General features: G+C 50.0%; 1 protein-coding gene and 1 pseudogene across 2 annotated transcripts; one reads left to right on the top strand and one right to left on the bottom strand.

Moving 5' to 3' along the window:
* Positions 1 to 56877: 56877 nt before the first annotated feature.
* Positions 56878 to 251993, bottom strand: PREX1 (phosphatidylinositol-3,4,5-trisphosphate dependent Rac exchange factor 1). 2 transcript variants are annotated; one of them, XM_060079493.1, is made up of 40 exons: positions 251641 to 251993; positions 173546 to 173617; positions 167102 to 167224; positions 157779 to 157883; positions 151203 to 151304; positions 132604 to 132765; positions 124479 to 124612; positions 118315 to 118433; positions 116640 to 116789; positions 114312 to 114459; positions 107233 to 107333; positions 106595 to 106698; positions 106352 to 106401; positions 104025 to 104100; positions 98307 to 98379; positions 93569 to 93711; positions 91736 to 91828; positions 90523 to 90671; positions 88736 to 88821; positions 86809 to 86945; positions 86003 to 86114; positions 82317 to 82504; positions 81865 to 82026; positions 80969 to 81179; positions 80248 to 80524; positions 77234 to 77440; positions 75795 to 75883; positions 74419 to 74501; positions 74168 to 74258; positions 72169 to 72297; positions 70292 to 70333; positions 68874 to 69091; positions 66948 to 67047; positions 64982 to 65125; positions 64773 to 64887; positions 63248 to 63314; positions 61522 to 61694; positions 60983 to 61085; positions 60657 to 60724; positions 56878 to 58606 (listed from the first exon to the last, which is right to left on the bottom strand). In XM_060079493.1, the coding sequence occupies exons 1-40, from the start codon at positions 251851 to 251853 to the stop codon at positions 58564 to 58566; spliced, it is 4962 nt and encodes a 1653-aa protein (XP_059935476.1). In that variant the 5' UTR covers positions 251854 to 251993; the 3' UTR covers positions 56878 to 58563. The 2 variants fall into 2 exon arrangements, with proteins under 2 accessions (XP_059935476.1, XP_059935477.1); XM_060079494.1 differs by lacking the exon at positions 173546 to 173617.
* LOC132476007 (ADP-ribosylation factor 1-like) lies at positions 218848 to 219763 on the top strand (annotated as a pseudogene).
* Positions 251994 to 288358: the final 36365 nt, after the last annotated feature.

Genomic DNA, 288358 nt, shown 5'->3' with positions numbered 1-288358 from the left:
TTGTCATTTTTCCCTTGCCGCTTTCAATAATTTTTCTTTCTCTTTAATTTTTGCCAATTTGATTACTATGTGTCTTGGTGTGTTTCTCCCTGGGTTTTTCCTGTATGGGACTGTCTGCACTTCCTGGACTTGGGTGGCTATTTCCTTTCCCATGTTAGCGAACTTTTCGACTATAATCTCTTCAAATATTTTCTTAGGTCCTTTCCCTCTCTCTCTTCTCCTTCTGGGACCCCTGTAATGTGAACATTGTTGCGTTTAATGTTGTCCCAGAGGTCTCTTAGGCTGTCTTCATTTCTTTTCATTCTTTTTTCTTTATTCTGTTCCACAGCAGTGAATTCCACCATTCTGTCTTCCAGGTCACTTATCCGTTCTTCTGCCTCAGTTATTCTGCTACTGATTCCTTCTGGTGTATTTTTCACTTCAGTTATCGCGTTGTTCATCTCTGTTTGTTTGTTCTTTAATTCTTCTAGGTCTTTGTTAAACATTTCTTGCCATCTTCTCGATCTTTGCCTCCATTCTTTTTCTGAGGTCCTGGATCATCTTCTCTATCATTATTCTGAATTCTTTTTCTGGAAGGTTTCCCATCTCCACTTCATTTAGTTGTTTTTCTGGTTTTTTATCTTGTTCCTTCATCTGGTACATAGCCCTCTGCCTTTTCATCTTGTCTTTCTGTGAATGTGGTTTTTGTTCCACAGTTTGCAGGATTGTAGTTCTTCTTGCTTCTGCTGTCTGCACTCTGGTGGATGAGGCTATCTATGAGGCCTGTGCAAGTTTCCTGATGGGAGGGACTGGTGGAGGGTAGAGCTGGCTGTTGCTTTGGTGGGCAGAGCTCAGTAAAACTTTAATCTATTTGTCTGCTGATGGGTGGGGTTGGGTTCCCTCCCTGTTGGCTGTTTGGCCTGAGGCAACCCAACACTGGAGTCTACCTGGGCTCTTTGGTGGGGCTAATGGTGGACTCTGAGAGGGCTCCCGCCACGGAGTACTTCCCAGATCTTCTGCTGCCAGTGTCCTTGTCCTCACGGTGAGACACAGCCACCTCCTGCCTCTGCAGGAGACCCTCCAACACTAGCAGGTAGGTCTGTTTCAGTCTCTATGGGGTCACTCCTCCTTCCCCTGGCTCCCGATGCGCACACTACTTTGTGTGTGCCCTCCAAGAGTGGAGTCTCTGTTTCCCCCAGTCCTGTCAAAGTCCTGCAATCAAATCCCACTAGCCTTCAAAGTCTGATTCTCTAGGAATTCCTCCTCCCGTTGCCGGACCCCCAGGTTGGGAAGCGTGACATGGGGCTCTGAACCTTCACTCCAGTGGGTGGACTTCTGTGGTATAAGTATTCTCCAGTTTGTGAGTCACCCACCCAGCAGTTATGGGATTTGAATTTACTGTGATTGTGCCCCTCCTACCGTCTCATTGTGGCTTGTCCTTTGTCTTTGGATGTGGGGTATCTTTTTTGGTGAGTTCCAGTGTCTTCCTGTCGATGATCGTTCAGCAGTTAGTTGTGATTCTGGTGCTCTTGCAAGAGGGAGTGAGAGCACGTCCTTCTACTCCGCCATCTTGAACCAATCCCATATGAGCTTTTGTGTGTCTGTCTGCCCAGAATGTGGTTCACATTCAATGATCTTAAAGATACAGTTAATGTATTTACAAAGACAATTAAATACAGAGGATGTCCACTGATATTTGGAGGTCAGTCACCTTGATTTGGGGATAATTTTTCTCTCCACTGGTCTGGAATTGGTGAATTAAGTGCTGAGACCTGCATCACAAGGATGGTTTCCAGTCTCTTGATTTAGGCTGGATGGGGAATATTCTCAGCCCATCCTGTCCAAGGGCAGACATTACCTTTTCTTAGACATCATTTCCCACAGAAGCAGGGACTTCTCTTCACCTAGAGACCACTCTGTCTTGAATGCTTCATGCTCTCTTAATAAGTCTGAAACACGAGTCCACATCCCTCAGTGGCCCCGCCTTCTGACCTATAGCTTCATCTTATGAAAAACCTGGCCCATTGCTTTGCCTACCGTGACTCAGCTTGAGACTTAGTTAAATTCTATCCCAGTCCAGAATTATTTTATGAGCAGCTCCCATGTGTGTGAGTTGATGAGCAGGGCCATCCCCTGGAGACCAAGAGCAGTACCCAAGTAGCATGTGGCCAGGTGGAAGCCAGATGTGTTAGGGTGGCCAACAGCCTTCCTCACTGGCTCCCAGCCAGGATCCCAGGGGTGACTTGACCCACCTCAGTGGCCACAGGAGGGGAGCTTTTTGGCTAAAAGGTTGAGAACACTATTCATGTACAGAAGTTCAGGAGATGTTCATGCTCTGGTGAAAATCAGATCACCAGAAAAGCCGCATGTGGCCTGCACTAGAGATGGACACTGTCCCGAAGACACCAAACCTCTGAAGGCAGTGTATCTGGCTGTTTCAGAGAACAGGGAACGCTTGTGGGGCTGGAATCCTTAGTGCCTTGGAGTCCTGACTATTTGAATGGGAATCAAGATTCATTCAGCTGCAAGGCATAGAGTAAATAATTAACAGTGGTTTAAGACAGTGCTTTCCAAACTTTAATGTGCATGCAAATCTCCTGGGTTGTTAAACAGCAGCTTCTAATTCATTAGGTCTAGGTTCATGGCTATAACATTCTCCCTGGCGAAGTCCAGGGACCACACTTTGGGTAGCAAGGGGCTGTACATTACAATCACCTGGGGAGCTTTAAAAACCCACTAATGCCTGAGTCCTGTCCTCAGAAATTCTGACAATTGCTGTGGAGTATGGCATTGGCATCCATGTATTTAAAATCTCCCCAAGTGCTTCTAATACGCAGCCAAGATTGAGAACTGCTGGCTTAAGCAAGAGAGACATTTAATTATCTCACATAAAAATAAGTACAGAGAGGGGCATTCCTGGGGCTGGGTTTGGAAGTACAATGTTGTCATTAAGGAGCTGGAATCTTCCTGTCCCTCTGCTCAAACATCTTCATCTGTCCTCAAACTTAATGCCTAATGGTTTCAAGATGGCTGCACCATTCCAAACATCACATCCCCACAGAGGGAAGAAATGAATGTCAGACTCTTTGCTGTCTCTCTCTTAAGCAGGGATTAAAGTCCTTCATGGAACCCAGCTGCCAGCTGCACTACCCATACCCCCTTATACATCCCCTTATGTCTTTTTGGCCCAGAGTGGGTTATGCTAGGGTTGCCAGATTTAGCAAATAAACCTACATTCAGTCATGAATTTAAGTTGTGACATATTTATACTAAAAAACTATTCATTGTCAGAAATTCAAATATAACTGGACACCCTGTATTTTATCTGGCCCTAAGTATGCACCCAACCATTAACCAATCACTGACAAAGGGAAATAGGATTATCATGCTTAGTTTAGCCTCCAGCCCCCCACCCCAACCACCCCGTCCCCAATGACCCATCCCTATATCCTTTTCTCAGCCTGAGTACTTCTCTCTCAGTGACCAGATCTGGGTCACATGTCTGTCTCTCAGTCAATTGCTGGGCTAGAGGAGTGGAACAGGTTGATTGGCTTTGCTTGGCTCACATATTCCACCCTTCACAAATGTAATATAATGGGAATAAGGGAGAAGCCGTGCCCCCAAACACAGCTGGCGTGCTATCAGCAGGAGAAGGGTGAACTAACCCTGTCTTTTATTTTCTATATTCTTGGGCCTTGCTGACCCTGGAGGGACTGCCCCTCCCAGGGATGGCCAATTCCTAGAGACAGTAAACAGCTTGCCTGTGAGTGTACTTTTCAACTACAAACTGACCAATCCAGAGCCCACATCCCAACCGCCTCCTTTTTCAGGCCCTCACACTCCAGGCCACTATCCATCTGCTCTAATCACCCTAGGGCCAGTATCAGACCACCAGAGACAGACCCTCTGCCCCAGAGCCCCCTAAAACCATTCAAACTAGCCAATCCTAAGCCTGCTTGCCCTGCTTCTTCTATTCTTTTCAACGGAAACGACACAACAAGGCTCTTGCCCACAGTTTCCCTCCCGCCCCACCTCTGCCCCACCAGATACTTCCCGGTGGGTGGCATGCTTCTCTTGGGAACTGTAAAAAAACTACCTCTTCAATGGCAGCGATCTTCTGTTGGCCTTACCATACCTCAATTTTGTGTTAATACACTATACTTTAAAACAGAGGGAAAGGATTTTTTTTCTCATTCCTTAAATATACATGAGCGCCTACTGTATGCCAGGCACTATTTTAGTGCCTGGGATATAGCCATGAACAAAGCCTACACAGTGCTTCTGAGACAGACGTTCTCATGAGGTAAGATCAATAAACACATAAAATACGTATCATGTCAGATAGTGGTAAGTGTCGGCAGGGAGGACAGGGAATGGGCAGGGATGGGAGGGAGTCTACAATTTTAAATAGAGCAGCCAAGGAGGGCCTTACTGAGAAGGTAACATCTGAGGAGAGACCTGAAGGAGGTAAGGGAGTGAGCCACACAGACAGCTGGGAGAAGAGCAGTCCAGGCATGGGGAACAGCAAGTGCAAAGGCCCTGAGGTCAGATGGGCTTTTAACTGGCTCACCCTGGCTGTTGGGTGCAGAAAGGGATTTTAAGGGAGAAAAGTGACAGTGGTCATCTGGACAGGAACCTGCTCTTCCCAGCACCCACTGCCCTGCCTGGTACATAATAGACCATCAATAAATACCCGCAAAATGAAGGAAGACACAGAGGTGGGGCTTACTCACCTCCCTGGAAGGATCCTCGCCTCTGTCACAGGATCTCTGACTGCAGCACATGGGGGGGGGGGGTCTCCACACACACCCCTCCCACTACCACAATTTCCTTTCTTCACGCCTCTCATGGAAGTTTTCGCATCCCACCAGCTCCCTTGCTCTCTCTCTGGCCACTTTTTCCTCTTGCAAATTCCTCTTCCCTCCTCTTGTCGGGTTTGGGAATCCTCAGAGGGAAACATCCATTTGGGTCTTTCCGGCTGGACCTGAGTGAGGTCCCAACCATTTCTCCACAGCTGTGGTGTGTGAGGCTAGGGCTCTTTGGTCACCTGAGGATCAGTTCCTCTTTGCAGATTCAGCAAAAAAATCCAGAAGCAAGAGTGATGTTTCTGAACACTCCGGACTAATGAGCTGTTTTCAGAGACGGCTGCCAAGGTCCATGAGAAGACGAAGAGAAAGAGTGCTGCGGCCATGAGCAGGGAATGGGGACCAAGATGGGTGTCCATCCATGCTGTAGACAGGATGTCAGATCGGCCGTGCCCTGGACACACTCTTGGCTCAGCTACTTTAAGTCTTTTACTAAAAGAAAAAAAAATTTTTTTTCATGTCACTTTTCCCTGACATTTTATTTTGAAAAATTCTAAACGAATTTTACAGTGAACACATTATACCCACCAGCTACATTCCACCATGAGCATTTTACTATAATTGCTATTACTATATCTGTTTGTCTCATATCCTTCCAACAATTTCCTCAGCATCTGGAGAGAACACTGGCCCCAGGCCAGGAGGAGAAGGAGCTGAAGGATTTCCTTAGAAACCAGCCCACTGATGGCTCCATCTGATGGAATAATTCTCTCTGTTTTCTCTCTAGCCCCTGCTCACAGAGCAGGAAACAAGGCTGATCCCAGAGAAACTCAGCTGGCTGATCATTAATGCCTGGGAGTGCTCTGAGAGGGCTGGCAGTGGGGACAGGGCACCGGGGACAGGGCACCAGGGACAGGGCGCAGCATAACCCTCTCCCTGGCTCCATCCCACCTGGCCCAGGGCGGCAGACATGAGCTGCAGCTCCAGCTCTCCTTCCTGAGAATCACAGAACCCAGGGCTAGAAAGTCTCTTGAAGGACACAGGCCCATTTTTATATTTGTTTTTGACAAATGGGGAAACAGAGGCACAGGACTCTCAGGAAGATTATGTGCTTCCACACGCGCCGGTGTCTACTCAGGGTCACGAAGCTGGGCCTTGAGCTCCTGGTGCAAGAAGACGGGTATCAACATGTACGGCAGGCTGGTAAGTGGATTTAGACCAAGACATGGGAATTGCAGCTGGATTCACAAGGATCATCACCTCCATCCCTTTTCTAATACAAAATTGTTCTTGCCCCCAAACCTTAAGCAGAATAGATGTTAAGAGCAAATCATGCTTCCAACAAATATCTTTCGAGTACTTCCTTTGCCCGGCAATATTCCAGGGCCTGGGGCTACAGTAGTGAATAAGACAGACACAATCCCTACTCTCAAAGAGTGGAGGAGACAGACAATCACATTAGAAAATGAATACATGCAATAATTTCAAAGAGAAAAAAAAATGCTAAGTAGGAAATAAAGGGAGGGAGGAATGTCAGATAGCAAGTGTCGGGGAGGCGGCTGTAGATGGACAATCTGGAAAGATTAAGCAAGGCCATGGTGAGGATCTTATTCTATTTAGTTTTTTTTTTTAAGTTTTTTTTGGGGGGGTGGGTACTGCCCTGGTGGCACTGTGGTTAAGAATCTGCCTGCCAATGCAGGGGACACGGGTTCTAACCCTGGTCTGGGAAGATCCCACATGCTGCGGAGCAACTAAGCCTGTGTGCCACAACTACTGAGTCTTTGCTCTAGAGCCCGCAAGCCAAAACTACTGAGCCCACGTGCTGCAACTGCTGAAGCCCACGCGCCTAGAGCCCGTGCTCCGCAACTAGAGAAGCCACCTCAATGAGAAGCTCACCCACTGCAACAGAGTAGCCCCTGCTCTCTGCAGCTAGAGGAAGCCTGTGTGCAGCAACAAAGATCCAACGCAGCCAAAAATAAAAATTAATTAATTAATTAATTAAAATAAAATTTTTTAAAGAGATTTTTTTTTGATGTGGACCATTTTTAAAGTCTTTTTTGAATTTGTTACAATATGGCTTCTGTTTTATGTTTTGGTTTTTTGGCCACGAGGCATGTGGGATCTTAGCTCCCAAACCAGGGATCGAACCCACACCCCCTGCATTGGAAGGCAAAGTCTTAACCACTGGACGGCCAGGGAAGTCCCTAGATATATATTTTTTATTTATTTAGGCTTTCATTCATTTAGATTTTATTCTAAATGGATGAAAATGGGGGGAAGGGGCTTCAAAGGGGGAGGGACGTGAGCTGACATAGGTTCCAGCAGGGTCCTTGTGAAGAACAGACTATGGGGACAAGGGTGGAGGCAGGGATCCTACATAAGAAGCCGGTGTCTTTGTCAGGCCAGAACTAACGAAGTCTGGACCAGGATGTGCAGTGCAGGTGGTGAGACGCATCATTGTACAGACTCCGTCTGTAGTTGGGGGACTGGAGATAGGAATTGAGGCAAAGAGCAGAACAAGGACAACACCCATCTTTTAACCTGAACCACCAGGTTGCTGACTGAGCACCAGCTCTTCTCTCTTGGAAGCAATAAACATTTACTGTAGGATCTGTGGTTCCAGTAAGCTTAATATCAGGCTCTGATTGTAATTGTGCATCAGTGACTCTTGATGAAAACCAAGAGAATGTCCTGGCTTAAGGAAGTGTCATGGGGACAGAGGGGAGAGCTGAGCAAAGAAAACCATGAAAGCCTTAAAACATATTGATAGTTTTTCTCTCCTTTATAAAAATGGAGACCCTGGGGCACAGTGAGGCTAAGAAACTTGTTCTAGGTCACACAGCCAGTAAGTAGTAAAGCTAAGATTTGAACCCAGAGCCCATGTTCTTAACCACTGCACTATTTAACCAGTGTCCTGGTAGGGGATATTGAGTTGTTCCAATTTGAAAGGTTATTTTTCACTGTTACCAATAATATTGCTAGGAACGTCTCTATACTAGTTTCTTTGCACCCTTGAGCAAGCATTTCTGAAGATGAGTTCCAGAGAGTAGATGAGGTGGTCTTAGGGTCCCTCACATTCTGTGGCATCTCTTGACCCCCATCCTGGTGACTCTCCATGCTTAGATCAGTGCCTGAAAGTCTTTCCTTCTACAAAGGAGCCGGGACTTCTCCCCAGTGGTTGAACTGGCCCCGGAAGGTGGCTGAGTACCTTACAGAAGGTGGGGGATGGGCAGGATGAGTCTTCTGAACCCCCAAATACAGCCAGATCAATGCTGCCCACCCCCAAAGCCCAGCACACTATCTCATCGTCGGCTACAGCCAAGGCACAAAGGGGCTCCTAAAAAATGTATCATTTCTTTTCTATTCATCCATGTGGTGCCTCTGACATTTCTCTGGGCTGGAGATTTCTTGGCTGAGATAATCCCGGGCTCCCTTCCAGTCCCAGGGTGGAGAACAGCCGTCCATCCTAATTAGGGTCCGGTTGAGAGGACTGCTTCCAAGACACAGCAGCAAGAAGGACTTGTCCTGTTTCCTTTTCACGAGGTGGCGGTCTGGGGATTGTAAACCATGAACGTCTTTGCCTTTCCCTCCATGGAGTGGTCATGCCTCCCTGAATTGTCACTTGGAAGTATCGAAAGCTCAGAGGATCCAGTCTATGAGCTTATTGGTCAATCAGAGGCCTAATTGTTACCACATTTTCAAATCAATTACAAAAATCCTTATGTTTGGGTGACACTTGGAGACCTTAGGCTTTTGTCACCAGGAGGTTAAGAAAGGGAGGAAAGCGTGGATGCTGAGACCTTTGTTCAAGGACGCGTGGCAGCCATGGACACTGGCCAAGGGTTACTGGCTTAATTCAATCCAGACAAACTGTGGTGAGACTCTCTGGGTACAGGGCTTTCCCAGGCCCTGGGGGACACCCAGGTAAGTACGGCCTTTACCTTGAGGAGAGAATTATCCAGCTCAGGGTCCTACCAGCACCAGTCATCCATCTACGGCCTCTTGATTTTGCAGCATTCCAGTGACATCTGAGAACAAAGGATGCTTGCTGACATGCAGTGTGCTGTGCCCCTTTTCCTGGGGTGCCCACGAGCCTGGCCTGCAAGGGCAGGGGTGCTTCTGTGACTAAGCAAAGCAGGAGTCTCTTGGGAGAGCAGGACAAGCACTGCTCGCTTCTCATCTGGACTTTGCCCTGGGCAATTTTACAACCTCGGCCAAGACATTTTCCCACTTGGGCCTCAGCCTCTCTGACCCTATAGTTAGAAGTGTGGATCACAGCATCACGAAGGCCCGTCTCCCCCTCTATAACAGCCTGGGGTTCAGTATCTGAGAGATGACAGTGTGAAACGTCAGTCTCGTCATGAAAAGCCTTGCCCAGGTCAGAAAAGCAGAGCGAATGTATCCTGAGGACGTACAGCTTTTCACAGCACAGGTGAGGGAGGTCCACCTGTGCAGGCAGGTAAGTCCTAGACTCTGAGAACACACTCCAAAGTCTGAGCCCACAGTTAACAAAGGTCATTTCCAGAGTGAGGAATCCAGATGCATTCCTGGATCTGGGTCTGCTTTTCCCAGGACTGCCTCCGCTCCAGGGAAGGTGAACCACAACAAGAGCCATCGTTTACTCCCTGGGGACAGGAGTAAGGACAGAGAGAGAACATAACTTCCTACGTGCACACCCATGTGACTTTATCAAGGATCACTACGCCTGGCGTCTCACAGGTTCACATGTCCTCAAGCAGGTGGTGAGGATTTAGAGGGATGCCTCATACATAGTTGGGGCACTTCAGCCGCTTAGAGAGAAGAGGCTTTCTGGGCCTGGCTTACTCTACTTGAAGAGCCTCTTCTGGAGAATCTGACACATCACCATTTGAATTCTTCTCCCTTTGCCTCCCCATCACTCTGAATTTTCTCAGTTAGAAGGGACAGAAATTCAACTCAAGCAAGACTGAGCAAACAAAAAAAAAAGTTTGTATCATGAAAATTAAAAGTTCAAATATAGCTTGCTTCAGGTATGGCTGGATCCAGGAGCTCAAGCTGTATCTCCTGAGTCCTCATCTCTCTGATCTCAGCTTTCCCCTTCATGGCTTCATGCTCAGGCCAACTCTCCATGTGGTGGCACCTGTACAGCAAGCCATCCCATAGGGATGATGGTTACTCATTCCCATTATGGCAGGAAAAGCCCCCAAATTGAGCCTCATTTGGCCTGGCTTGGTCCCCTGGTGAACTCTGAATGAATCAGGGAGATGGAACCCAGATCTGGCCTGTGGACTGTGTGGTTTAGTATTCATCTGCAGAGAGAGGTGGGTTCTTGCTCCAGGGTCTCCACTAAACATTCCAGACTATGCCACTTATAGTGTCCTTTCCTCAGGTGTGAGATGATGGTGGGGTGGAGGGAGGGAATGGAGAATTCCCAGACATCTTGGTTCTTATCCAGACTTGGTTGTTTCTAGACAGCTCTCTTCTTTCTTTACTTTGCCAAGTGATCTTAATTACATAAATAATATCATTGTAATTTTTAAAATTCAAAAGTAGCACCTCCCTCCCCACCCACTTCTCAGCTTGTCACCCCAGGCCACTATCATTTTCAGTGTGACATGTATCCTCTAAAAGTATACAGAAATACACACACACAAAGAAAAATAAAGAGAGGAAGGCAGAGAGTAACAGGGTGATCTCTTAGATAATGGGACCATTAGCTAATGGGAGAGCCTCTCTGAGGAGGTTACATCTGCAGAGAATGAAATAACAGAACGAGTTATACAAATATCTGAGGGAAGAGAAGTCCTGGGATGAACATGTGCAACATGTGCAAAGGCCCTGAGGCCGGAGCATTTTCAATGTGTTTGAAGAACAGCAAGGAGGCCAGTGGGGCTGGAGCTGAGTGAGTAAGGCAGGGGAGTGATAGGAGTTGGGGTTGAAGAGAGAATGGGTGGTCAGATCACATAGAGCCTTGTAGGCCTTGGTGAAGACTTTGGCCTCTATTCTAAGCAAGAGTGGAAGTCAATGCAGGATTTTTTCATGATAAAATATGATTATCTGACTTAATGTATTAAAAGGACCACTGGCTGTCAAGTGGAACACACAGGGTGAAGGCATAGGGTGGATGCCAGAAGACCAATTAGGAGACTCGTAACAGTCCAGGCAAGAGATGACAGCTGTTCGCACAGATTTAAGTCAAGACCCTGGGTCTACCAACTCCAGCTTCATTATTCTCCCTCCCTTGACTTACCCACAAAGTTCCTGCCATCACATAAACTATTTATCTATATATTAAAGACATCATCACATTAGTTCTCTATCACTCACAGTCCTCCTGGGTCCCCCAAGTCCAGAATTGGTGTGGAGGTAGCCTTGTGTGTATCAGCTACCCAGGCAAAGCAGGTCTCTTGGACAGAAGTCTCTGGACTGGCAAATTAGGTCTTAATCATCATAATGTCTAGCAAATGCTAAATCCCAGTAAACAGTGGTTGTTTGGACCCAGCCCTTGGGAATACTGAGTTAATTCAGCATTTCCAAAAGTAGGTGCCCTGTGGTGACACTGGAGTACACAAGGTAATTTTACAGGCCATGTCCATAAACATTATCTATTTTTAAGGAATGCATTTATTTCAATGTATATTAGGAAAAAATAGAAAACATGGACATGAGCTCCATGATTTCACAGCCATAACTGCATGGACTGAGGTTTAGTTTAAAAGAAGTCAATTTAAAGAAGAATATTAACTAGTAGTACAGACAGTGCACTGAGATGGTCCAGAACAACAATCTTGACATGGAGTGGGAATGGGTGCCGCTCCAGAGCTGCTGAGTTGCTGGCAGCCTGGTGTCTGGGCACTGGAGTTCAAGTCCCATCCCCACCCCATTAAAGTCCCAGAGAGAGGTGTCAGGGTGACCTCACCCCAGCCCAGTGAGGTAAGAAGGTTTGGTCATGGAAATAAATTGGGTCTGTTTTTCTCCACACACCCCCAAGCTAACACTGGAGAAAAATTTTAGTTGGCTGGCCTGGCTTCCCTTAAAATATTTCAAACTGGCTTCTTTCGCCCTTCATGGCGATGCCTTCCAGGTGCTTACCTCCCTTCTGGGTTGTGTGTCTGTGGCAGGGAGGGGCTGCAGAAAGGGTTTAGATCATATGTTTTTGTGTAAAAGAGGCTGGTTTATAAAGCCTCTTCATTAACAGCTGTTTTAATGAAGCAGGTCCCCAAGGGGAGGCTTAACACAGTGTTACTTATGCATAGATGCTGCTGTCGTTTAAAAGGACTGCTAAAATTGTACTTTAACAGCACGTTGACATCAATCTTCCACTGGCCTATGTGGACAGGGATGAGTGCATCTAACAAGTAACTGTGCAGAGGAGCTTACAGGCAAAAGTACCCAACAGCTAATTGCCTCTGAAATGAGTAGGATGGAAACATAAGCGCCCAAGACCCTGGTTGTACGTCTGGTAAAAATAAGAAACGGTTCTGCAGGCTGCTTGCTTTTTGCCAACACAGCATTTGGAGCTGCTGACTGGAGCAGGTGAATTATTCACCAGGTGGCGGCTTCCCCTGCGCTCAGGAGACGGGTCTAACAGGTGGATGGGCAGCCAGCTTTTGCTCTTTTTGCTTCTGCAGTAGTCTCTGGAGACCCACAGAGGACGAGTTCTCCGCACAAACTACTTCATCATTACTTGTGAACAGCAGGCAAAAGGTTGATTCTGCCTGAGGTGCCCCGGATTCTGCAGTCAACAAATATTCATTGAGCACCTACTGTGTGCCAAGCACTGTACTTGACCGGGTCACTAGGGCTTTTAGTGGAGAGAGAGATAACATGGACTGAAATCGCCCCTGGCTGCAGGGTGGTCCCTGGGAGATAGAGGGGTACAGTGGACATGATAAGGCGGGTCCAGTGGTTGCCACGACTCCTGCCCCCTCCAATAAGTAGCTAACATTTAGCTCACTTTTACGGAGCCCTGTCCCCCACAGTAGATGAGGCATAGCTCTAAGTCATCTACCTATATGAATCACTTTATTTAACCCTCACAACCCAAGAGGTGCACAGCATTAATAACTTCATTTTATAGGCAAGGGAACTGAGGCACATAGACATTAAGTAATTTAATCTAGCGAGTAAACGGCATGGTCAGAATTTGAACCATAGTTCATTGAATTTCACAGTCTATTTTAATCACTCGCCATCTTGCCTCTTCTCCAAGGAAATGCAATGGCTAAAAAACAGATGCTGAGCACTGAAATTCAATAATCAGGACCCTGGCAGGATTTCTCCAGTCCTGTATGGCAGAAAAGAGACAGGAGCTGGCTGCTAAGCAACCCACTTGTTGTCAATGAGCAACTAATGGGAGCTGGGTCAATGTTATCATGTGATCAAGATCTGACCAACCAGAGCACCCCATTCTCCAGACTCTGGCGACTGGCTCTGGATGTGACCCAAGTTGCTCCAGATACAGTTAGCCTGGGACTTTTCAGTGATGTTGGGAAAGAGGTGTTCTCCATCTTCTGGGGTAGCTAAGCTAGGAGGATATCAGCCCAGAGCTGCTGGGGATCATCCCTGATGCTTCCAGGGGAAGGCCTGCCTTAGCATAAAGCCACTATGGAGATAAAAAGAGTCCAGATGACACTGTCAGTATCGGGATTAAGCTGAGCTTTATATAACCCAATAAATTCCCTTTGTGCTTAAGCCATTTTAAGTCGGTTTTTCCATCACTTGTAACCAAAAGTGTCATGACAGATACTGTAGGGAAAACATTAGTGCTCCCATTTGACAGGTGATAAAACTAAGGCTGCAAGCAGAAGACAAGAAAAGAGAAGGAACTGATGGTTATTATCTGCTACTTTCAATCTACTCTCTTGTTGCTTTATTTAATGTTATTAAGCTGGGCTGCAAACTCCAGTGTGACACTAACTCACAGTGAGGTATTGCAAGTCACATCCTTCCAAGCCTCAGTTCTCCATCTATGCAATAACTGAGCTGGGTTCTATCAGTTTGTTCCCAAGGATGTTCCCTGTGGTGTCAGTACCATGTAAAGCTCTGCTATAGAAAGGTTCCAGGGTCAATGGGTCAGGGAAAAGCTGCGCCCTCTAGCCTCCTCTTTAGAATATTAGCATGTTAAAGGCTCTGAAGAGCCCTGCAGCCAAGACACACGTGTGGTTAACCTAGCATTTCCAAAATATATGAGTTTGGCTCTGAATTCATCATGGATGTTAAAAACATGAATAGAAAGAAAGAAAAAAATGATATCCAATACGTAATATCCTGTTGTCTTGACATGTCAAAAACTGTCATAAGGATTGAAATTTTTGATTCACTTTGGAAAAGCTCATTTCAATTCTCTCAAAGGCTGAATAAGTGGGAAGGCATCAAGCTGCAGCATGTGAGCCACAGGTTAGACAAAGAGAAAAACTGTCCTATAGAGCAAGTTGTCAACCCAGACATGGAGTAGTAAGCCCTGGATGGGGAGATGTCCATCTGTGATAGTCCAAGGACCAGGTGATCTCCCCTTGAAACAGAAGGCACAAAACAAACTTAGAGGGGCTTCCCTGGTGGCGCAGTGGTTGAGAGTCCGCCTGCCGATGCAGGGGACACGGGTTCGTGCCCCGGTCCGGGAAGATCCCACATGCCGCGGAGTGGCTGGGCCCGTGAGCTATGGCCGCTGAGCCTGCGCGTCTGGAGCCTGTGCTCCGCAACGGGAGAGGCCACAACAGTGAGAGGCCCGCGTACCGAAAAAAAAAAAAACTTCGAAAATTCTTCTTCTGACAACATAGCGCAGAGCACAGAGGGGCGACCTACAGAAGCTCATATCATGGGGACGCCCCCATTTCTGTCCATTCCAGTCATCTGAGGTTTCTCAGTATTGTTATCCTGAGGGCTTAACCCCAGCTGGGCTGGGGGTGGAGGGGGCAATACTCCCAGGGGCAAACTTTCCTCTGACGCTTATTCTGTCTCCACTGTGTATGAAGTTGAGTTTCCTCTGCTGGCTTACCTGTGCCTGCGTCTCCAGACAGACCTCATACCAGCGGCTGCAACAGTCTCTGTCCAAGCCTGGGTCCTAGCAGGAAACAGACGGCAAATCTCAAGAGGGAGACTGAGCAGGGTGTGAGGCAGGGAGTGTTGACAAGGTGACGGCAGGTGAAGGGAACCAAGAAGGGGTGGTGAGGGCCCCGAGGATTAGCATCTGAAGGAAACTATTACCTCCCCAGCCTGAAGGCGGAAGCTGATATGGAGCCCAGGGAGGGTTGTGGTTACAGGAGAGGGTAGCCTGACACAAGCAAAGGAAGGAAGAGAAACTCAGCCTTTGCCAACCTCTGCACTGCAAGTCCTTTCCCAGATATATTGGGGGGAGGGGGGAAAAGGTTTTAATTTTTATGAAGTCCAGTTTATCTTTATTTGTAATTGTTATTACTATGTCTGTCCTGTCTAAGAAATATTTGCTTTCCTCAATATCTCAAAGATTTCCACCTCTGTTTTCTTCTAGAGTTTTAGCTCTTATGTTTAAGTCTATGATCCATTTGAAGTTAATTTTTATATGGTATGAGTTAGTGGTTGAAGTTCATTTTTCCCCATATAAATATTCATTTATTTCTGAACCATTTGTCAAACAGACTTTCTTTTCCACACTGAATTACCTGGGCACCCCTGTTGAACACCAATTGAATATACATGAGTGGTGTATTTGTGGAGTGTCTCTTCTGTTCCACTGATCTCTACATCTTTCCTTACACCAATACCACCCTATCTTGATTATTGTAGCTTTATAGTAAGTCTTGAAATCAGATACTGTAAGTCCCCGAACTTAGTTATATTCAATTTTTTTTTTTTTTTTTTTTTTTACTATTCCAGGTCCTTTGTGTTTTCATTTAAACCTTATAATCAGCTCATCCATTTCTCAAAATGCCTCCTGGAATTTCAGTTGGTATTCCATTAAATCTAGAAATCAGTTTGGGGAGCATTGCCATCTTAATGATAATATTGAGTCTGCTAATCCAGGAACTAGGTATACCTTTCCATTTATTTCAGTGTTTAATTTCTGTTTGTAGTTTTTAGAACACAGGTCTTGTGTATATTTGGTTAAATATATCCCAAGGTATTTTAACATTTTCTGATGCTATTGCAAATGGCATTTTAAAATTTCATTTTCCAACTGTTCATTGCTAGTATACAGAATTTAAATTGATTTTTTCTATTGATCTTCTATCCTGTGATCTTTCTAAATTTGCTTATTACTTCTTGTCAGTTATTTTGCTGACACTTTAGGACAAATGTCTCTGTTATCCAGCCTTGGTCCCCTCCTTGGAAGTAACCTCTGTGATCTGTTAAATGCATCTTTCTAGATCATTTTTCATATATTTTTCCCACATAAATACGGGCCCACAAAAAGGACATCTTTTATCTTATTTCATGCAAATGGTATCAAACTGTGTTATCATTCTTCAACTTGTTTCACTCTTCAACTCGCTTTCACTCAACACCATGTCTTTTTTTTTTCAATTTTTAAAATTTTTGTTTTAACATCCTTATTGGAGTATAATTGCTTTACAATGTTGTGTTAGTTTCTGCTGTATAACAAAGTGAATCAACTGTACATATACACATATCCTCATATCTCCTCCCTCTTGTGTCTCCTTCCCACCCTTCCTATCCCACCCCTCTAGGTGGTCACAAAGCACTGAGCTGATCTCCTTGTGCTATGCAGCTGCTTCCCACTAGCTATCTATTTTACAGCTGAACACCATGTCTTGAAGAGGTTTCCATGACAGTAATAAAGATCTAAAAATTCTGTTCAATCTCTGCATTCTTTAATTCGGAGAAAATCATATTTACTTAGCTGTTCTTCTGCTGAGGGACATTCAGGTCAACTGCAATTTTTTGCTATTATGAGCACTGCTGCAATGAGCATCCTCAGACATAGCTCCATGTCCATGTGGGTGAAATTTTCCCAAGGACAAACTATGACTGAGGGCGGACTAGCTAGGTCATGGGATACACACACCTGACATTTTCAGAGATGAAGATCTCCCTCTGCCTGGGGCTCCTGGTGAGACTCAGACCTGCAGGGCATCATGTTGAGTCCAAGAGGGAGGGGATGGAGGAATTGGCCCTGCCAGGGAGAGGAGGGATGTGGTGTGCATGGGGAGTATGGTGCTCATGAGTACATGTGTGCATGGGGGACACAGATTACGGTATGCATGTATGCATGGAGGTGCATGTACATACGGTGTGCATGGGTATATGTACGCATGCGAACACATATGTATGGTGCACGTGGTATGTGTGTGTGTGCTGATTTGCAGGAGTCATGTGCAAGCTTGCAGCCTGGGCTTGCTATGTTTGTGCACATATGAACATGCATCTCCATGTGTGTGCCACCAAGGCTGGTATTGGTTCAGGTGTGGTAAGTGCAGGTGCATGCAGGTAGGTGCTTGCAGGGGGCGCATGTGCGGAAGTGAATGTGTGGACCTGTACATGGGACTGTGATTACGACTGATGTCTGTAAAGTGCCCACTGTTTGCCAGACATTCTTCTAAGTACTTTCCACATATGGACTCATGTGATCCTCACAACAGCTTTATCTGAGACAGGTTCTTAGTTTTAAGAAACCGAGGCACAGAGGGGTTAAATCGCTGAGCCAAGTCACACAGTTTGGTGCTGGGATCTGGACCCGATAGTCTGGCCTCAGAATCAGTGATTCAACTCCTTATATGTGAGGGTGTATGTACACAGCAGGGCGCTATGCATACAACTGTTACAGGCAGTGTGTCCACATGTGTGTATGAGACGGTGGGAAAATGCTTTGTGTGTGTGTGCACACACGCATGGCTCCACGGATGTGTGCATACATGGGAATATACATGTGTGCAAACACATGCATGTGCTGTAGACAGGCTTTGTACAAAGGTGCACATGTGCTCACACGTGTGTATCCACAGCGTCCCTGTGGGTGTGTGCTCAGGCAGGCACGCTCATTTGGGAACAAGGTGTGGATTTGCACCCAGGCGTGATGGAGCGACCTCAGGGCCCTGGAGGAGCTCGGAGGGAAGCCGACATCCTCCCTTCCCTCATCCCCACCCCCCTCCCCACACTCCTTGCCCTGCAGCTTCTCCTCCTCTTCCCACTGTGTCCCTGCGGGTCCTCTCAGCTGGGGAGGAGGAAGGCAGCCTGACGGATGAGTCTGCATTAGATGCTACTCATTTGTATTCGCCAAGCTGGGGGTGGAGCACTGGTGGGGTGTCAGCAGCCCCTGGGGAGGAGGGTGGGCTTCTTGGGGTCGCTCATATGTCATAGGTTGCATTTTGGGGTGTGCACACGAGGCTTGCCCTCATGAGACAAGGGGTGCGGTTCTGGAGAGAGGCCTCCATCCAAGACCCCGTGCCTCCTGGGAACTTCACGGGTGTCATGGATGGAAAAGAATGAGGATGCCACTCCCCCAGGCACCACTGCATGTGAAATCCTAAGCTGAAAACCCTCCTCTGGATGGTTGGAGCATCTTGACCTTGGCTGAGGCATGTCCCACCTCTCAAACTCACTCTCCTGCTCTGAGATAAGGAACCTCAGTGACATCCATGATTTCTGTGTCTATGTGTCCATCCCTGTCCACCTTTGATTTCCCTCTGTGGACCAGGCCTCCCTCACACTGAGCCACTGTGTGAACTGGGCAGGGCTGACCCCAAACCCCAACACTGGGGTGGGTGTGTGACCTAAGAATGGCCAAGCAGACCCATCCAGCCTCTTGGACACTCAGATTGGCTGTGGGATGGACGTGTGACCCAAAATGGACCAATGAGGGCCTGTCCTGGGGCTTTTGCTGGATCTGATGGGAAGAGACTCTCTCTGTGTGATGGGGCTGCTAGGCTGGTGGGACAGAAGCTGCTGACAGTCACCTTGGTCACTCCATGGAGACAACCTGCTTGAGAGTGAAGCCAACCCAGAGGAAAGCAGAGCCCAGACACGGAGAGAGACTGAGTCATGACTGAATTGTTGGAGTCCCTGGATCCAGCTGGGTCAGAAGCCCAATACACCTGACTTTACCTGAGACAGTAAATTTTCTTTTTTTCATTTAAGCCCATTTGGATCGAGTCCTGCCACTGGCAACCAGAAGAATCCCAACTACTAGAACCCAGAGTTTGCCCTGGGGACGTCTAAGTGGTGGGTCCAAGCAGACCCTCAGAAGGGGGCTGCTTCAGGAAGGCTGTGTCCTGGGTGTCTGGGACCAGGCATGAGGATGGGGCAGTGCTGAGTTCTCTCCCCCACCCCAGGATGGCCCTGGGCTCAGGGGACCATGGGGAGCTGAGCGCCCAGCTCACAGCCCTCTTTCCATGGACCACACGGGTCCTGCCCAGTTGACTCTGCCAGGCCCCGTCAGGTGGCTCTGGACAAAGAGAGTCAGAGGAGGCTTCCTGGAGAGCAGAATCTGAGTGGGATGAGGGAGGAGAGGTACACGGGACACGTGCCTGCTTGAAGAACAGATGGCTGCCCCATCTGACGCTGCCACCGTCCTCTGTCCTGCTTTCTTTTCTCCACAGCTCTGTGGTCATGATTACATGTAATCAATAAATAAAGCATGTAATTAACACATGATTACATGTAACTAATAAATGCATGTAACTAGTAAATTACATGACCAGCTCTGCAGTCATGATTACATGTTTTGTCTCTTCCCCCAAACTAGGCTGGAAGTTCCATGAGGGCAGGGACCTCCATCCACGGTCTTCACTGCACAGCCCTGGCACATAGTGGGAGCTTTATGGAAATATGTTCACAGGAGGAATGAACTCTCCCTTCTGGGCACAGCACCCCAATTATCCTTTGGGGAATCTCTGTCCTGCACTCTTGGCTCACGAGCTATGAGGTGGGGAGCCCCACACCCACTGCATGCGGGTCCATGACCCAGGCCTGGCAATTGGCATATCCAGGACCGCTGGCTACACCTGGGCAGGTGGTACCCGCACAAGTGGCTGAAATCCCTGCGCCCTGCCCGCCCCCCCCCCCCCCCCCGCCAAGCCGGTGTCCTGGCACAGGGCTGCTTCTCCCAGGAGAAAAGGGCACATTTTCTGACACCAAGGCACCTCAAGGGGTAGCCCTGGCCATGAGGTAATCCTACCACCTTGACCCCAGTGTTTGGGTCAGAGATGGGCATGTGACCTGGTTGCTCCAATCAGATGAATCCTGAGAACTCCGCAGGTGCCACTGTTACTGGCAGAGCCCATTAAAAATTCCTGGGAAATAAAAATCTGGAGCAACAAAATAAAATCTAACCTTTTTCTTTTCCTGTGTGCTTCGTCTGGTTTTGCTTGTTTACAGGGTGCCGCATGCAGAGGGCTCGCGCCCGGCCCTTCAGACCAGAGCTGCTGGTGGGAAACGGCTGTGCAGGTACCTCAGCCCCGGACGGTGCGCAGAAACGCCGCCCCTGACACGCAGTCCAAGATGGCGGCGGCACGCGGTGTGCAGACACGCTCTGCAGAGCCCTGAGAGCTGGAGCGTGAACACAGCTGCGCCTGCGCCCGCCCTGGGAAAACTCTGCCCCTCCCCGCCCCACTGAGGAAACCCTATAAGGCAGGCCCGCCCACGGCCTGTGGGAGGTTGTGGGAGCGTGTGCTCTGGAGCGGGAGCTGGCACCTCTCCATTCTTGGATCAAAGAATAAAGCTTTCGGGCTTCCCTGGTGGCGCAGTGGTTGAGAGTCCGCCTGCCGATGCAGGGGACACGGGTTCGTGCCCAGGTCCGGGAGGATCCCACATGCCGCGGAGCGGCTGGGCCCGTGAGCCATGGCCGCTGAGCCTGCGCGTCCGGAGCCTGTGCTCCGCAACGGGAGAGGCCACAACAGTGAGAGGCCTGCGTACCGCAAAAAAAAAAAAAAAAAAAAAAAAAAAGAATAAAGCTTTCCTTTGCTTGTGAACTGAACTCTGGCTCCTTCTGTCGGCTCAAACAACACGGGGCAGGAGGACCCTTGTTCGGAATGGACCCAGGTGGGTGGAAGGAAGAGAACATCTTCCTTCTAGGGTTGCTGCACTGGTGGGGGCTTCTTCACCCAGCGAGGGAAGAGGAAGGACGAAACTGACTAGAGCCCTTGGATCCAGCGCTACCTGAGGCCAGAACTATCCTCGGGCCTTTTCAGTTCTATGAGCCCAATCATCCATTCCCTTTTTGCTCACATCTGTTGGCACTGGATTTTATATCACTGACATCTGCTGGAAACCTTTCTATGTGACCCAGGAGGTGGGGCAATGATACCCTGCAGGGCAAGTGTGTGGTTAAATGAGACCCAGTCCTTGAAAAGCACTTTGTCTATTTTAAGCACTTCATATATAAGAAGGGCAACTGGAGGTGCTGGCAGACATAGACTTCATCCCCACCATCCCTCCTCTCCCCCCAGGTTGCTCTCTTCAGGAGTCCAGACCCTTCCCCAGGGCAGCCACTGCTTCCTCCTCCAAAGGGAATTTCAGGTACTCACAGCTCCTCTCTTTTGGCCGAGTAATTTTCTTTTTTCCCATTTTGTCATCTGGAAAGATGGCAGACTGAAGCACTTAATTTTCCTCCTCCAAACCAATTAATATGAAAGTGCACAGCACTGAAGTACGACAGCGAAGACAAGTCATTTATATCAATTAGCAAAAATAAACATAAGCTTTGTGCAAACTCGGAATAAAGAACCACCTTAGAAGCATGAAGCCCAGCAGGGAAGCCCAAGAATTAAGATCCCTGGAGCCTCTTGGAGGAAGTGGGGATTTGAGGGTGCTATTAAAATTACATCTCATCCCTTCTCCATCCCACGAGGTCCCGAGGTGAATATTTTCAGGAATCAAGAGCATTTCCAGGCAAAGCCACACCTCACTGTTCCCAAATTTCAGCTCAGCCAAGCTGGAATGCTGAGTCTATCTCCAAAGCGTGTTCTCTGTCCACCCACGTTTCTCCATGGCCACTGCCTCCCTGGGTTGAGCCCCATCATCCATCATGGCCTTCCTGTATAATTTTTTTTCTTCCTGGATAATTATAACAGCCTCCTCCCTGGTTTCCTGGCTTCCACCCAGCTCCCTTTAATCCAAACCCCCAGTCATTCAACACATATTGCAGTCAGGGCAAGGTTTAGAAATCTAAATTAAATAATGTCACCCTCTGCTCTGAAACCTTCAATGGCTCCCCATTGCTCTTAGAATAAAATCTAAACTCCAGATCCTGGCCTCCAAGGCCCTGCATGGTCTGACCATCTCTCAGACTCATCTCCCTCCAGTCTCCCCTGACTCAGTCCACTGCAGCCACACCAACCTCTTTATTGTTCTTCCAACTCACTAAGCTCAATCCTACCCCAGGCCCTTTGCACCTGCTGTTTGCCCACATCTTTTCCTGTTGGCCCTTTCTTATTGTGCATATCTCAGCTCAAATGTGACTCCCCCACCCCACCCCCTGCAGGCTAATGTCACTGCTTTTATCTCCTTCACATTCATTCAGTCCACAAAAATCTGTTGAACATCTTTTGTGCGCCAGCCACATTCTAGGCTCTGGGGATACAGCAATAAACAAGACAGATAAAAAACCTGCCTAGTGGAGCTACATTCTGGTCTGGGGAATGGGGTGGATAAGAAAACCAGCAAGTTCTCCAAAAAAATTTATCGAAGGGTGAATCCTCTGAGTCCTGAGCAGATGGAAAGCCCCTTGGGTTGACTGGAGAGGAGCCTGGGATAAACGCCAAATTCCAGAAACGCAGATCAAAGACAGGAGCGACAGACTGCCTACAGGGAACTGAATCGCCCAGCAGAAAGTGACAAGTGTCACCAGACCTTCTTCTGAATTCTAAGAGGGCAAACAAGTGTTACTGAAACGTTTGATGTCTGCTCCAGCTCATGTGCAAGCTGTAGGTCAAATTTATGGGCCAGAGAGAGCTGTATTTTAAAGTGCTGTGTGTATGTGTTTTATTACATAAAATAAATTTGTGTAATCAATATGTTTTAGTAAGTCCCAGTTCGTATGTTCATTGTTTTAACTATTGATGGAGATGGAGGTACAGCGTGGGGTCTCTGCACCCGGAGAATTCAGCAGAGTCCGGGGCACTGGGGGTGCTCCATGGGGTGGCAGAGGGATGGTCTGCTGGGTAGCCAAATAGCAACGAAGTCTTCTGATTTAATGAGCACATACTACATGCCGGGTCCCGTGTCAGCGTTCACATGTGTGATTTCATTGGCTCCTCAGGACGACCCCATTCTGCCGAGTCTCATTATTATTTCCATTTTACAAATAAGGGAACAGAAGAACAGAGAAGTCTAGCACTTTTCACAAGGTGACACAGCTCTTAAGCAGCGGAGTTCGGACTTAAACCCAGGTCCACATGACTTATCTAAAGCTAGGGTGATCAACTTGTCCCAGTTTGCCCAGAACCGTCCCATCTTGAAAACTGAAAGTTCCACATCCTGGAAACCCCTTGAGCCCCAGAAAACCTAGGACTGTTGTCACCCAAAACAATGCCCATACTTTGAACCACAAAGTTAAACAGCCTTTTTTGGGAAAGCAAACAAGGGGGTTAGTAAGGGTTTCCCAGGAGGTATAAACACATGAATAGGGACAAGGATCTCAGAAAGGGATGGGAATGCTTGAGGAATGGGAAGTAGCCATATTTCGTTGGAATTTTTTAATTTTTAATTTTGAAATAATTATAGATTCACAGGAAACTGCAAATAATAATACACTGAGTCCTGTGTACCCTTCCCCCATGGTGACATTTTATATAGTTGTAATTCTATAGCAGAGCCAGGAAATTGACCTTGATACACAACTGTTAAATAGACTACAAACCTTATGCAGTTTCATCATTATGTTCACTCATTTGTGTGTGTGTGTGTATGCATGAATGTGCATATAGTCCTATGCAATTTTATTGCACATATAGGTTCATGTAACCATGACAGCCATCAAGATATAGGATGGTCACTTCATGACAAAGGAAATCCCTTCTGCTCCCCCTTTATATTTACACCCACTCCACTCAAAGCCCCACTCCCATCTCTATCATCTGGCAACCACTAATCTATTCTGTCTCTATAGTTTTGTCATTTCAAGAGTGCCATGTAATGGAATCTCACAGTTCGTAACCTTTTACAATTGTCTTTTTCCTTCAGTATAATGCCCTTGAGATCCATCGGGGCAGTGGCACATATCAATAATTCACTCCATTTTACGGTTCAGTTGTATTCCATGTTCCATGACATGGATCTTCTAGAGTTTGTTTAAACATTCACCTATGGAGGACATCTGGGTGGTTTCTTTCTCGTTTTTTTAAGCTCTGTCAGAGGTAAAGGAAGATGGGCCTGGCTGTGAGGAGCTGGAGTGCCAAGATGGAAAGTTGGGGCTTGACCCTGTCAACCTGTGCAGTCAGAGCAGAGTCTAAATGAAGGAGCAGCTGGGGTGTGAGGAGCTATTTGTTAGGAAGTATGTTGTTATTCAGTGACAAGTCACAGAAACCCAAAGCAAAAGGGGTAGATTTTTGGCTTATGGAACTGAAGAGTCCAAGAATTGTACTGCTTCAGGCATGGCTGGATCCAGGGGTTCCAGTGATACCATCAGACCTGGTCTTCCTCCTCTTCTCTCTCTTCTTCCTCTTCCTTCTCCTATTCTTTCTTGTTTTTCTTCTTCTCCTCCTCCTCCCTCTCCCTCTCTTTCACTCTCTCTCTCTCTCACTCCTTTTGGCTCTATCTTCCTATTAGTTTTATTCCCCACAAGCCTACTCTGAGTAGCGCCACAGGAAGCCCCCAGCCTCCCTCATACCCTCTCACTATCCTCAAGGAAACGGAGTGCCTCTTTCCAACTGGTTCCAGGAGCTCCACCTCCTGAGCTAAGCACTGAGGCTGCAGGAATGCAGTACTCTGATTGGCCAGACCTTGGTCACATGCCCTCCCCTGGAGCCAGAGTAGAATCAGCCTGAGAGTGTGGAGGGGAGATTCTCCAAAGGAAACCCGGGTCACTGTCTCCAGAAGACAAAGGAGGGATGGATGCTTGATGGGCACCTACATCAGGTGACCACTGCTGAAGGACTGCTCTGCCAGCGTGTTCGGGATGGGCTGCAGATGAAAAGTCAGCTATGCCATAGGCCAGTGGAGAGATGAACAAGGCAGAGTGGGGACAGTGCCTAGAGCTCATGATACTCCTGAAAGCCCATAAAAATATTCTAATTTCTTTGAAAACCATGAAGAAAAAAATGAATGTAATCCATCCTGGAATATATTCATCTTTATACTAACATAGTCATAAAACATCATTTTTATTTATTTATTTTAGGGAGAAGGGGCCCATGAAGAGTAACAGAGTAGGACTAAGTGTTTGCTTGGACATGGTGGACAAAGGGAGGCAATTAGGAAATGTGACCAAATTTTGACCCTGGTATCTAATGGAATGGTTTGTTCACCTTAAAGAAATTTAGTAAAGAGTTAAGTCTCAGTTGACTTAGTTGGAAGTACTAATGCAGGGCTAAAGTTTTAGACTTTGGGGTTTGAATCCTGAATCTGTGACCACCTGGCAGAGCAGCCTTGGGCAAGACCCCTTACCTCTCTGAGTTTCCTGTCACCCATCTGTAAAATGGGCCCAAGAATTTTCTTCTCTGGGTTGTCATGGAGGTTAAATGAGACACTTATATGCTTAGCAAAGGATTCAGCATATAGTAGGTGCCTAATAAATGGAATCAGAATCTGAGTTTGTGGAAACCTAGGATTAGAATTTGAGAGACCAGAAATGAGGTGTCACTTGAAGCTGTGAGCAAAGAGGAGCTGCCCAAGGGAGCAGGTGGAGGGAGGAGAGGGGGAGGCAGAATCCTGGGACATGCTGATGTTAGGGGAGGGAGGAGGGAGAAAGCGAGAGAGGAAGGAGGAAAATCCTGACATCAGGATCTTGGAAGCCAGGAGAGCAATGGGCATTAGGAAGTTGGAGGTCATTACCAGGGTTGGATCCTGCGAAACAGTCCAAAATAAGTGATGGGGAAAGAATTTGGGAAGAAATGGATATCTGTGGTATTGTCTGAGCAGTTTCTAAGCCTCCTCCTTTTTTTTTTTTTAAATGTTGAGCCTTCTTTTAATTAATTTATTTTTATTTTTGGCTGTGTTGGGTCTTCGTTTCTGTGCAAGGGCTTTCTCTAGTTGTGGCAAGCGGGGGCCACTCTTAATCGCAGTGCGCGGGCCTCTCGCTATCGTGGCCTCTCTTGTTGTGGAGCACAGGCTCCAGACGCGCAGGCTCAGTAGTTGTGGCTCACGGGCCTAGTTGCTCTGCGGCATGTGGGATCTTCCCAGACCAGGGCTCGAACCCGTGTCCCCTGCATTAGCAGGCAGATTCTCAACCACTGCACCACCAGGGAAGCCCTAAGCCCCCTCCTTTTAATTCATTAGTCATTCATTCAACCAACAAATACTCACTGAGCTCATTCCATTGTGTATTGGTCTCAAGGTCACCCACTTAGGGAATTTCTGCTGCAGGGTTGTTCTGGAACACTCCTGATTTTCACCTGTTCTAAGTCTATTTCTCAGCCATCTCTGATCATCTGTACAACTTTTTTGCATCCAGTAAATTCCCATTTTTGCCTCAGTTAGCTGAATTCAGTTTCTGTTACTGGAAAACAAGGAAACCAAATGGATAGCTCATCTCCCACAGCTGGTCCATGTATTTTGGAGGAGATGACTCCTGCACCCTATGTAAGGATGGGCATGTGACCTAAGCCTGGCCAAGCAGAGGAGACAATCCTTTAGCCAGAGTGAGTGATTCTCACTATAGTCCAGTGAGAGTCAGTCTGGGATACTGCTGGAACTCTCACAAAGGAGAAAGTATCTTTCCACCGGGGTTGCTGAGCTGGTGGGCTAGCATGCTTCAGTTAATGGGGACCATCTCTATCACTGTGAGGGAAGAGCCTTCCAGGGAATGAAGGATGAGAGATGGAGACAAACACTTTATAGTCACATTCAGGCGCCTGGATCCAGCCCCTCCTGAAACCCCTGCACTTGCCCATGGCTGGGCCAGTCACTTCCCATTTTAACTTAAGTCAGTTTGAATTGGCTTATATCCTTTCAATCAAAAAACCTCTGTCTACTATAGAGACTACAACACTCTAAAGCAAGTGGCAATCTCCATGATTCTCCATGGACAAATGGCTTCACAGACAAATGTTATAACTAAATGCGAGAACACAGCACACAGTAGGTCCTCCATATTTGTTGCTCACCTCCCACATGAGACTCACACGTGAGTTTGCCAGTAAGAAGAAAACGGGTGGGAGGGGCTGCAGGCTATTTTTTCAAATCAACAACATTCCAAGGTCAACAACAGGAATTTTATACCTCCCTGCTGGCTAAACTCACACACCTTCCCATATCAGCTTTTTATCACAGTCTTGCGCCACCTAGTTATTCCAAAATAGACATCCTAATTTCTAAGAAGACAAGTAAAGCTAGTGTTAATGAAATGTGTAATGCCTGTTATAGCTCATATGTTAGTTTTACATCAAATTTATGGACCTAGAGAGGTACATTCATAATGTATGATGTGTACATTTTTATTACATTGGAGGACCCACATATAATCAACATGAACTCCTGATTTATGACTGTGTTTATAAACCTTGAAAGGTAATTTCATTACTTTTCAATATTTACAGAGCTTCAAAGTTGTAGTTTTGCCTTTAAGGCAAATTGTGACACAACGTGGTCCTATCTGCGACTTGTTTGATGCTAAGCCCTTGGTTAGAAAACAACCTCCAAGAAGAACCTTGGGCCTTTGGTGGGCGTGAGTAGTGTTCTGATGACCCTGGAGGGAGGCAGTGTCCAAGGGCAGAGCATGGGGAGGAGGGAGGACATTTAAGTGGAAATAAAGCCCAGTGAGTGGGCCAGCAGGGCTGCCTCGGGGCTCAGAGAAGACCCCCGTTCCTGTGAACCAGGAACTGCAGAGCAGGTTAGGGGGAAGAGGCAACACTGGGCCAGGTCTTGAAGGGCAAGTGGGGCCTCAGGAGACGGAGGAGCTGGGGGCAGAGCTTCCCCAGGGAACCATGTGACATTATCCATGTGACAGTTGCCATCGTAGAAAGGTTTCCTTCCCTCCCAAGATGCTCTGGTTGACGTCCCTGAGCTCTCAGGAACTCAGGTTTCACTCTGTTATTTCTTCCATGAATCTTCTCCAGATGCTCCTGGAGTAAAGAAATGAAGGGAGGGCTTCCCTGGTGGCGCAGTGGTTGAGAGTCTGCCTGCCGATGCAGGGGACACGGGTTCGTGCCCCGGTCTGGGAAGATCCCGCATGCCGCGGAACGGCTGGGCCCGTGAGCCATGGCCGCTGAGCCTGCGCGTCCGGAGCCTGTGCTCTGCAATGGGAGAGGCCACAACAGTGAGAGGCCCGCATACCGCAAAAGAAAAAAAAAAAAAACTGTCCTTATTTGCATTCATATGATTGCTTATATAAACAATACCAAAAAATGTATACACACACACACAAAAATCTCCTACAAGTTGATAGTGAGGTTAGCAAGGCCAGCACACAAATATCAATCATATTTCTGTACAATAGCAATATACAATTAAAATACAATTTAAATACTATTTACAAAACTCTCCAAAAATGGAATACTTAGGTATAAATCTAACAAACATGTACAAAATTTTAGGCTTTCAACTACAAAACACTGATGAAAGAAATTAAAGAAGACCTAGATAAATGAAAAGATATACCACATTCATGGATGGGAAGATGTGACATAGTAAAATGTCAATTCTCCCAAATTTACTTACAGATTTAACACAATATCAATCAAAATGCAGCAGGGTTTTTATACATATAGATAAGCTAATCATGAAATGTATAGGCAGATGCAAAGGAACTAGACAAGCTAAAACAATTTTGAAAAAAGGAATAATAAGGTTTGAAGACTCACTACTCCATTTTAAGACTAACTATAAAGCTATAGTGTGGTATTGATGAAGGAACGGACACACAGATCCATGAAAGAGAATAGAGAGTTCAGATCAGTCCAACATAAATATCACCAATTGTTATCTGACAAAGTACAAAAACAAGTCAATGGAGAACAGACAGTTCATTCCACAATTAGTGTTGGAACAACTGGTCATACGTATGGGGAAAAAAAAATGGACCTCAATCTGTCTCACATCCTGTATAAAAATTGACTCAAAATGGATCATGGATCTAAATGTAAAACAGAAAACTATAAAGTTCTCTCACTTCCACTGGAATGGTGGCTTGGAATAAGAAATTAAATTGAGGTAGGGAGGGGAACAGCATGCATTTCCTGCTCACCCAGCTGTATGGACCTGCGTTCAACCCACAGCCTGACTTACGCTCATACCTGTGGGACAGGAATGTCACTAGCGTGGGGACAGAGTCCCTTTCTTCCTTGCGTCCCCAGCACCCAGCCCAGCCCCAGCCCCAGCCCCGGGGTGCACACACACAGTCCCCACGTGGCGCATGCCAGTGACGGGTCTGCAGGCCACATCCCCCCAACCCCAAGACTGAGAGGTGGCGCCACCCCACCCCCGGCAGCTGCCTGGGGCCCAACAGCTGCCAGGTAATTCCTCAGCCCCAGGCACGTGTCTGCCCAGACGCCACAACCCCTGACCTTTGGGGGCTCAAGTGTCAGTTGTGCCTGATCAGAGAGGGAGGTGGGGGACGGCAGAGTCAGAGAGAGAAGACGGGCAGAAAATCCTCGGAGGCCCTGGAGAAGGCCCCCCTTCGGCAGGTGTTGGGGCCCGTGGTGCCCCCTGACAGGCCTCACCACCAACTCAATTACACTTACCGAATTCCCGATGTGCAGGGGCCACGGCTGGGCATCCCAGGGGCAAATCTAGCCCTCGGGTGTGTGAGGGGTAGAGGGTGTTCAACACTCAGACAACAGGTAAATCAAGATGGACAGCAGTCCTAAATAAGTGGCACTGCCCAGCGGGTGCCCACCGTGTTAAGTACCTGCTCTGCCCTATGCCCTGTGGTCCTGCCCTCACTTGCCTGCAGATTCTGGGACCCTCTAGTTGTAACTGATGAGGCCCTTGTCAGAGCCAATGTCAGAGACCTGTGTCCACCCACCTGCCAGGGCATCCAGGAAGCCAGGTCCCCAGTGTCCCTGCCTGTCACAGCCCTTGCCCTAAGTGCCCAGTTCTGGGAAGCAGTTCCCTGCCGGGAAGCTTCAGCTGACAGAGTATTGATCAGAGTCCTGGTCGATGGAAGCCTTGAACTGCCCAGGCTTCCTGCTAGACCTCTGTGACCCTCTGCTCCAGGAGACCGTCCTCTCAGGGCCAGGGGAGCATTCTGGAGGCTTCTGTAGGAGGCAGGTGGGCACAGGAAGAGGACCCCAGGGGAGTCAAGACCAGGGGTCCTGCCCTGCCACCGTCTGGGCCCCAAAGGTTGGCGTTCTTACTTTTCAATCTTTATTATAAGTAATGAATAGGAGCAGCAATTTACTCTCTGTGCTTTACAAATGCCTGGAGTCCAGGGACAGGAACTTGCAGGGCCTGGATCTCATGCTGCTGGAGCAGGAATATAAGGCTTTTTTCCCCACTGCTGTATTCACACAGTGCCTAGAATCAGCACCTGACACTTAGTAGGTCAGCAGGCAATAATGGAATAAATGAAGGGAGGAAAATGAATAGAGAGGGAGCAGGATATGGATGGCACTCTGGGTAACACTCCTATGGAGCCAATTACGTGCAGGCACCTCTCTGAGGGCTCTTCATCTTATTTATTCATTCACTATGCATTCATTATTTCACCCAAACAAGTCTTTACTGAGCACCTATTACATTCCAGCAATTATTATTGGTTCTAGAGTTAAAACAATGAGCAAAATAGACAAAAATCCCTGTACATTGGTGGTGGAAGCCAGACAAAGAGCAAGAGAGAGAGAAGTACAACGCACAGTGTGTCCGATGGGGGTCAGGGCCGTGGAGAGAACTGAGGGGGGGAGGGGGGGAAGTATCAAGGGGCAGGTTTGGGACTTTAAATGGGGTGGCCAGGGACAGTCTCACTCAGAAGTGATTTTTGAGTCAAGACCTCAAGGAGGCTGTTGGCTCCTTCCCACAACCCTAGGAGGCAGAGACCACAGTCATCCTTAGTTTCCCCGTGAGGAAAGTGAGGCTCAGAGGGGGTCAGCGACTACCCCACAGCCACACAGCCGCTGAGGGATGGAGCCGGTTCCGGCCCCTGCAGACTGGCTGTGACTGCTCCTCCGCCGTCTCCCTCAGACCCTCGGGGTGCTCCAGGTCTGGGGGTGTCCTGGGCTGCGTCTCCCCCCTCCCCAGCTCTGGGGCGCTGCAGCAGCTGCCGGGAAGCAGCGGAGGACCCCGCACGCTTCCCCCCGGGGCTCTTGTCCCTGCATCCACCCTATTTTCTAACAAGCAGGGAGGAAAGCTGTTGGAGAGCACAGCTAGAATTCATTTCAAGACGAATTCTGGAGCCTCATTTTCAGCAGATAATGAAATTACTTTTTAATTCCAAACAGAATATGTGTGCATTCCCCTGAGCGGGCTCAGGCGGGTGTGGAGGGGAGAGAAATGAAGACAGCTAAGCAGGAAGGGGCCAGGCTGGCATTTCCCGCACGTCAGAATCAACACGGGCCGCCCTGCTGGGGCCCAGCGAGGATGGTCCCTTCCTCCGTCGTGTCTGAAGGTCGTGAGCGTGTCCAGGTGCCCCTCCTGCCCGGTCACCAGTCACACCCCTCAGATCTGCCCTCGGGCTCTGCCCCCCGTGGGCAGCACATCCGCCCCGCAGCCCGCCCCCTCCTAAGGCCTGCAACAGCTCCACAGGGAGCACCGCCGAGTTTCAGCCAAAACAGGGAAAAGCAATCACTCTGAGGTCAGCGCTGTCAGATGGGCTCAGGCTCCGGCCCAGAGGGGCGTCTGCAATGAGGGAACGGGTCATCCTGACCCAGGGGCGTCTGAAGCCGGTGGAGAGCCCGCTCCAGTGTGCAGAGTCCCTGCAGACGGAGGGACCGCAGACCTTCCTTCCTGGAGACGCGGGTCTGCAGTGGCGCTGGCAGAGGACGGACCGTCCCCTCCTGCTCGCTCCCTGGGACAGCCCCTCCCTGCGCCCTTGACCTGGGCCGCCCCTGGCTGGAGTGTCCAGGCTCCAGGCCAGGTCAGTGCTGAAGGGAGACTCCCAGGGGGGCAGCCAGCAAGTGCTTCCTGGGGACTGTCCCCAGCTCTGGCCGCCAGGTGTTTGAAGCAGGATGGCCTGGTGGGCAGACCCTGCAGCCAGAGGGAGCCTGTGCAGATCCTGGCTCCGTGGCTGCCCGCTGGGAAGGGTTGAGCAGCCCCTGCATCAGAGCAGCCTGGCCCTGGGCGGGGAGGGGACATCTGAGAGGAGCTAGCCCAGAACCACCTGGGAGGGACGGGCACAGATGGTGACAGCGACCCCAAGTGGCTCTGCCCCTCAGAGCCACCCTCGTCCCTGAAAGCGCCTTCTGTCGGCTTCCTGCTCATCCTCGACCCTCCGCCCTTGTGGTGGGGCCTGGGGTCCCAGCACAATGTGCTCCACGAGCAGATGGTGGCCCCCAGTCCCCGTGTCATGTCCCGCCTGCCTTTCACATGAAAATGGGGGGAGACAGCCAGACAGATGTCCACCAAGCTGGCCTGGCCGGGCAGTGGGGACCCGAGGCCACGTCCACACCAGGACGTGGTGCCTGGAGGGGCCCCTGGACAAACGGCCTCTGGTCGCTGCTCCTCCTGCCCGAGGCCTCGCTCCCTCCCAGCCCTGTCCACCCTCTACCCAGAAATTCACACTTGTTTCCTCCCCCTCCCCCAACCCCAGCCCCGCCTCTGAGGCCACAGAATGGGATCGCCCAGTGGGCTGGACTGCCTGGGGCCCGGTGAGTGTGGGCAGGGCCTCCCATTTTGAGGGGATACCCAGTGCCCCCCGACATAGTGAAGAGCAGGGCGGGCGTCTCTGCTGGAGCAGAAGCAGCCCCCAAGGAGGGGCCCCACCCGAGCCCCTGCTCTGCTCCCTCACAAGACCCCGGGGCAGCGGGGAAGGGGGCCACCCCACTGTTCATTCGTTCATTCGTTCATTCAACAAGTGCTATGGGGGTTCCCCAACCAGAAGGTGAGTATGACAACAGTCCCCATGGAAAGGCAGTTGGAGGATTAACTCGAAGGTGCTGGGAGCCCCTGGCAGGGCCTGGCTCAGAGGGCGAGGTCGCTAGTGTGTCCTCTCAGGCCCGAGCTCTCCTGGAAGCCGATGGTGATTGGATTCCCCTATCTATCTTCTGTAGCTTGTCACTCCCTGAAATTACCTTGTTTATTTGCTTATTCTCTATTTTCCCACCAGAATGAGCCCCCTGAGAGCAGGGACCTTGTCTGTTGTGTCTAGTGTTGGATTTCCAGGCTCTAGAACAGCAAGTCCTGGTACATCGTGAGGCTACAAAGGTATTTGTTGAAGGAATGATTAAGTAAATGAATGAATACATGAATGAATGAAGGGCTTTATACAAGCTTGGCCTTGCTCCTGACCTGGACTCAGCACACACCCTTCTCCCGCCCCCTCACTTACCCCTGCCTCAGGACCACCCAGGAACACCTGCTTTTCCTGCTCCGGGAACACTCTTTCCCAGATATATTCAAGCCCCACTCCTTACCTCCTTCAGGTGTCTGTTTAACTGTCATCATCTCAGGCCCTCTCTGACCACCTTGCCTAAAATTGCGAAGGACCCCCAACTTCTGGCATTTCCTACCCTCCCACACCCACTTCGGCTTTCTTTTCTCCATAGGACTTAGCACCTTCCAATGTAATAATAACTTCATACTTTATTGCTTCTCACTCTCCATGAGAACATCAGCTCCAAGAAGGAAGGGACTTCTGTCTGTTTTATTGGCTGTTCTATCCCATACTCTTTGAACACAGTAGACGGTCAGTAAAAACTTGCCACATGAATGAGTGAACTCGAGGCCAGACAAAGGAGCTGGGGTAAGTAGGTTGGAGTAAACAGAGAGGACTTCCTGGAAGAGGGGACTTTAGTTGGGACTGATGGGATTAGGAAAGGCATAAAGTTGGTGGGAGAAAATTCCAGGCAGCATAAAGGATTCAAAACCAAACGCAGTTTCCCCAGGGCCTGGAGCTGGGATATCACAGGTACAGACTTCCTTTTTGTCCCCCCTCAGATGCTTAGATCTTATGCTGTCTGACAACAGTTCTTTGAAAATTTATTCAGTGTTTTATTCATCCTTAAATTCTTTAAAGCTGCAAATCAAACAGTCACTGGGTGCTTTGCTCACCAAGTTCCAGGCTCCTGTGTCGCAAATAACTCTGCTCTTTTGCATACCAAGCAGACCTTTCTCTGTCCCTGGAAAATGAACTTCTCCTGCTCTAGTTGCATCCACAGTGAGTCAGAGCAATCATCTTCTCTTCCCAATTTGCATTATGCAAAACCTTAATCTCAAGTTTCTAAAAGCACCGTGAATGATTCACGGCCTTCTGACTTCAGGAAACGCATGGCTTAATCTGCCAGTCCATATAAATTAGATTTATTGGGGGAAAATAAAGGAGCCTTGATACTATAAACTATTGGGGAATAATCATCCCTGAGTGTGGATGCCCTATAAATCTGCTTCTTAGGGGAAAAAAATGGGGCAGCTGACCACACACATATTGCTGGATTTACGGCCTTCGTTCAGTTAGAAAGGTCTCTGGAAGGTAAGACAGGAAAGGGGAAAGCTCAGGGTTGTAGCAAGAGCACAGTATGAGAGATACGGCTTTGTAGACCAGCTGGGCACGTTCATTGCTTTGTGACATCAGGCAGGTGACTTAACCCCTCTGGGCTTGGGTTTCCTCACCTGCCACTGGGGACAACAAAACCTACCAAAACAGGTGGTGGAGGGTTAAATGCAGTTCTGAATGGAATCGTTGTTGGGCACTTTCTCTGTGTCAGGCCCTGATCTATCCTCTGGGGAAGCAGGAAACACCAGGATGGACAAGGCCCCTGACCTCAGGGTGCTTGGAGAGAAGAGACAAAGAAAGAAGACTGCTGCCTGGGGAAGCACAGACAGTGATAAGGTCTGGGAAGTGAGTGCAACAGGACCTGTGACAGTGACTAGGGAGAGGGACAGTAACATTAGCCAGATAACACGTCAGACCCAGGACTGTGACAGTGAGTGTGGGTGAGAACAGCCCTCTATTCTAGCTCAGGTCGTCAGAGCCTACTAGAGCCATAAATCCATGCAGATCTGGTCTCCAGCAGCTGCCAGCTATGGGTGTGCTGGGTTCTGTTCTTGGGTGTCAGGACCAAATGCTACCAAATATATTCATTAACAGATATATTATTATCGTTATTATTTTCATGACCATTTTACAGATGAGGAAACTGAGACCTACTGTGGAATCTATAACCAGCAAGACATTCCTATTTGATACATGCCTATCTTCCATCTCTAAATTCATTTGCCTGGACGACTAAGGAGAGGAATGCCTTGCTCCTTTTACCAGTTCTCAAACTATTGTCTCAGCTGAGAACCCTCCCTTCTATGTGTTACTCTGGGATACTGGGGTTGTCTCTGCAAACCATGCTTCAGCTTTGTTAGGGCTCCAGCAGGGAGGGCTAGAGGAAGACCTGGAGACTGGACAGGAAGAAAGGATGTGCTCTTTCCTGTCTGCTTCCTGTCCCTGTTTTGCTGCTTCTTCCTGTGTGTTTTACTGTCCTTGTTAATATCACCTTAGCACCCTCAGGCATACCAGCACCAAACAGCCAGAGCTAGATGATTCTGAGCCCCACAGTTCTGGTTCTGCAAGGTCCCTCTTCCAAGCTTCTGTTTTACTCATTACAGCTCTTCCTTTGGTTCCCCAGCCCTAAAGCAGTAGCTGATTCCTGCAGTTGCCACCTCTGTGACACCTTAGTGTAAGGGTGGCAAGTTTTTTTAAGAGTCATATAGTAAATACTTTACATACCACAGACAATATGTGGGCGTGGCTGTGTGCCAATAAAACTTTATTTACAAAGGCAGACTGCTCACCCGTGACCAGTGGTTTGCTGATCCCTGCCTCTCTTTGCATTGTAACCCTTCAACACCTGGTTAACAATTATACAAATATACTATTTTAATTGTTCTTAAAATAACTGGCATGGTTTCTGTCTCCTGACTGGACTCTTCCTCCTACAGATACTGGAACCAAGATTAGGGTTCATAATTGACTTACTAAATAAGGCATTTAATGTGCTTGCTACTTTCTGCCCATTGAGTCCAAACAGCAGAATGCCAACAATGTAGTGGAACAGTGTGATGTTTGGTACAATGAAAAGAATCTCTGGGGCTTCCCTGGTGGTGCAGTGGTTGAGAGTCCGCCTGCCGATGCAGGGGACGTGGGTTCGTGCCCCGATCCGGGAGGATCCCACATGCTGCGGAGCGGCTGGGCCCGTGAGCCATGGCCGCTGAGCCTGCGTGTCCAGAGCCTGTGCTCCGCAACGGGAGAGGCCACAACAGTGAGAGGCCCGAGTACCGAAAAAAAAAAAAAAAAAAAAGAATCTCTGAAGACAATACTGTGGCAAAAGCAGGAGAGTTGCCATAGATCAGGGGCAAGATTTTGAATGTGTACTGATGGCTCTGAGCAATAAAAGCAAACTGCTTCTTAGGTCCTGGCAAACTGGTCTAGAAAAAGTAAAGCATCTGCCAGGTCAATAGCTGCCTAGGAGGTGTCAGGGGGGTTGTTGATCTACTCAGACAAAGATAATATGTCTGCAACAGCAGCTGCAACTGAAGTCACCACCTGACTAGGTTTATGGTAATCCACAGTCATTCTCCAAGGACCATCTGCCTCTGGATAGGCCACACAGGCAAGTGAAATGGAGACGTGATTGGATTCCCCACCCCTGCATCTTTCAAGTCTTTGAGGGTAGCACTAATCTCTGCAATTCACCCCAAAATGCTATACTGGTTAGGAAGAAAATTACCAAAGGGTTTCACTTGAGTCTTATTACTATCATGGACTTTACTCCATGAGTCCTTCTAGTTGCCAAGAAGCTCGGGAAATGGCACAGGGTGGATCTGCAGACCTGCTGGGGCCACTGGGATTTGAACGTGGGTCAAAATTCAATTTATTACCTGATCTCTCAAAAAAAAATTAGGCAAGAGGTCATGACTCTCCACTGTAGTGGTTTCTGGCCACCAGATCTTTTTCTATTATATAGTTCAAATTATATTTTGATTCACTGCCCATCTATTTCATTTCTAAGGACACCATGATGAGTAAGCCGTGAGAAGATGTCCTGAGACATTCTGATTACCACTTCTTTTCTTCTGGAAAATATGGTAAGTGTGCCCATCTTGTGTCTGGGGGACAAATGCTGTCACTTGTCCTCATCCCTACATCTCCCTCTGGCATCTCCACCATTGCATCCGGCCTCCTGAGAACAGACACAGGGAGACTCTCAAGGATGCAGGTGCCCCCCTGCTGCTGTACTCCTTAATGCCTTAGTGAACCGAGGGTCCGCCAGAGCCTTGGGGGCATACAGTGGGCTGGGGGGATGGTTGTGCATGTCATTCACGATGAAGTCCCTCCAACATCCTTGTATCTCCAAGCCTTTGCATTTCTTCCTTTACGTCATGCAAGGAACACTGTCATCCCAACCCCGTTAAATGACAGCCACCATTGAAACCGAGGTTCGTCGCCACCAACATAAACAGAGGCAATTTTCAGCTTCATGAGCTAACCATTGAATTTAGAATTCTTACTAAGTGTATCCATATCAAAACTTTCCCTTGATCCAATGTTATTAGCTGTCCTCCTTAGTCTAACAGTCTTATAATTCGTAGACATACTCCCCAGGTTTCTGCCAGTGTCAATCAGCCAATCCTGTAATCACTTTGGTGTATATTCTGTTTCTTCCCAGGCAAGACTTTGTACTTGTCCCCCTGGAACATGCTGACCTCTGACCCTAGTTTAGGAGCAACAAGGGTAGTTGGGGGTGGGGCTTGATGGGAGTAGGCAGTTGCTTGCAAGAAAACCTTGTAACAACCTTGTAGGGAGACCTGGGAAGGAGGCTGCTTCTACTTAGTTCTACCTGCTTCTATTTGGTCCCTGTTCCTTCTTTTCAATGTTTGTGTGATTTCCAGTGCTAACTACAAGGGCAGGCACTTGGTAGGTACACAATAAATATTGTTTGGATGGATTTATAACATTTTAAGGTAAGAGTCAAGCCTTTGAAATTCTATTTTATTTTTAATTTGTAATAAAGCAACTACCAAAACTTAGCCTTTTCCTCTAGTTAAACCTCCTTTAAACAGAACCCCCAACTGTCTAGCTCCTCAGAAGTCCTCTCTCTGACTAATGAGAAGCCCCTACAGGGCAGGCTCGGACCTGGTGCCTCCCAAACTTTCACATCTGGGAACATCCTTCTTGGCACCTATAGATCCTCAGTAATGGCTGAGTGAATGAATGTGGGGGATTGCTTCCAGAGGCCTCTTCCTGAACCATCCATCTCTGCTGGGTATTGGTCACACCTTTGCTGCCCTGTCTTCTTTGGGTTGTACTCAAAGAAATAAACTAATCTTTCATTTCAACCAGCAAGTTCTCTCCTAGGTGTAAACTGTTGCAGTTCTACGATCAACAGCTGGCAGGCCATGAGCATGATGGGTTTCCACTGTCAGGTCTCAGGGCTTAACACAAACCCAGACCTGCCTCAGTGGCCCTTTTGGCATCCTGAAGCCTCTCCATGGCACTCCCTCTCAGACACGTATTGTGACTCAGTGGCAGCTAAGGGGCTGTACATGGGTGATAAGGTCTGACACCATGGGTGCCAAGCTAACAGCTACTCCCAGCCTCCAATCTCAACCCAACTCTGACGTGGTTCAGGTACCAGGAAGCCACGAGTTTCAGAACGCAGACTCCCCTCCCAGCCCCAGGATGTGAATCTTGATGGATTCAAGCCAGTGGTTCTCCATCCCATCAGACCCAATGACCTCTCCAAAGAAGAAATGTACTTAATGACCTTTCTACCTCCTTGAAATGAAAGTCATAAATAATTAACCTACAACATCACAAGAACTTAAAAACCAATTATAATGCTCTAAGTGGACTATAAAAAAGAAATAAAAGGAAAATAATTTGTAAGAAAATAAATCATACTTCAGTATGCAAATGAACAGGCACAGACACACAAAAACACATGAGGAATAGTTGGATCCTTGCCGACATCTGGAGAATAAGTTTGGATGTAAGAGAAGTTAAGATCAGGAGTCACCCCGCAACAGAAGGGCGGGAAAATGAAAGAGATACTAGAATATAAATAGCATATTCCGTATATATTAAAATCTTGCAAAAATATTTTGTTTGGATATAAAGTCGACACAGGTTCTAGGCTAAGATGATTAAAGTGGCTCTTCACACAGGTGAATGACCAGTCTGTCCTGTGTAGACTGTTGTACACATTGTAGGACATCCAGCATTCCTAGCCCCACCCTCCTAAATGCCAGCAATGTCACCAATCCTTGAGACCAGCCAAAACACCCCCTATTTCTAACACGTCTTCAGGGGGTTACCCCTCTGGTAGAAAACCACTGTTCAATCGTGCTCAGTCCATTCCTTTTGCCAGCAGCTGGTCTAGGAATAAGCACAGGATACAAGTTTGGCTGAAGTAACCTGAGAAAAAACCTGCTGAGGGCTTCTGGGACAGGTGTCCTGAGTCTTATAAAGAAGCAGTAAGAAGAAACACATTCTTCTTCTCTTTCTGCTTCTGGACACTGTCGCAGGAGGTTGTGATACGTGGAGCTGTGGAACCTTCCTGCAATGATCAGCGGGGAAGCCTGAGAATCTAGCCAACGTAAGGAAGACAGCACAGCCAGAAGCTGGAAAGAGCCTGGGTACTTGAGACATGGCCTCTGAGCCAGCCAAACCCAGAGCTATCTGGAATGCCCCCTGGATTCCTTGGTTTATGGTGTAATAAATTGTCCTTATTATTTAGCTACTTGTCTGGGAGTTCCCTGTTCCTTGAAGCCAAAAATATCCCATCTGTGATAGGTAGGGCCACTTCTGCTCATTACCATAATCCCTTCTGTTTGCTGAGCAAAGATTGTAATTTACAAAGCACCAGAATTACATTCCTATCACTCTGTGAGGTGTGGCTTATGATCCCCATTTATAGGTAGGAATGTTGAGGCCAAGGAAGTCAGTCACACAGGCAGAGGCTGAGCTGGGATTTGCTCTGGTCCCGTGCTGAGTCCCACTACAGAGCTCACACTGCATCCAGGGGGCTTCCTCAGTCCTATGATTTGATGTGTCTTCCAGGCCTCCATGCCCTAAATATCCACATCCCCTCATCATAATCACTTTACATTCTCATTAGTGGGGAAACTTCCCTGGATTAAAAACCCGAGTCTCTAGACAGTTCTCATTAAAATATGCACATTTGATCTTGAAAGAACTAATACATATTTATTAGCACAAATGAGTTCTTCATTAGTTCTCAGATGTGGCAAGCTTTGAAAGAAACAGGACATGGGACAGGTAAGTTTTGAGCTGAATCTACTTATAGTATCAGGGTGAGATTTCATTCATTCATTCATTCCTACACTCACTCATTCAGTGAAAAGTTATTAAGTGCCTTCTATGTCCTGGAGTTCCAGCCTTGGGCCAGCCACTGTCCCGCCCTCACAGAGCTGGCCTTCAGGTGGGAGATGGTCAAGAGTCACGTGAGTAGGATCACAGATTTGATAAACCCCACGTACAGTGTGACAGAACAGGAAGAGACTCCACAGGAGACGGGCTTCCTTAGACAAGGTGGTCAGGGAGACCCCAGCTGGAGGGGCTAAGACCCACCTAATGGGCAGGCCCCTCTCCCATGTCAAGGTGGGCCTCTGAGAATGGCCCCTTGTGCCCAGGGAGCCTGGCCTGAGGAATGAACGGGTGATGCCAGGCAGAGGGGGAAGCCAGATATAAAGGGTGACCCAGGAGACCAGAGATGAGCCCCTCATCTACACTTCCACGAGGGGCTTGACATTTGGGAGCACTGAGGGGTCAGGAAGGAGCACCAGAGCAACCCAGAGCCAGGCTCAACTGTCTTTGCTCTGGAATTTTCTGCACCCAAGCTGGCATCTCCAGTGTGCAGGGTGGAGCTGGAGATTCACTGTCCAAAGTGAGGAGGAACAAGAAGCATCTGCACGGGGCTCCTTTACCACGTCTGCTCTCGGGGCTCCTGTGTTTGTCTAATCGGGCCTCTGAGAGCCAGGCGCACTGATGAGAGGCAGGGGTTGTGCCAGCTCGGAAGGCTTGTGAGAGTCTCAACACACACCGCCATATGTACACACACACACACACACACACACACACAGAACCATGAGTGAGACTATTGATTAATCGCTGTAATTAAGACAGAAGCTCTTTCTGCAGCAAACACTTCTCTTTGGGAACTGACATGTAGACGGAGCATGATTCCTGCAGAATCAAACAAATCCTGTTTTTACCTCCTCATAAGGTTAGTTTTTCCCCATTAAAGGGATTACCCAGGAGGGCAGACCTGAGGGAGAACTAGCTACAGGCCACGCTGTTCTCCACTGAGGGGTCTGTTGTTGAACCTGCGTCACGAATGAGGAGAAGGATGTGGAGCCCCTGCCGCCCTCCTCTGCTCGCCCTGATGGAGCAGGACCGCGCCGTCTACCGCTGGTCATGCTCCTGGAGGAAGTTACCGAGTTCTCGTTCCCAGGGAATCTGGAAGTCAGTGGTGCTGTCCCCACTCCGGGCACACACAGGGCTGCACTTCCTGGTCCCCTGTGACTGTGGCCAGGTGACTCCTTCTGGCCAGTGAGCTGTGAGCAGTGATCAGGTCACCCACAGGCGGGGGCGCTTAACTGCCAGGGGGAGACTCGTCCCCCAAGCTCGCCTTCCTCCTGCCAAGGCAGCGGTGACGCTGGAGAGGGCAGCTGCCCCCTCACCCTGGGTCACGAGGAGGAGATTGAGCACGGTCCCAGCCGCCCCTCCGGGGACCTGCAGTTTGAGCAAGAAATCAGCCTTGATGGTTCAGGCCTTCTAGCTCGGGAGGCTGTTTGTTATGCGGCATAACCCAGCCGACCTGACTGGGTATCGGATGTTCAGACGGATCTACCCCACAAGAGGAGAACTGTCCCCATTTGCTGAGCCCTCCACATGGTGCAGACACTGTGCTCGGTCACATAATGGATGTAATATGTATGACAAATATTGGCATGGTAATTTGTCTTCTCCATTTTACAAAGGAGGAAATAACAGTAACAGCCCACATCCACTGAACAGTGACGACGTGGCAGGGACTTGCTACGCACTTTAACAGAACTTCTTCAAGCCTCACAATAGGCCTGGGAGGGAAGTGCTTTTATTTATTCCCATTTACAGAGGAGGAAACTGAGGCTCAGAATGGTCATGCATGTACCCAGGACCACAGAGCCAATAAGTAGCAGAGCTGGAATCTGAACCAAGGCCCATCTGACTCCTCATTTCTGGCTCCTGCTGAAGTCACCCTGGGGCACTGGAGGTGACCTGAGGGCTAGGACAGGCTGTAGGGCACAGATGCCCAGGGGCTGCGTGTTCTACACCCTCTGCCACATCCAACCCTGAGGGTGCCCACCCAGAGCAGCACAGGCTTGAATCTTGCAGTTCCTGGCGACTGGACGGAGGTGACACCCGTGGGCAGGGGGCTGCGTGGTCAGCACAACCCTTCACCCACGCTGCGTTCAGCCCAGCGGTGCTCCTCCACTACCTCCAGGCCTCTTGGTCGGGATGGGCCCCTCCTGTGAGCTAGCCTCATTGATTCCTCCTCATTAGCTCCTCAAAGGAAATCATGGGTTATTTTGGGAACAGCAACCTCACAAATGTTTCCCTGGAGCATTCAGGTGGAAAATGCAGATAAACACACCTCTTTGTAAAATAAATGAATGCAATTCGTCCCCAGGGCCCAAGCCTATCCTAGGCCCTGGGCTTCACTTTCACAAAAGGCGTGAATCTTAGACTTTTGGAGTTGCCTCTAAATGAGGCTGTGTCTTGAGTCAAAGAGAAACAAACAGTGGGCTGTGTGGTCGAATAACCATCGCAGCAACCTGAGCAGTTCCTGTGACCCAGCGCTGCTGAGGCTTTACCTGTGCTCGCTCAGCCAAGCCCCAAACCAGCCCCGTGAGGAACATGCTGCTGTGAGCCCATGCTACAGATGGGGAGACTGAGGCACAGAAAGTCAAGTCACTTACCCAGGAATTTGAACCCAGGAAGTCCAGTCACAGAGTTCAAGCGCTAAATCCCCTACGTCTTCACCCGTCTCTCCGTCTTCACCTGTCCCTCCATCCCCGTCCTCATGCCTGAGCGCACCTGGAATTGGTGTGGTTGTTTTTAATCAATGTAGTTCTTACTCTGTGAACAGCACCACGAAAAGTGTTCATTTCTCCTTCTCAACATTTCAGACAGCCCGTGGTTTTCACAGCCCTGTTTTGACATTTCTTCATTTTTTATATACCAGGAGGCCCCCAGGAGAGAACCACCCTGAGGCTCCCCTCTCTGATGGACCCTGCGCTCAGCAGCAGCATCTCTCATTCCACGAGTGGCCAGCAGGCCCGGGGACTGGGAGCAAGGTCCTGGGACCAGACGCCATGCTCTCAAACTTCGGCTCTGATGCTCCGGAACCTTGTGAGGCTGAGCGAACCCTCCGGCCCCACCTCCTCCATCACCTCCGCCTGCACAGCAGGAAGCTGGTGATCACAGTGCCCCTTCCTTGGGAGGAATCAAGGAAGTGACACACACATGTGAACACCAAGCCCAGCACACAGTAGGTAATTAAATAACACTGCATATCACATCGACTCTCCCGTCCCAGACAGGCACGGGGATCCCACTCCTTTATTAATCAGGAGGAGAGAGGCTAGATTTCCTCTGATGCCCAGCAGGCAGGGTCAGACCTTCTGGGCTGCCGCCACTGAGTCGGACCCAGTTGGAACAGAGAAGCGGTTCATGGGTGAGGGAGGCACCATGGCCTGGGCCCCTTTTTACAGCTGAGGCTCTGCACACAGGACCCTGGTCTGGCTTGGCCCCTGCCAGGACACAGACTTGGCAGCCCTTCCCACAGCCCCCCAGGCGACAGCAGCCAGGACCCCTGCCAGCTCCCTGACAGCGGGTGGCATGATGGATGGAGGGGCGGCCCTGCCACCCGCACCTGAGCTCCCCCACCCCTGGCTCCTGGCGGGCTGGTCCCCAGGAGCCTGTAGCTCCATCGTCCTCCGGTGTCAGCCACACACCATGGAAACAAGTCCCACCTGCCACGGTCACCCCGCGTTCTTTCCCTAAGAGCTGTTTGGGCCAAAAGCCAAGAAAGAGAGCGGCAAGTCTGGGCAGGCCCCCAGGGCTGGCCCTCCTCCAGCCTGTTGGCCTGCAGTGTTCCTGTCCCTGGAACAGCCCATCCCCCGCCCTGTCATGGTGTCTGAAAGACCCCCCACTTGTCACTCCCACAGTCAAGGGGGGCTCTGGTGAAGCACAGATAGGTAACTGGGGGCAGCTCCCCGTTACCCATGGGCCTCCGTGCACTGGGATGTCCATGTCCCTCAGCAGGGCCAGAGAGAGGGCGACAGAGGATGGATAGGCTTTGATTGGAGAGAGGGTGACATGGCCAAAAGGATCTGGAAAGATCTGGAGGCCAAACCCAGGTCAGCAGGGATGGACCCCATGGTGGGGATTCTGGGGCAGCTGTGTCCTGGGAACCTGGGCCTGGAAACTGCTGGAAGGCAAACAGCAGGGAGGACAGGGCAGTGCCCTCCCCACATGCTGGGCAGAGGCTAAGGCCTGCCCAGGAGGGGACTGACTTGTGGGACCAGGCCCCTCACTGCGGGCCCTCGCGACTTCTGGGCAGGAAGCAAGAAGGGCCGACCACTGCCGCAGGGATTCAGGGAGCGGAGCCTTCGACCTCCCCAACCCTTTCACCACAGGACCTGCCCCTAGGTCACACCCCAACTGGAACCCTGGGCTCAAATCCCAGCCACTGTCCCTGTGAGATGATTTCAGCTGCAATAACAAGAGATGAAACTGGTGAAGGTGCTGACCCCCTGCACTTCCTCACCTCCGTCAAGGAGAATCTGGAACAGGAGGGCCATGGCTGGCAGGAGCTCTGTTGAGTCATCGGGGTCCCCGCCCAGGCTCCCCGTTCAGCTCTGCCTGACTGGTGAACAGAGACCTGCAGGAGCGGGGGAGGAAGTCGAGGGGATTCCTGGGGAAGAGCTTTCCCAGCACAGGGAGCAGCTTATGCAAAGGCCCTGAGACAGCTGCCTGGTGATTTCAGTGAGGCCAGGTAGCTGGAACAGAGTGAGTGAGGGGGAGAGAAGCAGGGCAGGAGGTCAGGGAGGGGGTGGGACAGGGTTCGAGTGGGGTCTTGTAGGGGATGGGGGTTGGGCTCTCACTCAGAGTGAGATGGGAAGTCCCTGGAGGGTCTGAGTGAGGAGGGACATGGCCTGACTTAGATTTGACAGGATCCCTCTGGCTGCAGTGGGGGTGATGGGTGAATGTGGCCGCAGGGATACCAGTGAGAAGACCAGGACATTCTAGGCCAAGGGCGATTATCTGGATCAGGGTAGTAGCAGTAGATGTGCACAGAAGTATCCAAGTGTCCATAATCCAAAGCAGAAAGACATGGGGCACAGAGATAAAAGGAATGCTCCTCACGAGCCATCTCTTTCCAGGGAGAAAAGACTTTCCCAGAATCCCCCAGAGCACAATGCTTACATCTCATTGGTCAGACGTGGGTTAACATCCACCAATCCCAGCAAAGGGGCGGGATCCTATAATTGGTTTGTATCCTCATGCAAGACCACCTTCATAATTTGTGGGGTCCAATGCAAAATAAAAATGTAGAGCCCCTGGGACTTCCCTGGTGGTGCAGTGGTTAAGAATCTGCCTGACAATGCAGGGGACACAGGTTCGATCCCTGGTCCAGGAAGATCCCACATGCCGTGGAGCAACTAAGCCCATGCACCACAACTACTGAGCCTGTGCTCTAGGGCCCACAAGCCACAACTACTGAGCCTGAATGCCACAACTACTGAAGCCTACACGCCTAGAGCCCGTGCTCCGCAACAAGAGAAGCCACTGCAATGAGAAGCCCGCGCACCACAATGAAGAGTAGCCCCCGCTCGCTGTAACTAGAGAAAGCCCGCGCACAGTAACAAAGACCCAACGCAGCCAAAAATTTTAATTAATTAATTAATTTAAAAAATGTAGGGCCTCCCTGGTGGCGCAAGTGGTTGGGAGTCCGCCTGCCGATGCAGGGGATGCGGGTTCGTGCCCCGGTCTGGGAGGATCCCATATGCCGCGGAGCGGCTGGGCCCGTGAGCCATGGCCGCTGAGCCTGCGCGTCCGGGGCCTGCGCGTCCGGAGCCTGTGCTCCGCGGCGGGGGAGGCCGCAACAGTGAGAGGCCCGCATACCGCAAAAAAAATAAAAATAAAAAAAAAATAAAAAATGTAGAGCCGGTTGTTCAAAAATTATTACGAATTTGAAGACTGTGACAGCAGAGCCTTAAGCCAATCACGGGCTCTTCTAAGCACAGATCCCTGTGGAACTGCCTAGGTCACACACCCGTGAAGGCAGCCCTGACCCCATGATTCACCCCCTGGGCTGAGCATGGGCGCCCCCCGCCCCGAGACAGACTGCAGGGGGGAGGGCAGTGGGGAGGTGGCGCCCGTGTTGGCTGCAGCCTCAGCAGCATAAGATCCGGGTACATGAGTTACTGTGCCCGGCTTTGCTGGTCCCTATAATGGGGTAATGGCCCAGGGAGCTGCTGGGAAGACATGAGCGACACGTATCAAGTTTTTAGAACAATGTCACTTATTATTTTCGTTACCTCTAGGGACGAGGTCCGCCTCGTTCCCAGCCTATTGGTGTCACTCAGTTGTAACCCCAGGACTCCAGAAGAATTTCTCTTCCCCACCCCACCACCAGCCTGAGTGCCTGCAACTCCCCAGTTAGTCACGTACGTCATCTCCAGAAGAGCATTGAAGCCCCTGCTTTGGAGTTCATCAGAGAGGTGGCCGCAGAGAATAGACAGATATATAATTATATGTCACCATAATGATACATATTTCATAAAACACAATAGGAAAAGCACAACATATTATAGAAATAAAACGTTATAATACCACTTTCACTCTGGAGGGTACTCTCGGCTTACTTTTGAAAGCACTCAAATGGACAGGCCTGGTAGGCGGGGAGCTATGATTGCTCTGTTTTCATATAAGAAAACGGCTTGTCCTTTGCTCAAAACCCCCCACGCCTTCCCGATTCTAGACGTGAACTCCAAAACCACCGGCCGCCTATGTGCCCTGGTCCCTGCCTGCTCTGTCATATCCTCCTCACCAGCCTCCCTGCTCCAGTGGCCTTCTCACTCCTCCTCCAACTCACCAGGAGCATTCCCACCTCCGGGCCTTTACACCTGCTATTTCTTCTGCCTGGAACAAGCTATCTGCTCCTTACGTCTGCATGCACGGGTCTGCCCCAGAGAGGCCTTCCCTGACCATCTATTAAAATAGCTCCCACATCTGCCTCTGTCCTTCCTCTTGCCTGACTTATCTTATTGGCACTTATGCCATCTGACATATTACACACCCATGTGTCCATTGGCTGTTTTGTCTGTCTCCTTCCAGCAGAAAATAAACTCCACAAACTCTTCACTGATGTGACTGTGGGCCTAGAACAGTGCCTGGCACTCAGTAGGCCCTCAATAAATATTTTTTAATGATGCCGATGAGGGTAAGAGGTGAGCCCAAATGAGCTGCTGTACCAGACCTAGAATGACATACAGGCAAACCTCGGAGATACTGTGGGTCAGGCTCCAGACCGTCGCAATAATGTGAGTCACGTGAATTTTTGGTTTCCCAGTGTATATAACAGTTGTATTTACCCTATATTGCAGTCTATTAAGTGTGCAATAGCATTATGTCTAAAACAACAATGCATGGGCCTTAATTTAAAAATACTCTATTGATAAAAAGTGCTAACCATCATCTGACAATGCAGGGTTGCCACAAACCTTCCATTTGTAAAAAAACGCAGTATCTGCCAAGTGCAATAAAGCAGAGCTCGATAAAATGAGGCAAGCCTGTATAGGTTTCTGCAAACACATTCCGGACACAGTGGGTGTCCTCAGCCCACAGTGGGTGTCCTCAGCCCAAGTGGCTTTGCATCATCAGCTGTGCCCTCCTGCCAAATTAGACGCAGCACTCAGTGACTCAGACCCTGCTCGATGGAGGAATATTCTTGTGGGGACACTCAGCTCCATCTTGGTTTCCTGCAAGGGCCTTGAGGCCCCAGTCAGGGTGGCAGCTCAGCTGTCAATCACCAGTGAGGGAAACAGAGCAGAAAGACTTCAAGGAAGGTGGGTGAGGGCCCGAACTGTTGCAGCCAGTAGAGACATAATCATGGACTTTCCAAAACCTGAAGATAAAACTAGGATCAACACCTCTCGTGGGTGGGGCAGGGGGTGGCGGTATATTGATCGGAATCCTCCCTCATGCACTGATTCACTCCACCAAAGTCAGCAGGGATTGACTGAGCCCCTACTATGCGCCAGCTGCTGTGCTAGGAGCTGCGATATGGCTGGGAGCAAGGCAGGCTGGGCCCCTGCCCTGCTGGAACCTGCAGTCTGGCTGGAATAGACGGACAATACATGGGGTTAAAAATACAGAAGTAAACTAAAGACTGGGATCTGTGCCATAGCAGAAGGAAACAGCATGCTGTGTTAGGGAGTCAATAAGTGATGCTATTTTTACTCAGTAAGGAAGGCTTCTCAGAGGAGGTGGCTCCAACTGAGACCTGAATTGCAGGAAGGAGGCAGCCATGGGAGAGTCAGGTGGGAAGAGGGTTGCAGGCAGAAAATACAGCAAGGGCAAAACTCCTGCGGTGGAACAAGTAACGAGACCAGAGAGCTTGAGGAACAGAAACAAGGCCCTGGCAGATAACAGCCAGACCAGTGAGGCAGCGAGGCAGAGGGTGAGGGGTAAGGCTGGGAAGTCAGCGCTGCCTGCTGGCTGTTCGGCGGGCCCAGGAGGCCTTGGTGGTGTTGAAACAGCTGGGGCATTGGAGTCAGTCACTCTCGGTTCAAACCCCAAGGCTACATGACTTCAAGCAGGTCACTTACACTCTTGGTCTCTGTTTTCTCATCTGTAAAATGGGACTAATAATTGTCTTCTTCTCACAGTCACCATGAGAACTGGTGAGGTTTAGTGATCAGAATCCTTGTCTGTGGGGCTGAGCTGTTCTCCCAGCCACGGCCACTCATTCACTGATTCATTCCCCTAAGGCCAACATGTACTGCTTGAGCACCTACAACAAGTACTGACCAGGCACTGTGCTAACACGCCCAGCACAGCAGCAGGTTCACAATAGGTGCTCATGGCACAGCTGCTGTCAGTGTCTGTGCCCCTTCCCACTCTGCCAGGCCTCAGGTGGGTTTCCTCTCCCTCCATCTTGGTGACAGGCACATCATTTGGGACACCTGTTGGGGGCAGCCCAGAGCCCGCATGGCTCTCTTGATATGATTGAAATCATATCAAGCATATTTTCCGACCATAATGCTATGAGATTAGAAATAAACTACAGGGGAAAAAACATAAAAAACAGAAACACATGGAGGCTAAATGATATGTTACTAAATAACCAAGAGATCACTGAAGAAATCTAAGAGGAAATCAAAAAATACCTAGAGACAAATGACAATGAAAGCACGACAATCCAAAACCTATGGGATGCAGCAAAAGCAGTTCTAAGAGGGAAGTTTATAGCAATACAATCCTACCTCAATAAACAACAAACATCTCAAATGAACAATCTAACCTTACACCTAAAGGAACTAGAGAAAGAAGAACAAACAAAACCCAAAGTTAGAAGAAGGAAAGAAACCATAAAGATCAGAGCAGAAATAAATGAAATAGAAGCAAAGAAAACGGTAACAAAGATCAATAAAACTAAAAGCTGGTTCTTTGTGAAGATAAACAAAATTGATAAACCTTTAGCCAGACTCATCAGGAAAAAGAAGGAGAGGACTCAAACCAATAAAATTAGAAATGAAAAAGGAGAAGCTACAATGGACACTGCAGAAATATAAAAGATCATGAGAGATTACTATAAGCAACTCTATGCCAATAAAATGGACAATCTGGAAGAAATGGACAAATTCTTAGATAGGTACAACCTTGCAAGACTGAACCAAGAAGAAATAGAAAAAATGAACAGACCAATCACAAGTAATGAAATTGAAACTGTGATTAAAAATCTTCCAACAAACAAAAGTCCAGGACCAGATGGCTTCACAGGTGAATTCTATCAAACATTTAGAGAAGGGCTAACACCCATCCTTCTCAAACTCTTCCAAAAAATTGCAGAGGAGGGAACACTCCCAAAGTCATTCTACAAGGCCACCATCACCCTGATACCAAAACCAGACAAAGATACTACAAAAAAAGAAAATTACAGATCAATATCACTGATGAATATAGATGCAAAAATCCTCAACAAAATACTAGCAAACAGAATCCAACAACACATTAAAAGGATCATACACCATGATCAAGTGGGATTTATCCCAGGGATGCAAGGATTCTTCAATATATGCAAATCAATCAATGTGATACACCATATTAACAAACTGAAGAAAAACCATATGATCATCTCACTAGATGCAGAAAAAGCTTTTGACAAAATTCAACACCCATTTATGATAAAAAAAAAAAATCTCCAGAAAATGGGCGTAGAGGGAACCTACCTCAACATAATAAAGGCCATATATGACAAACCCATGGCAAACATCATTCTCAATGGTGAAAAACTGAAAGCATTTCCTCTAAGATCAGGAACAAGACAAGGATGTCTACTCTCACCACTATTATTCAACATAGTTTTGGAAGTCCTAGCCACGGCAATCAGAGAAGAAAAAGAAATAAAAGGAATACAAATTGGAAAAGAAGAAGTAAAACTGTCACTGTTTGCAGATGACATGATACTATACATAGACAATCCTAAAGATGCCACCAGAAAACTACTAGAGCTAATCAATGAATGTGGTAAAGTTGCAGGATACAAAATTAATGCACAGAAATCTTTTGCATTCCTATACACTAACAACAAAAGATTAGAAAGAGAAATTAAGGAAACAATCCCATTCACCACTACAATAAAAGGAATAAAATACCTAGGAATAAACCTACCTAAGGAGGTAAAAGGCCTGTACTCAGAAAACTATAAGACAATGCTGAAAGAAATCAAAGATGACACAAACAGATGGAGAGATATATGTTCTTGGACTGGAAGAATCAATATTGTGAAAATGACTATATTACCCAAAGCAATCTATAGATTCAATGCAATCCCTATCAAACTACCAATGGCATTTTTTACAGAAGTAGAAAAAAAAAAAATCTTAAAATTTGTATGGAGGGCCTCCCTGGTGGCGCAAGTGGTTGAGAGTCCGCCTGCCGATGCAGGGGATACGGGTTCGTGCCCCGGTCTGGGAGGATCCCATATGCCGCGGAGCGGCTGGGCCCGTGAGCCATGGCCGCTGAGCCTGCGCGTCCGGAGCCTGCGCGTCCGGAGCCTGTGCTCCGCAACGGGGGAGGCCACAACAGTGAGAGGCCCGCATACCGCAAAAAAAAAAAAAAAAAAAAAAAAAAAAATTTGTATGGAGACACAAAAGACTCCGAATAGCCAAAGCAATCTTGAGGGAAAAAAAGAGAGCTAGAGGAATCAGACTCCCTGACTTCAGACTATACTACAAAGCTACAGTAATCAAGACAATATGGTACTGGCACAAAACCAGAAATATAGATCAAAGGAACAGGATAGAAAGCCCAGAGACAAACCCACACATCTATGGTCAACTAATCTATGACAATGGAGGCAAGGATATACAATGGAGAAAAGACAGTCTCTTCAATAAGTGGTGCTGGAAGACTGGACAGCTACATGTAAAAGAATGAAATTAGAACACCCCCTAACACCATACACAAAAATAATAAAACACTTAGAGGAAAACATAGGAAGAACACTCTTTGACATAAATCACAGCAAAATCTTTTGTGACCCACCTTCTAGAATAATGGAAATAAAAAGAAAAATAAATAAATTGGACCTAATGAAACTTAAAAGCTTTTGCACAGCAAAGGAAACTATAAACAAGATGAAAAGACAACCCTCAGAATGGGAGAAAGTATTTGCAAATGAATCAATGGACAAAGAATCTCCAAAATATATAAACAGCTCATGCAGCTCAGCATTAAAAAAAAAAAAAAAAAACCCAATCAAAAAATGGGCAGAAGACCTAAATATACATTTCTCCAAAGAAGACATACAGATGGCCAAGAAGCACATGAAAAGCTGCTCAACGTCACTAATTATTAGAGAAATGCAAATCAAAACTACAATGACGTATCACCTCACACCAGTTAGAATGGGCATCATCAGAAAATCTATAAACAATAAATGCTGGAGAGGGTGTGAAGAAAAGGGAACCCTCTTGCACTGTTTGTGGGAATGTAAATTGATACAGCCACTATGGAGAACAGTATGGAGGTTCCTTAAAAAACTAAAAATAGAATCACCATATGACCCAGCAATCCCATTACTGGGCATATACCCAGAGAAAACCATAATTCAAAAAGACACATGCACCCCAATGTTCATTGCAGCACTATTTACAATAGCCAGGTCATGGAAGCAACCTAAATGCCCACTGACAGACGAATGGATAAAGAAGATGTGGTACATATATACAATGGAATACTACTCAGCCATAAAAAGGAACGAAATTGGGTCATTTGTAGAGACATGGATGGAGCTAGAGACTGTCATACAGAGTGAAGTAAGTCAGAAAGAGAAAAACAAATATCACATATTAACGCATATATGTGGAACTTAGAAAAATGGTACAGATGAACCGGTTTGCAGGGCAGAAATTGACACACAGATGTAGAGAACAAACGTATGGACACCAAGGGGGGAAAGCGGTGGTGGTGGTGGTGGTGGTGGTGGGATGAATTGGGAGATTGGGATTGACATGTATAGACTGATGTGTATAAAATGGATGACTAATAAGAACCTGCTGTATAAAAAAAATTAAATTAAATTAAAAAAAAAGACACAGTCACCCCAATGTTCATTGCAGCACTATTTACAATAGCCAGGTCATGGAAGCAACCTAAATGCCCATCGACAGACAAACGGATAAAGAAGATGTGGTACATGTATACAATGGAATATTACTCAGCCATAAAAAGGAACGAAATTGGGTCATTTGTAGAGACGTGGATGGACCTAGAGACTGTCATACAGACTGAAGAAAGTCAGAAGGAGAAAAACAAATATCGTATATTAACGCATATATGTGGAATCTAGAAAAATGGTACAGATGAACCAGTTTGCAAGGCAGAGAGACACAGATGTAGAGAACAAACATAGGGACACCAAGGGGGGAAAGTGGAGGGGGGTGAGGTGGGATGAAGTGGGAGATTGGGATTGACATATTTACACTAATATGTATAAAATAGGTAACTAATAAGAACCTGCTGTATTAAAAAATACAAGAAAATAAAATTAAAAAAAAAACAACAAAAAACACGTGAGAGATTCTGAACATTGCTATTGGTCCTTCAGAGAAGTCTAGGACAGGCTGGCTAGAAGACCAGAAGTCCTTTTTGAGGAACTGCATTGTATGTCCTCTCATCATAGGTGGGAGAACTGAGGCACAGAGAAGGACAGGGCCCTGCTCAAGGTCACATAGCTCATCAGGGGACTCTTAACTTGGGTCCTGCTGTCCTCTCCTCCTCCCAACCCCCCAGGGATGTTACTAGTGCCCAGAGAGGGGCAGCTTTTTGCTAGGCTTTCTGATTCACCTCCCCTCAAAGCCCCGAAACCCTGGGGACTTAAAACCGAAGCCCCTGCAGTTGCTCTCAGAGGCTCGGTCAGGACAGCCTGGCCCAAAGCGCCACCTGGTGATCAGAGATTCCAGGCAGGTCAGGGCTCACGGCAGTGGAGGGGTGGACATTAGTAACTGCAGGTTCCTGGTCACAGCCCTCATGAGCACCTCTCTTTACAGTTTACAAGGGTCTTTCACATCCTTCTCATACATCCAGTTGCAAGGGAAGAAAGAAGGGAGAAGGAAAAGCACACAAGGGAAGAGAATATAAAGAGCACAGCTCACAGACATATGTTACAGGACAAAGAAAAACAAAACTAAAAAGTTAGGAAGGAAAGAAAATGGAGAGGAAAGAGATAAAAATAAGAAAGAGAAAGAAAAAAAGTGTTTAATAGAGAAAAAGAAAATACCCACACCAAGTTAGGCCAAGGCCAGCCCAGAAGGGCAGGGTGGTACCCATCATCTAGACAGTCCCAGCCCCTGCCTCCAGGCTGCCTCTGTCCCAAATGTGGGCACCCAGGAACAAGTGTTTGGTTCAGGTAGGCAGGTAGGCAGGTAGGCGGGACTCGGCTGGACTCAAACCCAGGTAACCGCAAGCTCTGGGCACTACACGGTCCCTAGCGCCATCTGCTGGAAAGATAGGGCATGGCATTTATCCCCTGAAAGTTAAATTTGGGTGTGAATGTCTCCATTTCTCAGAGAAGGAAACTGAGGCTCTGAGAGAGATGGTGACTTCCCGCAAGTACAGCAGCCTGCCAGGTCAGGGGGCAGGCGAGGGTATCTGACTTCAAAGGTCTCAGCCCAGGCCTTCCCGTTGTCAACAATCCAGCCCAGTCCCGGAACAAAGCCAGGTGCAGAGCATGTGGTTGGAGGCATGTGCCTTGGCCGCACACAGCTAGGGTGTGTTCTTGGCTCTAACAGTTATGAGCCTTCTTTCTTTTATTTAGCCATGGTTCACTGATGCCAGGTACTGGGCCAGACACTGGCACCCAGCAGACAGGATTGATGTGACTCCTTCTCTCAGGGTGCTTCAGTGATAGAAGAGGAAGACGGTAAATATATAAACAGTTAAATTTAGATAAAATCACAAAGTGGCCAGCACACTCCATCCCACCTTTGGTTTCCTGAGTGGCCCCTAACACAACCTACACCAAAGGACCTTATCCAAGTCAGCTCTGAGGCTCAAAGGGAGCAGAGGACCAGGGTTCTAGAGACTCATCAGCTGCGGGGATTCACCCACCTCTTGATGCTCCACTGGTCAGCACTGCAACTCCTGGTCACCAGCTCCTCTCTTAGCCAACATCACCATGGCAACTCCAGAGACGAAGATCTGAATGGTCAAGAGGCCAGCGCCGGCAGGGCCATCCTGGAGCCGAGCAGGTGAGGTAAAGGAGTGTGTTGGGCCAGGTGGGGGATGGAAAGCTGGCACATTGCCCAAAGGCAGTGGCCACTCCTCAGCTCCAGTGGATATGTGACCAGGCAGGACACGTGGTACCACAAGGGCCACTGGGACCAGAGCTTCTGAATTTTCAAGACAACCCCCAAATCAGAATTTGGAAGTGAAAGCTGCTGGTTCTTAAGTATGAGTGTCTAATTCAAAATTATAAAAACACCATATCGGGAAAACAAAAACAAAACCCACATCCATTTCCAGGTTTCAGTCCACTGGCTGCCAGTTTGAGACCACTTGTCTCTTACAAAACACCGCCCTGCTGTAAGCAGCCCTTCATACTCCACTTTGTACTGAGAGAAAGGCCTTCCAGAGAAAGAAACAGCCCTGCGCTTCCACCCTGTTTGCTGATGCAGCTCTGTTGTCTAAGAAGGAATGTGACTCGCTCAAGGCCGCAGAGACCCCACTTCTCAGCTCCTAAGCCAAAGCTGTCCCTGTCCATCACCGCAGGAGAACTCACTTTTCTCATTGCAGACTCTCAGGGTGCAGAACAGGCAGACATTCCTGCTTCCTGTAAAAGTGTCTGCCTGGAGGAAGGCATCAAATCCAAATCCTGTTTGACCCCAAATACAGATCAAGGTGATGGCTGTCCCCTTAGAGTGATTTTCCCTGTATCCAAACATGGCTTCAGACAATCCAAAAAATCACTCCATCACCGTGCCCGAAATCCCACCAGGATCCACTCTCGTCAATTACAGTATTGAGTCTTTTGAAACCTGTAATTGAAAGACACAAGGCTCTCTCTCTGGGAGGCTCCCAGTCTGGGCCTGGAGAGAATGAGCTCTGGGACAGGTAGTTTAGAAGGAAAAGAGATTAAAAGAGAAGGGGCTCTCTTCCAAAATGGCAGGACTTAGGGGAGTCCCAAGTGTGGCCATGATAGTATAGTGGGGGGCCTTCAAGAGGAAGGCACCCGAAAGAAGCTTTTCATAGAGGTCAGTGTTTTCCAAAGCGTGGGAAAGGAGGGAAAGAAATGAAGGAGGGAAGAGGTCGGGATGAAGGGGTGGGGAAGAAAGGAGGGAGGGAGACGGAGAAAGACAGGCATGGGGCAGGCCTGGCAAAACAGGTCTGCAGGCCAGTTCGGGCCAGGGAATGAGATTTCTCTGACTCGGCAGACGGACTCAGGCAGCTTCATAAACATGGCTCGGGCTTTGGGCCAGTGATAAGGCGCTCTCGGCATGGGACCGAGACCACAGGTCCCGGTGTGCAGGAACAGCGTCTGTGCTGGCGTCTGTTCTGATTGGTCCGTTTGCGGCCAGCGTGTATTCTGATTGGCCAGGAACCAGCCCAACCACGTGTTGAGTACTTGGAACTCCACTCCAGCGGATTCCAGACCAAACAGGCCTTGCAAGTTGGGGCGGAGGATGGCTCATCCCTCAGACCCACCCTGATCCGTGGGCACATGTGAGACAGAGAGTCCTAGCATGACATCAGAAGGAGGCGAGGGAATGCCTGGAAGAACAGTCACATTTTTCCACCATCACAGTGAGACAGGAACTGAGAATCCAAAATAAAGGTGAAATACATATAAAGACGGTTAATTTTCCTGGCACACCTGAATGGCAGAGCCGCGGTACAATCTCGGGTATTCCTCACCAGTCCCCTGCAAGGGAATATATATACTGCCATTTTAGAGAAGGAAACTGAGGTTCAGAGTGGTAACTCACTGAGCAGGGGTCGCTGCCTCAAGGACCCTGACGGTATCAAAGCGATCCTCCTCCGTGCCATCTTCAAAACCGCTGCTCACTCCGCCTGTGATGCTGGCCGGCCTAGCCACCTCCACGCGACCAGGGTTGGCCCCAAAGGAACTCGCCACAGATCAAGATCTTTGTATTATAAACCGACTTTTAATAATAATAATAAAAAATCTATCATGAATTGAATGAGAAGATCTGTACATTTCAAAGTAAACCAGTGCACGACACCCTTGCCCTCGGGGGCCCCTCTCCGTTTCTGCCATGGGGTCCTCGTTTGTATCTGTGCCACCTCTGTCCTGCAACAAGCCCACCTCTTGCAATCTGGTGCAGGGTGGCAAGAGAGGGAAGGCGGCCCCTGGGGGTGCAGGGGGCCAAGATGCTGATGGGTCTTCAAGCCTCCAGGGCAGCGGGAAACCCACACCTGATTTCACCCATCAGCCAAGGCTGGAAAGACTCCTCCCTTCTGTCCCAGCCGTGACATTTCCCTGCTGGCAACAGAACCTAGAGGGGACAAATTGCTGGGGGGGGGGGTGGGCAGAGGGGAGATCCTGTGTGGGTCCCTGTGCCCAGGTGGGCAGGGTAGCGTCCTGTCTCTCTAGCTGGCTGAGAAGTCCCAAATGTCCTGTTCTGAGTTAACATCAAAAAATAAATTACAGAAGGTACCACTCAGTGTTTCCCAGCGGCCCTTTTACCTGCAGAGGACAGACACCAGTGTGGGACTGCCTCTCCAATGGATGGTTCAACCCCCTCCAGCACCCAGGCCTGGCCCAGCCACCTCTCAAACCCTTGTAGCCAGTCATTCAAAGAACAAAGTAATTCACCCTGATACAGACCAACTGCTGGAGAACCAAGGGTGGGTGGGAAAAGGAACCCTAGTCGATACCTGTAAGCCATATCTTAAGACCCTAATATTAAAAAGATGAAATAATGACATCTTTTGAATTTTCAATAATTTAGTTTTTCTTTTTTCTTTTTTTTTTTTTTTTTTAGTAGAACTGGGAAAAGTTGTCAATACTACCTTATGCTGGTCCCGTTAGACAATATAGCTTTCTTTGAAATTTAAAATGTCAAATATATAATCACGCAACCTGGGGGGGAAAAAATCTCAGCGATACCAATGACAACATAAAAACCCCAAAATAAACCACAGAGAGTTCACGCCATATAAATAAAGTCAGAGCAAATCTCGTGCCCAGGGCTGATGGCTCCAGTTCCAATGGCACTGATGGCGGAAGCCAGGGTGGCTTTCGACCGTTTTCTTGGTAACAGGCGTTGTGCCCTGTCCCTCTGTCTTTACTGGCAGAGGCCTGGCTTTTCCGAGTCCATCGGGCAGATTAGTACAGGGTTAGGGGGGCATCTGGAAGCTAAGGTGAGAAAGAGGAGCAGACACACGTGGTCGCCTGGAATGTGGACATAGAAGGAAACCAGAGGTTTCCAAAGTGCAGGTTGAGCCATCCCGAGGGAGCTGGGGCCGCGGGCCTCCAGCTGCAGTGCCCATGACTTCTCCCCTGTGTTCTAGGGACCTGCAGGCCGGAGCCCAGGCCCTGGCTGCACCCATCCGTTCTGTGGGTCCCCGGCACACCTCGGGCTTCTGGCAGAAGTGTGAAGAACATGCCAGCCCGGGGCCGATCCACCAGCTCATCCAAGAGTGGGGGCACTGCTTATCCTCCCAGGAGGTGATGGAGGAGGCCGGACAGATCTTCAAGCAGGCGGGAGAGGAGGTCTTGGGCCAGCTCTGGAGAAGGCCACACGGCCCCCTGTGTCCTCCCAAATCCCAGCTCCAGAGGACGCAGCCAAGCACCAGGCACCTCAGTGTCTAGAGGTCTCCGTCCACCGGCGGCTGGCAGAGGCGGTAGAGCCTGGTGGATGGAGGTGAAGAGGATGAGGACCAGCCGGGCAGGCCAAGGCCTATTATTATTATTGCAACATATGATCTATGTGAACGTGTAATCCATGCCCAGAAAACAAAACTCAACAGGTGTAAAAAAATGCAGAGTGAAAAATTATTGATGCCACCCACTTTCCCCTAGTGGTACAGTCCCCACCCCACAGGAGTCCTGCTCCCTCCAGACTGCCAAGGGGTTTACAAAAACAGACACATATACGTGCGCATGTTTGTGTTAAGATACTTGTGTGGGTGTGTGTGCATTTTTCCACGCTAATGGTGGCAAAGTAGACCCAGCACTCTGCCACTGGAGTCTTTTACTTAATATATCTTGGGGACCTCTCCCTGCAGCACGTGGGGAGCTACCTTGGTTTTCTTTCTGCATTGGGAAGATTCTGAGCTCTACCCTCAAGTAAGAAGGAGCCACTAATGGGTTTCAAGCAGGGGAGATGGTAGATCTGCTGTGGGGAGAATGATGGCAGGGGGACCGGACAGGAGGCTGCTGTGGTGACACGGACAAGACAGGGAAGCAAGGTGGCACAGTGGTCAGGAGCGTGGCCTCTGGGCCTAGAATGCCTGGGTTCAGAAGCGCAACTCTGTGATTCTGTGTGCTGTGTGACCTTGGACAAGATACTTAACCTCTCTGGGCCTCAGTGTCCCCACCTGCCAATGGCGGATAGTAATAGTACCTTGCTCACAGAGTTGTTGTTTGGAGCAAATAAGTTAATATAGGTAAAGATACTAGAATGGTGCCTGGAGCAGGGGAAGCGACATATAAAAGTATTTAAAAGTAATGAGGGGAGGGACCTCCCTGGCGCTCCAGTGGTTAAGCGTCCACGCTTCCACTGCAAGGGGCACGGGTTTGGTCAGGGAACTAAGATCTCACGTGCCAAACGGTGAGGCCAAAAAATAAAAATTAAAAATAAAAAAGTAGGGGCTTCCCTGGTGGCGCAGTGGTTGAGAGTCCACCTGCCGATGCAGGGGACGCGGGTTCGTGCCCCGGTCCGGGAGGATCCCGCATGCCGCGGAGCGGCTGGGCCCGTGAGCCGTGGCTGCTAGGCCTGCGCGTCCGGAGCCTGTGCTCCACGGCGGGAGAGGCCACAGCAGTGAGAGGCCCGTGTACGGCAATCAATCAATCAATAAAATAAAATAAAATAAAATAGTAAAAGTAATGAGGGGAATTCCCTCGCAGTCCAGTGGTTAGGACTCCACACTTCCACTGCTGAGGGCCCGGGGTTCAATCACTGGCCAGGGAACTAAGATCCCACAAGCCATGCCACGTGGCCTAAAAACAATAATAATAATAATAACGAGGGCTAAGAGAGTGCATGCAAAAACTAGTGAAACATACATAAGATCTGTGAGTTCTTGTATTGCTCCAACACTGTTTCCTGGTCTTGACTATGTCCTGTGGTTACGTGAGACATGGTTCTTGGCGGGGGGAGCTGAGTGAAGGACCACGTGGAAACTCCCTGTACAATTTTTGCAACTTCCTGTGAGTCAAACTATTTCCAAATAGTCAGACAGTCAAACTATTTCAAAATTTAAAAGTTATTTAAAAATTGTGGGCCTACGTCAACAGCAAAGCAGGGCCGTGTGGATGGAGAGGGAGGCCGCACAAAAATGAGTTGTTCCTGGGAAAGGGGGCTGCACACAGTACCACGAGAAGGTCTGACATCAACGTGGAGATGATCGGCCCTGAGGACAAGATGAAGCAGGTGGGCTGAGGGCTCTGAGGGCAGCAGGGCGGCACAGAAGGGCGGTGGGTGAGCCGGTTGTGGGGGGCACACAAATCACTGCCCCATGGCTCACGGCGGGGCCCTGCCTCACTTTCCCAGCCGAAGTGGGAGCTCTGGGAGGTCACAGACTGAGTTGTGTTTGTTGTTTCCCAAACGGGGTCCCGTAAATGAGAGGGGAAGCCCCATCTGAACACCAGCGGGTCTGTCTGGGGTGAAGCCCAGCCCGAGTCCTGGCCTTCACGGAAGGGAGGAGAGGAAAGGAGACGGGGAGGGACAGCCACTCACCGCGGTGCACCCTGGGGCATCTGGTCCTTGACTCGGAGGTTTTTGGCCAGAATCTCCACCCTGGGGCCCTGGGAAGAAAGAACGGTGAGGCCCTGGGCTGCCTCTGCACGGAGTCCAGGGCGCTTGAGGAAGCACGTGGGTGTGGGTGGGCGTAATGGCAGCTGAAATCCTCAGCCCTCTAGCTGGGGAGACGGGCATCAGCCCAGTCCCCAGACGGCCCCTCATCCCACCCGGGCTGTGAGTCCACCTCTCCCTGTGCCCACCGGGCCCGGATCTGGGTGCCCTGCATGCGGCCTGGTGGGGCCCCGGGGGATGGGGCCCCTCACCTGCTTCCGCATGATGTCCGTGGCCTGCATGATGCACTTGGGCAGCAGCCCGTGGCTCCGCGCCAGGATGGCCGCCTGCTCCAGGGAGAGGCTCAGGGTGCTCCTGCAGGGGGGCGGCAACAGGGGCGGCAGGTGAGACGGGGGCGACGGCCTGCCCCGCCACGGCCCCCAAGGCCCCAGTCAGAGCAGCAGGGACAGAGGACAGAAGTGGGAAAGTGTCCAGATCTGCCCCAACCAAGAGGCACGATCATTCCTGCTTATGTTGAATGGATGCTCCAGCAGAACCAGGCTGCAGAGACGCTCAGTCACACCAACCAGGGTGAGAGAACCGGGAAGCTCAGCAGCCCTCCGAGGACCACCTCCTCCCGAGATCCCATTTCACAGCAGACAAACTGAGGCTCGGTGGGGGGCGGGGGCAGCCACGGCCTCGTCTGGGCTCAACAGGCAGCGGCAGAATCGGGATTCAAACCTGGCCTTCGTCCTCCCGTCCCGGGCCCCCAAATGGCCCAGAGGCCCGCCCCCGCTCAGGGCCCGCGCACCTCTGCATGCCCGTGCCGCACATGGTGACCTGGCAGGCCCCCAGGCGGTAGCAGAGCTCGGAGGAGATGGGGATGAGGCCGGCGCCCAAGCTCCCAGCGGCACCAGGCTTGGGGTAGACGAAGGACTTCATGAGGCGGCAGAGCTCGTCCAGGGCATTGATGGGGCGGATCAGCTGCGAAGCACACACACCCGGACGGTCGGAGGAGGCCCCCACCTGTCCTTCCTCCCGTCATCACCTCCAATCCAGCTCCATTACAGCAGCTGTCCTCTCGGCTCACCTCCTATGCTCACGATGTATTTCAGGCTTAACCCTCCCATCTAATTCTCTTCACCTGCCCAGGTGAGCCCACGACCAAGCCTCAGCGAATACACACTCCTGTCCTCTCCAAATAGCAGCACCTCCCCAGGATCAGCCTTCCCTTCTGCTCTGCGCCACCTCCCCTTTTCCTGCGTCACCTGTGCAGGCACAGAACACTGGCCAGTGCTTCCTGTGTCGGCTCAAGACTCTGCCAGCCAGACTATTATACAAACTCCCGAAGGGCTGTGCCCTGCCCTTCTCTCGGAGCCCAGCCTCACGGTCCGAGGCCAGGAGCCCCAAAACCACGTCAAAATCAAGGCCTGGGGGCTTCCCTGGTGGCGCAGTGGTTGAGAGTTCGCCTGCCGATGCAGAGGACATGGGTTCGTGCCCCGCTCTGGGAGGATCCCACATGCCGTGGAGCGGCTGGGCCCGTGAGCCATGGCCGCTGAGCCTGCGCATCCGGAGCCTGTGCTCCGCAACAGGAGAGGCCACAGCAGTGAGAGGCCCGCATACCACAAAAACAAACAAACAAACAAAAAATCAAGGCCTGATAGGGACTTCCCTGGTGGTCCAGTGGTAAAGAATCTGCCTTCCAATGCAGGGGACGCAGGTTCGATCCCTGGTCGGGGAACTAAGATCCCACACGTCGCTGGGCAACTCAGCCCGCACGCCACAACTACTGAGCTCGCACGCCTCAACTGGAGCCCGCGTGCTGCAAACTACAGAGCCCACGCGCTCTGGAACCCGCGCCACAATGAGAGAAGAGAAAACCCACACGCCACAACTAGAGAGAAGCCCGCGCACAGCAACAAGCGCTGCAACGAAGATCCCATGTGCCGCAGAGAAGACCCAATGCAGCCAAATAAATAAATAAATTTTTAAAAATAAGAAATCGAGGCCTGATAGAGCCTGGGCAGAGGGGGAAAGGCCCGCAGCATGCGGCGGGGGGGGGTGGGGCACAGCCCCCACAAGGCCAAGTGCAACAGGCAGGAATGTGGCCCAGACAGCCAGGTATTTCCACTGCTCAAGATAAACTAGAAGCCTCCATTTCGCGGGAAACCTTTTGACTTTTAAATGCTGGCAACAAATTGGAAACACACAAAAAGAGCACTGTATGGCCGCATCTGGTGTGAGGCTCCAGCCTCAGAGAGATGCTGCGATGAACAAGGGAGATGCAAGAGGCACAGGTGAGTGGGTGCCAGTGAGAATACATCATCTAAGGAATTCTGAAGCGGGTGGGGAAGATGTCAGGGTTTCTCGAATGGAGAAGGAGTTATCCCAGAAGACTTCCTGGAGGAGGGACGGCAGAGGCCTCTGGGGCGTCTCGGCCAGGATTCTGGCTGGGGTGTGACCCTGGGCCCTGTCTGACCGCGCGAACCCCCAGCCCTGCCCAAGCTCCACGGCAGGTGAGGGGAAGGAGGGCACACCTGGTCTATCTTCACCGCTGTGGTGCTGGCGTCCGTGGGCAGGTTAGACCGTTCCAGGTAAAATGCCCTGAGAGAGAAAGACGGGGGTGAGGGTAGGGCCGCCACGCCCACCGTCCTCCCAGCCCCTGCCCCACTGCAGCCGCAGCCTCTTTGCCCTCCAACAACTGGAGGAGACAAACCATTAAGAGCGGCAGGCACAGCTTTCCACACCCACAGTCACCTGTTCCTCCAGCAGCCCTGGGGGAAGCAGGAAGGGGCCTCCCGGGCACTCCTCAAATGCCACCTCCCCCCGACTGGCTGTCAGAGTCAGCACCGACACTCCACTCTCTCTCCCATCCTGCTGTGTCTCTCCTCTGAGCACCCTCATCACTTGACACGTCACACTGCTCTGTTTACTGGGTTATTGCTTATCTCCCCTTCTAGAACAGCGCTCGGCCAACTTTTTTTGTAAAGGGCCAAAGAGTAAATATTTTAGGCTGTGTAGACCAGTCAGTCTCTATCAAGATGCGACTCAGCTCTGCTGTTGCCACACAAAAGCAGCCAGAGACGGTACACACACGGATGAATGTGGCTGTGTGCTAATAAAACTTTATGGACAAAACAGGGGGTGGGCCAGACCACAGCAGCTCTAGAATCTACCCTCCATGAAGAACAGGCTTTGTTTGGTCACTGTTGACTCCTAAGCGAGCACCCAGAACAGAACCTGGCCTATGGAAGGCCCTGAGTGACAGGTGCTGAATGAAAGAAGAGATGAAGGAATGATTACAGTGGCAATTTTTTAAATATTCAGCGAACGGCACAGAACAGATTGGTGGCATCGAATGATCCAAAGAGATGCCAGTTAGAATAATACAGGTAGATGTCTTCCCTGAACAGACATATGAAAGCATCATTCTCCCATTTCCAATAGGAAAGCCCTTGCCACACCCTGAAGCCCCGGTCTCCTAATTCTCAGCCCACCTTCTTCACGGAGGGAGAAGGTAAGACAGACGTAGGAACGGGCTGGGGTGGGGGTAGCAGTAGTGGGAGCTGCCTCCTTGGGCCCCAGGCTTCCTCCTGGCGGATGTGACCCCTACTCTTCTCTTCTCTCTGCGGGTCTCCCCTGAGCAGGGCCGAGGCTCTGGGGTCATGTCTCTCACTCACAGGCTCAAGGATCCCAGGGCCCCTGTCCCAGCTCCCACCCCCATGCAGAATGAAACAGGCATCTCCTCCCAGATGGAGGGACCTGCTTTGAAGCCAAGCAGACCCAGTCTAGCTGCATGACTTGGCCAAGCTGGGTGTGCTCTCTGGACATCAGTTTCCTCATCTTCAAAGTGGGTTAGAATGGCTGGGTTAGAATGTGCCAGTGACTGCTGTGAGAACCTGATGAGCTCGTGTAGGCAGAGGGCCTGGCGCACAGTAGATGCTCAAGAAAGGGCATTGCCCGCCCCTGCACTGGGGGCCTGTCTGGTGCCTTACACGCTACTGCTCACTCCCTGTGACGGTGCTCAGAATCCTGCCCCCATCACGTAGGCCGTGAAGATACCTGAGTTTGCGGTAATACTGCTGAGCCTTCTCCAGGGACTGGGCATTGATCTCCTGCTGCAAATCTTCCACCGTCGGGCTGCCTGGAGGAGGCGGCGCCTCCATGTTCTCCAGAGCTGTGAAGGAAGAAAAGCGAGGGCGGGTGCTTGGCTCCGGTGTGCACGGCCATTCCCCCCAGTGGGCCCCACTCAGCCCGTCCCCGCGGCTCACCTTTCGTGAAGAGCACGGTGTGCAGCCTTAGACTGGCCCCGCTCTCCAGGCGGGAGGGCAGCTTGGAGAAGTGATAGCTATCCAGGTAGAAGATGACCTTCAGTGCCTGCCGGCTGCCCTCGATGTGGTAGAAGACGTTGGTGTCTGGTGGGGGACGCGGTGGGGCAGAGGGTTCACCATCAAGGCCGGAGGGGCCCTGCCCCACCTCCGGGAGGGCAGCTACAGACCTCCTTCAGATCGCCACCGTGATGTCCCAGGACCCCCCTGTCTGCCCACCCCAGAGCCGCGGCTTCAGACCTCCCTGCCCTCCCACAGCCTCGGGGCACCTCAGATAGCCCCGTCCCCCTACCACTCAGAGGAGCAGCCTCTGACCTCCCTTTTCACCTCCCTTGACAGGTCCCAGTTTCTACTGCTTAATTCTTACACCGGACATGGATTCTGCCCAGCTGCGGAGGTGTCCGTGTTTATCTTCAGAGCCTCACCAATGCTCCTTTTACCCCTCACCTGGTAGCACAGGGCCTCTACCTGGCAAAAGCTACCCTCAAACAGCACCTGCATCTTATTTACATCCATAGCGAAGAGCTGTGGCAGGGGTGGCAGTAACACCCCCTCCTGCGCCCACAGCAGACATCACTAATGGATGGATAAGTCGCACCCACAGCAGACATCACTAATGGATGGATAAGTCTCCCGGAGCACAAGCTGGCCTATAGACAGGCAGCCGCTGCCAACCAATTCCAATTGGCACCCGAAATGAAACCCACTGTGCTTCTAGACTCTAGTGTACACATTCTCAACAGGGTGATATCACCTCCAAGGAGGTAAAAATTGGTTTTGGGGGCAAAGGCAAAAAAAAAAAGTACTCTTTTTATATGTAAAGCATATGTATATATATAGTACATAAACAGATATACAGTATACCCATGATATAAAAATTTCATGGGGGTGTGGCGATTAGGGAAAAATTGTCTAAACAAGCTCCTTAGGGAGGTGATACTAAAAAACAACAACAAAAAAAGCAGGGGTTCTCAACTAGCATGCTTCAAAATCACCAGGAGGGCTTGCTGACACACATTTCTGGGCTCTGCTTCCAGCTTTGGATTCAGCAGGTCTGGGATGGGCCCTGAGAATTAGGCTAACAAGCTTCCAGGTGCCGCTGGTCCAGGGATCACACTCAGAGAACCATGGCTCTAGAACCGAGCGCAGTGATTCTCAGTCCTGGCTATACATCAAAGTTACCTGGAAAGCTTATCTTGCATCCCAGTGCCCAGGATCCACCCCACAAACTGGACCCAAATCACCAGGGCTGGGACTGGGACTGAGGCATCAGTATCTGAAAAGCTCCCTGGGCGACCCCAGTGCAGCCAGGGCTGAGACCCACTGGACCACAGTGTGAGCTCCAGGAGGGCAGAAACCATGGCCGTATATCTCTCCACTGTGGCCCAGAACCTAAAACTGAGCCTGACACGTATCATGTGCTCGAAATTACGGGTATGTGGATAGATGGATGAGTGTGTGGGTGGATGGGTGATGGATAGATGGATGGATGGATGGATAAATGGATGGGTGGATGGATGAGTAGATGAATGAGCGGATGAGTGGGTAGGCGAGTGGAAAGATGGGTGGGAGGGAGGGAGAAAGAAAGCAAAGAAGAAAATTATGCTGTAAGTTCTTAGAAAATCTTAACACGTCTTCATCCTACAGAAGGTTATCTCTAGGAGTTTTAATAAGAACTGGGTACTGGCTGTTTTTCCCTCTTAAGTGCTGTTGGAGACGGCTGGGTTTATTAAAAAAAGAGACCCTCTCCTTCCCTGTACGCTGAGAGCATGAGGTTTGAAAGCACCGGGTCCTGGGTCAACTTTAGGCAGCTGGCCTGGTGGCAGGGGGAGGGACAGGGTGACCCCAGAGCAGTCCCTTCCACCCCAGAACCTCGACTCTCATGGTGGGGGTGGGAGGAATCACTCACTGGCCACGTAGTTCTCGTCCAGCTGCTTGAAGGAGAAGGTGACGTTGTCCAGCTCCGACAGGGTCCCCCAGATGTCCTCCAACATGGTCCGTTCTTCTTTCTGCAAAAGCAAGACAGAGTGGAGGAGTCACAGGCGCCGCCCCTGCCCCAGGTTTCACTTCAAGATGCGGTGCTTCAACACTAGCTGACACACCAGGCTGTGGCGCTACCAGGCATGAGGTCTTGCGCAGGTCTCTCTGGGGCTCGACGTGAGATCGTGTTTGCTCCAGGCCTGCCCTGCACCTCCCAGGTCAGAGCCCATCTCTGCTCTAACATGCTGGGTGGCCCTCCTACCCGGGTCAACCCACCAATCCCACTGAGCCATTCCAACGCAGCACCCAGCTCAGAGCCTGCATATCCTGGCAACTGCTGAATTAACACACTGGGTCCCGGTGTCCTCATCAGAGAAGAAGAAAGTGAGGGCTGGGTGCTCAGTTCCAGAAACCAATGAGAGGGTGTCTCCCACCAGGCAGGCACCTGTCTGCAACATCGGCCAGCAGAGGGCGCACCACGGCCGCTCTTTCCCAAACGGCCGCAGCTGTGGCTTCCTGTCCGGCCTGGGAAAATGTCTAGGAGGCTCAGGGCTGCAAGGTGTGGGGGGCTCAGGCCTGGGCACACGGGTGGAGGGGCAAACAGCCCAGAGCAAGTGCTGCTGCCGGCTGGATTTCTGGGGGGCATCGGCTCTGGGTACCAGTACCCACTGGCTCTGCCTCCTCCAGGAGCTGGTAGACGGACCCACCCTGATTCTGAGCCCCGCGAGTGGATGGACAGGGCACTCAGAGATAAAAGAGATGTGGAGAAGGCAGGGCAGTCCGGGGGAACCAGGTCGAGAGTCAGACTCCCAGGTTCACACAGGTTCCCTGGGCCTCAGTGTTCTCATCCTTAAAAAGCGGGTGGTAAAGGACCTGCCTGGGGGCTACTGCAAGGACTAAACAAGGTGCTCTTTGCATCAGCAAAGTTCACTGGTCTCCCAGTTTCTGCCCTTGCCCCTCTCCACTCTTCCCCACCCCGCAGCCTGGGTGATCCTTTAAGTATCAAAGTCAGATCCTGTCCCTCCTCTTCTCAAAACCCTCCCCTGACTGCCACCCACTCAGAGTAACAGCCAAAGTCCTACAACAGCCTGCAAGACCCCGAACAGTCAGACCCCAGTTAATTCTCAGGACTCACCTCCCCCACCTTCCCCTGGCTCACTCACTCTACTCCAGCCACACTGGGTACCTCGTTGTAGCTCAAACACTGAGTGCGTCCTCCTGCCTCAGGACCTTTGCACCTGCTGTTCTCTCTGCCTGGAGGGCTCCTCCCCAGTGTCCTCATGGCTCACCCCCTCCCCTCCTTCGGTTCTTAGGTCAGATGTCACCTCTCACTGAGGCCCTCAGTGGCTGCCTTATCAAAACTTTCAACTGCCACCATCCCAGACCTTCCCCTTAGCCCTTAACACTATAAATGAGGGTTTCTCAACGGCAGCACTACTGACACTTGGGGCCAGATAATTCTCTACTGGGGGGTGGGGACGGGGGTGAGCATTCTGTGTGTCGTAGGAGGTTTAGCAGTCTCCCTGGCCTCTACACACCAGATGCCAGTAGTACTTCCTCTTCCCTCAGTTGTGACAACCAAAAATGTCTCCAGAGATTGCCAAGTGTACCCTGGGGGCAAACCTGCCCTGGTGAGAACCACTGGTCTGTACCATCCCTGGTCCTTAGTTGTTTATATCTATCTCCCCAAAATCAGGGTATAAGGTCCATGAGTAAATGAACTCTCTGTTTTGTCCACTGCTGGGTCCCCAGTGCCTGTAACAGTGACACAAAGTAGGTGCTCGATAAACAGCCGCTGAATGAATGAACGGGGTGAGCGACAGCCTGAGCAAGACCTCCCCCGCTCCCCACTCACCGTGGCCGGCGAGAGCAGGGACTGGCAGTGCAGGAGGACGCCAGTGGCCGCCACCTGCTCCAGCCACTTGCGGCTGGCGTCCCGGCTGCTCTCCTCGTACTCGCCGTTGTTGTTGTAGCGGTAGCTCAGGGCCGCCAGCAGCTGCTCGGAGAAGGTGCACACGGCGGCCACCAGTGCCTGGCAGAAGATGCTGTCCCTCCGCAGCTGCAGCTCCGTGTCTGTGGGCAGAGGGGGTGGGGCCGTGCTGGGCGGGGGGCTCCTGTGCCATCAGCAGGCCTGTACCCCACAACCCGGGGCCCGGGACCAGCCTCCTCTCCCCGACGTGACCACCCATCCGGGGCCAACTTGGCAGACAGAATTCATTCATCCCAGGCACCAAAGGCAACTCCACAAAACTCAACTCTCCAAAAGCCAAGCCAATCCATGGAAAAACTCAGCCCTCTCAATGACCCATCTCCCTATGTAAAACAAAACAACTTGTGATTTTCCATAGGCTTTCCCCAAACCCTTACCCTCAGCTGTTCATTTATTAGGAAATTTCTTGGCATTGATTGAGAGTGATGACGCCAGCTCCATGTTTTAAGATGCAGTTTACCATTTTCTCTATTTTTGAGAAGTATGCCTTCTTCTTATCATTCCCCCACCACCACTGCCTTGCCCCCTGCTTGTGATGTGATTTTCAGAAATGGCCAATTTGGGGCAATCAGTCATTCAGGGTCCTAATATCCTGGAAGGGATTTTTTTTTTCTTTTGGCTGTGCCACGCAGCTTTCGGGATCTTAGTTCCCTGACCAGGGATCGAACCCGGGCCCCAGCAGTGAAAGCACCGAGTCCTAACCACTGGACCACCAGGGAATTCCCTGGAAGGGATTATTTTTGATGACTGGCTCTAGCCAATGGGTTTTCAGTGACCAATTCTGACCCAGATCCTATTCTAGCTGCCCCTTGGCTGAGAATTTCTGGAAGGAAGGGAGGGACAGAGAACACCTCCAAGATTCCCCTAGGCCCCCGTCAGCCCCTCCTCCTCCCCACCGTCTTCGGGGTAGGAAGCCCCAGGCTGGGGCTGAGGGCTCTACCGGCAAAGAGCCTCCCTAATTGTCAGCGCTCTATCCTGTGCCCTCGTCAAGATCAGCCCAGGCCTGGGAAGTGGCAAGGGACAGTGCTCCTGGCTCCAGGGCCCTGAGACTTGTCCCCTGGACACAAGAGGAAGAAGTGAGGTCTGAGTAGTTCTTGGAGGGGCTAGAGGCCATGGTGTTACCTCCCCCTGTGCAGACCTGATGACCAGGGGAAAGTCAACCTTAGCCGGCAGAAGAGGCCTTCCCCGGGCTGCGGTCATGGGCACTGGCTGCCAGGGGGGCCTCTCCCGGATGCACCTGGGTGTGTGCACATCACAGACAGCTGCCCCTTCAAAGCCCTCACCTGTGCATTTCAGCAAGGCCAGGAGCAGCTGGTTCTTCCCATCTGGAAGGAGAAGGAGATGGGCTGAGAGGGGTTAGCAGAAGAAGCAAGCCGAGGCAGGCCTCCCCACAGCCCACGTGCCTGACCCCTCCTCGCAGTGAAGCTCTGGGTACACAGAGCCGTGCTCGACAAGCTTTGACTGAATGTTGAGCAGATTCCAGAAACCCTTGGACATGCAGGGGATGAAACCCCAACTGTCAGCTGCACCCCAACTGTCTATACAGAGACTCCAACCAGCCCCTCCAACTAATGGGCCAGAGCCCCCAGCCCACATCTTGTACCTGTGCCTGGCACACCCTGACACACACGTGTATGTCCATGTGGGAGCACACTCAGACCATGTACACTCACACGTGTACTCAGGTACTTATTCACATCGTCCTACACAGCCAAGCCCTGCCCACGTGTAGACAAAGCCCAGACCTTCCAGACACAGGCCCGACACCCTGGTCTCTTTCTGTCAAATAAAGGCTCTTGGGCCCAGAAGGGGCTTAAAAGAAAAATCTGAAAGGCCCCTGGATTTGCCCTCTTGTGATACACTCTGTCCTGGGGAGGCACTAAGATGCAGGGCAGGGTGTGGTAATAGCACCAGCAAATGCTTACTGAGGACTTACTGTGTGCCAGGCACTGTACTAGGTGCCTTGTTCGTACTGACTCATTTGTCCCTCACAACACTATGAACCCATTTTATACATGAAGAGACTGAAGCACAGAGAAGTCAAGGAACTTGCTAAGGTTGCACAGCCAGTAAGTGGGAGAGCTGGGGTCTGAGCACTGGCCATCTGGCTCCAGAGTCCATGCTCTTCACCAGTGACAGCTTTGGAAGACAGGACAGCTCAGGGCCAACACAGACTTCCAACTCAGAGGGTGCTGCTCCTGGGGTCATGACCCTGGGGCCAAGCACCTCCGGCTGTCCTGGTCAGATGTCTCCCTGGCCTGGGATCCTTGTAACCCAGGAGTCCCAGGCTCAAATGCTGCCAAGGGCCAGGCAGGTAACATAAGGTGCATGAAGCAGACCCCAGGCCACAGGGCATGGTGGGATCCATGTGCACTGGAAGGCACCCCTCCCCCACCTAACAAGTGTGGCCACCACTCATCTCCAGCCAAGTGTGAAAGCGGAATTGCAGGCCTGTTATTGCCAGATCTTCTGATTGTTCAAGAATAGCCAGGGGCTTCCCTGGTGGCGCAGCGGTTGAGAGTCCGCCTGCCGATGCAGGGGATGCAGGTTCGTGCCCCAGTCTGGGAGGATCCCATGTGCTGTGGAGCGGCTGGGCCCGTGAGCTATGGCCGCTGAGCATCCAGAGCCTGTGCTCCGCAATGGGAGAGGCCACAACAGTGAGAGGCCCGCGTACCGCAAAAAAAAAAAAAAAAAAAAGAACAGCCAGAAATCTAGATTTGTACGTGGGGTCTCAGATTATAAATGCTGGCAGATTCACATTTTTTAATGCTGTAGCATCAAAAATTACCTGGGGGCCCAAGTCTGATCAGGACCCACCCACTCCCCAACTTGTAACCTAGTTAATAAACAAAAGGAACTGAACTACATTCACAATTTTGGAAGCTGAGAAGCAACAAGTTCAGCCTTCTTAGCCTCCTGACTCTGCAAGGAAGCCCCAGGCACCCCAAATCAGCGGTTCCTTGATCAAGTGTGTACTGTCCCAGGGTCTTGCCTAGGGCAGGACACAGCTGAGAAAGGGACACTCGCTCTTCCTGTCCTCTCCCTGGGCCTGGAGAGACACGGGGCACGGAGATGGACCCATTCCTGATCCCTCCACATTCCACATCAAGAACCAAAGGCCACAAAACCTCCACATTACAGCCTTCCCTGCCCAACTGACCTTCCACGTATCTCTGAATGTTGTCCACCAGGGTCTTGATGGAATTGGGGAGGTTCCAGGGGTCCTCCTGGATGCTGATCTGGATCAAGCTGCGGCCACGAATTGTACACTCCTCTTTCTGTTTGAACTCTGGGGCAGAAAGTGACATGAGGGCAGGAAAGGGACAATTAGATAGCTTTGGAAAATGGTGGCACAAAGGCCTCTGTACCATCACTAGATTCCAAAGCTCAGAATCTTAGGTCAAGGATGCTGGCAGGACCTTAGGGTACTAGCTGGTCCATGGAAGGCAGACGCATGGTAAGTGTGCTACGAATTCATAGTATCACACTCATGGCAGACATTGCTGATCAATCTCAGCACTCCTTCCCGCTCGTCTGAGGCTGTGACTCCTCACAGGTGCAACAAATCCAATGCAGACATGACAAATCAATCAGGGCATTCTTGTCTCCTAAGCCTGGATGTAGTCACGGAAGGATTCTCGGGCACTACCTCCTCACAGCCACAACCAACCAAGCTGGCACATGAGTTGTAACCTAGCGTAACCTTTTCCCTACACAGAGGAGGAAGTCCAGGCACAGAGTGGAAAAGTGACTTGCCTCAAGTCACACAGCAGGGTAGTGACAGAAAAGGGACTTGAACCTGGCCCCAGACAAGCAAACACAGGTCCCCGCTCCTTTGGCGTCTTCCCTGCTCCAAAGTCCCAGGTTTCTGAGATATCTGTGGTTTTGTTTCCTCTGAGTCTGACATTTCTTCTTTCTAAGGTCCATCCCAGGGAGAGAAGATCCTGAGACAGCAGAAGGGAGAGCTGAGCTAGGGCACCCCACCTCCTCACCACGTCCGACCCTCACTTAGGAGCAACTGCCTGTTTCCTTTCCTATCTCCTGAGCTCTACTGGAAGCTCCTTGAGGTCAGAGGCAGTGTCACTTTCATCTCATGGGCCCCAGGGCCCAGCACAAGGCCTGACACAAGCTGGTTCTTGGAAATTGTTTACTGGATGTATGAATGCATGGATGGATGCATGGAGTAGACAGATGGGTGGATGAGTGGGGTGGGTGGATGGATGGATGGATAGATGAATGGATGATGGATGGATGGATGGACAGATGGGTGGACAGATAAATAGGTGGGTAGATGGGTAAATGGGAGGAGAAGTAAATAGAGGGACATAAAAGTCAATCTTTTTCTCTCAATCATTTCAAGAAGAAGGTCTCAATTTGGTGCTGGTAAGCCCTTAACACTTCTTTAACTCACTAATCCCCCTCAGGAATAAAGAACAAAGAGCTCTGGGCAGGCAACAGTGCCTAACTACAGTACAATGACATTTTTTGTTGCTGTTTCCATTGGATTTATCATTATTTTATGACATTTTATACTGGTTTTCCATTTACGGGGAGTTAAATAAGTTCCTTTCAAAATTGAATTTTTTAAAGGGAGACAGTTGGTTCTATCAATAATATGGGCAGCAAATGAATATGGTTTAAAAAATGTAAAGATGTTGGCAGATTCTATGAATATGTCTAAAATGATGAAGGGGCTGGGGGTGTCTGAGGTTTGGCAAATTGTGCTCCAGTCCTTCCCCTCATGTTATAAACAGGCAGACGGAGGCCCAGAAAGGCTCAGGGACCAGCCCAGCGGTCCACACACTTTTTCTGTAAAGAGTCAGATAGGAACTGATTTAGGCTTTGCAGGGCATACAGTCTCTGTCACATATCCTTTCTTTCTTTCGTTCGTTCTGTTTTGACCACCCATTATAAATGAAAAATCATTCTCAGCTCACGGTCTGTACAAAAACAGGCCATGGGCTGGATTTGGCCCACGGGCTGAACCTGCTGACTGCCCCTGGACTGACCCACGGCCATTCAACAGGTGAGGAGCAAAGCTGAGAACGTGGCCCAGGTGGCCTGACGCCTGTCCAGCGCACGTCACCCATTGCAGCCTGTCTCCCTAACGGATGCTGGATGTCATCCCTCACCCTGCTTGGGGACTCTTCTCTGCTCACCTTGTAAGCTGTGGTCCATGGGGAAATGCCTGGTCTCTTCAAAAGCTCTGCTCATGACTGGCCCCTTGAGGAGTGCATGGATGGAGTCCACCTGGGTGGCAGGAAGCTCTGGGTTAGTTTGGCCCACAGGGCCCTCCAAGTTGCAGGGACCCATTACTCATAGACCCTGCCCCAGCTCCTGGCTTATGGGTTCTTACCAAGGGTGACGGGAAGAACTCAAGGTGAGGCTGGGGTTGGGACAAAGGTCCTACCTGGTTAAAGAGGTGCTCCAGGCAGCCATGAAGCTTGTCCTGCTTGTCTGACGGGATCCTCATGTCACAGGGCAGCTCGTCCCCTTGCAGAAGGAAGAAACCACAGCCATCAACTATTCCTGCCCCATCTCACACCTTCCCAGCCTCTTTCTCAAGAAAGCAGTGTAGCTACAGAGCTCCAAAACCCACAGTGGACTTGGAGTCTGACAGACCCAGGTCCTGGCTGTGTGACACTGCACAAATCACTTGACCTCTCTGCACCTCTGTTTCTTCATCTGCAAAATGGGCGACAGGAACTAAAACATTACACAATTGTACATCAGTGTTATTAGTTCTCACTCTGCAGTCGAGGAGACAGAAAGCCAGAGATAAGGAACCGGATCCCAGTCTCCTGATTTGTCCACCAGCCATTTCATTTAAATCAGCTGCCACATGTAAGCGTCTTCCTAAAACCTCCCCAGGGATAGTTTTTGCAGCTGAATATCTTATGTGATGAAATATTTATCTAAAGTTCAGAAATATCTCTGATTTTACTTGAACTTCTTTTTCTTCTGTTAAACTGAAGTATAATTAAAATTAAATTTTTATGCACAGATACTACCTCTGGAAGGACACATACTGCAGTAGTGACAGCGGGAGCTTGGGAACCGGGAGGCCGGGTAACAAGGGTGGGAGGGAGGTCTGTCACCACCCACCCTCTCATGCCTTTTGAATTATGAACCATGTGGCTGTCTGTCCTATTCAGAAAATACAATTTTTAAAGGCTGGAATCAATACAACTAAAACCAAAACAAATTTCAGTCTTTCAGTAAAAGTTCCAAGTACCATAGAATCTAGTTTATAAAATCTTATTTATGTCTGTCTGTCCCTCCAGCCGTCCACCCACATTTCTCCACATCTGTGCAGAAATACACGTTCACCAGCAATCCCCAAATATAATCAATAGTCATTTCCGGGGGAGAGGCTGAGATTCTGACTTATTTTCATGTACTTCTTTGGAACTTTCCTGTGTCATTTGAATTTTTGGTTTGAGCACGCGTCATTCACGGAAACCATCAGGTTGCCCTATTTTAGTAACGTTGGAGCCCTCACCACAACATGTAACTGCATCGTGTATGTTTTTATTTGTCCCGTGTCCGTGGCATTCACAGAGAACGTGAGGGCCAGAATCTCTGTCTTTTCATTCACTGCTGTGGTCCCAGCACGTAACCGACGCACAATAAAGGTTTGCTAAAGGACTGAAGGAAAACCACTACCACACCATGCAAAGTAATAGAAGACAATATAACATGGAGTAAAGCATAACAAAATAAAAATAAACAAAACAGAACCGCGCTGGGGGACCCCTCTCCTGGAGCACGAGCCTGTGCACTCACCAGACCCCATCTCGTCGCTGCCCAGGTAGGAGCTGTTACTTCTCACGCTGGTGTAGGACAGGACGGAGTCGCGATTACTGTTACACTCACTGCAAAGCAGCAGAGACGAAGGCATGAGTCACCCTCCCACTCACAGCCTCTGGTCCCAGCACCAAGAACCCACTTTCTGGAGGGTAGACAAAACCCTTGGGTGGACGACTGGCCCAGAGAAGGCACCATGGGCCAACCGCCAGAGCCATAGATGGGCAGGGTTGTCCTGGTGCGTTTTCTAGGTCTGACGCTGGGGAAACATTTCCAGGCCTCAGTACAGAAGTGGTAGGTGGACAATGAATCATTTTCGTTTGGGTGTAAATCCTGTCACTGTCTTCGTGGGACAGCCTTGTCCCTGGACACACCTGCATTCGCCACACTTGGCCACATGGCTGCATGTTTTGTCTCCCCAGCCTGGCTAGAAACCTCCTAAGAACAAGGACTGTGTTTGCTTGGCTTGTAACCCAGGAGCTCAGAAGGTAAGGGGAATGAAAAACCACAACCCTGAAATTCTCTCCTCCACCTTTCTGACAATTAAAGGAAAAATCGGAGGACCCAAAAATGTCAGAATGGAAACCCAGAGAGATGGAGAGATCTTGGTCTGTGGACAAGAGGCCCCAAGAACACACGGTACCCAGTCAGCCAGACCATCTCGTAATACAGACACCAAGAAACACCGACCAATCCGGTCCCTTGAAGACTGAAAGGATATAAAAGCTGGGAGGATGGGGCCCAAGGCCTTTCTTGCCAGATTCTATCAGTTCTGTATTTTGCCCACGAACAACGGAAGTGCCCCTCCAAGATTCTACTTTAACCACAATGGTCAGATGTTATATAACCTTTCACTGGAGGTTCTGGTGCTTGTGGTAAGGAATTCCATTCACTCACTCTGTGGTTTATTACGGGAAATTGGGGTTTTAGTCTATTTAACCCACTAATGAAAACTGCACTGATCTTGTTAATAATTAACTTAACCAGGAGAAAACAATTCAGATCCTCTGAGTCAGCAGGGAGAAAAATGGCCTTACTCCCTGGATCAAGTTAAAACAGTGTTTTGCAGAAACCAGAGGTCTTAACGTTGATTTTAAAACACGCTGCAGATCTTGACTTTTCCTTGGACCACATTCCATCAACGTGTGTGGAGTGGAACCAAGCAGAAAGGATGGGTGGTGTCCACCAGGGGACGGGCCCTGCAACGTTAGCGCAAGGGCAGGGGAGCCGAAGGGGGCATCTGGGGCATGCTGTGGGGCTTGGCCTAACCCCCCAGAACCACATGGCTAGGCAACAGCGCCCCGTCCCACTGCTTCCTGGGAAATGTCCTCTGATTCTGACCTTCCCATGGCGGGGGCCTCAACTGTGCCACCGGCCATTCACACCAAACTCCACGAGACCCCCCAGCTTTCCCCCACCTGTAGGAGTCCCGGTAGCTCATGGTGTCATGACCCGAGTCCTCCTGATCCTCCTCAGACACCTTGAAGCACACTTTCTTGCTGCCCCCGTGGTCGGTCCTGTCCATCTCGCTCTCTTCGCTGACCAGTTGGGGGGATGAGGCCTCCTCGGCCGAGGGCGGATCGCAGGACCCACCCGAGGTGGGCTCCGTGATGGTGGACAGCAGCCTGCAGGAGCAAAGACTTTGAACTTAAAGGCAGAGGCCCGTGGCTCCACTTGCCTCCATGGAGGCCCCAGGCAAGGCTCTGACCTCAGGCCTCACCTTTGATCCTAAGCAGAGGGAGCCATCAAATGCTCTGCGTCCCTTCCCTGAAAATCCCACCAGCAGGACTTCCCTGGTGACACAGTGGTTAAGAATCCGCCTGCCAATGCAGGGGACGTGGGTTCGATCCCTGGTCCGGGAAAATCCCACATGCCGTGGAGCAACTAAGCCCGTGCGCCACAACTACTGAGCCTGCGCTCTAGAGCCTGCGAGCCACAACCACTGAGCCCTTATGCCACGACTACTGAAGCCCACACGCCTAGAGCCCGTGCTCTGTAACAAGAGAAGCCACCACAATGAGAAGCCTGAGCACCACAACGAAGAGTAGCCCCAGCTCGCCGCAACTAGAGAAAGCCCGCGTGCAGCAACAAAGACCCAACGCAGCCAAAAATAATTAATTAATTACTTAATTACTTAATTAATAAGAAAATCCCACCAGCAACTCTGCAGATGTGAATACACTGTCCCTCCTGTAGGGGGCATGACATATGGATACTCTTTATTTCACAGCCAAGCTACACACAGGCTCCAGAGGAAAGAAGGCAACTGGGAAACGTGGTCTATAAGGGTCATATGGTTTCAGTTACAACTATACACTCAATTCTGGTGCTGTACTGTGACAGTCCCATAGACAACATGTAAAGAAATGGGCATGGCTGTGTTCCAATAAACCTTTATTTTTTAAAAAAAAAGCAGTGGGCTGGACTTGGCCCATAGGCCCTAGTGTGTCAATCCCTGGCATAGAGTATAATTGTTAAGACTATAGGTTTTTAAGACAGACAGACCCCAGGTTCAAATCCTGATGCTACCATTTCCTAGTTCAGAGACGTAAAGCTAATTATTAAACCTCTCTGAGACTAAATTTCCTCATCTGGAGTAATATCACTATCTATGTCCTAAGCTGCTGTAAAGATTAAGGGAGTTAAAATATGTAAAGTGCTTAGAAGAGTGTCTGGTGCCTTGTAAGTGATCAGTAAACCCTGGCTGATATAATCCTACTACATCTCAATGAGGTCAGTATTATGATTAGCCCCATTTTAACAGGTGAGACCATCGAGGCTCAGAGAGGTTAAGTGACTTGCCTAAGGTCACACAGCTAATAAGTGGCAGGGCCAGGATCAAACCCAGGCCTCCTGCCTCCAGACCCTACATTATTTTTCGTATTCTCATTGACAATTTCTATCATACACAAAAGGCGAGGGAGGAGTATGATGGACCCCAGGTAACCAGCTGCCAGCTTCAACAGTGGCAACTCAGGATCCACTTTTCTTTCCTCCATCTTTCCTGTTGCTTTTTCTTTTTCTGGAGTGTTTAAAACAAACCTAAGATATCATATAATTTCCCCTATAAACACTTCCATATGTGTCTCTAGCACATAAGGATTTATTTTTAAAGCAACGGTTCTCAACTGAGGGTGCTTTCTGTCCCCCACTCCCCCACCCCAGGAAACGGTTAGCAATTAGCAAGTTTCCTCAGGCGCAAACATTTAGCAACGTCCAGAGACATTTTTAGTTGTCACAGCTGAAGCAGGGCAGGGAGGGGTGGGCTAGCTACTGGCATCCAAGGAGTAGAGGCCAGGAATGCCACTAAGTACCCCACAGCAAAGAATTATGGGGCCCAAAATGTCAACAGTACTGAGGCTGAGAAACACTGTTGTAAACGTAACCAGTCACTATTACCACACCTAACAAAATCAATCATTCCATAATACCATCTAGTTCCCAGTCCACGGGATCCCTGATGCTCCCCAAAGTGTCTTCTCACAGATGGTATGTTAGAAACAGAACCCGAACCAGGTCCAGACACTGTATTTGGTTGATGTGTCTCTCAAGTCTCTTCCCTAAGAATTCCTCCTCCCCCTCCCTGTACCTGCTTCCCCTCCAATCATTTATTTGTTAAAGAAACTGGGTCGGGCTTCCCTAGTGGTGCAGTGGTTGGGAGTCCGCCTGCCGATGCGGGGGACGCGGGTTCGTGCCCCGGTCCGGGAGGATCCCACATACCGCGGAGCGGCTGGGCCCGTGAGCCATGGCTGCTGAGCCTGCGCGTCCGGAGCCTGTGCTCCGCAACGGGAGAGGCCACAGCAGTGAGAGGCCCGCGTACCGCAAAAAAAAAAAAAAAAAAAGAAACTGGTTCATTTGTCATCTAGAATCACCCACCCTCTGAATTTAGCCAACTGCGTCCCTGAGGTGGCATTTCATCCTCCTTATAACCCAGTCCTCTAGCTGAGTAGTGAGACCTAGAACTCTGATCAGAGAACGGCGCGACTTGTGTTGGCAAGCACACTTTGTAGGTGGTGTGGTGTGTGTGTCCTGCTGCTTCGCACCAAGAGGGACATCACGTCTAGCCATCACTCGTTCTGCAACATTAAAATGATAAAGTTCCCCCCAAACCTCTCAACAAATAGCTTTAGCCTCTACTGATGATGCTGCCTACATCCATCCTTTCATTAGATCAGTGGTTCTCAATCAGGGGTGATGTTGCCCCCCAGAGGGCATCTGACAATGTCTGAAGACATCTGTGATTGTCACAACTGGGGAAGGGGGTGCTACTGGCGTCTAGTGGGTAGAAGCCAGGGATGCCACCTAATAGCCTATAATGTACAGGACGGCACCCAACTCCGAAGAATGATCCTACCCAAAACGTTGATGCCGCTGATGTTGAGAAATCCTGACCCTGACACTCGGGCCATTCCCTCCTGGGCCCAAGGCTCACCTGTTGATCTGGGTAACATATTGCTTCATCTCCTTCAGGGCCACATCCAGTCTGGTAAAGAGCTGCAGGTAGGCATCCTGGATCTCACGGTCCTCCTGCTTGAGTAGGAAGCTCAAACCCCGGTCCTCCTGGCCAAGGGTTCCATTGGCTGACCCAAAGCTGCTGTCGTTGGGACCCTGGCTTTGGGGGTCCCCATCCGCAGCAGGTAGGCACTTCCAGGATGGGGCAGCCATGGTGGTGATGCAGTGTTGGGTGTAGGACATGGGGCTCAGGTGACCTACAGTGGAGGGAGGCAGAGTTCACTTGGAAACAGCCCCCAGACACCCACAAGCCCCTTAGACAGAGGTATACAAACTCATTTTAAGGATCCCAATGAATGAGACATATTTCTCTTTTAAATATTCTTTTAATACATTGAATTACTTCAATAAGAAAGTTCTAGTTTGGTGCTAATATGCTTTTAACTACTGTGATCTTTTTCCTGCCTGGAATGTAGACATGATGGCTGGTCCTCCAGCAGCCACTCTATACACCATGAGGCATCCTTCAGGATAAAAGCAACATCTAGAGATGGTGGCACAGAAGGATAGAAGGAGCCTGGATCCCTGATGACCGTGGAGCTATCATTCCAGCTCTGGACTGCTGGCCTTCAGACATGTTTCTGTTTAAGTGTCTGTAGTGTGAGATCTGGACACAGTTTTTGACAGACACACACAGTTACCTTGCTCTGGGTCAAGGCCGATGAGGGAGGGTTTGCGACCAAAGCGGATGCTGAAGGACCGGCCAACCGAGGGAGTAGTCTTGGGGTAGGACACTTCCATGAGGTTGACGTGGCAATTGGTGGGGCAAAAGTCCAGGCCACACAGCGGATGGGGTTCCAGGGGTGCTTGTTTGAAGGGCGGGCTGACCCTGCTCTTTAGCTGAGCTGCAAACTGAGAAAGGTAGGGGACATGGAGTCGTGATCCAGGGGTCTGGAAATTCTGGCCCACCACCAGCACCCACTTTATCCTGGCCTAGGTCAGACAATCCAAAATTGGACAAAATGTCAATAGTTCCAAATGGAAAAGTAAATTCCCCTGCAGTGCCTTTTACTGGACCCAGATTTCAGGGAAGGCCTGGAGAAACGTGAGGCCTCCAAGTACCTACCCACGTTCACTTCTCCATTTTAGCTGCACCTGAGCTGTCCTTGAGGAACATCTCGCCCTGACCCACAGTCCGTGACGTTCAGGTAAGGCTACCTCCCCATCCTTGAAGAGACTGGTACAGGCCTAGGCAAGGGACCCAAGCCAAGTCAACAAAAGCTCTCTTCGAGTTCCTTTTCTACTGGGGTTGCTAAGGCTAGAGCCATTGGGGGCCATTTTGTCACCACATGAAAAGGAACTGCCTGAGAGCAAAGCCAATACAGAAAAATAAAGTCAAGAAAAAGAGAGAGGCCCTGTTCTTGTAATAGTGTGATATTTGTTTGAGTGCCTGGATACAACCATGCCTGAAGCTCACCTCTGGATGCTTCAGTAATATAAACCAATAAATTCTCCTGTTTGTTTAAGCTAAGTTGGGTTGGGTTTTGACATTTACAACCAAAATACCCCGAGTTGAGACCCTGTAGGGTGCAGGCACCTCCTGGTATAAGGCGATCCTCTGGCCGATGCTCTCCAGCTTGGTGTCACAGATGTTGTGGAACTCATAGTGGGACATGGTCCTTATGTTGTTGCTCAGGGCCATAAGCCGCCCACAGTTCTGCACAAAGACACTGTCATCGGTGGCAAAGGCCTCAAGGATCTGCAGAAATATTAACAGCTACTGAGCACTCGCTGTGCACCTGGGAGGGTCTTAATGGGTTTATCTGGGGTGACTACTATATGCCTCATAATATGTGTGTGAGGTCAGCTCTATTACTGGCCCATTTAGCAGATGAGTAAACTGAGGCTAAGAGATAACAAGTCAGTCTCCTAAGCCCCACAGCTACCGAGTGGAGGGGGAGGAACTAGGATGCAGGGCTCCAGGCTAACTCTGAGGACATGGGAATCAGGCTGCCCCACCTCCCAGGGCAGGGCAGCACCCAGCAAGACCTTGGCAGTGAGGCTGAAGCAGCCACGGGGCTCCACGATCTTCTCCAGCACGTGGCACTTGATGCCTGCTGTGCTCACATACTCGTACACCACGCCATGCTCCAGGTGCACGTTGTCCACCGTCAGGCTGACCACAGGGCTGTCCTCGTGCAGGCTCAGCTGGGGACCCAGGGACAGCAGGGGGAAGGCTGGAAGCCAGAGGGACAGGCAACCCTGAGGAGGGGGCACCACCCCACACCAAGCCAGCCTCCTGACCCAGCACCGCAGATGGCTTGTGTTGGACGGATGGGGGGACTAAAGTGCTGCAGCTCTGTTCGTTTTTGCCAGCCTGCTATCGTTCACCTCTTGTTCTAGAAGATTGTCCTTCTAGGAATCTACCCTTGAGCCCCTTTCTCAGTCTGTGTGGCTCAGAAAAGGGACCCCCACCAACTACACCCTCCCCCAGAGGCAAAGGCCTGGCCAATCAGCATGTTTGATTTCCTCTATTCATAGTGATTGGTTCAGGAGTGAGCATGTGACCCAAGCTGAGTCAATGAGAGTAAAGTCTGGCACTTTTGTTGGATCTACAAAGAGAAAGAGACATTCTCTTTTTCAACTGGATTCCAAGTTACTAGAGCCACCAGGTGGGAAAAACAGCATGTAAGAGGGAAACCAACACAGAGGGACCAGAGCTGAGAACTGGAGAAAAAGAAAGAGCCTCCTCACTATATAAAGTGCTGGATTGAGCCAGACCTGAAGCTTGCTGACCCTACTCAGACTTTTTAGTTTGCTGAGCCAATGTTTTTATGTAGCTCAGTTTCAGTCCTGATTAATATGGGCCCAGAGAGGCTGTGACTCCTCAGAGCCACACAGCTAGGTAGCGATGTATCTAAGGAGAAAGTAGACACTATTGGAGTGAACTGCTTTTCTCCCTACCTGCTCCAAAGAGGACCTCTCAACACACACCCCATCACTCTTTCTCCCCTCACCCTCATACTGTGTCACCACTTGTCAGTTTTTTTGTTCTTTTGTTCACTGTCTGGCTCCCCTCACATCAGTGTCCTGAGGGCAGGGACCCTGTCTGCCTTGCTCACTCATGTCTCCCCAGCTCCTAGAACAGAACCTGGCACATAGTAGGTGCTTCTACTTGTTGAACAGAAGAGTAGAAACTGCCAACTCCTCTCAGCGTGGTTTACGGTCATCATCAGGGGTCGCCCACATGTTGGGGAAGGAGGCCCACAGCCCTTTCCTCTCAGAGGGGCACAAACTGAGCTCACACCTGCCAGCTGGCCTCTCCCCCCTCCCCATCAGCCTGTCCCCTTTAGGACCCCTCTGCCAGGCTGTGGGTGTTTCAGCAGTGCGGGACAGCTCCCCAGCCAACCCCATAAACCCTGGTTCTTTTTTGACCCCGAAGTCACCAGCCAGGAGCCCAGAGCTGTTGGACACAGAGGCACCCAAAGCCCCTGGTCTACCCATGGCATCTGCCCCCACCGCCAGCCCAGCAGAAGTACGGGGCAGAGTCCAGAAAAGCAACCGGAGAGGAGGGGTTATTATTCAAACTACAAGTATTCACTCAGCGCCTACTATGTGCCAGACACAGTTCAAGGCTCGGAGCATACAGCAAGGAATAAAACAAACAAAATCCCTGCCCTCGGGGAGCTTACGCTAGTGGGGAAACAGAGAAAAGCAATAAATAACTGTATGATATATGTCAACTAATACACATGGTGAAGAAAGATAAAACAGAATAAGGAGACACTGAGGGACAGAAAGGGCTTATTTAATTACAGCACTCAAGGTGGCCTCTCTGAGGAGGTGACATTTGAGCAGAGAGCTGAGTGAGGTGAGGAGCATGAGGTAAGAAGTACTCAGGGGGAGAGCATTCCAGGAGGAGGGAACTGCAAGTGCAAAGGCCCTGGGGCAGGAGTCCATTTGGTATTTAAGAACAAGAGGCTGGAGAGGATGGAGCAGCGAGGGCAAGTGGGAAAGTGATGAGAGGTGAGGCTGGGGAGCAAGGCTGGGCCTGGAAGACCATGACAAGGACTTGGTCTTTACCCTGCATATGCATAGGGTGGAAGCCACTGGAAGGTTCTGTTCTACTTTTTGAGACTAGCCTACAGGAGGAGAGGTAAGGCAGGGCAGGGAGAAGAGTGAGCAGGCTACTACAGTAGTCCTGGTGAGAAATGATGGTGGCTCGGACCAGGCAGCGATGGAGGTGGTGATTTTGGTTGCAAGGGGAAGGTACAGGCAATGAGCCTGGATGCTGGAAGCAAGGTGGCAGGATACAGGAGAAAGAACAGTCAGGGAGAACTCTGAGCTTGGGGCCTGCAAATCTGGAAGAATGGAGAGGGGACCCTGAGGGGAGGAACAGGCTTCAGAGGAAGGTCAGGAGTTCAATTTTGGCCATGATGCCTGTTAGACATCCGGGCATGTCAGGAAGAATGACAGGTCTGGGGGTCCAGGGCTAAGGCTGGGCAGAGAGAAAAACATGGGAGCTGACAGTGGACAGAATAACAGCCCCTGGGGCTTCCCTGGTGGCGCAGTGGTTAAGAATCTGCCTGCCAATGCAGGGGACATGGGTTCGAGCCCTGGTCCGGGAAGATCCCACATGCTGTGGAGCAACTAAGTCCATGTACCACAACTACTGATCCTGCACTCTAGAGTCCATGAGCCACAACTACTGAAGCCCGCGTGCCTAGAGTCCGTGCTCCGCAACAAGAGAAGCCACCACAATGAGAAGCCTGTGCACCGCAACAAAGAGTAGCCCCCGCCTGCCGCAACTAGAGAAAGCCTGCGCGCAGCAACAAAGACCCAATGCAGCCAAAAATAAAATAAATAAATTTATAAAACAAAAAACTGCAACAAAATATTAAAAGAAAAAGAATAACAACCCCTAAAAAAATACCCACATCCCATCCCTGGGCCCTGTGCTACGCTATATTACCCGGCAAGGAGGAATTGGGGTTGCAGCTGGAAATAGGGCTGCTAATCAGCTGACTCTACAGTAAGATTATTCCAGATGATCCAGGTGAACCCAGTGTAATCACAAGGGTTCTTAAATGGGGAAGATGGAATCAGGAGAGTTAGAATTAGGGAGATGGCAGTATGAGAAGGACACAGGCCAACACTGCTGGCTCTGAAGATGGAGGAAGGGGGCCATGAGCCAAGCTTCTAGAACCTGAAACAGGCAAGTGAATGGATTCTCCCATAGAGCCACAGAAAGGAATGCAGCCCTGCTGACACCTTGATTATAGCCTGGTGAGTCTCACTTCGGACTCCTGACCTCCAGAACTGTAACATAATAAATGTGTGTTGTTTTTTTGTTTGTTTGTTTGTTTGCAGTACGCGGGCCTCTCACTGCTGTGGCCTCTCCCGTTGCGGAGCACAGGCTCTGGACGCGCAGGCTCAGCGGCCATGGCTCACGGGCCCAGCCACTCCGCGGCATGTGGGATCTTCCCGGACCGGGGCATGAACCCGCGTCCCCTGCGTCGGCAGGCGGACTCTCAACCACTGCGCCACCAGGGAAGCCCCCAATGTGTGTTGTTTTAAACCACCAGGTTTGCGGTACTTTGTTACAGCAGCAGTCAGAGACTAACACAGAACCCATGGCGTCGAGATGGACTGGACGGGATCGGGAGGACTGTGCACACAGAGGAGGACCCAGTCCCTGCTGGCACCTCCGTCACACGGCCCACCTGTCCTGTTACCTGAGTTGGACTGGTCTTCCTCTCGGGCCCCCTCGCCACTAGGGTCCTCGCTGGGGGCCTCCCGGGCCTCCTGGGCATCCTCGTGGGTGTGGTAGACCCACTGGTACAGGCCCTGTGCAGGGAGCAGAGTAAGAGGGGCGGCCACGACGCCAGGAGCCCAGGGAGGAAGGGAAGGGGCCGAGGTGCACACTGTTCCCTAATTCCAAGCTCAGGCTTTTAGCCTGTCGGCAACACCACCTTCAGAGAGCCCTCCCAGACTTCACTCTGGAACCTTCCTGAGGGACCTGCAGTCACACTCAGCCCTCACTGTCTATAGTCTATGCTCCACACAGAAGCCAGGAAGGAGGAGCCTTAGGAAATGTACATCAGCTCCATGGGAGCAGAAACCTTGTCTCTCCCGTGGCCCCAGGGCCTCGAAACATGCCAGGCACACAGCAGGTGCTCAATAAACACTTATTAAATGAACCAATGAATTAGGATCACCCTCCACAAAACTCTGGTCCCCAACCCAAGTATAACATCAATTTTTTACCGCTGACGTGACTATTTGCCCAACGTGCCCATGTGGTAAGAAAAGAGGGTCTTACCACACCCATTTCACAGTTGTGAAAACTGAGGCCATGAGGTTTAGGAAGCAGAGAGGTCCTAGAGCCCAAGCCCAGCTCAGCCCTGCCAGGTAGGCAGCCCCACCCCACCCAAAACACTGTGGTGCCTTCAGGCTTTTCCCCAGAGAAGGGAACGTGGTCCTCAGCCCCTACCCCAATGAGCAGGGCTTCCCTGATCCCCTTAGCTGCCGGGTGGCTCACCAGGGCCTCTTCTCGGTGGCTCCGGAAAGCCTGGAAGTGCTCCAGGACCTCTGGGGCTCCATCGTTCATCACGTTGTTGCCATTGACCTTCAGGATGCACTGGCCAGCACAGAGGCCTGCGGCCACAGCCTCAGAGCCTAAGGGGGACAAGAGGGCTCGAGGCTGGATGCCAGGCGAAGAGAGCCCGGGGCAGTGCCAGGCAAGAGCAAGTAACCAGATGAACCTGTCCCCCGTCCCACCCACCACCCCAACTCCCCCAAACGCCACCTCCATCCCCCGCACCCTGCAACCACTCTCCACCCCATGCCAGTGGGCAGGACAGGGACTGGCGTTCCCATTTTGCAGAAGAAGAGACTGAGGTTCAGAGAAGTAGCAGCTAGTCCAAGGTCACGCAGCAAGGGAGGATGGACTTGAATCCAGAAACGCTTCACTCTAGAGCTTCATCTCCTTTAAAGTCCCACTACAACCCACGATACTGGGGCCAGGATCAGCCCCATTTTGCAGACAGGGAGACAGAGGCTCAGAGAGGCAAAGTGACTCTCTCAAGGTCACGTGCCTAGGATAAGGCAGGTTTCGAACCCAGGTCTACCAGACTCTAAGGGCATGTTTTCTCAGCTATACCACAACTCCCAAACTGCAGGGCTTGGACCCCAGGGTTTTGTGTGGTTAATATGAAGGGTCTAGAAATGCAAGTGAATGTCAAGCTTTGTACACAGGAAAAAAATCAGGCCTGCATGGTGTGATGGGGACAAGTACAGGCCTGGACCCCAGGAGCCCGGGTTCAAATTCTGGCTCTGTCACTGACCAACTGTGTGACCTCAGGCAAGTTCCATAACCTCTCTGTGCCTTGGCTGCCTTATCTGTAAAACGAAGACACTAATAATATCTATCTACTCATAGGGTTCTTGAGAGATTCAGTGAGTTGAAACATGTTAAACATTTAGCCCCGTGCCTGGCTCTTAGTAAGGACTCAAGAAATATCAGCTGTCTTACTATTTTTGCCTAGAAACACCTATTCTGCGCTAAGGCAGGGTTTCTCACCTCAACACTACTGACATTCCAGGCTGCATAATCCTCTGCTGTGGGGACTGTCCTGGGCACTGTAGGAGGTTCAGCAGCATCCCTGGTCTCTACCCACGAGATGCCAGTAGCACCTGCACCCCAAGTTATAACCATCAAAGATGTCTCCAGACATTGTCAGATGTCTCTGGAGAGTGAAACTGCCCCCAGCTGAGAACCACTGCTTTAGGGATAAATAACATTAAAACCGACTTAAAGATATTAACAAATTCTCAGGAGCTTTCTATCGTGACGTGCATTTTCGATCAATACATATTAAAAGTACAACTATGACCACAAGAGTGGGCAATGAATGTTTAAACTTTAAAAACGGGGCCCTCAGATGCAAAGAGGGCTGGGAATCCCGTATCTCAGGTCAATTTGGTTTCATCTCCTGGACAGAGTAACCTCTTAAACAGCACACAAGGAGAAGGCAATAAGAAATCAGAGGTCTCAAACTGCTGGCCTACGGCCTGGATCTATCTGGCCACAGAAGTGTGGTCAAATTCCTATTTCTGGTTTCTTTAAAAAAATCAAATCTGGCAGGAGGAGGTCCACATTCCTGCCTGGCAATAAGAGCTTCCGCTGAAGAAAAACTGCCCCTTTTCGAGTGAACATGTATTTTTCTCACTTTGCCACAGTCCTCACCACTCCCTAGTGCCTTCATTTTAGTTGTCCATTTGTAACTGCCTGACCGCCCTCCATAAGCGTTTGCAAGCCTTGGCTTCAAGCAAAGAAGGTAAGTGCTAATGGTGCACTAAGAAGCACAGGCCTGGAGGTAATGGTTTGGGGGCCTCTGAACTCCTTCCACACACACACAGACCCATCTCCCAAAGCTCCCCTCTCCACCTCTTAGGCTCCCGCTCACCTCTCCCCACAGCATAGACATACGGCGGGGCAGCTCCACGGATCTGGAAGCACAGAGCCTCTGGACGATCGGGGACTTTGATGATCCTGCACCAAGCAAAAGCAGCCATAAGGTAAAGCAGTACCACTCCTGACAGCCCAGGGGGTCACCCTGGGAGCCCCTGCCCCCGAGGCTTTTGGGAAATCAAACCCCACATAGCAGCAGCACCGCGCTGTCCAAATGTATAGAGAAACCTCGTCTAACCAAAGCCCACGGCAGCAGGATCTTTGATTGATCAGAACTAGCTGGCCCACCCTTGGAGATTCAGTCCATGCACAGAAATTCCCACTCACCCCCCACCCCTTTCTCCATCATTCTCTTGGTGAGAGGAGGCCTCGTGCCAACCAGACCAGCACCTTGGCCAGTGAACATTTTATTCAATAATCACAGATTTGGGAGACTGACAAGCGACCCAGCACATCTTGGTGCTGACTCTAGAAAAATGCCCATGTGTCCCCCAGAGAGCATGATTTGAAAACCCAGGTGTTGGCCATTCTGCGATGGGTCACCAGGGCAGAGTGGGCAACACCTTTCCAGGGTCATACAGCAGGTATCATTAATCCAGGGGCTTCCCTACCAAGGGCGTGCCCCCTACATTGGGCCTTGGATCGTCCCCGCCCGCCAGATAAAGCCGTCTTGAGAGCCTGTTCTCAAACCCCAGGTATTTCTGGAACTTGAAGCAGGAACGTTCCACCTTGGTGATTTCTGCCACTTCTACATACCAACCAAACTATCAATCATTTTCTCTAAATTGACACGTCTTTTTACTGAAATAATCCTATTTAAAACTTTCCATCGCTCTCATCAATAGAAAACCAGGAGCATCTGCCTTAAATAGAAGGGAGAAGTGAAAACCAAATCCACAGGTTATAAAATAGAAAATGCTTCTCCCTGTACCTGTGTCTGGTACCCGACCACTTCTTACCACCCCACCATTGCCACGCGGGGCTGGGCCACCAGCCTCCTTACCACTCCCCCTGCTTCCACCTCTGCCCCTGACAATCTAGTCTCCACCTGCAGCCAGAGAGATTCTGGCAGAACCTACATCAGATCATGCCACCCCTCTGCTCAGAACCTTCCAGTAGCTCCACGCTCCTTACCGTGGGCACAGGCCCTATGGGGCCTGGCTGACCTCACTGCCCACCCCTCTTTCTCATTCACTCTCTTCCAGCCCCATCAGCTTCCGCATTGTTCTTCAAACACACCAGCCACAGTTCCACCCCAGGACCTTTGCACTCGCTGTTTCCTCTGCCTGGAACCCTCCTCCTCCAGAAGTCCCCTTGACTCGCTCCCTTACCTCCTTCAGGTCTTCACCTCAGTTCTCAGTGGCATCTCCCTGACCACCACCCCTCCCCACAGCCCATCTCCTGTCCCAGCTTTATCTATTGGTCCACACTCACGACTACCTGAACTACCTGGCTCAGTATGTATGTCTCTTACTTTTCTGCTTTGTTTTTTGTCTGTCTCCTGCTCTACCCTCCAAACAGACTGAGATCTATGAGGGTAGAAGTGAATCTATCCAGACGGGCTGCATCCTCAGAGCCTGAAACACCAATGGGCACACAGCAGGCGCTCAAACATCTGTCAACTGAACAAAGGCAGCAGCACTGTGTCACGTGCCTGCAGAAGGAACCCGAACCACGGGGAATCGGGACGGCTTGGGGCCCCCACCAACACCTCTAGAACTCGGGCAACTCCTAAGCCTGAGAGGAAGGTCACCAGACACCCCACCCGGGGGGGACACTCACTCTTTGGCCTTGGTGGCTACCAGGAGACGCAGCGGGCGGCGGGAACAGAAGGACTGGCTGAGGATGGACTCCACCTCTGCGAAGGGCCGCAGGAACACCAGGTCCTCGTTGACGGAGTAGATCTTCCTCCCCACCTGCAGGCCGGCCATCTGGGCGGGGGTGGAGCAGGAGACAAGCACACCAGGTAACTGGCCCCTCCCCTCCCTTCTCCTCCTCACTAAGGAGGCTTTTTTTTTTTTTTTTACAAATCCTTTATTACTTTATTCTAACAACTGCAAAAACCTTCCTAGAGTGTGCCTTTTGTTTACCTTTGACATATTCTAACTCTGTTAGTTTCTCATTGGTCTTGAATGCGTTCAGGCAACGCAGAGCCAGCACCAGGCACCAAGTACAACCAGCGGGAGGCCCCCGGGGCAACCCCGCTCCCCTCTGTGGTAAGCAGCTAGGGCGCTGGGGAGACCCGTTCTGGCCAACGAGCTATGGAGGGAGGCCTACAGGGGGCGCTAACGGGAAAGACGTTTTTCCCCTGAGGAGGAGCTGTCAGTCCGCCCGTGCTTCCCACCCAGCTGTGAGAGGACACGAGGCATGGACCTGGGGCGGCCACCTTGTGACCACGAGGGCTTGGCCAGGAAAGTCAAAGAGACATCGACCCCGAACCAAGGCACAACCACCTCCTTCTCACTGCTTATGTTATTAGAAAAATGAAGCCCCACGGTTCCTGCCACTGTGAGGCCAGCATGTGGCTACTTGCAGCCGTACACATTGCTAATCGCTACGAGGAAGCAACCAGAGCACCTGGACGAAGCGGCAGGTGCCTCTCTCCCACCCACCTGCACACCCCCTGGGAACAGCTGAGAGGACCCGGGGCTGAATCCTTGGCTGTCCTCCTCCAGACCTTGTATCCATGTCACAGCAACCCCAGATATTTTTTCCATGATCGGAGCTGATTCAGACCCTCGGGTCGTTTTCATGCACCACCCCGTACGGCCAGCAGGGGGACCTGGTGGCACATGCTGGGAGGGCAGCCCCAAGCCATGGATTCTGCAGACAAGACCACCCCACCCTCAGTTTCCCCACGAGGGCAATGAACAAGGAGGGACCACTGACATCCCAGGGCTTTCTGAGCTAGCCTGCCTCAAGAAACGAGGAGAGATGACCCACTTTCCCATCCGCACCCAGCCCGAGCCAGGGTGGCCCCTCTGAGCGGCCTCACCTCCGCCAGCGAGCCCCTCTGGACCGACTTCACCACCACGGCCTTGTTCTTCTCCTCGATGTCGAAGCCATAGTCGTCCTCCTGGGGCAGGATCTGAGGGTCCGAGGCAGGAGAGATGGTGAGGCAGGGAGGGGGGCCTGGAGCCAGCCCCACCTTGGCCCCCATGGTGAGAACCGTGATCCTGCCAGCTCTTCATGCCCCAGATCTACTCAGGGTACAGACTGGGGGGTGGGGTGCGGCAGGATGGATTTAAATGCTAGCAGCACCCAGGACGCAGAAGATGCTCAATATGTACCTGTCACGTGAAGACCCGCCACTGGGCTTGTGCTTCAGCCTGTTGCTGACCACACGTATTTGTTTACTTTTCATTGCCTGTCTCACCTTCCTCTCCCCAACCTGAGGACAGAGCCTCCTTATTTATGTACCACTGTCCCCCCATCTGCTGGCATACAGTAGGTGCTCAATAACAACTTACTGACTTAATGAATAAAATAGATCCAAAGGTATCCAGCCACCAAGAACTTGGGGACAGGAAGGGAGTTTAGGGAGGAGCCATCCCTCCCCATCACAGGATGACAGGCAGGTTGGTGGGTTCGGGGGCGTCAGTGGTGGTGAGGATACAGGGAAATGCGTTTATTCGTTCAATAAATATGTGCTGAGCTGCTGCCTATTATATGGTCCAGGTACTTTACTGTTCCAGAAACAGCACTGAACAAGACAGACGGTTCCTGCCCTCGTGCAGCTGACTATCTACTGGGGGAGACAGACTACAAACAAATAAAGAACTATAGAATGTGGTGCAGGGAGTGTATGTAGTTTGAATTAAAACAAATGACTTAAAGGGACAGGAAGTGGTATGGCAGTGGGGCCAGAGAAGGGGATATCTCAGCTGAGACCTGAATGAAGTGAGGAACAGAAGTTTATAAAGGGTGGAGAAAAGTGCTTCAGGCAGAGGGCACAGCATGTGCAAAGGCCCTGAGTCAGGCTCCAAGGTACTGGAGGATGAGAAAGAAGATCAGGGTGGCTGGAGTGTCTGGGGTGGGTGGGATGAGGAAGGGGAGAGCACAGGAGATGAAGCTGGAGAGGCATAATGAGAAGCTGGAGAGGCATAATGAGTCTTGAAGGCCATGGTGAGAGACTGGATTTATCCTAAGTGTGATGGGGAGCACTGGAGGGCTTTGTTGTGCAATAAATGGGAATTGGAACAGCAGCCCCCATAAGTACTACAGGAAAGAAGTTAATGGAGCTGTCTTCTCATCAGGTGAACTTCAGCCTCAACTCTGGCAATGACAGGAGACCTAACCTCTCCAAGCCTCTCTCCTGGTTGCCTGCTGTGGGCCAGGTCTTAAGATGGAGGCCGCTGCTCACCAGTGGGAGAGAAGCAGGATTTGGTGGGCTGGGCTAGTAAAATATCTGAACAGGCTGGTAAATGTTCTACCTTAACTGCAAGGCTATTTACGGCAACTGAACAAGGACAGGGTGACAGCCCAGAAGATACAAGGTTTTCGTGTGAAGGAGGAGTCCTGCAGGACCCAGGAGGCCCTCCTCCCTGCACAAGGCTAGGCTGGGGTGTGGGGCAGACAAGGGGAGATGGGAAGGAAAAGAAAAGGAGCCCAGCAAGCCCAATCTCATCTGTCAAGAGGGTAGTCTGTCCAGTAAAGCAACCTGGCCTCTGGGCAGTGTTGCCAGCCACCACCTAGAATCCCCCATACTCTTGGGTATTCCAAGTTGACCTCAACTTCTCCAGCCATAACCTCAACTTCTCCAGCCTCCAGTTCCCGGGGCTGCAGACGGGTCTGGGAAGGAGATGCAGCAGCACATCTCTGCTCCTACCAGCAGGCGCTTGGCCAGAATGTTCTCCACCAGCTTGAAGTCGCTGCGAAGCTGTTTGTTCTTGCTGCTGGTTCCCTCCATCTCCTCGTCTGCGTGGAAACGGAAGTACTGGGACTCATCCTTGAACTCGCTCTTCTCCAGCACTGGGAACCCACAGACATGCAAGCACAAGGTCAGGCTCACACGGGAAGCTTTCAGGAGCATCTGCCAACTGGCAGCCACGGGCCGGAACCAGCCCCTGGACAAGTTTGGTTTGGCCAGCACGGTGCTCTATTAAGTAAAATCCTGTGCCAATACTAACATATTAGGATATTCAACATAAAAGCCTGGCTTTCTGACTTCCCTTGAAAAATCTGAACTCGCCCCACCTGCTATAAAGGCATATTACAAAGCCATGGTAACAAAACCTGTGTGGAACCACAACAGAAGCAGATTAAAAGCCAGCAGAAGAGAACAGCAATCACATAAGAGGACACTGTGTTTACGGGAACTCAGCATGTGATGGATGCTGAACGATCACGTGGAGTATTCCACAGATGGTACAGGGAAAACTGACTCATGGGAAAAAAAAAATAAAACCAGATCCCTACTTCATACCATATATAACAATAAACTCCTCTTGGATTAAAGACCTAAATAGGAACAGAAAAGCTAAAGCTCACCAAACAAAATGCAGGAGAATATCTCTGTCCTAGAGCAGAAAAGGAGTTCATATACAAGACCCCCCAAAAAGCACTATGATAAAATTAAGGACTTCCATTCAGTAGGAAGGCCATAGGCAGGCCGCAGATTCAAAACTAATTGTACTGTCTAAAACCAACAAAGAATAAATACCTAGAATATATAGGAAACTCCAACAAATCAACCAGAGAAAGCTGGGAAACTCATAGATAAAAGGGCAAAGGATATGAATGGGCAATTAACATATGGGAAAATCTAAGCGGGCAGCAATTGTATGAAAAGGAACTCACCCTCACTGATAAGCAGAAAGAGACCACAGTGAAACCCTTTAGACCAGGGACTAACACACTCAGTCCCTGTGGGTCAAATGTGGCCCACTCCTGCTTTTTATAAATAGTTTTATTGGGACACAGCCACACCCATTTATTTACATTTTGTCTGGGGATGCTTTGGGGCCACAATGACAGAATTAAATAATTGCAAGAGACTGTATGGTCCACAAAATCTAAAATATTTACTATCTGGGCCTTTACAGAAAAACTCTTCTGACCTCTGTTCTAAGACAAGGCAGGAAAATGAATAAAAAGAACCAGTAACAATCAGCATGTGATGTGGTCCCTGTGGATTACAATTTAACTAAAGACCTTCTCGTGCAGGGCACGCCGGGGATACAGGCTTAAGTTCACTTACTCCGCAGACAAAGAAGGACCTGCTGCACCCCTTTTAAAGATAGGAAGACTGAAGCCCAGAGGAGCTAAATAAACTGCCCAAGGTCACAGAGCCCAGGCTCCTCCTCTTCACCATACTGCCCAGCCTGGCCTGATAGATGGGGCGAGGACAAATTAAATAAAGGGGAGAAATCGAGGCAGTCATCTGAAGTCAGCAGGCCCCTGAAAGAAGGACAAGCAGCTGCCTTAGCTTCGCGATGTCCCCGCCATCTCAGAAGACCTCTGGTGACATGAAAAGCATCAGGAGCCCTTCCTTCCTGTCTCCTTCCTTTCCCGGGACAGCTAGCTGTTTGTGAGCATCGTGCTCAGGCCACCTCTATTACCTCCTTGGAGACAACAGACACACAAATTGCTGCTTTCCCCAGAGCTGGGAGCCAGGCCCCAGGAGGCCGGCTGGCTTCCCCTCCACTGTAAACACGAGGCTAAAAGACTCAGGGAGTGGGAAGAGGAAGCACCGTGTTGTGTCTCGTGTCTCGGCTGAAATATGTGGGGAAACATCTGGAATCCCGGAGTCCGGGAGCTCAGCCAGGTGAGAGCCAACCACTCCCAACTTCCAGTCGAGGCCACTGGCCAGGCTTCATGAGACGGGCACAGATCGACGTTCAAATCCCTGCCCGGCCCTTCCCAACTTCACGGCCGTTTAGCCTCTCTGAGCCTCAGGTTCCTCATCTGTGGGGATAATAACGGCACCAACTTCCCAGGATGGCTGCGAGGATTAAATGGTGAGCCTCAGTTTCCTTGTGCCTAAGGCACTGGACCGCTGGCCTCTGGGTCCCTCCCCGGGGACACCTCAGAGGCCCGGGAGCTCGGGTCCGACACCACGGGAGGCGCCACACAGGCCCCGCCCCACGCTCCACCCTGCACCCTAACCTGCATTCTGCAGCGGCCACAACCCTAGCATCTGGCCCTTTCCTCTTTCAGCCTATTTTTGAGTTCGTGGCAGGAACAAGGGAGCGAGGACCGCGCCCTGCAATTTCTCTCCCTGAGCGACCCTGAGGGTGTTGCTGTTGCCCGGGATCACCCCCTCCACGACGTCCTCAGCCGGCTGCCTTCCCAAAATAGTAGCTGGGGTGGACCCCTAATTACTCTCACCCACAAATGAGAGGCTCTGCTCAGCTGACGGGAGGCGGGGGATGGAGCTGCGAGGGCCCCCCGCAGGGAACAGAGCGGCTTTCGGGAATGACCGAGGCTGCCGGGCTCCCGCCCTGACCCAGAGTGAGTCCCAACCCCACAGAGCCGTGGCCACGTTGAGCTCAGATGGGAAGGGGAAAGATGGGGAAACTGGGGCCGGGGAGGAGCAGGGCTTTGCCGGCAGTCCGCCAAGTCAGGCCCAAAACCGGGCCTGCCGGCCACGAGGCAGGGGGCAAATCCGATGACCTGTCACCCCAGGGGCGCCTCTCTCTCCCTGCTGAAGGGAGAGTAAATCCAGCAGCTAGACCAGGGGTAGAAAACTTGTTTTTCTAAATGAAGTTTTACTGGCTCAGAGCCACACCCACTTGTTTACACATCCCCCTGCAGCTGCTTTTAGGCTACAGGGGGCAGAGCTGGGCTGTGACAGAGACCGTGTGGCCCACAAGGACTAAGATATTTACTGTCTGACCCTCTGCAGACACAGTTTGCCAACCCCTGAGCTGGAGCACAGAGCAGGTGCTGGGAGGAGGAATGACCAGAAGCCCTTCCCGAGTCTCAGGCCTCCGCTGCCACCACATGCATCCAGGCAGCGTGGTCCCTCCTCTGGACGATGACAGCCGCCTTCTCCCCGGCCTCCCTGCTTCCGCCCTCACCCTCACAGACACTGTCCGCAGGCAGCCAGAGGGCACCTGTAAGAAGCCCAGTCAGGCACGTCCTTCCCCTGCTCCGAACCCTCCCGGGACGCCCACCTCACTGGAGTAAGAGCCAAAGTCCTCCTCACATGCTCATAATAGTCCAGAAAATGTACTTATTTACTGTCGTGTGATTCACACACGCACACACGCGCGTACAGGCACACGAGGGCAAGACTTGCATCCATCTTGCTCACCCCGGTCCCCAGAGCCTAGCACGGTGCCTGCACGCAGAAGGCAGCCTCTGGAAGACAGCAGGATGAGCAAAGACGGAGGGGAGGTGTGGAATCAGCCTCACAGCGACAGAGCAGCTCCAGGAAGAAAAGTGAATCTGAGCTGGTCCAGGGGGTGAGGAAAGAGAGGAGCCATCCTAGCAGGTGGCCAGGTGACCTCGCTGGGGAGGCACGAATTGAGCAGAAACACTGAATAAGTGAGGGGGTGAGGCAGGGAAGGAGGGACACCCGGGCGAGAGAAACTGCAAGTGACAAGGCCCTGGGGAGTGTTCTGGAAACAGGAGAAAGGCTCCCCAGTGGAGGTTCAAAGTCCACTCGTCCCCAAAGGGTGGGAGCCTCGGGGCTCCCCCAGGGCGGGGCCACAAGGACAGGCCACAGAGCTCAGTGGTTGACATGTGGCCTGCGACGCCAGCCTGCCTGGGTTCACATCCCAGCCCCTCCTTGTCAGGTGACCTTGAGCAAGTGTCCCAGCTGCCTGAGCTTCCATTCCTCGTTTACAGACATTCATACCAACATCAAAGGATCGATCGTCCCAAGGACCAAACTCATTGCTACATGGAGAGTTCTTAGGAGGAGGCCGGGCACGCAGAGTATCACTTCTGTGTTAACTGACAATGGCGTCAGTGGAAGCATTTTCTCCCTCCCTCTCCCCAGCTTCCTGCCCCAGGACCATCTCCGACCGTCTGCCTCTCTCCCCTCTTAGGTGCTTCTCCCTGTGCGGGGAGGGGTGAGGCGTCTGAGGGGCGAGGCCCCGCCTGGCCTCCCTTCTCTCATGCTCACAACCCGCCCATCCTCTGTCCCCACGGACCCCTCTCCTCTCCTCTCCTCTCCTCCCCGGAAGCTCATGGGCCAGGTCCGCGTCGTCCACCCTCACTGCCCACCCTGGGAGGCCACATCCCATGAGGGAGGAAGGGCTTAGGAAGCCCATGGATTTGACCTCACATCCGGTCTGTGTTTTGCAGCCAATCTTTACCAGCCACCTAGGTCCCCACTGGCCACCTGAAGTGATGTCCCCATCAGTGCAGAACGGGGCGGGTGGGGTGGGGAAGGGTGCAATCCACGAGCTGCAGCACAGGCCCACCCGGCATCCAGCCCGGGCTCACCCACGGGCACGCTGGGCAGCCGCCAGCCCACCACTTGCTCTCTCTGGGCCTCAGTTTCCCCCCGCCGTAAAATGCACCAGGGACCAGGGTCCCTGCCAGCTCTTCTGTTCCAGGGCAGGACCCCCACCCCACCCTGGGGAGGCTGGGCTGAAGGGGAAGGGGCGGATTACCGTGGTGCATGAAGCCGTTGTTACACAGGCCCACGCCAAGCGCCACCGCCTCCTCGCGTGTCTGGCAATCGCCCTGGAACAGAACAAGAAGCAGAGGGTGTTAGGTGGACCCGCTGAGCCAAGGGGCTGAGCCAGGCTGGGGAAAAGCCCACCACCACCGGGAACGGAGACTCCACGAGGGCAGGGATGTGTGTCTGTCTTGTTTACTGTGGTATCCCCCAACCATGTCTGTGATTGTTATTAATAAACCCCAAACAAGAAAAGTATTTAATTGCATGTTAATTATTTACATGTGAGAAATGCATGCTGTACCATGCCATAAACACCACAAACGAGAAATGGCGATTTTATGTGGCAGACACTGCTGGTTGCCCAGCGACAACCCTCCCCGGCCCCATCCCGCCCTAGTACTGAAACCCTCACTCTTACAGACAGCAATTCATCTACCTAGACAACCACAGATCCCAGCCTCCTTTACAGCTAGAGGTGGCCAATGAGATATAAGCAGAAACCACTGATAGGGAGCTCTGGCAAAACACTCTTTGTCCCCGGTTCTTCCTTTCTCTTCCTCCTGCCTGGAACAAAGGTGTGATGGCTGGAGCTCCTGCAGTCATCCTAGAGCACAATGTGACCTCAAAAATAGAAACATACTAAGGATGGCAGAGTAAAAAGAAAGAGCAGGGGTGGTCTTCAAAGATATCATGAGATTGTACCAGCAGCTCTGGACCACCAACCTCCGGGCTTCTCTCATACCAAAGAAAAATAAACCCCTAATTTGTTCCAGCCTCAGTAGTTGACTCTCTGATACTAGAAATCAAGTTCAACTCCTAACTGACCTGGCTCCTCCCTGAGCAGAGGAACCCAAGGTCAGGGGACAGCTGGTGCCGATTCTCCCAGAGAGTGTGCCCTGGAGCCGGTGCCCCTCCGCGTCTGCTCCCGAGAAGCTGGAAGTCTCCTGGTGCCAGTTCCTCCTAGGACCTGGCTCCTGGGTCTCCCCCTGACTCTGTGGGTGCTCCATGGCCTTCTCAATAAGTCATCTTCTCTTTTTTACTTTCCTTAAGTTAACCAGATACTGTTTCTGTTTCTTGCAACCCAAATAATCTCAGTATATCCAGGCAAAGTATGTGAGTTGTGTGTGTACGTGGGGGAAGTGACAGGCAAAGGAAACAGCACGGACAAAGGTCCAGAGGTGCAAAGCTTAGAGTACAGAAAATAACATGGCCGGCAAAAGCAGGGTGAGTGAGAACGTCAGCTCTTTAAGGAAAAGGCCTTTGATCTATTGTGTTCCCTGCTGAATCCTAAGTGCTTAGAACAGAGCCTGGCATGCAGTAGGTGCTCAGTACATACTTGCTGATTGAATAAAGACATTGTCAGCAGGGACTAACTCATGCATTAGTCTGTAGCCAGGTCAATGAGCTTCGCTCCGCTCAGCCGGCCTCTCGTTTAAAATACTGCCCAAGTGAGAAGTTATTCCAAGAGGCACTGGCCCGACAGAGCCAGGCCAGGAGCCTCCACTGTTGGTGTATCCCCTCCCAGGCCCCTGCCAGCAGTGGAGGGGCCAGGGAGGGAATTCCTCAGCTACAGGAAAAATGAATTCAGAGCTGCAGGCCTCAGCCTGCCAAGGTCCCAGAGCAGAGCCTGGGGGAGCCACTGGCCTCAGCTGCTCTAGCTGCCCCAGGCTGACTCAGAGATGACAAATCTGTCCTGTGGGACTGCAGGCCAGCGGCTGGAGAGCCAGCACACTCATAGCCCTGCCAGCATAGCAGCCAGCCATGCAAGAGGCCGCATCCGGAGCAGCCGCCCCCAGCTGTGAGGGGCCCAGGAGGCGGGCAGGCCCAGCTCTGCAGCCCAGGGGGCCCGGGCAGGCATCTGGAGCCCACCTAGCTTTCCGAAGCTCTCACAACCTGGGCTCCCAGCCCATCCCAGCCCGTCCTGGCCTCTTCTCTCCAAAGGGCCCTGGGGTGACCCATGTGGTGGCTCCCAAAGTGAGAACAGCACAGGGATTCTCTGGTCAAGAGTGAAATACGCTAACCCTGGATGTGTCCACCGCCTGAAAAGCAAGCCCCCACCCCACATCCTGCCAGCCGTGGGGAAACCGAAAGTCATCCAGCCCCCATTTTCTCCCCTCCCAGAGGAAGGCACGGGCACACACAGCCCTGTGCAATCAACCTCAGCAGCACACTTCCCCTTCATCCCCCACTCACCCACCAGCCCCCCTCACTGGGGGCTCCATCCACAACGGCCTCCTTGCTGCTCCTTCCACACACGACATGCGACCCCACCTCAGGGCCTTCGCACCTACTCCTTCCTCCCCCTGGAATGCCCTGCCCTGGCTTTTCAGGTCTCAGTGCCCATGTCAGCTCCTCCTAACTGCCTAGACGGTCAACCCAGAGGCAATCGCTCTTATTAACCCCATCTGACAGATGAAGAAATGGAGGCACAGATAGGCTTGGCACTTGCCCAAGTTTACAGCATGAGAATGGAATCCTTTTACAGCCGGACCTTCCCTCCAAGTTACAAATAGGGAAACTGAGGCTCCAAGAGGGGAGGACAGTTACCCAGCATTACGGCCAGGGCTCCTGTCCTGTCCTTGTTTATCTTTTGTTTCCTCTGCTGGTGCCTTGAGCTGTTGGCCTGGCCCTTTGCCTGATGACCCACCCCAGCCTTGCCACCCCACCCCGGGTGCCAGAAACCCCACCGCCGTCAGCACTGCCATCTGCCTGAGCATGGGGGTCAGCGGAGCGGGCGCTCAGGGCACATGTCGGCGGAGCCGGCACAGGAGCCAGCAGATATGAGCCCTCCCGCACCTGGATCCTGGCCTGTCCCTGCTCTCTCCTGCCCCAGCCCACCGACCCCCGCTCTCCTTTTGACGGCCATAGCCTAGGGCATCCTGGAGCCCAGGCAGCACAGACCAAAAAACCATGAGCAGAGAGGCGAGGAGAGCAAACTCTGGAGCTGGATCCCCCGGGTTCAAACCCCTGTTTGGCCAAGCCGTGACCGTGGGCAATTCCTTAACCTCTCTGACTTTCATTTCCTCATTTGTACTTTTTATCCCCAGATTTTCCCTTGACTTCCCAAGGCCTCTGCCACCTCTCAGTGGTGTTCCCCACTCAGACCCCACAGTACAAGCTATAGTCAATACAGAGGATTATTATTACAATTTCTATTATTATTGACTACCAAGGCATCATGAAGGCCCCCCCCCACAATCTTATAGGAGTACCTCGTTTCTGTGTGTCCTGAGGCAAGTTACATAACCTGAGCCTCAGTTTCCTCATCAGTACAATGGGGATAACAACTGTTTTATGAAGATTAAATGAGATAATACACACAGAAGATCAGAAGTGATACAGTACATAGCTTGTCAATCAAAGGACTAATACCCTCCTTATCCTCTGAGCTAAAAGAACTCTCATTCATCTGAGTAGTTGGTAGGGAGCCCTTCCCCCAGCCTCAAGGGATGAATTCTGAGGAATTCTAAGGCACTCTCAGCAATCCTTATTGTTTTCCCCAGGGAGTGGTTTAGGGGTACATGAGGGACCCACCTGGCCATGCAACCTAAGGGGAAGACCACTGGGCAAGGGAGGGGACTGGGGGAAGTTTCCTCTCCTAATAAACATAGTGAGAAAGCTCTTTCCAACTGCCCCTGCTGCCTGCCTTTGGCCATAGGTCTACATAGATGTGATAGTTGGAGCTGTGGCAGCTGTTTTATGACAATGAGGCAGCTGGCAAGATGGCGGAACAAGAAGATGGAAAGAGCATGGGTATAAATGGCATTGTTGAGCTCTAGGACCATGAACTCTGGACGCCTAGTTATATGAGCAAAAAATGCCTTTACTGTGTAATTTAGATTTCTTATTATGTGAAAGAAAAATGTCTTGCCTGTGTAAGTCAGGTTTCCTAGTATGTGCAGCCAAAAGTATTTCGAGCTGATCTAAGGGGTTTCAATCAACATTTTATTTCAAGGAGCAGAATGACCTAGAGTTAGAAATGAAGATGTGTTCAAAGCAAAATAACCCTGCTGAACTACACAATTATATGTTTTCTTCTTGACTTTCCTGCTAAAGTGAAGGTGGGGATGATTCTTGAGATCAAGACTTGCTGTAAGCAGTCTTCAAGGTCACATCCTCATCACCAACCTCTCCCCCACAGACAGACCCACAGGCACACCGTCCCCCCCTTTCCCTGACCCAGAGTCAGATGCCAGCTGTCGTTCGGTCCATCTCATGGAAGCCATCCTACGTCAACTCCGATTAGCTTCCCTGTGTCCCCAGACCAGGCCAAGCCATGCGAGGCCTGCTGAAGTGGACAGAGGGTCAGCTGCAACCTTCACTCCACCGTCCGCCCCCTGCCTCCACTGCGACTGGACCAACTGACAATGACTCAGGCTACTCCAGGGGGCCTTCGGCCAGGATCACAGCTAATCTGACAGCACCGGGCACAAGCAGGCCCCTGCCGTGCCCAACACCGATCATAAAGAGAAACCAACAGAGGCCGTTGCTCTGGCCGGTTCTCCTCCTCGCCGGGGTGCTCCAGGGCGCACTCCTGAGCCTCCCCAGCTCAGCCAAGGGCCTTGCAGTCATTCAAGACTCCTGTGTCTCTCACCACTGCCGCCCACCCCGTCCATTCAACAGCAGACCCTGTTAGGTCCACCTTCAAAAAATCCCAAACCTGACCACTCCTCCCCCTCCCCCGCGGCCACCCAGTTCTCAGCCACCACGGTCCCCACCTGCAGCTCTGAAGCCACCTCCTTGCTGGTCTCCCGATTGCCAACCTCGTCCCCCGACAGCCCGAGCATCTTATCCCACCGAAGTCAGATGCTGTCCCATCTGTGCTCAGAGCCCTGCAGTGGCCCAAATCCTCCCAAGAGTTCACAAGGCCCCTTGGGGCTGGCTGCCCACCAGTTTCCCCATCACCCTCCCTCTCGCTCATGCCATTCCAGCCACACTGGCCTCTCCCCACCCCCAGACCCTCCAAGCTCACCCGACTCAGAGCCTCCGAGCTGCTGTCCACTCAGAGAAAGCTCCGGCCCCAGACGGCCCCCTGGCTCGTTCCCCACCTCCCTCCGGTCTCTATTCAAATGTCCCTGCTCAAAACACCACCTTCTCTGCCCCCTGTGAACAACCACATCCCCACCCACCCACGTGAAAGGTCGACTCCCGCCCGTAGCTCCCACCGAGTTGGCAAAAGCTAACAAAGTATTTTACTATTTTTCCTTGTTTATTAAATGCCTCTCCTACCCCTCACCGGAATTTAACATCCACGAGGGCAGGAGCGTTGTCTGTCTTGTCCACTGCTGTCCCCCCAGAACCTAAAACAGTGCCTTATACACAGCAGGTGTTAGGAGGAAAAAAGGGATGAGCCCCTGAGCCCTCTTGTTGGATTTTTCTACACTCTCTTGTGCCCCCTCCTTGTAAATACCACCCAGGAGCTGACCAGGAACAGAGATCTGCGGTAGAGACGCCTCCCGAGCAGCAGGTGTGCAAAGCCTGCCCCTCCCCTGCCCACCTCCTCCACTCCACTGGAGAGTACAGTGGGCACCCCAAAGGCAGCGCCTCCCCACGGCCAAGGAGAACGCTCAACTTCTCCCCCCCGCACCCGCCTTCCCATCACTGTGAACGAAGGGAAAACCCACCGCGCCAAAACCCCAGGACCCATCCGTGACCCCTTCCCAGCAGAGGGGGACGACGGGTCACACTTGCTCGGAGGGGCTCTCACCTGGGCCAGCAGCCAGTCCACCAGCTTGCTCCCGGGCAGCACCGACTTGTACGTCTTCAGGTGGTAATCGCGGTCCCTGTGGAGAGGAAGCAGGCCGTGAGCGGATCAGGGAGGAGGGAGGGGAAACAGTCCCAATGTCCCTACTCAAAGAGCTCGGGGTCCGAGGATTTCTAGGCTCTCCAGCCATGGGTCAGAGGCAGGGGGGCCGGGGAGAGCACCAGGCAGGGAGTCCAGCCCTGATGCCACACCTCACTCACAGTGTCACTGAGGGCAGGTCTGTTCCAACCCAGGACCCCATCCTCACCAACAGCGTCAAGGGGCAGGAGGAGGTGGCTCGAAGGCTCTGGAAGCTTTCCCCAGCCTGGGGTTCTCAAGCAGGGATGGCTATGCCCCCCAAGGAACACTTGGCTGTGTCTAGTGACATTTTTGGCTGCCCTGACTGGGCTGGGGGGTGGAGTGCAGAGGTACTGCCAGCAACCAGCAGATAGACACCAGGATGCTGTTAAACGTTCAAAACTGCCCAGAACAGCCCCCAAACAATTATCCAGACCAAAACGTCAAAAACGCTGAGCCTGCAGAACCCTGATTTACTCTGAGTAATGAGAAAAACTTCCAGTTCTTTCCTTTTTTCTTTTGTTTTGCTGTTAACGTTCATGTGTCTAAAGGTAACAAAACTATACCGACACGGAAATGCTTCTCCGTGGGCTGCTGTGGGCAATCAGGACAGAGCAGAAGGCAGGGGACTGTGACGGTCCTGGTTCTTTGCTTTGACCTGTCGTAGCATCTAATTCCTGCCAAGTCTTGGCACAAAGGGTTGTGCGGACCTTGCCGCCAAACTGCAACAATCTCTCAGCCTTTGAAGCTGACAAAAGTGAGTTTCTGCGGCCAGCCCCTCTCGGGGCTGAGAAAGGCCGGTTGTGGAGTTCTTCTCAGGCTTTCAGGAACTGAGGAGCCCAGCGGGTCACGTGTGCGGTAACTGGGGACCCGCTGCCAGCCCAGCCACTTCCTCCTCTGGGGGCTGATAGAGAGGCCTCTCCTGCAAGGGCCAAGGCTGGACCGGGACGGCCCCGCCTGCCTTCTGGGCCTGCACAAAGGCAGCAGGGGAGGAGCCAACGGGGCAGGTCTGGAGGTGAAAGGGGCTCCCTGGGCCTGGCCTCCAGCGAATGCTGGGAAAAGACCCTTCCTCTCCGCTCCTGAGAGGTGACAAGAGCTGTCAAGACAGAGGGCAGAGGCCTCTGCAGATGGTAAGGACCAGGTCACCCTCCCTGTCCCTTCATCCACAGCCACAAGCTTCACGGTAAAGACAACCACCAATCACTGGCACTGATAGAGCCTTCACTGTGTGCCAGGCACCAGTCAAATTCAATCTTCATGACCAGCCAAGGGGTGTGAGCTATTCTTATGCCCATTTCACAGATGCAGAAACTGAGGCAAAAGAAGTTAATTACCTTTCAACCATCACTCAACAAACATTTACTGAGGGCTCCTTTGCCCTGGACTGCATTCTCCAGTACATGGCGGTTTTTCAACCAATTAATGTTAAATCAGAGTTAAGATTACACTCTTCAGTCTCAAGAGTGTGAAACCCACATGTGACTAGTGGCTACTGTATTGGACAGCACAGGCACAGAGCATCTCTATCAGTGCGGGAAGTTCTACTGGCCAGCACTGCTCTAGGTGTTGTCAAGGGTCTGGGGACACAGCAGTAAGCAAATTCCCTGCCCTTGGTCAGTGTACAATTCCCTGGGGTACAGACAGTATACAGACTAAGAAATAAATATATAGTATGTCAGCTACTGACAAGCTTCAAGAAGAAAACCATGTCAGCTACTGACAAGCTTCAAGAAGAAAACCAAAGTGAAGTAAGGAGGGTAGCTTGTTCCACATGGTGATGTTTTAGACACATGGTCAGGGAGGGCCCCTCTGACTTGGAGACATTTGAAGTAAGTAAGGAAGCAAATATGTAGGGGAAGAACACCCCAGGCAGAGGAAACAGCAAGTGCAAAGGCCCTGAGGTGTATCTTATTATTATCCCCATTCCACAGAGGGAAAAGTTGAGGCCCCAGCAGGTTAAATAACTGCCCAAGAGCACATAGCTGCTGACTAGCAGGTTGAGATCCAGAACTAACACCTTTCACCACCACAATGCAGTGTTTCCCACAAATTAACGCATTTGACCCTCATGACAAACCTACAGGGTAGATACAGTTATTAGCCCCATTTGATGGAGAAGGAGACTGAGGCTCAGAGAGGTTAAGTTATTGGCCCAAGGCCACACAGCTGAGAAGAGACAGAGGTGAAACTGAAGCTTGGAGAGAGTAACTTACTTGATCACAGGGGTGTAGAGGCTGTGAAGTCGGCAGTAAAGCCTCACACCCTGAAAGAGAAAAAACGGGAGTCTGGGATCAGGCCACATCCTTCAGGGGCCTCCAAATCCAGGCTGCTGGGAGAGAGGGTGGGGGGAGAGGGGAGACTGGTGAGGGCAGTGGAGAACAGGCCACTGGGGCAGAGGCCTGCTCCGTGGTGACTGTGGGGTCAAGATCATGGGGTCAGGGTGGAGGGGTTCCCACCTTGGACATGATGTCCTCCAGTTCACTCCGGGCCTTGTAGGTACCGTCGTCGTAGCGGAAGCGGTACATCACCTGCTCGTTCTTGAACTGGTGCTTGTCAGAGACTGGAGGGACCCAGGGCTGGTGAGGCTGGGGGCCCCCTCGGCCCCTCCTGACCCACGCCCACCATCCTCACCCTCCACTCGACCAGGCTCCATGCCAAGTGCAATTTCACCAAAGCCCCTGCACACACTCCAGGTCCTCCTGCTACCAGGGCCCTGCTGAGACCCACAGCTGGGGGCTGGGGCATCTGCCAGTCTCATGAGAGGCCCAGAAATGCCCGCTCCAGTCTGCCCTGAGGCCCACCTGCCCAGCATCTCCCTGGAGCTAGATCACGAAGCAGGCTGGGGTGTGAGACCCCACTGTCAAGATTTATGGACCCATCTCTACACAACGGCCCCGAGTTGCCCCTAGTGCTTCTCTCTCTCACTCCCCACTTTGGATCCATTAGCCGATCCTGTAGGCTCTTCCTTCAAATCATGAAGGAACAGGTGGCCACACAGAAGTGTAGAAATGGCCTCTGAGTTAGTGGAAGCACAGCACTGTTGAGGTCTGACCTGGTCCTACTGCTCGGCCCCCCAGGCCTAGCCCGCACTCACCGTGGTGGATAATACCATTCTCCAGCAAGGCTTGGCCCAGGTTCACGCCTTCTTCCGTCTTGCTGATTTCGCCAATTTCCAGGAGCCAGGCAACAAACTCACTGCCAGGAACATAACATGCGGTTGAGAGGACCTCCCCAGTCCTGAGACCACAGGGGCCAGCACTGAACTGGCCTGTCCCTCCCCAACTCCCAGGAGTGACAGCCAGAACTGCCCACAGGAAAGCAGAGCTTAGGACACCACAGGCCTGGGGGTCGTGCTGAGGCCAGATTCTTTTCCCTAAGACCAATGGCAGAGAGGCGGGTGTGAGCAGACCCCAGGCCCCGCCTCAGGCTCACTGGATGGATGGATGGATGGATGGATGGACGGACGGACGGGAGGATGGATGAGAGAGACAAAGAGAGGATGGACACATGAGTGGATAAATGAATGAAAAGTGAGCAGATGACTGGATGATCAGACAGATAAATGACTAGGTGGCTGGGAAAATTAGTGGGTAGGTGGGTGGGGAGGGGAACAGATGGGTGGGTGATAAGTGGAGAGAGTACTGGATAGATGAGTGGGGAGATGGATTATGGCTGGCTGGCTGGATGAAGAGAGAAGGAATGAAGAAACCAATAAGCAGGAAGAAATAAGGACCCAGAAAGATGATTGTGGAGAGTCAGAAGAGCTAAGGGTGATCAAGTCATATCATTCTCCCACTTAAAACCCTCCGGCGGGCTTCCTGGTTACTCTCAGAAAAACATCCAAACTCTGCCCACATGATGACAAGGCCCTGACATGAAGTGCCCCCTCCTCATCTCCTATACCTTTCACTTATTCTGCTTTAGCCTCACCCACCATCTTCCCCTGCTTAAAAAAACTGCCAGACCTCTGCCTGCCTCAGGGCCTTTGCACTTGCTGTTCCCACTGCCTAGAAACACCCTTCCCCAGCTCTTCACACAGTCTTTCTCTTTCATTTTTAGGTCTCAGCTCAAATATCACCTCCTCGGAGAAGCCTTCCCTGACCACCTCATCAAGACACCCCACACCCGCACAAACCATCCCCATCTTTCCGTTTTACTTCCTTTTTAGCACTGATCACTGGAGTTGTATTATACTATTTACAGATTTATTTATGTGTTTATCAACCATCTCCCCGAACCAGAATGTCACCTCCATGCTGATGGGGAGCTTTGTCTGATTCACAGCTCTACACCCCCCGCACCTGGAAGATGATCCAAAGCACAGCAAGGCTCAATAATCTTTTGAACAAATAAAGGAATGAACCATCAAATAAGAAGGAATGTTCTGCGGTAAGCAGGAAGGTCTCAGCAAGAAAGAAGTGCTCAAAAGCCCAGAGGAAATGAGGCAAATCCAACGTGACTACCCAGAGGGGCAGAGGCTCGGCCAGAGCCCAGGTCCTGGTTCTCGGAGTCAAGTTTGGGCTCCACGCAGAGCTCAACCCACTGGAAGTCAGCGGGCCAGGGGAGAGCTGGGGATGTGGTCATTCTGTACTCAATGAAAGCGGGTGGCAGCGGGCCAGAGTGGGGAGCTTATCAAAACCAGCTGTCCTGCCTCCAATTACAGGGCCAGAGGGGGGCAGGGCTATTTTCAGCTTTGCAGTGTTTGGCTGAGCAAAGACCTGCCCTGTGTGAAGGTAGCAGTGTGTGCCGAGGCATTCAGGGAACCCCAGTGAGAGCCGGGCTGGGGGGCGTAGAAGAAACGGATCTATTCTGTGGAGCGGGAGCCCCGAGTGGGGAAGAGATTGTTCTGGGTCCTGTCTTCCCCCAGGCCTATTCTTGAAGTCCCAAAAATCAGAGGCAGAAAGAAAGCTGCCGGCAGCTGGGGGAGGTGAACAGATGTTGAGTGCCCACTCTCAGAAGCTGGAGAGTCAGCCTCTGGCTGCCCACCAGCTGTCCCATCGGGGGCCACCTCTGGCACGGACTGGCAGCCCTGTGGCCAGGGTGGGGGAACAGGAAGTTGCCCACAGCAGCTGCAAGGGCAGAAAAATGCAGCCCAGAGGACAGCAACTGTGACCCAGGTTTCTGCCCTGAGCTGAGTCTTGAGCATTTTTGAGGATCAATTTACTGGGCAAATTTGGGCAAACTGCTGTCCCTCTCTGGGCCTCAGCCAGGTCCATCTGGCAAGTGGTTCATTCAGGGGTCTTCTGGATTTAGTCGGTAACTTTCAAATCATGTTGAGTCCTAAGCTGGGATCCAGCCTACAAAACCAGACAAAATTCACCTCTAATGCAGGGACCTTAAAACTCTCATAAATGAGTAAAAGGGGCCAGGTGGAAACTCTGCTGAACCAGCCAGCGTTTCTGAAGACGGCAGCCACTCACTGCGGCCAATTGTGGCCGCATGGGAAGACTAAAGCATCTTACGACTTTTCAAGAGAAGCTGGAAACCCAGCATTTCCTGTGAAATCTCCCAACTGTTAAATGTTGATATTGAATCCAAAATTTTCTGAAAGCACCGTGTGGCCCAGGGAAAACACATCTGCGAACCACACTGTGTTAGTGGGGCGCCATGTGCTACCGCTGGGTGCAAGGAAATGTGTTACAGGCAGGAGGGTCAGCACATACAAAGGCCCTGAGTAAGTAGTAAGGTTAGGGAACCAGCCATCTGCCAGTTGGCGGGGGTGGGGGCAGAGAGAAGCGAGATCCAGTCTTCCAGAAAGACCTAACCGGGAGCAGGGTGCGGTACGCTGCGGACACATGGAGCAGGTCAGCCTGCTTTGGCGGGGAGTCTGAGATTCAGGGAATGGGGGACTGGTTGAGAGTTAGCGTTTGTCAGCTAATGGCAGCATCCCTCTTCCTTCCTGCCCCCCAGTATCGTGCACCCAGTAAACATGAATTTTAAGTGCCAAGTCCAAGGCTAGGCACAGGGGACACACAGGTACACCCTGGCAGTCTTCCCGGGAAAGCCCCCAAGCTGAGATCCAATGTCCACTCATCCCCAATACAAGAATCCCATTTCTCTTGCCCGTCTCCTCCACGGCCTTGAGCTCCACAAGGGCAGGAACTGGGGGTGTTATGTTCATCCCTGTGACTCCACTGCCTGAGATGCTTCCAGCTGGTGTCTGCAGCAATGCCTGACGAATCATTATTGATCAGCTATTACGCACTAATACCGTGTACCTATGCCCACAGGTGGATGAAACAGTGCGGCCTCTTGCACCTGGGTGCTCCCTTTCTGGCAGACTTCAATGAATGAGTGACATCTAACTCTGTCTAGAGTATAACCAAAGGCCTTCTCCTTCCAGGAAGCCTTCCCTGACTGCCCTGCCAGACAGACCATCACACCTTGCGCCCTGAGTTCTTAAAGCTCTGACAGTGCCCTCATCCCGGGCCTGTATAATGAGTTCATCCTCGCTTGCCTCACTTTCCCGCGCAAGCTCTTTCAGTGGATTCCCAGAGCACCTGGGATAGAATCTGAACCCCCTCACCCCTTACCTGCCTGATTTGGCCCCTGCTACCCACTGTGGCCTCATCTCGACACCCCCCAGCCACTCCCTCCCTCCAGCCACGCTGGCCTCCTCGCTGTTCCTCAATTTTACTCAGGGCTCATTGCAGCCTTGGGGCTTTTGCACCTGCTGTTCCCTCTGCCAGGAATGCTGTTCCCCCACATCTTCTCATGGTTGCCTCTTGCTTGTCATCCAGATCTTGGTTAAAATGTCACCTCCCCCAAGAGGCCCTTCCTGACCACCCTGGCTGAAATCACACCCCCTTTCCTCACCTCCTCCCATCAACCTACTTATTTCCTTAAAGCACTCATCAAGTCACTGAAATTCCCTTCCTTATTTGTATTTATCTACTTTCTGATTCCCCTACTGGCCTGTTATCTCCACGAGGGCAGGGCTTCCCTCTGTCCTGTTCACTGCTTTCACACAGTAAGGGCTCAATAAACAATGACTGGGATAGATGAAGGAATCAATTTTGTCTCCCCCAGAATCCGAGGATCCTAGAGGGCAAACGCCATGTTCCTCCCGTGAAGCCTCCACAAAAATACACAGATTTTATTCCTTGGTTTTTCTTCACGTGGCATCCATGAGTTTTGTCTCCGATGAGGGCAGAAACAGGCCGCTCCTTAAGCTCCATCACATTTCCAGCACTCTTGCCCACAATGTGCTGAGCACGTCGCGTGTGTTTTCTTTCTGTATCCTCCGACAACCCGGCAAGGCAAACGTTTCATTCTCTCTCATTAACTGGTCATTTACTGAGGCTCAGAGAGGTTAAGAAACTTACCCAAAGTCACACAGCTAGAAGGCGGGGGAAGCAGGACTTGGAGTCCAAGTCTGATTCAAAGCCTAACCCTTGAAGGTTATAAAGATAAATCAGACACTTTTTGTATTCCTGGAGTCCCCCATCTAGTTGTAGAGACAGGTAACGATCAAGGAAAAACGAAATGTGCTGAATAGAGATTAAAATGGATAAACGCAGCAGAGTGTGGTGAGAGAATGTACTGGGTTCAAATCCCAGCCCCCAATTTGTGCCCATGTGACCTTGTGCAGGACCTTTTCCCTCTCTGTGCCTCAGTGTCCTCACCCTTAAAATGGGAACAGTGGCAGTAAACTGCCTCCCAGTGTCGCACACAGATTAAAAGGCACGGCCACAGGGCAGCACTTGGAGCAGAGAAAGCCTCCGCGATTTTGTCACTGTGGCTGCTGGTTCCTTCCATCAGAGGGGGCCCGGGTGCTCCTGGAGGAGGCTGGGTCCTGACCAGGAAGGAGGGGGACCACGAGCCCGGGGCTGTGTGCAGAGCAAAACCTCCCAAGGAGAGTTTTTATCAGCACGATCTCCTGCAGGAAGTCTGGTCCTTAAGGGCCCAATGATTGCCAAACAAGCTTCAATCCTGGCCCTGTTTCAAATGGGCAGTCAAAGAAATCTCCCCTAATCCTTCCTGAGGAGACAGAACACCCTGCTGAAGCCCTAATCACAGACAGGTTAGCCCATCCAGCTGGACTAAGCTCTCCAAAGGGCTTGGCAAGAGGCGGGGAGGTCCTCTGACCCTGGGGGGCCGGAAGCAAACCCCTCCTCGAGAGAAACCTCCTTCCTGCCCAGGGATTAGGAATTAGCTGATGGAGACCAGCCCGGCTGCCCCCTTCCTGCTTCCCACAGGTCTGGGGCCCACACCCTCCCCTCCACGGACCCTCCCAGGGAACATGGAGCTGGGGTCAACTAACCCTGAGGGCAAAAGGGCAGCCTGACTCCAAGGCATCCAGGCCAACTCCAGGGGCCCAACCACCCCCAAATCCCCTGCCTGCTGCCCCAAGCCATGACCAATCAGCTCCCCCTGGCCCCCTGCCCCCGGCTTCACACTGCTCTCCAGCTGCCCATCCAACATCTGTTCAATATGCGAACGTCTCCTGGGCATCTCGACCTCATCTTCCCTCAGCTGGCTGCCAGATCACTGCACTCGCCAGCATGCCTCCCACCTCTGCCCACTCCCTCTCTGTCTCCTTTGCTGCTTCCTCCTCCTCCCCAGAGCCCAGTCCCTGCCTCATCCATCTCTCTACCCATCCCCCTGCAGATTTCATTCAGTCTCATGGCTCTGAAAACCATCTAAATGCCCACGTCCCCTGCACTTAGGTCTCCAAGCCAGACTTTTCTCCCCGAGTCAAGATTTCATATCCAACTAACAGGTCGACATCTCTGTCCGGGAGCCTGGCTCAGTGTAAGCATCCAAATGGAGCCTCTGGGCTCTACTTCCACCCTCTGAAACCTGCCTCTGTCTCCCCTTTGGCAGCAATCAGCACTCCAGCCCTTCCAGGTGCTCAAGATCCTTAATTCCCTTTTTCTCCACCCCATCAGCCAATGCTGTCACCTTCCACATGACCCAGAATACAACTACTTGCCCCCATCTCCACGGTGACTACCCTAGTCCATGGCACCTCTCACCTGGTCTATGGCAATATAATAATTACAGCCGCTTTTACCCCAGGACTCTTCAAAATCTTTTGGGAAGTGGGTGGGGTGTAAGTTAATAAATTCTCAACAAAATCCCAGCCTCACAGGCGAGCTTCTCTCCCCACAAGCTTCGTGTGGTCAGGAGCCCTGGGCATTCCCCTACCCTCTCCAGAGCACCGACCACTAGGTCTAACACACAGTAGGGCCTGGAAACAGCCTGATGGTTTTACAAGAAATGCATTTCTCCTGCTTCTCCCAATCCCCAGCCCCCTCCCCCAGGTGAATGAGATTTAAACCTGGGTTTAGGATCCAATCCCATCTCACCTGTGCTCTGACCCTTTGATCCTTGGTTATAAAATAGGGGCGGGGGTGATAATGTTTTATTATTAGGAAATAATGTAATTCCCAGACAGAGATATTGGAAGCCCTAAGTACTGAAACCATATGGACCTCCCCTTCCCCTTGTGTATCTCAGGAAGAGAGGCCTCACCAGACACCAACCCAGCCAACATCTTGATCTCAGACTTCTAGCCTCTAGAACTATGAGAAAATAAATTTCTGTTGTTTAAGCTGCCAAGACTGTGACACTTTGTTATGACAGTCCAAAAAGGCTAATTCAAAGGTCTACATTTGCTCTTCCAAAACCTTTGAAATCAACTCCCTGCATTAAATACCTTTCTGCTTGACATATCTATAGGGGCTTCTCTTTGCTAAAATGCTAGAGCAGCAATTTTCAATCCATGGTGGAAAACCCACTCACAGTTTGTGATATCAGTTTCATGGGTTTCACTCAGCACTATTTTTGAAATGAATGAAGAAATGAGTAGAATAGAATAGAACAGAATAGACAGGTATTTTCAGAGTGTAACAAGCACAGTAAATTTTGTGAAACTTTGGCTTCAGTCATATATTACATGAATGTGTGTACCAGGTCACAATATAAAACTTACATTTTGCAGTGAGTTGTGGTCAAAACATTTGAAAGCCCTGATATGGGCACCCCACTATCCTTGATCTCTAAGGGCTGTTCCACAAGGATTCGAGGTGCTTTAGTGGCTCTGCCCAGGAGGGCTCATGGCGGAAGGGGCAGGGCTGGGAAAAGCCATGTGGGTGCAGATGGCCCGCCCACCTCCAGCCTCCAGCCGAGACCCAGGGACACAGCGGAGGCCAGGATGGGGTCACTCACTTGCCAAGGAAGCACTTGGGGACGGTGCTCAGCTTTCTCCGACGGTCCTTGATCAGGTTAGCCTTCTTGTTCGTCATCATGTGGTAAAGCTTCTCGCCCTTCTCCGCGATCATGACGTAGGCATCGCGTTCCATGCCCAGCTTCAGGCCTGCGGAGGGGACACGGTCAGCCCCAGCGCTGGGAAGCAGAGTAGGCGGGCATGTGGTTCCTGAAAGCCTTTCCCCCCGCTGCCCCCAACTACCGCCACGGCCAGCGGTCACCCACAGAGCACTCCCTGCATGTCGGACACTGTTCTAGGCACCTGCCAGTGACCCCACACAAGACCTTGTAGAGGAGGGTGGGTAAGTCCCCCATTTCACAGATTGCAAAGCTGAGGTCCAGAGAGGCTAAGTCCCAGGGTAATAAGCAGTCGACCCTTCAACCTGAGAATGGGTTTCCAAATTCTGAGGTTATCAGAAAACCTATGGAGACCTTCCTTCCAGGCCAGGGATGGAAATTTCCCCGTTTCTCTAGACAATTTACACAGAACTATGATCCCAATCACTGCCCCATATTTTCTACCTGGACCCCATCCAATCCTGACAATAAGAGCAATGACAAATAATAATAGCAAATGCTTTTATAGTGCCTACTTTATGCCACTTAGTCCTCACAGGAAACCTACAAGGCAAGTTCCATTATCCCCATTTTACAGCTGAAGAAACTGAGGTCCATAGAAATGAAGTTCCTGTCCAAGGTTGCCCGTCTAGAAGCAGTGGAACCAGGATTTAGACCCTCAAGCTTGGCTCCAGATCTGTGCTCTTGACCACAGCATGTACCACCCCTGGAAACTCAGCCCTGAACTCAGGGTTTGGGTGATACCCCGATTCTGACAACCAAGGCCTACTCAGGCCACATTCCACTCACGATCACATATGTCCAGCCCTGACCACAGCCATCCATTCCGACCACAAAGATACTGATCAGCCCCACCCAGGCCAGGCCACACCCCTGATCCCCACCCCCAGTCCTGACCACACACCCAGCCCTGATCCGTGTCAGAAGTCATAAACCTGCCCCAGCAGGGACTAAGTTCAGTTGTTTACCTGGCCTAATGGCATTTTAATAAATTTTGATGCAACATTTAAAATCAAGACATGTCACCTAAAAATCCTGATGTCTAACTTCTCAAAAAAAAAAAAAAATTCAATGGACCTGGCCATGCTGGGCCCATACTCATTCCTGAGAGATGATGGTGACTTGTACTTGGGTGGATGGAGGCAGGGAGAAGACAGAAGCGGATGGACTTGGCATGTAAGTGGACTTGAAGGGACTTGATCTGCTGAGTGTGGGGAGTCGGGAGACATCAGGGTGACACCGACAGTTTCAATCTGAGCTCCTGGATGACTGAAGGAGCCACTTACTGAGATGGGGAAGTCAAGGGAATGAGTGGGTTTGGGGCAGAAGACAGGGTGGAAATTAAGAATTCTGATTAGACATGGTAAGTGTGAGATGTCCACGACTCATGCAAGTAGTGATTTCAAGAGAACAGAATATAGATATGGAGGAAGCTGAGCCTCTGTTTTCTCCTCTGTAAAGCTGGGAGGTAGGTACCACTTTTAGGATCATGAGTCAAATCTGCAAGTATCTATAATCAAATCCGAACCTCATTTAGCAGCATTACAACCCTCTGCAGCAGGAGCTTTATCCCCATTTACCAGGCCACATCACTGAGGTCTGGAAAGCTGAAGCAACTCACCCCCAAACACACCACGGCCTCCCCTTCCAAGCACGGCGGTCTCTGTACAGCAGTTCAGAGTTTCCCACCCCCAAACTGCACCCAACTATCACCCAGCTCTGCACTTCCTAACGCAAGGGGCCTCAGAAGTGCCTGGGCCCAAGCATTCATGACGACAGTTGGGGGCAGCCCCCACGGACCCTCCTCCCAATGACTTGGTGAATGTCAAACAAAAAGAACCCCAGGTGAAGGGAACAGAAGCATGGAGGGGACAGAGGCTCGTAGGGAGCATCTTGACTAACCCTCAAGGGTGGAGGAAGCAAAGACTCTCAGGACGATCAACTACATTGGCATGACCTTGGGCAATTCCCTTCCACGGGGCCTCAGTTTCCCCATCTGTCTGGTGGGCTAAACCAAATGAGCTGAGATCCCGTCAATTTATAACAGTCCCAGAGCTCCCTGCCCCTTCAAAGACCTGCTTTCTGTAGCTCTGACCTTTCTGGAAAGGATCCTACCCGCCCTCCCCCAGACACAGCTCACTCTACAGAAGGGACGAGACTGCAGGAAGCCATACACGCTCCAGGGATCCGGGAAAGCCCCCAGCCACTCACTCTCGCGCTGCTCCCGCTCACGGATAATGGCATCCAGCCACTTCTGCTTCTCCTCCGCTGTCTTGGCCATGCAGACAAACCACTTGTTCTTGGCCGTGTTGTGGATCTTCCAGCCGTTGGTGACGGTGTAGCCATTGCTGTGATAATCCGCTGGCAAGGGAAGGAGGCAAAGCGGGGTCAGCAAGAGCTCAGCCGTACAGCCCAACATTCATCATTATATGCTTACGAGTGAGGTCACAGGACCAGCCCTTCCTCCTCCAGAAAGACAGGGCGGCAGAGGCATCAATGGCCTCAGGATTTGGGAAGTGAACTTACTATCCTCCAGATGCTCCCTCTCCTATCTATTCTCTGGTGGGCAACGAAGACCTCAAGCAAAGAACCTCCCAACCCCTCAATTGCAAAGGGAGACACCTGATGCCTCCCTGCCCATCTCATTCTGGCACTTGGGCTACATAAAACCCTAGTGTAAGCCTGATGATGCCAAGTCACGGGCCCTTACAAAGTGCTGGCTGGGATGGGAATTGGCAGACCTCTCTGAAAACAGGCTGACATTATCCAGGAATGTTGCAGCCAGCTATACCCTGAATCTGAGGAGGGGTCCACAGGTTTTGTGAGACTGCCAAAGGGGTCTGTGGCTTAAAACCAATTCAGAACCCCTGTCCTGGACAAGCTCAAGGACAAATACACCAAGAGGTGTACACACAAGAATACTCACAGGATCACTGTTTATAATGGTGAACAACAGAAACAACCCAAATGTCCCTCACAAAAGGAATGGGTAAACTGGGGACTATCTGTGCAAGAGAAAACTACACAGCAATGGAAGCCGACAAGCTACAGAGAGCTACATGCAGAAACACGGATGACACTCACCACCATGGGGTTGAGTGAAAGAAGCAAGATGTGAAAGAATATACAGTATATTTTATGACCATTTACATAATATAGAGAACAAACTAGTGGTTACCAGTGGGGAGAGGGAAGGGGGAAGGGACAAGATAGGGGTATGGGATTAAGAGATACAAACTACTACGTATAAAATAGATAAGCAACACGGATATATTGTACAGCGCAGGGGAATACAGCCACTATTTTGCAGTAACTAAATGGAGTACAATCTATACAAATATTGAATCACTATGTTGTACACCTGAAACTAATAGAATGTTGTAAATCAACTAAACCTCAATTAAAAAAAAAAAAAAGAATCCACATTCTGGGCCAGTGCTACCCAGAGAAACACAGTGAGAAGCAATAATAATAATAAACACATATATATACTTTTATATGTATTTGTAATCATATAACCATTTAAATAAGGTTCAAAAACAGAAAATTTAACTTAAATGTTTAGCAATGCATATTTAGGAGGTAAAAATATGTTTAAAAAGCAAGAAAATAATCATCACAAAATTCAGAGAGTTGTTACTTCTGGGGGGAAGGAGGCACTGTGGCCAGGGAGGGGCGTGTGAGGGGCTTCTGGGGTGCAGGCAGCAGTTTATTTCTTAACCTGAATGGTGACCACCCAGGGTTTGCTTTATGTGCATATGTTTTAGGCACTTTTCTGTGGACAGGTTATCTTTCCCGATCAAAGGAAAACACCGGTGAACCGCAGCAGAGACTGTGCTGTGGAGCAGGGGGGCTGGGCTCAGGCAGGACACAGGTGGGGACCTACCTGTCCCATCCTCCACGTTCTCCACCTCCATGACTTCAGTGTTGATTCGACCCCGGAAGATATACAGGGAGCCGTTGATGGATTTGGTCCTCTTGGTGGATTTCTTGCTCCCAGTGACCCTGAAAGACAGTGGGAAGTCAATGTCCCCTATGCCTCCTCTCCTTGGGGCTCAACCGTCTTCAACAGAGCAAAGGGAAGCAAGGCAGTAACACAGAAGGGCGCCCGGGGACAGGAGAAGTGCGGGAACCAGGTCAGAAGTATGGCGTTTTGGCTGGTGGTTGGGTGACTTGAGCAAGTCACTTTTCCACTCTCAGCCACAGCTTCCTCATGTGGAAAATGGGCTAATAGCCTTTGCTGACCTCCCAGAGCTACTTCTGAGCCAACAGGAGATGTGGATATGAAACCAACAAGAAGCTACAGAAACCCACTCTTCTAGGCTAGAAAATGGGTAGAGACTCTCAGGGTGTCTAACAAACAGGAACTTCCTGAAATAAAACCAGAATGGAAAGGAATGTGGAGTAGGAAGTCCATCCATCCATCCACTTACACCTACCTACCCACCATTCATTCATTCATTCAGGTGAATTCTCTTGCTCACCCATTTAGTCATTCAACAAACAATCTGACCAGTGCTTCATATGGGAAGGATACCAAGTTGGGACCACGGGAGTCACTCACCCATGCATTCAACAGGCACTCAAGAAAATACCTACTGGGCACCAAGCACTATTCTAGGTGCTAGGGCTGCAGCAGGGAACAAAACAAAGTCTCTGAGAATATACCTTCCAATACAGGAGGGCAGAAGGTACCCCCAAAGCCCTTCATCACGCCCCCTTCTGGTCACTACCCCCTGCAAGGGTAACCACTACCCTGACGTCTAAACTCATGGATTCACTCTGCCTGTTTTGGAACTTCACATACATGGAATCACACAGGGTGATGGTGATAGACATTTGGGTTGCTTCCAGTTTGGTGCTGCTGTGAATGTTCTGGCACATGTCTTATGAAGAACATATGTGTGCATTTCTTTGGGTTATCTACCTAGGAGTTGAATTGCTCAGTTATAAGGGATGCATACGATCGGCTTTGGTAGATACCGCCAAGCCGTATCAATTCTCCCACCCCTAGCAGCATAGGGACATTCCAGTTGCTCCACATCCTCCATAACTGGTATTGAATTGCTCATTTTGGCCATTCTGGCGGCAGAGAGGAGTGTCTCTAATAAAGATTTCATCTGTATTTCCCTGATGAGCAATGAGGTCGAGCACTTTTTCATGTTTATTGGCCATCTGGTGTCTTCCACTTGTGAAATGACTGTCCCTTGACCATTTTTCTGTTGGGTTGTCTGTCTTTTTCTTAATGATTTATAGCAGGGCTCAGCAAACTTTGTCTGAAAAAGGGCCAGAGAGTAAACATTTTCAATTGTGTGGGCCATATGGTCTCTGTTACAACTACTTAACTCAGCCCTTGAGGCATGAGAGCATCCACAGACAACACAAAAATGAATGGGCATGGCTGTGTGCCAATAAAACTTTATTTATAAAAATAGGCAGAGGGCCAAATTTGGCCTATATATTTTGGATATGAGTCCTTTGCAAAGTGGATTGCAAAGATCTTCTCCTCTGTGCCTTGCCTTTTTACTCTCATCTTGGTGTCTTTTGATGAACAGAAGTTCTTAATTTTAAGGTAGTCTGATAAATCTATTTTTCCTTTATAATTATACTTTCTGTCCAATTTAAGAAATCTTTGCTTACCCCCAGATCATGAAGATAACCTCCTATGCCTTCTTCTAGAAGCATTATTGTTTTATCTTTCACAGTTAAATCAATAATCCATCTGAGGATGACTTTTGTAGACTGTGTGAAGTAAGGGGTCAAGACTCATTTTTCCCACTGGATATCAAACTGACCAAGCACCATTTATTGAACTTCATTTAGTGTGCTTCTGTTGAAATTCAAATGACTGCTTCCATGTACGTCTGCTTCTGGACTCACTACTCCATTCATCTTTTTGTCTGTTTCTACACCAATACTACGTTGTCTTAATTACTATAGCTTTATAGTAAGCCGTGGTATCAGTAATAAAAGTCCTCCAGCTTTGTTCTTCTTCAAAACTGTCTTAGCTATTTTTGTCTCTTTCTGTTTCCATGTAAATTTTAAAATCATTTACGTACATATACACACAACCTCCCTCCTGGAATTTTTATCGTAATTACATTGAGGTTCTGACCAACGTTTGATGAGAGAATGCAAAGCACTTGCTGGTGATGGGGGGTGAGGCAGGTCAGAGTCAAGGACAACTAAGATTCTGGCCTGAGATCCTAGGTAAATGATGGTGCCATTTACTGGGAATGACGACGACTCAAGGAGGAAAAGGTTTGGAGCAGGAGTTACAATGAAAATGAAGAGTCTTGTTTTAGACCCAAGTTAAGTGTAAGCTGTCTGTGACACACCCAAGGGAAGATACAGATTTAGATTTCTGCTACCTTACATACCATGTGCCAGGCATCATTCTAACAATGTTACATGTTTTATCTTAATCTATAAAAACCACCTCATGAGATGGAGACTGCTTTCATCCCCATTAAACAGACAGGACAACAGAGGCACAAAGAGCTGACATAACTTGCCCAAGGTCACACAGCTTGCAAGCAGCAGCGTCTCTGAGTCTTTAACCACTACACACTGCTGACGCCTCTAAGATGTTAAACAAGCAGTCGAGATACATGAGACTTAGCTCTTCTGTGTCTCAGTTTCGCCTTCTGAAGAATGGGGAGGTGTGTTTTTAAAACTCTCCCTTTCACTTCTGACATCCAAGGAGTCTCTGCTTTTGAATCAGACCAGAAGCACTCTGAGTCAGAGACCTCCCCTGACCCACAACCCGGACAGGCAGTGCCTGGCATGACCCAGGCAAAGACACGACCGTAGACAGACACCTACCAGCGTCAGGCGTTTCCTGTGACTACATCAGAGCCAGGCTGGGAGTTCCATCCACCATTGCCCAATCCCTCTGAGACCTCTCAGAGCCCAGCCCTCTGGCTCCTGACCCAGAGCAGGGACGGAGGCCGCCTGCCAGGTTCTCTCAGGCGACAGAGGTGCCCTCTCCTTCTAGCCAGCCCAGCTCATTTGCAGGCCTGAGGCAGGAAACGGCCTTACAAGAGTGTGTGCGCCCTAGACGACCCACTGCGTGTCCAGTACCATCGGCATCAGCTGCTACTGCTCCAATGGAGGAAGGGCCCACGACAGGGTGGCTGAAGGCTGAGCAAACGTGTCCCAGGCTGGGAGGTCACAGAGGCCTGAAGGGACATTCTGCTTTCTAAACCCCAGTGTTCTGGGAAAAGTGCCTGCTTCAGACAGCCCACGGCGGGTGGTGGGGAAGGGCTAGGGGTGGACGCTGGCAGTGGCCTTGGCATTTCCGAAGAAGGACTCTCAGGATGGCTCCAGTGAGAACAGGCAGGAAGCAAGGAGGAAGGAGAAGGGGGCATTGATGGGGGGATAGGAGGACATGAGACAGATGCAGACAGACTAACGGGAATAAAATATCAAATGAGAAAGAGACACACTGACCCAGCCACTCAGAGGTGGTGAAAGAGGGAAATGGAGGCCTCTGAGCAGAAGGACCAAGTCCCAGAACAGGGAGGAAAGGGGGGAAGGGGAGGGGCCTGTGGCTAAAGCACCTACTATGTGCCAGGTGCTGCACCCGTGGGATTGCACTGAATAGGAACACATCACATGTGGAGGTAAGTTAACAGTAGTAGCAGCTACTCCTTATTCTGGGCACTTACTATGTGCCAGGCACACTTAACATGTTTGCCTTTGTACATGGTACAAGATACATGATAATTCATCCTAGTTTACAGATGAGGAAACTGAAGCAAAGAGAGGCAAAGTCACAGAGCTAGAGAAATGGCTGCACAGGGATTCAACAGTAAGGAGCTTGGCTCTGAAGCAAACGCTACTGTAAGAAGGGGTTTATCAACCCCATTTTACAGAAGAGAAAACGGAGGCTCAGAGAGGTCAGGCTGGAGGAGGAAGACAAGGAGAAGCTTCCCCACACTCACACGGAAAGCCCTCATTCATCCTGTGGAAAGTTTCCTCACCACCACCTTAGGAGGCCAGCAGAATCAGACAAGGAAAACGAGGCTCAGACAGACAGTAAGTGACAAGCCCAGAGCCACAATGGAAGTTGGAGGTGATGCTGACAGTAGGACCCAGGATCTGGACCTCCCCTCAGCCCTAACTTTTGCTAGATAAAAGAGTAAAGAAGCCTCTGGAAAGTCACCATTTCACCCCTAAAACAAAATAACAGGAAGCTTGATTCAAAAAGGGCTGCACTGGTCCGTCGTCCTCTACCTCCCCAGCGAGAAAACTGAAAGGCAAGAATTCTCTTGGTCCACCAATCTACCCACCCACTCGTGCATCCAACCATCCACTCGTGCCCCTACCCCTCCGTCTCCTAACTTTCCGTCTCTCCAATCATTCATCCACCTATCCATCAACTCAACCATCCTATCAACCAATCTCCCATACCAGAGTCCAACCACCCTGGCAACTATCAACCAATCATCCTTCAACACACCCATCCAACTGATCATCCATCCACTAATCTCCAAACCTCCACCACCCACTCAGCCCCCCAATTTTATCACCATCCAACCATCTATCCATCCACCCATTCACTCAACAAACCATACAGAAAGACCCCAACACACCTTTCATTTAAATACACCTCGCTTAGGGACTTCCACGGTAGTGCAGTGGTTAAGACTCTGCGCTCCCAATGCAGGGGGCCTGGGTGCAATCCCTGGTCAGGGAACTAGATCCCACAACTAAGGAGCCCGCGAGCCATAACTAAGACCCGGCACAACCAAATAAAAATAAATAAATAAATATTTAAATAAATAAATAAATACAACCTCTGCCAGCTCATCATGTCTTCATTTCCATTTCTCCAACTACCCAAACATTCACAGATTCCCCCAACTTTCCATCTACCCCTCCATCCAGCCATCTCCTAAACCTCCAACCACTTGACTGCTCACTCATTCATCTACTCGTTCATCCATCCACGAATCAATTCATACACACATCCACAATCACTCCCATTCATCTCCCAAATCTGCAACTACCCATCTATCCCTCCTCCCATTTGCCCACACATCCAACCATACATACATCCGCATCAGTCTACCACTCATCCACCCATCCATTCACTCTACAAAGTTTAAGAAGCTCCAGTGAAAGACACAAAGATGACAAAGATACTATCTTTCCCTCAAAAAACTTAACAGGTGAGGACTTCCCTCCCCTCAAACGATCTACCTTTGGATCTTAGAATCACAGGATTCTGGTGGCACAAAGACTCTCCAAACTTCCAGGACCGTCTCGACCTACACTGTCCACTGTGGCAGCCACAAGCCACAGGTGGCTACTGAGCACTTAAAAGGTGCCTAGTACAAATTGAGATGTGCTCTAAGTATAACATACACACCAGATTTTGAAGCTTTAGTGTAAATTTTTAAAAAGAATGCAGGGCTTCCCTGGTGGCGCAGTGGTTGAGAATCTGCCTGCCAATGCAGGGGACATGGGTTCGAGCCCTGGTCTGGGAAGGTCCCACATGCCGCGGAGCAACTAGCCCCGTGAGCCACAATTACTGAGCCTGCGCATCTGGAGCCTGTGCTCCGCAACAGGAGGGGCCGCAATAGTGAGAGGCCCGCGCACCGCGATGAGGAGTGGCCCCCACTTGCCACAACTAGAGAAAGCCCTCGCACAGAAACGAAGAGCCAACACAGCCATAAATTTAAAAAAAAAAAAAAGAATGCAAAATACCTATTTAATAAATTTTTTAAGTTGATTAAGTTGAAATAATAATATTTGGGGATATATTGGGGTAAATGAAATACGTTATTTAAATTCATTCCACCTATTTCTTTTGCTCTTTTTAATGTGACTACCAGAAAAATTTTAAATAACCTATGTTCTTGGATAGTGCTGATCTAGAACAAATCCCTCAACTCAGAAGAGAAGAGGGAGGCCTAGAGAGGGAAGTGACAAGCCTATGTCAAGAGTTCAACCCAATCCCAGCCTCCTGGCCCACCCAGGCAGCCCTGTCCCGGCCTCCCAGCCCACCCGGGCAGCCCCGTCCCAGTCTCCCCAGCAACTCACCTGGATTTCCGCTTGCAATAGACAAGGAGGTTGTCAAAGAGGAAGAAGGCTCTCTCCTGGATATTGCCCGCAGAGATTTTTAACAAAGTCCCTTGCAGGAGGAGCTGGGTGCAGATGTCCGTGAGGTTGGAGCCCTGGGAGAGCGACGGGGGGTTGTGGTGCGTGAGCTGGCAAATGCGGGAGCTACCTTGGGAACGCCCCCCTTCCTTCCCACAGACAGAACCTGCACCTGCCTCCCTCGCACCCCCAAAATCTCAATGCACCACTGGAGGCACATCTGTGAGCAGACAGAAACCCAACACAACCTGGTCGATGGCTTCCCTCTGGCGAGTGTGCCAGAACAAGGCTGGCAGGAGCACACACAGATGACCATTTCACAGAACAGGGGCTTGGGGCTCAGCGAGGTGAAAAGGACTCACTCAGCTCACACGGCCCTAGCTGACATCTGGTTTTGTTATGGGTTTTGTTGGTTTTTTGTTTGGTTGGGTTTTTGCCTCTCTCCTCCCCCCCTCATTTATTTGTGTCTTGAGTTGTTACTTTATCTCCTCCACAAGAATGCCACTTCCATAAGGACAGGAAGCGTTTGATCAAGCATCTATCAAGCATTTGCCACGGTATTCCCAGCACCTACTGCACTCTCTGGCACACAGTAGGTGCTCAGTAAATGCTTGCAGAACAGGTGACCAATGCAATGTGAGCTCCACCAGGGGCAGAGGATTCTGAGAGCACCCTCTCTAGCTCAGGATGTGAGAATAGATGGGAACAGTTCCCAAATGCTACCTGGTCATCTATGCTAAATGACCAAGATGTTAGGAGTGCATGAGGTTCACTGAACCTCCATGGGGTTCAGGGTGATGTGGTCAGGAAAGGACCAGGGAGAAGCAAGATGGGCCTGGGAGGACGGCGAAGATAAAGAGGATGAGGATAGGGATAGGCAGGGTCCCTGCTGGGAGGAGTCCTCAGAGCCAGGGACCACACAGGTCCATCTGGAACTCTGGGGGACCAAGGCAGGGGCAGAGAGATCCCAAAGTGCTAACAGAGAGGAACCTGGAAAGAGACCTTGGAGGGCACAGAATGCTGGCTAAGGAAGCCCCCAGAGGGTCCCCAAATCCGTGCTCCTCTTCCGTCATAGGCATGGAGTTTCAGCTGGCACATGGCTGCCCAACTACAGACTCCACTTCCCAGCATCCCTTGTGCCAGGCGTGGTCACGTGACTACATTATGGCCAGTATGCCTCACTTTTACATCATTCCCCTGAGAAAACTGCCTCCCTCCCTTTCCTCTCTTCCTTCCTCTTGCCATAGGCTGCAAGATGGCCACAGTAGTGGAATACACCGTAGCAAAGGACGGAGGAAGGCGTTGGAAGGGACCAGGGTCCAAATGGAGCAGAGATGCCCCACCCCAAGCCTGCGTCACTACTGAGCAATAAACGTTTATCTCATTTAAGCCACTGAAGTCTCTCTTTCTTACAGCCGCCAACTTTAAATACTTGATGTACTTTTAAATACATCAAGATAAGGTTGGAGGCCCCATCAATAGGTGGGCAAGGGGGTGCCTCTGACATTTACGCCCAGGGGATATTATGCCAAAGGGGCATTTTAGGGGAAATTCATTTCACCAACCTGCAGATCACGGTGAAGGGAGAAACAAAGAGACGTGATGCTATGTCTGCCTGGAAATGAACTTGGGGAGGAAAGAAGGAGAATTCTTCATAGAATCTCCTTCCCCAGACACTCAACGCCCAGAACTGACAAGGAGTTCATACCCCAGAAAGATCTGCTAACTCAATTATTTCTGATACCCAGTATGGGAAACTGTTTTTGGCTACTCAGAAATCAGGCTGTTTTCTAACTGCCCACTGCAGTCTCCCCAACTGCTGTCAGAGTCGGTTTGCTCTGTGCCCACGGGCCGGCTAGAAGCAGCAAATCCATTTGCCCATTGGTGCCAGAGACCCCCTCTGGGGCCCACTCGGGGTCCTAGGAAACCAGCTTCTTTGCCATCAAGAGCTGTGCAGCCCAGGACAGAAGCATACACCCGTTAACAGAAATCACAGCCTGGACGCTTGTGTGCCACAGGCAGATATGTGATGCCCACAGCACAGCGACCCAGCGAGGTAGCGCCCCTGCTGCCCTGGGGCTAGGGGATGAAGAGCCCCTTGGAGCCCCAGCATCCTTGCAAATGGGGAGAGTGTGACTCCCTGGCTGATGAAACTCCATCAGTGGCCCATGGGCCAGCTCAGAGCACAGAGCAACTCAACAGTTCCTTCGAGACCATGTGCTTCCTGTCTCCTCCACCTCACTCATGTCCACCCACCAGCCCTTCCAGGCTCCAAAGGGAGATTTTGGCTGCTTGTACAGTAAGTCTCCTAGGTACGAACCTTCAAGTTGTGAACTTTCAAAGATGGAACATGTGTTTGCATGTCCAATCACGTAACTTAGTTTTCGTGTCTGGCGTTATCTGTAAAAGTTGGGTACCAGGCTTCCCTGGTGGCGCAGTGGTTAGGAATCCGCCTGCCAATGCAGGGGACGCGGGTTCGAGCCCTGGTCTGGGAAGATCCCACTTGCCGCGGAGCAACTAAGCCCGTGTGCCACAACTACTGAGCCTGCGTTCTAGAACCCGTGAGCCACAACTGCTGAGCCTGTGTACCACAACTACTGAGCCTGCACTCTAGAGCCCACGCTCCGCAACAAGAGAAGCCACCGCAATGAGAAGCCCGCGCACCGCAAGGAAGAGTAGCCCCCATTCTCTGCAACTAGAGAAAGCCCGTGCGCAGCAATGAAGACCCAACGCAGCCAAAAATAAATAAATTAAAGAAAAAAAAAGTTGGGTACCTAGGCTAACTTTGTTGGACTCGTGAACAAACTGGACTTACAAACGCACTCTTGGAACTCGTTCGTATATAGGAGACTTACTGTATGTGAACCGAGTACCTGGCCCAGCTGTAGGGCCCAAGAGCCTGGAGGTCACACAGACCTACACCAATGTCAGGGGACGGCAGAGAAGAAGCACACCCCGCCTGGGAAGCTGCCTCCCTGGCCTTGGCCAAGGACCACCCAGCAAACTGCATCTGAAATGCCAAGGACACTACAGGGGGAGGCCCCTTCCACCCCAGGCCTGCTAAGAAGCCCAGCGGACACTCGGTTTCCCCGGAATCCTTGAACCCAGGTCAGGGGTGGTGCTAAGGATCACATACACAGGGAAGAGGCTGAGCATCAAGGTGTCCACCCGTCAGGGCTGGAGCCCTCTTCCAGACAGTGCAGAACTGAAGTGGTGACATTCAGAGAAGAGGACAAAAGCTAACACAGGCATAGAGCTTCCCACCCACCAACTCCAGTTCTAAGGATCTTACAAAACTCCGTTCATCCTTACGACTCTCACTTTACAGATGAGGAAGCTGAGGCACAGAGCAGTGAAGTGACTTGTTCAAGGTCATACAGTTGGTCAGTGAGTGAGCTGGGACCTGAACCCAGACAGGTGGTCCCACCATCCTATCCACTCACCTCTACTACCCTGTGCTGCCTCCTAGAAGGTAACCTGAAGGTTTTTTTATGCAGTTGTTGGTCTAGAGCAGGGGTCTTCGAAGGGGCGAGAGCACAAGGCATCCCGGGGAGGGTGGGAAGAACATACGAGAACTTCTATTTATGGTCCTTCTTTTTTTTTTGTGGTACGCAGGCCTCTCACTGCTGTGGCCTCTCCCATAGTTGCGGAGCACAGGCTCCAGACGCGCAGGCTCAGCAGCCATGGCTCACGGGCCCAGCCGCTCTGCGGCACGTGGGATATTCCCAGACTGGGGCACGAACCCATGTCCCCTGCACTGACAGGCGGACTCTCAACCACTGCGCCACCAGGGAAGCCCTATGGTCCTTCTTTTTAATGGTCTTATGTTTCCTCACCCCTATTTCCTTCTGTCCCTCGTGGGTGAGTGCAGTTGGTGGTCTCTTAAAGCAGGGCTTCCAGAGCCAGCAAGAGTGGTGTGTTCTATTTCTTTCTTATTAAGAACATGCACTTCTTTTTATGACCGTGAGCTTCTCACGAAAGTCTGCGGGGCCCACGTCTGGAGTGTCCCTCTGCAGGAGGGTCAGCCCACACTGGTATGAGCCCTAGGCAAAGTTGCATGATGTTTTCCCATCTAAAAAAAATGAAGAAAGAAATCCTGCTTTGCTGCCACGGCTCCTCCTGACATTTATTGAGCGTTTACTCTGATCCAATAAAGAAAGCACCGTTCTGAGCGCTTTGCATGTATCCACTCCCTGAATCCTCAAGTGACCCGTGGGGCATCCTGCCATTAGCCAGACTGTACAGATGAGGAAACTGAGGCAAAGGTACCCCACCAAGCAGGGGGGGGGGGCTCATACACTCACATCCACAGTGTTGCGACATACTCCCATTTACTTGTGCTCAGTAAAATGGATTTATGGATTAACTTATCCGGTTTTAACTAAACCAGTCCCACAGCTAAAAAGGACAATTGGCTTACAGAGGATCAGGCCAAAAAAAAACCAAAAAAACCCCAGAGATTCAGATCAAACTAATGATGCAAGCCCAAGCGCACAGCAAGAAACTGGCCAAGAAAAGACTCCCCCTCCTCCAGAAACAATTCCCTTGTCAGCCATATTCCAAGAGAGATGACAGCCCTCTAATCAGATTGGCAAGAGGTCAAACAAAAAGATTAGAAATGGGGTTTCCCTGGTGGCACAGTGGTTGAGAGTCCGCCTGCCGATGCAGGGGACACGGGTTCATGCCCCGGTCCGGGAGTATCCCATACGCCTGCGGAGCGGCTGGGCCTGTGAGCCATGGCCGCTGAGCCTGCGCGTCCGGAGCCTGTGCTCCGCAGCGGGAGAGGCCACAACAGTGAGAGGTCCACGTACCGCAAAAAAAAAAAAGATTAGAAAGGATCAAGGAGAGAATCAGAAATCAGGATTTGCAACCACCATCGTTCACTGTGAACTACACCTGTAAGTCATACTGTCCCCTGAGGTTCTAACTACTGAGGGCATGAAGCTATTACAAGCAGCTTCACTGTTAAACATTATTTTTTCTAGCTAGAACGTATTATTTTCCCAAGTCACCTTGAGGATTAAACTTAAAAACCTTTCTACTATACAGAAAACCATTTCACATTTTCCAAAGAACATTCGTGTTCTACCCTTCGCTTGACCCTCACAGTGATGCCAGGAGATAACTTCAGAGATGTTATTTCTGAAATTAGACAAGTAGGGGAAAATGAGGCCAGGAGAGTAGGACAAACTTGCGTAAGGCAGGATAATCTGTAAGTTAAAAGGCTGGGGGCTTCCCTGGTGGCGCAGTGGTTAAGAATCTGCCTACCAATGCAGGGGACACAGGTTCGAGCCCTGGTCCGGGAAGATCTCACATGCCGTGGAGCAACTAAGCCTGTGCACCACAACTACTGAGCCTGTGCTCTAGAGCCTACAAGCCACAACTGCTGAGCCCATGTGCCACAACTACTGAAGCCCATGTGCCTCGAATCTGTGCTCCACAACGAGAGAAGCCACTGAAAAGAGAAGCCTGTGCACCGCAACAAAGAGTAGCCCCTGCTCGCCGCAACTAGAGAAAGCCCACGTGCAGCAACGAAGACCCAATGCAGCCAAAAATTAATTAATTAATTAATTAATTTAAAAAAAATAAAAGGCTGGGCCCCAAAGCCAAGACCCTGCACCTCAGTTTTCTAATCTGTAAAACAGGGATAACAACTGCCCTCTCTTCTAGTGTTGAAAATATGTCATAGGTGCTCAGTAAATTGCCAGCAATTTTTATTCTAGGTCACTTTATTTCCTACTGTACCCAGTGACAGAGATCAAAATAAGGGCCATTCTCAAACTGCAGATATTTCAGGGTCAATAAGGACCCCAAAGACCCTTAGTTCCTATTTCCCTAGGCCCTTACCAGGAGGCATCTGGAAATCACTTCTGCTCTGGCTGCCAAATTGCTTGCTTAATACTCTCTCCACAGAGGCTCACATGAGAAATTTCCCTTCTAGCTGGATGCCAGGAAACTCTCTGTCACCCAGAAGAACTGCTCAGCTTGTTCCTTTTTTGACAATGAATGTTAAGTAACTTAGGTGTCCTGCTATTTTTACCTTGGCTGCCAGGAAGCTCAAAGCCCAAACAGGCAGATGTTTAAACGTGTCCACTCTATGTGCTCTTTAGGTTAGCATATTTGCTGAAAGTAGCCAAGTGACGCACTTCTGGCCAATGAGTTGGAAAGGGGCTTCTAGGAAAGGTTTTCCTCCACTAGGGAGGAGGGCTCCCCCTCACTGCCCTGGCCAAGCCCCTGTCTCCTCCTGCTTTGGAACACATGATGCCTGGAGCTGCTGCCATCATGGAACCATAGAGGGGAAGGCTGAGAGGATCACAAGAAACCAAATCAGAGCTCTGACATCATGAAGGTGAAATGTGATTCCTTAGAGGACACATCCTGACACAATTTTCAGGTGCAGGAACAGAAACCAAGCTATGCATTTTAAGCAGAAAGAAATGAGGGCCTTATCCAATCCTTGGAGGGGTTAGAAGAGCCTAGAATCACAGCTGCCAGAAAACCAAGAACACTGTAGAACTGGCCCTCCAGGGAAGCCACTGCCCCTGCTCCAACTGGGGAAAAGGAGAATCAGACCACCACCTGCCCAAGCTGATATTCTAGGGAAATGCTGCCCAAGCTGCTTCCAGGCCCTCAGAAGCTGTTGCCTCAACTATCAGCTACAAAGCCACCTCATCCTGCTAGATACACACCAACAACACCACAATGGATGCCCTTCCTCTTGACACTCAGAAGCTGGAAACCGGGCCCTCTGCAAATGCTATCACAGAAAGACACAACCAGGGCTGTGCTTTGCTGCACAAACAGCACAAGGGTGGCCTCCGTCCCACTCCCGCTTTCCAAATCTCAAGCAGCTGGATCTGATCTTGGCCAATCATATCCCAAACCTGAGCTACAAAGGAGTCTGAGAAATGCAACTATTTGTTCTCCAGCTGGGCAGGAAGGCCAGGCAGAGGAGAGTGGGTACATGACAAACACTAATCCACAACACCCACCTCCTCCAGAACACAGGTCCCTCCCCTCTGCAGTCATACCCTCAACCTCGTAGCTATACAGTCTCATTTAGGACTCCCCAACACAGGGAGATGAAGTGGAAATCCCAAATGTAGCAAGTGCCAGAAAATCCAAAGGGTCTAAGGCAGATGATTTAGAGAATTATCTGTGTCCAAGAGTCTTTCCTCTTTAGTCTTCATCTCCCATTCCAGCTGTACTTACTCGGATATTGACTTTTTTATTTATTCAGATTTTCCCATTTCATTCTACAGATTTTTTAGAACAGCTCTAATAATTTAAGGAAGACACAACAGAAGATCTCAAGAATCCCATCCCTTAATAATCATCATCATAGTACTATCCATACCTATCACTTATTGAGTACCGACTATATGCAAGTATAGATAAGGAAACCGAAGTTCAGAGAAGTTAAGACATTTGCCTACAGTCACCCAGTAAGGGAGTGTCAAAGCCAGAATTCTATCCTGGAGTGAACCCTTAAAAAGCTACCCTTGAGGGCTTCCCTGGTGGCGCAGTGGTTGAGAGTCCACCTGCCGATGCAGGGGACACGGGTTCGTGCCCTGGTCCGGGAGGATCCCACATGCCGCAGAGCGGCTGGGCCCGTGAGCCATGGCCGCTGAGCCTGCACGTCCGGAGCCTGTGCTCCACAACGGGAGAGCCCACAACAGTGAGAGGCCCACATAACGCAAAAAAAAAAAAAAAAAGCTACCCTTGACCTTGGCGTCAAAAGCTCAAGGGACACCAGGCAGACAGGCAACATGTGAAGGAGGGTGACTGGGGAGTGGTGGGGATGGAGGAAAACTAGAGGCTCCAGAGGCTCTTGCCATGGAAAATGGGGCCCAGCGTTACCAATTTTTTAAGAGAAACTTTAAATCTAGAATTTTATGTGAACCTGATTGAAAAATAATTAAACTTTTTTTTTTTTTTGCAAACACCATGGAGGCCAAACAAAATATACTACAGGCCAAATCTGGTGCCCAGACCACAGTCTGAACCCAAGTTGTGCACACCCCGGGCCCGTCCCCAGCCCAGAAGGTTCCTCCTGCCCCAGACACACCTCCCAGCCTTCGATGTGCGACTGCAGCTGCTCCAGGGCCTCCATCTTCTCCATCTGCCTCTTGGTCTCGTTGATGTTGGAACAGACAGTCTTCATGGCCTGCAGGGCACTCTGGACTGCGGGGTGGTCGGGGTGCTTGCCGGGGGTCCTCTTGGCGAGTTCCTAGGGTAGAGGAGAGGGCAGGAATGAGGGACATCAACCCAGAGGGCACCAAACAGCCTCCAGGACACCCGGGCCTGAACCAAGTCCCAGCTCTACTCTGGACAAACGGTGTGATCTGGAGCTGGAGAACATCACTCATTCATTCATTCATTTAATAAATGCCCCCTGAGCAGCTCCTCCACCACAGGCAGTGTTCTAGAGTCTGCGGACAAATTTGTTAATAAAACAGAAAAATTCCTCATCTGGTGGCTATTACATTCTAATAAAGGAGGTGGCCAAAATAAAGAAAAATCAGTGACAAATATTACAAAGACACATCAGAACAAGGGGCTAGAAGGTCTTGGGAAAGGAGATGTTCTTTCAAATAGGGAGGTCAAGGAAGCCCCTCTGAGGGGGTGACATCTGAACAGAGAGTCTGGTTAAAGCAAGGGAGAGAGTCCTGCAAAAATCTGGGGGAAGGGCATGCCTGGTAACGGGAACAGCAAATGCAAAGGGGCATGGTGGGAGTGTATGGGGTCTGTAAGAGAAACAGCCAGGAGGCAGTGTGGCTGGAGGAGAGTAAATGCGAGAGAGAAGGAGAAAGAAAGAGACAGAGACAGAGAGAGACCGGTTGGCCAGAGAGGTAGCCATAGACACTGCCTCTCCCTAGCCCCCAGTTTTTCTCATCTGTAAAATGGGTATAAAGAATCCCTTGCCTTCACAGGGACGTGGAGGAAACATGTAAAGAGGACAGTCGGGGGCTTAATCTGCAAGCCCCTCCTCCACTGTTTCTCACTCTGATCTCACACCTCACCACCGGCACAGGCTGGGACACTCTAAAGGTCAGGCCGGTCTTAATCAAAGGGTTTCAGCCCCATAGTAAACTGAGACGGCAGAGACCAGCTGGGTCTCAAGATATCAGGGAAGATTTTCAGGCCGCGCGTCACTCAACCCACAGGACCGCGCCGGCAGAGATAAGTTTCTCCAATCATCTGGCCCTGACATGCCCAGATGTTCCAGTATCTCTCCATCTCTCTCTGCTCCCTCAAAAATCACAGATATGACACTCCAGTGGGCTGGTTCCCAGTACAGTCCCACATGGGTTCAAGGGCTAGCTCCGCCCCTGGGCGGCTGGGTGACCTTGGGCCTGATGCCTTCCATGCCAAGCCTCAGGTTCATCGACTGAAAACCAGTGATGTGGGGGAGGATGGTGATGATGAGCCTTTACTCTGTGCCTGGGAGGTAGGTTCTGTTATTATCCATTTAACAGAGGAGGAGATGGAGGCTCAGTGGGATGGTCCAAAGGCTCCAAGAAGTAGGAGGAGGAATGTGGATTTGAACCCGGCCATCTGGTTCTGCTCATGGTCACGGTGAGGGGTAAATCAGACACTGCAGGAAAAGCAGCTCCGGGGGAAAGTACAGCCTCAGTGAGCACTCAGTCTACGCTGGCCATTATCAGTCCTGCTTCCGTAGGACAACACACGTTAGCAGGGCCCGCAAGCAGCAATGGGCCAGGCAGGTGTTGTTCTGAGAATGCCCTGCGGAGCACCAGCTCCAAAAATAGGTCTTCTCAGGCTTCCCTGGTGGCGCAGTGGTTGAGAGTCCACTTGCCGATGCAGGGGACATGGGTTCGTGCCCCGGTCCGGGAAGATCCCACATGCCGCGGAGCGGCTGGGCCCGTGAGCCATGGCCGCTGAGCCTGCGCGTCCAGAGCCTGTGCTCCGCAGCGGGAGAAGCCACAGCAATGAGAGGCCCGCACACCGCAAAAAAAAAAAATAGGTCTTCTCTAGTCACTTCATTTCTTCTTTGCCTGAACATGAACAGCCTCTTTTCTGAAGAGCGGATCCTAATGGCCTGAGGACCAGATGTTCTGTAACATCAGGACCCTGTGGGTTTGCTGAGCACCTGCCTTGGGCCCAGGGACAGACCAGAAAGGAAGCAAGGGGTGGGGAAGGATGGAGCCCTCTCTCTGGAGGCAACTGAGCTGGGAAAGGTGCTCCCAGGGAAGGGGGAGGGAGGGATGGAGGGAGGAAGGAAGGGAGGAAGGGGGGAGGGGGCACAAACAACAGCCCCAAGTGGTGAAAGCGCTCGTGATAAATCAGAGAAGGGGAAGGACAGTGTGGCCGGAAAGGCTTCAAGGAGGAAGTAAGAGAGAGGCAGGCGGGTCACTGAGGGTTGAGCTTTTTGTACAAAGGGGACGTATTTCCATTCACTCCTCACTCAACAAACACAGACTGAGCAACTGGTATGTGCCAGAGCACCGAGGTCTGGACAGAGACTGAGACGGCCCTCAGGGAGCTCATAGTCAAGAGAACAGTCCAGAAGTTGAGTATTACCACTAACAGTAACAATAAGAGCTAGCATTTAGTGAGTGCTTACACTCTTTTTGAGCTCCCTCAATCCTCACATCAACCCTATGAGGTAGTTATTATTATCCTCATTTGACAGATTTGAAAACTGAGGCACAGAGAGGTCAGGTCATCTGCCTGAGGTCACGGAGCAGACTTGAGCCTAACCAGTCTGGCTCTGAGGTTAGTGCTCTGAACGTCTATACTATTTATAACCTTTCAGATAGTTAAATAGGAATACTTTCCTCTCTGGTAAATATAATTTATATTATTGATTAAGTGCCAGGTGAAACATCAGGCAAGTGAAGGCACAGAGAGTGAGGGAGGTGCACTGGTCCGTGAAGGTCTCTCTGAGGAGAAGGGCCTCAGGGTGGAGACCTGAATGAAGTAAGGGCACAGGCTATACAAACATCTGTGGGAACAGCACTCGAGGCAAGAGAAGAGCACAAGCAAAGGCCCTGAGGCAGTGAGAAACAGCAAGGAGGCCAGGGAAGCTGCAGCAGAGTGAGCAAGGAGAAGGATGGGTGCTGAGGTCAGACGCACACACCAAACACAGATCAGGTAAGGCCTGGGTGTGGTCTCTGGGTTTCATTCCAAGAGCCATGGGGAGGTGATGGGGGGTTATAAGCTGAGGCCTAACACCATCCAATTTATTTAGCTTTTAAAAAACCCCTCTGACCGCCAAGTGGAAGATGCACAGGAGGGAACATAAAGTGAATGTAAAAGCAGGAAGACGGGCTAGTGGCTACTGCAATGGTCCAGGCAAAAGATGCTCAAGGCTGGAACCAGGAAGCTCTGTGCCCCTTTCATCCATCCAGTGAGGCCTCCTGTGTACCTGGCCTCAGGCTGGGCCCTCTGCTGAGGCCACAGATGACACAGACACTGCCCCAACTCTCCTGGAGCTGACGCCCTGCTTGTAGACATGTCCACAGATAAAACTGTGATCGAAGCCTGTGACCTATGATGGGGAATTCAGTTGAACTCCGCAAAGCACCCCCAGCCCCATGCTCCAATGTAAGTAATTTTGAGCATCTGAACCTCTGTCAAGCCAGCCAAGGCACGAAAGGGGAGTGTACCCAGCCAGCTCCCTGTTTCCTCCGAGTGAGCAGTGACAGAGGCTCAACCCGCCAAAGCAGATCCAGCATCCTCTCCTTCTAAAAAGCAGGGGGTCAAATGAAAGCCTGCGAACCAAGTCCAACCCACCACCTGTTGCAATAAACGAAGCTTTACGCTCAGTCATTTCCCCGCTGTCCTCACTTCTTTGTAGCCACATCATCAGAGTGGAATCGTCGCGGCAGAGACCATACGGCCTGTGAAGCCTGTAATATTTACTATCTGGTCCTTTAAAGGAAAAGCTTGCCGATCTCTGGTCAAAAGCAACAGAACAGATTCTTAGCTGAGCACAAGGCCACCCGGAATAAAGGCAACATTCCCGTCCACCTGGACACAGGTTCTGATCACTGGGGTGTGTGCAGCTTCCGTTTTCCTTGCCCATCTCCTCTTTCCCTGGGCTGGAACGTGGACACGGTGTGAACATCTGAGAACCCAGGGGTGGAAGAACATAAACCCTGGACTGCTTTATACAGAAATAAAATTACACGTTAAGTCATTGTTATTTCGGGTCTCCGTCACTGTAGCTAAAATATATCCTGATACATGTGACAGATGAGGAAGCTGAGGTGGACCCAGAGGCGAGGTCACTTGTCCAAGGTCGAAGACTGCTAAGGGGTGGAGCCAAAATTCAAACCCATGCGATTGAAGTCCAGAGCCCACGTTTTTAACCACTACTCCATGCTTCTCCAGCCTGTGTCCCTGGGATCCTACCTCCTCCCACCTCCCTCCACAAGTGCAAAGCCTCGGTTCTCTTATTCTTAAGACTAAGAGCTTTAGGGCCTGTCACACCCTGGGAGGCACTGCCACCACATCCCAAACCCCTGGAAGTTGGAATTTCAGCGATCCTCCACTGACGGGTTCCCTGAGGGGCTGCCAACACCCACTAGCTAGTAAAAATGAGAAAAAGGTTATTTCCCTCTTCCGTCTGGCTGCTCCCACCTCTCCTCCTGCCTGAGATCACTGCTGGGCATGGAGAATTGAAAGTGAGCAGGACCTTCTGGCTAGGTTCCTGGCTGGGCCAAAACTGAGGGGAAGGTATTGGCTTTGGTGTCTTGGTTCACAAGGGAGCATTGACTCCACTCTGCCCAGCCACGAACTCAGGGCCCATTCCTGCCTCTGGGCCTTTGCACTTGCTGTGCCCTTTACTGGCACACTCTTTTTCCAAATCGTAAGAGGTGGTATAGGACTGGCATAAGGATAGGCATATAGGTCAATGGAAAAGAAGTGAGAGTCCAGAAAGAAATCCTTACATTTATAGTCAATAAATTTTTAACAAGGTGCTAAGACAATTAAATGGGGAAAGGACAGTCTTTTCAACAAATGCTGCTGGGAAAACTGGGTATCCACATGCAAAAAAATAAATTTGGATCCCTTCCTCACACTACACATAAAAATTAACTCAAAGTGGATCATAGGGACTTCCCTGGTGGCGTAGTGGTTAAGAATCCGCCTGCCAATGCAGGGGACACAGGTTTGATCCCTGGTCCGGGAAGATCCCACATGCCATGGAGCAACTAAGCCTGTGTGCCACAACTACTGAGCCCGCGTGCCACAACTCCTGATGCCCACACGCCTAGAATCCGTGTTCCACACAAGAGAAGCCATCACAATGAGAAGCCCGCGCACCACAATGAAAAGTAGCCCCTGGGGGCTTCCCTGGTGGCGCAGTGGTTGAGAATCCGCCTGCCGATGCAGGGGACACGGGTTTGTGTCCCGGTCTGGGAAGATCCCACATGCCGCGGAGCGGCTGGCCCGTGAGCCATGGCCGCTGAGCCTGCGCGTCCGGAGCCTGTGCTCCGCAACGGGGGAGGCCACAACAGTGAGAGGCCCGCATACCGCAAAAAAAAAAAAAAAAAAAAAAAAAGTAGCCCCTGCTCGCCGCAACTAGAGAAAGCCCACGTGCAGCAACGAGACTCAACACAGACAAAAATAAATACTAAATGTAAGGGCTGAAACTATAAAACTGTTAGAAGAAAACAAAGGTGTAAATCTTTTTGACCTTGGGTTAGGCAAAGCATTACTAGATATGACACCAAATATATAGGCAACTAAAAATAAATTAGATAAACTGAACTTCAGCAAAATTTAAAACATTGTGCTTCAAAGACTATAAAGAAAGTGAAAAGACAATCTACAGAATATGTAAATTATATATATGACAAGGGACTTGCATCCAGTATATACAAAGAACTCTCACAACTTAACAAAAAGACAACTCAGGGCTTCCCTGGTGGCACAGTGGTTAAGAATCCACCTGCCAATGCAGGGGACACAGGTTCGATCCCTGGTCCGGGAAGATCCCATATGCCACGGAGCAACTAAGCCTGTGCGCCGCAACTACTGAGCCTGCACTCTAGAGCCCGCGAGCCACAACTACTGAGCCCGTGTGCTGCAACTACTGAGCCCACGCGCCTAGAGCCCGTGCTCCACAACAAGAGAAGCCACCGCAATGAGAAGCCTGCGTACCATAACAAAGGGTAGCCCGCTCTCGCCGCAACTAAAAGAAAGTCCACACACAGCAACGAGGACCCAACGCAGCCAAAAAATTAATTAATTGATTGATTGATTGATTGACTAAAAAAAAAGACAACTCAATTAAAAAATAAGCAAAGGGGCCTCCCTGGTGGCGCAGTGGTTGGGAGTCCGCCTGCCGATGCAGGGGATACGGGTTCGTGCCCTGGTCTGGGAGGATCCCATATGCCGCGGAGCGGCTGGGCCCGTGAGCCATGGCCGCTGGGCCTGCGCATCCGGAGCCTGTGCTCCGCAACGGGAGAGGCCACAACAGTGAGAGGCCCACATACCGCAAAAAGAAAAAAAAAAAAAAAAATAAGCAAAGGATTTAAACAGACATTTCTCCAAAGACGATACACAAATGGCCAATCCGCTCATGAAAAGATGCTCAATATCATTCGTCATTACAGAAATGCAAAACAAAACCACAATGAGACACCACTTCACACCCCCAAAAAGGCTATCATCAAAGAGACAAACAGGGCTTCCCTGGTGGCGCAGTGGTTGAGAGTCCGCCTGCCGATGCAGGGGACACGGGTTCGTGCCCCGGCCCGGGAGGATCCCGCATGCCGCGGAGCGGCTGGGCCCGTGAGCCATGGCCGCTGGGCCTGCGCGTCCGGAGCCTGTGCTCCGCAACGGGAGAGGCCACAACAGTGAGAGGCCCGCGTACCGAAAAAAAAAAAAAAAGACAAACAATAACAAGTGTTCTTGAGGATGTAGAGAAACTGGAATCCTCATACATTGCAGGAGAAGATATAAAATGGTGCAGCAGCTTTGGAAAAGAGTTTGGCAATTCCCTAATGACACATGGATTTAGCCACACCCGAAACCATCTAGCCACATACTTTTCAGTTACATGGGGTCTTTTTTTTTTTTTTTAATTAAGCCTGTTTGAGCTAGTTTTTCCATTCCTTGTATTTGAAAGAGTCTCTACTGCTTCACAATCCCAGAGAGACTGCAAGGATTCGGAATCCCAAAGGTGTCCCCAGTCAGCCCCAGACAAGCATAAAATATAGGTATCTTCAAAATTAATGGAAGCTTGAGCTGCACTAACAAAAGCCTCACATGCAAAAGGAGGGAGGTGAGGAGGCTCCTGCCCAGTGCAGAACTTAACACACTGTCTTAATAAGTTACAACAGAGTCAAGTTCAAAAGAGACAGAGTATGGTGTTGAAAACCCTGGAATCCACATCCAAAGTGGAATAGCTACATGAACTTATAGGGCTTGGCCCTGAGAACAGTATTTCTGGAAGGAACCCAAAAGCTGCTTGTTAAGAATCTTGGGAGAACCACATAACTAAGAGGAAACCCTCTGGATCTACTAGACCTCAGAGGGTCCAAGTGGACCAAGTGTGCACATCTGTGAAATGGGATCACAATCAGATCCTAAGGTTGTTGTGTGGATCGAATGGAATGATGAATGTAAAAGTGTTGGTAATCAGTAAGGACACAATACTTATCATCACCATAATTATTTCCATACTAATCATAGCTGTTACATTTACTATTATTTCTAGTAATAATAACAGTAAAAGTTGTAGTCATAGTAGTAATCATAATAGCTAGTGCTTGAGCACTTACTAAGTGTACCAAGCACTGTTCCAAACTTCAGTTTCTTAAATCACTTCATCCTCAAATCATCCCAAAGAGGTAGGTACTGTTTTTATCTTCACTCTACAGGTGAGGAGACTGAGGCACAAAGAAGCAAGGCCTCTTGCCCAAGGCCACAGAGCCAGAAAGCAGGACCTGGTAGACACCTCACCACATCCACAGGCCCCTCCAGAAACAGTACCAGTAGGGCGTGAACACCCCCAAAAGTAGGCTCTTAGAACAAACACGAAATGTCTGAGCAGGGGCAGGCCCTGGGTATTCCTTAAAAACACTGAGGGCAGAGAAGGGAGGGGGTGTGCGGGGGTCACCCAGCGAATCAGCAGCGGAAACCCCTCTAGAGCCAGGCTGGGTAACCTTTCCCCAACATCCGTCCTGCCAGCCCTGTGTGGTTTTGCAAGCAGGGCTCGAGGTGAGGGCTTCCTGGAAGAGAGGATGTCAGAGCAGAGGAACCCACCACTTCCGCTCCCCTCCCATCACATTTACCAAAAGGGTGCCCGCTGGTGTCCGCTCTGTGCGGCCCCATCATGTCCCCAGAGGTGTGGGCACTGGGCCTCAAACTCCAGGCCAAACCGGGCATCAAGGAAACATGGCTGCAGCCAACTCCCCCTTTCTTGTTCAGCTTTGCTTGAGATTCAGAAAAGGACCAGGAGAAAAACACAGGGCCCAGAGGCAGAGGAAGACGGGGTGCAGAGGACACGAGACGGGGAGGCGATGGGACCCCGGTCTTCCCCTGTCCTCTCTCCCGTCCTGGAGTCCAAGAGGGGCCACTCCCGGCCAGCTCCCAGGGCGTGTTCGAGAGCCTTCCATCTCCCAGCCGTAGCTACCATCTCAAGGAGAGCATAGTGGAGAACTCCCTGGCAGTCCAGTGGTTAGGACTCCATGCTTTCACTGCTACGGCTGCGGGTTTGATCCCTGTGGGACCCGAGCTGACCCAACGAGCCCTGGGACATTGGGGAAAGACATGTTCTCTTCTCCCTTGGTAGCCGTGCTGATCAGACACAGGCCTGAGGTTGCTGGAGGCCCATGTTGCCACCAGGAGAAGGGAGCCTCCCAGGAATAAAGCTGACACAGAGGAAATCTGAGCCAGGAGACGGGAAGGGCCTGATGCTCGATGGCATCATTTGAGCTCCTGGATGCAGCCATAAGAAGACGGATCCATAAAACCACAGAGTGAAAACACAGCTGGATTTGTCACTGGAAGAAGTGCCAATACCCATTACTTGCTGTGACTTGGGGTTCCTGGAGGCTCAAAAGGAGACATGGGGTTAGAAAGTCATGTTGTCTTCTCTACAAAGAGAAAAAGGCAGCCTTGAGGATGGGAACGTCACCCATGGGGGCTGGATCCCATGGAGCACACCCACTTTCTGGGGACACCTCACCCAGCTCCAGGAGGGGCTGATCCTACGCCAGCTGTGGCTCTGTCCACAGACCTCTGCCCAAGGCACCACCATCAAAGCTCAGGAAGCCAAGCTCTGATCTCATTATCAAGACTTCCCGGTATTTCAGTTCTGGGTCCCTGCATGCCCTGTCTAGGGTGACAGCAAGATGCAAATGAAGAGGCACTAGCAAAACCCACCACCACTTGAAAGAAGAAGAAAGAGAAAAAAGAAAAGAAAAGAAAAAAAAAAAACAAGAAACGAAAAACATCTGTAAGTCCACGAAAACCCAGAACTGAAAAGCTGCCCGGCGTGGTAAAGAAAACCTCCATGCATGCCAACTACATGAAATATATTTCATGACAATATATTTTCAGTTTTAACAATTCCAGCCCCTGCTGCAGGTTGAAAACTGTAGCCCCTTGGATTAGGAATTCATGGGGGAAAGGAAATAATGCTCATGGGTCTTAAAAACTCCTTCCTTCCACTTGGAGAGATGGCGGGAGACAGCAGGGAGAGGGCTCAGTTCTGGGAGCTCGCGTTCTGTCTTGACGAGGACATGCTATGTGACCTTGTGCGAGTCTCATCCCCTTTCCGAGCCTTGGTCTCCTGGCTACGCAATGCACGACTGGATCAGAGCCTGGGTCACAATCCAGACGCTGCAGGCCAATTGCTATTGCCAGGCTCTCTCGGCAAAGCAGAAGTCCTAGCCACCTTTGGTCTGTGCTTCCACCGGACAACAGCAATTGGCTGACCCGACTGGTGGCCACCCCCACAGATGGGACATGTGTGCTATACAGCCTGTCACAATCCCCATCCCAACCCACTGGGTTACATCCAATCTACTCACTCACTTCTTTCACCTGCCCTGCAGGCACCTGTGTTTGACACCCTGGGTTGGTGTCTACTGACATTCAGTGGTGGGTCTCCAACATGCAGTGACTCTAGATCCAACTTCCAAAGGAGGTCCTAGTACACCTTACTGCAAAAGTCTACACCCTGCACTCCCAACTCCAGGTTCTATAGGAGAGAGGGTAAAATTGGGAGAGATAATGAGGGTGGTAGCGGTAGTTTTAAATTCCAATTTAGTAGAAGAAAAAAAAGGAAGGAAGGAAGGAAGAGGGTGAGGGAAGGAGAAAGGAAGGAAGAAAACAAGAGTAACTAAACCAAAAAAACTAAAACTTGCCAAAATAAAGCAAGAAAAGGGGGGGGGGGAAGAAGCATTAAAAAAAAGAGGACAAATTAAAAAATTTTATAAAGGTGGTAGAAACAAGATCAAATATATCAATAAGTATAAGTAGACTAAATAAACTCTCCTGTTCAAAGACAGAGACTGACAGGACAGATTTTAAAACTTTAACTTCATACTGCTTACAAAAGAAGTACCTAAACTCTAAGGGTACAATACAGATGGCCAACAAACACATGAAAAGATGCTCAACGTCACTAATTATTAGAGAAATGCACATAAAATTATAATGAGGTATCACCTCATACCAGTCAGAATGGCCATCATCAAAAAATCTACAAAAAATAAATGCTGGAGACGGTGTGGAGAAAAGGGAAACCTCTTACGCTATTGGTGGGAATGTAAATCGATACAGCCACTAAGGAGAACAGTATGAAGGTTCGTGAAAAAACTAAAGACAGAACTACCAGAACTACTGTATGACCCAGTAATCCCACTCCTCGGCATGTACCTGGAGAAAAACATAATTCAAAAAGATACATGCGGGCTTCCCTGGTGGCACAGCGGTTGACAGTCCTCCTGCTGATGCAGGGGACACGGGTTCGTGCCCCGGCCCGGGAAAATCCCACATGCCGCGGAGCGGCTGGGCCCGTGAGCCATGGCCGCTGAGCCTGCGCGTCCGGAGCCTGTGCTCTGCAACGGGAGAGGCCACAACAGTGAGAGGCCCGTGTACCGCAAAAAAAAAAAAAAAAAAAGATACATGCACCCCAATGTTCACTGCAGCACTATTTACAATAGCCAGGACATGGAAGCAACCTAAGTGTGCATCAACAGAAGAATGAATAAAGAAGATGTGGTACATATATACAGTGGAATATTAGCCATAACAAGGAACGAAATTGTGCAATTTGCAGAGACGTGGATGAACCTCGAGACTGTCGTACAGAGTGAAGTAAGTCAGGAGAAAAACAAATATCGTACAATATCGCTTGTATGTGGAATCTAGAAAAATGACAGAGATGAACTTATCTGCAAAGCAGAAATAGAGACACAGACGTAGAGAACAGATGTACGGGTATGGGGATGGGGGTGGCAGGGGGGAAGGAGGTGTGGGATGAATTGGGAGATGGGGATTGACATATATACACTATTGATACTATGTGTAAAATAAATAACTAATGAGAACCTACTGTATAGCACAGGGAACTCTACTCAGTGCTCTGTGGTGACCTAAATGGGAAGGAAATCCAAAAAAGAGGGGATATATGTATGCATATAGCTGATTCTCTTTGCTGTACAGCACAAACTAACACAACATTGGAAAGCAACTATACTCCAATAAAAATTAATTTTAAAAAAATCTAACGGTACAGAATTGTTAATAGTAAGAGGATGAAATAAGATATATCATGAAAAGACTAATCAAAAGAAACCTATGGTAGCTTATTAATATTGAACAAAACAGACTTTGAGACAATAAAAATAGCTCATACTTACTAGGCACTTATAAGCCCTTTATAGGTATTATTTCATTTAATCTTCACAATAACCAATGATAAGGCGCTATTTGACAGAGGCGCAAACTGAGGCACAGAGAGTTAGTCATTTCTCAAAGAGGTAATACTAATAAGAGGAGGAGTTGGGAATCAATAAAAATAAAAATCACTGCATTATTAGAGTAGCTAACATTTACCAAGCATGACTGACTACACCTAGTAAAATGCAAAGTGCTCTCATGGGTTTTCCCAGGCATTGTCTCATTGATCTTTGCAGCAAGCCTGGGAGGTAGCGACTTTACAGACAGGGTAATGGGGGCACAGAGAGGTTCAGCAACTTGCCCTCAGTCACACAGCTAAGAAGAGGTGGAGCTGGATTTTCAAACTTAGACTCTTAACCATCACGCAGAGCATGGCAGAAAGCAGAATGCAGGCAGGACTCCGAGGAAGAGTGGTCTGGGAGGGCCCCTAGTAAGATCAGGAATCAGAGCTTGGCTTTGGAAGGGAGAGGAGAGAGCAGGTCCCCCACCCTGAGGGAGTCCAGCAGCCTGAGGCTATCGTTGCTCACCACACGGAAAGAGCCTGAATTGGGGCTGGTGCAGTCAGAGGTGTGAAGCATCTGTGGGCAAGGTGTCAGCACTCAGCCCAAGAGGCAAGATGCAGGGCGGGCACTGTGGTTGGGGGGAAGACGAGAGCGGGGGCAAAGGGGGCCACAGAAAAGAGACCTGTGACTTCCTGTGCCTTCTCGGCAAGACGGTAACAACGCCAGATCCCCAGCAGATTAGGAACTCACTTCGTAACATCAGGGTCAGAGAAGAATCCCAAAGAGATGACCCGAGGTAGCCAGAGTGAAGAGAAAGAACTCTGGCAAATCAACACAGAAGACAGCTATCCAACAGAAAATGAGCAAATGACATGAAGAGGCAGTTCTCATAAAATGCCTCTGTCTCCACTGCCACCACCCTGGTCCAGTCACCTCCTGCCTGGACCACTCATATCAACGCCTCCCTGGTCTCCCCGCCCCTCGCCTCCACCCTCATCACCCCACAGTCCCTTCTCCACAAACAGCCTGAGGGATCCCGTGAGAACTAAGATCCTGTCCCTCCTCTGCTCAAAACCTTCCCACTCAGAGCAGACAAAGACCCCACAAGGCCCCACATAATCCGGGCCCATCATCTCTCTAGCCTCACTCCCCGACTCTCTCCCTCAGGTCCTCCCCTCTGGTCACACAGGCCTCCTCACTGTTCCTCAGATGCACTCCTGCCTCAGGGCCTTTGCACTGGCTCTTCCCTCTGTCTGGAAGACTCTTCCCCCAGGTACCTGTATGGCCCCCTTCCTCACCTCCTTGAGGTCTTGGCACAAACGTCACTTTCTCCATCCATCACTCCTGGACCTTAATAACCCTGATATTTTTTTTCCATAGTATTCACGCCATCTAAACAAGTATATACATTTCCTATTCATTCATTTGTTGTCTGTTTCTACCCCCCGCCCCCCGCCAGTAGAATGTCAGACCACAGAAGAAGGGGTTTGGGCAGTTTTTGTTCACTTTGTATCTCCAGCACCTACTATAATGCCTGACATATAATAGCTGCTCAATGGTTGGTAAATGAATGAACGGCTCCAAAAACCCTAGACACTGCAGCACCCACTGTGGCTCCCCTCCTGGAGATAATCAGGAAGACTGAAAGAGATTTGTTAAGAAAGTACTAGTCTCACGGTGTGATTGACTGTGCTTGGTGTTACCTTCTCCCCTCTTCCACCACCCACCCCGTGTAAAGTTTCCTCCTGTGCCATCTAAATCCTTCAGTGAGCTGTGAGCGGTACACGCCCCACTCTCTGGGAAACACACCACTCCCCAGTCATCCCCCTGCACCAAGAACTGATGCCGACACCTCCTTAGTGATGGACCACGGGCCATCCCCAGGAGCACCACACTCCTGACGGCCAAGGAGACAGAGGTAACAACCGAATGGCAAGGTCCTCGCACTGTGTGTAGGTGACAGCTCCATCACCCATAGACAGACGTGGGAGGTGCAGAAGACACCCTGAGCAGAGATCCTGCAAGAGCATCCCTGACACAACCCCTCTGCAGCTGCTGTCCCAGAAGATGCCTCCCAGGACGTGCCCAGTTTGGGCCCAGAATGTCTGATCTGGCCCTTTACGGAGATGAGGACGAGGCGGTAGGTGGGAGGGAGACAGGTCTGGGGGAAGGGGAGAGCCAAGCGTTTGGTTTGGGACATGGTAGGTGGAAGGTGCCTGTGAGACTTTCAAGCGGAGAAGTCAAGTGGGCAGGAGAACAAGACCAGGTTTAGGTGAGAGGTCCAGGCCGGAAGTCATCGGACAGAGACGGGGTCTAAAGCCATGGGAATGTCCACCTAGAAACTTCTACAAAGATGTTCACAGCAGCATTATTCCTAATCTCCAGAAAGTGGAAACAACCCAAGCACCCATCAACTGATGAACGGATAAACAAAACATGGTATACCCACCCACACAATGGAATATTATTCCGCCACAAAAAGGAATAAAGTGGTGATGTATACTACAACATGGATGAACCTTGAAAACACTGTGCTAAGTGAAAGAAGCCAGACACAAAAAGCTACATATTACATGATTCCACTCATATGAAATGCCCAGAGTAGACAAATTCACAGAGACAGAAAGTAGATGAGTGCTTGCCGGGGGCTGCAGGGAGGAGGGAAAGGGGAAGTGCCTGTTCGTGGATTCAGAGTTTCTCTTGGGGGTGATGCAAATGTTCTAAAATTATTGTGGTGACGGTTGCACAACTTGGGAATATACTTTAAAAGCGGGGTGGGGCATGGAATGGATGAGGCCACCGCAGGTGCAAATCTGGATAGAAAAATGGCCCACGGACTGAGCCCACCTACACTTGGAGGCCTGGAAGGCGAGGAATCAGCAAAGGAGACTGAAAGGAAGGGGTCAGAGAGGCAGGAGACAAAGGGAACAGGGGACTGGAGGGGAAGCTGCCCCTTTAGACAGATGTGCCCCTCCTGTTTGCCCCCTGCCGGCCTCAACCCGCTTCCATTACATACCAGGCCCTTGTGGGTCCAGTCCGAGACTGAAGCTCCAAGGGACAGGCACTGGGTCTGTCTTGCTCACAACTGTGGCCCTGAGCCATGCCAGCAGCTGGTGCGCGTGCCAGTAAGATCTGCATGTCACCAGGCAGTAACTAAAAGGGTCCGTGACAGTGGGTCTCCCCTCGGGCACTTGCCATTTGAGCACCAGGGGCATCACCCCAAACCTGAATCATTTTCTGGGAAACGTTGATGGAAAACTCAGCAAAGCCTGAAAATGCCAACTGGCTATCCCAGACCTGGGCTGAAGGCTGAAATAGAAGGTTCCGGTTATTCTTAGGCAATGTTTCAAGTTCAGCTTTTCGGGGCTATTCCCAAAGAGACTTTCATTTTCGCCCCATCCCCCTCCCCACCCAGGCTCCTCAACCCTGTTCGCCTACTCAATTCAAAGTTCAGCTCAAACAAGGGCGCTCAGAAGGCCACAGGGACATGTGCGAGGGCGTCAGCATCAGAGGGGGTGTGGGCGGGACTGAGGGTTCGGGCTCAGCTGCCCCAAGCTCATAGGATCATCTTTGAAAATCCACTGGAAAATGTGACAGAAAAAAGGAACTCAGGAGGGGTACGTAGCGTGCCCCTCAATCCCAGCTGTTTTCTGATGCAAACATTCCAGTTGTGGGTGCCAAAGGCCAGGACACTCTGAGCAATTCTGTCGGGCGGGGAGCATGGCATGTCCCCACAGGAATCTCAGGCCCTGCTGGCAGGTGCCCCAGTGCTCTCTGAGCCCCGGATAAACACAGCTGGAGATGGAGGAAACGGGACGTGTAAACAGCCATTTGGTTTGGAGGAAAACCCACAGCTCCGTTTCCTCATTGTTTCCTGTGGGCAGTTATTCCTCCGTCAATTGCCAGCGGGTTCTGTCTCTCTCCTTCTCTGCTCTCCTGGGAATCCAGAGCCCAGGAATCTCACCGGGCCAGACTGTGGCCCCTGGGGCTGAGCAGGCCTCAGAAACACCTGGACTTCACATCGAGAGCTTAGAGTCCACCAGGACATACAGGTCCAGCCCCACTGGTTGTTAAAATACATTACAGAAACTGCCACTCCAAGTGGCCACTGGGATACCAGACTTTCCCAAGATCCAGAAGCCTAAGTGTTCATACCTAGGGAACCTTGGCTGGGGTCTGGGGCTGTAGCTGGCGATTCTTCCAATGGGTCAGATATTCAAGGTTTTGAAACCCAGGAAAGAAGGAGCAAACTAGCCACCAAGCCACAAAACACAAGACCACCAACCTTCCCAGACCCCCACCTAGGGAGCTGAGAAGGTCAGCATCCCCGACACCCCAGCACTTCGGCGGCTTAACTCTCCAAAGTGCTTCTCAACAGGCAGTGTAGCTTGATGGTTAGGGTGCAGAACTCTAGAATCAGACTCTGCCCAGGTTCCAATCATGGTTCCTCCCGCTGACCTAATGTGAGACCTTAAACGGGCCACTTCCCTTGTCTGTGCCTCTGTGCCTCATCTCTAAAATGGGGCTGACCACAGTGCCTACTTCATTGAGTTGCTATAGGAATTAAGTAAATAAATCTTTAATCATCATATCAACCCTATCAGTACTATTAATACAAACACTGTATTACAGACAGGGAAACTGAGGCCCAGGGAAGTGACTTTCCCAAGGTTAAGCAGTCAGTAAATGGCAGAGCTAGAATTCAAACCCAGACAGCCTGTGACTGCAAAGACTGGCTCTAATCCAGGGGTCAGCAAATTTTTTCTGTAAATGGCCAGACTGTAAATATTTTAGGCTTTGCTGGCCACATCCGGTCTCTGTCACATATTCTTCTTTCCTTGTTTTGGGGGCTTTTTTAACCCTTAAAAACATGTAAACACCATTCTTAGCTCATGGATTTACAAAAACAGCCCATGGGCTGGATTTGGCTCACAGGCCACAGTTTTGCCAACCCCTGCCCTAAACCACGGCAGAATACTACCTCTTAAATGCCGGCAACTGATTCAAGTTTGGAAAACACACCAAACAAATCAAGTGGAGCACATCTGCAGGTCCACTGCAGTCCACAGGTTACCCATGTACAAGTTCCACCTGGAGCTTCTTCAGCACCAAGATGAAGAGCTGAGCTACTTATGGCATTTCCAACACCTGTCTGGGGATCCAAGCAGCTGCAAGAACAACTGCAGATGGTTCTTTCAGCTCCCCGGGAGGCATAAACAGCATCAGGCCAGAGGAGGTGCAGGGAGAGCTGGGTCCCACCACCCACGGATACGCATGTTAAAGGCCTGTGTTCACAGGCAGAGCTGATGGCCCCCAAGAGGGTCTTGTCAAGCACTGTCTCCAGCAGAAAGGCAAGTTCAAGAATCCCTAGTACCTTTCCCCTCCCCTCTCCCTTTCAGCTCATGGAGCAAAGATGCATGTGGCCCCGGGCCTCCCTGGTGGCGCAGTGGTTGAGAGTCCGCCTGCCGATGCAGGGGATACGGGTTCGTGCCCCGGTCTGGGAGGATCCCATATGCCGCGGAGCGGCTGGGCCCGTGAGCCATGGCCGCTGAGCCTGCGCGTCCGGAGCCTGTGCTCCGCAACGGGAGAGGCCACAACAGTGAGAGGCCCCCGTACCGCAAAAAAAAAAAAAAAAAAAAAAGATGCATGTGGCCCCAGTGCGCAGGTGCATGAATGAGGCACCACCAGCCAAATTAATCCACCAGCAGGGACCCCAGGAAACAGCTGTCAGACAGAAGGCCTTCAGGATGGAGCCAGGGCAGGCTCAGGCCAACGGCCACCATCTCCAAGGGCAGAAAAGTCTGGGCTGAAAGCAGTGGATGGCGGCAGAGCCATCCAACCAGCTGGAGATCTGCCTGGAAGCTGACTCGGAAGTTGAGGATCGAGACTTCTTGGGCCCTCCCACAAGCAGCGCATCTTCCCTTGGTCTGCCTGACCAAGACTAAGTCAAATGTGGCTGGGCGGGGAGGGAGAGAGCAGGTGTGTCGATGGCTCTGGTTTGTGCCCCCCGCATCTGCACCCGCACCCCTCTTCCACCAAGAGCCCAGATTTGGGTGAGGGGGTCCCTCTCTCTCCATCACGGGACTTTTGGCCTGTGGGATCCAGTGACTGGTGGGAGCGCATGACGCAAGTCTGTGCCAATCAGAGCTGGCTTGCTCAGGGTTGATTGGTTCAGGGGTGGAGCACCCGAATGTGGTCTCAGCCAATCAGAACACGACACTGCCCTGCTCACTGTCACTGGACCATATCTCAGCCAATCAAAGCACAACACTACCCAGCTCACAGTGACTGGGTCAGGGGTAGAGCGCAAGTCCAAGCATATGAGGGGAGGGCAAACAGCACAAGCAAAGGCTTCCTGTAATTGGTTCAAATTAAAGCACATGACTCAGGCCCAAAGCATTCCTAATATTGCATTCTCCTGGCCACAGATAACCAAAGCCTGAGTGACTCTTGGGACTTTTGTCAGAGCTACTGGAAGAGAGACTCACTCTTTCCCATTGTCTTTGAACTTGAGAGGGTGCAAAGCCACAGTAACTACAGCCATCTGCTACCATGCTGAAAATAAGAGCTGAAAGGTGGGAAGCAGAATTGAACCAGGGAGAAAGAGGCAGGGTCCTGGCCTGGATGCAGCCTGGCCCAAAACCGATGCTGCCCCTAAACTTCTCAGCTACCTGAACTAACAAGTTTTATTTATTTTTTTTTTATTAAGCCAGGCAAAGCTGAATTTTCTGTCACTTCATAATTGGGGAAAGGAACAGGGGGAACGTCTCACCTTGAGGAGGAGGGGGTACTTGCAGATCCTCTGAATAGGAGATAACAGGTAGCCCTCCAGAGGGATGTCCGTGGTCTTCCGGCCTCCCAGGAGCATGCAGCTCTGAAAAGGGACAGGAGACCTTCGTTAGAACTCACCAAGGACAGCAAAGGAATTTGGCCACCCTCAAATAATCATGGGAAACACTCTCAAAATGCAGCTACAGACAAGCACTTTGGAAGCAACTTAACAATACGTAGGGGAGGAAGAAATGTGTATATTCTACAACCCAGCACAAAGCCTAGATCAGAGGCTGGCAAACTATTGCCCGTGGGCCAAATCCTGCCTACTCCCTGTTTTGGCAATTAAATTTTTACTGGAACACAGCCATACCCATTTGTTTACATAATGTCCATGGCTGCGTCTGAGAGCTGAGTAGTTGTAACAAAGACCTTATAGTTGCAAAACCTAAAATATTTACTATCTGGCCTTTTACAGAAAAGTCTGCCAACCCTCATTCTACAGAAACTCACACACATGCACAGGACACAGGAACATGGACACTCAAAACTGCCTTGTTTGAAACAGCAAAAAGTGGAAAGCAAACTAAATATCCATCAATTGGAGAATGAAAAATGTTTGCAGCAGATTTCCACAATGGTACACTACGCAGTGGTGAAAATGGGAGAACTAAAGCTATGTATAGCAATGTGGGTGAACCTCGAAAACATGCTCTTAAGCAAAAAAGGAAAACAAAAGGATATGTATGGTGTGAACCCATTTACATAAAGCTTTTAATGACACAAAACAAAACGAGGCATTGTTTATGGAGAACCTATCGGTAGTAAAGCAGAAAGTCATGCATGGGAAAGAAGTGTACCAAGTTACATGTCTGTGGTCTCCCACCACGCCCCTCACAGTCCTGGGTCCCTAGGGCTCACTGTGTGCCCAATGTACGAATGAATGAATGAATGAACAGACTAATGAAGGAATGAATGGACTAATGAATGAATGAACAAACTGCCAGCACATCCAGCAATGAAGGGGTCTCAGCCTTCCGCCTCAACACCATGCTAGCAGAATGGAAATGGAACGGGACTCTTGGGAAAATGGATTCCCATCCAATCATTTATTCATTCATTCATCCTCCAAATACACACTGTATGCTTACCATGTGCCGGGCACAGTTCCAAGCACTGGGGAACTGCCCAACAAAGCAGACAATTTCCCTGCTTATAGTCAAGGTAAAATAAGACCAGAGAACATTTACCGTGTGCTTACCATGCCTAAGGCTCTGTGCCTTGTGTTTCACCCATAAGTAAAGTTCACCCTCACAGCCCTAGAATAAGCAAGATCCCTATTCCAGATGGGCAAACTGGCACTCAGAGCCAGAAGCACTGGCCCAAGTCTCAGAGCTAAGTCCTCTGCCTCTCGGGGATCTTTGGGGACCCTCTCCTTAGAGGAATAGTCCCAGGGACCCTGGGCCCCTGCTCTAGCAGGAGCTGCATGGCTCCCAGCCCCACATCCAGCCCTGGCACAGATGGGGGATGAGGGCTGCAGCAGCTGGGATGTGCCAGGTCCCACACTGCTCACACTCAGGCCTTTGTCCTCCAAGCCAGCGCTCCACACAAGCTGCCCTGATGATGTCAGCTCCAGGCAGAGAGAGGGAGCCTGGGAGTGGGGTGTGCTTTCCAGACGCCCCCAGGGCTTGGCTGGAGAAAGGCCTGTCTCTCTGTCCAGGATCAAGAAGTTTTCACAGGACTGTCAGAGCCACCAATTCCTCTTCACCCCAAACACCCTAGATTTTCATTTAAAAAGAAAAAAAAAAAAGCAAGCACACACAGAGCTATTATTCACTATTCTAATAAGATTATGCCCCAGGTACTATGGGAAGAACTTTTGAGAATCCTCTCTTTAAACCATCCTTATTTCACAGAATTGATTCAGGTGAGGTGTCATCCTCACCCTCTTCCCAACCTCCTAATGACAGCCATGCCCCTGGGTCGCCCTTTCCCTCCACACTCATTCCCCGCTGACCTCATCCAGACCCATCACTTTCACCACTTTAACCATCCTTTACGCAGAAACTACTCAGCTTTCTACCTCCAGCCTGGCCCCTCCCTTCCCAAAACCTGAGACTCACATCTCTGATTCTAGGCCCAAATCCCCACATGGACATCTAACAGGCATCCTTAAACCTCACACATCCAAAAGGGAATTTGTTTTTTTTTTGGCCGCACCCCGCAGCTTGCGAAATCTTAGTTCCCCAACCAGGGATCGAACCCGGCCTCGGCAGTGAAAGCGCTGACTCCTAACCACTAGACTGCCAGGGAATTCCCCAAAAGGGAATTTTTTAATTTACCTCTCCTACCTGCTCCTACCCAACCTTCACCATTTCAGGAAACTGTACCTCCATTCTTCCAGCTGTTTGGGCCCTAAGCCCTGGAGACATCTTTGATTCTTCTCATTCGTTAATACCCCAAAGCCAACCATGTGGCACATCGTGTCAGCTGGACAATCAGACTCTGTGTAAATCCAACCATCTCTCCAAGCGCTACCGCCCCACCCTCACCACCGTCATCTCCTGCCTGGACCACTGCAGCAGCCCCAGAGTGGGTTGAATAGTGTCCCCCCAAATGTCATGTCCACCCGGAGACTCAGAATGTGACCTTATTTGGAAATAAGGTCTTTACAGATATAATTAGTCCAATTAAAATGAGGTCATTCTCAGTCTGGATTAGGGTGGGCCTGAAATCAACAGGCTCCGGGTCCTTATAAGAAGAGGACAGGACACAGAGAAGGCAGCTGTGTGAAGAGGGAGGCGGAGACTGGAGCTCTGGTTCCACAAGGCAAGAAACACGTGAGGCCACCCAAAGCTGAAAGAGGAAAGGCAGGACCCTTCCCTGGAGCCTTCGGAGGAAGCAGAGCCCTGCTGACACCTTGATCTCAGACTTCGGGCCTCAGAACTGTGAGAGAATACATTTTGTTTTAAGCCACCCGGTTTGTGGTCATTGTCACAGCAGCCCTGGGAAACTCACACAAGCCTCCACCCTGGTCTCCTTGCTCCTACCCTCGCACGGCCAAGGGGAGCCGCTCAAAATGCAAATTGGTTCACATCATTCCTCTGCTCGAAACCATCCCACAGTTTGCCATCCCACTCAGACTAAAATTGAATATTCTATTGAAAGTACTGCCACATGCTCCAACCTGGACGAACCTCATAGACATTATGTTGAGCGAAAGAAGGCGGACACAAAAGCCTCCTGTGTGATTCCATTCGTGAAACGTTCTAGACCAGGCAAACCTAACCTTTAGTGAGAGAAATCGGCACAGAGGTTACCTCTGGCTGCACAGAGGGGCATGCCTGGGAAAGGGCACAGGGAACCTTCTAGAGTGAACCTTCTGCAGTGGAGTGTTCTAAATCTTGATTTCAGGGGGTGGTTCCATGGGTGCACACATATGCAAATATTCATCATGCTGTGAGTACACTCATCACAAGTACGCTACACGGCAATAACAAAGCTTTCTAAAACTCTCAGATTCGTCCCATTGTCTAAATGCTCCTTCATTATCTGGCCTCTTTCAATCTTTCTGACCCCTTGTCCTTCTACTTTTCCTCTCACACTCTCCAATCCAGCCATCCTGGCCTTCTTGCTATTCCTCAAACACACTAGGACCTCAGGACCTTTGCACTTGCAGGTCCTCTACCTAGAATGCTTTCCCTCCAGATACTCCTTGCCTCTCTCACTTAACTTTATCCAGGTCTCTGCTTGAAGGTCCCCTAAGACACGGTGTTCCCAAAGACCCATCTAAAATAGCAGCCACCACCTAAACTTGCTCAAATCTCCTGCCATCCTTAACTCACGTTATTTCCTGCAGAGAATGAAATGCCATGTGACATACCATGGAAGTCCCCCCTACGAGAATGGCCACTCCATGAGAGCAGGGACTTTTCTTTCCTTGGTCACTGTTATATCGCCAGTACTTAGAATGATCCCCACCACTTGGTAGGTGCTCAAAACAAAGTTGTTGAATGAATACATGAATCAATTATCCCCATTTTATAGATAAGAAACTGAGGCACAGAAAGACGAAGTCCCCGCCCCATCTCTCTGCTAGTGTACAGTACACATCATGAATGGAAAGCCAGATTGTGTCTGTTCCCAATGTCTTAACATCCCATAATAGACTCGAGACGGCTCTTCTGCAGGTGGCCAGAAGCTGGGAGATGCCAGCAAGGAGGGAGACAGATGGCGTGTGTGCTGGCGCCCCACACCCCCTCCCCCTGTCCAATCTGGCCCAGCCCAGCTGCTGCCAGGAAAAGGGCAGCCTGGCCTACCAGGAAGACTGCAGGAGAGAGAGGAAGGAAAAAAGAAGAAGTGAAGCGCTTCCTTCCCGCACCCCTGCAAACACCTCCTGGGCATCTTCCTGCCTCCCAAGACACAGCTGAGTCCAGACGGTGGGACTCAGGGAGCCCAAGCCTGGGCAGCAGGACCACTGCAGAGCGGTGCTGCAGCAAAGTCCCGGGCCAACCACAGAAACGTGGCCGCGTGTGTGACCTTATACTACCTGACTTATCTTTGCTTTGTCCCCAGACTCTTAAGAATATAAGTGAAAAACCAGAAATGTAAAGATGCAGATACCAACAACAAAATGCACCAGTTCTGAACACCTAAGACGCTTGAGACAAAAGTGGCAATCAGCTGGCCAAGCTCCCCTGCCTCAGATGCTGACTGGAAGCGGGCCAAGCAATGCGAACTCACTGGTGAAGGAAACACACATTTTGAATCAAAATCCTGGAAGTATCTTCTTGGAGACTGTGCATTAGGGAGAAGTGCAATTAAGAATTGTACTATATAGTTTAGCTCTCTGGGCACACGGTTAAGACTCCTTATGCCATGGCAGTTAACTGTTCTACTTTTGTGTGCTGAATTCTGTGTGTGCCACTGGGAAATAAAACAGCATGGGGGCTCAGGGGGTGGGTGGTCTGTGACTGAATGAGCAGGGAATTTAGAGGCAAAAGAGGAAGACTGGAACCCACAAGAAGCTCAATCACTTTTCAAGTATGTACTCTCAGGAAGTCACTTAATATTTCGGAGTCATCAAAACCACCTGTGGCAAAGGCTATGCGGTGTCCCTGAATGTATTCTTCTTCCAAAGAGACAGAATTTTCAGCTGGGCACAGGGCTGCCCAGAATAAAGCCTACATTTCCCAGCCTCCCTTGCAGCTAGGTGTGGCCACGTGACTAAGTTCTGGCCAATGGGATGTGAGCAGATGTGTGCAGCTTCCTACTGTGCCCTTAAAAGGGGAGGGGCAGGCCCTCCTTCCCAACCTTCCTGCATCCCACCACCTGGAGTGTGGAAGTGGTGAGAAGTCGTCTTAGACTATGTCAATGAGGGCACATACTAGGGCACTGGCCCCTGACACTGGGACCCCCATACCACCCCCAGACTGCCTACTTCCACATTCTTAACATGGGAGAGAAATAAATGTCTACCTTGTTTAGACCACTGTTACTTGGGATGTCTGTAAGGCAGACAAATGTATACCTCAACTCATACACAACAGACAGCGGCCGGTAAAGCTCCAAGGAGATCACAAATGAGAACCCGTTTTATACACAAGTGAATCGTGCGATTGTAGGAAAGACCATCATGGGTGTCTGTGGTTTTGCCTGACCAACGTCCGTTCTCCACTTACTTCCACAAGTGCAAACCAACATCCTTTAGGGATCCACCCACAGCCTTAGGGCCTGTAGTATGAATGGAGTTGACCCCGCCCTCCAGCTCCAGAAGTGACCAATCCGAGCACCAGCCAATCCCTCTGTCTACAGCAACTGGTTCACAGATATGGTCTTGAGCCAAGCTGAGCCAATGAGCATCAGACCCAGAATTTTTGCTGTTACCATTAGAAAAGAGGAGCCCTCTTTATCCTGGAGTTGCTCGGCTATGAGAGGTATAAGCGTGGAGCCACTGCAGGCTACGTTGCCGCCACATGCGGAGAGCCTGCCTGGGAATGGAGCCGAGGTGAGAAAAGCAGAACCAAGAGACACACTCCTGGTGATGTCACTGGAACACCTAGATTCTGCTGTACCTGAAGCTCTCTCAGGTCTTAAACTTTCCAAGAAAGTGAACCAGTAAATTTTTTTTTTCCTTAAGCCAATTTTAACCAGATTTTCTTTCACTTATAATTAAATAATACTAATAATATTGAATACAGTTATTAATACTATTGTTATCAGTCTTATCAGGATCATTACTTTAGAACAGGAATTGGCAAATTTGGCCCTAGAGCCAATCCAGCCCTCTATGCCTATTTTTATAAATAAAGTTTTATTGGAATACAGCCATGCTCATTTCTTACATATTACTTATGGCTGTTTTCACGCTACAGCAGCAGAGTCGAGTCATGATGACACGGCCGTATGACGCAAAAAGGCAAAAATTATTCATTATCTAGCCCTTTACAGAAAACATTTGCGATACCTGCTGTACAGACTGCCCTAGCTGAGGAAGGGATCAGGTACCGTGGGTCTGTGTGGATTCGCAAGGCTGAGGCAGAGAGGAAGAGAGAAGCAGGGGTGACGGTTAACTCACCAGAAGGAAGGCCCGCACGGTGGGGATCTTGTTCAGCTCCACAAGCAGACGCAGGGCCTTCTCGTGGTTGCTGCAATACTCTTCATATACGCAGAACTTGTCCTTCTGCAAGACAAGGACAGAGCCTGTGGGAGACAGGTCACGGCAGGAAGGCAGACGCTCTGAGATGTACGGACGTCCGGGCCACCAGGCCCGGGAGGAAAGGCCTACCCCACACCCTGACCCTGAGACATACCCAGCAGGCGGGATTTCGGATGAAGTCGCTCCCACTCGCTACAGGCCTCTCTGCCTCCACTCTTGCCCCAGTTCTGTACCCAGTAACCTCTCAGGAAGCAGCAGGGCCCAGGGTCAAGTACACAGACTCAAGCCAGGCAGCCTGGGCTTGAACCCTGGCTGTGCATTTCCAGCTGTGAACTTGGGCAAGTTACCTGACCTCTCTATGCCTTGGTTTCCTCATCTGTTAAGGTGGAGTTAATTATAGTCCCTAACTCATGGGATTGTTACTGAAATTAAATGATTTAATAGGTGAGGTTTCAGCATACAAGAAGTGCTCAATAGATGTCTTTAGAATCAAAACACAAGTCAGATTGTGTCACCCCACTGCTTAAAACCCTCCAATGGTGTTCTATTACACTAGGAATGAAATCCAACACTTTATTATACCTTTCAAGGGCGAGACAATGTGACCCTGAGTTTCTCTGATCTCATCTCACTGGCCTTCTATCTGCTCCTTGAATTTGCCAAGCCTGTTCCTACCTCAGAGCTCTTGCTCTTGCTGTTCTTTCTACCTGGAATACTTTTGCCCAAAGCCTGGCTACTCCCCAGCATTCGGGTCTCAACTCAAATGCCACCTCCTCAAATGACCCCTGGACTACCCTAGCTGAAGTGGCCACTCAGGTGTACTCTATCACCACTCCCACCCCCATCTTCATTTTCTTTATAGCATTCTCACAATCTGGAATTATCCAGATTATTTGTTCATCATCTGTCTTTTCCCACTTGGCAGTCGGCTCCCTGAAGGCAGTGACCACATCCTCTTGTTCACTGAGGTGTCCCCAGGTCCTAGCACAATGCCTGGCACACAGTAGGCCCTCAATAAATACTTACTAAATGAATGAACTCTACACACCTACTAGGTGAAATGCCCTGTATATATGAACCAGAAGAGTCTAAATAAGACTCAGGAATTTGGGGGAACAAGTAGATCTCTGGTCACTGCCACACAGCAGTGGCACTGCTGAGGCAGGGGAATAGCTCTCTTGACCTCCAGATACCCCTGAGCCCAAAGCTGGACTCTTTCCAGCCTAGAGGTCACCTGTGAGTCACCAGGTCTGTAACCATCAGTCAGGGTTTCCGGGACTGAAAGGGACAGGAGCCGTCTTAGTTAGCAGGAAGCTCTCCACCGAGCATACTCGGTTCCCAAAGGCTCACAGAACACCTCCTTCCAACCCACCAAACCCCAAACAAGGATGTCCTGGGGAAGGCTGCAGGACAGGAAGGGCTGAAGGTGGCTGAAGGGCATTGACCTTGGGCTGGGGGGTGGCCAGGAGACCCCAAGAAGCTAAGGAAGGAAAAGGTGGGTCTGCAAAGTAAGCAGCTCGTCTTGCTTCTGCACAAGCCCCCAGTCATCCTGCCAGTGGGTGGCTGCAGGAAAGAGGAAACCAACGAGGAGAGAGAATGGGTTTCAGAATCAGTAAACCACCCCAACCCGGCCCAGCTCCCCCTGGGGCTCCGTGTACACCATCTGAGCAGATGCCCTGAGCAGTGAAGTGTCCACAGCCAGAGCCGACGGCCAACAGGTAGTATGTACTGAGCAGTTAGGACATGCCACCCTCTGCTCTCCTGGAATGCGGGTGGACTCACTCACACCTCCCAGTAACCTGACATGGTCATCGCTGTATTCAACCCATTCACACATGGGAAACCGATGAAAGTCATGAGTCCAGGGTCTCACACCTAGCGACGTGGCAGAGGAGGATCTGACCTCTCTTAACCCCCATGCTGATGTCTGGCTCTGCAGCCAAGAGCCTAGAGGCCCTGCTATTAGCACAGCTCCAAGAAAAGACACCAAAGCCCCCATGGCTACGATCAGCATCAGCCTCCTAAGTGCAAGTCCAGGTTCTACAGCCAGGCCACCCAGGTTCACAGCCCGACTCCCCAGCTCGCCAGCTCTGTGACCTTGGGCAAGGCATGTAATGTTTCAGAGCCTCTGCATTCGATCCTATAAATTATAGACAGTCATGACCTCCCCGTCATAAGGTCGCTGTGAGGGTTACCAGGTGAATTCATAGTAAATGCGTAAAACAGTGCATAGTAAGGGCTCCTTAACTATTAGCCGCTATTGTTATTGCTGTTGTTGATATTGCTATTATTACCATGGTTACTATTTCAGCAAATTCATCATCCCATTGGTGAATCCATCTATGACAGGTGGGACAGTGGATGGGTAGGGTTTTTTTGTCTTTTTTTTTTTTTTTTTTTGCAGTATGCGGGCCTCTCACTGTTGTGGCCTCTCCCGTTGCGGAGCACAGGCTCCGGACGCGCAGGCTCAGCGGCCATGGCTCACGGGCCTAGCCGCTCCGTGGCATGTGGGATCTTCCCAGGCCGGGGCGCAAACCCGTGTCCCCTGCATCGGCAGGCGGACTCTCAACCACTGCGCCACCAGGGAAGCCCCAAGAACACTTTTTTTTTTTTTTGCGGTACGCGGGCCTCTCACTGTTGTGGCCTCTCCCGTTGCGGAGCACAGGCTCCGGACGCACAGGCTCAGCGGCCATGGCTCACGGGCCCAGCCGCTCCGCGGCATGTGGGATCCTCCCGGACCAGGGCACGAACCCGTGTCCCCTGCATCGGCAGGCCAACTCTCAACCACTGCGCCACCAGGGAAGCCCGGATGGGTAGGTTTTGATGGCAAAAAAGAGACAGGCAGAGTCAGGAGGAAGGGAACTGAATGGACTCACAGGTCTGGGGAAGGCCACCAGGGAAGGCACCAGGCAGATTTTGAGGACTGTGGTGGCTCTCGCCTCCCGGTATATTTGATTTCTCATTCTTGCACTGTCCACCACCCCACAACCACCCCCTGGACCATGAGCTCCAGGGAGGCAGGCTTTGCAAACTGATGAGGTCACGGCTATGGCCAGTGGGGACTGAAGTCCCAGACAGAGTGCAGGCCTCATGACTATTTGATGAATGAAGCAAGAGAGCAGAGGGAAGAACTGAGTGGTGCCCGAGACCCTCACACCAGCCCCACGTTTCTTCTGGACAAACCTGGTGCACCACAATGCAGCCTCGGCTTTTCGCTTGGCCCGTGTGTTGTTTCACCCACCCAGCATCCACTCCCCCTTGTTCTGGTCACAGCCCCCAGTTTTTCCCCTGGGGAATCTGCCTCCTACACTCTGACCCCACTGACTCCACTCCACTCCCAGGCACCATGGTTGAGCGTGTGACCCAGGCCAAACCAGTCAAAGAGCTCCCGGTCCTGGCAGCAATGGCCATGCGATCCAAACTGGGCCAGTGAGAGCCCTTAAGGACTCAGGTTGGAACTGCTGTGGAGAGAAGCTCTCTTTGAACTTTTGTTACTAAGCTAGCAGACTGTCACCCTGAAACTGCTGAGGGTCACCTCTGCCACCACGCTAAGGATTAAGCCAAAACAGAGGAAAGCAGAGCCTAGAGATAAAGAAAAACCAAGTTTTGAAAACATCCTATGGGATCCTGGATCCAGCTATACCTGATGTCAACACACCCTGAATATTTCATTTGTAGGAGCCAATAAAGTCCTTTTCTTGTTTAAGCCTATTTGAGTTTTTGTCACTCGCAGTGAAGACAGTACTAATATATGCACACTCTTAAAAGGGGAAGAAAATGAAAAAAAATGGACCCAAGTCTGGTGTGATGACCGTCTCCCTGTTCATCTCCATCTGCACCATCAAGGGGTTGGACCAAAAAGCACAGCCAAATCTGTTCATTCTCACATGCCAACCCCAATCAATAAGTACTGCTATCTGGAACACTAGTGAGAAGAATTCTGGAACCCCATGGATAACGCTGTGATTGCCTAGCAATGTCTGCCATGGATGCAGGAGAGGGGAATCAGTCATAAGATCGCCACAGGTTCGTCATTCCTCATTCCCTGAGCCCCTTCTCTGACACACTGTGCAATGTCATCCTCTCCTTCGGCCTGTGAAAAGGGCAGGGGAGAAGGCTTGAGACTTGGAGAAGTTAAATTTAGCAAATGGCAACACCCCTCTTCAAAACCATGCCGAGTTTCATCACTCCCATCTCCTTTCATTGAGCTCAACCCCAGCTGCATCGCAGGCCGAAGATGCAGCAAACGTGGAAATGCTACCCTTGACAGCTAAGAGGCCAAGTGTTCAACTTCCTCCTAGGGGCGCCCCATGGGGCTTTGCTTGTTTGGCTTGGAGGAAATGGACAAACCGTTGTGCACACACAGACGTGGGGTTGGGGTGTGTGTGGCCATGGATTTGGGCTGTGAAGGAGGAGAAGGGGACAGCTGCCAGCTGGGGACAGCTGGGGGAGAGGCTCTAGCCCCCAGAGAGAGCTCGAGGATTGTCAGAAGTGGTGGCTGCCGTCCACAGTACCCAGTGGGTGACACTAGCTCCACGGAGACCATCTGCTCCGCACCACTCGTTTCACACCCACAAAGAATGAGACTTGGAGAAGGGAAGGAGCTGGCCATGTAGACCTCTCTGGTGGGGAGGGGAGTATGAGATTCAGGTCACTTTCCGCAAGCTATCCTCCGCCTGTCCACACAGCTGTGGGGAGAAGAGGCTAAAACCTAACACAGACCACACCAATTCTTGCTAAACCCTCCAACTCTCATCATGCAGTCCCTGCAGGACAGGGTCCCCATGACATCCCTGGATTCCCTCCATCACTGACTCTGCTTCAACCACTCTGGCCTCCCTGCCTTCCTCCAGTGGGCCAAGCCTGCTCCATCCAGGGCCCCTGCCCTGGCTTCCTCTCCATGTGGCATATCCTTCTCCAAGATCCCCTACGTCACCACCTCACAGAGGCCTTCCCTGACCAGGATCGCCAGAAAAAACACAAGACACTCAGCTGAGTGCTCATGTCAGATAAACAACAAATCGTGTTTCAGTAGAAGTATGCCCCGAACATTTTATGAGACATACTTATGCTAAAATGTTATTTGTCACTTACCTGAAATTCAAATTCATCCAAACACCCACCGTTCTGGGTGTTGTTATTTGCTCAATCTAGCAACCCTGTCCCTGACTTCCCAACTTCAGACAACCTCAAGGAGAGTCACTCCTCACATCTGCATTTTATATTCTTCACAAACCCACATCCACATCTGAAACGACCTCCTCTGTCAACTGACTAACCCTCCTCATGGAGCTTCATGGCAGCAAAAAGCAAGTCTGTCTTATTTAGGGCACCATCCTCAGGGCCAAGTACAGTGCCTGGTGCACAGTAGGTGCTTAATAATGATATAAAGAGACTTTATCATGTAAGACGGTGAAAAACACAAGTCCAGGAGTCAGACGACATTGGCTCAAATCCCGGCTCCAACACTCACTGCCTGGGTAAGCTTGAGCACTGACTTACCCTCTCTGAGCTTCAGTTTCCTCATCTGTAGAGTGGGTATAATAACAGCACCCACCATTAAAGGTTGTTGCGACGTTGTAATGAATTAATATATGTAAAGCACTCAGACCAGCACCCGGCACAAAGAGAAGGTTCACTGAGTGCTAGTCTGCAATCACCTCAGTAGTTAGTGGTTGGGTTTGGGGGTGAGGGTGTGAGGGAGTCCCCCACTGGCTGGGCAGCAGCGGTGGGCTGGGCTGTAAGCCAGGGCCCCTCACAGGGTCTGACGTGCCCCTTCCTCTCCTGGAGAGCTTGTCCACAGAGCTCTGTTCCCAGTCACCACCTTACAACCCCAATGCTGTCTGGCTGGCCCTGGTGCCCCCTCCCTTTGGGGCTGTCGGGGGATGCTGTGGTGAGTGTGTCCTATCCGTGAGTCCCTCCCCAGGGACCGTCCTCAGCCTGAGACAGCTGCCTGGCCGGCCCGAGGCTGTCCACCCACTCCCCGGGACAGCCCATGTCCAATGGGGGTGCAAAGGCCCCGCCACCTCATGGCAATTCAGGGCGACCTGAAGGAAGGGGCACGCCAGCTCCAGAGTTCCCTCAACCCCAGGTGGGGTCAGGCCAGGTGGAGACTGTGCAACCTTCTTCAGCTGCTTCCAACAGGCCACCCGTACGCAGGCCTCCAGCTCCTGAAAACCAACCTACAGCAGCGGCCGCTTTTAAAAAGAACTCAGCACCGTCTTCCATGAGCCTGGGGGGGCGGGGTGATGACTGCAAATGTTAAATGAAAAAGATGACTTTAAATTAAAAACACTGGGGCTTCCCTGGTGGCGCAGTGGTTGGGAGTCCGCCTGCCGATGCAGGGGACGCAGGTTCGTGCCCCGGTCCGGGAAGATCCCACATGCCGTGGAGCAGCTGGTCCCGTGAGCCATGGCCGCTCAGCCTGCGCGTCCGGAGCCTGTGCTCCGCAACGGGAGAGGCCCGCGTACCGCAAAAAAAAAAAAAAAAAATTAAAAACACTGAATCATACGTGGAGAAAGCTGACTCCTTTTTCAGCTGTTCCAATTACCTCAAGGAAGGGTCTCAGCAAGGTGTGTGTGACACCAAAGCCAGTCTGACACTGTTCATCTTCCTTTTGATCAAACCCAGCGCAGGCCTCGGCCTCAGAGACTCAGGTGGGCAAGAGTTTCTAGACGGAATGCTGTAACATAGCTTGGTTTCTATTGCATTTATTTTTAATAGCAAGAGACACTCATTTTCCACGTCCAATAATGATGCAAATTTCCCTTTTAAATAAGTTTTTTTGACTCCCCACGAAGGCCTGAACATCCACCGTCGGCACATCAGGATTCTGAGGGTAGGCACTGCCCTCACGGATGTCCAGTTTGATGAGGCTACATGAGGAGGGTTCCGGGCAGCACAGGAGAGGGTATGGAAAAGAGGCTGCCTCCTGGGCTCTAAAACCCCCACCTTCCTTCCTCCAGCTGTCCCCTGCATCTCTGAGCAAATTAGCCCAAGTGGGGACTCAGGAGCCGGAGACCCTCACTGGCCAGTGCGCTAAACCTGCTTACCACACCTCTGCGGCTCAGGCAGAGAAGTCGGGGGACACATGGGGCCTGGAGTTATTGGCAAGCTGGAAAATGCACCCTGAGGACCCCTTCCCCGCTTCGTCTAAAGTATGGATTATTCCACTTTCAGCTCAGATGTCATCACTTCACAGGCATCCCCAACTATGCCACCACCTCCCAAAAGCCTTCCTTGGTGCCCCAGCTGGAATAACACCCATTGCTGACACTCATGCAGCACCAGCTTGGAGCCAGGCCAGATCTCACTGCTTTACTCGAATTAACTCATTTCATCCTCATGACAGCACCATACAGCAGGTACTATCATTACTCCCATTTTACAGAGTTGGAGACTGAGGCCTGGAGAGGTGAAGTGACTTGCCCAAGGTCACTCAGCTTTTCAGTGATGGAACAGGGAATGGAACCTAAGCAGCCTGGCTCCAGAGAAATGGGGGCTCACTCCTTCCTCTGAACCCAAAGGGAAGACTGTCCCTCCCATCCTTTCTATTTTCCTATTCAAGATACTTGTCCTGGGGAATTCCCTGGCGGTCCAGTGGTTAGGACTCAGTGCTTTCACTGCTAGGGCCTGGGTTCAATCCCTGGTTGGGGAACTAAGATCCTGCCGGCCTCGCGGCTCAGCAAGAGAAAAACAAAAACAAAAGATGTGTCCTTAACCAGTACTGCTACTAGCCTCTCTCACCACATGCACGGCTACCACCCTGCCCGATGGGCACCAACATCTCAGACGTGCAGTGACCTCTTCCTGGTTTCCCCACTTCCCCAACAGCAGCCCATTAAATGCAAAGCAGATCACATCCCTGCCCTGCATCACGCCCTCCATTAGTGCCCATCTCACCTGTCTGCTCTCACATTCATCCTATTTCAAACGCTGAGGAATGGTGGCCACGTGAAGAGCTAATAGCCAACGTTTAGTGAGCACTTACTGTGGGCCAGGAGCTGTTCGGGGCCCTCTCCTTCCTTGTATTAGCTCACTCGATCCTCAAGGACATCAAGGGTCAGGTCGAGTTTTTTACCCATTTTACAGGTGAGGACACCGAGGCACAGACAAGTTAAAACCACTTGCCAAGGGTGACACAGCCCATGAGCAGCCCGGCTCTGCCATGCTAATCTCGGACCATACAGATGTGATTCCCTGGAGAAGGGAGTTAGTAACGATGACAATGACAACAAAAATAAGCACCGACATGGACCAAGTGCTTGCTCCAGGCCAAGGTCTCTCATCTCAGCACCGCTGACACTTGAGGTCGGATAATCCTCTGCCGTGGGGACCGTCCTGCAGGTTATGGGCTGTTTGGTAGCATCGCTGGCCTCCACGCACTAGAAGCCAGTAGCATGGCCCCCTCCCCAACCTGTGACAACCAAAAATGTCTCCAGATGTGGCCAAATGTCCCCTGGGGGCAAAATCACCCCCTGGTTGAGAACTGCTCCTCTTGGCTACACACTTTGTTGCTTTACCTCTTTGAGTCCTTCCATCAACCCAAGGAGGCACCATTATCCCTACTGCTCCATCAGAGGAGGAAACTGAGGCTCAGCGAGTACAGGAGTCTGGCCCAGGCCTCATGCCCGTGAGGCCAGTGCGGGTTTCCTCCCAGTGGGGAGGGTCCCGCGCAGCACGGGTGGGGAAAAGCAGTTGCCTCCTGTGGGCTAGGCTGCCCCCCTTCCTCCAGCTGTCCCCTCACAATTCTAGGTGACTTGGGAAGAGAGTGGCTATTACAACAAGGATCAGTCTCCCTGTCCCGCAGCCCAAGGGGGCACCCAAGGGTCAGACATCCTTGGTGGCCAGTGGGTGGCCAGACCGGGAGTCAAATGCAGGTGTGTCTGACCCAAGTCCACCCTCTTGGTCATGCTGCAGCAGAGGGGCCCCACCAGGCCAGGAGGTCACAGGAGCCCCAGGACACAGTCATTCAGCAAAGAGCTCTGAGGAAAAGGGGACCACACTCTACATGACATTAAAGGGAGGGAGAGCCAACTAAAAAGAGCCCCCGTCTGCTGGGTCCAACCCTCTGCCCATTGTTCCCGGGGGGTGGAGGCTGGACCCGCCTGCCCACCTGCCTCTCCCCCTCCCAGACAGACCTGCAGACGAAGCTGGCCAAGGGTGGACAGAATGGGGACCCGGGGAGAAGCCCACTCCCCAAAAGCTGCAGGCTCCAATAGGGGCTGGGGCATCGTACTCACGAATTTTAAGAAAACATTTCCAAGTTCATGCTGAGACTGAGGCTCCGGATGTAAACAAAACTCCAAGGCAGCCAGGAAATCCTTATGAACTTCCAGGATGTCTTCAATGTTTGAGAACAGGATCTGCGAGGGAAAAATGAGGCCCAAGGAGAACATTAATCGAGGCGTAGAGGAGACCAAAATGAAGCATAAAAAAAAAAAAATACATAGGGACTTCCCTCATGGTCCAGTGGTGAAGAATGCACCTTGCAATGCAGGGGACGTGGGTTTGATCCCTGGTCAGGGAACTAAGACCCCACATGCCGCAGGGCAACTATGCCCACGCGCCACAACTACTGAGCTCGCGCACCTCTACTAGAGAGCCTGCATGCCGCAAACTACAGAGCCCATGCGCTCTGGAACCCGTGTGCCACAACTACAGAGCCCACCCGCCCAGGCTGCACGCCACAACTAGAGAAGAAAAAACCCGCATGCCACAACTAGAGAGAAGCCCGCGCACCACAACAAAAGATCCTGTATGCCTCAACAAAGATCCCACGTGCCGCAACTAAGACCTGATACAGCCCAAAATAAATTAAATAAATAAATAAATAATAAATAAATCTTAAAAAAAAAATACATAAGCCCCCGGTGCAGGCGAGGAGGGTGTAGGAAAACGGGCACTCTCATACGCTGGAGCTAACAAAGATCATGATACTAACAAAAATACTGCCAACATTTACTAAACAGGATTAATGCCTAATCTTGTGCCAATAACTTTACATGCACTTATGGCATCTAATCCTCACTATAACTCCACGAGGCAGGAGCTATTATCATCCCCAATTCATAGATGAAGAACAGACGCTCAGAGAAGAGAATTAACATTCCCAAGGTCACATGGTCCAGTGAAGCAGCAGAACTGAACTTCACACTCAGCCTGCAGAGGAATATATACCAAGACATCCATCACAATCTTCATCACGGCCAGACACACCTGGTATGTCCAACCATAGGACTGATTTTTTTTTTACTGGAGGATAATTGCTTTACAAGGTTGTGTTACTTTCTGCCGTACAGCGAAGTGAATCAGCCATATGCATACACATAGGACTGATTTTTAAAACGACGAGGGTACTTCCAGGCATCTAATAAAATGACCTGATAGCAGAAAATACAATAGGGAAGGACATTCCAAATGTGCCATTTAAACTCTCACAAACAATATATGAGTGCCTGTTTCCCCACAGGAACCTATATGGTTTGAAATGCACAATCTGACCCACAGTTCTACATTTCAGAATTTAACCTTTTGACCAGTCATTTCCAACCAGGGCTAGTTTTGCCTCCCAGTGGACATCTGCCAGTATTTGGGGACATTTTCAGTTGTCACAAACTGGGGAGAAGGATCCTACTGGTGTCTCATAGGTAGAGGCCAGCGACGCCACTACCCATCCTATAATACACAGGACAGCCCCCGTGGCAAAGAATCGTCCAGCCCAACTTGTTCATTGCCCCGAGGCTGAGCACTGGGTGGATGGCGAAGACCATATACTGCAGCCTTATCTGCACTAGTAAAAGATTAGACAAAAGCCAAATATCCATTAATGGGGACTCGTCAAATAGTTAAATAAAGTGGATTGGCTATGTTTAAACACATGCCATATTCTGAAATACTTTGAGCCTGTGAAAAGAATCTGCAGGTCTGTAGAAATGGATCTGGAGCCCTGCAATGATCCTTGATATATACTGCAGGGGGAGGGGGGGGAATCATGGTGCCACACGGGATTCCAATATGGGTCCATTTGTGTAAAATAACACACGCAAAGGCCACTCCTCTCTATGCTGGCAGAAGCGGAGACCCCCCTGGGCAATAACACAAGCTGCTAACGGTCAGGGCCTCTAAGAAGAAGAACTAGAGGAGATTTTCACTGACTTGAGGCCCTTTGAACGGCATGAATTACTTTTTCTGTTTGTTTTTTTAAACAGGTGCATTTTTTCTTTTTAATTTGGCCACACGGCGTGGCTTGCAGAATCTCAGTTCCCCAACCAGGGATCAATCCCAAACCCTGGCAGTGAAAACGCCGATTCCTAACTACTGGACCACCAGGGAATTCCCTAAACAGGTGCATTTTAAATTTAATTTTGAAGAAGGCATTCACAGGGTTCAAAAATCAAAACAGTAAAATAAATATGGTACGGAGTCCCTCTCCCACCCATCCCCCCACTCACCACCCACAGCAGCTGGCAACCAGGGGTCACCAGTGTCGCTATGGCTACGGTTCCCTCTAGGGTTTCTCACCATTCATTCATTCAGCAAGTACTAACTGAGCCCCTAATGTGTGCCAGGCCCTGGGGACACAACAGGGAACAACGACGTGCCTGCCTCCATGGAGGTGACGTTCTACGAAGGGGACAGACAACCAACAAATAACTACAGTTTTCTAGGTGAAAAGAAGCACTAAAGACAAACATAAAACAGGAAGGGAGTCCCAGGGTGGAGCAGGAGGAAGAATTTGGACATTTAAACACGAAGGCCAAAAATGTCAGGCCAGACACTATCAAACTCTTAGAGGAAAACATAGGCAGAACGCTCTATGACATAAATCACAGCAAGATCCTTTTTGACCCACCTCCTAGAGAAATGGAAATAAAACCAAAAATAAACAAATGGGACCTGATGAAACTTCAAAGCTTTTGCACAGCAAAGGAAACCATAAACAAGACAAAAAGACAACCCTCAGAATGGGAGAAAATATTTGCAAATGAAGCAACTGACAAAGGATTAATCTCCAAATTTTACAAGCAGCTCACGCAGCTCAATATCAAAAACACAAACAACCCAATCCAAAAATGGGCAGAAGACCTAAATAGACATTTCTCCAAAGAAGATATACAGGTTTCCAACAAACACATGAAAGGATGCTCAACATCACTAATCATTAGAGAAATGCAAATCAAAACCACAATGAGTTATCACCTCACACCAGTCGGAATGGCCATCATCAAAAAATCTACAAACAATAAATGCTGGAGAGGGTGTGGAGAAAAGGGAACCCTCTTGCACTGTTGGCGGGAATGTAAATTGATACAGCCACTATGGAGAACAGTATGGAGGTTCCTTAAAAAACTAAAAATAGAAATACCATATGACCCAGCAATCCCACTACTGGGCATATACCCTGAGAAAACCATAATTCAAAAAGAGTCATGGGGCTTCCCTGGTGGCGCAGTGGTTGAGAGTCCGCCTGCCGATGCAGGGGACACGGGTTCATGCCCCGGTCCGGGAAGATCCCACATGCCATGGAGCGGCTGGGCCCGTGAGCCATGGCCGCTGAGCCTGTGCATCCAGAGCCTGCGCTCCGCAGGGGGAGAGGCCACAACAGTGAGAGGCCCGCGTAACGCAAAAAAAAAAAAAAAAAAGAGTCATGTACTAAAATGCTCATTGCAGCTCTATTTACAATAGCCAGGAGATGAAAACAACCTAAGTGTCCATCAACAGATGAATGGATAAAGAAGATGTGACACATATATACAATAGAATATTACTCAGCCATAAACAGAAACGAAATTGAGTTATTTGTAGTGAGGTGGATGGACCTAGAGTCTGTCATACAGAGTGAAGTAAGTCAGAAAGAGAAAGACAAATACCGTATGCTAACACATATATATGGAATCTAAGAAAAAAAAAATGTCATGAAGAACCCAGGGGTAAGACAGGAATAAAGACACAGACCTACTAGAGAATGGACTTGAGGATATGGGGAGGGGGAAGGGTAAGCTGTAACAAAGTGAGAGAGTGGCATGGACATATATACACTACCAAACATAAAATAGATAGCTAGTGGGAAGCAGCCGCATAGCACGGGGAGATCAGCTCGGTGCTTTGTGACCACCTAGAGGGGTGGGATAGGGAGAGTGGGAGGGAGACGCAAGGGGGAAGGGATATGGGAACATATGTGTGTGTGTGACTGATTCACTTTGTTATGAAGCAGAAACTAACACACCATTGTAAAGCAATTATACTCCAATAAAGATAAAAAAAAAAAAAAAGAGTCATGTACCACAATGTTCATTGCAGCTCTATTTACAGTAGCCAGGACATGGAAACAATCTAAGTGTCCGTCGACAGATGAGTGGATAAAGAAGATGTGACACATACATACAATGGAATATTACTCGGACATAAAAAGAAATGAAACTGAGTTATTTGTAGTGAGGTGGATGGACCTAGAGACTGTCATACAGCGTGAAGTCAGAAAGAGAAAAACAAATACTGTATGCTAACACATATATGTTGAATCCACATATATGTGGAAAAATGGTTCTGATGAACCTAGGGGTAGGACAGGAATAATGACGCAGACATAGAGAATGGAGTTGAGGACACAGGGAGGGGAAGGGTAAGCTGGGACGAAGTGAGAGAGTAGCATTGACATATATACACTATCAGATGTAAAACAGATCGCTAGTGGGAAGCACAGGGAGATCAGCTCGGTGCTTTGTGACCACCTAGAGGGGTGGGATAGGGAGGGTGGGAGGGAGACTCAAGAGGGAGGGGATATGGGGATATATGTATATGTATAGCTGATTCACTTTGTTATACAGCAGAAACTAACACACCATTGTAAAGCAATTATACTCCAATAAAGATGTTATTAAAAAACAATCAATCAATCAATAAATAACTAAATAAATAAACACAACAAAGGCCAGGGACAACCGCTCTGAGAAGGTGACATTTGAGTTAAGGTCCCAAGGAATGAAGACCAACTCCATGGACCCTATGGAGGCACCAGACAGTCTGCAGGGGGAGAGCCCTGAAAGTGGGCAGGGAAGGCCAAGGGGCAGGAGACCACTCGTCAAAGCTGCAGTCCCAGAAGGTCAGGGTCCCTCTTCGTCCTCCTCAAACTCGCCCTGAGGGACACTTGTCACATGAAGTGGCTGGAAGAATCACCCACACTGTTGGATTATTTTTCTCTCTCTTCTTCTGTCCAGCTCACATGGTTAAATCTGCTTATGGTAAAGACACATAGGATAGATCCTATTGTTATCCTTACTTCAAGGAATGGCTACAGAATTTCAAAATAAATATCTGTCACCTGAGTGTATACCCCAAAGAAATTAGAGCTTGTATCCCCCAAAAGACATAGACAAGAACAGTCATCACAGCCAAAAACTGGAAATTGCACACATATCCATCCACGGGAGAATGAATGAGTCAACTGCGGCACAGTCATACTACGGGATACTACACAGCAATGAAAAAGAATGACTTCCGGCTACATACAACAACATGGGTGAATCTCAGAGACATAACAGTGAGCAAAAGATGCTGGGCATGACGAAAGAGCTCATTTTTATATATAGTTCAAGAACAGGCAAAGCTAATCAACGCCACTAGAAGTCAGTGGTTGTCTTTGGGGTGGGGGCATGTACTGGGGGGGCACAGAGGAGCCTGCACTTAAGATTGTACCCTTTACTGTATGTGAATTATACCTCATAAAAAAGGTAATTTTTTCAAACTGTAATAAATTATAAATTTTAATTATAATAGTTTTTAAGTTGTAATAAATAGTTTGTAATAAACAGACCTAATAAACAGTAGGTACTCAGTAAGTATTTGCCCAAAGAATGAATGAAAAGCTTTGATCCCAGCCCTACCAGGGACCTGCCATGCACCGGCCCTGTGTAGGTCGCTTTACATCTCTAAGCCTCAGCTTTCTTATCCAAAATACTGAACTCAGAGTTGTCAATGTACAAGGTATCCTTATTAACCAGGACATACACAAGGGTCCTGCTTGACCAAGCCCTTTATATGCTGTACATGCCGGCACCTCTGACCCCGACCCTGCCCCGTCTCCCCTCTCTCTGAGGACCAGGACCCTGGAGCCCCAAGGACTGGAGGTGGCTTCCCAGAGAGTGAGGCCACATTAGAAAGCCAGGCCTGGGGACCGCTGGAGCCTCCACCATGCACACAGAAGGTCTTCTGACTTCCTTTCAAAACTCCCCAGAGCCACAGCCAAGACTTAGCCTGGACCCAATTATTCATCCGCCCAGCCTCGACACTCAACACCCAGGGCAGGGCAGGGGGCAGGGCTGCCAGGAGGGCAGATGGAGGTGCCAGGCTCCCAGCGGCACTTGGGAAGGGATTTTCCACTGGCTCCAAGCCAGGGTCCCTGGCATGAGGAGGCTGGAAGACAGGATGGCTGCATTGAGCAAGGGGAGAGCCTCGAGGTAGGGAGTGGGGCCCTGAGGCTGAGTCCTCCTCACATCCCCCAAGCACTGTCTGCTCGCGGGACCCAGAGCCCTCCAGGGGCTGCAGGGAGCAAGCCATTGGGAGGCCAAAGGCAGCTGCCCGCGGGGTGGACCCGGGCACCCTCTGAGCATCACCCGGGAGGAATAGGCAGCTCCACACAACAGCGGCGGGGACGGTCGGGAAAGGGGCCAGCCCCGGGTCCACACCTTGACGTTCTCCTCCGTAAGGCCCTTCTCCACCGAGTCCGCGGTGTTCTGCCGGATGCGATGCAGGAATGCCTGGAGGAGAGAAGCAGGGAGAGGTGAGCGTCCATGCCTCCAGTCCCCCGGAGGTGGCCCGAAAAAAGGGTTACAAGTTCAAATGCCAACTAGGCCCTGGGAGGCACCACGATCCACGGACGTGGGCAGGAAATAAGCAAAAACCTACTCTGCCCTTCAGCCAACATGTGTTTATGGAGCACCTACTCCACCAGGCTCTGCAGAGACCAACACAAACCCTGCCCTCGTGAGCTGCACTCACACCTGCTTCATCACCCGCAGGACCCTCTCAGACTACAATTCATTTTCCTTTTTTTCCCTCTTGCTTAAAAACTGAACTTCTAAATAATAACCATTCACGTGGCTCAAAAATCAAAAATATAAAACGTCAAAAATATGAAAAGTCTCCTATACCGCAGGCCCCATCCATCCAGTCCTTCCCATCCCCCATGGGAACCACAGCTGCTAGTGGCTTATGTATCATTCCAAATAAACATACACAGGTTGACCAAAGAGTACAAAGTTCCAGTTACTGGATGAATAAGTTCTGGGGATCTAATGTACAGCATAGTGACTATGGTTAATTATACTCTATTATATGCTTAAAGTTGCACTATGGTGCTAATCATTTAGCAATATATAAATGCACTAAAGCAAGCTGCACACCTTAAACGTACACAGTGTTACATGTCAATTGTATCTCAATAAAGCTGAGGAAAAAAAACACAAATATATTTATGTATATACATATACATATATACACATACACATATATTCTTATTTTCCCCCCTTTTTATTTATTTTTTAAACAGAGAACAGGAGTATTTATTTATTTATTTATTTTTGGCTGTGTTGGGTCTTCGTTTCTGTGCGAGGGCTTTCTCTAGTTGTGGCAAGCGGGGGCCACTCTTCATTGCAGTATGCGGGCCTCTCACTGTCGCGGCCTCTCTTGCTGCGGAGCACAGGCTCCAGACACGCAGGCTCTGTAGTTGGGGCTCACGGGCCTAGTTGCTCCGTGGCATGTGGGATCATCCCAGACCAGGGCTCGAACCCGTGTCCCCTGCATTAGCAGGCAGATTCTCAACCACTGCGCCACCAGGGAAGCCCTAGGGTTTTTTTTTTAAGCAAAGTCTCCCAGCTTTTAAATGGTGGCAAAAGAGCCATCTGTTTTTGTGAGGAACTAGGTTTTAGGGGTCAAGCATGAAAGTGGACGGACCAGAGTGGAGGGGTGCAGCCTCTCCACTGATGAGCAACGACAGCGGCCTGGCACTGGTATGGGTGGGAACAGAGCAGGCAGAGGACAAGCCACTGCGAGATCCCGAGGACAGGCCGGGGAGACAGAACAGACATGGGCGTGGGCAGGAGGACATGGGAGCATCGGAGGGAGACTGAGGCCAGCCCCGCTGACAGCAAACTCTGCCGGGTTTGCCCCGACTCTAGGGCTTGTCCCCAGGTTGACCACATGGAGTCCCCTGCGAAAATGACTTCACGGTCCACTGGCCACGATGAGGCATGGTGGCCTGTCAAGTCACCTTCCCTGCCATGGGTGGTCAGAGCAAAGGGGAGAGCTCTGAGTCGGGGGAGGTGGAAGGGACAGCCCAGGATGGAGGGACGCAGGGGCAGGCCAGCCGAGAGGAGGGTGCTGGACCCTTTCCCATCATGAGAAGGGACATCCATGGATGTTATGGGGAGCCGGCCACCTGCAGACTCTGCTTTCCTAGGAAGAGGTGCGCTGACACTCCACATGGCAGGTCACAGAGAGGAAAGTCAGGGACACACAGCAAAGAGGCCCTGCCTCTCTGTCCACACTCACCGCAGCGTGTTCTCAACGAGTCCCTACAGCCCAAGTGTATATCCCCAGCCTGGACTTAGCTGGATTTCTGACAACTCGACAACTCCACCTGGATGTCCAAGGGGCATCTCAAATTAACGCATCCAAAACCTCGTTCCTGAACTTCCCTCCAAATCCGCACACCACCAAGCCCTTCCCAGCCTGAGGAATGGCACCTCTGCCTTTCAAGTGCTCCAGCCAAAACCCCGCCGTGTCGTCCTCGACCCCCCTCTTTCTCTGACACTCCATTTCCATCCATCAGCAAATGCTATCAGCTTCACCTTCAACATGTATTAAACACTGGACCACTTCTCCCCACCTCCTCAGCCACCCACCTGGTCCAAGTCACCAACACCTCCTGCCTGGACTAATGCAATCACCTCATCTCTATTCCTTTCTCCACATATACAACCAGAGGGATTCTTTTAAATATGTAAATCAGATCCTATCAATCCATGGCTTGAAACTCTCCAGGGCTACTCAATACACTTAAAAAAAAAAAAATCCACAGCTACAGGTCCCCATGACCTATACTAGTTAATCTCTTTGAACTCACCTTCCAGCATTCCACCCCCACCCCACACCTCAATAATCTTCAGCCACATCTTCAACCCCTCTATTCCTTCCACCTGCCAGGCACATCCCTACCTCAGGACCTTTGCACATGCTGTTCCTACCTGCAAGGATATTCTCTCCCAGCTCTGTCCTGAGCCAGCTTTTTCTCATTCATCAGACCTTAGCTCAAATGTCACCTTCTCCAGGATGCCCTCCTTGTCTTCATGCACGTATCACCTTCTCATCTTGCATTAAGAGCCCATTTGTCAGATAAAAAGACTAAGATTAAGCAGTCTATACCAGCGCCTGAGGGAAAGACCAAAATAAGAAGGGAGCATGGCTGGAATGAAACATTTATCCCAATCCAACAACAGAGGCCAGCTTTGGAGACTAATGATTTGGGTTTAAACTGCATTCCTCCTCCTTCGTGTGGGGTGACCTCAGGAAAGTGCATTGGCCTCTCTGAGTCTCAGTTTACTCTTCGCAAATACATAGATCACAGTGATACTGTCGTCCTACCTTTCAGAATGTACTAGGTTAAAGTGAATGGGAGCTCCATGAGGGCAGGGTCTGCTTCCCAGCTGTACCCCCAGGGCCTAGACTAGTGCCTGGAACACAGTAACCTCACAAATCAAAGGAAGGATAAAATTTGCCTGACACAGTGACCGACACATGGCAGGAACCTCAACTCGAGCTACTTGGAAGCCTGATGATCTTACTCTTTAAAGGACAACGGGTAGATGGGTCAGGAGACAGGAGTTCCTAGAGGATGTTTTAACAGGGGCTGTGATGCTGCCGGGAAGTCCAGCCTCCAGCCTCCAGCCTCCTCAGACAGGAGAGCGACAAAGGCAGCCTCACCCAGCACTGCCAGGGAGAGCAGGAAGCTGGGAGCGCAGCTCGGCTGGCCTAGATCACAGCTTCCTGTCCCACTTTCTCCACAAGAGCACGGCCACCACTATTGTGCTGGGACAATGCGAGGCTCGGGCCACCCACAGAGGAGCCGCAAACAGGCTGGTGTGATGGGCATAATGGGCAGCTCGTGACCCAGAAAGAATGGGCAGGCAGGGGCTCTGGGCCCAGCCCTCGTGCTGCCCACGGCATGACTGGCTTTTCCAGGCGGCGCCAATGCCCTCTGTGCAGGCAGGATGGTGAAAGGGACCCTCCGGGGTGACTCCGTGTCCAAACCTTGACAGCTTTGAAACACTCGGCCAAAAGCAGCTCTCATCTTGGAAACCTCCCTTAGAGACAAGCCCGTTCTCAGAGTTTCCAGGGCTGCCTGAAACCCTCCTCTGGCCTTGGAATCTTTGTCCATGCCGTGTCCATGCCGCACCCCTGCCTGGGCCGCTTCCCTGCATCTGGCCAAGTCCGCCTCTTCTCTTTATGATGATGATGAAATACGTCAAGGAGCCAGAAAAGGACAGGGGAAAATTTAACAAACACCCACAAATGCATCGCTACCCAGTTTCAGCAAATCTTATTAGCATTATGTCAAATTTGCTTTAAACCATTTTCAAAAAGAAATTCATCAAGTCTGGAGGAGGTGCAGACAGGGAAGGGCCACGAGGAAGCCCTCAGGGCGGGGGCTGGAAATATTCTACTTCTTGATCTGAGTGGCAGTTACATAGGCAAATGCGTATGCAAAGCCTAAATCAGTGCGCACCTAAGATCAGTGCACTTTACCCATGTACCTTGTAAATATTAAACCTCAATGGAGACACGGGAAGAAAGGCATCATTACAGAGAGAGGTGAGCTACCTGTGCACCTGCCCATCCTGCAAGGCACCCACTGCCCTGGATATGCGGTCCTCACTCCCACACGTGCCTTCGCCCGCTTACCAGGCACGTGTGAGTTGACGAGCAATGAAGAACACCGTTCTGCGTGCTTTTACGACATTTTAATAAATGACGTCCTTTCAGCAACTTCCTTTTCTCACTCAACATCACATCTTCCACCTTTACCCACATCGATACATGCACTTGGCAACGCCTGGCGCCCAAACCCCACCCACATCCCTTGGTTCTTAGCCCTGGGGTGCGCCCCAGCACCACTTCAGCCACCAGCACCCGCGTCTCTTGGCGTGAGGACCCTCTCTCACATGCAGAGCAGGCTGCAAAGACAGACGAGGACTGAGGCACATGAGGGCCTGCTTCCCCGAGGGCCCCAGGGGCCCGCACTTGACGGGTCACCTGCTTGATGACACACCTTTCTCAGCTGCCTTCCCTTCCCTGCCTCACTCCCCGACTCTGCTATTGGTGCTTCCTGGGGTGAATTCCCAAGGAAACTGCTCGCCCTTGAATCAGTCTCAGGACCTGTTTCCCGGGAGCCCCACACGAAGACCTCAAGCTGTCCATTTCATTGCTGAGCAGATGTAAGTAACCACTACCAGGCTGCAGATGTTTAAGTTGTTTCAAATGTTCTCTCTATAAATGATGCTATGATGAAGAGGCCCACTGGGGCTCAGGTGCTCAAGATCCTCTAGGCGCACCTAAGTCTCCTGAGCACAGGTGTGCAAGTTCCTCCAAGTGTCCACCCAGGTATGGAATGGTTGGCCGTAGATTAGAGACATGTTCAACTTGACTAGTTAATGACAAGTGGCTCTCCAACGTGACTGTACCAACCTCCACTCCAACCAGCTGCGGATGAGAGTTCCCACCATTCCACACCCAGAACAAGACCCACATTGTTCTCATTCGCTCATGCAACAAACATTTGCTGAGACCTGCAAAGTCCCGACATGAGTTCATTGCAACCCCCATGATCAGCTTTCAGGGTAGCTATTTTGGTCCCACTCTATAGATAAGAAAAACCGAGGCTCATAAGTGAAGTAACCTAACAGAAGTCACGCAGCCAGAAACCAAGAGAGCCGAACCTGAGCCCAGGACTGTCTGGTTCCTGCTTGCTGCTTGGGAGGAGGGGACCAGACAGGCTACTCGTAGAGCTCCTAACCCAAGTGCCTTCATGGTCCCCAGAGCTCTGAGCTGAACAGGAAGACACAGCATAATTGATTAGTGATGTCTGCCACGGCCATGGGAAGTTGAAGAGTAGCGGGGTTGTGCGTTTGCCATGTCTAGCGAGCTCCAACTTGACTGAGAAACCCAGAGGGTGAGAGACACAGGTCTGAGTTCAAACAAAAAGTTGGTGATAAGCCACAGTTCAGAACCAGGTCTCCTGATGCCAGGCCAGCCTTGTCCCTGCCCCACTTTGCCTTAGAGCAGTGGCCCTTGACCAGGGTGGGTGATTTTATCCCCCAGAAGAGATGTGACAATGTCTGAAGACATTTTTAGTTGTCACAACTGGGGATGTGGGTGCTGCTGGCATCTCCAGGGTAGAGGATAAGGATACTGCTAAATATCCTACAATGCCCAGGACGGCCTCCACGAAGATGTATCTGGTCCCAAACGTGAATAGTGCCAGTGCAGAGAAACCCTTGCCTTAGAAGTGGCTCTTACTAAAACCTAGGAAACAATCCGCTCCCTTCTACAGCCAACAAGATCCTGTAGGATAAGGGCCCTTCCCACCCCACTCGGGCTTACTCTTTCAGGTGCAGCCGTGCTGGTTCCTTTTTGTTTCCTGAACACACTGGCCCTGTCCTCCCGCCCAGGCCTTTGCCGTTGCAGCTCTCTGCCTATAAAGCCACTGCTGCAAGATGTTCAAGTGGCAGGGGAAGCCCCTCGTCAAGGAGGTCTCCCTCTCAGACTCCGTATAAAGGAGGGTCTCACCTCACTCCTCACAGCCGTCTGAACTCTGTTACCCTTCACAGAATTCATCACTATTGGCAGCGCTCTTATCAGCTAAGTTTTGTATATATCTGATTGTTCGGTAACATCTTCCCCAGAGAGTGTCCACCCTCTCACAGTGGAAGATGGTTTCGTTCACTGCTGTCCCCTTGCATCCAGAACACTGTCTGACACATAGTAGGTGCTCAAGAAACATGTGGAGGAAAGGTGGGAGAGAGGGAGAAAAACTGAGGAAGGAGCCCCAGAATAGGCTCCAGAAGTAACAGGTACAGAATTGAAAAGTACATTAATAATAATAACAGATTTACTATTTTTTAGCAATTATTATCATACCTTACGCCTTTGGACCTTATTATGTGACAGGTGCTACTCTAAGTGTTTTATTCCTCAAACAATCCTAGGAGGTAGGTACTATTATTACTGTGCCCATTTTACAGAGGAGGGAACTGAAGCCCAGTGTAGTGAAGAGATTACCCAAAGCCACACAGCTAGTAAGTAGCAGAGCTGGGCCTCAAACCCAGGCAGTCTGGCCCGAGGATGAGTCTCCAATCCATTTCCAACATGCATCCGCAGTGAGTAACTGTACACAATAAACCACATAAGCATAAGACAGGTAGCAGCTGCCCTTTGGGGTGCCCCTGGGGAGGCTCCATCTGTCTGGAACCTGTAGCCACAGCCTTGGGAGGATAATTCTCTCCCTGGAGATAAAAAGGAGGGAAAGAGGCCTCGAAGGTACTCTCTGAGACGGATGCCAGCAACCTGATCACTAAGAGGAAAGGGCCCGCCTGCCCCCAAGGACACCCCGCCTCGGCTGGGGTGACCTCATCAGACATATGGCGAAACCTGAGAGGGCCAGGGGAATGGCTAGAAGTAGGGGAGGTGGGGGCAGGGCAGCCCCCAGACCATAACAAGGACAGAGGAAAGGGGGTGTCCTGAAGACCCCAAACCCCTATGTGACCTGGGTGGCCCAGGGTCCAGGGAAGCAGAGTGTCACAGAATAGCCTTGAATCCAAGTAATAATAATAAAGTAACAATAACAATAGCAGAAGGGGCTTCCTGAGAGCCTGCACTAAGCAGCCCCACACAGGCCAGAGTTTGGGAAGACCCCCAAACGCGCAGTGACTCCTACAAAGCCCAAGTGCTATGCTCCATCCATTTAAGTTCTCAGCATTTATCCTACAGGAAAAACTAAATCTCACATGTGGCATCAAGATTTAACTTTAGTATCTGATTTAAAATTCTAATACTTGGGGTTTAGTTATTGTCCATCTTGACAAAAGGATATCGTGCTAAAAATGGTTTGCAGAAATCCATATAATGATACAGAAAAAGACTGTTAATGTATCTCTAGGGGGAAAAAAGCCAAGTTACAGAAGAGTACATAAAATATAGTCTCATTTTTTATTAAATAAATTATTTCTACGTAAGCATAGATAAAAGAAGTATGGAATGAAATACCCTAAACTGTGTGAGAGTATGGCCAAGATTACTAGCTGTTGCCCAATATCTGGTCTCTCCTTTTCCAGATTTTAGAATAAAGACTGTATTTCCCAGCTTCCCTTGCAACTAGGTGTGGTCCCCATTACTAAATTTGGACTAGGGAGGTATAAGTGGATGTATTACACACAACATCATGGAAGTATCCTTGGAGATGATGAGAGGAACGGGCAGGGATTCTCTCTTGCTATTCCTCCTTCCTGCTGCTTGGATAGCAAATGTGATGCCTGGAGGTCAGGCAGCTATCTTATACCACAAAGTAAAAGCCAGGGGTTGAAGAAGATGGAGCAGCAATACAGAAGCAGCTTATGTCCCTAATGACAGTGGAGCCAACATATCTATCCTGGGCAGCCTATAATTCAGTAAGAAAGAAAATTCCATATCATTTAAGGCACTGTTGTTTGGGTTTTATCACTAGCCATGGAACCTAACTCTGAGAGTGGAATTAGAAGTCATTTCAATTTTCTCCTTTCTTCATTTCTGTTTTTTTTCCAAATTTCTACTTTCAAACCAAAAGTCATTTTGTAACATAAATGTATGGTTTCCTTTTTTAATTTTGGACAGGAGGGGTTACTACACGTACCAGGCTCTCACCCCAATTATCACTTCTTCAGCATCAGGAAGACTAGTCTGCATTTTCCTCCTGGAGGGCATGCGTCCTGGGGTGGAAAGGGTGATGCCCACTGGCAGAGACGAAACCAGACACATGTGAGATGAGAAGGCTTTCCTTCCACAGTGGGGCCCCTGAGCTGCCCACCCCTCCTTCTCCGTGTAGACTCTGGAAACTACCAGGCTCCCCAGGAAGGTGCCCACACTGGCCGAGCCCCCCAGGAGCTGGCCTGGAGCAGAACATAAGAGCTTCCCCCACCCGCAGCCACTACCACCACCCAGGCAGAGATTAAAAACCTCTCCACTGAATTCTCCACAAGCACCCCCTTTCATCAGGCCTATGCCAGGAGCACAGAGCCACTGGCCCAGAACTAGCTTTCCCAAGAGACCCAAATTTCAGAATTGAGACGTCATCCCCAAGGAAGGTTACCTATTCACCCACAGTCCTACCTAAGAGGATTGAGAGAAGATAACGTTTCTGTTACAACTTCAGACTTCCTCCTTTGCCTCACATCTCACATAGCACGTTATGTATCGATAGATCATGATATTTTATAGTAATAGCACAAATACGCTGCCTTGTATTGTGTCTTCAACAGACTTCCGTTTCAGCACTAAAAATGAGCTACAATTGAGGCCTCTCGACCATTCTGTGAACATCCCAGGCACCGTCCTTACCATCCCACCTCAGGGCCTTTGCATGTGCTGTTCCCTTTTCCTGGAAGACTCTCTCCAGAAATCTGCAGGGCCCCTTGCTCATTTCCGAGAGGCCTTCTCTCACCACCCGCTTTAAAGCAGAAGCCCCCCCCTCCCCCCTCCCCCTCTTATCCTTCTCTAGCCCCGCTACAGCACTGGCCTCCACCTACACGGATCTACATCTCTGCTTGTTGCTACGTGTCCCCTGCAACATCAGCTCCAGCAGAGCAGTGGCTTGTTCATACGGCATCCACCTCGCGGGCCTGACCAATGCCTGGCACAGAGCAGGTGCTCAGTAAAAAGGGCTTCAGTGGGCGACTGGTGACCAGCCTGCCTATCCATGGTAACAATCCCATGAGGTATGTTGTGAGTAGCCCCTTTTTAGGAAAAAGGAAACCAGGACATGAATCACCAACGGGGCTCTGAAGTCCGCCGGTCAAGCTTTGTGCCTGGAGCCCCACCCTGCCAGGTGCTGAAGTAAGGATTAAATGCCACACTGCAGGTCAATCCGTTGCCTAGGGTCTCTCCCCACCCCACGCAGGGACCCCCCTATCAGGCTCGGTGCCAGGCTCACAGGAGGTGCCTGGTGAATAGATGAGCATGGAAGGAGTGGGCACTTTTAATTCCATGTCGCCCCTGAACAAGAAGAGGCCCCTTCCCGCCAGCCTCTGGCCACAGGCAGTACCATTGCTTGGACCTACAAAAACACTGGGGCCCTTTAAAAATACAGGTGTTGGCCCCAAATACAGAAAGAAAACTCTGCTGTCAAAATTATTAAATCTTGATTTAAATGTCTGCAAAGCATAACCTGCGTCAGCGCATCAAGTACCAATCAGTTCCCCTCATAGCTGCACGTACGGGGAGCACGGGCATGTCTTAGTAGCTTTACCACAACGGGAGTCCTGGGCTGGCTCGCCAGGAGCAGACCCTGAGACAAAGATCTGAGACAAGTAGTTGATCTGGGAGGTGACCTTGGCAAAAGCAGGCAGGGGAAGGGAGAAGTGGGCCCAGGAAGAGAGGGCAGCCGATATAGGGTATGAGATCAAGCAAGTGGCCAGGGTGGACCATGGGGGCTCAATCCCTTTGAGGCCCCCTGAGAACCAGAGTGGTCACCTCTGAGTGATCCCCGGGGTGGGGCGAGAGGGGGCCGAGGGAGCTGGGGCATTTATACACCCATCCTGTTGGTCACTGGACGGAGGGCAGGAGGCAGGCCACTAACTCACTGGCACTTCCGGTCTGCCCCGTAAGTGTGGAAGCAGCTCGGTTGGCCAGATAAAGCCACCAGGTGGAGGACTGCAGGTACTGGCAGGGGGAAGTCCAGCTGGAGTGCCCTGAGTGGCTGGGGAGCCAAAAGGAGCCTCCAGAAGAAAGAGGGTTTAGGGCCGCCGAGGGTCGGGGAGCAGCTGTGTCTGCTCCAAGGCACAAGGCCAGACTCTGAAAAATGAAGGCTGCACCAGCTGGTTATTGTGACAGAGGGCCTCCCAGGTCAAACTGATGTTCTCTTGGTCTGCTCCAGGATGACCCTCCTGGTTGTGAAATACCTTGGTGACTGGCAACATCTCTCAGTGTGCGGGAGCTGAGGTCAGAGGAGGTAGCTGAGAAGCCGCGGGCAAGCCCAGTCAGACCTGGAGGGGACTTCACACAGCGGCTGTGTCACAGGGCATCTGCACATACCCGCCATGAGGCCACAGCATCCCAAGGTCTCCTCCAGCTCTGAGAAACTCTCCCTTCTCAAATGACAGAAGGGTCCTGCATCTCTTAAGGAAGCAGTATATATGAGAAGGGCTGAGCTTCAGAGGTTGGAACCAGCCATCTGGTTCAGATCCTGCCTTTGTCACCTACCGCTGTGTGACTTAGACTAGTGACCCCACCTCTCTGTGCCCCATCTATGAAATGGATGGGGATACTAAAGTTACTGACACCACAGGCTACCATGAGGTTAAAATGAAATACTACAGGCAAAGTGCTCAAACACCAGCTCTGCCACTGACAGGCTGTGTGCCCTTAAGCAACTCACTTAACCTCTCTCTGCCTCAGTTTCCACCTCTGTAAAATGAGTACACAGGACTCCAACGAGGATTACAGACCCTAACCCACACAGCAGGCACTTTGAAAGGTGCCTGAGACACCGTAAGTGCTCGATCAAGCATCAGCTGCTATAACCTCCGCAGCCCCATCTCGAGCTGATAGGGAGATAGACATGAATACACTGTGTTTCTTAAGGAAGCTTCTGGAATTGGAGCAACCCCATTTATAGACCTCCTGCTATGCGCCAGAGACTTTTCCATTTATCCTACGTTATGTTGACTTGTTATTTGTCTTTTTCACCCTAAAAACAGTCCTATTATCAACGGCTTCCCCGGCTCCGGGGTGAGATGAGATGGAAGGCTTTACAGACTGTACTGTGCCACCGCATCTGCCTGGCACCATGCAAAGCCGTCCGCTGCTGCCACGGCACCTCGCCACCCTGCTCCATCCGCCTGCCAACCGCGTGGCCTCAGAGTCACTGAACTTCCTCGGAGCCTGTTCCTTCGTCCAAGGAAAAGAGGCAGTTGCTGAGGCGTAAGCAAGATGACGCAGGTGAAAACTAACTACGAAGACTTCCTGGAAGAAGTGGCACAGAAGCGGGGCAGAGAGAGGTGGGCTGGACTATGCAAGGAAACAGGAACTTGCTTATAATTGTATTCTCGGGGGAGAAGGCTGTCACCAAGGACCACCCACGCCAACAAGCATGACCTGGGGCGTACTGTGTGCCAAACATGGAGCTGGGCGCTGGAGACACAGACATGACCTTGCCACGGGGGGATCGATTACTCCTGCGCTCACCTGTTTACTCAACGCTCACTGCACACCTACTGTGAGCCAGGCACTGCCAGCCAACGACACATCGGTAAATGAACGAATCAGACCAAATCTGCCCTCAGGGAGCAGTGGCAAGACTGACCATAAATAGGTTTTAAAATTAAATGGCAGGTGGGGATGAGCGCTATGAAGAAAAATAAAGCAAGATGAGGCAACAGAGAGGGATCAAGTGAGGGAGGTATTTCACAGATGTTCAAGGAAAGCCTCTCTGAGGGGCTAGCATTTGAGCAGATACTCGGGGACTGAGGTGAAGAAGCAGCTCTGCAGGCATCCGAGGGAAGGGCATTCTAGGTAGAGGGAACGGTCAGTGCAAAGTCCCTGAGGCACATTCAATCCATCTAAGAGCAGCCTAACTAAAATATCTGTCCCTACTCCTGGCCTGTTTTCTCCACAACACCGGTCACTGTGGACATTATGTGTGTCCATTTATCTGTCTATTGTCCCTCTAGCCCACCAGAATATGGGTTCCAGAAAGGCAATGATGTTTTTGTCTATGTCACTATTGTATCCCCAGAGTCTGGGATTGGGCCCAGCACACAGAATACCCTTGACAAATACGTGTTTTATTGACTAATCAACTAATCATCTGGAAAAGACTCCTGCTACCCACCACACAGCTTCTAGGCCCTGAAAAAAGGTGCCCACGAGCTCTGGCGCCCCACCCCATTCCCCACCAGCAGGAAGTTAAAGCAAAAACTGAGTTGCTACAACCCGTTGTGAACAGGTCTGATGCAATAGAGCGGGGAGGGGGGCCATAGAGGGGAAGCCAACACTCTTCCCCACACAGATCCCACCCCAGGGGCTGGGGCTTGTCCTGCAATCTCCCTGAATTCCCCCGTGACCCGTCATTCCTTCAACAATGATACACCCAGTGCCCCCAACATGCTACCAAGTTATAATTTACTCTCATGGGTCTCAAATTGGTGGCCCACAGGCATGTTTAGTTTGACCAGCAATGGGCTTTGAGGAAATTCGGGCCTAAATTTGAATATCAGATTTCCCATGAAAATCTCAGCTTCTCCTGAAAAAGCTGACCACAGGTCTCCAAAGCCCACAGAGCCACAGCTGGCTGTAGGAGAGTGGCAGCTACCAAATTTACCCAGGGCAGGTGCTGCTCCTTTTCCACTACCCAACTTCTTGCTACAGTCATCTTCCTACCTGGCCCTGTGGGCATTTGAATGTGAGACCCCGATCCTAGACCTGGCAAATGTGACGCCTACCGTTTCTCCCCATACCGGTACCCAGAGCAGACATCACTGATGGAGCACAGATCTCTTTCCTGCTGAGTCTTCTCTACACTGTTGAGAATCTCTCTCCCCTCACTGTTATCACCCACACCCATAACATGATCTGAGATCCTTCCTATTCTAACCTCAACTTCTCCCCCTTCTCCTTTGGGCCCCTCAGCTTTTTTTCCTGAAGAATGGGCTCATCAGAGTGGGATTAGAGCAGGGTATCTCAACCCTGGAACCACTGATATTTGAGCAGATAATTCTTTGCTGTGTGGGCTGTCCTGTGTATTATAGGATAGTTAGCAGCATCCCTGGCCTCTACCCTCTAGAAACTAGTAGCAAATCCCACCCTCAGTTTTGACAACCAGAAATGTCTCCAAACATTGCTCAATCTCCTGTGGGGAAAAAGGGGGAATCTCCCCCAGCCAAGAACCACTGTATTACATCATAGTTAAGAAAATGTTTCCAGAGCCAAGCTAATCCTGGCTCTGTCAGTTACTGGCTGTGTGACTCTGGGCAGCCTCTGTCTCAGTTTCTTTCTCTGCAAAATGCAGAAACAAAAATGGTACCTGACTGCTCAGGAGTATGGAGTTTCTTTTGTGGGTGATGAAAATGTCCTTAAATTAGATGGGTAGTTGATGGTCACACAATTCTGTGAATATACTAAAACCACTGAATTACACACTTTAAGTGGGTAAATTATATGCTGCGTGAATTTTATCTCAGTAAGCTGTTACACACACACACACACACACACACACACACACACACACACATATGGTATTTACCTCACAGGGGTATTGTGAGAATTTGATGATTTAGGATAAAGTGCCTTAGTAAGCGCAAAATGAGACTTAGCCCATATTATCAGCATCAGCCCACATTGATCAGGGGATGCAGATGGGCAGGCAGCTTCGAGGAAAAGCCCGCAATGACTGAGACAGTGGTGTCTGGGAACGGGCTCCACTTTGGGTGGTATTTCCCGCCGGAATGTCCCAGACAAAGCAAACCAAGTCACTCGGGGGCCCCAGGATGCAGGGTGGGGCGGCTGGACGTCCTGGGGTCCCTGTGCCTGTCTGTGGCAGGACAATGGGTGGAATGTGGTCTCCTCTCCACGGAGCTGACACTTGACATCTGAGGACAATGACCTTCAAGAGGTTTTGTTTTTTCCTCGGCCCGGCTTTTTTTTTCCATTTCCCTAAACAATTGTTCCTCGGGCTGGTGGGGGAGCGGTCCCCCCCTGGGCTTGTGAAGAATTGTCTTTGGAGAGTCAGGAAACAATGCACAAAAGTGAGAGAATGTAAAAATAGTGGCACTCAGCGACCGGCCGGGGAGGGGTCTCAGCGTGGAGGTTTCCTCCGGTTTATTTTTCCCAGCGCCTGCTCAGGCCCCAGGGAAGGAATTCAGGCGCTCGAAGAGGCTGCTGACAGCCGTGCCAGTCTCAAGAGCACTGACATTTACTGCTCAGATGGATTTGGGGTCTTAAATTTAGGGAGTGTCAGCTCTGTTCCCACTGCTTCCCACACACTGCCTTATCCCAGACAACCTCACCCCCGTCTTTCAGAAAAGGAGACCGAGGTTCTCAGTGGATGAAGCACACAGCTAAGTGGACAGAGCTGGGATCTGACCTCTGGGCCACCAGAGTCCGAACACTGGCCTTCTGCTGCATCTGCTGACCTAGTCTTGTGCTGTTAGCTTCCCTGACTGACTACCCACCCACATCCCACTTGTGATGGGGCCACTTTTGTTGAAGTCCTCTCCCTTCTAGCTCCACAAGGGGCATCACCTTTGTCCCCATGGTCCAGCACAGCCTCTGGCCTTCCAGGTCCAGGAGATAAAGGGTGGGAGATGTTGCAAGGGGAGCCTGAGGACGCCAGGGGGCAGAGAGGCCCCTGCTGCCCTTGACCACCAAGGTCGGCTGAATAAAGACCCCCCCCAAAGATGTTCACATCGTAATCCCCAAACCTATGAATATGTGACCTTACATGGCAAAAGGGACCTTGCAGATGTGATCTGGGTAATGATCTTGAGATGGGGAAATTATGGCAGATGACCCAACTGGGCCCTTTGAGGACATAGGGTCCTTAAAAGAGAAAGAAGGAAGCCGGAGAGTGAGTGTCAGGTGATACAGTGTGGGAAAGACCTGCTATCCCTGGCTGTGAAGATGGATGGGGGCCTGGAGCCAAGGAATGCGGGCAGCCTCCAGCAACTGAAAAGGCAAGTAAATGAATGCTCCCCTAGAGCCTCCAGAGGGAACAAGGCCCTGCCAGCAACTTAATTTTAGCCCTGTAAGTCCCACTGCAGACATGTGACCTCCAGAAATCTAAGATAATAAATCTGTGTTGCTTTAAGTCACCAATTTGGTAGCAATTTGCTACAGCAGCAAAGGGAAACTGATACAACCACCCACCTGGAGACACATATACGAAAGAAAACAAAACCTCCATCACATCTCCATCAATAGCCTGACACAATCCTAATACTCCACTGTTAATTATGACGAATACACAATAGATACTAGTACGTAGTACAGCTACACAGTTCATACATTTCCATTTAGTCTTATAATTAGTAAGCTGTGAAATGTCTTCTTTCCCTACCACTGATGGTCTCTATTAACAAATATTCATTAAGGACCGGTGGTCTGAAAACAAAAATTATCATAATAATTATAATAATGTCAACTCTCCTTAACTACCCAGCTCTATTCAGTTCCTGAATTGAGAACGCAAGAAGCCATTCAGTAAGATCAGATGTGGGAGACCTCAGGATGCCGAGATATCTGAACTATATGATGCTCACGTTTCCAGTGGAGTAGGACACAAGAACCAGCAGCACCATGAATTAAGTGCTTACTGTATGCCAACGCCAAGAGTCTATGAGGAGGTGACTGCTGTAGCCCTGTTCACAGACAAGGAAATGGGATCTCAGGTCATTTGCTCAAGGTCATGCAGGGAGAAAGGGACAGAGCCAGTACTGAGCCCAGCCCAGGCCCATGGAGCTCCAGAGTCAAGGGTCTTTCCCGTGGGACTAGGTGGCCTCTTGGGTTCAAAACGGGGGAGAATTTAGTTGGGGGTGGGGGAGTGGTGTGGCCTGGTGGGATGACCAGGAGTCGGGAGGCCTAGGTCAGTTAGGCATCCCTGGCTGGAGTGACCCTAGGCAAGTGACAAGGGGAATCTTTACAAAATGCAAATGTGGTCCACCATTGCCCTGCCACACTTACCAATGGCTCCCCACTGTTCCAAGGATAACAACCAAAAAGGCCATGCAGGACCCCACCTCGCCACCAGCACCAAGCCTTTAGGCTCTTTAGGCTGTTCCAAAAAGACACCAAGCTTGCTCCTGCCCCTGGGCCTTTGCACATGCAGTTCCCTCCAACCACAAGGCTCACTGCCCTCCCTTTACCCAGTTAACATCGATTCACCTTCCCTGCCCTCCCAACCAGGTCAAAGCCCACGTACAGGCTCCAGCAGCTCCGTAAACCCTTCTTAGAGCCCTCGTAGCTCTAATAACCTACAAGATTATTCAATTCATGCCTGTCTTCCTCACCAGAACTCTTAGAGGTCTTGCTTAGTCACAGTTTTATTCCTGTTTCATTCACTCTGTTTTATTCATAGCTACAGCCCCAGCACTTAGTGCCTGGCACTCAATACATTTCTGATGAATGAATAGGTGATAATGAATGAATGAATGAATGAATGAGACATCCCTTTCTCTGGGGCTCAGTTTCCTCATCTATAAAACATGAAGAGTAATAGTGCCAACCACAATGATCGCCATGAGGATTATAAGAAATGATGCACACTAGCTAGGTGATTTGGGGAGACTGACTCCTCTCTGGGCCTCAGTTTCCCCCTCCACACAATGGGGACCACACAGTGCCCACTGCTCAGGACCCTCTGACTTGGTTTCCAAATGCGACCCTGCCATGGACTCACTGTGTGACCCTGGGGAAGCCGTTCCCATATTCCATCCTCTATTCCCTCTTCTGTGAAATGGGGATAGCAGGGGTTGGACGAGAGGCTCCCTAAGGACCCCCCAGATCTGGAACTGGGGGTCAGACCCACACACTTTAATCACCCCACACCCTGCCAGTAAAACAAGCCCCACCGCAGACCGACAGGTCCGACAGGTCACCAGAGATTTTTCCAAGTGAGTCTTTCGACAGCTCCTTTCCTGGGGCACTCAACCACCACCCAGAGACCCCGAGAGGGAGGGGAGAGGATGGGAGGGGGAGGCTCTGGTTCAAGACCCCACCTACCAGCGGGAGAAGGTGCAAAAGTGCTAACTTCAGCTTCCTCTTCTGTAAACAGAGATTCAAACACCTACCTCAGGAGATGAAACAGTAATGAACCTCAACTTCAGCATCGTGCCAGAGTGAGGCCTCGTGAAATGCCAGCACTTACATCCCCATCACTGATGTTATTTTTATCTCTCAGTGCGTGATGACAGAAGAACCCCCACCTCCAACACACAGACCACAATGTATTTTCCTCAGATCTCCCCAAAACTGGGTGTCTCACTCCACTCCAACCATATTGGTTAATCTGCCTTTTCTTATGACACGCCAGGCTTATTCCCACCTCAGGGCCTTTGCACGTGCTGTTCTCTCAGTCTGGAAGGCGCCTCCTCCAGGTTATTACAGCATAGGACACTCTCTGCCACCACACCTTGCTTTAATTCTCTATAAGGCAGTTATCACAATCTACATGTTATTTTATACACTGACGAGTGGTCCTTCTCTCCATGGAACGCCAGCTCCACGAGGGCTGGGATTTCTGTGTGTCTGGTTCACTACTGTCTCCACGGCACTTAGACTGGTACAAGGTAGATATAAGATGCTGAAAAAATACTTATTAAGAGAAGAAAGGAAGGGAAGTTACATAAGCCCCTGAGCCTTCATTTCTACAGGATAAATAAGAGCCTTTTTCTCTTAGCTTTCTTTGGAGGATTAAAGGAAACATTACGTTTAACATAAAGTGCTTAGCATGGGGAAGAGAACACAATAAAAACTCAGATTTTAAAAAACCACAGATGCCCATCAACAGGCGAATGGATCACAAATTGTAGTGCATTCACACAGTGGAATCCAACTCCGCAATCAAAAGAAAAACTGCTGACACACACGATGACATGGGTGTGTCCTAAAAACACTGCCCGAGCCAAAGAAGCCAGACACAGAAGGGTGTATCCTGTGGGACTGCACTTCTACAAAAGCCAACAAACTGGCAAAATGCATCTTTGATGACAGAGGTTACCAAAATGGTTATTTTTCTCATCAAAAAACCAAAGACATTACTTTTTCTCTCCAGGTGCTGACTGGCAAGGGGCATGAAGTGACCTCAGGGGTGAGTACACGTTCTAGAACTTCACTTGGTGACGCACAAGTAAAAAGTCATGGAGATGTGCACTTAAGACTGTGTGCTTTAATGGATGTAATTATACTGCTCTAAAAATTATTCCAAACATTTTTTTTTTAGCAAACGGATGGAAAGGAGACTGTTCCCATCCACTCTGGTTCATCCACCTGCCCACACGTGGGTCTCCCAGGCTCTGGCAGCCAACACGTCCCTCTGGCTTCAGGGAGACCGGGCCCTCACCCACGCGGCCCTGGCTTCGGTGGGGCCTGTTGCCAAAGAGACAAGCCGCCCCCCACACACACCCCTTCACTGCCCCCCGCGGCCCAGCTTCCGAGAAGATGCACGAACAGGAAGACTGTCTGCTCTGAGGTCCTGAAGCAAAAAGCTCAGGGTGGTAGTGCAGGGGAGGGGGGAGCTGGGAGCAGGGAGGGGTCCCCACTGAATGAGAAGTGCCTTGAACACTGTAGGAGGATCCTATCCAGGTATTTGACAGGTGTCCCCCACCCACCATGGGCAGAGAGACATCCACAAACGTTTGCTGTACCATTGCTGAGGGGGCACCTCCAGGAGCCCCAGCTGCGGGCACGCCCCGTGCATCACAGTCTATCACAAGCCACTGCACGGTGCTTCCCTGTTTAAAACCCTCCCACCGCGCCTACCACTCTCAGAATAAAACCACACTCCCAACGGCAGCCTTCAAGGCCTGACACAACTTCGCTTCCTAAGCCCTCTGACTTCCTTCTCCCACCTCTCCTCCCACACGGGCCCCCATGATGCTCCAGGAACATACCCAGCAGCCTCCCGCCACAGCGCCTTTGCACTGGCTGTCCACTCTGCCTGGAACACCTGTCCCCCGATAGCCACACACTCATTTCCTCCCCTCCTTCAGGTCTTTGCTCAAACATCTCCACATCTCCTCCTCAGGGAGGCCCACCCTGACCACTCCTTCCCAGTACCCCACTGCCCTTACCTTGCTTCATTTTTTTCCACAGCACTTATCACCTACTAACCCTACAGACTTTTCTTCCTTAATATCTTCGTGGTCTAGCTTCACTGTAAACTCAATGGGGATGAGGGCTTTTGTCTGTCTTGTGTACTGCAGCATCCCCAGCACCTGGTACATAGTACATGCCCAATAGATTGCTTACAGGCACAAGGAGATAAACCAGAGGCTTATCACAGGATTGACTTTCCTATAATTTTCTGCCTCATTTCAATCCTTTTCAATGTTATGAGCACGTGTTATCTCTACAATTTAAAATTAAGGCACAACTAGAAGTCTGGGGGGGTTTTTTGTGGGGTTTTTTTTGTGCGGTACGTGGGCCTCTCACTGTTGTGGCCTCTCCCGTTGCGGAGCACAGGCTCCGGACACGCAGGCTCAGCGGCCACGGCTCATGGGCCCAGCTGCTCCGCGGCATGTGGGATCTTCCCGGACCGGGGCACGAACCCGTGTCCCCTGGATCGGCAGGCGGACTCTCAACCACTGCGCCACCAGGGAAGCCTTAGAAGTCTGGTTGTAAAAGCCAAGTGGGGGCAATCCCTAGGTCAGGGGGTCTGACGTCCAAAGGGTGGTGTAAAAATGACCCAGGGAGCTTTTCAAAAGACACATTTGTCCAGGAAGTGCTAATCTGATTCAAGAGATATGGGAAAGCCAGGGAACTTGTACCTTTGTAGAAGCTCCCAGATACCCTGCAGGGATCAAGGGAGCATGGGGAACTCAGGAGCAGGCAGGCAGTCAAGGAGGGCTGCTCAGAGGAGGAGGACAGAGAGGATCCTGACAAACAGCCAAAATCAGACTAAGCCGATTCCTGGGCACGGCTACTCACAGACTCCAATGCAGTGGGATGGATGGAGCCCGGGCATCTGCATTTGTAATACACTTTCCCAGGTGCCTGGGGCAGGCACTGAAGTTTAGGAGTTGAGTCTAATCTTCTGGTTTGAATATGTACAGTTGCCTTTCAAGGCGAAACTTAATAAAATCACAATAAGAAAACTGGAAATCATGCATTCCAACCACACCCACCGCTCATACTTTGGTGTGTCACTTTCAATGGTTCTTTCTGTGCACTTTTGAAAGCACAGATGCCATCACAGACTGTACACAATCAGGCGTGTCACCTTCTCCTCAGTCTGCGGCAGCTAGAGAAGGGGGCGTGCCTGGTCACCTTACCATTTCCCCATGTGGGGACCTTTAGGTTGTTTCCAACGTCGAGTTCTCACACAAGGTGCTCTGATGAACATCGTGGCACATAAGTGTCTTGGGGTTTCCCCCATGCTTAGGACTTTTTCTCGGACTCCATTTTCAGTATGAGATCCAGGGATCCCAGGGCATTATGTTTGGGAGGTTCCTGCAAACTCGGCTAAATGTTTCACCAAAGAGTTTGCACCAATTTACTGCCCCCAAATGATGCCCAAGGCCACAAGGTAGAGCCTTATCAGAGGTGCAGCCCCACCACCTTACAGAGGAGGAACCGAGGCCCAGAGAGCAAAGTGTCCGTGGCTAACGCTCTCTGGAAACTGACTTTATGCTGGATGCAGTTCTGAGTGATTCACCAACGTGAATTCCTGTGACCCTCACCACAACCCTGTGGGCTGGGGCTGACGACCACGTCCTGGCCTGCAGTGAGCACTCAGTAAGCATGTTTCATCACCATCATCATCACCTGTACTCAATTTTCCTATAAAAATGATTTGTCCACTTTTTTGGATTTCCTTCCCATTTAGGTCACGACAGAGTATTGAGTAGAGTTCCCTGTGCTATACAGTAGGTTCTCATTAGTTATCTGTTTTATACATAGTATCAATAGTGTATGTATGTCAATCCCAATCTCCCAATTCATCCCACCCCCCCTTCCCCCTTGGTATCCATACGTTTGTTCTCTACATCTGTGTCTCTGTTTCTGCTTTGCCAATAAGTACAGCTGATTCACTTTGCTGTACGGTAGAAACTAACACAACATTGTAAAGCAACTGTACTCCAATAAAAATTAAATAAATGGAAAAAAAATGATTTGTCCAACCACATTGTTGAGCAAGATCAGGGTTCCAGGAAGCTGGCTGGGTTTCTCAGGTGGCACAGGAGATGGCCTGGCAGGGCACCCACACCCCCGAGAAGGGACAAGAGGTCATCAGTCTACAACCTGTGGCAGAGCCATTGCTGGTGACAAGCCAGCCCTGGTCCCTGTGACACTGGGTGACATGTATCCATGGGTATGGCTGGACTCTGCCTGCTGAAGAGATGCCCAAGCCCGTGGCCCAGGGCCTGGGGCCAAGTGCTCAGGATGGCAGAGAACGAATGACTGAAGGAAGGCACGAGTCTGCAGAGACGGCAGCGGGCAAGGCGGCGCCCCTGGAGAAGAGCGCCCCAGTGCCCCGAACCTCACCCCGACCACCAGCTGCAAGCCATGCGACACAGACCCAGAAGCCTGTACTCAGCTGCACACAAACATTCCAGTTCCCTTTTTCTCTTTGCGGAACTTCCCGCCGCATCAAGCTAAAAAGGAAGTCAGCTTCCCACCGGGAGGAACGGTGACGGCAACACAAATCATTTCACATCTGCTGAGGAAAGAGGAAGAGGCTGCTCGGACTGGCAGAGGGCTCCTCTGGCCGCCATCGTCCAGCCAGGGATGACCACGTGGCAGCGCGCCAGGGCAGGTGGAGAAGCTGTCTGGAGAAATCAAACAAGTCTACTCAGAGACTGTGTCCATAGGCAGGTCACTCGCTACCTTCAGTGGCCTCGGTTTTACTCATCTATAAAACGAGTCAAATGGTGCCTATGCGCCAGGGCTATGATGACGATTTAAATAAGAGAATACCTGTAAAGCACTTACCGGCCCAGGGCCCAACACACAGCATGTGCTCCACAAATGTCCCTCATAATGATTAAGTTCAAGTTTTTCATCCTGGTGGACGGCAGTTGTCAGGGGGTGGGGCGGACAAAGGGAGCCCAGGGAGGGGGGCGCCGGCATGAGTCCAGGTAGAAGATGATGGTGGACTCGACCAGGGTGGTGATGTGGGGGCGGGAGAAACGGTCAGATTCTAGATGTACTTTGAAGGCAGATCCCATAGGACTGTGCTAATGGATGGGATGTGAGAGGTGAGAGAGGGGAGAGGAGGCTGACTCCCTGGTGTCTGGCCTGCGACACGGACAGGATGGAGGTCACTCTTACTGAGACAGGAAATACTGTGGTTTGGGCGCGGGGGGAGCACGCAGCACAAGAGTTGAACTGGGGACATTTTAAGTGTCTGTCATGCAAGCCAGTCTGGCAAGAGAGACAGATGGTCAGCAAAACATTGCACAGCGTGGACTCAACGGCAATCGTGCGGAGTGCCAGGAAGCAGGACTGGGAGAGGTGACCTAGGCAGGGGCATTCAGAGAAGGCTGCCTGGAGGAGGCACAATCAGAGCTAAGGCAAGAGGGCTGAGGAGCCGGGGATGCGAGGGAGGCGGTGAAAGCCGCTACCTCCGTGTGTTCTCCACTTTCCCCATCGCTTCACCTCCCACTTCTCACCCGGTGGGGAAAGAGTCCACAGACGAAGGCAACATGGCTTCTGTGGCTGAGCTGTGGGGTCAGACGAGTGAGGTCAAATCCCAGACTCACCTCTTTCTTGTTGTGTGGCCTTGAGCTGGCAACTTCACCCCACTAGGCTTCAGTTTCCTCATTTCTGAAAGGGGGTGATTGTCCCTGCTTGCGGAGGGGGTGCGGTGTGAAGCCCTGGAAACCCAGAGAGGGTTGCCAGCCCCCTGCCCCACCACACGGCGTGCCTCCCCCTAGCCTCAGTGAAAGCTTCTTTGTCAGGGAGGCTGCGGGACCTGCAGGGCTAAAACCACAGCCCGGAGCACTGGCTCCAGGGGAGCCTCCCGCCCCCCGCGGCTCTGGCAGGTCCTATTGGGATTTTCCGTCAGTTCAAAATGGGACTCTCTGAAAATGCACAGCTTCCTTGGGGCTGGGGCGTTTTTTCCAGTGAGGCTGAATCTAGTCTTAAACTGCTGTGCAGGGCAGCAGGGGCCACTGCCCTTTGGGGAAGAGGAGGGGGACTGGTCAGCGGGCAACCAGAACCCAATGTCTTCTCAGCTTTGGGGGCACGGGATGCCCGCGGGCCAGCTCCTCTGCAAGCCAGCTGCCACACTCTGGCTCACACCCACTCTGCAGCCCAGAACACACTGCTTCTGCATCCTTGATAACCCTACGAAGTCATTCATGCACTCACTCAGCAAATAACACATTTAGCACCTACTAAGGGCCAGGCACTGTCCTGGGCCCTGGGGATAGAACAATAAACCAAAGAGGATGCTTCCACTGTCAGAGAGCTGATGGATGAGGCACAGGCAATAAACAATATACTAAGCATTACAAAGAAAGCTCAGCAGCAAAGGGAGATATAAAGCGGGGGAATGGGTGCTATTTTAAATGCAGTGGCCAGGGAAGGCCTCCCTGATCAGGGGACGTCCAGTTGAGACCCTGAGGAAATGAGGGAGTGAGCCGTGGGATACCAGGGGAGAGCATGGCCCAGGCAGTAGGGACAGCAAGTGCAAAGGCCCTGAGGCAGGGGCCTGCCTGGTGTGTCTGAGGAACAGCAAGGAAACCGCTGTGGCTGGAACAGAGCAAACAGGTGAGTAGAAGGACTAGGCAAGGTGACCTAGGCGGGGGTGGGCCATGGACTCAGGCAGAAAGGTAAGCAGGAGCCGGACCATGCAGGCTAAGGAGACGGACTGTGCTCTAAGCATGATGGGCGAGGCCCTGAGGAAGAAGGTCACCCAGCACCTTGGACAAGCAGGGGAAAGACCCTACTCCTCCGTGCTGGGGGGAGAGCAATGCCTCATCCCCTAGGACAGTGCAGAGGGCTCCACAGCCCCCTTGGGGCCCTCCCCTCCCTGCCACAAGCCTCATTTGTCCCCATCTGTAAAACAGAGATGCAAGCCCTGCCCAGCCTCCTGTAGGGGCCCAATGAGGAACATGCCGAGACATTGGCACTGGAGGCTGGCGCATCCCAGACCCCAGCCTCACAGCTGCTCTGACCCCTTTGCCCCCTAGAACAAACCTCCCAGGTTTCAGTGTGTAACAGAAATGCTGGATCCCCAGGGACCCAACCCCCCTCAGACAGCCTGAAATAGGCTCTCTGAGAGCTAAGGTGTCCAAGGAGGTGGTGCCTGGCAACCAGGCGCCTGCCTAGCAACGGTGCGCTGGAATGGCAGCCGGACTCCATGGCAACCGGCAGCTGGGGCCTGAGGCTGGGCACTGCTTCAGAGGGGGAGTCAATGGGGAAGGGAGGGTTCCCAGGCTCCTCTCTAAAGCAGCGTGACTCATGGGCCCTCAGAAAAGCCAGCAGGCACCGCTTGCAGGACTGGAGGCCCAGGCTTCACTCACCTGCCTAGCACTGGATCCCAGAGTGGTTCACTTTGCTTCTCTCCAGAAGGAAGACCAACACCTACCCCATGGGGACATGTGAGAATTCAGCATTAATAAATACAGATAAGAACAGCAAGCATGTATAGGGAGCACGGCCTGTGTGCCAGGTTCCGGGCTATGTATCTTATGTGCCGCTATCTCATTTAATTCTCCTGAGGTAGGTGGTATTCTGATTAATCCTATTTCACAGATGAGAACACTGAGGCACAGAGAGGTACAGCATCACACGCAATTAGGGAGGGGCAGCGTCAGCGAGGTTGACCTCCACGCCAGGCCTCTCACCCATGCCACCATCCTGTCGCTGGTGTGTAAAGGGCCCGGGGTGCTTCCCTCACCCACTAGTCCAGTCAGCAAGAATTTCTACAGCATCAATAATGATGGTAATAATAGTTGCTAATGTTTATTGAGCATGTTGTATGGTCCAAGCACTCTTCTAAGCACTCGACTGCACTGGCTCACTTTATCCTCACAGACTTGCGAGGTGGCCGTTATGAACAGCCCTTTTTACAGAGGAGCAAACTGAGGCCCAGGGAGGTAAAGAACCTGCCTAAGAAGGTTCACTAAGAAGTGGTGAAACTGCAGCAAAAATGCAGGCACTCAGACACCAAAACCTGCCAGACGACACTAGGCACTTAGCAGGTGTTCGATAATCACAATCTGGGTCTGAATTTGGAAAAGCCTCCAAGTACTCAGTTCTCTGACTCTCCTGATTCCAGCCTGAGGCCCAGGGACCCTGGCCACACCCCACCATTATACTTTCAGTGGACCCCAACCTCAAAAAGCCATGCAGGGTTTCCCTGGTGGTGCAGTGGTTGAGGGTCCGCCTGCCGATGCAGGGGACACGGGTTCGTGCCCCGGTCTGGGAGGAACCCACATGCCGCGGAGCGGCTGGGCCCGTGAGCCATGGCCACTGAGCCTGCGCATCCGGAGCCCGTGCTCCGCAACGGGAGAAGCCACAACAGTGAGAGGCCTGCGTACCCCAAAAAAAAAAAAAAAAAAAAAAAAAAAGAAGCCACGCAGAAGGCTGCTAACCCAAGTGTCCCTCGGGGCTGGCCACTAGGCTGGATATTCATCCCACTCCTGCCACCCAGAATTATCTACAGATAGCTGCTATGAGGAAATGAATGGCCCCTTAATGTCACGTTACAAATATCTGAGAACAAACCTTGACAGTGTAGAGCCGGGTGGGGAAGTGAGAACCGAGATGCTGACGAGGTCTCCGCCCTCAGCCTCCAGGCAGCCAGAACCACAAACAATGAACTCTGATGTAACATAGGCTTGAGGTCACAGCAAACCCAAGCTGTTATGGCCTGGGACCAGCAGCCTCACCTACCTCTCTGAGACTCAGCTTCCACATCTGTAAAATGGGCATAATGAGAGTGGTACCCTATAGTGGCAAAGATCTGAGGAGAGATCACGGACCAGGGGCTCAGAATAGCACCAAAAACAAAGCTCTGAGAGGAACTTCTGTTGCTCCATCGGCAGCAGCAGGATTACCAGTAGGTCACATCCCACAGCCAGAGGTGCCCAAGAAGTCTACACCAGGGACTGCAAATACCAGAAACCATGCAAGAAGGGTGCACAAGTGAAGCTGGCCAGGTGAAGGACAAAAGGGAGAGGGTAGGGACTGTGGCAAACTGGACAGCAGATGCTCATCTGAAAGGGCGGCCACTATTCTGCTCCAATCGGCTGTCACCAGGCAGAAATAGAGGTAGATCTCTCTGGTTTCCAAGAGAAATTGGAAATCTACATATTTGTAACAATTTTTCCAACTTTTAAAACCCTGTACTAGCTAAATCTAAAACGGGGCTTCCCTGGTGGCGCAGTGGTTAAGAATCTGCCTGCCAATGCAGGGGACACGGGTTCGAGTCTTTGTCCGGGAAGATCCTGCATGCCTCGGAGCAACTAAGACCGTGCACCACAACTACTGAGCCTGCGTGCCTAAAGCCCGTGCTTGTCAACAAGAGAAGCCACCGCAAGGAGAAGCCCATGCACTGCAATGAAGAGAAGCCCCCCCTTGCAGCAACTGGAGAAAGCCCGCATGCAGCAACAAAGACCCAATGCAGCCAAAAATAATTAAAATAAATAAATTTTCAAAAAAATAAATTAAAAAAATAAAATGTACATGGAAAGGCAAAGAAACTAGAATAGCCAAAACAATTTTGAAAAAGAAGAACAATGTTGGAGGGTTCACACTATCTAAATTTTGAGAATTACTATAAAGTTACAGTTGTCAAGACAGTACGGTACTGGTGAAGTTCAGACACATAGATCAAAGGAATGGAATACAGTCCAAAAACAGACCCACACAAATACGACCATTTGAATTCTGAGGAAGGTGCAAAGGCAATTCAATGCAGAAGGGATAGTCTTTTCAACAGATGGTGCTAGAACAACTGACATTATATGCAAATTAATTAATCTCAACCTAAGCTACACACTTTATATGAAAGTTAACTCAAAATGGATCAGGGGGATCAAAATGTAAAACTACAGAACTTTTATAAGAGGACATAAGAGAAAATCTTTGTGCCCCAAGGTCAAGCAAAAAGTTCTTAGATATGACATTAAAAGCAAGATCTATAAAAGAAAATAAATGATACATTAAAATTTAAAACGTTTGCTATGCCAAAGATACTGTTAAAACAGAGAATGAAGAAACAAGCTACAGACTGGGAGAAAACATTTGCAAATGACATTATCTGACAAAAGATCTGTATCCAGAATATAACTCTAAATTCTACAGTAAGAAAACAAACAACCCCCCCCCAAAAAAAATGGGTACACGTTCCCAGAGAGGATATATGGATGGTATATTTGCACATGAAAAGATATTCAACATCATTAGCCATTAGGGAAATGCAGATTAAAACCACAATAAGATACCACTATCTTCTACGGGAATGGCTTAAAGAAAAAAAACCCAAAAACCTGACAATACCAAGTGCTGGCAAGGACGTAAAACCACAGGACCTCTCAGATATTGCCATTGGGAATGTGAAACGGCACAGCAACTTTGGAAAACAGTTTGGCAGTTTCTCATAAAGTTAAACATCCACTTAGCATATAGCCCCACTCCTGGGCATTCACCCTTGAGAAATGAAGACTTCCGTTCACATCAAAACCTGTACACAAATGTTTATAGCAGCTCTATTTATAATTGTCAAAAACTGGAAACAAATAATATGTCCTTCGACAGATGAATGGATAAACAAACTGTGGACTATCCAAACAATGGAACATGACGCAGCAATGAAAAGGAACAAACTCTGGAAACACACAGCACCGTGGATGAATCTCAAAGGCCTTATGTTAAGTGAAAGAAGCCAGTCTCAAAATGCTACGTGCTGTGTGCTTCCGTTTATATGGAAGATATACGTTCTGGAAAAGGCAAAACTATAGGGATAGAAACCAGGTGAGTGTTTTTCAAGGGGTGTAGGTGTGTGGAGGGGGTGACCTCTGGGTGGCAGCACGAGAGAGTTTTTTGGCGGTGACGGAACTGTTCTATATCCAGTAGTAACATGATTCTCTAAGCGTGTTAAAACTCATAAAACTCTACACCCCCAAAGTCATTTTTATTGTATATAAATTTTTTAAATTAAATCTTCAAAAGTCTTGCATTGGGTATCAATACGAACTTGGAGGGGTTTTTTAATGTACAGTCACTCCTCCATTGCCACTGGTTCTGCATCTGGGGATTCAACCAACTATGGATCAAAAATATTCCCCCAAAATTCCAGAAAATTCTAAAAAGCAAAACTTGAATTTGCCACGCACTGGCAACTATTTACATAGCATTTACATTGTATTAGGTATTATAAGTAACCTAGATATGATTTAAAGTATATGGGAGGATGTGCAAAGGTTACACACAAATACTATGACGTTTCATATAAGGGACTTGAGCATCCTCGGATTTTGCTATCTGCGGGGGTCCCGGAGTCAATGCCTCCTGGATACCAAGGGATGACTATATACAGAGAGAATGCTATAGAAATACAGATGTGTGCACATGTGTGCATAGTACATATATGTACATTTCCTAGCTCTATCCACCAACAGGGCCCAGAAGCAGTGACATGCAGTCAGAGTAGCAACAAGCACACCTGGCCCCCAGACCTCGGTTTCTAAATACCATCTTCCAATAAAAGGAACCAGAGCTCCTCGGATAGCAGTTGATTCCAGGGCCTTAGCCTTAGCCTTATCTTAATAGGGGAAATACAAGATGAACCTGGAATATCACACGGTACCAGCAAGTAAAGAAATGCTCAAAAGAAAGAGAAAGAAAAAAGAAAAGGATGGAGGCATATCAAAAGAGCACAGGGGGGCCTCCCTGGTGGCGCAGTGGTTAAGAGTCCGCCTGCCAATGCAGGGGATACAGGTTCGTGCCCCGGTCTGGGAGGATCCCATATGCCGCGGAGCGGCTGGGCCCGTGAGCCATGGCCGCTGGGCCTGCGCATCCGGAGCCTGTGCTCCGCAACGGGAGAGGCCACAACAGTGAGAGGCCCGCATACTGCAAAAAGAAAAAAAAAAAAAAAAAAAAAAAAAAAAAGAGCACAGGGGCCAACCAGAGAGAACTCCCAATGGCCAAAGTCGAAACAATTTGAACAGAATAAATAATGACAGCACTGGTGTATGAGCCCATACTGATATAAATAACTGAATGAATAAATAAGTAAACGGGAGAATTCTTCCTTCCAGAAGAACTCCAGTTAATAAAAGCAGAAGGAAGGAAGGAAATAAAAAGTCACCATTAGGGCTTCCCTGGTGGCGCAGTGGTTGAGAGTCCGCCTGCTGATGCAGGGGACGCGGGTTCGTGGCCCGGTCCGGGAAGATCCCACATGCCGCGGAGCCTGTTGTGCTCCGCAACGGGAGAGGCCACAACAGTGAGAGGCCCGCGTACCGGAAAAAAAAAAAAAGGTCACCATTAGAACACTCCAGTAAGAACTGACACAGGCAAGATACACTGATGGATACTAAACTTTGTGGGTGAAACTTTAAGCTAATTTGGATATCTCCATAGTCTCAGTCTTCCCCCAAAATACCTAGCCATCACAAAGGAAAAGACAGTAACTTCCCTGGAGAATCCTGACTTTCAGCATCTTAGCCAAGTGATCAGGTTAACATCCACAGCAGTACATACTGACACCATGTGCCTCTGATAGGACGTACTGAGAAGGACACATCACCCTGAGGTATTCCTCCCAATAACGCACCACCTCAAACCCAAATGAGGGACAATCTACAGAACACCTGGCCAGGGCTCTTCAGGAGTGTCAAGATCATGAAGATAAGGAAAGACTGGGGAACCATCACAGATTAGGAGAAGACTAAGGAGACCTGATATGTAACTACAACGTGGTGACCTGGCTTGGATCCTGGAAAGAAAAAAGACATCAGTAGGAAAATGAGCGCAATCCAAATAAATTCTGTAGTTTAGTTAACAGTATTATATCAAGACTGATTTCTTAGTTTTGCTTATTGCACTACATTTATATAAAATGTTAACATAAGAGGATGTTGGGTGAAGGATATACAGGAACTCTACTATATTTGCAACTTTGCTAGACATCTAAAATTATCTCAAAATCAAAAGTTAAAAAACCCTGTGCTCAAATATGGAATCTAAAAAAAAAAAAAAAAAAAAAAAAAAGGTTCTGAAGAACCTAGGGGCAGGACAGGAATAAAGACGCAGACGTAGAGAATGGACTTGAGGACACGGGGAGGGGGACGGGTAAGCTGGGACAAAGTGAGAGAGTGGCATGGACATATATACACTACCAAATGTAAAACAGATAGCTAGTGGGAAGCAGCCACATAGCACAGGGAGATCAGCTCGGTGCTTTGTGACCACCTAGAGGGGTGGGATAGGGAGGGTGGGAGGGAGACGCAAGAGGGAGGAGATATGGGGATATATGTATATGTATAGCTGATTCACTTTGTTGTACAGCAGAAACTAACACACCTTTGTAAAGCAATTATACTCCAATACAGATATTTTTTAAAAAATTTTAAGATATTAAAAAAAAAAAACCCTGTGCTGACCACGCTAAATCGTCTACTGGCCAAATAACACACATCTACACAACAAATGCAGCCCGAGAAACCACAGGTTTGCAATCCTGGTTGTTAGGGACTGAATGTTTGTGTCCTGCCCCCCAATTCATATGCTTAAGTCCTACTCCCCAGTGTGATGGTATCTAGAGGTGGGGCACTCGGAGGTAATTAGGTTTAGATAGGGCCATGAGGGTGGGGTTCTCAACACAGGTTTAGTGTCCTTATAAGAGGAAGAGACAACAGAGCTCTCTCTTTGCCAGGTGAGGACACAGCCTAAAGGCAGCCATCTACAAACCAGGAAAAGAGCCCTCACCAAGGACCAAATCTGCACACACTTTGATCTTGGACTTCCCAGACTCCAGACTGTGAGAAAACAGACGTCATGTTTAAGCCACCAGCCTGTGTGTTTTGTCATAGCAGCCTGAGCAGACTAATACACTGGTCTATGGCTGACACCACCATTCTCCCCAGGGAGGCCCAAGATAGAACTCTCTGAACTTGTGCAGAGAAGAATCCCCAAGTCAGGTTCCCCAGCTCCATCCTCTCAATTGGCTTTTTATGGCCAGACTTAGAGGATGTAGCAAAAAGGGCAGTGGCCTACAAATAAGATCTGGGTTCAAACCCAGGCCCTGCTACACACTCACTGGGGGATCCTGGATAAGGGACTCCCCTTCTTCTTCTGAAAATGGGGCAGGGGGTCAACCTTCAGGGGTTATCATGAAGCTCAGATGAAAAGTGCCTGGCTATGAAGTTGCTATGAAAGCTACAGTCCACTAATGTTGGGTGTTGTTAATTTTCTCATTACATCAACACATACAGGGGCTAAAGGACGGGTACATTTCATCTATGATTTAAATTCAAATTGAACACAGGCACAGTCACATCCCACTTCGCCTACAGCACTTTCCATGAGCATCAGAACTCTGCAAGGCAAGGATGCAAGGCAGAGCAATGATCTCCTGTTGACAGCTGAAGGCGACCCAGCCCAGTTCCTAGTGGGGACATCCTCAGACACAGGCACAAAAATGCTGTGAAAAAGGATATTAACTACAGGACAATTTAAACAGTTCTAAACAGATCATGGTCCATTTAAGACACAGAAAACTGTGCAGCTGTGAAAAAGAATGAGGAAGCTCTTTATGTACTGATAGAGAACAAGCTCCAAGGTACATTAATAAGAGAAAAACAAGCAAAGGGGGCCTCACAACCCAGCACCTCCACTCCTCTGGCACATAGGCACCAGGAGATGTTTCCACAAGGTTCACAGCAACGTTGCTCAAGAGAGCCGTGAGGTCAGCAGCTTCTGAGATGGACCCCAGTGAAACCCCTCTCCTGGTATTCACAAGCCCTGGGAGTGTTGTGGCCTCAGCACCTGGAAGGATGGAGCTGACGTTAACTGGGATAGAAAGACAGAGGGGAGCTGGTTTCACGGGCAAGGTGAGGAACTCGGTTTGGTACGGGTTTAGCATAAGGTGTTATAAGATATCCACGTGCGTGGCAACGGTAAGGAGGCAGTAACCACACGCATGTGAAATCCACAGGAGAGATGAGAGTAGTGGGATGGAAAGAGGTCCACGGGCTGAGCCTGGCAAACCCCAACAATCAGAGGCCAGGAGCAAGAGAAGGATTCAGCAAACAGACTGAGCAGTAGCACAGAAGGAAAAGCAGGAACCCACGGCATCCTGGCACCGCCCCTTAATCATCCCCGCTCGTTTCAGGAATGAGACTGGTCCCCTGGACCACTCTGCAACTTCTCCGCAACAGAGACACATCCTAAAATGCTCCAAGGTCCACTCCAATTCGCCCACTGTCCAAGTCCTCCCAGGGAGAACCGTCACCCTGTATTCCAAATATTCCAAACAAGCTGACCACTTCTAAAATTATCCCCCAAACAGCAAACTCGACTTAGCATCCCTTCCGTATCTTTGCAGCTCCTGCGGTCCCGAATATGCCACAGTCAAAATACGAGGCAAAATGAAAGCAAATCAGTTGCAAAGTGAAACTGCAAGTTTTGCAAAAGATGCTAGATTTCATGACATCGATGAAAGTGATGTTGGCAAACAGCACCTGGTGCCAGACAAAGCTGTAAACACATAAAGACCTAGCAGGTAGACCACTTCACACAGAAAGGAACGAGACAAGACAGCAGAGTTCCAGGAGACGGTCAGACCATCAAAGGGAGGCAGGCGTGAGCACCGAAAACCCTCTAACGCTTTTGCAGAATGACTCTTTACCATCACACTGAAAAGGGCAACTTCACGTGAAATGACATCATATCAGACCATTTAATTTCATGAGAAAAATTATGCATCCCCCAATGGAGAAAAAAAACCAACACTTGAGTCCCTCTTTACTGATCTAAGAATTCATGCAAAGTTGCTACTGTATCCTAAATCCTATATCCTACTTAATGAAAGGATAAAATTCAACTTATTTTTAGGATACCTCCACCAGGTAGAGTCCTCATCTAGCCCCTCACCCCCCCCCACTCCCAATATTGCTATGTTAGGGTCTATTTCCAGTGGATTCTTGGTCACAGTCCTCTTCCTGGTGCAAATCATTCTAGGACAGTGAGGTTGTCCTAGATATGCAGATTGCTGGGCCCTCCTGGCCCTAAAGGCCTCCCCGCCTTCCCTGGAGAAACCTTGTCACCAGGGGCAAGAAGCTGATTTGCCCACGGGAACCACAAACCCACCAGAAGAGAAAGCCTAGTGGACCTTTGGGTGTGAAACCTTGAGTGACAAGTGCCCAGCGCCTCTCCTGAACCCATCTGACCCCTCAGCAGCCCCTCCCTGCCTTGCTGTCTGGGCAAAAAGCAGCTGTCAGCTCCCCTGCCTGTAGCCAGTGGGCCCAGCCTGGGGAAATCTGATAGAGGCATGCCTTTAAATGGGTACATTTTATTTTACGTAAATTGTATCTCAATAAAGTTTATATATTTAAGAAGTGTTGATCTGTCTGTGAGCACCCTGCCTGGGGTCTCCTGTAACAGCCCCCCCACCAGTAATCGATGAGGGCTGACAGCACCAAGGAGCACCATTAAGATTCATTCATAAAAATGCAAAGGACGCTAAGAGCCACTGGTCTTCCACTGCTGTCCCACCTCCCTTGGTGGTGCTCAGGCTTAGCTCCAGCCACTGTGCCACCCAGGGCTCCCAAAACCCCTTCCAGGGGGCCTGGCACCAGGGCAGGAGAGCTGTCCCAGCCAGTTTCAAGCTCAGGAATCACTGCTGAGACACAAACTCTGGGGCTCCTCCTCTCACCCCATGGTCACAGCCCCTCGGCCACGAGGACTCACCCCAACTGGCCAGCCTCTCTGGGTTTTTACGGCCAACTTTCAAGATTTCACCTCCTCCAATAAGCCCCGGCCAGTGGCCCCTCTTCTCTCCCCCTATAAGCCTGTGTACCTGTGGGGTTTTTGATCCCCCAATGTCCCAGCAGGAGAAAAAAGTTTGAGGACATTCCCCCAAATTATTTCCACAAATATTTATCAGCCTCCTACCATGGGCCAGGCAATGGAGTTGCAGGAACAAGAGAAACCCCGAGCTGACTTCTAGTAAAAGGAGACACATGATCAACCAGCCGACAAACATCCCAAGGGACCCAGAGGAGAGGTGCTACCCGGAAGGATAAAGCTGGGGAAGGCGGGTTTTCTCAGACAGGGTGGCCAGGGAGGGCCTCTCTGCAGAGGGTATTTGAGGGGAGAGAGGCCTACAGGAGGACGGTTCGGTGGATCCTGGGGGAGGGTGTTAGCAGCAGAAAGAGGGTGAGGCAGGACTGTGCCTGGAGTGCCCCCAGACAGAGGGGAGGATGGGGGGAGGGGAGCGCCACTTGGCAGACCCAGGAATCTAGGTTTGCACAAAGTTCCCTGGAAAAGGGACCTTGGTGCTACGTTGGAAGGGGGAGGGCAAGTGGTGAGACCCCTTTGCAGGACAAATGAGCAACAACTACCAAAATCTAAACTCCATGTGTCCTCAGAAGAAGCAAACCAATCCCCTTCTGGAATCAATCCTACAGAGACCCCCCAGCACCTGTGACCCAAGACATTACATGCAAAGAGGCAGAGAGCCAAGGCGTGAAGAGCAAGGATTCTGAAGGCAGAGCGCAGGGAGAGAGGCGGGGAGAGGAGGAGGGAGATGGGAGGGGGAGGGGAAAAGAAAGAGAGGAAAGGGAGTGGGGGAGGGGGGAGGGGAGGGGTGGGAAGGGCAAGAGGTCACTGGGATGGGTCAGAGCATCTCTGGCCGATGACCCATGACCCTCCCAGCCGCCCCTCCCCAACCCATACTCCGGGAACCTCTCAGAAACCCCCTTGAGCACAGCATGCTGATGACCCCCTGGGGATTCACTCCTTGGGCCTCACTGGTGGCCAGCAAGTCTCTCAAAGCTGGGTGGGCCATTCAGGACGCCCTCCTTCCCCACCATGGTGGTGGGCAGTGCACCAGCATCCTGAAGAAGGACAGAGAGAATTCTTTTAACCCTGGAAACACTGACAGCTGCATCTGCTTGCCTAGCCCACGGGACTACACGTCACCTCTGAACATACCAATCTTTTAACCAGGAGAAACGGTTCCAATGAGTTCTATTAAAAGGCATCATAAAGATCCTTTTTAAAAAAGAAAAAAAAAAAAGGCTGATTCCAAAACATCACACGTAACAAGTGTTTGAAGGGGCAACGGATGCCCAAATACCCACTGGCAGCAGACCCTCTGGCCAACCAGGGTCCACGAGAGACTGCTTCAAAGACCTGAGCACTTTTCTAGTTCATTTCCTCTTTCTGCTGCTTACAACATTATAGATTTATACAAAGGTTAAAAGAAAAAAAAAAAACTCTTGCAAAAAAGAAAAACCCATTTTTGCAAGGAATTTTATAAGCAGATCTGCAGAGTAGGGGAAGGACTAAGAAAATCCCTAAAGAAGCCTGGTTGCAAAATGTTTTTAAAAAGAAAAAAAAAAACCTTTTAATATAGGAATACCCAATGATACATTTTTAAAGTCTAATTTTGAAGAATGATCAAAACACTTTTTTTCCCCAAACATCCCAAATTATAAGTGGCCACCAGATGCTGGGGTCTGGAAATATGACTGTGGTTTGTTTTATTTTCTTTGTTTTTAAGAAACCTAAAAATTAGGGAAGTCACAAATACCCAGGGAAAGAAAAACTCAGAAAATTGCCAACGTGGTGACTAAACTTAACTTGCGGAATGCCAGAGGTTTCACGGTGAACGCACCCAGACCCAAACCTCTACAGCTGGAGAGGGGACCACGAGAGGTCGTGTGCAAACCCAGATGGAACTTGCAATTCACTTGATGTGTTTAAAGGACCCATGGGAAGTGTTCTGTAAGCCGAGAACATTTTACTGTTAAGACTGCACCCACCATGAAGCCCTGTTCACCACCCAAGGACCAAGCAGGCAGTGTCCTAGGGTCTTTTGCAGGATGGAGGGCAGATGTTTGAGGATATGATGTAACCTGGGTGAAGTGAATTCATCCAAGAATGAGTCATGAAAGCAGTCCTCAAATATCCTTCAGAAATCTCAGTTGCAGAACACTGGGCTTAGACCCAGAGACCCACCCACACCCACCTCACACAGGGCTCTCCCCTCTTTCAAGCATCTCGCCTTTTGCCATCAGCTTCTGTTTCCCCTTTTTGTAGTAAAGCACCCCAATGCAGCTTAAGGGGGGGTTACCTGACCTCCACCTGAGCCACACAGGGCATAAGAATGAAGGCAATGGGAAGGGCAGTGGAACAGAGACAGATGCTGAGCACCTGGATGGAACTATACCTGAAGCTGACATCCCAGGTGCATAAGCTATTACATTCCTCTCTTGTTTAAATCAGTTTGGTTTCCCTTTTCAGTCACTCACACAGAGTCCACCATCCACTGACTAAATAAAACCCTGACCTTATCTACGAACTCGAAGTCTAGCTATGCCCACTCCTTCCAAATAATCACCAATTCAGAATGAAACAAGTCCTTTATGTGTCATGGGTGAAGTGTCCAGCTTCATCCAGCATCACGATGAAATCTGGCAACAGCTTCCTCAATGTCTCCACCCACTTTCACTGCCAGCACAACCTACTGAGTCTCAGACCCTGACCCTAGTCCTCACCACAGTGCTTTTCTGGAAAAGGAGGGGGAAGGCGAAGGAAGAGATGAAGAAGAAGAGGGGGAGAAGGGAGAGGGAAGGTAAAGGAGGGGAGGAGGGGGAGGGGAGGGGGTGAAGAGGGGAATATCAACAGGAAGCTCTTCCTGAGAGCTCAGGGTGGGCTGAGCAGCCACAAGCATAAGGTATAAGCACTTTGATGTAGTATCTCATTTAATCCTCACAAAACCCTGGGAGGTAGGTATTGTTATCATCCTCATGCTCCAGATAAGGAAACTGAGCTGCAGAAGGGTAAGTCACTTGCCAGGGTCACACAGCCTGTCCGTGGCAGGGCCAGGCTATCAGCCAGCCCACACCCAGCCACCCCAAACGCTGACCTGTCCACTGCCAGGAACTGCCCACCCCTCCCCTTGCCCAGACCCACGCCTGTGTGGAGCGCTCCAGCCCTCAACAGCTGGGAGCTCCTCTGCTTTCACTCTGTTCTTATCAGTTACTTCTCTGCTGTCCAGTCAGGCAGCCTCAGCCTCTCTGAGTCTTAGACCATGTCCCTTCTCTGCTCCAAGGGCTCTAGTGGCTTCCACCCCACTGAGAATCAAGTCCAACATTCTCACCAGCCCTCACCTCCTGCCACTCTCCATGCAAGCTGCTCCAGCCACATGAGCCTTCACCACACCAGCATGACCCCCCCCCACCAGCCCCAGGGCCTTTGCACTTACTGTTCCCTCAGCCTGGAATGCTTTCCCTGGATGCTACCATGGCTAACTTCTTAAAGCCCCCTGTTCAAACATCACTACTTCTGTGAAGCCATCCCCACTCAGCCTACCTAAGAAGAGCAACTCACTCCCACCCCTTTATCCCCGTCTCTGCCTTGTTTTTCTCACTAGCATGTATCACTAGCTGGCACTCTGTGTATTTACTTGTTTATTTGTTCACTGTCTGTCCTTCCACCCATATGCAAGCTCCAGGAGGGGGAGGAACTCCTGGCCTTGTTCACTATCATAGCACCTAGGGTGGTAGGCAGGTCTGTGAATGAATGAATGCATGCATGCATGAGCATCTCTGCGGCCTCACAATCCATTTTGGGCTGTCTCAAACTCAGCCTCTCTCATGCACGGATCAGTCATAGGAAGACAACCCTTGTCCATGAGAGAAAAAAGAGCCACAGCATTAGTCCACAGATGAATGGAAGGAGGAGGCCCCACAAAGACCCTCCTTTGCGGAGCTCAGAGAAGGGGGTCCCTGGGCCGCCGTGGGAACCACAAATGCCCTGTGACTCCTCCCTCATGGAGCTCTGGCTGGAAGGTCTCTCTCCCTCCTGAAGTCTCCAACTCAGACGCTCAGACGAACCCTGGAGTCATCATCGGGGCAGCTATGGGGGAAGAGGGAGGTGGGTGAGGAGGGGCTCACCCTCAGGGCCCTGCAAGGTGGGGTCAGCCCCTAAAGGCACATCCCCCTTGCCTCACCCTAGTCTCCTGGGTCTCCCTGCACATCCAACCACCAGCAAATCCTGTCGGCGCCACCTTCTAAACGCCTGTCCCCTCTCTGCCACCTCCCTGGTCAGGGCCACCACCATCTCCCACCTGGACTACGGCACGGCCTCTTCCCTGGTCAGCCTGCTGCCCCTCCTGCTCCAGCCCACACAGCAACTGAGGGATCCTGTAAAGACAGGACCCACTCGTGTTCCTCCCCTGCTCTCACCCCGCCAAAGGCCGGCTTCCCAAGCACCTGGAAACAAATCCCAATTCCTTACCTCGCCAGGAAAGATGTGGCCCCAGACACCTCCCCACTCACACTGCTCCTCACCCCCACCTCACACCCCAGGGCCTTTGCACTTGCTATTCCTTTTGCCCAAACAACTCTAGGTACTCTGCTGCTCCCTCCCAAGGCTCAGTGACAATGCCACCTCCTTGCCGGGCCTCCCTGCCTGCCCTCCTAACACAGACCATCCAGACCCACCCCTGACGCTATCAACCCCACCCCCTGCATTACAGTTTTCACAGCCCTGACACAGTCTGAGGTGATCTGTGACTCATTCTTTCAGTTTCTGTCTGTCTCCCACCCACCCCAAGCACCCCAGCTGTGAGACTGACAAGGTCAGGAATAACGCTCCCGTTAACCCCGTATGCCCAGCACACACCCATACCAGGAACTAGAAACATATTTAAAGAATCAAAATCTAAACTCTTATGTTGGGTTCCAGCTCAAATGTCACCTCTCCCGACGCTCCAGCCAGAGGTGATCTCTGGTGGCCTCCCAGAGTTCTTTACCACAGCATAGCACCCTCCCCGCTGTCCTCCAGCTGGGAAGTTCTGGTCAGAAAGACACCCAGCCACCCTGGGCCTGGCGTGGAGCTGCGAGCTTTGTCTCACCTCGTGACAGGATTCTCCAGGTGGGCCCAGCAAGGCTGGGGAGAGGCGACCTAGGGGCAGCGCTCAAGAATACTTTTTATCTTGATCTTCATAACTATGGCTCTCATATCAAATCCATGAGTCATGAACACCCCTGCTTAAGAGCAGACTGAAGTTTTAGGGACTTCCCTGGTGGGCCAGTGGCAGGGGCTCCACGCTCCCAATGTGGGGGGCCCGAGTTTGATCCCTGGTCAGGGAACTAGATCCCACATGCCGCAACTAAGAGTTCGCATGCCACAACGAAGAAGCCGCATGACACAACTAAAAGATCCTGCGTGCCACAACTGGGGATCCCACATGCCGCAACAAAGATCAAGGATCCCGCATGTTGCAACTAAGACCTGGCACAGCCAAATAAATAAATATATTTTAAAACTATTAAAAAAAAGAGGAGACTGAAGTTTTAAAAAAGGAAGGAGGGTCAGATTAAGTAAAAATATTATATAAATCATGTTGTAGCCGGTATATGAATATGACAAAAATCACGAGACTGATATTGCAGTAAGTCTTAGGAAACACTAATGGATGGATGGATTGATGGGAGGATGGATGGATGGGTGGATGGGTGGATGGATATGGATGGATGGGTGGATGGGTGGATGGATATGGATGGATGGGTGGATGGATGGGTGGATGGATGGGTGGGTGGATGGATGGATGGGGGATAGATAGGGGGATGGATGGATGGATATGGATGGATGGGTGGGTGGATGGGTGGGTGGATGGATGGATAGGGGGATGGATGGGGGATGGATGGGGGATGGATGGATGGATATGGATGGATGGGTGGGTGGGTGGATGGGTGGGTGGATGGGTGGATGGATGGATAGGAGGGAGGATGGATATGGACGGATGGATGGGAGGGTGGATGGATGGATGGATATGGATGGATGGGTGGATAGATATATATGGATGGATGGATGGATGGATGGGTGGAGTGATGGATGGGTGGATGGATGAACAGGAGGGAGGGAAGAAGGAGAAAAAGAATGAAGTGAAAGGGAGAAAAGAAGGAGAAAAATGGGCCACACACATAGTAGGGGCTCAAAAAATATACTGAATTAACCCGTCAGCAAAGGAAGCACAGTGCTGTGGTGAGTAGCCAGAGCCCTAGAACCGCACTGCTGGGCCACATCCTGGTTCAGCCTCTCCTCCCTGTGGGGCCCTGGTCAAGTGACATAACCCTTCTGTGCCTCAGTTTCCTCATCTGTAAAATGAAACAATAAGAATTACCTCCATTAAGGTGTCAGAAGGAATAAGCGAGCTCATGGGTGTCGAATGCCCAGCACACAGCTTGATACACCCTAAGTGCTTGATATGTATCAGCTAATAGTAAGAAAAAGTAACTGAATCCATCCTCAGACCAGGACAGGAAAATGATCCCAAATCTCACCACTTCACCTTTTCAAAAGCAGCCTGAAGTCCCACTGGCCTCCCCAGAAGGTTTTCCAGGAATGAAAGAGAAAAGAGGTGAACAAAGGCCTCCACAGCCCCCAGGCTCGATGGGAAAAGAAGGGCAGTGGGCAGCAAGGTAATTTGAGAAGTTTAACAGGGAAAAAAGAACATGGGCTGGGGGAGAAAAAGAGGCTAAATTCAGGAGCCCAGGCTGCCTCTCCAGATAGCTAAATTCTGCTCTGCGACTTCTGCGTGCTTCAGCTTTTCTTAGCCTCCAAGGGGCTTTTGCCTAAATTAGTGCCTGCAATATGCCGCAGAGAAGAAAGGGAAGGTGAGGAGAAGCAGAGAAAGACTCAGAGTCTGCTGGGCCTGCCAAACCTGCGCTGACTGCCCAAAGGGTCAAAGTCAAATCATAGAGCTTTCCCCCAAGGCCACGGCCAGCAGGGTCACATCCACGGCCCACGGCCCAGCCCTCAGCACCCCCAACACTTTCCCTGCCACGTCCCGACCTCAGGAGCAGCAAACACTTCCTCCATCCACCCACCACCTGTGGCCACCTGCCCTCCCCAGTCAGCTCAAACATCACTGGCTGCTCAGGTGGCTGGGTTCACTGCCCGAGAACCCCAGCGTGTGTTTATTTCCGGAAAGGTGCCAAGGAGAGAGCGAGCACGTGCACGCATAATGTACACACTCTACTAATGCATGGAGATGCCTATGCAGAAAACAGCGCCCCCGCTAACTTGCTCAGGCCCATGCAGATTCACGCCCGCGCATCACACGCTAACATCACTCCCTGCAGTAAACACACAGAGAAACGCACGCGGAAATAGGCACCTTCGCGCTGTTTCTGCCAGACGGCAGAGGCTTGGTGGTTACTGCATCTGTCTGCACGTCTGTCTGCGATTGTGTGTGTGTGTAATATTAACGATGGCTGATGTTACTGGGTTCCTGCCATGCACCAGGCACTGTCCTACATGCTACATCAACCCCATAACGTAGGTATTATTATTACCCCTATTTGACAGATGAGGAAACTGAAACACGGAGGCAGTCACTTGCCCCGAGATCATGCTGCTGGTGAGTGGCAGAGCTGGAATTCGAACCCAGGGAGTCCGGCTCCCAAGCCTACACCCACGTCACTACTTTATGCTGCTGCAACCAGCCAGGCTCCACATGCACCCTGATACCAGCAACGTATTAATTCCTGAAATAATGGATTAGCCCCATTTTGTGGATGTACAGATTAGAGAACGGAGGCACCAAGAGGTTAAACAACTTGCCCAAGGTCACAGCTGGGCAGGGGCAGGGCTGGGGTTGGAACCAGAGATTGACTCTAGATCCCAGGCCCTGATGCGCCAGGGGGCTTCCAGCTGTAGAAAGGTAGTTAACTCCTGAAGTCAAAGGCAGCGGCTGTACAGCGAGCACCCGTTATGAGCGAGCCATGGTTTCATGACCCTGCGGGTGAGAGGCAGGGATCCCAAATGACCAGATGCCATTGGGGCCCTCACCAAGCCCACCATGCCAGTGAGGGGCCAGATTTAAACACGACTGGCACAGACATGAGCCCGAAACCCCCAGGGAAGGTCCAGAAATGCCCGCAGTCAAGGTCGGGGGCCCAGCGACGCCCCCTCCCCACCCAACAAGTTGCCCCAAGGGCAGAGTGTGCAAACTGGCAACCCATGGGCTTGGCCCACAGACGTGTTTTGTTTGGCCAACATAGTGTTTGTTAAAAATATGACTGAGTTGCCAACTTTTAAAACTCGAGTGATTTCATACACAAAGCTCCACATCTCCGGCTGTTGGAAAACATCTTTAAAAAGTCAGGAGAGGGCTTCCCTGGTGGCGCAGTGGTTGAGAGTCCGCCTGCCGATGCAGGTGTCATGGGTTCGTGCCCCGGTCCGGGGAGATCCCACATGCCGCGGAGCGGCTGGGCCCGTGAGCCATGGCCGCTGAGCCTGCGTGTCTGGAGCCCGTGCTCTGCAATGGGGGAGGCCACAACAGTGAGAGGCCCGCGTACCGAAAAAAAAAAAAAAAAGAAAAAAAAAAAAAGTCAGGAGATCTGGCAACACAGGGCTTGTGTTCCCACACGGGAACTGCTGCTCGGGGATAAGGAGCAGCTGCCCCTTTACACAGGACATGGGACACGGGACCTCCGGTCCTCCAGGAGGCATGGGGTCAGTAGCATGGTCTCTGGAGCTCGCCCACCAGGCTCACTGCTATCTGAGCTCTGCCATGTCCTCACTGTGTGATCGTGGGCCAATTACTGCTTCTGTGCCTCAGTTTCCTCATCTGTAAAAGAGCAGCCACCCAATAGGACAGGTGCCTGGAACCCAGTAAGCACTCAATGAGTGTTAAATAGCATCGCTGTCTCTCCAACATCAAGGCCAAAGGCTTGAGGTACTGTTTTGTAATACTAAGAGCTAGTACACATACAGCACTTGCTATTGCCTGGACCTGTCCTAAGAGTCGTACTTTTTTTTTTCCTTTTTTTATAAATTTATTTATTTATTTTGGGCTGCATTGGGTCTTCATTGCTGCACGCGGGCTTTCTCTAGTTGCGGCAAGTGGGGGCTACTCTTCGTTGTGGTGCGTGGGCTTCTCACTGCGGTGGCTTCTCTCGCTGCAGAGCACAGGCTCTTGGCGTGTGGGCTTCAGTAGTTGTGGCACGTGGGCTCAGCAGTTGTAGTTCACGGGCTCTAGAACACAGGCTCAGTAATTGTGGCACAGGGGTTAGCTGCTCCATGGCACGTGGGATCTTCCTGGACCAGGGCTTGAACCTGTGTCCCCTGCATTGGCAGGCGGATTCCTAACCACTGCACCACCAGGGAAGTCCCAAGAGTTGTATTTTTAAGGGCTCATTTAATCTTCCCAAGAAACCCATGAGGCCACTTCTAGGTGTATACATACTCAAGAAAAGTGAAAACCTATGTCTGTACAAAAACTTGTACACGAATGTTCATAGCAGCATTATTCATAATAGCCAGACAGTGGAAACAACCCAAATGTCCATCCACTAATGAATGGATAAAAAAAGGTGATATATCCAATAATGGACTAATATTCAGCCATAAAAAGGAATGAAATTCTGACACATCTACAACATGGATGAACCTTGAAAAAGTCATGCTAAGCGAAAGAAGCCACATACAAAAGGCCACACATTGTGTAATTCCAAATCTGTAGAGACAGAAAATAGATCGATGGTTGCCAGGGATGGGGGAGGGAAAGAATGGAGGGGGTCTGCTAATGGGTTTGGGGTTTCTTCTTGGGGTGATGGAATGTTCTGGAATTAGAAAGCAGTGATGGTGCACAACCTTGTGACTATATAAAAGCTGGTGGTATGGACACTGTTAACGGTAAATTTTGCAGTGTATGAGTTGTATCTCAATTTAAAAAAATTTTTAAGAAACATCTATGAGACAAATATTCTTATCTCTGTTTTATACATGAAAAAAACAAGGCACACGGAGATTAAAGATATCCAGGCTGATGCTGAAACAAGAGAAACAAAAAGACAGATGGTGAGGTGACATAATTTTTCCTGCACCTGGCTACTCTACCTGTCAACCCATGGGCATCTGGGTTTGCAACCTCACACAGGCAAATCACTTCCTCTCTCTGAGCTCCAGTCAAAGGCCAGACTGAGATGACTCTTATCTAGATCCCTCTAAGGTCTTCAAGGATCCTACAAGACGAGGGCATTGTAGTGGAACATTATTTATTCATATCTATAGGAACAGCTGTGGCCATTAATAAATGATGACTTTAACGACCCACAGTGGGAAGTGGCCCTCTCCCAGGTGCACGGGAAGAAAACATTCTGGGTTTTCTGAGTCCAAGCCCTTCACACGGCTGGCTCAAATGTCAGAGCAAGGGGGCTCAGCAGCCCACCTCCTCCTAAGAGGATCTGACCAGGAGGACCGTCCCATTAGGGGAGGATGCCTTACTCACCAGGCAGGAAGACTACCTCACCGGGTTAGAGGACCACCTCCCTCAGCAGGAGGAAACCCCACGAGACAAGAGGAACCTCTTGTTCACAGGGTGGGAGGACCACCCCTCTCTCACCTGGAAGACCCCTCCGTGGGACAACAGAAACTCCTCCCTCGCGAGATGGGAAGACCATCCTTACCCCATCTGGGGCAGCAGGATCTCACTGGGCTGGTGGTGGCTGGAGCTGCAGCTTTTCTGCAAACAAGCACCTAGAAAGCGCAGTCCTTTCTCTGAGCACGGAAGGGTCCCCAAGGATGCCCTTGCACTGGGGGTCTCTGAGGCAGCTCCATTCTCAGACACAGGGACCAATCTGCAAATGATGATGCATTAGAAGCCAGACAGAGAGAGGGAGAGACAAAGAGAAAGAAACAGAGAATATGACCGAGGAGGAAAAGCAGAGGGAAGGGGCTGGAAGGGACAGACCCGGGTTGACAGAGAGCTCAGGAGGAAGCTGGAGGCGGGGCTGGGGACAGAAAGCAAATGGGGAGAATGAACACAAAGCCAGCAGCAATGTGCTCAAAGCCAGCAGCCAAGAGGCCCGGGTGCAGAGGGAGGACCCCCCAGAGGCCTGAGTTTGGGGGTCCTTCCCACGTGACATGGCAGTACCAACGCCGCGGCCGCCGAGGGTTTCTCTGGCCAGTGTTGCTCCCACGGGTCTACAGCGTGGGGCGTACCTTTGCAAACCTCTTCAAGGGCCTTTTCGGCAAAAAACAAATGCGCATTCTCATGGTGGGCCTAGATGCTGTGGGAAAGACCGCCACCCTGGACAAACTGAAGCTGGGTGAAATCGTGACCACCATTCCCACTATAGGCTTCAACGTGGAAACCGTGGAATACAAGACTATCAGCTTCACTGTGTGGGACGCGGGTGGCCAGGACAAAATCCGGCCTCTGTGGCGCCACTCCTTCCAGAACACACAAGGTCTCATCTTCGTGGTTGACGGCAATGACAGAGAACGTGTGAATGAGGCTCGAGCGGAGCTTAGGAGGCTGCTGGCAGAAGACGCGCTCAGGGACGCCGTTCTGCTCAGAGCTTGCTAACAAACAGGACCTCCCCAATGCCGTGAATGCAGCTGAGGTCACGGACAAGCTGGGTCTGCACTCTCTGTGCCACAGGAACTGGTACATTCAGGCCACCTGTGCCACCAGCGGGGACGGGCTCTATGAGGGACTGGACCGACTGTCCAATCAGCTCCGGAACCAGAAGTGAGCTGAACTCCTCTCTCCTCCCCTCACACTCCCTCCTTCTGCTCTCGCTTTACTCCCATGTGGCAAACGTGCCCCTGGGGTGTGAGTGCCAGAAGCTGTCTCCATGGTCGGTCACAGTGTGCTTCACCATGCTGTAAATGTGCAGACGCAGCCTGCAACTGGGTTTTTATTTAATGTAAATAGTGTTTGTTTCCAATGAGGCAGTTTCTGGTACTCCTATGCAATATTACTCAGCTTTTTTTTTATTGTAAAAAGAAAATCAACCCACTATTTAGTACTGAGAGGGATTTTAGGCACACGGGTCATCCAGGAGTCGCTGTGTCAGAAAAGCCCGATGTTCCTCTTCTGGGCTTTACATCTGTGTTGAGATCCATTTTGGTGGTTGGTTTTTAACCCAAACTCAGTGCATTTTTTAAAATAGTTACAAAAACAAGATAAGGAGAACACTTGAACACACAGAGGGAGAAATGTGTCTAGTGTAGGTTCTGCAGTAATGGCCTGAGTCCAGTCCACCAGTGGTCTGTTTCCCGTTGGGAACGTGAAACGGGGCTATGATCCATTCTGCATGGTCACAATAGGGTCCCTGTGATTTGCTCTGTCTCGGGTCATCCCACACCCCATAGCGTTTGTGCTTGTATCTGTGCTTACGTGGCTGCCCAGGAGATGGGCCACCGCTCTCAGACCCCTTGGAGGAACCCCAGCCTCTTCTGGGGTCAGCATGGGCACTTTGGCTGGAACGCTCTGCTTTGAGCGGGAGCCCTGCAGTCCCCTTGCTTGCCTGCTCCGGGCTCTCCGGGGTCTCACCAGCAGAAGCGCGGGTGGTCATCCTGAGCCCCAGCCCCTCGGAGCCCCTGTCTACGTGTGCTTTCACTCCCTCAGCCTGCAAGGGTCAGATTTGCCATCGAAAAATGATAACCTCTACGTTTTTCTTTTGTATTTTGATAAACACTGAAGAAGCTCGAGCTGTTACACTTTATCTTGGGGAAAACCTCAGAACTGGTTTATTTGGTGTCGTGGAACCTCTTACTGCTTTCAATACACAATTAGTAATCAAAAAAAAACAAAAAAAACAAACAAAAAAAGAAATGGCAACATCAGGCCTGCCCAGGAGCCCCCATCAGTGGGAGAGAGGGGAATGGGGGTTGAGGGGAGGCTCCCCCAGCCAGGCAGCAGCCTGCCAGGGCAGCCTCAGCCAAGGAGGAAGCTGGCTGCTCAGGCTGGGGGCTGGGCTTGGATGTGCCAAGCGTCCAGCCAGGTTGTCATGGCCACGGAGACAAAGAGAGGGGCTGATGAGGGGCCCCAGCCGCCTACAGTCCCCAGGGAAGCCCAGTCTCTCTCTAGGACCTGCTTAACCAGGGCTCCAGGCTGTTGGCCAACTGCACGTCCACGGGGAAGCCTGCAGGTCAGGGCCTATCCAGCTGCCTGGGTTGGAGAGGGGCATGAAAATCATGGCCCAGGCAGGGTCGGCAAAGAAAACATCCCCAAGCATCTAGACCCTGCCAGCCAACCCTAAACACCTAACCTGCCTGGGCCTCAATTTTTTCATCCATTAAATGGGAAGAAGATCCCTCAGCTCATTCTAGCTCCCAGGGGTAAGGAGCTTATATGGAGAGAACCAAATGTCAGAACAACAGATTAATAATAAAGCTCACATTTATGGAGGTCATACCATGGGCCAGGGCCTGCTCTTAGCACTTTCCCCATCCTAACACAGCATTCCTCCAACTATCTGTTGGGAAGAACTATTTTTGTCTTTAATTTCTAATCCGTTTGAGACTAATACTTCCGAAAATTGCAATAAAAGTGAATTACTAGAAAAATAAAGTAAAAAGGCAGACTACATGCCTAATTTTTCTAGTACTGGACTAAACTGGCATAAAATTACTCTGTGAAATTGCTATAAAACTTTAAACGTTTACTCTCAGTTTCTGTCCTTATCTCCATGCAAACCACACTGAGTCACACTCTTAGGGCAGGTGACCCTCACGACCACCCAGGAAGTAGGTCCTAGAGTAGGCATGAGGGCGGCCTGCACAATGGTTAAGAGTTCTAGCAGCCCAGGTCCTTGTACCGGCCCTGCCACTTCCTGGCAAAGAACTTCAATACCTCTGTGCCTCAGTTCCCCTATCTGCAATAAGAGAATAAGACTAATGGTATGTCATAGGGGTTTTTGGTGGGGATTCAATGAGTCAATCCTGTGAAACTCTTTAGAACGGTAACTGACATATTTAAACCCTCACTAAACATCAGTTATTACTGTAAAATATTAAATGTCAGGTGGCATTGTTATTGTGACTCTCTATCTCCTCACCCTCACCCATCAACCAGCACCAGATGAGTCAGGTATCTGTTAAGATGACTAGCTTACTGTCTGCTGTTCCCACAAGAATGCTAGCTCTATGAGGGCAGGGGCTTGGGTCGGTGCTGGCACCCATTAAACACCCAGCTCAGCCTAGAACCATGCCTGGCACTTTGTGGGTGCCCTCAAAATGGGAAGAAGCATGAACTCAAATCCTGGTTCTGCCATGTATTTGCTGTGTGACCTTAAGCAAATGACTCAACCTCTCTGGGCCTCCATTTCCTTATCTGTGAGATAGCAATACAATAATGATGCCATTGCCCAGGCATACAGGGAGGCTTGAAGAACGATGCTCCCTGTAGCACTTCTCACCACTACACTTGGCAATGTCTGGAGACATTTTCAGTTGTCACAACTCGGGGGGAGGGGGGTTGCTACTGGCATCTAGTGGGTAGAGGCCGGGGATGCTTCTAAACACCCTACAGTGCACAGGAGAGCCCCCCACACCAAACAATTACGCAGCCCAAACCATCAATTACGTGAAGGTTGAGAATTCCTAATATAAAAGAAAAAGAACCACCTAGATACCTATTAAGAGGGGAACGGATGTATAAACTCCAGTATAATCGTCCTGTGAAAGAGTAGGCAGAAGTTGGAAGGAATGAGCTGGAAGTGTGCAAAACAACATTAAAAGATCCCCCAGACAGTGAACAAGGCTGCGGAATACTGGGTGATGGCAAGAGATTACCCTCAGGGAGCAGGTAAAGGGACGGAGCTAGAATTTAAACCAGGAGCCTGGCTCCGGAGCCTACAGCTTTAAACATGGCCTCGGTTTGAGGCCTTTTACTTAAACAAATGCACACACTTAAAAACACACCCTGTCTTTTCCACAGGTTCATGTTTATGTACGTCAATGACACAAACACACAGGGAAAGATCTGGAACGCTGCACCATAGACTAGTAACAAGAGACACTGGAGGTGGGGGCAACCAGGGATAGGAAGGAAAAGGTTCCCTTGTCTGTAATTTTCTACAAGGAGATTTTGCATTCATATCTGTCATGTAATTAAAGATGAGTGATAAATTACACATGGACAGACCCTTTGGTGTGATCACTTGGTAATGTATAGAAATACTGAATCACTACGATGTGCACCAGGAACTAACATAGTGCTGCAGGTCGATTATACTTCAAAAAGGGAACTCACAGAAAAAGAGGTCAGATTCATAGTTACCAGAGGCAGGGGGTAAGAGAGAAAATTGGGTCAAAAGGTACAAACTTCCACTTATAAGATATACAAATACTAGGGATGTAATGAACGACATGATGGGTACAATGAGCACCACTGTATGTTGTTCATAAAAGTTGTTAAGACAGTAAATCCTGAGCTCTCACCACAAGGAAAAACATTTTTTTCAGTTTCTTTTGTTTTGTATCTGCCGGAGATGATGGGTGTTCACTAAACTTATTCTGATCATCATTTCATGATGGATGTAAGTCAAATCATTACGCTGCACACCTAACACACAGTGCTGTAGGTCAATTACATCTCAATAAAACTGGAAGGGAAAATTAAATAAATAAATACTAAAACAGATGTATATACCCTTTAACCCAGAAGTTCCCTTCCCAGAAATGAATGAACTTACAGGTGTGAAGTAGTCTGCATCTGTCATACCATCGTTTGTAATGGCAAAAGATGGGAACGACCTCAGTGTCTATCAAGAGGAGACCAGCTTAAAAAAAGCCACCACGCATCCATCCAGCAGAATTCTATGTGCTATTATAGAACAACCTCCAGGATACAGGGTGAAAAGGGGGACAAAGCCAAGTGCAGAAATGTGAGTACAACAAGCCATCACTTTCATGTAACAAAAGGGGTGTGTCCAGACTATCTGAAGGGCCCAAGGTCAGCGGCTAGCTTTGGGCAGGGACCTGGGAGGCTGACTTTTTTTTTTTTTGACTTATTTTTTTAGAGTAGTTTTGGGTTCACAGCAAAATGGAGCAGAAGGTACAGAAATGTCCCCTCTACCCCCTGCCCCACACACGCACAGCCTCCCCCATTATCAGCGCCCCCCACCAGAGTGGTGCATTTGTTACTATCAATGAACATGCGCTGATATATTACCGAGAATCACCCAGAATCCATAGCTTACATTATGTTGTGTACATTCTACAGGTTTGGACAAATGCATAATGACGTGCAACCATCACTATGCCACTACACAGAGCAGTTCCGCTGTCCTCCTCTGTGCTCCACCTTTTCACCCCTCCACATACCCCAACCCCTTGCAACTACTGATTTTTTCACTGTCTCCATAGTTCTGGGAGGCTGACTTTTTAATCGGCATTACTTATGCCTTTTTAATTTGAATCATGGAAATGATTACATACAATACATATAAAAATAATATATAGTATACGTATATATAATTTTTAGGTACACACATATATACATATATAGTTATGTATACGTGTATATTTATAATATTTTAAAAATTAAAAGGCACAAAAGAGCATATACTGTATGATTCTACTTTACATAAAGTTCAAAAGCAGGCAAAACTAATCTGTGATGACTGAAATCAGAACAGTAGTTACTTTGAGGGATACTGACTTGGGAGGGAACACCCTCTGGGGTGCTGGCAATATTTACTAGCTGATGTGGGTGAAGGTTACACAGATAAATTACATGTAAAAATTCATCAAGCTGTACACTTAATATTGTACCTTAAAAAATTAGGTGCCTAATTTTTGCATGCCTAAAAACATTTGCATGTAAGACATGCCTAAAAAAATTAAAATTAAAAAATTTTCAGGAAAAAACAAAGTTCAATCACAGTGAGGGGGATTTCTAGAGAGCCCCTCATGGCTAGAGGGACACTTTGCTTGGGGTCCTGGGAGGGGGCCAAGCTGGGGTCGAGGCACCCCCTCCCCCTCAGCCCCCCAAAAGGAACCAGACGGGAATCAAGCTGGTCTTTGTGGCCGGGTCCAACAGAACAGGACAAAGGGCCAAATGACGGCCCCCTGCCCCCTCCAGCCCCCCTAGGACACTGAAGCCCATTCATGTTGGAGGCTGGCCATTTCCCCAGGGCTCCAGCCGCCCTCCTCTCCGGAGCCGGAACAATATCCCCTTTGACCACCCCCTTGTCTCCCACTTCCGCATTTAATTGCAAGTTCATGGGTATTAAGTGGCCCATACAGCTGACCTAGCTCCCTCTCCCCTCCCCGCCCCCCAAAAAAGAGGCCCACAGCGCTGTCTCTGTTCACTGCCCCTCTGTGTGCCCGCTCCTCCTCAATGATCTGTCCAGAGAGAAAAAAGAAAGGGCCCCCCTTCCTCCCCCCTCCACAACCTCCTCAAAAACTCTGTTCTCACCCAGAAAGTGCCGCCTTGCAAACCAAGCTGCTCTGGGCCCTGGCACGGGGGCGGCAGGCCCTGGAATGGCAACCTCCGTTCCAACCCGCCAGGCTGCCACAGGCTCGCTGTGCACCTCCCTGGTACCCCACTTGATGCTTGAGGAAACCGAGGCCCAGGAACAGTGGGTGACAGGCCTGCCGTCCAGCCAGGGCCAGGGCTAAGAGCCTCAAAACTCCACTGCCTGGGTGTCCTGATTTTCCCTTAGCTGTCTTCTTGCCCACACTCAAGGGGGCGACCTAAACCTCTGACCCTTAATCCCTTCTCTAGCTTGGAAACCCCAGGGACAACTCTGAGCCGGTGACCTTTAAGGGTGGGAAGGAGGTTACATAAGCCATATGAACCCACTGCCCTTCACATGAACCCACTTTGGCCCCTGCTCATGGATTTCTACTGCCAGAATGTCCCCTAGCCTGTAACGCCCATCCTGACCGCCTACACCTCCTCCAGGAAGCCTTCCAGGTTACGCCAGTCAAGGTCTAACTTCCCCTCTGCTGAAAAGCCTCACCTCCCACATTCCTCCGCCACCCATTCAAGTCTGAGCCAGCTCTATCACCATCCTGAATCTGTCGCCCTCTCTTTGTACCACCTCCTGGTGCAAGCTGCCACCATCCTTTGCCAGTTACTGCCACCCAATCAGTCTTGCTGGTCCTACAGCCCAGCCTCCACACTCTGACCCGAGCAGTCCCTTTTAAAACATAAATCAGACCATACTCCCGCCGGCTTACAGCCCTCCAGGTCTGCCCGCCGCGCCAGGAGGAAGGGCCTCCCCGACCCCCGCTCACCTTTACCTGCCAGGCTCTGCCCAAGTGCCCATTACCTTCCTCACCTGATCTCCTCCCCTCCCTCCCTCCACTCCAGCACCTGCTGCACTTCAAACTCACCAAGTTCGCTCTCACCTCCCAGTCTCTGCACTTGCTGTTTCCTCCTGGAACTCTCTTCCCCCCAAAGTGTCACATACCTGGCTCCCGTGCATCATTCATGGCTTTGCTCCTAGGTCAGGCCTTTCCTGAGCGCCCAGCGGAAGGCAGAACCTCCTCCAGGTCGCTCTTCATCACACCCACCATCCTCCCTACCCTGATTCCATCCCAGCGTGCAGGCATTAAAATCTGGAATGGTCCAGCTCCTTTGCACTTGTTATTTCTCTGTCGCCCCCCTGTTAGAACAACAGCTCCACCAGGGCAGGGACTTTGTTTTGTTCACTCTTGTGTCCCCAGCACCTAGTACAGCATCTGACACACAGGAGGTGCTCAACAGGGCTTCCCTGGTGGCGCAGCGGTTAAGAGTCCGCCTGCCAATGCAGGGGACATGGGTTCGAGCCCTGGTCCAGGAGGATCCCACATGCCGCGGGGCAACTAGGCCCGTGCATCACAACTGCTGAGCCTGCGCTCTGGAGTCTGCGAGCCACACCTGCTGAGGCCCGCACGCCTAGAGCCCGTGCTCCGTAACAGGAGAGGCCACCACGATGAGAAGCCCGCGCACCGCGGCGAGCAGTGGCCCCAGCTCACCGCAACTGAAGAGGGCCACGCCCAGCGATGGGGAACCAGGGAGGCCAAGGATAAATAAATAAAATAAATAAATTTATTTTTTGAAAAAAGGAGGTGCTCAATAAAGATGGGGGATTTGATTAATTAGCAAAAGATTGCTCCTATTCTTCTTTAACTGCATTTAATTCAAGAGCTGCCTCATGCTCTGTTACAGTAAGCAGGCACTACTAACCAACTGCTACTGACCTGCTCTTGGGCTACTAACTGGACCAGCCAAGATCTTCCTGCAGTATGAGGAGGATCTGCATTTCAGGGTTTCCGTACAGCTCCTGAAGCTGGAGCAGAGAGAAGGGATGGGGGCCTCCTACCAGGTGCCGGGCGGGGACGGGCAAATGAAGGCTCGCTCTGGGGACTGATCACCCCACCCCTCTGCTGGCCAAGACCACCTCCTCTCTGCAGGTCCAACTCAATCAGGGTGCCCCAGAGGCCAATCCTTCCCCCGCCAGAATCACCCACTCCTTTCCCACATTCTCAGCTGCTGCACCGCTGAGCGGTAACATGACGGTCAACAGCAGGGTTCTGGGGCAGGGAGGCCTGAGTTCGAATCCTGCCTCTGCCTCTTGTCATAGACTCTTAGAAACTCTACTGGCTGCGTGAGCCTGGGCAGGTTACTGAGCCTCTCTGTGCCTCAGTTTCCCCTTTTTTAAGGAGCTCTACCTCACAGGGTAGTCGGAGGGACTGAAGGACGGATAAACAGCCAAACCAACACTTCTCAAACTGCAGCATGCTTGGAAATCATCGGGGGGCCTGTTAGGAGCAGATTCTGATACGGTGGAGCTGGAGTAGGTCCAAACTCCCTTGTGGATGCTGTCGGTCCCTGGAGCAAACCCAGAGGAGAGAAAGGACTTTGGGGCTTTCACATACAGTACATGCTCAGTAAAACGTATCTCCTGTAGTCACTGTCATCTGACTAAATGAGTCTGCAGAGGGCTGTGTGTCTGTCCCCCTACTGGGATTACTTTGGAATCTTCTCAGATCTCTGTGAGACTCTGACTTAAATCTGTAAACATAAATAAATAAAAGTTGTTTTTGTTTTGTTTTTGTTTTTGTTTTTTGCGGTACGCAGGCCTCTCACTGTTGTGGCCTCTCCCGTTGCAGAGCACAGGCTCCGGACGCGCAGGCTCAGTGGCCACGGCTCACGGGCCCAGCCGCTCCACGGCATGTGGGATCTTCCCGGACCGGGGCACGAACCCGTGTCCCCTGCATCGGCAGGCGGACTCTCAACCACTGCGCCACCAGGGAAGCCCAAAAAGTTTAATTTTTAAAAAATTAGCAGCTACCATTTATTGAGAAGCCACTTATTTTCCTCCATTTAATTCTCAACACTCCCCTGCACACTGGGCTGGGGGTGGCAGGGGCTCACTGCACAGAGACCCTCGCAACCACCGAGTTTAAGATGCTCCCCAGGGCTTCCCTGGTGGCGCAGTGGTTGAGAGTCCGCCTGCCGATGCAGGGGACACGGGTTTGTGCCCCGGTCCGGGAAGATCCCACATGCCGCGGAGCGGCTGGGCCCGTGAGCCATGGCCGCTGAGCCTGCGCGTCCGGAGCCTGTGCTCGGCAACGGGAGAGGGCACAGCAGTGAGAGGCCCGCGTACCGAAAAAAAAAAAAAAAGTTGCTCCCCAACACACTGTCTGTAGCCTCCTAAGAATAAAGAGCAGCTTCTATAAACCCTGTAACCCTTCTCTGAGCAGCACAGTCCCACCACTGCCCTGGAGCTGGCTTGCTTTCAAAGCATCAGTTGGTTCACAGTAAAGTATTTCAAACGCCACCATCTGGGACCCAGTTCAGTCCGAGATGCATTCTGTTAACACAGCCCAAGACTGGAGGGGCCCCCCGTGCACCCCATGGGGAGACTCTAGCATCGCCATGTAGACAGGAGGAACATGAGGAGCAGAGAGATTGACCAGCTTGTCTGGGGTCCTGCTGGCGTGCAGGCTTCTGTCCACCCCAAGAGGACCAGCGAGGGCCTGTGTGGGAGGGGCAGGGGCTGCCTCCCCGCTGCCGGGCACCTCCACCCATGCAGATAGGATCTTGCTCTCATCAGCCGCTGCACCAGGGGCCCAGCAGCCCCTGCCATAAAGGGGCCCTGGGAGAACTTTGATGTGGTGGAGGATGGAGCCGGCCTGACTCAGAAGCCGGGGCCAGCTGTGGGGGAGGGGAAGACCCACACCCAGCCTTCAACGTGGTCTCAGCCTCTCTCCAGTCCACTTGGGCCCCCCAGGTAGTTTCAGTGTAACTGTTCCACCAAACTCTTTTACTCCTGACCGCATTTAAACCTCACAAAAATCCTTCGAGTTAGGTACAACAATCACTCCCCATTTTAGAGGTGGGGAAACTGAGGCACAGAGAGGCTAAGTGACCTGCTCAAGTGGCAGAGCTGGATTCAAATCTAGGCTCAGCTGATGCCAGGGCAGGCCTAAACTTATTTATAAGCACTTTAACCAGAGGGTGACCAACCATCCTGGTTTATCTAAGACTGAGGGGCTTCCTGGGATGAGGGACTTTTAGGGTTTTTTTCTTGGGGTTTTTTTGTTTTTTTTGTTTTAATTTACCTGTTTGTTTGTTTTATTTTTAACTGTGTTGGGTCTTCGTTGCTGCACATGGACTTTCTCTAGTTGAGGCAAGCGGGGGCTACTCCTCACTGCGGTGCACGGGCTTCTCATTGTCGTGGCTTCTCTTGTTGCAGAGCACGGGCTCTAGGCACCCAGGCTTCAGTAGTTGTGGTGCGTGGCCTCAGTAGGTGTGGTGCACGGGCCTAGTGGCTCTGCGGCATGTGGGATCCTCCCGGGCCAGGGATCGAACCTGTGTTCCCTGCATTGGCAGGCGGGTTCTCAACCACTGCGCCACAGGGAAGCCTGGGACTTTCAGTTTTAAAACCAGGACGGTCTCAAGCAAACCAAGGCAGCTGGTCACTCTATTTACCACTCTACCCATCAATAAAAATAAAGATAATAGTAACAGTGAAAGTAACAGCAGCTGAAAACCACTGAGCACTTACATGTGCCAGCCTCTGTCCAAACCCCCAAAGACTCCTCACCATACAGGCCTGGAGGCAGGCCTTTTCTTCGCCTCCCCTCCTCCCCCATTTCACAGATGAGGAAACTGAGGATGGGGAGGCTGCACAACTTGCCCACGGTCAGCACCAAGTAGAGGGCACAGAGCCTCTCGGATGGCAGAAGGGTCCCACTCGCCACGTCCTGAGGCTCTTGGAGTGGGCCAAAACAACCCCAGGAACCATGGTCCGCTTTTAGCACTGACCTTTATGAGAGCGATGCCTTTAACATACATGACACGGGACCAAACTATTGTGGCTGCAGATCGTCACAGGATTTCTAAAAATATGAACTTACAATGTGCCACTTAAAAACTGGGTGGCCTTTGGGCGAGTTCCTGTACTTCTCTGGGCCTCAGTTCCCTCATCTGTAAAATGGGGATAATAAGAGTCCTCTCCTCACAGATGACAGTGAGCATCAGTGACATCACACTGCAGGGCTTAGAACATGATCTACAAAGGAAACAATAAGTATCGGCTATTATTATTAATGGCTGTAGTAGTATTGGTATCACTATGTATTGACATCACATGCAGCGTAGTTTTATGGAAACCATGTAAGCAAGATAAGGCACACTCCCTCTTTCAGCAACTCTCCATGTCTGTGTGGATAAATGATGTCAAACTGTGAGAGGCCAGGCCCAGCCGGGCCCTCCCCCTCGCTGACAAGCGTTGAGATGAGACCCTCCCAGCCGCCCACCCAGCAATAGCCATCTCCACAGAAGCAAGTCCAGACCGGCCCACCACTCAGCAGCACCCAGAAGGCTCCTAAAACCGTCCATTAATGGGATCCGTTCTGGCCAAAGCACGATCCTTTAGTAGGTGAGAGCCAAGACAACAGTTTCCACCACATGGAAACTGGCTTTCTGCTCAGAAACCAGCCCAAATCCTGAACTTGGCCACTCCTCTCCCCTTCTCCCCACCCATCTAGTTTCTTCACAGCAGCCAGAGGGATTCTTCTAAGATAACTCATTCACTGTGACAACCTGGCCAAAAACCCTCTGCTGCTCTTAGAATAAAAGCCCAGCTCCTCCCCTGGGCTCCGTGTGATGCAGACCCCACAACGCTGTTCAGACCTCCTCCCCCACCCACTGTCCCCTCACTCACTCCACCCCAGCCCCACACCAGCCTCCGTGCTGATCCTAAAACTGGCCAAGCTCATCCCTGCCCCAGGGCCTTTGCACAGGCTGCTGCCTCTGCCTGGAACACAATTCCTCCTGCCCTTCCTCCCATGGCTGGCTTCTTGGCAACGAGGTCCCAGTTCAAAAGTCATCTCACCAGACAGGCTTTCTCTGATCATCAGATCCAAAACAGCCCCCAACACTATCTAATTTATATCCCTGTATTACGGTATTTGTAGCACTTGTCACTTGCAGGATTTTTCTTGTTTATTGTCCATCTCCTCCTATTTAGATGCCAGGTCTTTGAGGGCAAGGATTTTGTCTGCTTTGCTCTCTGTTGCTTCTCCAGTGCCTGGCACCTAGTAGGACCTTAATCAGTATTTCCTGACAGTATGAAGACATTAGAAAATAAGATTCCTGGAGCTTAAAATGTACCTAACACAGTAGATCACCTATTCCCTGTGTGACAAGGGCTCTGAGAGAAGACAGGCAGTGCAGAGAGCAATGGGGAATCTGACCCAGCCTGGGGAGGGGGAGGGACGAGCCAAGGAGTAGAAAGTACTTTAGACCCTCGCCCCTCAGAGTGTGGTCCCTGGACCAGCAGCACGGGCATCTCATCTCCTGGGAGCTTGTTACAAATGCAGCATCTCAGACCCCACCCCAGACCTGCTGATCCAGAATCTGCATTTTAATTAGACCTACCCCAGGCAGTTCTATGTATAGTAAAACTTGAGACATCCTGGGTTAGACCCCAGGAAGAGTAGGCAATAGCAGGCATGTCTGGTTCAGGGTGTGCCCGGGAACCAAAAGAGCCAGGGCAGGCCTATGAAGCCACCCTCATATAAAAAGTGGCCTCCCAGCACCAGAGGCCAGAAAGAGTGGTGAGGCCCATCGGGGTCCCTGAGCAGCCTTCCTCCCTCAGGCCCGAAATAGGATCCGAGAAGCCCAGAGCCTTGCATATGTGGGTGGGGAGGGAGAAGGGGGATTAGAACCCAACAGATTTGTGTGGCAGACTCCCCGAGAGCCACACCATCTGGAGCCCCTTTGTGATACAGGGAAGGGAGGACAGTGGAGAGGCAGCGAGCCAGAAATATTTACAAAGCATGGGGCAAGGGGGCAAAGGAGGTAAGTGCAGGGAGAGGCAGGGGGCCACCTGTCACCAGGAAACCTGCAGCACCCCCTCCTCCACCTCCCAGCCATCTGCGACAGACAGGGCCACACACCCCAAAAACTGCTTAGAATCTATGTGAATCCACCCTTTCCGCAGCTCCTGGAGATGTGACCTCCTGAAAGTCAGCCCTGAGCCCTGCTCTTGGTACATGTACCTGTGGAGAAGCTGATCCCTCACCTCCATCGATAAGGATGAACACGTGACCCAAGCCAGGCAATCCGAGTTCTGGGCTCCTAGATAAGCAATACTTGGTTCATGGATGGGTACATGGCCTAAGGGTCAGGCCAGAGAGCACCTGGATCCAGCTATGCCTGAAGCCATTTTTAGTGAGTCAACTGAGTCCATAATAGCCTTTTTTTTTTTTCCTTAAGACTCTGACTTGGAGTTTCTGTCATTCACAACCCAAAGAGTCCTGACTAATATATCTGTTAAAGCACTTACCACACTGTAATGTCATTACTTGTGTCCATTCTCTCGCCTGGATTAGAACTCCTTGAGGACACAAACCATTGTTTGATTTAGTGCTGTTCCTGATGCCTAGAAGAAAGCCTGACATACAAAAATAATCTCAAGAGATATGGGACAATGCATGGGTGGCTCTTCCTTCCTTCACTCTACAAATATTCACTGAGCACCCTCTGTACGCCAGACATTGTTCTAGGTCTGGGAGCATCAACGAACAAGAGGGACAAAAATCCCTGCCCTCCAGGAGTTTAAATTCTAGTGAGGGGAGAGCAGACAATTATCAAACAAGTCAGTAAAATCCAAGTGCAATGGAGAAGGGGGAGGGGGAACATGGGGAAGAGGTGTGCTTTTAGATGGGAAGGTCAGGGAAGGTCGCACTGAGAAAGTGGGATATCAGAGCAGAGACCCAAAGAGGTAACAAGCCACAAGAATACCTGGAGAGTGTTCTAGAGCAAGCAGACAGTAAGTGCCAAGGCCCTGAGGCAGGAATGTGTCAGGTATGTTTGGAGATGAAGTCAGAGAGACAGACACGTGGAGCAGGAAAAACAGATGCTGAAGGGCCTCCTAGGTCATCATCAACGCCTTGACATTTACAGCAAGTGAGGTGGGAGTCATAGGAGGGTTCTGAGCAGAGGAGGAACGTAACCTGACTTACAGACAGTGTGTGTGGAGAACCACCTGTCCGGGGCAAGGGCAAAGCAAGAGACCAGGGAGGAGGTGACCACAACAGTCCCGGCAGGAAACGATGGTGGCCGAGACCATGGTGGCAGCCGCGGAGGGGTGAGGAGTGACCACACTCTGGGCGCTTGTTGAAAGTGGCGCCAACTGGACTTTCTGATCGTTTGGATGCAGGACGTAAGAGGAAGAACAGAATCGAGATGGCCCCAGGGATGAGTCTGAGCAGGTGGAAGGATGGAGGGACCATCACCTAGACAGAAGGGGCTGTGAGCGGGGCGAGCTGGTGAAGATGGGGTGTTGGCCATGCCCGCTAGACACCCAAGGAGAGATGTCCTCACCATCTGGATACAGGTGCTTGGAGGTCAGGGCAGAGGTCAGAGTAGGAAATATAAATTTGGGAAATGTCAGCAAAGGGATGGCAGTTAAAGTGATCGAACAAGACGAACTCAATCACAGAATGAGGATAAAATGACCGAGGGAGAGAAGGAAGGAGCCATCCCAGCCCCCTGACACTGGGCTCCCACCCCCACAGGTGATAAAGAGTAATAATGACGTCAGCTCCTCCTTCTAGAATGACCTGCTGTGGACAAAGGAGCTGCACATCCAGCATCTCACCTGTGTCCAAGAAAGAGGCAGGGGAGGATACAGCACTGCCCACCCCACTCCATCACCCAGCTGAGGAATCTGAGGCTCGGGGAGGGACAAGGCTGTCGCAAGGTAATCCAAAGGCTGTCAGCTGGCAGAGCTGCCCGAATCAGGCCCCTGGCTGTTGACACCGCGTGCTGCTACCAAACACAGCTTTTCCTGAGGGGAAATAAAAAGGATTCCCCCCCTCCCGCCCCACCTTCCAGGGCTGCCGGCACAGAGGACGTGACAAAGACTGACACATGGGGAGGGGGCTGAGGACATACCTTGGCCCGAGACGTCGTGGTGACTGGCAGACAACAGTGCTGGCACCAAGCTAGGGAGCCAGGAGGGGTGGCCAGCACCCAGCTCAGGCCTGGGTCTCCAGAGGCTCCCCAGCATCGATGTCTCCCACTTCTTGGACCTACAGGCCAGCCCCGAGCCCCGCACTCCACCTCCCTCCCCCAGGGATGGGGCATCCCACTCCCACCTCGGTGATGGCACCTCACCTCTCCAAGCCTTGATGTCCTTGTCTGTAAGACGGGCGGCAAACAAAGACTTGTTTATGTCATCTTTTCATCACAGCAGCTAATATTTGTTGAGCTTTTAATGTGTGCCAGACACTGATCTAGCCCATGGTTCTCAGTCTCAGCACTACTGATATTCGGGCCCAGGTAATTCATGCCACGGAGGTGGTCCTAGGGCACTGTAGGTTATTTAGCAACATCCTTGGCTTCTACCCACCAGATGCCAGTAGCATCCTTCCTCTGCAGTTATGACAACTAAAAACATCTGCACACTTTGCCAAATGTCCCCTGGGGAGCAAAACGTGCCCTTGTTTGGAAACCCCTGTTCTAGGCACAGTTCTACACTGATCAGGATGTCAGCTCCACAAGGGCAAAGATCTTTGTTCACTGGTCAAATCTGGGGCCCAGATTTAACATAAGGGGCCTGGATTCAGAATCTTGTTCAACCACCCCGTTATCCTGATTCTCAAAGGACTATGGGAGGGTTTCTATGACCCAATATTATGTACGGGTCCACCACACATGAGTGAGAAGCCAGCAACTGTCTTTTTTTAATTGTCAGTTTATCTTAATTTGAAAAATAATGTGTTTAATTTAACTAGAGAACAATGCAAAAAAAAAAATACAAAGATAAACAAAATATCTTTCTCTAAAACCCTCCCCATTCTCAGCCCAAGGCCACCCATGTTAATATCCTGGGAGGCATCCTACAGTGCCTCTCTTGACATTCGTAAATACCCATCCAGAGGGTCTTTTGCCTGTTGGGTTTTCTCCTACAAAACTGGGATCACCCTCTACACTTGACTCACAACTTAACCTTTCTTGCTCAACAGTACAGCAGGTATAGCCCTTCACATCAAGAGAAGAGATCTAGTTCATTCTTTTAAACAGTTACCCAACATCCCAACCATGGGTGAGCAAAAACCTTAGCCTTTTCTCCGCGAATGAATACCCAAGTGGTTGCCTTTTGTGAGGGGGAGGGCCATGATAAACAAAACCGGAACAAACAACTTTCTGACATCTTTACATACTTTTTCTTCTTGGTTCTACAGGAGAGATTCCCAAAGGAACTGATTCAAAGGGTATCCTGGGTTTTCACTTTTGAAAACACTGCCAGACTACAACATGATAAATATCCTTAACACGGCTGTACTTTAGATATGAAAATTGTCAAGAGAGTAAATCCTAAGAGTTCTCATCACCAGGACAATGTTTTCTACTTCTCTTATTTTGTAGACCTGTGAGCTGACGGATGTTCACTAAACTTACTGGGATCATCATTTCATGACGTAAGTCACGTCATTACACTGTACACCTTAAACTTACACAGTGTTGTATGTGAATTATATCTCAATGAAACGAGAAGGAAAATAAATAAATAAGAAAACATGGCCAGACTATTTTTCCCAAAAGACAGCAGCATTAATACTCCTGACAGCAATCCTATGGAACTGTGCACTTCCCAGCAGGCACACCAGCACTGGGTATTATCACTTTTTCTGTGTGTGAGAGATAATGGTAATGCTACAGAAGGTAATGCCGACTGATGTGGTTACTCAGCAGAAATGTGGCCCCACATAGTGCTCGTTCCACAAAGCACTACCAGTTCAAGAGCATTCTGGACCCACACGAGGCTAGATGACTGTGCGGGGGCAGGCTGTCCCTCTACAGGGCCCTGAGATGCCTTCCTCCCAAGCTCCTCCCCTTCCTCGCGAGCTGCCTCCTGAGCCTGCACCATCCTCATTTCTGAGATGGATTTCACACCCAGGCATAACAAAGATGTCTTTGTCACTAGGAAAGAGGGAGCGACTGTTGCCAGAACATTCTGGGTTCTGTTCATTCAAATCTCCGTGTGTGGGGGGAGGAGGAGGATAGAGTTGGGCAGGGGGACGGGATGCTTCCCGCTCTGGGGCTACCTCATGGGTAGATGCCTTGAGCAGAGCTGGAGCAGCCCCAAACTCCCTGGCGTTCACTCACTGGTTTATTCCACAAATGTCTGCTGAGAGCTTACAACGTGCCAGGCACTCCGGGAAACACTTTACGTTTATCATCGCGTGTAACTCATGCCCACAGCCTGATAAGAGAAGTAACACCATTAACCCCATTTTACAGATGTGAAAACTGAGGCTCAAGGAGATAAAGCCAGGACCCAAGGTCATACAGCTAACGAACAACACAGGAACACAAGGGAGGGGCAATTAACTAAATTCTAGCCACCTGTGCAACACCCCAGACCCCAGCTGCCATGTTGTTCCACCTGGGCTACCATGCAGCCTCCTCCCTCTGCCTCCACCCTGCCCCGCTACAGTCCATTCTCCACTGGTAGCCAGAGGGATCCTGTGATAACTAAGTGAGATTCTGTCCCTCCTCTGCTCAAAAGCTCCAAGGGCTCCCACCTCACTCAAAGTAAAATGCAAAGTCCTTACAATGGCCCATAAGACCCTGTACAAGCTGCCCACCAGCCTCCCCCATCCTTCCGTTACCTCCCTGACTTCACCTCCGGTTCACGCTTCACCTGGCTCACTCTCCTCCAGCCACTCTGGCCTCCTTGCTGTTCCTGAAACATGCTCCTGCCTCAGAGCCTTTGCACTTGCTGTTCCCTGTGCCTGGAATGTTCTTCCCCCAGACACAGAGGTTAAGCCGTTTTCCTAAGGTGACAACACCTAGAAGGGGCAGAACTTGGATTCAAATCCAGGTTGTATGGCCTTAGAGAAGACAAAACACACACGATGGAGCCTCCAATGAGAGAAAAGGATGCTGTGTGACCCTCAAGCCTTTCTGGTTGCTGAACCTCTCTGAGCCTCTGTTTCCTCATCCATATAATAGGCAACGTTGGAACATCTTCCCCGCCAGATTCCTGGGAGGTTATGCTGCTTGAGACATGTCCACTGAAGACATCTCACACATGTGGATGCTGATGCTATTATTAGATCCATGGAAAGAGCCAGAACAGTCAGGGAGGACCTCTTGAGGAAGCAGCATATGAGCAAGGCTTTGAGGTAGGATGTGGAAAAGCCACGGGGGACTGCAGGCAGCCCAAGTGACAACAGGGTTCCCTGCGACCCAAGACTCGGGAGAAGGTAAAGGCTTCCAATCTGGGATGATGGTACCAGCACAGAGGAGGAGAGATGCTCCCAGCTGGCATCCCTCCCCTTCTTCTGGTCCCAGCACCCTGGAGTCTTCCTTCCAGGAACCATGGCTCCCCCACTGCCATGTGGTACAGGTGGGCCCCTCACCCAGACCTGGCCAGTCAGTCTCAGTGATGGGCACATGACTCAAGGCAGCCAATCAGAGGCCACCCCAGGACAACAGACAGACCCTCCCTTAACACAAGCCAAGCAATTCCCGTCTCTGCTGAAGGCAGTTTAAGCTGGGTATTCTGTCACCTGCAACCAAAGAATCTTGACAACCAGCATTTGCTCATCTTGTGAGCAAGAGCAGTGCTATTACTGTTGTTGTTATAGTTGTTGCTATTACTGTTGTTGTTTTAAAATCTTCTAGATTTGGGAGAAACAAAGCAGGGGAGAGGTTTCCACGGGGCTGCACAAGCGCAGGAAGACACCAAGCCTGACTGGGATGGTACCAGGGTCCTGAAGTCCAAGAGGAGGCCCCAGTAGCTGAGCTACTGGGTAGCTGAAGGAACCCCTAACAACCTTGTAGGAGCTCACTGCTTCCTCTCTGGGGTTTGCACCCCAGGATCTCCCAAAGGAGCATAAGTACAGAACAAGATTCAGGAAGTAGGACAGATGAATGTGGCAACCTCCAGTTCAACAGCTGATGTTGCAAAGGAAAAGAGAATGAGTGCCCACAGGCCACAGGAAATGGAAGTCAGGATAAGAGAGTCACCCTCTCTAAGAGACAACAACCTTCTCCCCCTCTACTCACCTCAGAGAATAGAAGGACCACCCACAAACTACAAGATGCATCTCAAACTCAGCTGCCTAATATACCCTGAGAAAACCATAATTCAAAAAGAGTCATGTACCAAAATGTTCATTGCAGCTCTATTTACAATAGCCCGGGGATGGAAACAACCTAAGTATCCATCATCGGATGAATGGATAAAGAAGATATGGCACATATATACAATGGAATATTACTCAGCCATAAAAAGAAACGAAATTGAGCTATTTGTAATGAGGTGGGTAGACCGAGAGTCTGTCATACAGAGTGAAGTAAGTCAGAAAGAGAAAGACAAATACCATATGCTAACACATATATATGGAATTTAAGGGAAAAAAGTCATGAAAACCTAGGGGTAAAACAGGAATAGAGACACAGACCTACTTGAGAATGGACTTGAGGATATGGGGAGGGGGAAGGGTAAGCTGTGACAAAGCGAAAGAGAGGCATGGACATATATATATACATTCGATCCCTTTCACTCACACATTCACTCCCTCGACTCATACTAACAGAACACCCATTATGTGTTAGGTGCTGGAGGGGTGTCAGTGAACACAGCAGACCATATGACATATCCTAGGGGAGTAGACAGACACTAATCAAGTAAACAGACAAGATTATTTCAGGGAGTGACAGGTACCAAGAAGAAAACAGGTGTGGTGATACAGAGACCGTGACTTGAAGGCTCTCTGAGGAAGTGACACTGGAGTTACAGCTGAACAAGAGGGAAGGACCCCTGATGCATGGCACAGTTAAAGGTGATGCAGGCAAGAGGAACAGCAAATGAAAAGGTTCACCAGCCTAGCAAGTTCAAGAACAGAAAGAAAGCTGATGGGACCAGGACATAGTGAATGTAGGGAGAGATGAGGTTGGCATGGTGAGCAGAGTCCAGATCACAGAGGCCTTGTAAGCCACAGCAAGGAGTCTGGATTCAATCAACCTCAATTTCCTGGTCCCCTTACCTTTAGCACAATGGGGACGGGGAAGAAGGAGATCCTTTTTGATTGCCATTGCCTCATCAAACAAACCAGAATGAAATGGCAGGATATTAGACCTAAACCCAACCCTGTCAGTAATTACATTAAATGTATGTGAGCTAAATAGTCCAATTAAAAGGCACAGACTGTCAGTATGGATAAAAAAGCAAGATTCAGCTCTGTGATGCCTATAAGAGATGGACTTGAAATATAAAGACACAAAGAGGCTAACAGGAAAGAGACGGAAAGCAGAAAGCATAAGTGAGCTGGCGTGGCTATACTAATATCAGACTAAAGAGACTTCAAGACAATGAGCATTATCGGGGTGAAGAGCAGTATTTCATGATGATAAAAGACTCAATTCATCAGGAAGACATAATCATAAACGTGTATGTTCCAACAAAAGGACTTTAAAGTAAAACTGAAAGAATTCAAGGAAGAGATACACAGGCCTACAACCATAGTTGGAGACTTCTACCAGTAACTGGTAGAACAAGGGGACCAAAAGTCGGTAAGGACACAGAAGACCTGAACAACACTATAAACCACCCTGATCTAAACGACATTTGCTGAACATTCTACCCAACAACAGAGGAGTCCAGGCAGACCTCGTTTTATCGCGCTTCACTTTATCATGCTTCGCAAATATTGTGTTTTTTACAAATTGAAGGTTTGTGGCAATCCTGTGTCGAACAAGTCTGTAGGCACCATTTTTCCAACAGTATTTGCTTACTTCATGACTCTGGGTCACTTTTAGTAATTCTTACAATATTTCAAACCTTTTCACTATTATATTTGTTATGGTGACCTGTGATCAGTGATCTCTGATGTTACTATTGCAATTGTTTTGGCGTTTTTTAGCAATAAAGTATTTTTTAATTAAGGTATGTACATTGTTTTTTTAGACATAATGTTATTGCACACTTAATAGACTACAGTATAGTGTAAACATAACTTATTTTTTTTTTTTTTTTTTTTTTTTTTTTGCGGTACACGGGCCTCTCACTGTTGTGGCCTCTCGCACTGCGGAGCACAGGCTCCGGACGCGCAGGCTCAGCGGCCATGGCTCACGGGCCCAGCCACTCCGCAGCATGTGGGATCTTCCTGGACCGGGGCACAAACCCGTGTCCCCTGCATCGGCAGGCGGACTCTCAACCACTGCGCCACCAGGGAAGCCCTAAACATAACTTTTATATGCACTGGGAAACCAAAAATTTAGTGTGATTCCCTGAATTGCGATATTCACTTTATTACGGTGGTCTAGAACCAAACCCACAATATCTCTGAGGTCTTTCTACACACAATTCTTTTCCAGTGCACAGGGAATGGTCACTAAGGCAGACGTATGCTGGGTCGTAAACCAGCATTTCAAAGGGCTGGAAATCCACAGAGCATATCCTCTGAGCACAACAGAATTAAATTAAAAATCACTAAATAATAAGTTATCTGAAAAAGCCCTAATATTTAGAAATCAATACCAACCAGCATGGCTGCCGCAATCCCTGTTCCACCCTTAGGGTGAAAACATATGACACAAATGTCTCCTAAAGGGGGGAGCCATCAGGCACTTGCCCCATGGCCAGGTCTGAGCCTAAACCCCCACTAGGAGGGGGGAGGGGACCTAGGGGAGCAGATGCTCCGGGCTCATCCTCAACAACCCAATCAGCAAATCACTTCAAGACATACCAGGGGTCTGTGTTAGAGAGACCAGATCCTGCCAGGGAGGGAAGTGGCATCCCACCGACATCCCACTTAAGCCATCTCGCTTAAAATGAACCCAATGACTCCACCAACCAATCAATCCACCTCACTCAGGGTCCATTCTGGGGGAAAAAACAACATACAGTGGTCAAGAACATGAACTTTGGAATCAAACTGAGTTCAAATCCACCACCTACCATGGTGGTAAGCAGGAGCCTGAGATGGCCCCCAGGTGTCCTGCCCCCTTGTGTACATGCCCTGGAGGATCTGTTCTCCTTTTGAATAGGTGGGACCATGCAGCTGAGTTCATTCCTGTAATTAGGTTATGGGAAGGGGCCATGTTTAAGGGGGCACATGACAAGGACCTGAAGGCAGCCTCTAGGAGGTGAGAGTCATCACAAGCAAATAGCCTGCAGGAAAATGGGGACTTCAGTCCTACAGCCACAAGAAACTAAATTCGACCAAGAATCTAAGCAGAGGCCCCCAAGACTCAGACAAGACCACAGCCCTGGCCAATACCATGACTGCAGCCGCGTGAGATCTGGAGCAGAAAATCCAATTACATCATGCCCGGAATTCTGACCACAGAAACTGCAAGGTGATTATCAATAGGGCTGCTTCAAACGACCAACTGTGGAGTAATTTGTTACACAGCAATAGATAACGGATACGTCCTCTCTTGTGATCCTGGGCAAGTGGCCTCATATTTCTGGGCCTCAGTTTCTTCATCTGCACAACTGTGAGAATGCAGAGGAAGCAGGATGTGTAACAGCCTCACCCAGGAAGTAGGGAATGGTTTATTCCATGTCTACTCAAATCTGTGGAGGGACCTCAGAGTGGGGTACTGGGGGGGCCTTAATGCATTTTTGAGAAGTTGACCATTTTCTTTCTATCCTTGAGTGGGTTCCTTAGGGAAGGAGATGGCTATTCTCTTCTAGCTCCAAATGCCAGTCATCCCAGAGATGCCCTTGTTCCCAACTGCCTTCAGAGTACAGAGACCAGGAGTCCGGGGCAAGGGGCCACTTGGTCAAAATGAATTCAGTTGCTTATTTCAAGCCCCAGGAATGATCTGAGGCACTTTTTTCAAGATGAGGCCCTGTAACTGTCCTTGTACAAAAAATAGGGAAATACTAAGAATTTAAAACATAATAATAATTTTAATGAAAGAACGACCACCATTGACTGGAGCCTGGCCATGTCCCAGACACTGAGCAAAGTGTCCCAACCCATTTACAGATGAGGAAACTGAGGCCCAGAGAGGGGAAGATCCTTGCCTAGGGCCACACAACCACTGAGGGGCAGAGACACAATTCAGACCCAGACAGTCTGGGCCAGACCCTGGACCCCAAAAGTCCACACAAAAATATTTAGCAGTTATATAAATCAAGATAATCACATTATTTAAAAAATATATTAACATGTATACGGAGGAGAGGCTTTGTTTTCCCTTCATTCAACAAATATTTAATGAGGACCTACCATGTGCTAGGCATTGTTCTTGGTGCTGGAGAGACAGGATAAATTAAAAACCACCCAGAGAAAAGGAGACAGGAAGTGGTGAATGGGGGTGGAGTACAATTTCAAATTAGAAGTGGGGGGGGTGGTCAGAAAAGACCTCATGGAGACCATGACGTTTGAGCAGAGGCCTGAAGGAGTGAGCCACAGGGATACTGGAGGAAGAGCATTCCAGAAAGAACAAGTGAGAAGACCCTGAAGCAGGAGCATGCCAGGTGCATCTGAGAAAGGGCCAACAGGAGATTCTGGAATTAGATGGCGGTGATGATTGCACAACTTGTGAATACACCCCAAACCACAGAATTGTACGCTTTAGGGGGTAAAATTTACCATGTATGAATCACATCTCAATTAAAGAAAAAAAACTGTATTGAGAAAAAAAGATGACTAGGAGAGGGATGGGAGAAGTGACAGGGGCAGAACATGCAGGACCTTCCAGGCCACTCTAAGGACGTGGCTTTTACTCTGAGGGCTTTGAGCGGTGCAGCGGCACGACCTAACTTAAGTGCTAAGTAGACTCCTCAGGCTGTGTATGGTGAACAGACCATGGGAGGCAAGGGTGAGAGCAGAGGAGGCGACGGCCAGTTCCAGATGGTGTGTCCCTGGGCAAGTTACCCTCTGTGCCTCAGTTTTCCTCATCTGTGAAGTGGGTCTGAAAAAGACATTTCCCCCAAGGGCAGGGGTGAGAGCTGACACCAGACAAAGTGCTGTTATGATGGCTGTAAGTGAGGGTGGAGTCCAAGGTGCCACCTAACAGGTTTTAATCATACAAAGCAGTTTCTTGAACAGAAAACAAGGGGTGCCCCCTCCCTCCCGGGAAGCCATCTCACCCCCCAGGGGCTCCTCAGCCCACTAAGACTCAAACCCAAACTGCTCACCATGTATGTGAGGCCCATGCCACCAGGCCCCCGCTGCCCATGCCAACCTCCCCTCCCCTCCAGTCACCCTGGCCTCTTGCTATTCCTCAAACAAGCCAAACATGGTCCTGCCTCAGGGCCTTGGCACATGCCATTCCCTCTACCTGGAACACACTTCTCTCGACTCTTTCCACAGCTGGTTCCTTCTCTGCCACAGGACTCAGCTCAGATGCCACCTCTTCAGAGAGGCCTCTCTTGACCACCCCATCTCAATAGATGCCACCGTCCCTGTCACCAACACATCCCCATTTTATTTCCTCCTTGGTGCACCCACTCTCAAACTGTGTGGACTTGAGCAAGTCACTCAACCTCTCTGGGCCTTAGTTTCCCCACCTGCAAAATAGGTGTAATGGTGGTCTCTACTTCAGAGGGTTGTTGCAAGGGTCCAAAGAGATAATTCACATAGTACCTGGCACACAGCAGGGCCTCAGTGGATTAGTTTATCGTTATTACACCTCTTGTCACTTTCCCAAGTGACCTCTTTTTGTACGGTCCGAAGATTCTATGAGGGCAAGAACCTTGTCCATCTTGTACTGGCCACATGCCAACACCTAGCCCAGTGTCTGGCACTTAGTAGGTGCTTAACGTCTGTTTATTGAGTGAACAAGTGAATTTGTGAATGTAAGCACTGACTGCCCACACCGCGCTCTGACCCTGGCCTTACCCCTCCTGAGAGTAGCCCCTTGCAGAAGTCACCCACCCTCTCCAGCGAGGGGAGGAAAGACCTCAGATCTCCGTGGCAACTGGCCACCTGCCTCTACCAACCTTCAGTGGCCCTAGTCCCGCCAGCCTGAAATAGCCTCACCTCCCCTGGCCCAGAAACAAGGGATCGGCTGTCAGCTCCACCCTGGGGAAGGAACCAGGCGGGTAAACACAGATTGTGTGTCTGACCACAAGACAAAAGAGGGGCGGGCAGGCAGATCCTCTCCTGGTCCTCCAGGAGCCGAGAAAATAAAAAGAAACCTAAAACTCCACACTCGGCTGGGAGGCTGGAGGGCTTCCCTCCTTCCTCAGGGCTTCCTTCTGTGGCAAGGACTTCAGGGAGGCTGACCCTGCCTCAGCACTCAGCTGTGCCAGGTGCCTGGATGACCACACTCAATCGCTGCAGCCACCCTAGGAGGGCTACGACCATCTTACAGATGGGGAAACCAGGGCTCATAGAGGCAAAAGGACTTGTCCAAGGTCAGAGGGCTGGGTTTCAAACCCAGGCCATTTGTCTCTAGAGTCTGTGCTCTTAACCATGAACCCAAGATACACTGCGGAGTGAAAAGAACAAACCGTACCATGCCATTTATGTAAACACATTCACATTTACACATACACATCAATGCTATACATGGCTATGTAGGCCTGTAAATGCCCTAAAATGGTCTGAAAGCAGAGCTGGTGGTCAAAGGAGGTTTTAGCCTGTGATTCCCAGCCCGGGGCTATTTTGTCCCCAGGGGACATGTGGCAATGTTTAGAGACATTTCTGATTGTCCCAACTGGGGGAAGGGGATGCTACTGGCATCTGGTGGGTAGAAGCCAAGGCTGCTATTAAACATCCTGCAATGCACAGGACAACCCCACAACAAGGAATAATCCTGCCCAGTATGTCAACAGTGCCGAAGGTTGGAAGATGGGGGGATTCACCCCAGACCAGGTACTAGGGCTGGAAATGCCCCCTGTAGAACCTGTTTAAGGAGGATGTTGAATCCAGGCTAAAACACAAATCCCCAGAGAAGGCCCCCAAGCCCTCTCTCCCCAGAACTCTCAGGTTGGAACCCTGACCAGCTGCAGAGTCACCACCCTTCACCAGGGCTCACCTCCCCCTTGGGGCCGCAACTGCTTCAGGGGGTCCCTCCAGGCGGGTCTCAGACCTTCCACCCCCTGGCTTGCTCGCAAGTTCTATGTCTCCTAAATTCTGGGGCAAGAACCAGCTCTGACCTCACCTGATGCCTGCGAAACAAAGCCAGTGGGACACCATACTCTGGTTGCCCACCTCTCACTAGGGTTCCAGCCAGAGAACCTGTGTCTATTGGAAAAAAGAAGAGAAATCACAAAAATCTGGGAGGTAAAGTTCTGCAGCAAGGCATGGCTTACTTCAAAGACTCAACTCTTGCAAAAGCTTTAAGACAGGAGCGGCTGTAAAACAGAAAGGATGTGGGTTTCTTAACCTGAGGGTGTGGCCCCAAGCCCAACAGCCCTTCTGCTCACTGGCCTGATAAAGGCGGGATACTCTCTAAGAAAGAGTTGCCCCTTGAAGCCTCCAGAAGCCAGGGACACCAACCCCATCCACCTCTTCTTAAAGTGACAGAGAAATGGTCACAAGAGCAAACACCAAAATAATAGTGAATGGATGTCCGGGATGCTTATTTGAAGAGCGCTCTCATTCAAATGCACGAGTTCTAGCCTCCCTGAGTCATCTTTCTCATAAGGACAAGGACCACGTTTGCCCTGTTGATGGCTGCATCTTTGTGGCCTAAAGCACTGCCCGGAATATACAGCAGGTGCTCCCTATACACGTACATGCTGAGAAAAACAGTCTAATTTCTTTATGGCTTTACCTATACGTAGCTCTGTTTGCAATACACAAAAGATGGGCCTCATCTAACTCTTACTGATGCTTAGGTTTTTATCAGCACAAAATTTTCACTTGCTTCCTGAAAATGTTCAGCCCAATACAAAGTGGCCTGGTCCTGGCCCTCTAGCATCCTGAGCTCAGATAATTTGGACCTTTTGGCTTAATTCTTGCCCACCTGGGCAGCCCAGAGGCCTCACAAAGACAGTAATTTGGGTCATGAACACAGCACCATGTTGGGGCAGTTAAGGGTAGTGGTAAAGAATGGGGACTATGCAGCCAGACTACCCGGGTTTGAATCCCAGCTGGGTCAGGCTGTGTGACCTTGGGAAACTGACTTGGCCTCTCTGTGCCTCTGTTTCATTTGTAAAATGGTAAGCACAATAATACCTGGAACTTTTGAGCTGATACGCAGAGAATGCTTTATACGGGGCTTACAAACATCTAGCACTACATAAATGTTAGCAAAATTATTATTACTATCGCTTTGCATTCATCTAATAATCATGCTGAAAATACAATTACTTCCATCGGCGATTTGTAAAAAATATATTCTCATACATATGCATAATTTTACGTGGAAAGGGCATTACAAACAGCCTTTCTTAGAACATTTGTTCCTTTTTCATCTCTCTGCTTGCCTTTCTTCACAAGATACACGTCTTTCCATCTTTTTCTCCAAACTCCTGTAATGTTATACATACAACGTACATCATATTATGGTTAGTGTTTTTCCCAAGGCGGAACTTCTTAGCATCCTACTTTGCACAACACAAGCTTGTGAAAACCCCCCACATCACTGGTTAGGTCATTCTGTTTCAGTGACCGTGGAATTTAAAACGTACCCGCCCCCAGCCCCACTCCCCAGCACTGCTCCCTAGTGTCAGACTAGCACTACAAAATCTTAAAAAAAAAAAAAAATAGTGACAACACAAAACCACACAGTTTCTTGTCTTGGCAAAAGCAGAGCTCCAATGAAAAGAAAAGCTTTCGTCTCCTAACCCCAAAAGCAGAACCACAGAAAATATTCTGGGAGCTTTCTGCCCACACCCCCTGATCCTCAGGGACCCTGGCCCAGCCAGCTCAGGCAGACCCTCTGGGTGCCTGAGAGTGACAGGTCTCTGTCCTCAGCCAAGGGGAGCCCTTCGGGGGGGCTGCTGACTACTCACTCCCCACACAGGAGTCTCTCAGCTCATCAGCCCAGGCTGGATGGCACACCCATCAGGGGACCCACTGGCACCTACCCCTGGCGTCAGAACCCCCACCCCCTTGCAGGCAGAGACCCCAAACCAATCCAACCAAGAGGCAAGTGGGTTCAAGGCTCACCCGGCCTCTCTTTAAGGGGGAAGACTTTGAGCCCCAAAGAGACAATCTCAACTGCCCCCCATTGCTGCACATCCCCCAAAAAGCCACCACAGCATTCTGGGCACCTACTTGTGCCTGGTACAGTGCTAAGAGCATTAACCTCAGGCTCACTGAGAATTCAACAACACCCCTATGATGCAGCAGGTGCTGTACTATGCCCATTGTACAGATGGGGAAACTGAGGCACAGAGTAGGCTGGTGACCTGCCCAGGGCCACCTACAGGCGGTGTGGAGTAAAGCCAGGATTTGAACACCAGCAGCCTGGCTCCAGAGCCCCACATTCAACCCTCACGCCATGAACAGACACAGAGTGCAAAGGAGGAACCCAGCAGCCTGACGTTTCCATTCTTCTAAGTTCTGCCCGTTGTGCGGAAGAGAGAACAGGAGTCACAGAGGGGAAGTAACCAGAGGAAGCATAGGCAGAGGGTAAGGGTCACAGAGACCTGGGTTCGAATCCCAGTTTTGCCACCCTAATAAGGCAGGTGTCAAGCCCTTTATAAGCAAGAGGTAGTCTGCGAAGTGGCTAGGGACATGAGTTCTGGGGTTGGCAGCTGTCTACGTGACCCAGGGCAGCTCACTTAAACTATCTATGCCTCAGTTTCCTCATCTGCCAATGGGGATAAGGACAGCACTTCCTTCACAGGGGTGTTGGAAAGATCAAATGAATCGATAGAAGGGTAAACGATGAATCAGTGTCAGCTCCTACACAGTAATGACTGTCATTGTCATTATCATTGTTAACACTGCCCAAGAGTACACATGGTGCACCCAACACAGCCGGGGCTTCTAGATGTTGAGATCCAAGGTTCAGCCAAAACCCGGGGCATTTTCTCCCACAATCTCTATGGGGTCCCCCAAGAGAGATCCAGCATCCATACAAGAGGGCTGTCCTTGCCTTTCCATGACTCTTCAATAAACACACAAAATACAGCACCAAAGTCATCAGTCCCCATCGGAGATAGGGGAGGAGGTGCAGTCCAGATCCTGAAGGAGGTGGGCAATGATGGGGAGATTCTAGCGGAACCAGAGAGCCCCAGGCCTGGAACCAAACAAAACCACTGGTTCTGGAGTGTAGATGGTCAAAAGGAAATTCACTCAGAGTTCCTGTCCTCCTTTCAGTGCTGACTCACATCTCACTTCCTCCAGGCAGCCCTCCCTGACTACTCCTGCTTGCTAGATGCTAGAATCCTATCATCTTAATCATCTGTAATATTTAATTATCATATAACAATTAATGATAATAACTAATATTTAGAAATGCCTTACTACCTGCTAGACACTGTTCTAAGTGCTTTATATATATTTATATAACTCACTTATCCTCTTAAAAACCCTATAAGGGGGCTTCCCTGGTGGTGCAGTGGTTGAGAGTCCGCCTGCCGATGCAGGGGACGCAGGTTCGTGCCCCAGTCCGGGAGGATCCCGCGTGCCGTGGAGCAGCTGGGCCCGTGGGCCGTGGCCGCTGGGCCTGCGCGTCCGGAGCCTGTGCTCCGCGACGGGAGAGGCCACAGCAGTGAGAGGCCCGCATACCACAAAAAAAAAAAAAAAAAAAACCTATAAGATCTATTATCATTCTCCATTTCACAGATGAGGAAAGTGAGGTTCAGAAAGGTCAAGCCACTTGCCTAAGGTCACACAGCCCAAGGACCCAACCACAAGCAGTCTGGCTCGAGGCCAGCCTCATACTTGGATTTCTGTAAACACCCATTTTGCCACCCTTGACTAGAACCTGGCCCTCCTCGAGAGCAGGAACTTAGAACTGGCTTTTCTGCATTTTGCACAATGCTCAGTCTACCCCAAAGGCTTCATTTCTACTGGCGACAGGACCTTAAAACAAGGGACACAAGGAGGCCAAGGCAACCCTTCGAGACCTGCCTCTGCCACATGGAATTAAAAGCAGGGAGGGATTACCCAGCATTCTTCCGAGCGGGAACAAGCCCTTAGTAAGTATAAAGGCTGGGAGGAGAGAGTGGGAAGACAGGAGAGAATCACAACCTGCAAGCTGCCAGCCTCGCTGCCATGGAAAGCCTTGGTAATTAGCAGTTCGTGAAGCTCTAAGCCCTGGGTTTTCAAAACTGAAAGATCTTGGGTTGTTTAGGGACCGTTTCTGATGGAGCCAAACAAGAGAGAAGAGGTCTCCTACAGCTCACAAACGAGGTACCGCTAGTCAGGTTACACAACCAGTCTGTTTCTGGCACCAGCTTGGGGACACCCAAAAGGACAAGGCAGAAAGAAAGCCTGGATTCCCCTTCCCTCGGGGAAACTGAGGTCAGGACATGTGCACGACTGATCCAAGATGTCCAAGTTGGAACCAGCTCATCTCAAAACTGACAGGTCAATACAAAACAAACAAACAACAAAAAAAAAAACTGATGAGCTCAGCAAATTCAAAGTGTCAAGGAGATAATATGGAAGTAGAGAAATCTTTTTTTTCCTGTTTCTTTAATAATAAGGATGGTTGATTCCAATCAATTTCCATCATTCCAGCTTCCTCAGACCCTACACGTGAACAATTTAAAACCACAGTTAACCCAAATGCCATCTCTATCTGTTCTGAAAGGCACCACACCATCCAGAGCAAGGACGTGGGAGGAAGACGTATATTTTCTTTCCTATTAATATAAAAATCGGCTCGTCTTTCCTCTTTCCCGTCCAGACTGAGAAGCAGGGAGTGGCTAGAAGGAGAAGTGAGGAGTTCCCTAGAATCTGACGTTGCTCAGAGATACCAGGGCTGTCTACATCTTTAATTCAGAAACTGCCAGCTTCAAACTGAGCAGATTCTTTTCTTTTCTTTTCTTTTCTTTTTTTTAACTGTGAGAGAGGGAGGGATGGGAAAGAAAGGCCAACCCTGCCTCATTCTCACAGGCCTTTCTAGAAGGGTCCTTTAGCCAAATGGTTTTCAATGCCTCTGCACAACTCTCCTCCCTGCCCATCCACCCCGCAACACACACACCTCTTTTCACAGAGAGAAGGGCTCTGTACTCCTTGAGTTAAAACTCGGACCTCACACAGCCTCAGCTGCACCCCCAAGCCACGGGGGACCCCAGAGGATGCCAGAGTCTCCCTCTTTCCCCCGGAGACAGAGAGCTGTAGAGCCTGGCTCTGGGGTTTCTGAAGGAAACACCAACCGCCCCCGCCACCCCCCCCACCAACCAGCCCTTCCTGAACCAGGATTAAAAGACTTCCTAGAGCAGAGAAGGGAGTAAATGAGGTCCCAGCAGGAGGCTTGGAGATTAAAGCCCTCGGAGTCTCCTAATTTCCAGCAAGGCTCACCCCACTCCCACCCCCTTGCCACTTTTCTCACTTCCTAGGAGAGTAGGGAAGTGGCCCCTTCCTCCCTCTCACAGAGAAAAAAAAGAAGAAGAAGAAGAAACAAAAAAAGAAATGCAGCCGAGAATAGGGGTTTGGAGCACTGGCTCGGACTGCCCTGGTTCAAAATCCGGTATCCCCAATTAACCAGTTGTTTGATTCTGGGCAAGTTACTCAACCTCTCTGGAGCTAAACTCTCCCATCTAAAAAATGAGGGAAATATTCGTCCCTACTTCATGGGCCACTGGTGAAGGTTCAACCTTCTCATGACAAACGTAAGCGCCTGGCACATAATAAGCGCTCAGTTATTTTACAGAATCTGACGCTGTGGTTTTGCAACTTGGAGTTGGGGATGGGGAGGATGGGACTGAAACTCGGAGTCGTGAGTTCGAAACCCACTGTCCCCAAGCTCCAGCAAAAGCGTGTGCGTGGCAAAGAGGGGTCCTACCCCGGGGTTTTGTCGACCTCTGTCCCTACTCCGGGCTTTGGGTTTTATCCTATTCTACTGGGCGCTTAGGGACTCTGGGATTTCTAGGGTCCGTCCTAGATGAGTAGTCTGTGATGCACTAGGTGGCGAAGAAATCCCCGGGGGAAAAAACCGCAAGCCCAAGCTCCCGGCGCCTGGCTCCCAGAGACCCTGCCTCACGGATGTAACTAATTTTAAAACTATTTGAAAGGCGGAGAGGGGGAAAGAAAAAGACAAAAGGGCAGCGTGCCGTGGGGAGAAACGGAGTGAGGGAGACCCCGGGTCGGGGCCGGCCAGGGAGGCGACAGCCCAGCTCTGGAGGAGGCCGCCCTCCCCACGTCTGAGGCGATTCTCGCGCCGCCCGGGGGCCATGGCCACAGGTTGTGGGGACCACCCCGCGCCGGAGGCCCCTGCGCTCCGCAGCGGGGCTGGCGGCCGGAGCGGAGGCTGGCCCCGCGCTCCTCGGGCTACACTCACCGACTGCAAGAAGCGCAAGGTGCCCACGTAGTCCCTCTCGGTACCCAAGATCTCGTTGAGGACGCAGAGGCGGAGGCGCAGCTGGCGCTCCGACTCCCGGGCGGCCGCGCACTGGCCGGAGATGGGCGCAGCGGCGCCGGGTGCCCGGGGGTCCAGGTGGGCACCGTCCCCAGCCCCGTCGCCGCTGGGACCGCTGCCGCCGGGCACCTCCATCCTAGCGCGGCCGCGCGGCACCGGCTCCTTCCCCCGCGCGGAGGTCGCGCCGAGCGGCGACTCAGGCGTCCAGGCACCCCATCCCGGACGGGGCGCGCCGGCGGGCCGGGCTCAGCGGCGGGCCCGGCGCATGGCGCGGCGGGCGAGCAGGCGGGACTGGGGGCGGACGGCCCGGGCCGGGGGCGGAGGCAGCGCGCGGAGGCTGGACAAGGGGCGGGAGGGGGCCGGCCCTCGGGGCTCCCAGACGGCTGGCCAGGCCGCCGCCTTCCCCGCCGCCAAGGGAGCGTCTGCCAAGTGCCACGCCGCGCTCGGGCCGCAGAGGCGCTCCGCGCGCTCACTGGGCCCCTTGGAGACGCGCCGCGGCCCTGGGCTGCTACGTCGGAAGCTCGGCCCGGCCAGAGCTGGGCGCCCGGGGCTCTTGGGCGAGAGTCTTCCGCGAGGGGCCCCGCGGAGACCCGAGAGTCCGAAACAGTGCGGCCTCCGCGGCCAACGCACCAACTCCGCGCCCGGACGCGTGGCGCCCCCCCCGTCCGCCGCGGGCTACGCCACTCCCACCCTGACACACGCGACACCCACCGCGCGCAGCACAAACACGCAGGTCCGGTCGCCGGCAGCCGCTGCTCGGGCTGAGTCAACACCCTGTTGGAAAAGCTGGCAGCGGAGCCGCGCAGGAGCAAGCCCTCCCCACCACGCGCGCCCCCGCCGGCCCCAGGAAGAAAGCGGTGACCCCAGCCCCTGCCTTTGGGACACCCAGGCCTTTGGGTGCCCTCGGGCGCTGCCACGACCTTGGGAAGGAAGACGCACGGCTCTCTCGTTCTCTCTCTTACCCTCTCTTTTCTCTTTCCCCTTCCTTTTTCTTTCCTTCTTCTCTTTTTCTTTATAACTTCTACGCCCCCCATGAGATGAGCCTGCCCTTTCCAACCTTTCCCAGAGGAAATTATTCTTTGCTCTCCAGTCACTAATCAAGTGGCAGCTGCTCTGCGCGTGCCTCCTTCCATACACCCCCAGCCCTCATAAGGCCTTTGGAAACCCGGCTTCTAGTCTAGGCTGCTCTGTGTGACCTTGATAATCAGCAAACTGCTAGACAAATGTCTTCACCTGCCGCACTAGAAGGTGTGCAGGGAAGATCCCTCTGGGGCCTGTTCAGGTTAAAATCCCAGCTCCCGCGCTTGCTAGTTTCCTTGGGTGACCTTGCCCTGGTATCCTTACCTCAAGAGCCTCAGTGTTATCATTACAGGGGGAATAATCATGGTACCTAGCTAATGGGGTCCTACAGGGTTATGTGTTAATCCATAGGGGTACTTGGAACAGTGCCCAGCACCTAGAAATTTCTCTATAGATGTTTATTATTAATTAATATTGCATGTATGAACAGCCCTCTTAGCCCAGCCCCACTCTCCATACTGTCCACACAGTTCCTAACCTGCCCCTGTTCAAGGGCCAGAGATTGTGTCTCTGCAGTGGATTGGCTGATTCATGTAATGTCCCCCTGTAGACTGTAATCATCCTTTAGGCCGTTCCGAACACCCAGGGTTATTCTCCCAATGGCCTCTGGGTAAATATTGCAAGTGCATAAGGACACAAGGAGAGAGTGGGGTGTCTTCTGCCCTCTCAGAGCTCTGTTTCTTTGTGATCTTGGACAAGATGACATTTGATCTGGGCCTTGGGTGACTGAAGTTCCCCTGGACAGGTAGTCAAGGGTGTGAGGTAGATGAGCCTGCCAGGTTTGGGTAGTGGAATCAATTGTGTCCAAAAGGTGATTGGCTCCCAAGGTTCTCGGAAAGAGGGCTCTGGAGTAACTCTGCTCTGTGACCTTCAACTGGTCACAGCAACTCTCTGACCCTCACTTGCCTTGTCCTTAAATTAATCCTATCCACCACAAGGGGAGAGCATAGTGGGAGCATCCTGGCTGTGGAATGAAACTGGTTTGCATTTGTTTCCCAGTTCCAAATCTAACTGGCTGGGGTGACCTTGGTCAAAACACTTCACCTGGGCTTCCCTGGTGGCGCAGTGGTTGAGAGTCCACCTGCCGATGCAGGGGACATGGGTTCGTGCCCTGGTCCAGGAAGATCCCACATGCCACGGAGCGGCTGGGCCTGTGAGCCATGGCCGCTGAGCCTGCGCGTCCGGAGCCTGTGCTCCGCAACGGGAGAGGCCACAACAGTGAAAGGCCCGTGTACCAACACACACACACACACACACACACACACACAAAAAAAAACACTTCACCTCTCTGAGCCTGTTGCCTGTTCTGTAAAATGGGAATCTTTGTAAGAGAAAAATGTATGTAAAGCAGTGTTTCTCAACCTCAGAATATTGACATTTGGGGCCAGATAATTCTTAGTTGTGAGGGACCATCCTGTGCACTGTAGGACATTTAGAGTCACACTGTACCCACTAGATACCAGTAGCACTCCCTCCCCAGATGTGACAACCAAAAGTGTCTCGACATTGCCAAACATCCCCAGAGGGACAGAATCACCCCCAGTTGAGAACCACTGATACAAAGTATCAGTATCAGTCAGTCAGTATCAGTCAGTATCAGTCAACTTGTGGACTGAGTGCTGAATCCATTGGGATGCATTTGGCTGCAAGGAGGAGAAAAACGGGCTACTGATGGGTTAAACCATAGGACGTCATTTATTTAACAAGAGGTCCAGAGGAGGCTGGCTCCTCAGGCTGGTTGAGCGCTTGGTGACATCATCAAGGATCAAGGCACCTGCGACCCTGCCATCCTCATCATGGTGGCTTTTCTCCCAAAGTTTGGGACCTCAGAGACACAAGATGGCTGCTGCACTGGCCACATCACCTGCTAACACAACTCCAAAGCAGGAAAGAAGAGGGTAAAGGGGGCGCTCCTCTGTGCCTCTCTCTTATCAGAGGGAGAAAACTTGCCCCAAAGCCCGCAGCAAGCAGATTCTCCCTTACACTTCACAGGCAGACTGGGTCACGTGGCCACCTTTAAATACTCCCTGGCCAAGAGCAGGGTTGTCACCATCAACTTAGAATAGTCCTGCTCCATCTCCTGGGACATGGCTGCCTGAACAACTTAGGCTTCTGTTGTTAAGAGAGAACCGTCTACCACAAGCACCTACTATGTGCCAGGCATGGGGTGAGGTTCTGGGACTGCAGAAGTGAACAAGACTAACACCATTCAGGCCCTCCTGGAGCTGACATCATTCCAGCAGGGGGAGCAGACAGTGATGAATTAAAGACAGCAAGTTCTTTCTGTCATTCATTCAATGAGTGTTTATTGAAGGCCTACTATGCGCCAGGCTGGGATACAGCAGTGACCACAGCAGGTAAGGTTCCTGCCCTCCTGGTGCTTCCAATCCAGAGCAGGAGGAGAAAAACAATAACCAAATCAACAATGTAGGGGACATGGGTTCGTGCCCTGGTCCGGGAAGATCCCACATGCCACAGAGCAACTAAGCCCATGCACCACAACTACTGAGCCTGTGCTCTAGAGCCCACAAGCCACAACTACTGAGCCCGCGTGCCACAACTGCTGAAGCCCACGTGCTTAGAGTCCATGCTCCACAACAAGAGAAGCCACCGCAATGAGAAGCCCGCGCACCGCAACGAAGAGTAGCCCCCACTGGCTGCAACTAGAGAAAACCTGCACGCAGCAACAAGACCCAACGCAGCCAAAAATAAATAAATTAAATAAATAAATTTATTAAAAAATAAAATAAAATAAACAAGCAAACAAATAAACGAGATCCTTTCAGCTTCTCCAGGGTTGTTTGGTGGCACCTCCAGGCCTCTGCCTCAGGTCACTGCCTACCCAGGTCTCATTACTCAGATAGAGACCTCAGCGCTGGTGTGATCAATGGGGACTCCCTTGGTCCAGGGCTGGCTGCCTCCCAGCTAATCCTGGCACAGAGCAACTCACTGAACCAAACATGACTAAGGAATCAAAAGCTCAGGGAGATTTCCTTTATCTATCCTGGTGTCATCCTGACCTCTTCTCCCTTCCTCCTCATCACTTCCATCCCCACCCTCCAGGATCTTCAGTGGGGAGCCCTTAGATCCCTGTCTATCTCCAGGGCAGGGCCTAAAATAGGCTATAGCTGGGAAACATTCACCAAAAGAACAGAGAAAAAGGAGGGGAAAAAAAAAAAAAGGCTCTCAGTTCAGCAAGAAAAAAAAAAAAGCAATGGTAATGATAGGGAAATTCTCTTCTACAGGGACAATTTTAGAGTTTCTGTTACCACGTACTTTGCAAATAGCGGGAAATACCATTTCATTTCTGTTGCATAAGTTTCACAATTGTGAGGAAGAAGTTAATGCTGTTTAAAATCATTAGACAGATAGTTCCTTATTCTCTGATGAGACTCTCTCAGATTCTGCAGGCTCAGGATTTGAAGGCGCCCCCTTCCCAAGCTCTGCTTTTTAAAATGATAATAAGAATTAAGATAAAGCAAGGGAAAACAAGGGGTGGTTTTTTCCATCCCAAGTTGAACGAGCCAGGTGAGAACTGAGTTATCGGACTGCCCAGGACAGCCAATCATTTCTCAAATGCAAATAAGTTCTCAGTAAGCCAGGCCAGCTGCCCAGAGAGTCTTTTCCCCGTTCCAAGCACCAAGAGCAGCTCTCTGAGAAGAGGAGAGAGGCGTCTCCACCCTTGGTATTGGACAGAACAGGTCGACAACCCGACACAAGGCTGGACATGCAGGCCAGGGTTCATTTCTTCAGACCAAAATACAATTCTCTTCCCGCTACTCTTGGTGGAGCCACCCACAACTCCCCAGGTCAAAACTTCTCCAAAGAAAGCCTTTGCTCTTAGAAGCAGATACCCCCAGAAGGCTCTGGTTCAAGGTCTGATTTGAACATAATAGATATCAGATTAAGTCAGGGCTCCAGAGCTTTGCCAAATCATATTCCCACCAGAAAGCACTGGAAATATAGCCCAGAGGAAAGAGAGAAGGAAATGCTTAGGACCCTTGGTTCCAATCCTGGCTTGGCCACTGACATGGTACCTTCTTTTTTTCCAGCCTTTGGACATTGTTGTAGCTCTAGAGACCAGCTGCCTTGATTCAAATCCCAGCCCCACCATTTCCCATTGTGTTACTTTGTGCAAGTGACTTAATCTCTTCCAGCTTTGATGTCTCTATCTGTAAAATGGAGCCAATAAGAGTTCCTATCTCACAGGGTTATTGTGCGGATTAAAATACTTAATAGCTCCAAAGTGCTTAGGATGCTGCCTGATATTCAACTGAGTGTTAGCTATTATAATGGGGTGAGCCCATGATGTTTGGAGATGTGGCAGCCATCTTGACACCATGAGGGAGGACATTGCTGACCAGCTGAAGATGGCAAAAGTGACAGATGGAAAGAACCTGGATCTTCGATGCCAGTGTGCTCCTAACTTAACCAACTGTAGAGCCATCCTACCTCTGCATTTCTTGTATTATAAGATAATAAAATTTCCTTATTGTTTAAGCCAGTTAAGTTTCCTTTATTTGAAACCAAAAGCATCCTAATTGACATGCTTCCCTTCCCCTAGATTTCTCCCCACTAGGATGACCTGAATCTTCTGTTCATAGGATGAGCAAACACCCCAGTTTGCATGGGACAGTCCCAGTTTGTACCTGTTGTCCCAGGATAACTATTATCAATAAGATCCCCATTTGGATGATTATGGTCACCCAATCCTTTGAAATAAGCATTGCCCACTTCCTACTTCTCTCTTAAAATGCAGATGCCCCAGAGAGGACTGCTCTCCACCATATTGCTTTCCCAATGAAGCAAAGGTCTAAGATTTGTAACATGAAGCCTGGACTGGGGGTAAAAGTTAAGAAAAAGGTTCAGGAAGAGATTGGTGCATAAAGGGTAAATTCTACAACTTAGTCAAGCCTGGAAATTGACCTGGATGGTGTATCTTGAAATTCTGCAGCGAGGGATGCCAGATGGTTTTAGCAGACATACTGGACACACATTTATATGTCTGGGTTATTTTTTTTTTCAGGTTCTTTCCTGGACTGAAAGCTCAAGAATAGGGCTGCCCAGTCCAATTCCAGACACCTGGCAATCCCAGTAGTAACTTTTACTGAAAACTTATGGTTTCCTCTTTAGCCAGCAGAAACACAAGCAGCCACACCCTCTCCAATGCCATTTATACTGCAGCCTGCCTTCCAAATTTCCTGGGCAAATTCCATTCTTGGAGCCTTTGTTGAAAGGGAGAAAGTTCTAATACCAACTGTTACCATTTTTTGAGCACTCACTATGTACCAGGCACTACTAAGAAGTGACATCAAATTTTCACAACTGCCCTTTGTGGTAGTTATTATTGTCCCTTTCTTACAGATGAGAAAACTGAGGCTCAGAAAGGAACCTGATCAAGGTGGCTATATTAGTTAGGATAAAGATAGACATTGTGACAAGACCCAAATAGTAATGAATTTTTTAAAGCATACCTTGTTTCTCTCTCGTGTTATAGTCCAGGCATAAACAACCCAAGGCAGGTATGGAGGCCTCAAGGTTTCAGGGCCCAGGTTCTTTCCAACTTCCTTAACATAAGGAAGTTATGTGGTATCCACTGGATGCTCCAAGATGGCTGCTCTGGTGCCACATTCCAACCAGCAAAAAGAGAAAGGGAGGAGAGAAGGGAATGCCTGGTTCTTTAAACACCCCCAAGCCGGAAGTTTCACACATCACTCTCACCCGATTGGCCAGAGCTTTGTCACCCAGGTGTGTCTGACCCTAAATCCATGCCAAGCCACCACTCTGGTGTTGCCAGAGGACTCTGAGAATCTTGTTTCCCTCATCATAGAAGAATGCCAGGCACACCTAAATAGTAATTGAACAAATGAATGAATGAATATCTCAGTACTGGTGTTTGGACTCCAGGTTGGGAGAAAGCTCACTGTAAGTGCCTGACACTGCTCTAGGTACTGAGAATAGCAAACAAAACAGGTCGGCGTCCTCGCCCTCCTGGAGCTGACACTCTTGTGGCAAAAGAGATGGCCAATTAAGACCCTAATACATCGAACACAAAGTCTGCCAGATCGTGGTGAGGACTATGGAGAAAAACAAAGCGGGAAAAATGACAGGGAGTGCTGGGCAAGAGCATCCCAGGGGGAGGGGGGAGGGGGAGAGAAGTCCTCACTAAGAAGGTGACATTTTAGCAAGGAACTGGAAGAAAGAGGTGAGGGAGTAGGCGCTGCGTGTGTTCCAGGCAGAGGGAACAGCAAGTGCAAGGGCTTGGAGGCCGTGGGCCACAACTGCTGAGCCCTCGTGCCACAACTACTGAAGCCTGCGCGCCTACAGCCCGTGCTCTGCGACAGGAGAGGCCAACGCGGTGAGAGGCCGGTGCACCGCAGCGAAGAGTAGTCCCTGCTCACTGCAACTAGAGAAAGCCCGCACGCAGCCGCAAAGACCTAACGCAGCCAAAAAAAATTTTTTTTTAATTTAAAAAAAAAAAAAAAAGAGGGCTTACCAAAAAAAAAAAAAAAAGCAAGAACCTATAGGTTTGCTGAAGTGCTGGGGGTAAGAGAGACAGAATTCAACTTGACTCCAAGGTTTTTGGCCTGAGCCACTGAAAGGATGGGCTTGGAATTAACCAGGATGAGGAAGGTGGTGGGAGGGGTGGGTTTGGGGGAGAAGATGGAGAATTTAGTTTTGATCTTGGGAGATTGCAAATTCCATAGCCTGGTGGAGATGTCAGGTGGGCAGTCAGAGACGCAATCCCGGGGTTCAGGAGGGAGGTCAGCCTGGAAATAAGAATGTAGACATAGGGCCTCCCTGGTGGCGCAGTGGTTGAGAGTCCGCCTGCCGATGCAGGGGATACGGGTTCGTGCCCTGGTCTGGGAGGATCCCATATGCCGCGGAGCGGCTGGGCCCGTGAGCCATGGCCGCTGAGCCTGCGCGTCCGGAGCCTGCGCGTCCGGAGCCTGTGCTCCGCAACGGGAGAGGCCACAACAGTGAGAGGCCCGCATACCGAAAAAAAAAAAAAAAAAAGAATGTAGACATGGTCAGAACATAAGTAATAGTTAAAAGCCACGGGCTTGGGGGAGGTCACCCAGGGAGGGCATGTGGATGGAGACGAGGACAAGGACAGAGGCCTGGCCCCCACCAGCATCCAAAGCTGGGGCAGCCAGAACAGATGCTACAGAGAGTCCACTTCCACTTGATTGAGATTCCCTGGCTTTCCTAGGAAGACTGGACATAGTGATGGAGTCTCCCATGACCTCGAGAAATGGAGCAACAGTCAGGTTCCCAGTCTCAGCTCAGGCAATTCCTTCATGGTCCTGAGCCTAGTTTCCTCATCTGTTAAATGGGGACGTTAAGAATCCTGCTCTGCCAGCTCTCCAAGGGAATGTGAGGACACAATGAAATCTTACAAACCCCAAAATGCTTGAAAAAAATGAAGAGCCCTATACAAATGAAAGGAATTTCTTTCCCTACCACCCGAATTTAGGTCCTCAGAAATGTGAAACTGAAGCAGAGAAAAAAAACATACACAGGGCTTCCCTGGTGGCGCAGTGGTTGAGAGTCCGCCTGCCGATGCAGGGGACACGGGATCGTGCCCCAGTCCGGGAGGATCCCACATGCTGCGGAGCAGCTGGGCCCGTGAGCCATGGCCGCTGAGCCTGCGCGTCCGGAGCCTATGCTCTGCAATGGGAGAGGCCACAACAGTAAGAGGCCCGTGTACCTCAAAAAAAAAAAAAAAAAAATACACAGCTTCAGAGGAAAGAAAAGCAGTGGCAGAGAAAGACTTACATATAGCTCCATGCAACAGCGTGTGGATGAATTTTTAAAACTTAACATGCCATATGCAGAGACATGGATGGCCCTAGAGACTGTCATACAGAGTGAAGTAACTCAGAGAGAGGAAAACAAATATCATATAATATTGCAAATATATGGAATCTAGAAAAATGGTACAGATAAACTTATTTGCAAAGCAGAAATAGAGACGCAGATGTAGAGAACAAACATATTGGATACCAAGGGGGGGAAGGGGGAGTGGGGTGAATCGGGAGATTGCGATTGATATATATACACTACCATGTGTAAAATAGATAACTAATGAGAAGCTTAAAAAATGTAATATGGAGCCAGTGAAGCCAGATATAAAAAAGCACATTATGTATGATTCCATTTATATAGTGCTCAAAAGCAGAAAATATTAAACTGCAGTACTTAGAGGTGCACACTTGGATGGCAAAGCTATAAAGAAAAGAGTGTAGGTAGCATTTACTGCACAAGTCAGGGCAGTGCTTTTCTCCCAGACTAGGGAGTAGGAGTCTGGGATTTGGATGAGCTGTACAGAGGCATTAAGGGCCTGGCAGTGTTGTATTTCTTACCCTAGGTTGTGATTTCACAAAGTTTCACTTTATAATAATTTATTATGATTTACATGTGTGTCTTCTACACTTTTCTCTCTGTGTTCTCCATTTCTCAACCTAAAAAATGCATCAAAAGCCTTAAAAATAAGCATACACATCTATATTCATACTCTTTGACCAAGTTATTCTCATTCAGGGAATCTGAACCACAGAAATAATCACACACTCACACAAACTTTAATTCACAAAGATGTTCACTGCAGTGTTACTTAAAATAGCTCAGATTTGAAAGGACCTACATTCCCACTAATAGGTAAATAGTTACATACATTATGGTATATCCACAATGTGGAAAATTATTTAGCCCTTTAAAAGTCTGCTATCAGAATATATTTAATGGAATAGAAAAATGGTCATGATACATGGATAAATGGGGAGGAAAAGAGTGGAATAAATTACATATAGACTGTGATCCTAATATTGTCAAAATATATTACATATTCATACAAAAAAAGACAAGAAGGAAATTACAAAAATAACAAGAGTAGTTACATCTGGGCAGTGGAATTACGGGTATCTGTTTTCTTCTTTTTTTTTTTTTTGGCCACTCCCCGCAGCATGCAAGATCTTAGCTCCCCAGCCAGGGGTCGAACCCGAGTCCCCTGCAGTGGAAGCACGGAGTTCCAACCACTGGGCCACCTGGGAATTCCCTATTTTCTTCTTTACACTTATATTTCCCAAATTTTCTACAATGAATATATATTACTTTTATTTTTAATACATTGCTTCCTCTGCTTTTGGTTTTTTAATTTGGACCTCAAATGCACACAATTAGTTAATAACACTCCTCAGGCCATGGCACACCATCAGTGACATCAGAGTATGGCCTCTACTTTGTTTTATTTTCACTTATTTTTGCCTTCATCACCCATCTCTACTCCTCCTCCCCACCCCCCAACCCATGGACACCCACCAGGGTATATTTAAAGTGTGTTCTTTCTACCCATCTGCCATATATTTGTTTGGATATATGTGTATCCAAATAGACATAGTGAAAAATATGTAAAGAGATAAAGTGTTGTTTTATGATTGTTTTTAAATTTTTACATGAATGGTGCAGTTATGCATTCATGCTATGTTACCTTTTTCACCCAGCATCATGTTTTTTTGAGATCATTCCTTGTTGCTCTTTGTAAATATAACTCATTACTTGTGACTATTGCTTAGTATTCCATTATGTGCTACCAGCAGTGGTAGACTGCTGGCTGTTCTCCAAGTGTGGTTTCCTCCTCTTCCAGGACACACTGAAGGACTACATTTCCCAATATCCCTTGCAGGTAGGTGGAGCTACATAATGGAGCTTTAGATGCCAGCAGATTGCCTGAATGGCCTCCAGTCCTGGCCCATGGAATCTCTCCCATGTCCTTTCCTCCATGCTCTTTTCCCTTCTAAACTGATTGGGATGATGACCCCAGAGTGACCTTGGAAACCATGGGTTGAAGGTGGCAGAGCCACCCCCAGCCCGGGTCTGAATGTCTGCACTGAGGGGAGACAGACCAGTGATCAGTAACGTTCACCTTAGAGCACCTTATGTAAGCAAATAATGAAATATCCATGGGGTCTGAGACTTCACATACTTCGTGGTCTATTTATTATAGCTAATATTAACCCTAACCGATAAAACTATATTTTACTTATTCATTTCCTAGTATTGAAACTACTGCAAACTCTTTGAAGCATGCTATAACAAACATCCTCACATATATTTCCATTTGTATCTGTGAGCAAGTATTTTTTAGGTTGTCAACCAGAAATGGAATTGCTGAGCCATAGGGTTTGTATGTATTTTGCTTACTCCTGACCAAAGCAATGGCAGAGGCATCAATCTTTGGGGGACAGTGACTGCAGAAGTTTGGGTTTTCAGTCACCCAGAGTCAGAATTGCCAGTTGGGGTGTCAGTGTCATCACTGGAGCCGTCCCACAGAGTGGTTTGGGTGTCGTTCTTGGGGGCCTGGCTGCCAAGACTGACTTCCTGGGCACCCTTGAGATTCTGTGAGCTCCCTATAACCATTCATAAAATTCTACAGTGGGTCCTGTTGTTTAAAACTGCAAATCACTGACCCAAGATCAGGAGCTGGCAAACTTGTTTTGTAAAGGGCCAGACAGTAAATATTTTAGGCTTTCAGGGTCGTAAAGTCTGTGTCACAACTACTCCATTCTGCCCTAGCGCTAACAGCAGCCAGAGACAATATGTAAATGAATGGGTGTGGCTGTGTTCCAATAAAACTTTATTTATACAAACAATAGCCAGTAGGCTGCAGTTTGCCAATCCTTGAGCTAGACAAAAAAGAGATCTCTCCTTTCTCTAAATCTCTATGTAGACATTTATGTCACGTTTCCTGGTCTTAGCTCTTTGGTAAGTTCCTTTCTTCAGTCCATTTTGGACTAACACACTACCTTGCTTGCAAAGGACTGATGGAATGAATAAAGGAGTCAATGAATGGAAGAACGAACGGCATTGACTTAGAGGTGATCCTAATGAACAACCCAGGCAAAGGCCAGTCAGAACAGGAGCCAACTGGAAACCATCTATAGCACCGAACCGTTGCACCAGCGGCATCCAGTCCTGCTCCATTGAGCCCACCCTCTGCCCCCCAAACCCCACACCCACCCAACCAGGCTTCATCCCACATGTCTGGAAGGCACCAGTTTGGGGGTTCAGTTTCCAAATCTCAGAAGCTAATAAGGAACAAGGGTAACTGTGGGGGACTCAGTTCTCAAAAGCAAACCGTATTCCAGTGACTAATCCATCTTTCACTCCCGATATTTTTATTCATCCCAGCAGAAATGTGTATGAGTCACAGCTCCTGTTGGAGAATGTTTTAAAATGCATTATTGTGTATGTATCTACAGCCTGCAGACCTGCAGAATCTGGGTGCTGTTGGCAGGGGTCTAATGATTTCAGCGCTAACAATAAAACCTGTCAAGTCACACTAACCAAGGACTCCTTTTCCCCAGTCTCTTCAGCATCCAACAAATAAAAAAACAATAATTGATTTGGCATCTGATTGAGGATGTGGCCCATAGAGTACTGAGGTGGCCACAGACTTATACATTCTCCTACCAATACCTTTTCCTTCTTCTAAGATCCTGCCACCTACCAATACCTTTTCCTTCTTCTAAGATCCTGCCACAAAAGCAATTATACTCCAATAAAGATTTAAAAAAATAATAATAATAAAATTAAATTAAAAAAAAAAAGATCCTGCCACAACACCCCCGTCTCTTCAGGAAGCCTTTTGAATTAATCTGATCTCAGCATTGGGAAAGCAGAGTTTTAACCCCTGGACCACCAGGGAAGTCCCTTCCTCTTTCTTAGAACAGGACTCAGGAAAAGAAAAGGATCTCTTCTGTTCTTCTGACCTGTGGATGTTGCACGAAGACTGCATGTCTGGAGCCATGGCAGCCATCTTGGACCCATGAGGAGAGACTGTGCCATCGTGATGGATGGAAAGGACCTGGACCCTTGATGCTGCTGTTGAGTCACTGAATTAACCAATCCCGGGACTGCCCTACCTCTGGACACATTGTTTAAACCACCTGGAGGTGGCTCTTCACTAAGTTGTAGAAAAAAATTATCCTGATGGATATGCCCCATATATGGTGAAACTTCAAAAAACGTAGCTCTAGGGTCACTCCAGACCTATGTGTGAGGTGCAGAGGGAACATCTTTCCAAGCAATCCTACTGGCACCTCAAAAACATGTCCCAACTTGAACCAATTATCTGTCGTGGTTGCCAAAAGACCTTATCCACTCTCCATTAGATGCATGGCATCTCCATCTATAGTCTCTCTCATGAGACTCTAAATCCTTTTCTCATTTCTGCATTCATTCATTTGAACAAATCAGGGGCTTCCCTGGTGGCGCAGTGGTTGAGAGTCCACCTGCCGATTCAGGGGACACGGGTTCGTACCCCAGTCCGGGAAGATCCCACATGCCACGGAGCGGCTGGGCCCGTGAGCCGTGGCCTCTGAGCCTGCGCGTCTGGAGCCTGTGCTCCACAACGGGAGAGGCCACAACAGTGAGAGGCCCGCGCACCGCAAAAAATAATAAATAAATAAATAAACAAATCATATTTACCGAGCACCTACTATATACTAGGCATTATGCTAGATATAGGGGGAAAAACAGTGAATAAGACAGTTTCACCACTTGTGAAGTTTATATTCTAGTCGGGGGAGAGAGATATTAAACAAACACATAGTCAATGATAGCTAAGAAATAAATGAGGTATTTTCAAAGAAAAATACAGGAAAGTACATACCTAGATAGGGTGATTCAGGAAGACCCTCTTAAGGAAGTAATAGTTGAGATCTGAATGCTGAGCCAGAACCAGCTCTGCAAAGCATGAGAAGAGCTTCCTAGGCAGAAGAAAATGGCAAGTGCAAAGGCCCTGAGGCTGGACCACACTTGGAACATTCCAGGGGTAGTAAGGAGGCCGGTGAGGTGGGAACAATGAGTAATGAGAACAGTAGTAGGAGCTGAAGTCAAGTTAGTAATGCAGAGACAGTCCATGCATGCATGGACTTTATGCTAAGCACAGTGGGCAGCCAGGGCGGGGGTTTAAACAAGGCTGTGATATGACCTGACTCAGATTTTTAAATGATCACACTGTTGGGCGGAGAATAGCCTGTAATAATAAAAAATGATCATAACCAACCCTTTTGGGGTTTTGTTTCTTGTTTCTTTAATATTTATTTATTTGGTTGTGTTGGGTCTTAGTTGTAGCATGCGAACTCTTAGTTGCAGCATGCATGTGGGATCTAGTTCCCTGACCGTGAATTGAACCTGGGCCCCCTGCATTGGGAGCGGGGAATCTTAACCACTGCGCCACCAGGGAAGTCCCATAACCAACCCTTTTGTAATACCTACTGTGTGCCGGGAACTGTTCTAAGCAATTTCCATATATTAACTCACTGTGTCCTCATAACAATGGGAATGATTATGATGCCATTTCATAGATGAAGAAACCGAGGCACAGAGAGGTAAAGTGACTTGCCAAGGATCACACAGTGAGTAAATCAGAGCCTGGACTCTAGGAATCAGGGAGCCTAGCTAGAGGCTATGGTGTATATGATGAGAGGGGGTTGCCTGGCTTGGTCTTGGCGGGCAGTACTGGAGACAACAGAAGAGGATGGATCAAGAATATAACGTCAAGATATGGGAATTCCCTGGCGGTCCAGTGGTCAGTACTCCACGCTTCCACTACAGGGGACATGGGTTGGATCCCTGATCAGGGAAATAAGCTCCTGCGTGCTGCCCGGTGCCGGCCAAAATAAAAAATAAAATAAAAATAAAGAAAAAAATTAAAAATACATAATGTCGGACTTCCCTGGTGGCACAGTGGTTGAGAATCCGCCTGCCAATGCCGGGGACACTGGTTCGATCCCTGGTCCGGGAAGACCCCACATGCCGCAGAGCAACTAAGCCCATGTGCCACCACTACTGAGCCCATGCGCCGCAACTACTGAAGCCTGCGCGCCTAGAGCCCGTGCTCCGCAACGAGAAGCCACCACAATGAGAAGCCCACGCACCACAATGAAGAGTAGCTCCCACTCACCACAACTAGAGAAAGCCCGCACGCAGCAATGAAGACCCAAATGCAGCCAAAATTTTTAAATATATATATATATATAATATATATGTGATGTCAAGACAAAAAGGAAAGAACTTTCTGAGGGAGTGCAGAGTATCCTGTCTGTACCTTCTGATTCCCTTCTCCAGCAGGACTTTCAACAGGACTCTGGCTGGAAGACAGGTCACTGCCCCCTGGTGTCCTCCCTGCCCACTTTATGGATGGAGGTCTCCACCCCACCCAAACCCCGTTATCCTGCAGCACCTCAACTTGTTCATCTCACATGATCACCTCCCCTTTTGAGAACAGCCCAACGCTGCTACTACTGACTCCGACCTTGGTCTTGCCCTGCCCCTCCACGGCTTCCCCTGGATCCAAAGATAAAAAGCCGCCAAAAAGCCAGCCGGGCCGCTCGCAGCGCCTCGCTCTGGGAGGAGAGCACTTTGTAGACACTCCCTGGGCCTCAGCAAAACTTCTATTGTTACGGGAGGCAGAAAACCACCCGAGTGGCCCGGTTGTTTGCCGGCCAAAGATTGCGAGCACACCCTGTCCCAGCCCGGCCGTGGGCCTGAGCTCCCGGGGGGGGGGGGGGTGCGGGGGGAGGCCAGGGGGCCGGAGGAGAGCAAGACGCGTGCTTGACACTGCTGTCTGCCGCAGGTTACAGCCTCCACCCACCCAGGCATCTCAAGGAAGCTAGAAAGGGGGAGAAAGCAGGGCGGAGGTGACCAGTTTGGCCTTTCAAGGCGAGGCAGCTGTTTCTACGAAGTGTCTGGGAGTCCCCTAAGTATCTGTCCCCAACCCCGAGGGGATAGAAGGTCAACCTCTCGGTTCCTCCTCAGCCCTGGATTGGTTCAGTGTGGGGTGAAAGTGTGAAAAGCTAGGGACCTACCCACGCCTGGCTCCTGCTCTGGGGCTTTCTAAAAAAATGAAGTGCACAGAGCCTGAGCAGAGAACCCACCTCGTGCACAGCACAGCGCAAGGCTTTGAGGATTCAGAGAAAAGGAAAGCACCCTGTCCTCCAGGGTCAAAGTGGAGCTAAGATGAGTCGTACAGAGGCGGAGGTTTGAGGGAGAAAGCAAGGAAGGCTTCGGGGAGGAGCTGGCCTTTTTCAACTGCTGTTTTAGAGGCAGAGAGGGCTCAGCACAACTGTAAGCTTCTTAATTGCAGAATCTATTGCCCTGAATTATTTTCATTTTCTATAGTAATCTGCACTGAATATTGCTGCTTTCCAGTTAACTTTTTAAAATATATTTATTTATTTATTTATTTATGGCTGTATTGGTTCTTCGTTGCTGTGCGTGGGCTTCTCATTGTGGTGGCTTCTCTTGTTGTGGAGCCCAGGCTCTAGGTACATGGGCTTCAGTAGTTGTGGCGCATGGGCTTAGTTACTCCGTGGCATGTGGGGTCTTCCCGGATCAGGGCTCGAACCCGTGTCCCCTGCATTGGCAGGCGGATTCTTAACCACTGCGCCACCATGGAAGTCCGCCAGTTAATTTTTGTTGAAAATAAAATAATAGGACTGAAAGGATCCCTATTCTCACCCTCCTCCCTCTTTCTTTCCTTCTTAAAAAAAAAAAATCCTCAAAATGACTAAACAAATAAAATATGCACAAAAGAGACATATGTTCTTTTTTTATGTAAATGTATGGGCCATGTCCTTTACTTTTTTTTTCCAGATCACTAAAGGATTTTATGTGCTTTGCTGGAACTTTGGAAAACCCCAGATGAGCAAATGAAGAGAATGAAAATCACCTACATTTTCACCAGTAGAAATAAACATTCTTAACACGTCAGAGTATTCCTCACCAGGCTTTGGTGGTTTTTCTATTATTAATATTAAGGTGAAATTTGTTACAGTGAAATGCACAGATCTGAAGTGAATGATTCAATGAATCTTGACAAATCCCTACACCGTGTACACCCCACCCCCCAATCAAGATCTAGAACATTCCTATCATCCCTGAAAGTCCCCTCAGGTCCCCTTCCAGACAACTCACAACCTCCACAGGCAACCATCCTTCTGATTTCTATCACCATAGATTAGTTTTGCCTGTTGTATAATTGGAATCATTATACAACAGGCAAAATGCCTGGCTTCTTTCACTCAGTATAATGATTTTAGATCCGTTCATGTATCAATAGCTTGTTCCTTTTAATTGCTGAGTAATGTTTTAATGTGTGGATGTACAACATGTTGGTCTAGCCACCCTGTGATGGTCTTTTGTGTTGTCTCCACTTTGGGGCTATTATGAATAAAATAAAGCCACTCTAAACATTGGTGGACACATATCTGTATGGACATAGGTTTTAATTTTTCTTAAGCAAATGCTTAGGAGTGGAATTGCTGAGTCACATGCTTAACTTTTATCAGAAATTGCCACCAGGGGCTTCCCTGGTGGTGCGGTGGTTAAGAATCCACCTGCCAGTGCAGGGAACACGGGTTCAAGCCCCGGTCCGGGAAGATCCCATATGCCACGGAGCAAATAAGCCCGTGCGCCACAACCACTGAGCCTGTGCTCTAGAGCCTGTGAGCCACAACTACTGAGCCTGCACACCACAACTACTGAAGCCTGTGCGCCTAGAGCCCGTGCTCCGCCACAAGAGAAGCCACCACAATAAGAAGCCCACGCACCGTAACGAAGAGTAGCCCCCGCTCGCCGCAACTAGAGAAAGCCTGCATGCAGCAACAAAGACCCAACACAGTCAAAAATAAAGTAAATGAATTAAAAAAAAGAAAAAAAAGAAATTGCCAATAGCTTTCCAAAGTGGTTGTACCATTTTATATTTCCACCAGCACAGTATGAGGCTTCCAGTTGCTTACTATTATGAATTTTTCATCACACAGAGAATACATGGGTATATTCTCCCGTAAAGTTAAAGCACCTTTGGACAATCACCAGGCACCCGCCACTCCCCCCAGAATAACACTGTTAGCAGTTTGGGGTGCTTCCTTGCAAACCTTTTCCTTTGCATTTATATACATAAATAAATACCATAGAAAACACATCGTATTATGTTGTGGTGATTCTTTTTACAAAAATGGGAAAACATCTTCTGTTATATATTTCTTCCTTGTGTTTACCACCCCCAGCATACAATTTATTTTCTGCCTCTACTCTCCCCCTAGATAGGACGTTACCTCAGCTAAGGTAAGGAGTTTGTTTTGTTCACTGCTGTATACCAAGTGCCTTGAACAGTGTCAGGCAGAGAGCGGATGCTCCAAATATCTATGGAAAGCAAGGATAGTGTAAGTATTGTTCTGGAACTCGTTTTTCTCCCCTCTATAAGTCATAGATCTTTCTAGGTCAGCACTTACCAATCTATTTCCTTCCTTAACCTGCTGCATGTATTCTGAGACAGGAATATGCAAATTTTCTTTTTCATTCCCCTATGGATGGGCACTTAGGTTGCTTCTGATTTTTCATTGTTAGGAGCACTGCTGCCATGAACATCCTGGGCTTGCCCCCTTGGGCACAGTATTTCTCTAGAACAGTATCCCAGAAGGAAACGGGGGGTTCAGAGTGTCTACGCAGTGTAAATTTTAGTATAATTGGCCAAAGAGGCAGGATCAACACATTGTCAACTTGAGGAATGGGGGGAAATTAACGGTAAATGGATAGAATTTCTTTTATTTGGCAAATTGGGGGTGGTGGGGAGAAGGTAGCATCAGAGTTGTGCTGGAGGGTGATTATGTTCCCACACCCCGGAGTCAGATGCCCTGGGTTCAAATTATGGCTCTGCCACCATCAAGCTGTATGACCTCAGACAAGTTAAGTTATTCAACCTCTCTGTGCCTCAGTTTCCAATCTGAAAAATGGGAATAATAAACATATTATTATAAACATATAATAAACATATCTCCAAGGGTTGTTATGAGAATCAACACGCATATAAAGCACTTAGAGCTGGGATGGGCACTTGTTAAATATTCAGTAAGTGTCCTCCACTGTTACTATTTAACAACCAACAAGCGTTTGTGTTTAAAAGAACACCTGTGGCCGATGCAGGGGACACGGGTTCGTGTCCCGGTCCGGGAGGGTCCCACATGCCGTGGAGCGGCTGGGCCCATGAGCCATGGCCGCTGATCCTGCGTGTCCAGAGCCTGTGCTCCTCAACGGGAGAGGCCACAACAGTGAGAGGCCCGCATACCGCAAAAAAAAAAAAAAAAAAACCTGTGGCTCACTTCAGTCATTTCCTTCACCTTCCTGGCCTGTAGACATTGGCTTTTCCACCCACTGACTCAGGGCATGTATTCCAGAGGAGAGAGGAGAGGCCTGGGAGCGGAGATCCAAGGGGGAGGGGATCCAGCGAGTTACAGGAACCAGTGGAGTTTCCAGAAGCAAGGGCTGTTTGTTCGGTGGCAACAAAAGCCCCAGAGGTGGGTTCAGGGAAGACCTATAAGCAGCTGTCGCAGCCAGGCAGCGGGGAAAGTCAGCAGTGACCTCTGGGAGGGATGTTAGGGCAGAAGCCAGCTTTAGAGGGCCAGGGCCAGGGCCTGTGCTGGTGGGGAAGGAGTCGGTCAGGAGCACCAATGCCCTTCAGAGAAATCTGGTCAGCCTGGACTGTATCTGGAAGGAGAAACACATGTCTTGATTTTTAAGTGTAGAAGATGTAAGCAGGTTTAAGGGGAAAAAATTATTTTAAGAGCCGTGACTACAGGGTTTGAGAGGAACAGCGCCAGGGCTGGTATATTCAGGGCTTGACCCTCTCAGAAAGTTCCTGCTGTGGTTAGATATTCCACCAATTTCTATGGAACAGATAACCATGGGGAGGGAAAAGGTGCCTCACCCCCCCACACACACATTCACTAATTTCACCATGAGACACCAAGAAATAAAGAGCACAGTCCCCGCCCTTAACTAAGGGTGGATTCCAATCTAGTTTGGAAAAGGACACAGGAACGCGAAAAAGCTAAAATCATAATGAAAGATTTAAAACACGGAAGGCAGGCCTGGTTTAGAAGAAAGACTGCAAACTAGCAGCCTATGCAAGGCTTTAGTGACCCAGAACAAGATATTTTCAATTTTGACTTGGTTGCCATCAATTACATCTAGGAAGTTTTCACAGTAAGATCTAAATGTCTCACACCCCACATCCTAAACTGTCAGCAAATTCTATAGCGCCACCTTCAAAATGCAAATATCCAGAGTCTGATGACTTCTCCCCACCTCCTTTCTCACCCACCTACCAGTCCATTCTCCAGAGGCAGCCAGAGGGATACGTCGAGGACCTAAGTCTGGTCCTCTCTCTCTCCTCTGCTTAGAACCCTCCATGGCTCCCACCTACACAGAGCGAAAGCTCAAGTCCTCACAGTGGCCGCAAAGTCCTGCATGGTCTGCTCCCATTACCTCTCTGCTCTCAACTCCTTTGACTCTCCTCCTCACTTCCTCTGCTCCAGCCACACATGTCCCTCACTGTTTCTAGAACATTCCAGGCAGTCTGCCTCCTTAGGACCTTTGTATTTGCTTCTCTCTCTACCTGGACTGCTCTTCTCCTGGGGGAAGGATACCGCACAGCCCATTCTGGGAATCTTTCCAGGCTTTAAGCAAACCTCAGAGGTTTCCCCAATACCCCACGTAAAAGTTCACCACACCCCTGACACTTCTGCCCCCTGCCCTGCGTTATGTTTCTCCATAGCACTTACTACTGTCTAACATGCTACATAGTCTATTTTGTTCACACGTGTCCCCCATTAGTTTGTAAGCAGTGTCTTCAGGCTGTTTTGTTCTCCACGGACTCTCCAGTACCTGGAACCATCCTGGCCCAGAGCAAGCACTCCAAAAACATTTGTGCAATATGAGCACTTCCAACTTCTCTTAACAATCAGAGGAGGGACTTCCCTGGCGGTCCAGTGGTTACGACTCCTTGCTTCCAATGCAGGGGGTGCGGGTTTGATCCCTGGTGGGAGAACAAAGATCCCACTTGCCGCGTGGACAAAAAAAATCAGAATTTGGCATCAGTGGGCTAGAAAGAGAGGAGCCATTGCTCTTTTGTTCACCGCAGTCCCCACCCAGCCTGCTTCGCTCTGCACTTTTGTCCCCTGAGCAGATGACAGAGCACCGCATGGGGAGGCAAGAGCCGGCATTTTGATCCCCACTTTTCTGTTAAATCTTTTCCTCCCTGTCCCTGAGCCTGCCAACCTCACTGCCTGGAACACCCAGGGGTCGACAGAATCCAGCTGCCAGCGGAATCCAGCCCACCTGCCTGTTTTTGTGCAGCTAAGAATGGTTTTTACATTTTTAAATGGTTGGGGGAAAAAAAATAAAGGAAGACTATTTCCTGAACCATGAAAATTACATGAAATTCACATTTCAGAGTCCACAAATAAACTTGTATTGGCCCCAGCCATGCACAGCCATTTACCTGTAGTCTGTGGCTGCTTTTGCGCTGTAACAAACAACAACAGAACGGCAGATACTATGTGGCCTGCAAAGCCTAAAATATTTTATCTGGTCCTTTCCAGGAAACGGTTGCCAACACCGGTCTAAATCCCTTCGTGAGATGAACCAAAACCAAAAACCACCAACGTCTTTCTCAGTCTGAGCTCCTCTCTGAAAACTTCTCTTGTTCCTGGGACCCACTTTGGCCCCGGGAAGCAAGTCATATCACTGCACAGCCCACACTCGCTGGCCATGACTTGTTTGCTCTGTATTTGTCTCTTCCCTCCTCGAGGACCGGGACCTGCAGGCTGAAATCCCCCAGGGTTGATCACGTTGCCTGGTAGTCAGTAAATATTGGTTAAACTTTTCTGCAGGCCTCGGGGCCACCCTTTCTCTACTCTGGGCTCCATTTTGTCATCTGTAAAGTGGGAGCCTTGATCCCTAACAACTCCAGCACTGCGGAGAAAGCACCCGTGAGTCCTCGCCAAGCTGAATGAGACTATTTGCCAAAACAGTTTTGTTTTTTTTTTTTAAAGGGCATTGTGAGAGCATCAAAGGTAACAAACTCATGGACTGCAGGCCCGATTTCAGCCCAAATATGTTTTGCTTGGTTTGCACTTTTTCTAAATTTTTTTTTACTTCGATGTCAGTGGAAACCAAACCTACTGTAAACCAGCACACTTCAGTTGCGAGTAGTATCTGTCCAGCCCTTGTGGGCACTTGAGTTGGCCATCCCTGGATGGAGAGTTAAAGGATCATTACAGCCAGGATGCCCGGAGCCCTAAAGAAGCCTCTGGAGTCAAGGGTGAGGAATGTAATTAGGCCAGTTTTTCCCAAACCTGGATGGATATCAGAATCACCCAGACAGTATACACAGTGCAGATTCCAGGCTCACCCCACACCCACTGAATCCTACTCTCCATAGTTTGCAATGCTGGATATGGATTTTTTTTTAATTCTCCCCAAATGCTTATGCATTGCAGGTGGGATTATGTATCAAATCAAACTCTGCAGATGTCAATTTGTCTGTACCTGTCAAAATTATAAATATACCTATCTTTTTTTTTTTTTTTTTTTTTTTTTTTTTTGCAGTACGCGGGTATCCCACTGCTGTGGCCTCTCCTGTTGTGGAGCACAGGCTCCGGACACGCAGGTTCAGTGACCATGGCTCACGGGCCCAGCTGCTCTGTGGCACATGGGATCTTCCCGGACCGGGACACGAACCCGTGTCCCCTGCATCGGCAGGCGGACTCAACCACTGTGCCACCAGGGAAGCCCTAATATACCTATCTCTTGAAGCAGCAATTCTACTTCTGGGAATCTATCTTCCCGACCAGGGCTTTTTTTGCGGTATGCGGGCCTCTCACTGTTGTGGCCTCCCCCGCTGCGGAGCACAGGCTCCGGACGCGCAGGCTCCGGACGCGCAGGCTCAGCGGCCATGGCTCACAGGCCCAGCCGCTCCGCGGCATATGGGATCCTCCCAGACCGGGGCACGAACCCGTATCCCCTGCATCAGCAGGCGGACTCTCAACCACTTGCGCCACCAGGGAGGCCCCCGACCAGGGCTTCTTAAACTTTAATATGCATACAAATCCCCTGGGCATCTTTTTAAGATGCAGAATCTGATACAGCAGGTCTGGGGTGAGGCTTGCGACGCTGCAGTTCTAACGAAGCTCCTAGTTGATGCCTAGCTGCTAGTCCTGGAACATTTTGAGCAGCAAGACTCTGCATCTCCCCGCACACATAACCAGTGATGCAGGTACAAGGGGACTCATTGTATTATAGTCTGTCATTGCAACTACTAGGAATAACCTGAATGTCCATCAACAGGATACCAATCAAATTGGTGCATCCCTATAATAGAGTATTACATGACCTTCAAAACTATCAAGGCAGCTCCTATGAACTAGTATGGAATGATCTCCAGTGCATATTATTAAACAAACAAACAAACAAAAAATCAAGAAGCAGAACACTAAGTGGAATGTGCAACATTTTGTATATAAGTGTTGGGTTGGAATATTTATGTTCATATTGACTTGTAGAAGTGCAGAACAGCCTGGCAGAAGAAACTGATAACTGAGTACCTCTGGAGAGGGCAACGGAGTGGATGGATGACAGGGGAGAGAGGGTGACATCTTCCTGTACCCATTTGAATTTTGAACTATGTGAATATAATACCTTTTGAAAAAAATGAATAAAAATTTAAATTATAATGACACCTAAATACAAAGACTCACTATGTGCTTCTAAGGCTCACACATGAATTTAGACCACCAGAAAAGCAGTTCCAGGGTGGGTCACCTCCTCTCTCGGTACACCATGTACATATGCGTGTGCACACACACACACACACACTTGCATCCAGCTTTGAGGACAGTCTGTGCAGGGTGTGGGCAAGCACGCTGGGCTTAAATGCGGCAAACCTCCATTGGATCTCATTTCTACCACCCGAGTGGCATAGAGTAAGACATGCCACCTCAATAAGCCCCATTTCATGGGGATGATCAAAATAACACTGGCTACCCTGCAGACCTCAGATGGTGGGAAAACGCTTCAAAAACTGTCAAGCGTACATATGAAAAGACTAATTATAACATGAACGCTGACGGTGAGCAGGGCGTCGGGAAGCCCCAGCCTGGTCTCCACGGGGTCTCGTGCTTACTTCCCAGGGTGCCATGCAAGGTGGAAACCCAATACCTTGACCTTTGCAGTCAGGCAGCTGCTCAGAGCAACCCCTGGCAGTGCTAATATCCAACTCTCCTCCCACCATCTGGTCCAGCTGCCAGGCTGAGTCACATGGGGCTAGGGACAGCACATGACCTGTGTGTGGGACTGGTGTGAGAGTGGTGGCTGGGGGAGGATGGGAAAAGCCACAAGAGGCTGCCACTCCCCTCTCAGTGGGAAACTTCCTGCCAGGGAAGGAGATCTAACCTTGACCTTAGGTCCTGAACTCAACTGGTTGCCTGGCTGTCTGGCAGAACTCCTCCTTCAGGAAGCCCACCGTGTGTGTGTGTGTGTGTGTGTGTGTGTGTGTGTGTGTGTGTGTGTGTGTGTGTGTGTGAGAGAGAGAGAGAGAGAGAGAGAGAGAGAGAGTGTGTGTATGGCAGAGAAAGAAGTGTACAAGGAGATGATAATAAAACTAAAAAATATTGAGCACTTAACCATGTGCCAATCTCTGTCCTAAATATCTCACAGATTGGGACTTCCCTCGTGGAGCAGTGGTTAAGAATCCACCTGCCAATGCAGAGGACACAGGTTCAAGCTCTGGTCCAGGAAGATCCCACATGCCGTGGAGGAACTAAGCCTGTGCACCACAACTGCTGAGCCTGAGTGCCACAACTACTGAGCCTGTGTGCCACAACTACTGAAGTCCGCGCACCTAGAGCCCGTGCACCGCAACAAAGAGTAGCCCCTGCTCGCTGCAACTAGAGAAAGCCCGCACGCAGCAACAAAGACCCAACACAGCTAAAAATAGAAATAATTAATTAATTTTTTAAAAAGTATTTCACAGATTAAATTCAGTGAATCTTTGTTGACACTGGCAACATTGTCATTATCCCCACTTTCCAGACGAGGAGACTGAGGCCCCACACAGCTAATTATCTCATCCCAGGTCATATAGCCCAGAGTCAGAGACAGGCAGTCTGACTCCAGAGCCCCGACTCTGAACCTCTCAGCCACAGGGAATTTCATTTCTGGAAGGGATTTCTCAGGTGTCCCTTATGTTGGCATCTGGCAGTGTGACCTTGGGCAAATTAACCCTGTGCTTCGTGTTACAGAGTCTCAGTTTCCTCACCTGTAAAATGAGCATCATCATAGCAATACCCACCTTTCAGGGCTGTTTGGAAGCTCAGTGATGAGGTATTGAAAGTCCTGCATGCAGGACCTTTCACCTGATATCAACTCTTCTGAAAATCATCATTGTTAATAGGATTATCATACCCATTAATCCAGTACTATTGAATGAGGTATAGAAAACACCCAGTCCTGTGCAAAAAGGAATCAAATCTCTTTTTAGCAGTTTGTCTATGTCATTCGTCTACAACATGTAACCTAAATATCTTGCCTCTTTTCCTGTTTCTGTCAACCCCTGTAAGAAAGCAAGATAGGGTTAGCAAAAGAAAGTTTGCAGATCTTGGTCATGATCAAAACCACTTTTTTTTTTAAGGCATCAAGAATCTTGATTTCTGCTGAGAGATTGTCACAGAAGAAACCTACACAGGGCAGAAAGTCCAGCCTGGTGGCAAGGGGACAGATGAAATTTATCTTTCAAGGTCACTTCGACTTCTTTGTCCCCAGGGAGACTAATTCAATTCAACAATTATTTAGTAAGTGTTTAGGCTGTTCCAGGCCCCTGCTGGGGACTGGGGAGATAGCACAAAATAAGACAGATAAAAATCCCCATCTCATGGAGCTGACTTTCTGGGGGAGGAGACAGACAATAAACAAGTAAAGAGATCATCTAATGTCAAGAGTCAAGAAATGCCACGAAGAAAAGTAAAACAGAGTGAGGGCATGGAGAGTGGTGAGAGTGAGAGGGTGGGGCTGTTATTTTAAGCAAAGTGATCAGGGAAGGCCTCTTGGAGACATTTAAGTAGAGAGCTAATGAAGTGAGGGTAGCCAGGGAAAGAATATTCCAGGTTGAGGGAGTGAGTAGCATGTGCAAAGGCCCTGAGGCAGAGCCAGGGGAGTGAATGGTAGGAAATGAGTTCGGGTAGGCAGGCAAGGCCTTGCTTCTCTCCTACTTTCTTCTCTGCCGAACTGGGATGAAGACAGCAGCCTGCTACCCCACCTCCACCCGGGAGCTGCCAGGAGATATTGGAGGGAAAGTGCTTTGAGAGGGAGACCAGGGAACTAATCAGAATGTTATGAATGGACATGCTTTACGAGGCCTATGCCAGGGGCACTTTCTGACAGCATCGTTTCTCCTCCCTCCTGGCGATTCTGTTATCCTAAAGACCATACTGGGAGAGCCCAAGTTTCAAACATTTGCATTCTCTCACTCAAAGGATAGAAAAGGTAGGGCCCAGGGAGTGGGGAGACCTGCCTGAGTTCACATAGCATATTCCTGCTAGAGCCCCAGCTTTAAGGACTTGGCTCCAAAATGTAACAAATATTGACTCATCCCACTCTCGGGTGAAGATGAGAGCCAATGAAATCAATAGTTTTATCTCCTTAAGAAGTTGTTACTTCCCCCAAGGCAAGAAGGAGGTGAGACTATTTGTTGAGGGGTTGGACTGGGTGAGTAACACCTTGCAAAGGAAATTAAATGTGTTAAATGAGCAATTTCTCCTGTACACTGGTTTCTTTGTTCTTCTCCACTTCTCATTTGTGCTTTTCAGAACGTTCCCCTGATCTTCTTAGGTCTTCACAGCCCATGCTGAGCAAGGATTAGAGAAAACTCTGGGATCTTTGTCACCTTTCCACAGATGAGGACACTAAGCCCTGGAGTAGCAAAATAGCTCATCTGAGGCTGTACAGCAAGTTTATTTGTTCAGCCAGCAGATATGCATCATGGTGAACGGGGAAAATGGCAGGCAGCAGACCACCTAGAAAATAACATAGTGAACAAGATAATTTCAGAGAATACCAAGAGTGTGGATGAAATAAAAGAAAGGGACTGGCAGGACTAATTGAGTGTGGTCAGAGAAGGGCCCCAGGGGAGGTGACGTATGAGTGGTGCCTGTAGCTTAAGAAGCAACCAGCCATATTCAAAGCCAGGAAGTAGTTCCAGGCCGAGGGACGGCACGTGCAAAGGCCCTGTGGTTGGAACAAGCACGGTGTTGGAGGAACAGAAAGGAAAGGCCAGTGTGGCTGAAGCAGAGCAGACCAGGAGGAGGGAAGTGAGAGATGAGATCAGAGACGTGGGGGCAGGGCCTTGCAGGCCACTGTGGATTCAGTCCTAAGGGCGGTGGCTGCCCGGTGGAGGGCTCTATGGTTGGTGTCAGATCTCCTTCAGAACGAAGGCTCACTCTTCCATGACTCCCTTTGGGCTTCTACACATCCCGGTACTTCCTCAGCTGACCCTGGAAGTTCCTGGTTGTGCTCCTGGCACGTGACTCTAACTACCTCCCTCACCCCATCCCCAGCTCTGATTTCCCACAAACTCAGCAGCAGCTGCCTTTCTCACACACAGGCAGATCTTCACCTCGGTTTCTCAAGTTCACGGCCTCTGGGAGCCTTGCAGCAGATGAATTTACATCTCCCTCCCCCCTGGCGGCGGCAGGAATTGGGGGTAGGGAAAAGAGAGCGAGAGAGCAGAGAAGTCGTTCAGGAGTGAATCTGCCTGCAAACTAGGTAGAAAAGCAGAGAGAGCACGAGCCAGACCTGATGTGAGGGGCTTATCAGCTCTGCCCTGCGGACAGGCTTCCGCGGGCCAGATCTGTCTCCTCTGGCCTCACTCCTGGTGTTAGACGGTGGCAGACGGAATCCCAGAGTGAGGCTGGCCAAAAATAACCAAGCACAGGGACAGCTTCTAGGGGAACCTGGTGGGGGAGATGGGGGTCCTAACCCCCCACCAAATCACCATCAGACCTCCAAAACTCTTCCTTGGTGATATCTCTCTTTGATGTAGGCAGTTGAGGTCTTTTTTTTTTTAATTGAACTATAATTAACATATAACATTATATTAGTTTCAGGTGTACAACATAATGATTCTATATTTATAAATACTGCAAAATGATCACAACAATAAATCTAGTTAACATCCATCACCACACACAGCTACAATTTTTTTTCTTGTGATAAGAACTTTTAAGATCTACCCTCCTAGCATCTTTCAAATATGCTCTACGGTATTGTAAACTATTGTCACCATGCTGTATGTTACATCTCCAGGACTTATTTATTTTATATCTGGAAATTTGTACCTTTTGCCCCCCTTCACTCATTCCGCCCACCCTCAGCCCCTGCCTCTGGCAACTATAAGTCTTCCTAATAATAATAATAAGAGCTCAGAGTTATTGAGCACTTACTGTATGCTATGCACTGTATTGAATACTTTGAAGTTTTCATTCATGAAAGCACCTATGTCCGATGGAAATAAAAAGATTCTTAGAAAACTTGGTGATTTTTATGTATTTTTCAAAAGCCAGCTAAGTCAAAACAACTACAAAAACAAGACCAGTGACTTTGCCTAATCTCCCTCCCTGTCCCCATGATATGCCACCTGGAAGAACCTCCTGCATGATTGCACTCAACTATTCTGGAACCATCCTTCAGGAAGACCTTTCAGACACCAATTGAGATGCCTGCCTCACCTCACACCCATTAGGATGGCTGCTATTAAAAAAAAAAAAAGTATTGGCAAGGATGTGGAGAAATTGGAACCGTTATGCATTGCTGGTAGGAATGTACAATGATGCAGCCACTGGAAAACAGTACGGCAGGTCCTCAAGAAATTAAAAATAGAATTACCATATATCCAGCAATTCCTCTTCTGGGCATATATGCAGAAGAATTGAAAGCAGCAACTCAAACAGGTATTTGCACACCCATGTTCATAGCAACATTATTCACAATTGCCAAAAGGTGAAGGCAAGCTAAGTGTCCATCAATGGATAATGGATAAGCAAAATGTGACATCTGCATACTACAGAATATTCTCCAGCCTTAAGGAGGAAGGGAATTCTGACACAGGCTACAACATGAATGAACCTTGAGGAAACGATGAGAAGTGAAACACGCCAGTCACAAAAGGGCAAGCATTGTATGATTCCACTTCTGTGAGGTACCTAGATAGCCAGACTCATAGAGATGGGGAGTTTGACGGTGGTTGTCAGGGGCTGGGGAGAGAGGAGATTGGGGAGGTTTTTTCTGAGGGGGAGGCTGAACTGCACGGTTTGTGGGATTTTAGTTCCCCACCCAGGGATCGAACCCGGGCCCTTGGCAGTGGCAGCTTGGAGTCCTAACTGCTGGACTGCCAGGGAATGGGGAGTTATTATTTAATGTGTTCAGAGTTCCAGTTTTGCCAGGTGACAAGATTTCTGGAGATGGATGGTGGTGATGGCTGCACAACAATACGAATAGACTTAATACCACTGAACTATACTCTTAAAAATGGCTAAGCTGACAAGTTTTATGTTAGGTGTATTTTATCACAATTAAAAAAAAAAGATGCCCCAGACTCTTTGCTGGGGCCAGAGAGGAGGTCTCATTTTCTGATGGGGAGGACAGGGTTTGACTGCACCCCCAGAAGCCCTGTGGCCCCATCCAGCTCCCTCTGTACATTAATAATCTGAGGCTGACCTCTGTGACCCTAAGAGAAGCCATCTCAGATTTGGCCCCAGAAGAGTAGGGCAGTGAAAGGAGGTGGGGAAGGATGAAGTCGGAGTTCTTATACTGACTTTGGGGCACCTTGGACAATTCACTCTACCTCCTTGGGCCTCAGTTTCCCCATCTTTACAAGTGAGGGGGATGGACTTCAGAAATGCCCCAGGAATCATACCCGGCCCCCAACATGTCTTGTTTGACCCTCACAAGATTTAAAATTGGGAGGTTTCCCACTAGAAGTTCCAGCCACCTGGGGCTCTGTTCCTCCATGGTCACTGCCCTCTGGAGGTGGCACCCTTGGATAGGGCCAGTGTGCCCCAGTTCACTGCAGTCCTCGCCACGGGCCTGACCCTTCCCTCCCAGGGCCCTGTGGATGGTTGAGTCTGCAAAGCCCAGACAAGATAACATCTGAGGGCCCTCCTACTTCAGTGACAGTTTGGTTAGAATTTCCTGGGTAAAGATTTATTCGAAAACACAGCTCTGAGGTTTCTGATCATGGGACACACTGTCTCTGGCACCTCTTTTTTCTGCCCTCCTATCCCCAGCATTCCGCAGACCAGTTCCCTAAATGGGGCAACCCCACAACTTGGTTTCAGAATCCCCACTGTCATCCCACAACTTGACTTTCTACCTCAGTTTTCCGGGGTTGCAAGCAGAAAAGGAGAAAGCCCTACAGTGAACCCCAGGCCTCCTTGTTTGAGGGGCTTTAAGACAATAACCTCATTTCCACCTTCCATCTCAGAGCTTATAGCAAGTAAAACAAACAAACAAACAAAAAATACACCCTTCTTAAAAGTCTTATGGGGGCTTCCCTGGTGGCGCAGTGGTTGAGAGTCCACCTGCCGATGCAGGGGACACGGGTTCGTGCCCCAGTCCGGGAAGATCCCACATGCCTGCGTAGCGGCTGGGCCCATGAGCCATGGCTGCTGAGCCTGCGCGTCCGGAGCCTGTGCTCCGCAACGGGAGAGGCCACAGCAGTGAGAGGCCTGCGTACCGCAACCAAAAAAAAAAAAAAAAATCTTGTGATTCTTCCCTGACCAAAAAGAGAAACAGGAGCTGACGTTGTCATCCTCTTCCTCCTTCTCCTCACCATGAATTAATATGAATAATGGCTAACTTTATTTGAGCATTTGCTATGTACCAGGCTTTCTTCTAAGCATTTTGTGTATTGTTTCATTTAATCCTCACAACAATCGGAGGAGGTAGGTGCTAGTTTAACCCCCTTTACAGAGGAAGCAACTGAGGCAGAGCCCACACAGGGGGGGTGAGTAGACATTAGCTCTCTCACCTCTCATGCTATGACCTTGGACAAGTCACTTCCTCTCTCCAGGCCTCAGTTTTCTCATCTGTGAAATCTCTAAGCTGTACAAGGTGCTCATGACAGTCTAAACTTTTTGTTATGCCTTGAACACATTTCCTAACAATCAAAGCATACCTAAAAAGAATGAATTTGAAACCACCTACATGCCAGTGTAGGACATATGTGTGTGTGTGTTTTAAAAGCCAATTAATCAGTCATCCATTGCGGTTTTTTCTTTTCAGCCTGGGCCAGCAGAGTGGCTCCCACAAAGAAGAATGGTGAAAAGGACCATTCTGCCAGCAACAAGGTGGTGACCAGAGAATATACTGTTGACATTCACAAGCACACCCATGGAGCAGGCTTCAAAAAGCGTGCTCCCTGTACACTCAAGGAGATCCAGGAGTTTGCCATGAAGGATATGGGCACTCCAGCATTGACCCAAGCCAAAGGAACAAGGAATGTCCCTACTGTACCTGTGGGTGGTGTCCATAAAACAAAATGAGGATGAAGATTCACCAGACAAGCTTGGTTCCCTGTGTCCCTGTCACCACTTTCAAAAATCTGCAGTCAGTGTGGATGAGAACTACCCACTGATTGTCAAATAGTTATGAAACAAACAAAAAAGAGCCAATTAACCAAGCTTTTAAAAATGAGTCTATACTTTAAAAAAAATTAATAGACTTCTTTAGAGCCATTTTAGGTTTACAGAAGAATTGAGGGGAAGGAAGGAAGGTACGGAGTTTCCCTATATGCTCTCAACCCCACCCCAAGTTTCCTGTTATTAACATTGGCAGGGTACTTTCATTACGATTGATGAGCCAATATCAACACATCATTATTAGCTAAACCCATAGTTTACATTAGGGTTCACTCTGTGTTGTGTATGCTATGTGTTTTGATGAGTGTATAATGACATGTGTTTACCATTGCAGTATCATATGGCACAGTTTCACTGCCCTCAAAATCTTCTGTACTCTGCCTGTTCATCCCTCCCTTCCATCCCCCTAAACTCCTGACAGCCACCGAATTTTTTTTACTGTCACCATAATTTTGCCTTTTCCAGAATGTCATGTATGTAGCCTTTTCAGATTGGATTATTTCATTTACTAATATGCATTTAAGGTTCTTCCTTGTCTTTTCATGGCTTGATCATTTCTTTTTAACACTGAATAATATTCGGTAGTCTAGATGTACCACAGTTTGTTTATCCATTTACCTATTGAAGAACATTTTGGTTGCTTCCAAGTTTTGGCAATTATGAACAAGGGCTTATACATTTTTTAAATAATTATTTCTTCCAACGGTAAAAAGCAAAGATATAGGATCACCATGGATTAGGACAATATGGACAAGCACTGAGAATGAAGTAAAAATTTCCCCTTTTCCCAGATCAAGAAACCGAGGCTCAAGGAGGGGAAGTGACATGTTCATTCATTCATTCTTCCAGTGACTATTTATAGAGGACCTACTATGTGCAGGTACTGCGCTGGGTCAGGGGGCACTGCTGGGAACAGAAAGATTAGGTCTCTGCCCTCCTGGAGTAGACATTCTAGAGAGACAAAAACCAAGTAAATAAATAAATAATATGAATAACGAAAGAACAGTCAATATTTATTGTGTACTTTATTTGTACCAGGCATTGTTCAAAACTCTTTGTGTGCATTAAGGCAGTTGACCCCTATAAGCACCCTGGGAAGTAAAACTATCATTATCCCATTTGCAGATGGAAAACTGGAGTCCAGAGAGGTTAGATCACTAACCTAAGATCACACAGCTTGAAAGTGGAGGAAGCAGGATTTGAATCCAGGTTATGGGGCTCCCAAATCTGTGGGCTTACCACTGCTCTAAAATAATGGGAGGTCATTTTAGCCCGAGGGTTGGTGGCAGAGCCCAGGCTAAACCCTGATCTTCAGCTTCTCGTGTTTTTCGTGCTGGGCCCCCCCTGCCTTTCAGAGTTCTGAGAAGCCAAACTTCACTGTTCTTCTGGCTTCTTCCAGTCTCTTAGCCATGGTCCCTGGGGGTTCGGGGGAAGGGCTCGTAGCTGGCCAGGGCTCCTGAGTGCCATCAGATCCCCTTTCTTTTTAAGCCATTAAATCCCTGATGACAAATTCTGCTCTTCGCAGGAGCAGGCTGACCTGACCAAGAGAACAGAGTTGCTGGGTATGGAAAAAAGCTACACACCTCAGCTGGTGTTTTTGACGATCGGGCAAGGAGGGGCAGTCTCGCCCAACTCTGCTTCCTGCCGGTGTGGTTCAAAATCAGCAGCAGAAAAAGCCAAAAGTTTCTGGAATGGTGTTGGTGAGGCTCTAGGGAAACAGGTACTCAGACACCGCTGATGAGAGAAAGTGGCTATAGCTGCTTTGAAAAACAATTCATCACAACTACTCAGCTTTAAAAGAACACAGCCTTTGACCCAGAGTCCCAGGGCTGGAAGTTCATCCTACAGACATCCTAGTTATCCACACGCATGTGTCTAAGATGATATATACACAAACCTAAACATTACAGCAGTTTGTAGCAAAAGAACTGGAATAACCCCATAGTCCTCCCATTCCCCTAAACGGGTCCCTGGTGAAACAAATGAGGTTCATACTCGCAAAGAAATTCTATGGTTTTGTTTAAAAGAAAAAGTCAGCTTTCTACCTACTGCGATTGAGATTTCAAGATAACTTGTTAAGGGGGAAAAAGCAAGCCTCAGAACATTATATGCGATCTCAACTACAACAAAAAGAAGAGAGGAGGGAGGGCTTTGTCTATAGAGGTGTTGAGTTGTGAAAGAGTGCTAGGACCTGGGGCCAGGCATCCTATTTCTGGCCCTCCCTTGCTGTGTAACGAAGAATTAAATAAAGTAAGCTACATAAGAGGCTCTGCTCAGGGTCTAGGACATAGGAAGTGGTCAGTAAAGAATAGGTATACTAATAAGTATCAGCATTATGCCCAAACTTTCTCTGGTGGAAGACACAAGAAACGGGGTACAAGGGCTACTTCTGGGAACAGAAGGATGTGGGTGGGAGAGAGGGCTGCTGACTTTTCAGTGTATGCCCTTTTTGAAGAGTTTGAGTTTTTCTTTTTACCTGTGTCTGTACCATATGTTTCGAGAAGATTATTTAAATAGGGGAGCAGGGCAAATTCCAAAGGAGGGGCAGCTGAGTGATTTCAGGTGGTTTTCCAGCTGGATTTTTCTGAGCTACCAGCAACCTGGGCCCCGTGGTTCACAGTCTGGCCCCTCATTCACCTGGGGGACTGTTAGAAGGGCAGGACCTCAGCTCCACCCCAGACCTGTGGAAAGAGAATCTGCATTTTGACAAGATGCCCAGGTGAGTTGCATACGTGTGCAAGGTTGAAAGGCACTCGTTTTCAGGCTGCAGCCCCGGAGGCCTCCAAGGGCCAGAAAACAAGTGTTTTTGTGTGTGTGTGTTTTTTTTAACATCTTTATTGGAGTATAAGTGCTTTACAGTGGTGTGTTAGTTTCTGCTTTATAACAAAGTGAATCCGTTATACATATACATATATCACCATATCCCCTCCCTCTTGCATCTCCCTCCCACCCTCCCTTCCCTATCCCACCCCTCTAGATCAGCACCGAGCTGATCTCCCTGTGCTATGCGGCTATTTCCCACTAGCAATCTGTTTTACGTTTGGTAGTGTATATATGTCCATGCCACTCTCTCACTTCGTCCCAGCTTACCCTTCCCCCTCCCCATATCCTCAAGTTCATGCTCTAGTAGGTCTGTGTCTTTATTCCCTTCTTACAAGTGTTTTTCAGTTTTGTGACTCAGCCGAGCAAAGGATGAATGGAATGAGTGGCCTCTCCCTTGGGGTGGGGTTTGGGGAAGGGGAGAGAACAGGAAGAATTCAGAACTCTGCTTGCTGTCTCCCCACAGCAGGTTGTAGCACGTGAGGTCTGAGGCATGTGGCTTTCAGCAGCTCCCCACTTAGGGTTTAAAATAACTTTCTGGTTAAAAAAAGAAAGAAAGGAAGGAAGAAAGAAGAGGGACTCTCCCACTGTAGCCCACATAGTCCCGACATGAAAGGAGGCCTCTGCTCTCCCCACCCCAGCCCCAAGCCCACTTTCTGTCTCTTTGGAGACAGTGACAGAAGTATTGCTCAAGGCGAAATCAAGTGGGAGATCCTTAGAGCTGAAGGGCCTATAAGATAATTCACTTTGAGCTTCTCAGTTAACAAGTGGAGCGGTCAAGCCTCAGAGAGCGGAAGTGGTTTGTCCAAGGTCACACATCAAGTTAGGGGCCGAAACAGCTCAGGAATCATAGAGGTAAGAGAGACCTTGAAACCATCTACTTAAGAGTTACAAACTTGAGAGGGCCACACAGGTGATGCCTGAAAGAGAAGCCGATCAGCCACACAGGTGATGCCTGAAAGAGAAGCCGATCAGCCGTTCTAGCCCACAGGCTGCAGAGCAGGGACGTGAGCCCAGATGGGCTCATGAGAATTGGTTCTGGAACTTTTGTTGGTACCAGCTATTCACAGGCATAGAGCCTGCCAACAGTTTTTTTTAATTGTGGTAAAATGTACTAACATTTACCATCTTAACCATTTTTAAGTATTCATTTCGGGAACATTAAATGCATTCACATTGTTGTGTAATGAGCCTGTCACTCTTGGTAGAGACATGGGGATAAGAAGTATATCACTCTTTTAGTTCTAGTCTAAGAAAAACTGCAGGGAGCAAAATGATAAATGACCACAGACACTGGGGTGAGGGAGAAAACAGGGAGTAGTGGGCACCATGGCAAACTGGGAAGCATGCAACCCCATCTGAGAGGCAGCCTACTTAGTTCCAGCTGACTTGTGCCTGCAGGGATGCTAGATCATCTATATTTGAAAACACCCGATTTTGTTTTAAATGTATTTTTTTGAAGTATAGTTGATTTACTATGTTGTGTTAGTTTCTGGTATACATCAAAGTGATTCAGGTATATATATATATATATGTATATATATACACACACACACATACACATACATTCTTTTTCATATTTTTTTCTTTATGGTTTATCACAGGGTACTGAATATAGTTTCCTGTGCTCTACAGTAGGACCTTGTTGTTTATCCATCCTACATATTATAGTTTACATCTGCTAATCCCAAATTCCCAATCCAACCCTCCTCCAACCCCCTCCCTCTTGGCAACCACAAGTCTGTTCTCTATGTCTGTGAGTCTCTTTCTGTTTCATAGATAAGCTCATTTGTGTCATATTTTAGATTCCGCATATAAGTGATATCACATAGTATTTGTCTTTCTCTTTCTGACTTACTTCACTTAGTATGATAATCTCTAGGTCCACCAATGTTGCTGCAAGTGACATTATTTCATTCTTTTTTATGGCTGAGTAGTATTCCAGTGTGTGTGTGTGTGTGTATACACCACATCTTCTTTATCCATTCATCTGTCAATGGAATTTAGGTTGTTTCCATGTCTTGGCTATTGAAAACACTGAATGTTTTAAGCTTTTTTTCAAAATTGAAAACATTTTGAAAGGTAAACAGAAAAATTCGCCCTCCCACTTGGGTCCTCCTCTCCCATAGGTAACAGTTATTGATTTCTTATGAATACTTAAAATTTCTTTATAATTATACAAGCAAATAGTAACACACACATAC

Source organism: Mesoplodon densirostris, chromosome 16 (assembly GCF_025265405.1).
Source record: "Mesoplodon densirostris isolate mMesDen1 chromosome 16, mMesDen1 primary haplotype, whole genome shotgun sequence".
NCBI lineage: Eukaryota > Metazoa > Chordata > Mammalia > Artiodactyla > Ziphiidae > Mesoplodon > Mesoplodon densirostris.
This window is presented reverse-complemented; position numbering and strand designations above follow the sequence as displayed.

Coding starts and splice junctions, on each gene's coding strand:
- PREX1 (XM_060079493.1), bottom strand. CDS start 251,853: ATGGAGGTGCCCGGCGGCAGCGGTCCCAGCGGCGACGGGGCTGGGGAC. Junction 106,699..107,232: donor GAATGGTATTATCCACCACG/GTGAGTGCGGGC, acceptor GGGTCCCTCCAG/TCTCTGACAAGCACCAGTTC. Junction 61,695..63,247: donor CAGCGGTGAAGATAGACCAG/GTGTGCCCTCCT, acceptor TGTGCTTCGCAG/CTGATCCGCCCCATCAATGC.